This window comes from Triturus cristatus, chromosome 5_1, assembly GCF_964204655.1.
Source record: "Triturus cristatus chromosome 5_1, aTriCri1.1, whole genome shotgun sequence".
Classification (NCBI taxonomy): Eukaryota; Metazoa; Chordata; class Amphibia; order Caudata; family Salamandridae; genus Triturus; species Triturus cristatus.
In genome coordinates, this window is record NC_140587.1 from 596,277,311 (window position 1) to 596,565,668 (window position 288,358).

At 43.3% G+C, this 288,358-nt stretch overlaps 1 long non-coding RNA gene across 2 annotated transcripts; it reads right to left on the reverse strand.

Annotated features, from left to right (window-relative positions):
* Positions 1-26,215: 26,215 nt before the first annotated feature.
* On the reverse strand, positions 26,216-133,924 carry LOC146831253 (uncharacterized). 2 transcript variants are annotated; one of them, XR_014961536.1, is made up of 4 exons: positions 133,738-133,924; positions 72,305-72,369; positions 40,315-40,655; positions 26,216-26,472 (listed from the first exon to the last, which is right to left on the reverse strand). It is a non-coding gene; the product is annotated as an uncharacterized LOC146831253 (long non-coding RNA). The 2 variants fall into 2 exon arrangements; XR_014961535.1 differs by lacking the exon at positions 26,216-26,472 and having other exon boundaries at positions 39,423-40,655.
* Between the last annotated feature and the right edge of the window lie 154,434 nt (positions 133,925-288,358).

The window sequence follows — 288,358 nt, forward strand, 5'->3', positions numbered from 1 at the left end:
TCTAAACTGATGTAAGTATTCATATCAGCACTCCTGTCTCGTGATGATGTATGTTTTTGAAGTGGTGAAGGCATGCTGCTTGGGAAAGGAATGGAACAAGGAAGGAGATGACGAGGTATTGTTTGGATTACTTATAGGAATCTATATTATTTGCGTCATCCTTCCAAATATTCACATTTCTTTGTTAAGGAAACAATTACCTTTGGATTCTGTTGATGTTGTAGAGACTATTCTGATTCTGCGGCTGCTGTGCAGATTGCTTCATGGAACTTTAGCCACCAAAATCATATGCAAATTAGGTGAAAACACAACTCAGCCCCGGGTCCTGGGTCCTGTCCTGATCCTCTCCTATAGCGTGGGGAAGCATGGAGAGTTTAGTTCTGACAGTCTGCATCCTGTACTGTCCCTTTTCACACTCCTCACATGTCTTACCCCAACTTCCATTTTCCACCTGCTCAGCGAAAGTAGTAAATGGAAAGGTTAATCTACATAGAATTGAAATTTTCTATGCAGAATATTTGTTTCCACGTGGTTTGTCCCCATTCAGGAGACTTAACTCATAAAAGTCAGATTTAGGTGCTGAAAACATAAATTCCCATCACATGGAAGCCCTGCACCGTCTTTCTTAATATTTTCTGTGTATGGGTTCAATGCTCTTCTAAAAAGTGCTTTTCTTAAGGATTAGGGGTCTAGTGACCAAAGACCTAATCACATTCATGACCTTTTGGAACAAGTGACATACTTTCTTTTTGCATGTGCATGTGCTATTGCTATATTGTACAAACTCTATTGTGGGACCAGCACTATTCTAGCTAAGTAAGTACAAATCAATCAATCAATCAGGTGTTTGTTAAGCGCAACTACTCACCCGTGACGGTCTCAAGGTGCTGAGGGGTGGGGGGGTTGCAGGTTCCAGTCCATCAAGGAGGGGGTCTGTTGAAGAGCCAGGTTTTAAGGTTTCTTGCGAAGATGGGGAGTGATGTTATGTGCCTGAGGTGGAGCGGAAGGTCGTTCCAGGCTCTGGCTGCGTGGAAGGAGGAGCGGCCTCCCGATCTGGTCTTCTTGGTGCGGGGGACCACGGCGTAGGAGAGGTGGGCTGATCGTAGGGTCCTTTGGGGTGCATGGAATTTGAGTCGGCTGTTCAGGTATGCTGGTCCGGTGTTGTGGAGGGCCTTGTGAGCGTGGGTTAGCATCTTGAAGGTGACTCTCGCTTCAATGGGGAGCCAGTGGAGTGTGCACAGGTGCTGAGAGATGTGGCAGTGTCTTGACAGGTTGAGGACCAGTCTTGCGGCGGCGTTTTGGATGTTCTGTAGCTTGCGGGTAAGGTTTTTGTTTATTCCAGCATAGAGTGCGGCCTGCTGGTGACCAGGGCGTGAGTGACGGTCTTTCTGTGTTCAAGGGGGATCCATTTGAAGGTCTTACGTAGGAGGTGGAGGGTGTGGAAGGAGGAGGACCAGACGAAGTTGATCCTACGGTACATTTTGAGCTCTGAGTCCAGGATGATTCCCAGGTTGCGTGCATTGTCCGTGGGGGTGAGCAGGCTTCCGAGGGCAGGGGGACACCAGGTGTCGTTCCAGGCATCGGGGTTTGCGCCCATGATGAGTACTTCCGTTTTGTTGGTGTTTAGTTGTAGGCAGCTGTTTTTCATCCATTTGGCGACAGCTTCCATGCCTTCTAGAAAGTTGTGTCTGGCGGTGTTGGGTTTTTTGGATAGGGAGAGGATGAGTTGGGTGTCGTCTGCGTGTGACACAATGTTGGGTCCGTAGGTTCTGATGATGGGGGCGAGCAGAGTCATGTAGATGTTGAAGAGCGTAGGGCTGAGGGAGGACCCCTGGGGGACTCCGCAGGTGGTAGGTGTAGGGTCCGAGAGGAAAGGGGGGCGTCTGACCCGCTGCGTTCTATCGGAGAGGAAGGAGCGGATCCAGTCGAGGGCCTTGTCTTGGATCCCTGCATCATAGAGTCTGCGTATTAGGGTGCGGTGAGAGACTGTGTCGAACGTCACTGAGAGGTCGAAGAGGATGAGGGCTGCTGTTTCTCCTTTGTACAATAAGGTACGGATGTCGTCTGTTGGGGCGAGGAGGGCGGTTTCCGTACTGTGTTTTTTTCTGAAGCCGGATTGGGAGGAGTCGAGGATGTTGTGCTCTTCGATGAATGTGGCGATTTGTCTGTTGATGGCTTTCTCGATGACTTTCGCTGGGAACGGGAGCAGGGAGATGGGTCTGTAGTTTTTGAGGTCGGTGGGGTCCGCCAAGGGTTTCTTCAGGCGGGGATGATCTCAGCTTGTTTCCAGTCATCAGGGAATGAGGCGGTTTCCAGGGAGCAGTTGATGGTGTGGCAGAGCATGAGTGCGATGGTATTGGCGGCTCTGTTGAAAATGTGGTGTGGCAGGGGTCCGTGGGGGTCCCGGAGTGGATTGACTTCATCATCTTCAGTGTGTCTTCAGTGGTGAGGGCTGTCCAGTTGTCGATCGCTGGCTTCAGGGTGTCGGGTGGTTGGTGAGGGTTCAGTGTGTTGGTTGTCTTCATCGAAGTTGTCATTGATTTTGATTTTGTGGTGGAAAAAGGTGCTGAGTTTGTCGCAGAGGTCTTGTGAGGGAGGGATGTGAGTGGACTTGCTGGTGGGTTTGGACTCTCGAAGTTCAGTGGTGAATCTTCTAGCTTTCTTGGCGTGGGTGTTGTTGTTTTTCTTGAGGGGGGCTATGGTGTTGGCGCTATCGGAGATCCATCTGTGCAGGGTTCGGGCTGCGGTGTTGGGGTCATCGTTTTCCGCGATGGTTGGGGTGTACAAGGATGTGTACAAGAGTGAAAATGCCAATATTTAACAAATTCACACTGAACAATATTACCTTTCTTTGGAGCAAAGAGAGATTCAAGAGCTTCAGACATGTTTATTTTTTCTATGTGAATTTTCCCCATTATTTTAAATAAAATGGGATCAGCTAAAGTCTGGGGAAGTTGTGTGAACTAGTACCCCAGTGCACAGGCATGCAATAAACAAAATACATATTTCCCGTCAGAGCTTTTACTTTTAAAAAGGAAAATTAATTTATTATGCACACACTACTTGATACTATGTATTAAGTAACAAATATATACATGATTTTTTTTGTAAACAGATTTTTTATTAATTGGTAATAAAGCAATCAGTAGCATTACAGAGATAAGTCTGTACTTACAGTTCGATTCCAACGAACAGCCGTCTACATCTATACATGTTATTCTCAGGCGACTCCCCCCAGGAGGCATTGGTCTTTCTCCAGCACAAGGAATTGGTGAGTCACCTAGTGCAGTCCAGGGTCCTCGGGCTTGTCAGACTCTGTACCCCCCTTAGTAGGTGTGCATCAACTCAGTGTTCTGTTTCATAATAAAACCTGTAACAACCAACAAGTGGAAACCCCCCACTCCTCCCTCCCAATACCCACCCTCTCCCACCCCCCCAGGAATGTCGCTTATTCATCTGATTCTCTGCATGGCAATGCTAACCAGTCTTACAGGGCATGTTAATTCAAGTAATGTAGTTCCATAAAAGGGCCCGCTCCCAACAGGTCCCCCATCGGGCATCACGATTTCTCGGGCAGCCTTCTTGTTCAATCAGTAAATCAGACACTCAATTCCGCACATCTGGGTCTGCCCCATCAGGGGGTACTTCGTTATCGCCGCCCGGCTGCTTTAACACCTCTACTAATGCCAACCATGCTCTCTCCGCCTCTAGTGTCTTTTCACTCCCAGTTCTCTGGGCCATTTGCAGTCTAAAGATCCCTTCGAAATCCGCCCACCTTATAGGCTCTCTTGTCCATCTCAGTATGCTAGGGGAATTTTTCGCCTTCCAATGGCTAGTGAGCTCCCTTTTGGCTAACACCACCCCAGGTCTATAAATTTGCTAGTGACCTTATTCCTGGCAGTGTGAGGGAACCAGTGTAGGAGGTAACACCCTGGTGTCAGTGCTATGTCACGTTCTGTCGTTTTCTCTAGACTAGTCGTTACCCCTCTCCAGAACCCTACCAGTAGCGGACAGTCCCAGAACATATGTAAAAACCCTGCATTTTCCAGGCTACACCGTGGGCAGGTGGATCGGGCCCCAAAGTATTCGTTAATCTTGCATGGGGTAAGGTATGCCCGGTGGAGGACAACAAAGTGTATCAGCTGGAAGCACGCATTTCTAGAACTTTTCCAAGCTCTTTCTACCAATTCTCCCCATGGTTTCTCATCTATGGGCTCGCCTAAGTCTGCTTCCCATTTGAGACGTAGGGCCATCAGGGGTTGCCGTATCTCCTGCGTAAGGCATCGGTAGAGGCAAGTGACTGGTTTAATCGTTCCAGCCACAACCACTATATACTGACAAGCCAGGGAAATCGGAGGTTCCGTCAGTACCTCCTGCCAATGTTTACGGATAGCTGCCGTCAGGGCAGCATGTAAAAAGAAATCTCCTCTGGAGAGGTCATATCGCTCTAGTAGATCATTAAAAGGGAGTAAGGTTTTGTCCTCATAGAGACCTCCAATAGTAGATATCCCCGCCTCCTCCCGTGCTCGTAGCCTATGCCAATCCCCACCATGGAGCAGCGCCTCGCAGATCAACAGCGGGATCTCTGGCCCATACGAGGATCTTATTTGTGCTCGACCACAAGCCTGATTCCAACATCGACACATCGCCCGTAGGTCCAATGGGGCCTCCCCATCCCTCAAAGGGAGGCGTAACAGCATGCAGGATAGGAGCCGCAAACCCGGATCCGAGCCCTCCGGGTCATCCGCGTTCCGGAGTCGTCCCGCCATCCACTTCGTGGACCACTGTAATTGAGCTGCATGATAATAGGCTTCAAAATCCGGTACCACAAATCCCCCCTCCACCCTGGGCCTCATCATGGTGGTGAGCGCCACTCTGCGTCTCCCAGTGCCCCATAGAAATCCTGTGATCAGGGTGTTGAGTTGGGCAAAAAGCCTGTGCGGGATCCAGAGTGGTAGTGATCCGAAATAATAGAGTAGTCTAGGCAACGTGACCATATTTAATAGTGCCACCCTACCCGCCACCGACAGCAGGAGGGTCCCCAAGATTTCCTTGTATCACTCACCATATGTTGCCTTCTAATAAATCTGCAGGGTCGTGGTATAATTTAACACCCAAATAAGTCTGGCATCTGTTTTCCCATATCACACCTATTGTTTCTAGCGGGACAACCCTCCCCGCTAGAGCAGGAAAAAGGCACGTCTTGGTCCAGTTGACCTTAAGTCTCCTAACTCTTCCCAGTGTACCCAGCAGATCTTTGGCTCCCTGTAAGGCATATCCAGAGTTAGCTAGGAACATCAGGAGATCGTCCGCATATAGTGATATAAATTGGGGTTGACCCATCATTTCTAATCCCTGATAGTGGCGGCCTGATCCTGCATGCACGGCGAGAGGTTCCACCACCAGCGCGAACAAGAGGGGAGACAGCGGGCACCCTTGCCTATTTCCCCTGCCCACTTCACAGGCATCTGAAATCAGTCCTCCCGTCCAAACTCTAGCAGTAGAATTCTTATATAGGATTGCCGTCCAGGCTACAAAATCTTCTCCCAGCCCGAAAGCTCTCAGGACTCTAAAAAGATACGGCCAATCGAGACTATCAAACAAATATATACATGATGACAGGTGAAATTGCAGTTCACATATCTAGTGAGCCCCGAACTCTATAACCAAAATACATCTACCCCACATACACTAGACACAATATAATGGAATGTAGTCATCAAAAGGCATGTTTACTGTACTTCACATTGATGAAAGAAGAAATATGCAAAGGTGAACCACTGGAATTCCATTAAAACTTCTAGGGGTGGCACCATCATACAATGACTTTCAATAGGGCATGTAATGACTCACTGCTAACCTTGTTAGTGCCAATGAACTGTTCCAAAACATTTCAAGCATCCTTATTAACCCTCTTAGCTGCTAAGGCTTTTCCACTCCCAGTGCTATGCCCTTTTTGATATTCGGGTACTTTGCAATTAAGCCTTCATAACTTTTCTCCACAAAAGGTAGCCAAGGTTGCAACCTTTTTTCGGACATCCTGGTGATTTCAGGGTTTATAGGTTAACCTGGAGGGAACAGACAAAAAAGCCAAAACACATCTAAATTTGGCATTTTAAAAAAATGGGGGGAAATGCTGTGCAAGAAATTGTATGCTTTTTCTTTAAATGGCATCAGCGATAAGTTTACAGTGCTTAGATCACTAATATCCCAGCTTTCAAGAGCAAGCAGAATTACAAATAAAACTGAATTTTTTTAACCACAATTTTGCTTACTTTGAAGTAGTAGTTTAATATTTCCTAATTGTTGTGGTTTCAACCTACTTGCAGTTTGTATTGGAACTAGATATGAAGGCCATAGGCAAATCCAGAAACTAGACAAACTACAAGATTGAGCAAGGGGTGATTATAGCAGGTAGCTAGCTCATTATTTCCCAAAAGAAAATAGTAGTTATAGTAAAAGATATTAGAAAAAAATAAAAAATAACTGACAAAGTTTAAAGTTGTAATTATTTGCCCCAATGCTGATTTATAAAAAAAATTACAGGTATATCTGTCAGTTCCTTCTGCTTATAAGAATAAAGACTGTTTGTAGGCTGTAAAAAAATGTGATACCTAGAGCCAACAACTGAGCTGCAGTTTATAAGGATATTTCATTTTGTACTGACCATGCATTAGTTTACAAGTAGGGGTGGGCATAACTGCCATAATTTCAAGTAATGAAATTATTCAAAATGTATTCCAAAGTGATTCACAATTATGTTTAATTACACAAAATTCATCTCACTCTGAAAACAATTACCTGAATGCCCCATTCAAGTAAAATTCAACTAAAAAATGTACAATTGAGTTTATTTTCGATTGCTCACGCTCACAACATTATCGCTTTTGTTCCATTTCTTTAGTTTTGCACTCCAAAATTACCTTAATGGTTAACTCTGGTAAAAATCTACCTGAAATATTTGTTGACTGCCCTCGAAAAAGAAACTGCTGTGCACGTTCAAAACACTGCAATTCGTGCTCAAATGTGTTGCTCCAAAATTAGCTGAATGCTCTGCTCAGGTGAAAAATCCACCTCAAATGCTGCTCTTGTTAAAAAATGACCTGAATGTTACATCTAGGGCCTAATTAGGATGTCGGTTTGTAAGCCTCCGACGCTCATCAGAGGCTTACTGACCAACATTCTTGGTTTGAAGTCTGACCGCAGTATTACGATTACAGCGGTCGGAATCTAAACCAGCCGGTCAATCCGGCTGGATTCTGATGGGCTCAAGGAGCCCGTTGGCCAGTCGGAACTGCCACTTAATCCCTTACAGGCAGCATTTCCGCCATTGGGCTTATGATGTAGGTTTCCGACAGGCTTTCCATGTTGGGCTTTCTGACATGGAAAGCCTGTCAAAATTGATTTTGGGGGACCCTAGCAGGGACCCCTTCTCTACGCAGCCTACAGATGTGGGCCAGCCTGTAAATCCCTGCAACTTATGGCAGGCACCGTGAAGTTCCTGCCACACGGTACAGGGATTTACAGTAACTCTGATTTCTCTATAGGAGCTTGTAATTGTGATTTCGGACCGGCGACCCCGAGTTAGTCGATTTTAAAACTGCAGGGATGTCGGTTGTATGGAACTCCAACCGACATCCTAATCAGCCCCTAAGAGTTAAAATGTCTCCCTAAAATTATATGATGTGGTTTAATGGCATATTCTTGTTAATTTTGTATAAATTTCATTATGCAAAATTATCAAAATTACACGAATTACTCTGGTGTAAATTACCTTTTCATCCAGGCTATTCATAAGGTAAACTGTAATAAATGAAAAATGGGTTTGAAAGAAATGTAGCTATTTGAAGTGTGCCCAAAATGTTAATTATAGGAATAGTAGTTATTTGTACAACTCTAATTTGAGGTTATGCATACTATCATGTTATACTGAGGGCAATTTTCAATGTGATCTGTCTTGCAAGGTGTCTTACATTTGGAAGCCAATAATGCAGAGAAATTCTATTCCCACTCTTCTCCAGATAAAAGCTCTACCATACTTTTGTGGCTGGGCTTAGCACCCGCAACATAAAAAACTCCAAAATGCAAAATTGAGACATCAGCATTTCCTATCAAAACATCACCTGTTTTGGTGATGGAGTAGTTGTGGTAATTTGGGCTGGGAACAGCGGACACCCAGGGAAATCTACTAAACCCAGACATTTCTGAAAACTAGACACCCTGAAGAGTCAAAAGTAATCTGACTTGCATGGATCCCCAGAGGTTTTCTTGCCCACAAAGTCCTAAAACCTCAAACTTTGGCTAAAAACATTTATTTTCCTCACATTTCTGTGACAGACGTTTCCATAATCTGTGACGATACTCAAGATTCCTACCACCCAGCATTTCTACACATCTCCTGAAAGAAACGCTATCTTGTTTGTGGAAAACCTCAAACTTTGGCTGAAATCCTGTATTTTCCTAACATTTGGGACAGAAACTTCCAAGATCTGTAGAGATCTGCACAATTCCCAACAGTAAGGGTTCCTAATAACTTTTGTTACCCACAATCCTCTGTAACCTAAATCTTTGTCTAAAATCAGGTATTTTCTTCACATTTCTGTAATGGAGTTTTCAGGAGTCTGCTGATCCACAAAATTCCTATCACTCAGTGATCCCACACTTCTTCCAATAAGAATGATATCCCACTTGTGTGGCAGAGCTTAGCACCAGTGACAGCAAAGGCTCCAAACACAACTTGGCAACATTACATTTCTGGTATGAAAAATAACATGTTTGACAATGTGGACAGCTATAGAATTTAGGCCCGGGCTCAAACGCCACTCGTGGAAACCTACCATACCAGACAATTATCAAGGCTAAATACCCCGCAAATCAACAAATCAACTCAGACCACAATTCTTTGGGGTAACACGCTGGTAGGACTAGCATTGTGCGGCCAATCGGATTTTTGATAGTAAGAAATCTTGGTTAGTATGTGTTATTGTTAAATGACGGGAGCATTTCCATTTCTTTGTTTGTTCAGGGTGCTCTTGTTATTTCTCTAGTAACCCTCTTTATTCTATTTATTAGTCTTGTTAGATGTCCATTGTCAGGGACTTGTCCAGTTACTTCTTCAAGAACTTAAGGAATTATGGGCCAGATGAACTAGGAATTGATTTGGTAAAATTGGCTGCAAATTGTGCACCAACATTTACAGAATCTATTCTCATTTTACAAACTGCCCTATGCAATAATAGGCCGATTCACAAACTCACCATTCATAGAGGGTGGCTATATGACCTAACTCATTAATCTGATTCAAGCAAGTTGCAAATTGTGACCCACTACGTTTGGCTATAATCAAATGGAGGATGGCCTTCTGAGGTCAACAGACCATCATGTCTGTGATTGCTTTTCAATAAAGCAATCTTTTTTTAATGCAGCCTATTTTCTTTGAAAGATGACGGATGCATTGAAAAAAATTAAAACTTTTATGTACATTTTTGTGGGAGTAAGCATTGGTCCAATGGACCACTGCCATTGCTTTTTTAAACATTCACAATGGCGAGGAGTCCATTGATTATCCCTTCCCACTTGCAAATGGTTTATCACTACCTTTCAGTAGTTGATAACCTATTAATGATTTGTGACCAGATTTCAGTTGCAAAACATTAATATGTTCCATAGCAAATCTGTTTTAGATGGTATGCCACACACCTTCCAAATAATGTTTCAGTATGTAGCCCCAAATCCAAACTGCAGTTCAGTAATGTGTTACCAAATCACAATTTGCATTTGGTACATGCCAGTAGGCCATTTTGCGGGTGTGAAGAGTCTGATTTCACCAACTGGACCCTTTGCTTCCACAAAATGCCTAAGTACATCTGACCATATTTTTTTCACTATATCACATAGAGGTTATTGTGAGCATATGCCTGCTTCTCTTAAGTCCTAAAGGACATTTCTAGCTTTAATCTCAGTCACATTTGGAGGGTGATTGTGTTCCCTTACTTTTTTAACAATATTTTCTATGAAAAGGTGCTACAATGGCTTGCATTGGGGTCATATTTTTTGCATTTCCAATGCGTTTTATTTTTAAAAGTCATTTCTTTAGTACAGGTGTTTCCCCTATGTTAGACCTGGCATCCTTACTCCCCTAACTTTTTGCCTTCAAACCTTTGGTTTTGCGAGCTTTAGGATTCTGCACACTTTACCACTGCTAACCAGTGCTAAAGTTATTGTGCTCCCCCCTTTAAATATGGTAGAATTGGCTTACACCCAATTGGCATATTAAATTTACCTGTAAGTTCCTATGAAAATGGTACGACATGTACTTAGGACGTGTAAATTAAATGTACTAGTGGGCCTGTAGCACTCATTGTGCCAAACACTTAAATAACCCTTTACACTTGTCCCAGGTCAGCCATTGAAGTCTGTGTGTGCAGCTTTAAACTGCTGTTTCCACCTGGCAAAATAAACCTTTATGCCAGACCCAAACCTTACTTTTTAATACATATCATTCGTGCCCTCAAGCAGGCCATGAACAGGTCAGAGGGCAGAGTGCACTGTTTTTACAAAAGTTGGACATGTACTTTTGAGTTTTACATGACCTGGTAGTGAATACTACTAAATGCATAATTCATTACTTTAAGGACTACCTCTCACATAGGATAACAATGGAGTTACCTCATTACATTTAATAAGCAATAGTGTTCAATTGAGAGCAAGTCGACATGTCAAGTTTGGTGTCTAAATAATTATAATTATAAAATATCTTTAATGGTAAAGTCGAAGATTAAGCATGTGTGTTTTGTTTGCCCCAAGTTGGCAGCATATGCCCAGACGTGGGTCCCTTGCTCACTTTTCCACTGGATTCAAGCTAGCCTTGCTGATGAAGGGTGATACCCCAAAACCAGTCCCAGGATGCTTGTTTCCGGTCCAGCTAAGACATGGCTTGGCAGTCGGGCTGGACTTTTCCCATGAGGCACAGGGTCACGACTGATTTGCATATAGCTGTGTCTGAACTGGGGTGGCGAAGTGAGCTAAGGAATGATGACGGATTCAATCCAGATCTGTAACTGGGGGTGAGTGTTTGAAAAGTTTCAGCACTCCGTCCATCGTCTCCTTGTGTTTGCTTTGTTCGCGCTAAGTTGGCAGGGTATACCCAGATGTGGGTCCCTTGCCTAATTTGCCACTGGATTCAAGCTAGCCTAGCTGATTAGGAGTGTTACCCCGAAACCGGTCCCAGGATGCTTGTTTACAGTCCAGGGAAGACATAGCTTGGTAGTTCGGGCTGGACTGCTCCCATGAGGCACAGGGTCTCAACTAATTTGCAGATAGCTGTGTCTGAACTGGAGTGGCGAAGTGAGCTCAAGAATGATGATGGATTCAAGCCAGATCTGTGACTGGGGAAGAGTGTTTGAAAAGTTTCAGCACTCCGTCCATCATCTCCTTGTGTTTGCTAAAGTCGAAGATTTTGTCAGAATTTTGAAAATGCCACTTTTAGAAAGTTGTCATTTATTTTCTTGCCCGAACCATTTGGTGTCTGCAGCTTGATTCTGGGTTACATTGACCAGGTGTGATTGCCTATTGGTCTTTGTGTAGTGCCTGACAGCTCAGTGGAGTGTAAACCTCTAGAAACTTCCTCAACTTCAAAGTGAGCACCAGGTATAGTTATTGGGCCTCAGACCCCAACTCTTCTGTACACTTGTGGACCTGTGGATTCTGTCAGGAGGAAGTGCTGCTCTATTGCTGAAATGACTGCCACACTGCTGGACTGCTGTGCTGACCTGCTACCCTGCTTCACTCTTGCCTTGGTGAAAAAAACTGGACCTGCATCTCTGAACCCAGGATCCCAGAGTGACCCCAAGAGCTAGTTGGCTAGCCTCCTGATCAGAACCCTCAGGTACAGAACAGTCTTCCTACAACCTTGAACCCAGTGCCTGGGTTCTCTCATATGTGAGTCCTACCCTCCAAAGTGGTGTCACCCCAGTCCTAGACCCTTGGAGGTGGGCCTGAAAGTGCACTGTCAGCACATCTGTGGATTCACCAGAACCAATGCATCTCCTCCGCTGCACAGTTTTTCCCAATGCAAGAAATTCACAACATCATCGCAGCCCTTCTGAACTGCTGCTTCGCTACACATCTCCACAAAAGGACATCTCCTCACCCAATGCAGCCCATCGATGCATTTCCACGCAAAGACACCACCTCGCCCAACACAGCCCATTGGAACTGCTGCTGCATGATGTATCTCCATGCAAGGATATTGCGCTTCCCAGCTCTCCGGAACAGCTACGGCGTGATCCATCTCCTCACCTTAATCTCGCATCACCTCGGCTGTGCGATGCATCCTAGACGCGGAACTTCACATCTCTTCCCAACCAGGATTAAGGTACAGTGTTCAGCGGGCATAAGTGTTCAATTTTGGCTCATGCTATATCGCCGTCAGCCTGAACTTGTGACTTTGTCTCGGTCTGGCGAGGCCAGATAACCACAGTTGATGCTTTTTGCCACTTGTTTCACTGAAATATTTAAACTTGCTCATCGCCGGTTAAACTGATTGCATTTTTGTTGTTTTGGTCATGATTTATTTATTAAAAGTGACTCTATTTTTCTGAATTGGTGTAGGATTTTTCTTGTGTTGTTTGTTCACTTTATTACTGTGTGAAGTGCTGCATAAATACTTACACATTGCCTCTAAGTTAAGTCTGGCTGCTCTGTGGCAAGCCACCAAAGAGCTGAGCACAGGTTAATTTAGGGTTTGCTTGTGACTTCCCCCTGACAAGAATTGTGGTTGCTGCTTGAGTAGGGTTTTACCCCCTCAACCACTAACTCAATTTCGTACACCCTGTGACTTAATAGACGTTTACTCTTTTGTGATACGTTGCAGTTTCTGACATGATATGCATCGATAACAGAATTATTAAAATGTATGTTAATTTTATGTATATTATGTTATTTAAAAACATAGTTGGCTCTTTTTAAGCGTGTTATACATTTTCTGGAATTTCTTCTTTTTTCGGCTTGGTGGGTATTGTGCTTGTTGAAGGCTTATTCATTTTTTTCTTATCCCTATTATTTTATTTTTAATTTTATGGAGGAGGAGGAGAAATATTTTACTGATTTGATTTTCTTTCATTTTTGATTATTTTTTGGGTTATTATATTTTTATGGGCTATTTTTACAAATAAATATTTTGACATCAACTTATGGGTTCTACTTTATTGACCATATTTTATTATATTATGCTTATATTTCTTGTAGTCTTTATCGCAATATGATATTTCAATAATTTTGGCGGGTGGTATTCATTTTGTGTTTTTTCAGTCTTCGTACCTGTGTTGTCGAGATATAATTAAAAAAAATATTTGTTAGTTTGTTTTGTGCATAGTCAAATATTTACATTTTTGTTTTAGTTAAGTTTTAGCTGTGTTTTAAATCAGTGCTTATTTTGTATTTGTAGAGGCTGTAGTGTTTTGCAAGTTTTATAATGGAAACCATTTGGCTCCTACTGGACTCCATAGAGCTATGATGTAGGTGTCAAGGAGGAATGCAATGAGAGCTTGTTTTAGAATATTGACTTCCCCATTACACACAGTAGAATAAAGAAGTGTAATACTAAGCTCAGTGTGTGGAGTAGTCTTTAGTGGGTACCCCAGGATGGGGAGGACGATACAAGAGGCAACAAGATAGGGGATAAGTAACCTGAAGAATGATGTGCTCTCCTACAGGGTTTGTTGTCGTCCAAACAAACTGCTCGTGCGTGCCATGTGTGTCACTGTTGAATGACGGAATTGATGCTTCATGCATGTGGCATCAAAGAGAAACCCCAGCCATTGCAAAGCAGGTGAAGACAACAGAAGTTTTGAAAATAATCTACACATCAAAGGTCAAGAGCCTGTTGGCCAAGCCATACATAAAAGTACCACGCTGCCACACAAGATAAAGTTGTACATTATACGGAGAAATATTGCAAAAGGCGGTTATGTATTGATACAGGAAAAATCACTGAAAGACTGCAGTAGTCAAATACATGGAAGCGCTGGGTGACAGAATAAGTAAGAAAGAATTATGTTATTGTTTCACTTACCAGAGCCTTGATAAGCAGAGATCTACATCCCTAAACCCAAGAAGAAGCAAAAGGGTTGTAATTTCTGAGCAGCCCGATATCTGAGTTGGCCCACAACCAAAGCTGCAAGTGATGGCTCAGAACAACTCCAGGGGTCTCCAACAAGTGAAGGGTTCTGATAGAGACCAAGGAGGCGGTTACTCTTATCACAATTGTCAATGACAACTCTGAGACTGGTCCATTTCAAGGCCTCAGAAATAGAACTAATGATGGAGGCTCAAATGGAATGTTGGCAGTAGTCGAAGGAGCTCCACCCTTGAAGTCAGCCACTCCCATAGCTAGTTACCATGCTGCTGCCATTCTGGAACTGCCACCACCTTTCGACACCACAAAAAGGAAACATTTTGGCGATATATGGGCTGCGTGGATTGAGACATTTGATTCTTTTTATTGATGCATTTGAAGAGACCGATAACAAAAAGATTATTCGGTATCTCAAAAATCTTGCTTTTGATAGTGTGAAAGAAGTCATAAAGAAAATGCCACAAACTGATTAAGAAGTCACATACTGTCAGATTAAATAAACATTGAATTTCAAGTTCAATCCAGTACCAAACATTGATTACAACGATATATTTTCAGTCAAGTAAGCCAAAAGGCTAATGAATCCATAGATGAATTTGTGGGGAGTCTTGATACACTCATCAAACACTGTAAGTTCAATTAATTTAATGATGAAGAAGCTATGCGTCTTCGAGTTATTGATGGATGCTTGTTAGATTCATTCAGACAATGAATGCAGAGAGAGACTCTTAGTCTAGAGAGACTATTGATGGCTGCCAGAGCTGTAGAGCATGTTTAGAGGCAAGCTGCTGATATGGAGGCCGGAGGGGCCCAGAGTGAATCAGTCATGAGTATAAAAAGTAAGCCAAAGCAAAACACTGAAGGACAAAAAGTGATGTCTGCACTTAAAAAGGAATTATGTTTTAGATGTGGATGTTTGTTTCCACATGAAGGTAAGTGTCCCACATTTGGACAGATATGTAAAGCCTGTAGAAAAGAGAACCATTTTGTGATGGTGTTTAAGGTGAGGAAAAAAATGAGTGCAACACGGTGAGAATACAAAATAGCCGCCAGAGCGTTCCCGAAGTAACATTTGATGCACAGGCATACGGCCAAGCGACCCCATCAATTGAGACAAATTGACACTGAACAAAGGAGATGATCATCTAAATCATTGTCAAACAGTTCTTCTGCCTCATTGTCAAGTGAAAGTGAGGAAGATGGTTGTGCCATATCCATATTAACCGCAGAGAAGGGTGCACATGTCGGATCGGCTGCATGTGAGGAAAAATGTCAGTCAAAGAAAAGTCGATATGCCAAAGCACCAAAGTCTTGCAAATATTGTCTGAAGGTTACATTGAAAATAAATGGTTACTCCATACCTTTCATCATCAACGGTGGTGCATCGATAAACATAATGCCTGAAGAGAAATTCAATTAATTATCTCCATTGCCTGGATTCACACCATCGAAAGTCAAAGTGTACACACAGGCTGCATCAATGCCCATACAAAGTCAAGGTTCATTTGTAGCAACAATGAAACCCCAGAAAATGAAGGTGCAAGCACCCATCCATGTGCCTCAAGGTGCAGAATCAAGTGCCTGTATGCTCAGCTTTAGCACAGCTACTGATATGGGACTGATTTCTGTGAACTACAACCTGAATACTGTCCATGACATAGTAAGTTAGTTCCCTTTGTTATTTCATGGTTTGTGAAAGCTTAAAACAATGAAAGTAAAGTTGCGTATAAATCCATTAGCTTCCAGCACTTTCAAGGAGAAAGGCGAGATTCTCCTCCGGAGGTTGGTTTACTTTGGAACAAAGAGGCATCAGGGGAAAGGAAACAGTTCTCCTCTCCTCCGATGTCTCTTTGGAGCATTCCTGCTGCACGATCGGGCATGGGACTGCAATCATGCAGCAGGAATGCCCACTAGACACCAGGTATTTAGTTATTTTTTTTACAATGTTGGGGAGCGGCTCCTTGGGAAAGAATTGCTCCCCTTTTGGGGTGAATATTTTGGCTGTTCCTGCCACCCTTGGTGAATTTTAGGCCCATATGCTCCCTGGGGGGACAGAAGCCAGTGGATATTAGGGATTTTATATGTGGGCAATATTGTTGTGAGGAGCAGCTCCTTGGGCCAGGGTCCCTCCCCTAGAGGGAGTGAATGCTTTTCCCATATTTTTAGGTCCATTCGTCCCCCAGCTTGGCTGGCAGTGTGTGTGGACTGGTGCATTATTTGCATTTGTGATAGTAATGTTTCATTTCTCCTTTTTATTCTAATCCAAAGCTTTTGATTCCTTTTCTGTGACTCCTGCTTGCGGTTTCAGCAGTGGCATATCTACGGTTTGCATAGTTACATGGATTTGATAAGAAAAACCTTTTTGCACTGTTTACTCCAAATGAGTATCAATGCCATGCATGAATGATTTATTTTCTAAATGGCATAATATTAGCAGCATATTTAGCTTATGTTTTATTGTGTGTGGGATTCTCCCTCAATTTGTGCACAATGTGCATTGTATTGTCTTTTATTTTGTTTTTCTTTTTTAGTGGCATATCATTAGTCCTTGCTGTGTTGGTGCAGAGTAGATGGTGGTGAGTGACCAAAAAACTCAGCCATGCTACTTGGATATCTGCAAGCAGCAGAGTGCATTAGGTCACACCTTTTGTGCTGATTTCTAGAAACGGGTGTTCGTCCCGCAATGGAAAAACAGCGTGAATGGCACCATGAGCATCGCAAGAGAGCGGTGCTTCTTTCTGCCTCTCGAGGAGATGTTCTCTTCGAGTGACAGCTTTCTCAAAGCAAATGGAAGGTTTCTCTACGCAAGCGGTCACAACCATCCGCGACTACCTACATTGAGAAATCTCACTGAGCGGTGATCTAGCGTTGGATTTTCCTTGCTCACACTCACCAACTTAACGTTGAAGAGCATGAGCGAGGAAAAAACTCTGCACCGATTTTTTGGAACTCTTCATGCTCTGCTGAGCACGGAGTACGGAAATCTCTGCAAACTCCATGAACGGTGCGGAGGTCACTACCCAGGCCTAGTGATGAGTCTAGCTATCTCTGGCAAGTGAGTGGTATCGTTTTTGAGTATATCAGTCTTTTTGATTAAGCCACACTTTGTTTATTACTTATTGTACACAGTGTTGGTTATTGTTGACTTGTTTGTTAAGTTACTTTTATATGGCTAACCACAGGATTACCGCTCAGAAGGTTGTTAGTATGCTTTTTGAATCTTCCTCTGACCATGATTGTGAGACTGACTCTACACCTGAGGCAGAGGAAGAAGTGCAAGATTCTGCCAGTGAATTTTCTGTCTCAGAGGAATCATCTGATGATGAAGCCACTCTCAATGCATGTGAAGTGCCTGTTTTAGAGGAGGACACTGATGTGCTGATAGTGCAGCAAGAGCCATCTGGATTGCAGCGTGGGGGTGAAAGGCTTCCCATTAGAAGAGCTGAATTCTGGGTTGTTCCAAATATGATACAGCCAGCGTGGCCTGCCTTTACTGATGTTGCAGAATGTACAGTGAATACTGAAAACTTCTTTCCGTTGTATATGGACAATGTATTTGTGGAAGAATTTATTGAACAGAGTAATTTGTATGCTGAACAGTATTTGAGGGACAACAGTGCCAGACTTAGGTCCCACACTAGAGCTGCCTGTTAGACTCCCACAAATCTGGATGAGACAAAGAAGTTTTTGGGTTTAACTTAGTTGATGGGCTTGATAAGGAATCCATTGCTGTCTTTATATTGGTCTACCAGTCCCTTGACGACAACTGCCATATTTCCTGCAATCATGGTCGGTATATGCTGTTGCTTTGGATGCTGCATTTTGTTGATAATGCTTCAGCGTTGCCACAAGATCACCCTGATTATGACTGTATTTTTAAAGTTCAGCCTGTCCTAGAACACTTTGTAAATCAATTTTCAGAGATCTATGTTCCAGGGAAATGAAGTGATGTTGATGAGTCTTTGGTTCTGATCAAGGGCTATTTGGTTTTCAGGCAGAACATTCCTAGCAAAAGGACATGTTATGAAATTTAGATGTATATGCTGTCTAAGAGTAGTACAAGATATGTCTATAATTTCCAGGTTTACACTGGTAGGGATTCCATTATTTGAGCCCCCCTGGTTGTCCATCCATTTTCGAAGGTAGTGACAAAATAGTGTGGAAACTTGCTAGAGGACTTTTTAAAAAAGGTCCCCATTTGTACCTAGATAAGTTCTACACTGGTGTGCATTGTTCAGGGAATTGTTCAAAGAGGACGCTGTTGCTTGTGGCACAGTCCGCTCTAACAGTAAAGATTATCAAAAGAAGCTTGTTTGTAAAAAAAACTTGAGAGGGGACAGTGCAATGCCTTGCGTAGTGATGAACTGCTAGCCATGAAGTTTGTAGACAGGAGGCATGTCTCCATGCTGACTTCCATCCATGATGAAAGTACTTCACCTGTGACTGTTTGGGCTCAGATTGGTGAAGTGCACAACCCCCTGTGCATTTTAGACTGCAATAAGCACATGGGTGGTGTAGATAGAGTAGATCAGAGGTTGTAACCTTACACTACTGCTTGTAAGGATTACATTTGGTGTAAGAATTGGCTATCCATCTCTTCAATTTAGTAACCTTTAATACGTTTGTTGTGTTCAAGGACTGTTAACCAGAGTCAAAGATTACTTTTTTTCAGTTTCAGGACTCTGTGATAGGCATCCTCGCTGTAGTGGAACAGGCAAGTTTTCCTAGAGTTGGAGTGGTGAAGGATGTGGCTAGATTTAAAAACTCGCCACATTCCTCCCACGCCCAAAAAATCCAATCCCTGTAAGAGCTGTAGAATCTGTATGCAAAGAGACATGACGAAGGGGAGTTGTACACACTTGGCTGATTGTCCTTCAAAGCCTGGGCTGTGTGTGCACATATGTTTTAGATTCTATCAGACAGAAAAGAGTTTTTGGAAGCCACCATGATCGTAAAAGTGAACTGCCTGGTCTGTATTATTTTATTGTTTTTGTTCAGTTTCACATTTTGCATTAGTGTGATGTATTTAGTGAGAGCTGTTGTGTTTGTAGTTATAGTTGTATATCTAATTCCAATTTTTTATGTTTTCTATTTTGTTAAAAAAATGTGATGGCGGTGTGCGTTAACTGGTGGTTGGCTGACTGTGTGCATAGACTGGCATTTGGCTGGTGGTGTGCATGGACTGGTGTTTGGCTGCCAGTGTGTGTGGTGCTGTGCATGGACTTGCACCTGGCTGGCAGTGTTCATGAACTAGCGCTTGCCTGGCAGTGGGTGTGAGGGTGCTTGGCTGGTAGTATGTGTGATTTGACATTTGGCTAGTGGTGTGTGAGTAGTGACTTGCTTCTGGTCACTACTTCACACACTGCTAGCCAAACGCAGTGCACACACTCCGTCAGCTGCCAGCTGGTGTGTTGTCTGTGTCAGTCATGTGGGAGTTTGAAAGTGATGGGCCCTTGAATGTTGCTGCCTTTTGATGTGAGAGCTGTAATGTGCTGGGCCCGTGGCTGGCACTGTGAATGGCCTTGTTGTGGCTTTACAGCTCATGAGCTGTGAGTCATTGGTTCAGTTTTTTGACCTTTCAATTGTTAACTGTGTATTTCGTTTTTGTGAAATCTCTTGTTAATAAAATATACATTTTGAACCTTTCACTCACCCTTGTGCCAATTGCCAAATTTAACCAGTATGTGTGTGTACTTGAGGAATAGATGGTTGTGCAGTATATTTGTCGTTTCTGTCTTTCTCTGCCAGGGTGTACATTGTCTCTAGGGATAATCTGCCAACTCTAGAAAACTAAACACCAGGTTAGTACAGAGTGGTGTGCCTCTCATAGATCCCAACAGGTTTTCTTAGCCACAATGCCTTGAAAATCTCAAAATGTGACTAAAGTCACATTTTCCTTTCATTACTGTGACATATTCTTCCAGAATCAGAAAGAAACCAAAAATGTCCTATCACACAGTGTTCCCCTAGGTCTCTAGATAAAAGTGCTATCTCACTTCTGTGGGTGGGCCAAGTGCTCACGACAGAAAAGGGCCCAAAACCTATTGCGGAGACATCAAAATTCTCAATCACATAATGACCTGGCTTCGCAATCGAATCACCTGCGATTTTTGGTCCCAGGCTCGGCGGCCATCTAGAGGAACCTACCAAAACCCAGACATTTCTGAAAACTAGACACCCAGGGGAGTCCAGGGACATGTGTCTTGCATGGATTCCTCAAAGTTTTCCTACTCAGAATTGCTTGCAAGCCTCAAATTTAGCTAAAGAAATCAAATTTTCCCCAAATTGACGTGTGGTAAAGTTGTAGAAACACCGGGCCAACAGAAATGTCCTACCACCACACGTTTGCCCAGATCTCCTGATACAAATGGTACCTAACTCGTGTGGGTGGACCAAGTGCCTGCGACAGGGAAGGGCCCAACATTTATGTTGGTACATCAAAATTATCTATCACAAAATGACCTAGTTTTGCAAGGAGGCCACCTGTGTTTTTGGTCCTGGGCTCTACGGCCATCTAGAGAAACCTACCAAAACCCAGACATTTCTGAAAGCTGGACACCCAGGGCAGTCCAGAGATGTGTGGCGTGTGTGGAACCCCAACGTTTTCCTACCCAGAATCCCCTGGAAACCTCAAATTCAGCTATAAAAATCAAATTTCCCCACATATATGTGTGGGAAAGTTGTGGGATCACTGAACCAATGCATATTTGCTACCACACAGCATTCCCCCAGGTCCCCCGACAAAAATGGTACCTCACTTGTGTGGGTTTGGTCAAGGGCCTATGAAAAGGAAGAGCCCAAAACATATTGTCGAGACATCAAAATTATCTGTCACAAAATGACCTGGTTTTGCAAGGGGAGCACTTGCTTGTTTGGTCCCGAGCTTGGCGGCCATCTAGAGAAACATACAAAACCCAGACATTTCTGAAATCTAGACGCCTGGGGGAATCCAGGGATGCATGGTTTACATGGATCCCCAAATTTTTCTTACTCAGATCAGAATTCCCTACAAACCTCAAATCTAGCTAAAAAAAATCTAATTTTCCTCAAAAATGTATAGGTTTGCTAGGTTTCCCTAGGTGCTGGCTGAGCAGGGCACAAAATCCACATCTAGGCACATTGTAAAAAAAGGGTACATTTTCCGTGGAAAAATGTGGTGTGTCCACATTGTGTTTCGGTCAATTTCCTGTTGCGGCCACTAGGCCTACCCAAAGAAGTAAAGTACCATTTTTATTGAGAGACATTGGGGAATGCCAGGTGGATGGAAGTTTGTAGCTCTCCATAGGCTCTAGAATATTCCATCATAGAAATGTTAGGAAAATGTGGTTTTTACTCAAATTTGATATTTGCAAGGGATTCTGGGTGACAGAACATGGTGAGAGCTACAAGAGTTACCCCATCCTGGATTCCCTGGTTGTCTAATTTTCATCAATATCCAGGTTTGCTATCTTTCCCTAGGATCTGGCTGAGCTAGGCCCCCAAATCCAGCTAGGCACATTGCAAAAATAGGGTAATTTTTGTAGAAAATTGTGATGTGTCCATATTGTGTTTTTCCTCTCGCTGGCACTTGGCCCACCCGCACAAGAGAGGTACCATTTTTGAGAGAACACAGAATAGTAGAACAAGTTAAATTGCCAATTGCCTTCCTTTGCATTTCTGCCTTCAAATTTATGATAGAGTCTAAAAAAAAGTCCTTTTAAAAAATGGTCTCTAATTCACATACTATTATCGGCAGCCACAAATTCAGAGATGTGTAAACTCCATGTCTTGTTACCATTTCAGAAATACATAGGTTTCCTTGATACCTATGTTTCACTCTTTAAATTATACCAAATGAATTGCTGTATACCCAGCATATAATGAAAAACCATGGCAGGGCGAAGCTCAGTTGTTGGCTACGGGCACCTCTGGCTTTAGTGCATCTAAAAGCCCTATTAATCCTCACTACCTAAATGGTCTAGTGGACATAACATTATATTGCTTTAAGTTCAAAGAAGTTACAGGTGAAAACATAGGCACAAGAGGTTGTTTTTTCAACAGAATTTCGATATTTTTTAATTTAACTGGTACTTTCTATAGGAAAATCTTGAAGGATCTACACAAAATGACTCCTTGCTGAGTTTAGAATGTTGTCTACTTTTCAGAAATGTGTAGCTTTCTGTGGTCCATTATTGGTTTCATACCCATTTCTACCACTAACTGGACGGAGGTTAAAAGCACATAAAACAGGAACAATAGGCTATGTCCCAGTAAAATGCCAAAACTGTGTAGAAAATTTAGATTTTCTGACAAACATCTGCCTGTTCATTAAAGCTAGGAATGTGCTGAATATAGCACTGCAAACTCTTCATTGATACCATTTGAAGGGAGAAAAGAAACCATATGCTTTCTTCTGAGGCATTCGTTTCCCATTCCCCCTTCCCAAAAACCAAATTTAGCTATATTTTGGCTAATTTGACTCCAGGGGAATCCACAAATCCTGGTTACCTTTAGAATCCTCAGGATGTTGGAAAGAAAGAATACAAATTTGGTCTGGTTACCTTATGTGGACAAAACAGCATGAGGGCCTGAGTAGTGAACTACCCCAAACAGAAAAAAAGGCTTAGCACGGAGAGGGAGGCCAAGCAGTGAAGGGGTTAAGCATGACATCATTGAGCGTTAAACTGGTCCAGTGCCATGGATTTCTCCCATAGGGCCTGATTCCGATGCGGTTTGGAAATCTTTCCGACAGAATCGGTTTGGGAATAGTTTTTGACCAACTCGGATCGGAAGAGTCCAACTGACCGATTACGATGCATCCGAATGCTTCCATATACAATTTGGTTGGACTCACATTAACTTCAATGGGAGCCTATGTTCCGACCGGATGCATAGGCTCCCATTGAAGAAAGGGGTGGCTGAGGAAAATCGGGCATCCTGTGGCGGGCACCACCTGGTGCCTGCCACACTGTGCATGGCTGGTGAAGGGGGACCCATGGATTTCCCCACAGACCCAATTGCGAAGGCTCCAGGTACAGGGGGGCCCACTATGGGCCATCAAAGTCTGATTCCTACTGCTGATTTGAATTGGACAGCATGATTCAGCAAGGCTGTCCGAATCCAGAATCGTAATCGGTCGTTCGGAAACACGGCCCATAGAGAAGTGCGATTCTGCTCCATACAGCTCAGTCATTCCAAATGCCATTGGGTTCGGATTGGGATATTCCTAACGCCTAACTTGCATTGTACTCAGTTGTTCAGAAATCTTTCCGATTCGGTCGTAAAGACACGTTCCTGATCCAATTTGGGCAGAGCAAATGCCGTTAGGATGCCTTCCAAACTACATCAGAATTGTGCCCATAGTGGTAATGTTAAAAAAGGACAGCAAATGAACTCTATGCCCATGCATTCACATGCATCAAACAAACAAGTCAATTGAGTGAGAAAGACATCCAGGTCCACACATTGCAGGCATGACAATGCAATTAAATGTGGCAAAGGTATTATCTTGCCTTGATTTAAATAAAGGCTAGCATCAGTTGGAAGTTGAAGAAGATTGCAGGTATATTATTACGTTTTCTACACATGTTGGTCTGTTTCGATACAAGAGGATTAGCTTTGGAGTGTCATCGGCTGCAGACCTTTTCCAAAATTTAATTTGACATGCCATACAGCCTGTTGTGAATGCATTAATTGATAGCGATAACATTGATTTTTGGAGCTACACAGAAGGAGCATGATAAAGCTCCCAAGTATATCATTTACTTACTGATAAAGGTTTGACTAGAAGTGGGAGTTTTAAAGACAAATTTAAAGTTCTCAGGCCATATCTTTTCAGGACATCTGATACTGCAAAAGTACAAGCCCTGTCAAATGCTGATCTCCCACAAGAGCTTTCTATGATACGATAATTTCTTGGTATGGCTAGTTACTGATCAAGATACATGCAAGATTGTGTTACTATCAGTGCTCCACTACTTGACTTAACAAAGAAAAATGTTTAATCCAAGAGGTCAGAAGAGTGTGAGAAATGTTTAACGGAAATCAAATAAGCCATCGATACTGCTGCTGAAACAGCCTACTTCAATCCAAAGCTTCATACAGAGGTTGGTGACCCCACTGGGGTTAGGTGCTATCCCTGCATAGCACAGCAGACACAGAAATGCTCAAAGGCTTATTGTGGCATATGCCAGTAGAAGTTGATCCCAGACAAAGCATGAATACTTTCAACCTGAGAAAGAAAGTCTAACACCGGGATGGGCTTGTGAACATTTTCATGTCTTCCTGTATGGAAAGAATTTTACGCTGTTAAGTAATCATCAAGCTTTACTGGCTGACTATGGGAATCCAAAAGCCAAGGTGCCTCCTCACATTGAGTGGTGGGGGCCATGATTATAAGAGTACAATTACATCATTGTGCATCCACCAGGGAAGGGTCAAAACCCTGCTGGCTACTTTTCCAGAGTACCTATACAAGGTCAGGGTACTCCATCCAAGATGGCTGAAGCTTACATTAATTTCATTGTAAAATCTTATATGCCAGCTGTTATATCGTTAGCCCAGATCATCACTGACACAAGCCGTGATAGTGACATGCTGAAGTTGAAAGATATAATTGAACATCAGTCATGGAACTGACACATTCGACCTCTCACCAGTGATGGTGAATACCAAAAATACAAAAATGTTAAAGATGAACTGTCCATAACTCAGTAAGGAGTTTTACTGTGAGCATCGAGAATCCTAATCCCAGAGAATCTGCTTCAGAAAAAAAATGAAGTAGCTTATGAAGGACATTGTGGTATTGTTGCTACCAAAAGAGCTATCTGAGACCGCATTTGTTTACCACATTTGAATGAAAAGGTTGAAAAAGAACTCAAACGCTGTCATCTAGATAACCACCTTTCTACAAATGTTATTCAACATAGTCTTAAAATGTTAGAACTCCCTAAGCATGCATGAGAGAGAATAGCCATTGATTTATCTGGTCTATTCGATACTGGACATCATCTGCTGGTAATTGTGTATTAGCTCTCACGTTTTCCATTAGTCGAAGATCTTTCATCCACAACTCACGAGCAAGTCATTGAGAAACTAGATGGCATCTTTGTGATATAGGGCATTCCAGCTACTTTGATGTCTTATACTAGCCCCCCTGTTTAACAGTTGGGAATTCAAGGTTCCTTGCAGCATCTAAAAATAAAGCATCAGAAGAGTACACCTTTGTGATCGCAGGCCAACATATTCATTGAGCATTTTATGAGTGTGCTAAAGAAAGCAGTTCCGCATGAAACTCTTCAGAGTCTCAGCTTAAAAATGGTATTGAATTTCATGCTACGAGCCTATCGCTCAACACCCCATTTGACCACAGGTGAAAGTTCTGCAAGTTTGATGTTCAGGAGAGCAATGACAGCCAAGTTACCTCAAGGGACTAACAAAAGAGAAGAAAATGAGAACACAACTCATACAAAGGACTTAGTTAACAAGCAGAAAATGAAAGCCTATGCAGAAAAGTCGTGACATACACGTGAACATTGATTTTAAGAGAGGAGATCTAGTGATTTCCCGACAAATGTGAAGGAGAAAATAAATCTGATGTTGTTTAAGATGCTGAACCTTTCCACGTAGTGTACACCAAGGAAAACATGGTGACTGTCCAAAGTCCTGGAAAGTCTGTTACCAGAGACCATTCTCACTTTCGGCATTTGATTCATCAGTAGTATGATCTAAATGGTGAAGGAAAGACTGAACCTAAAAACTCTGTGACTGCTGTTACCTCTTCAATGTCTTCGAAAGTCTCTGACACCGAAGATGACAGCTACCAGCTTCTAGTAACCAGATCAGGTTGAATAATTAAAGAAACAAGAAAATTGATCGAAGAGATGTAATTGGACATACACACAAAAACAATACAAAGATTCCCTTTTCCATAAAATTTAAATAAACTAATGAAGTTTATGAAATTACGTTGCAGCTCCAATATTTTACCAGACACAATTCATACAATCCGTGATTTAAAAAAAGATATAATCATAAGGTTTCTACATAGCTAAATTACAGATTACAAATAACAAATAATTATCAAACAATGAGTAACATCTAGAGGAGGATGTTGTATGGTCTGAATGTTTTATTATTCTTGTTAGCAAAATCAATATTTCATCCACAAAAAGATTTCTTACTGGGTACATTAAATCAATACACATTCATTATACATGAGTTAAAAACATTTGTTGATTCATCAACACATTTAATAAACTACAATTGTTTAAAAAGCAAACCAAACTAACAAACTTTCGATGTGGTGTTTAGGTGTTTCGGCACCTTCTTCAGGACAATAGCTCAGTTGAAGTTCTCTGAATAAACAATATAAAACTATAGTTAAAAAACAGTTTTGCTAACAGTCAATTAACACATTCCCTATTTTTTATATATTCAGAAATATATGTTTTTAGTTGCATGGAAACTTAACAAAGGACATTTTTCTTCCACGGTTACTCATAGTGTCTGGTAATTTTTATTATTAAGTTAATGTCAGGGACAGTTCACCACTCTCACCCAACCTCTGTGCCATGGAACCTAATAGCATCCAGTTGGCTGGTTTCTATATTCCCTACATAAATGGCTAGGGATTGCAAAAATACCTGTTGGGTATGAAACTGATGCCCCTTGTTGATTAGTTTGGGGTCTTCAATTCAATTCATTTTCGCAAATCTTTTTTTTTAAATTGGAAGAAAAACGATTGATTCTAAAGAAAGGGGAAAGAAAGGAGGAGCAAGGTTCAACTGACTCTCCAATACTTTCTATGCTGTTTTGTTACACAATAAAGTTGGCACAATCTTATTACTTGCTAACCCACCTTATTGGTCTGGGTGTTTTAATTACAAAGCACCGTTTTCACTGAATGGTAATTCACCTGGGTAGAAGAAATCCTGAGAGTGGGTCTGCAGCGATATGAAGAATTTCTATATATAACTGTGGTTTTCATTTATCCTATGATTTTTCAATTAAAGAACTTTTTAGCAAACTCCCACCTGTATTTGTTCTTATCACTCTATACGGACGTTGCATTTTCTATTCAATATAGCGACTGTGCTGTAATGAAAGAGCGACGGTTTCAAAAGTTTATAACAGGAAGAATAGGTTTTATATTCCCTTACTCTCATTTTAAGCGGATTTGTTCAGCATATCTCACCTAAAATGGAGTTTAATGAAATTTCAGCTTCAATTAATGGTATTTCGCTATGTCCAGGAATAATCAGTAGAAATCTATGAAAAAATATGTTATGTTTTATTTATAGATCAACAGTCTGCAAAGACATTTAGGTTTATCTAAACCTTACGTTTGAATATGGAAAGGATTTTACCTTCAAATGTGGACATTTTGGCTTTCCAGTCTTTATATTGGTAACCTGCCTACTTCAATCAGTGCATATGCCACATTAATCTATTAAATTAAAATATAAGTTTTTAGTTAGATAGCGGTGCAAAATGTTAACGCAACCTTATTACTATCCCATGTTCCTCCCAAAGTTGATAACAGAGGCCCATTATTGTGTCACTATGGTTTGGACATCGCAACGCAAATCATTAAAATAAATGTAGTGCTAACTATTAATCGTTACAGAGACTTTCTTAAGAAAATTTACAAAGGTTAGAGAGTTGATGCAATAATGAAACTCTATCTCTTTTTCATAACACTCTTATAATTTAGTTGAATATCAGGCGGCAAAGTATCCCCCTTTCCCTTGCTTCTGATTTAGTATCTTACCTCCAAGACCAGAAAGAGGTAGTGATCATCCGTATCGCTCTCCCACCGTCAGTGTTCAACAAACGGGCTGATGCGGGCGTCTTTTTTAAGTCTGCATCTTAGTGTTGTTGTTTTATGACGTTTTTGCATTATACTGTGCACCTGTGCTAACATGCCTATAGGTACTGCAGCCCTATTATTCAAGTGTGTTAAAACAAGGGCGGGCATCTTTAAATGGGTATCTCATTGTTAATCTATATTGAGTTTTTAGAGATCCAACGGTTACCACCTGATTCATGCCATTCTATTTGATTATCCCCTTACAGTCATTAATTGTTTAGGGGCATCATGTCTTACAGATACTTCTTAATACTTTTATGAAATGTTTTGCCCGTACCACGATTATATAGAATCAAGGGCGGTCATCTTGTAATGGGTTATTCCTTACATGGTGGCCATTTTGACTACAAGGGGTCGGAATATATTTCAGTTTCAATTCTTGATAAATTCCAAAGTAAAATTGTACCGGTAGAAATTATTTTGAATCACATGCCAACACTCACAAGAAAATTTATAGATAGAGGTTACCCAAAGCAGCTAGTCACGAAAGCGTACAAATGCGCAAAATATTACAACAGGGACAGTCTATTTGAGCCCAAACAAAAGCGTGGCTGTCCGCAGTCTGCTCACTGTGCCATTTCTTCTCTAGTTTCCGGCAGGCTCGTTTGGAGGCTAGGAGTTCTGGGGTGAACCAGATGGCCCTCTTGTTGGTGTCTCTGTAGGAGGGTTTCTTCAGCAGGGTGAGGGTGTTGGCGCAGTCGTCAATCCAGCGTCTGAGGCTGTGGGCAGCGTCGTCGGTGTTGGAGGGTTCGGTGGGTGGGCTGAGAGTGAGGTTTGTGTGTAGTTGGTCTTCGGTGATTTTGCTTCTGCAGCGGCGAGGGATCTGTTGGGTGCGGTGGTGAGTGGTGGATTTCTGGTAGGTGAAGTGGATGCAGCGGTGGTCAGTCCAGAGGAGTTCAGTGGTGTGGCTGAAGGAGACATGGGAGCTTGAGGAGAAGACGGGGTCGAGCGTGTGGCCAGCGGAGTGGGTGGGCGTTGTGACGAGTTGCTTCAGTCCGAGATTGGCAAGGTTATCGATCAGGGTGGTGGAGTTGCTGTCATTGTTGTTCTCAAGGTGAAAGTTCAGGTCTCCGAGGAGAATGTAGTCTGTGGAGGTCAGGGCGTGCCGGGTGATGAAGTCGGCGATGGAGTCGCTGAACTGGGGTCGGGGTCCAGGGGGTCTGTAGACGTGGGTGCCTCTGAGGGTGGAGTTGGGGTCTGTGTGGATCTGGAAATGCATGTGTTCAGCGGTGCTGAGAGTGTCGTCGGTGCTGGCCGAGACCCTGATGCTGTTCTTGTGGATGATGGCGATTCCTCCTCCGACTGTTGGTGCAGTCTCTGCGGGTGATCTTTTATCCATCTGGGATGGCAATGGCGGGTGCGGAGAAGTTGTTCATCCAGGTCTCTGTCAGGAAGGCGATGTCCGGGGATGAAGTGTTGAGCAGGTCCCAGAGCTCGACGGCATGTTTGCGTGCGAAGCAGGTGTTCAGTAGGATGCATCGGAGATGATTGTGGCCTTTCTTGGCGGGGGGTTCGGCAGCTCTGAGGCTGGTGCAGCTGCAGTTCCGGCAGATGAAGGGACCCTGTGTGCATTTTGGGGTGGCTTTGAAGCAGGTGTGGGTCTGTCCGGAGTTGAGAGCGTGGAGTGTGCTGGCATCATAGTGGCAGCGGTCGTCGTGGTGGGTGCGGGGGCCAGGGGTTCTGGTGCTGGGCGCGGACCGGGCAATGGATGGCGCAGACGGGCTTGCCTTCGGCGTGCCAGCGGCGCGGCCGCACAGCATTTGCCATATATGGGGAGGTGGGAGGGAGGAGCAGCTGGGAGGCGGGAGGCAGGGGCAGCGAATGGGCGGTGAGGGGGACGGGGCTGCAGGGGACACAGTTGCAGGAATGGGAGCGGCAAGGGCACCGAAGGCAACCGGGCACAAATCAGGGGGCAATGAGGGGGAACAGAAGGCAAAAGAGGGCACAGCATGAAGGGGCAACGAGGGGAACAAAAGAAAAACAGGCACAGAAAAGAATACAGGCAAAAGGGGGGACACAGACAACAGCGGTCACAGAAACCAGAAGACAGTAAGGGCAGTTCAGCGACAGTGATACAAACCTAAAGCCTACCACTGGCCACCAGGGATGAGGCGCAGGTGGTAGCCTGCGGGTGGAGGAGGGCCTCAACTTCTTCAGCAGCGGCAGCAGGGCAGGGTCAGGACACACAGGTGGAGCTGTGTGGTGGGGGAGCGACCTACCTAACAAGGTCAAGGGTATTATGGTAGCCTCTCTGAGGTGTCTTGGAAGGATCCCCTCTGCCCTAGCAGTATAAAACAGCTTCCTCAGGGGGCCAATAAGTGGCTTTTGGCACTTTAAACAAATCTAGGGGATATCTATTGGGGCCCAGGTGTCGTGTAGCTCCTATAAAAAGTATACAGGGTCTGCGCGTTCAGACCACATACACTGGAGGATTGGTGTCACACTAACTCTGATCACCCCGGATATGTTGGCCTTTTATACCAACTAGCTCACAGTGCCACTAGAATCTCCTCTTACCAAGGAGAGAATAGTTCCTGGCACCCATCGAACATGACAACCCTGATCCCTCAGGACTGTGGAAATAATATACTACCTTTCACTCAGTCACTCGTGCTTACTTAGTCTGTCTCAGAGAGATACACAAAATAAAAAGGCTGGACCTTTTCAATAAGCATGTATTGAACAGCTGTTATTCTGGTGTAGAATAGATGTGCTGCAACAACCGTTGAACAGTATAAAACATAAATGATTAACAGTACTATAAAGGTAAATGGAGGGTATAGTTCTACCATCTTACTATAATCATGAGTACATTTAAGTATATAAAACACATGATAAAAGGTGCGTACTCCTATGATGCCTCCCTAACTAGATGTACCTAAGTGTACCTAGCATGTGTGTAGGTGTTGAGTGAGGAATCCCTCTAGGATTTAGTCAACCCCATTGCCTGAAGTGTGAGACTATGGGACCCTGTCCTGGTCTCGAGCTGTACACCCCGCGAGCAATGTTAGACCACTGCAAGCTAGAGTGTCTGTATGCAGGAACCTCAGCATCTCTGGTCAGTGTGTCTTCGGGGAAGTCTCAGTCTCCTCTGTCTATCTTAGCAAGATGTGATGTATATATACCCATAGGTCTCCCCAGGGGTCCTACCTTGCTGTATTACTGTGTCAGCCTAAGGATGATGTCGGGCATGAACTTTAAACATAGATATTATACAGGAGATGCTAGTCCCGCTGTGCTTCCAAGAAAAATCATGCATAATGTATGAGATTTCGAACTAGGGAAAACCTGCGTTCTGATTGCAGTGTTGTATCTAGATAAAAGGTCAGTTCCTGTAAACCATGACAAGTGTAATGTAGGGAAGAATATAGGTGAAGGGCAATGAAATTACCGAGGCCTATATTATGGTACCTATATGGAATATAAAACGGGGCTTTGCAACACTGCAACTGTGTCAGGGCCTCCGAGATTTTTTCTTCAGTCAGTTCACCCCACAACAATGTCCTGTGCAGAAGCCGTAAGGTCCCCAATAAAACTGTTTAAGTCACCAACTGCCAAGTTCACTCCTGCAGAGTATAGGTCACCCAGATAATCTGTGAAGGCCAGTGTCCCCAGCTGACTGGTACTCCCCACCCATGTCCATGTTAGTCTCTTCTCTCACTGGGACAGTCAGGCCAGGAGTTTCCCTGCCTTATTGCCCATCTCATACAGTCTACTCTGTTGGGCATGGTACAGAGCTGTAGCCTCCTGCATCACATGACACATATAATCCTCCTTTGCCATTTCTATAGAAATTGCCAAGTCAGAGTTCGGCGTCCACATGTATTCAGCCTCCAAGTCAACCAGCTGACTCTCTACCTCCTGAATCTTTTCTCCTCCTGCTTCCTCCTCTTCCTGGCTACATGGGTTATAAATTGACCCCTGATTATTGATTTGTATGCTTCCCACAGAACGGTACTCAAGTCCACTGTCCCATCGTTTTCCTTATAGTAGTGATTTGTTTCTTACAGGACCAACTTCCTCATGTCCGAGTCTGTAAGGTCCCAGGGGTACAGCCACCACTTAGGTTAGGACCACTGTGTCTGCGACCAGAGGCTTGTCACTAAGGGAGAGTGATCGGAGATGCCCCTCAGTAGGTACTTTATACCGTCAAGTCTGCCCTGTTGCCAGTCAGGTACCAGCATGTAGTTGAGGCGTGACATAAACCGAATCTGGTTGTAAACATATGAATATTGTTGTCGGAAAGGGTGTGTTACTCGCCACAGGTTGACAAGGACAAAGGCCTTGTCAAAGGTGGAAAGGTGGTTATTGTTTCAGGAGGCAGTTTCAGAGTTGGTAACCCCATCAAGTCCACTATGCGCTGTGAGATTCAGGCCCCCCGGACCAGCAGGAGGGCACCCCCTTGTCTGAAGGTCCAGAGAGGAGTACCAGGAAGCCAGTACCAGGGTCTACCCATTCCAATTCCCACTCACCACTGCCTGGCAGCCCCCTGGTCAACCCAGGTCTTAGTGACTAGAAATGGGAAAAACTGGTGGACCATGATGCCGATTCCTCTAGAGCCCTTCAAAAATTCAGATAATTCCAACATTTTGTATCTGCACCTATCACAAAGCCTGCATTTATCACCGGCCAGATGGGTCTATTGTAGTACAATCACATCTGGTTGTACATGAGGAGGTACTGTATCATGACCCCTCACTTTACCTTGTTCCCTAGGCCATTAATATTTCAGCAGAGTTCCCTAAGGGCCTGGCTTTTCCAATCAGAGCTATATGCCTCAGCTATTAAAATGGACCGGTCCATGTGGAAGCCCATACCCCCCTCCTCACCACTCATCTGTGCGCAATTGCCTGCATGCCAAACTCCTATGTATCAAACAAACCCACTGACCCCATTTCCTCATGCCACGGGAACTAAGACTACTGGCCAACCCAATGATAGAGGTGCCTATCACCCCCTTACCATAGCTAGTAAAGCTGCCTCCATGGCAAATGTGAATGTATTCATTCTTTCAGCAGGGAAGCGCCCTGCAGGCTTAGGCTATATTGTACCCATCTCTCCCACTTATCCGTGGTCCCTCCCAATCCAGTGTACCATCAGTACACCACATGCCAGCTTCAAGGTGAAGTCAGATACTGGAGTCCAAGGTCATTGGCATGACCACCAGCAGGAGAGGATCCAACTCCCCTTCAGAGCCCATGGACTCCTTATAGGATTTACCAGAGTTTCCATCCAGTGCCTCCCCCCCGTTGGCTGCCACTTCAGACTGTCTGTGGTAAATGTCTGTCACCACCCTGGCAATCTCCACCTCAGCATGGTTCTGCGAGGAAGCTGCTGTCATGTGTCTAATGGTGCAACCCCTTCCTGCTCCAGCATGGTGAGAGATCTTGCCCCCCCCTTACGGGGCGCAGGGCTTACCTTAGCCTTCAGCCAGTCCCAAACCTTGGCTGCTATGGTAAAGAAGAATGAATCCCCACTCGATAATGCACAGTTTTAGACCGAAAAAGCAGTTTGTACTTCAGGTCAAATTGCCTCAGGTGTTTCTACACAGTGAAGAATTTCTCATGGTGCCTCTGGACAGCAGTGGTATAGTCAGGGTAGATGTTCACAGAGCCCCCCAGTAAACGCCATATCCTGTGAGCCCTCGCCACTTTCAGAATATTGTCCTTGTCCAGAAAATTGAACACATGCACCACTATTGGTCATGGTGGCAGGCTGGGGACCCTGTACTCAGTCCACCTTGTAGAGCTTAGACACCTTACACTCAAAGACAGTTAAACTGGGCCACCCCCCCACCAACAGCTCCATACATAGGCCCTCTGCTTGGTCCGGCATCCCCACTATGCGCACACTTTTGCGTCTTCAGCGTCTTTCTGCGCCATCCAGTTTTTCTCTGAGGAAGGTTACCTTGTCTGCCAATTTCCTATGGTACACATGCAGTACATTAAGATCAAGGGCCACAGAATCTGCCTTTGCCTCCTGTGTAGTTTTAGTTTCCAGGAGTGCCACTAGGATTTTGCTCATGTGGGCCTCCAGCCTGGTGTCCAGGAACTCTGGGCCTGGCCACTGGCTCTCTTCCCCATCCCAAGGGGGGCGGCATCTGGTATCAACCTGACTGCTTTCAAGTGCACCATACTGAGGGTAGGCTCCTCCAGTCAGTCTGCAGCAAAAGGGGGGGCATACCAACCCTACAGTTCTCCAATGGCAAGGGGCACTGATGAGTACAGGGCTGCCATTCCTGCTCCACAGGCTGATCAGGACTCTTCCGTTGTCAGCAGGGATCGCCCCCAGCAGGGCGCAGGCCACATTACCTGCAGGGGTCCTGCCCCCCCTCACTAAGACCCGAGAACAGGGCACACCTGGGCCCAGACCCCAGCAAGCAGGCAGGGCAAGCCACCACAGAAGTCGCTAAATCGACCCCTAAAGGGCATAAACACTTCTCTCACAGCTTCATTTGTCTTCTCCTGGCACCAGCAGCACTTGCTGCCTGTCACTACTCTCGCCAATCCCTAGTGGGCCATCTCCAGCAGGGCCATACTCTACTCTGTCTGGAGGGGAGGGGACTTGGCCCCCTCAGTGCCACCCTTCCCTACCAATCCTCCAGGCGGTTCTCCCCATGAGCCGGCAACAGCATGGGGGCAGCACCCACAGTACTATCAGGCCTGTGGTTCCGATGAGGCACAGGGTCAGACTGATTTGCATATGGCCATGTCTGAACTGGGGTGGCAGAGTGGGCTAAAGAATGGTGATGGATCAAACCCAGATCTCTTGACTGGGTGTGAGTGTCTGATTGGTTCTGATGCTCCGTCCATCACCACCCCCTTTTACCGATTCATTCCATGACACTGCATCCACACCACTTTGACTCCTTTGCTCTCAGCGGTAGGCGGTGGGCTATGAGCACCTCATTTGATTTGGCTTCCCCAGGGAGCAATGTCACACCGTCCTTGTACTCCGGGAGGTGCAGTGGACTGCTAAAGTAAATGTCTGCAGGGTTTCTAACACCAGAAGGCAGAATCAAGCAGCCACCACCATCTTTGGCCAACCCACACTTCTCTAATTTCTTCATTTTTGTTTTTAATATTCAGCCATTTCTTTATAGTTTCACAACTATCTTTTTGTTGTGATATTTGTGTTTTATATATAGGACATCGACTTTGGGTTTTTCAATATATTTTAGACAATATTTTGGGGCACACTTATATTGATGTCAGCATTATATCCTAGACGTTTGTGAACAATAAGTGATGCAAAAACTGAAGGTCATTGTTAAACATGACTGAGATACCTAGAATAAAAAGGCACGTCTTTGAACAGTAGTCTTTATTAATAAAGTCTTGTTTACTGCTGAATGATGCATTAGATATGTAGAAAAATGGTTCTGATTCATTTAGTACCCTAGATTTTTCTGCCTTTTGTACTACTGGTCTTATGTACTCGTGCCATTAATGAGTCTGACTACCTGAGTCTCATCCACTGTAAGCACTGTTATAATGGATTGAGAGTGCTAACTGCCAGTGTCCACCTTTTAAGTTAAGGTCCGCTGCTATGAAGTTAGGAAAATAAGCGCTGGACTGGTTACAGGTATACACGTGTGCACATGAATGCAGGCTGATCATGTAAGACTATTGTCTAGCTCAGACCGTTGTCTGTGTATAGATAGCCAACTGAAGAAGGAACCCTTTTAACTTTGTGTAGGCCTTATAAAGTGAGTGTCCATTAATCATATGAGTTGGTACATCTGTAGTGATTATGACATGCGTGTGTGCTTCAGTGTATTTCCCACTACTTCTGGCGTGGAAAAGCTGATCCCGATAAGGACAAAGGGGAAATGCCAGGCCTCTGGAGCCATCACTGGAAGGGCTTCCCTTTGAAGTTTTGGAGGGAAGAGACCAAGCAGCTGTGGCAGTTAAAAGATCACTTCGCATGACCAAGCCTAATAAATACTTTACACCTTGCCCTAAATTAAGATTGTCTACGCTATGCTAGATCTACCAGGGGATTCAGCTCAGGTGAACTTAGTGAGTTTTTGGCTTCACCTTGACAGGATAGTGTTTTTATTTGTTGAGGGGGACAATATCCACTCGAAATAATGATCCACTTTCTTACAAGCTCATTTAATTGATTGTAAATGTGAATTCCCTAATGTATCTTCCCATTACAAAAAAGTTAATTCCTCTTGAATGTTTCACAATTCATTTTGATTGTGGTGTACGTCTTTCACGAGACCTAATGTTATAAGGTTAAGAATGGAAACACCCATTAGTAATATGGTATTTGAAATTTTGACTGCATTACAGTTGATACTAGGCCTGGGCGATGAACTACCCTCCATTCTCGTACTTTCCGGAGTTGTCTGCACCCCGCACTCTGCGAAGCTCGCGGAGTGCATAAAACTCTGCTTCGCGTAGTGTAGCTGAGTTTTTTCCCTGCTCGCAATCACAAACGGTAAGTTCGAGAGCACGAGCTGCCGCTCAAGTAGAATTTTTAACTGAGCGGCAGGAAGACCAGCGCGAACGGCAGTTTGCACTGCACTCTGCCACTTGCGGAACTCCGCTGAGTTTTTCTGTAACTTCGCAGAGTTACAGGTAGCAAAACTTCAGGAACTACGCCCAGGCCTGGTTGATACTAGTTTGAATAAGTCAGCAATTTTGTTTTTCCTGTTTTTCACTTCACAATTAAAAATATGTGTATATTATTAGAGATGCGTAGACACAAAAATATTTTAGGAAGTGCCTCTTTGGTTGATTATATCCATGGTAGTCATTTATAAATTTCCTCTAGTTTTGATTGGAGTCTTGTTGCTACCGAAGTGCACAAATTCCCTTGTGGTCTTCTTTCAAAGATGTAATGATTGCTGGATTTCCAAAGGTTTCGAAACCTGGAATCATTATTGATTTATTTTTCCAGATCTCTTGGAGGCATAATATATTGAAAGTTGAGATAAATATTGATGCATTCTGATGCCTATTGAGTTGTGTCCATCCTGCTATTTTTTTAGGATGCATTTTCACTTGATTGTTGACTTCAAAATGCTTTTATGCATAATTGAATGTTAGGAAATATTTGTCTTGAGGGATGCAGAGCCATCCACTTAGTGATGTCCTTTTTTGTAGAGATACTACCATCCATGTCCAATCTTTTTTTTGTTGTGTTCATTTTTTTTTAGCGCAGACAAGTTTTGTATTACCTGTCATGTGGATAGGTGTTATGATCTTTGGGTTTTAATTTCTGCATTTTCAATTCTCCACTTTCCTTAATATTTCTAACATTTTGAATTTGATATCTATCACTGTAATTCGTATCTTTCGTGATGTTTTTATATTGACTGGATATAAGTGGGTATTGTTCTAGTTTTGGTAGAAATATTGAAATGGCCCACTTCTCAAATGTGTATCTATGAGCTGGATGTTTTAATGTATTCTTGCATTCTCAGGGTCAATTTTGTGGTTTAATTGTTTCTGCCTGCTTGTGGGAGCAAAGTTGCTATATGTATTATTGACTCTCTGGAGAAACAATAGGCTGGGAAAGAGCTTTTACATGTTTTAATATGTTCACATGGTTTAGGAGGCCATGACATCCTCTAGATGGAAACTGAGGAGTCAAAGGAACTGTTAAACACTAAGGGGATCATTACGATGTCGGGCGGAAAGTCTCCGCCCGATAGTCGGAATCTTCCCGACCGCATTGGAGCCCTTCTGACTGACTTGGTCGGTTTACAGTCCGACCGTCCAATTACGATGTTTGCGGTCAGAGCATGCACCAGTCGGTCATTCCGATTCGGTTCAGAGCAACTCGTGGATTATTCCTATTTGTCGGAACCGCACTGTAACCCCCTATGGACGATGTTTCTGCCATCAGGATTATGATGTCGGTTTCCAACAGCCTTTCTGCATCCGCCGTCTGACATGGAAAGGCTGTCAGAAAGTGACTTTGGGGGCCCCTTGCAGGGCCCCCTAGCCTCCGCGGCCTACGGTTGGTGGCCATGGGGGTAGCTAAGGTATCCCCCTGTGAAACCCTGCATTGTGTGGCAGAGACAGGGTGCAGGGTTTTCCACAAACACCCTATTTCCCCATAGGGGCCTGTGTTTTGGCTGGCTCTTGGGCTTAACACGAGCTCCCACTGGAAACAATGGAAATAAGGCTGAACAGCATTCTGTTGCATCGTAATCCGGGGAACGGAACCGCCGACCGCAAGTCGATCGGTCCCGATTCCGAGACGGTGTCGGGCGGAGGCTTTCCACCTGACATCGTAATGAGCCCCAAAGAATCTTTATTGACTTAATTATCCATTTGCCCTTATGATTGATCCACTAATTCAGTGTTTCGGAACCTTTTAACTTCTCTGAACCCCCACTGAATACCTACTCGAAGACAGGGACTCCCACAAAGCAATTTCTATCATTTGAACTTCAAAACAATACATAGAAATGCATAAACAAGTATACCTCAAACAAATAAGAAATGTGAAAATTAAATCTAAATGTTAATGGGAAGGTTTGCTCTTTTCAAAATGGAGTTCAATTTCTAAAAGACTAAGTGAGATGCTGGACTTTAGCATATCATTTTGTCTGTTTTGCTCTTAATGCAGGCACTCGTTTTGATTAAGGTTAACGGTATTTTTCGATGAAGCCATAAAATTTCCATACTAGATTTCATGTGGTTTTTTTTTCCCGAAGTTTTTATATAGCGCGAACTTGACCCAAAAATCAGGTATCAGAGCGCTTTACATGAGCACCAGTTGCTTTACATGCGGACACATTATTTTTTTTTGTTAGGCACGGGGAGATTAAGTGATTTGCCCAAAAACACAGGCTCTTGAGCAATGTTGCTGAGGCTCGAACCCCGTTCCCCAGATTTGAAGTCAACCACCCTAACTGTGTTGTACCTGAGTTGCTACACAAATCAGCATAAAAATACCAACTTACGTTTTAGCTTCAAATGTCACATTCTGATGCTTTTCAGAGTTTTATTAAAACTTTACATTTTTTATTATACTTTATTACTCTGCTAATATTTTGTGGTCGAGCTGCAGCGCACATGCGCTGCTGCAAGCCGTGCTGTAATCAATACTATGACTTTTTTTCCAGTCTGTTCCTTCCCATATGTTGACTCTACTGTCCTTCTTCTTTGCACCGTATAATTTGTTGGCTTTGCCGGAACGTCGCTTCCCTTCAAGTCTGAGGCGCACCCTTAAAGTACAGTTTTTATATGCTTTGCTTTTTCAGCTGTTGTGTTAGAGAACTATTTTCTTTTCATTCTTTACTTTCCCTCATAGCTGCCACTCGTCAGTGCTTGCTCTTGGGTGCGCGTATGTGTAATTGTACCACTGCTCATCAGTGCTTGCTCTTGTGACTCGCATCCTGATGCCAATAAGCATTTTACAAGCTTACTCATAAAAGCATTTTGTAAATTAAGTGTCCACTTTTTCCCCATCGCCGCTGCTGGTCACTGCTTGCTCTTGGGTGTGCTTATGTGTAATTGTTCTGCTGCTCATCAGTGCTTGCTCTTGTGACTCACACCCTGATGCCAGTAAGCATTCTACAAGTTTACTCATAAAAGCATTTTGTAAATTAAGTGCCTGCTTTATAAAGTAGTACTATTGTCAATTTTTGCTTTGCCAATGCTTGTTTGAGGACAACATGTGCCCTCCTGTGTGCATGCACACCAGTACCTGCACGGAGTGGACTGCAGCAGTCCATGTCGTGGAGGTATTGCCTTTGAAGTTCCCATTGTGGTGCCCATTTATTAGGCACCGCCCTGGGAACACCAAAAAACCGCCTGCTACACAAGAGAAACCTGCTAATCTGGTGGGCGGTTCAAACATGGGTTTGGCATTGCTGGAGAGGAGCGGTCCCACTCCTGCACCACCAAACTCAATTTTGCCCTTTGTGTTGATATTCTATTATCAAATGTTGTTTTAGATCTTCTAATGTTGTCTTTGAAATTATTAGGCATCTGATCATTTATCTATTAGAGGCGCACAAGAAAATGATACTTTGGCATGCTTAACTTCCTCTTGGGCCCTGTAAGGATTTGGTAAGGGATTATAACTTTGGTTAGAAAGATGGATTCAAGCTTAACTTGAACTTATTTTTATTACAGATTTCTTAAAAACAGGAACACCAATTTACACTTCTGTATTCTACTGTTAAATGTTAAATGAACTATGTCAAGTACATTAAGGTCAAGCAAAAAACAAATCTGGGAAATCTGAGTAGGGGTAAGAAAAAAATTAATTAAAAAAGTCTCACTCTCTTTTTCCTCTCTACCACTTACTCATTTAGGTCATTTCTCTTGAGCAAAGCATTTCTACAAAACTAACTTACTTTTGTTACCCATTTTATTGTTTGTAATTGGGGTCCATTTTGACTCAGTTATAGACGCCTCGCCTTTTCTCTTCTCCTCCCCGCTGCTGCCAGCTCTGCAATTGTACATCAATCTGAGTAAGCCACATTCGTCCTGGAGCGTTGTGTGGACTGATCGCCTCTCCGGTCCGGACTGCGATGAGGAGACACAGCAGCTCTGAGTAAGGCCTCCTCTCGACTGGAGGCATTCAGCTTACTTCATCTTTTCACCCAGTCTAGATTACTGGTTTGGGCTCCTCTCCAACTGGGATGCATGTGTTTTCCTCCTCCTCTTCATCTCTTTTTTCTTCTGAGTTCATTTACTGGGGGAGAAACAGAAGTCCTTCTTATATGAACAGGCATGATTATGTAGTATACTAAAATACGATTTCTATATTTTGCAATGCATAAATTGAAGGTAAGTTGTATATTGTAGGAATTAAAGTAAACTTCTAAAAAACTTCCAACGGGCACAACAGGTAATCACACCAATCAATTTCTGTGGCCTATGGCCTTGTGCACTTTTAGCCTTGTGACACTTTGTAGCCCTTTTGTAACATATAGCGACTGAACAGTGACTTCTGGCCTTTTAATATGGATAAGTAGCTGGGCAGCCAATATAAATCTCTCTGCTAAATAGGTTGCAGTTGGGATGATAGTGTAAATTGGTGTGCCCCTATTGCTGCTTCCTATTTTTGCCAGGCAGTTCCATATAAGTTTCAAACATGGTCAAACAAGATTAAGGACATTCATCAAAAGGATCTAGTAATTGCCAAAACAGTCCAGAGAGGATTAGCAGACAATTGCTGGATTACTCACGCCACCACCCCAGTGTAACCCTGTTACCTCTTTTACCAAGTATGTTATTTTGGGAGGATGCTATTTTCTATGTTTTCCCATTGAGGTCTTGCCCCAGATGCAACTGCTGACCAAGGTCCACAATCAACAGTCCACTCCACTTACTACCAGACCTTGCAGGTCGTCTCGGCAAGAGGTGTGGAAGGGAAGGATAGACGAAAGGCCCATGGGTGGGAATCAATCAATCAATCAATCACTGCATCTATAAAGCGCGCTACATACCCGAGAGAGTCTCAAGGCGCTGGGGGGGGTGCTACTGGTCGAAGAGCCAGGTCTTGAGGAGTCTTCTGAAGGCCAGCAGGTCCTGGGTCTGTCGTAGGATGGTGGGGAGAGTGTTCCAGGTATTGGCGGCGAGGTAGGAGAAGGATCTGCCGCCGGCGGTGGTTTTTCGGATGCGAGGGACTGTGGCGAGGGCGAGGTTGGCTGAACGGAGGCTTCGGGTGGGGGTGTGGAAGCTGAGTCGGTTGTTGAGGTAGGTGGGTCCGGTGTTGTGCAGTGCTTTGTGTGCATGGATCAGGAGCTTGAAGGTGATCCTTTTGTTGACGGGGAGCCAGTGCAGGCCTCTCAGGTGGAGTGTGATGTGGCTGCCGCGGGGGACGTCGAGGATGAGTCGGGCCGAGGCATTCTGGATGCGTGGGAGTCGTCTCAGGAGCTTGTTTGTAGTTCCTGAGTAGAGGGCGTTCCCGTAGTCAAGTCTGTTGGTGATGAGGGCCTGGGTAACGGTTTTTCTCGTGTCGAGGGGGATCCATTTGAAGATCCTGCGGAGCATACGGAGGGTGTTGAAGCAGGACGCGGAGACGGCGTTGACTTGCCTGGTCATGGAGAGAGTGGAGTCGAGGATGACCTCCAGGTTGCGTGCATGGTCCGTGGGAATTTATAAGCCAACAGCCAAGTGCCATGGGGGCTGTCCAAGCAGTTGTAAAAAACTTCATAGCAACCAGAAACAAGCAAAATTTGTTTAAAATAGAGCTATAGTAAAACAATAGCATCCCTGAAATGCATCAATGATGATGACTGCTGGGATGGAAACACAACAAAAAAAATACAAATTCAAATGTTTACAGCCACGCAGAAATACTAGCGTAAAACCTTTCAGGGAAGTAGCATCAGCATAAGTATGGGTAGATTTACATAAAGAGAGGGTTCAGAGCTGTAAGGTAAAATGAACAAGCCGAAGGTAATATAATGAAAGGAGGAACAGGGTTCCATATGTAGAGAGGGTGACAAAGCCAGAGCAAATGTCTAGAGTGGTGAGGATTGAAGGCTTTTGTAGGTGCTTCACCCTCGTCGCTTTGCTCCCATAGAAGCATGCAGCCAGCTTTGTTGCCAAGAGGACGCCAGCATCAACGGGGTAAACCATGACAATAGTATTTTAGTCTTTCAAAAGAATCGAATCACATTGAATTACTCTGACTGTTCTCTTTCTTCAATTTCTTTTCTGTGTTCATGTTTTTTATCATTGACTCTTATACTGGCTGTGTCACATATCACATTGCGGAAGAGCCAGCCTGTTGCATCATTACCAGCTGGCACACCAGCATAATTTAATTATGTAGGCAGTGCTTAATTTGTAAAAGAATAATTGCTGGGAGCAAAGTTTTGCTACAAAGCCCTAGGTCAGCTGTATGGTGGAAGCCCAAGGCTGGCAATATCAAACATCTGGGGTGCGGAATACCAAATCTGCACTGCCTTGATTCAACCTCATGCCACTTTCATCAACCACCAGACGCTCTCTGTCCCTCTAGCTCATTCTTTCGGGTTCTTTTTGACTTTTAATTTCTTTCTTTGTCACTATTTTTCCATCTTTCACTTCCTCTTTCTTTCCCCCTTCTAAATTGTTACTCTCTCTTGTTCCATGTCAAAGTCTGATGAGGAAAAATAAATGATGGTTAGGCCTTCTGGCAACCCTAGCAGCTCAAGTTAAAAAAGGGTGGGGGGGGGGCAGATGTATTAACATTTCATGTAACAGAATACAGCAAGCAACTTCCTGCGACGCCTGAAAGAGAAACACGTGGACTGCGCCATAACTGCAATGATTTGGTGCATTTCTGCTGCTTCCCTGAGCTGGTGTACTGTGGGCTATCAATCATCAATTCATACACTTTTGCTCCATGGTGAAATGGTGCCTGCTTTACAGGCAGGATTGTTTTTGTGCAGGTAGGGAGACCTTCTTTCACAAAACTACCTTCCTTGCACAAAACAATCCTTAAAGTCTTTTTCCTTTTTCTATGTATGGTGCTGAATGCATCACACATAGAAAAAGGAAGTAACAAGGAGAAATAAACATATTTCTCCTTGTTACACATATATCTGGCCAGTATGCCATTTTAATGCATTCCCAGGTGTACAACTCTTTGTAAACCTGAAAATGCATCAAAATCCATGGGTAGATGCGTGGGAATGCCCACACTCCAACCATGTAATGTCTCATTGCCACTAGGTAATGCAAAGCAGCATTTTACAGTGTTTTAGCACCTGGCCACTTGGCACCGCAAAAGGCGGCATATATTTCCCCGATTAAGATGCCTAAGTAGATGTACTCAGGATTCTGGGCCTAAGCACTTGTACTATTACAATCCAGGTCAAGATTTATTTATTTGTTTCTACTTAAGAAATTAAGATAGTCGGGCATTTTTTTATTTCGTGCTCCAACTTGTGTTTGATTCTGCCAAATAAGATGCTTGACCCAGTACAAGTGCCTTGTAGGTTATGAAGATATGCAGGTCTCACCTACATAGAGCTGTGGGTTGGTGTCAGACTCCTTATGTTACCAATACATAAATACAAGTGTTTTTTGGACAAACTATTGAGTTCAAAATAACGGAAGGCAAAAATATTGGAAAAAATATTGTGATTCAATTATTTCGCTATGTAAAATTATCATTGTCAAGATTATAATTTTTTGGGGTAAGTAATATTGTTTTTAAGAATATTGCAGTTTTTAATATCATTTGCAGTATTATAGTTGTAAAAAAATATTGTTTGTTAATTAATTTAAAGTGTTTTAGTTCATATATTAATTTTAAGTTACTATTGGTTGTATAATTGTTATACATTCTTTTAAATATAAAGGATGATTACGATTATGACAGCCTGTCGGTGGTGGGTGGTCCATCAGATAGATATTTCCCACCCGCCATTTTACAATGGCGGGCGGGGGGGAGATGACGGTCAGAAAGTCTGCCCCCATGCATCCAACGGGCTCCTTGAGCCCGCCAGTGCGTCGGGGGGATTGTATCTCCTACAATGGTGGTGGTGCCTGCCAGGCACTGCCATAAGGATTACAATGTCACTTTCCACCGGCCATTTCATGCCGGTTAACCCGCCATTTAAAGGCTGGCGTAAAGGAACTTTCGGGACCCGTAGCAGGCCCCCCCTTTCCCCCGGCCCCCAGACATAGGACCTGGGGGGCACTTATGGTGTCCCCTACATATCACGGCACCATGTGGCAGGCACCGCATGGTGCCTGCCATGTAGTGCAGAGATATGTAACATGTCCCTTTTTTACATTACGGCGGGTGCTGCAGCCAGCGGCACCCGCCGCAATGTAAAAGATAGGCATTGCGACCACCGTGGTGGTGGTCGCATTGTAATGCCTTTTATGGGACCGCCGCCTTTTAGGCGGGCGGTCCCATTCCCAGATATGATGGCGGACGGCAATCAGCCCCATAGTATGGAATTTTAAGGTATTTCGAATTTTATATTTACTTGTTATCAGTAATTTATAGTGTCTTAGTCGGATGTTGGGTTTGTAGGAGTGTAGGGTGGGAAGTTAATTAGGCAATAATTAATTAACAATTCATTATTACTTTTTATTTAATTATGCAATTGCTTATAAATTATGAAAATTGGTTAACTGATTTATTTTAGTTATGTTTTAGGTGTGGGCTGCTGGGTTTGTAAGGAAATAGGGCGGGAAGTTAATTAATAATTATTTACTATTTTTTATTAATTGTTATTTATTTAATTTACTATTTATGGGATTGTAGGGGCATACGATGGGGAGTTACATAAATGAAATGCAATTTATTTTAATGTTAATTTGTTTTACAATATGTATTATTTGATTACTAACTATGTCTATTAATTCAGTTATTAACAATTGTGGACTTGTTCTACTGTTTACTTTATGTTTCTATGTATTTTAATATTTATATGTGTATTGCAGATGTATTTCCAAATGTCGTGTTTTACATTTTTCTGGATGAATTGGTTGCAAAGAAAATTAATATATATTCTATTTTCATAATTATGTATAAGTAATTCATTAAATGTAATTAATTATGTATATATTTTGAAACATTTTTAATTTGTTTTATAGTGTTTGTGAACATTTGTTTGTGTTGTGATATTTGTTTTACATATTAATTTAAATTAAACATATTACTAATTATTTTACCTTCTTTTTGGTAGCTAGGGAAGTTGAATTTATTACATGTTATTTGATTTTTTCGCTTCTTTTCTAACTATATATTTAATTGTTTTTATTTTTTAAATACACATATGTATAGTTTATAATTTGTAATTAATGTTTATATTCAGAGTTTAATATTTTTTCTACATTAATGGAGTTATTCATATATGTAATGCACTTGAAATTAAATACTATCACTACTGTTGCACTAACTGCAGTAGGAATAGTAAACCAAACCCCTCCGAAGTCCAACACTTTCCCTACTGTTGCACTGACTGGAGTAGTAATAATAAATCTAAGACGTTCAAAGTCCAACACACATTCCTTCCACAAACATGCCGTAGAGATCTGGGCCCACCCTCCACCTCACTACCCATGCGGACAACAACTCGACCAACATGGAGCACCTCCACTTCCAGGTCCAGACCAACATGAATACCACCTTCCAAGGCACCCTCACCTACTGACCTCTCAGACTCCACCAACCCTTCAGCGATTCCATAATCGACTTCATTGCATAAGACGCTCTTGCCTCCACAGACTACATCCTCCTCTGCAACCTCAACTCCAAAGACAAAAACACCTCATCCCTGCTGGAGAACCTCGCCACTGTCAGACTCAAATAACAGTTCACATCCCTAACCCACTCAGCAGGACACACGCTCGACCCCATCTTCTCAGAAAGTGACAACATCACTTTCAGCCACACCACCGAGCTTTGGTGGACCGACCACCGCTGCGTCCACTTCTCCTTCACCAAACCCACCGTACACCACCACGCACACTGCTACCCTAACAGAAATTGGAACAAGGTCACTGAAGAACAGCTCACCACCACCCTCAGCGAAACCCCCCCACCGACTACGACAGACACTCATACCTAAGCATGCAACCTCCACCAATGGATCTCCAACTGCGCTGACTCTCTAGCTCCCCTGAAGAAAGCCCTAAGTAAGTGACACAACAAGAAAGCCAGCTGGTTCTCTCCCGCCCTTCATGAGTCCAGACACACCTGTAGACAGCTCAAGAAGAGATGGAGAAGCAGCAAGACACAGGAAGACCACTCAGGCTTCAAGACTGCCATCACCACACACCACCACCTATTAGAACGACAAAGAAAGCGGCCCAACAAGAAATAATGAATGCCAATGCACTCAAGAGCAAATAAATTTTTGCCATCGTCAAATAATTCACTAGACCCAGCACAGGGGGAGCAGACATCCCACCCTCCCAAGACCTCTGCAACAACCTCAGCACCTTCTTCCACCGCAAGATTAAGGAGATACACGACAGATTCGACAACCTCAATACCCAAGACCCTCCCACCCCACCCCCAACCACCGTACCCAATGACAATGAACCCCAGCAGACCCTACTGAGCTAGACTCCCCTCACTGCTCAAGACACCCTCAAGATCATGAAGAGCATCCACTCCGGAGCACCCTAAGACCATTGCCCGCACAACATCTTCAACAGATCCAGCACCTCCATCGCCCCCATACTATGTCACATCATCAACTGCTCCATCAACTCCACCACCTTACTGGAAAACTGAAAACACACAGAGACCAACCCCATGCTGAAGAAACCCTCTGCTGACCCGACAGACCTCAAGAACTTCAGACCCATCTCTCTTCTACCCATTCCAGCCAAGCTCATTGAGAAGCCCATCAACACTCAATTTTCTGAGTAATTGAAAGCACACCACATCCAGGACCTCTTTCAATCCGGCTTCCGAAGCAATCACAGCACCAAGACCACTCTCCTCGCCACCACACTTCAGCCTCATCCTTCTGGACCTCTCAGTTGCCTTCAATACTATTTCTCACCGCAACCTATGCACAAGACTCCACAACGCCGTCATCCATGGTAATGCCCTGGAATGGATTTGCTCCTTCCTCACTGGCTGAATGCAGAGTGTCAGACTACCACTGTTCCACTCTGAACCCACAGGGATCAGCTCTAGAGTGCCTCAGGGCTTCTCTCTGAGCCCCACCCTCTTCAACATCTACATGGCCCCACTCACAGCGATCATCAGTGACCACAAACTCAACATCCTTTCCTACGCCGATGACACCCATCTGATTCACTCCCTCACCAACTAACCCACAGTCACCAAGTACAACTTTCAGGATGAGATGAAGGCTGTCGCCACCTGGATGAAGAACAGATGTCTCATGATCAACTCATAAAAAACCTAAGTCCTTTTCATGGGCTCCACGCTCTTTGCCTGGGAAGACTCCTGGTGGCCCACAGCACTTGAAACTCACCCACAGACCATGCATGGAACCTCGGCATGAACCTGGCCTCCTTGCTCATCATGAGCCACCAGATCAATGCTGTATCATCATCCAGCTTCCACACGCTACACCTGCTCTGAAAGATCTTCAAGTGGATCCCCATTGAGTCTAGAAAAACTGTCACCCACACACTCAGCAGCAGAATCAACTATGGCAACACACTCTATGCTTGCCTCACCCAAAAACTCCTCAAGAAATTGCAGAACATTCAGAACGCCTCGCTAGACTCATCTGCAACATCCCACGCTGCAGCCACATTAACGGCTACCTGATGAAAGACCTCCACTGGCTCCCAGTCAACAAAAAATCACCTTCAAGCTCCTCACACATGCCTACAAAGCCCTTCACAGTGTGGGACCTGCGTGCCTTTACCAATGCCTCGCATTCCACGCACCCACCAGAGACCTTCACTCTGCCCAACTGGCCCTGGTTACTGTCCCACGTAACTGCAAGACCACGGCCGGAGGAAGATCCTTCTCTAACCTGGAACACCCCTGCCTTTCCACCTCAGGCAATGACCTTTACTGCTTCAATTCAGAAATCGCCTCAAGACCTGGTTTTTTGACTGAACAACAATGCCTTTGACAGACAAGCAGTCCCCCTCACTTCCCCCCGTGCCTTGAGACCCTTACGGGTGAGTAGTCACACTCTATAAGCCACCTAATTGATTGATTGATTGATTGATTGATTGAACACTTTCCATAATGTTTCTCTGTTAGGAGTGGTAATAGTAAATTCAACCCCTTCAAAGACCAACGCTTTCTCCACTGTTGCTCTGACTGGAGTAGGAATAGTAAATCTAACCTCCCTGAAGTCTAACACTTTCCCTATTGTTGCACAGACTGGAGTGGGATTAGTAAATCTAACAACTTTGAAGTCCAATGCTTTCCATACTGTTGTGCTGAGTGAAGTATGAATAGTGAATGTAACCCTCCAAACTCCAACATGTTCTCTACTGCTGCACTGACAGGAGTGGGAATAGTAAATGTAACCCCTCTGAAGTCCAACACTTTCCCTACTGTTGCGCTCTTTGTAGTGGGAATAGTAAATCTAACCCCTCCAAAGTCCAACACTTCTTCTACCGTTGAATAAACTGTAGTGGGAATAGTATATCTAATATTCCCAGACTTTAATACTTTTCCAAATGTTGGTTGAATATATTTTATAGTATTTGTTTAATTTTTTATATTTTATATTAGTTGTTTTTATTTTTACTTTTTAATATGTATAGTCTTTTAGTAAATGTTTACATTTTTATTTTTTAAATTTTTATATTTTATCTATTGGCTGAAATATTAATATATTTGTAATTGAATTGTTTATATTGTGTATGTTTTTTATCTGTGTATCTTATTTGTGTGTGTATGTTTATATATGTATATATAAATAAGTATATATATATTCACTGAAAAAACCATAGGTTTCACACACGCTATAGTTACGAATTAGCATTTAAAAAACCTTGCAAATTCACTTAAAAAACCATAGGTTTCACACATGTTATAGTTAGCTGGACATTTCACTCGTAAAAAACCAATGAAATTCCCCCGTTATAGTTAGTGCAGGCAACTATAACTCACGCGACCGCAATCCTCTGCTGATGACGTCAGATATTACATCACTGTATTTAGACACTTATTTACCCATGTCTTCTTCCATTAATCTTTAGCTATACATATATTACAAATATTTATTTTTCATAAAGACACATATGTCATCAGTGATGTAATATCTGATGTCATCAGCAGAGGATTGCGGTCACGTGAGTTATAGTTGCCTGCACTAACTATAACGGGGAAGTTTCATTGGTTTTTTACGAGTGAAATGTCCAGCTAACTATGTGTGAAACCTATGGTTTTTTAAGTGAATTTGCAAGGTTTTTTAAATGCTAATTCGTAACTATAACGTGTGTGAAACCTATGGTTTTTTCAGTAAATTTGTACGTTTTTTTAAATGCTAAGTTATGTATTTATAAATTATTTTTTTTCAGGTTTTTCACCGTGCGCGCACCGTGAAATTTTTATTTTTTTTAAAAATCGCGAGGTGCGCACCGAGGACCCACATTTCGCAGTGCTTTTTTTTCTCCCTTGGGGGTCCTTCTGTGACCCCCTGACCAAGGCTAGAGGGGCAGGAACTGTCCACTCTGCCCCCTTTTCACGTTCTCCACCTTTTTTTTTTCACCCCCTCAGACTGCGAGAGTCAAAATGGCGGCCAACACTTCCTGGTTTCGACCGATTCGAATGTTTACCGAGATCTAACAACCAATCAGAATTGCGCTCGCGCACGGCAGGGTGCGCGCACCATGCGCGCACGGTGCATGCGGCTCGCGCACGGCAGGGTGCGCGCACCGTGCGCGCACGGTGCGCGCGTATAGATATTGATATGCTTTTAAATGCTATTTTCTCAGGAAATACTGAACAGATTTACACCAGACCTGCAAAAGGCACTTCCTTGACCTTATGGCTACCTCTCTGCCAAATTTCACGTAATTCTGTTCAGCCGTTCGGGCTGTAGCTGCGACTAAAGGTCCTATGGAAAAATGCATGGGGAAAACGCGTTTTGGGACCCCCCTTTTTCTCAGCCCACGCTTGACGAATCACCCCGAGACTTTCAGGGTAGGAGCTGAGCGGAGCGCCCCATTAGTTTTGAAAATTTCGCGAGGATTCGTCAACCGGCGCCAAAGTTATTCAAAATAGAATTTTGAGATTTCCTATGGAAACTAGGTTGTAACTATAACTATCTACTGGTGACCGCCAGTAGATAATATATATATATATATATATATATATATATATATATATATATATATATATATATATATATATATATTCACTGAAAAAACCATAGGTTTCACACATGTTATAGTTAGCGGAAATTTTACTGATAAAAAACCAATGAAATTCCCCCGTTATAGTTAGTGCAGGCAACTATAACTCACGCGACCGCAATCTTCTGCTGATGACATATGTGTCTTTATGAAAAAAAAATATTTGTAATATATGTATAGCTAAAAATGTATGGAAGAAGACATGGGCAAATAAGTGTCTAAATACAGTATTAGCATCAGCAGAGGATTGCGTTCGCGTGAGTTATAGTTGCCTGCACTAACTATAACGGGGGAATTTCATTGGTTTTTTATCAGTAAAATTTCCGCTAACTATAACATGTGTGAAACCTATGGTTTTTTCAGTGAATATGTATATATATATATATATATTCACTGAAAAAACCATAGGTTTCAGGGGTGTTATAGTTAGCTGGACTTTTCACTTGTACAAAACCATTGAAATTCCCCCGTTATAGTTAGTTCAGCTAACTATAACTCGCGCGCCCGCAATGCACTGCTGATGACGTCACATATTACATCACTCATGACATGGTCAGTGACATCACTCATGACATCACTGATGACATCTCAAATGACATCACAGATGACATCACTGATGACATCATCCAGTGAATGTGTGTTTTTCTGAAAATTAAATATGTTTTATATATGTATATTTCAAGGTCGATGGAAGAATAAATGGGTATATAAGTGTCTAAATGGATGATTTGTTTTTGAAAAATTGATTGTGTAACTGACTGATTAAGTGTATCATAGTGAATACATGGCTTAGTGAGTAATGTTTAAATATGTAAATATCTGTATCAGTCTCTCACTTTGTGTATAATTGGCTGCATGGGTTGGTGAGTAGCTACATGGGTGTCTATATAGGTTATTAGTTGTTTTTTTGAGTATCAGTCTGAGTGTCTGCATGGTTCGGTGGGGGGTATTACGTAGTGCATAGGTGCATGAATGAGTGACTCACTGTTTGTATGTGTTGAACACAGCATGTGTGCAGGACTGTATGGGTGGATGAGTGTGTGTATGGGTGTGTTAGTGAGTGAATGACTGTCTCAATAGTGTCTTTATGAGTAACTACATATGTTTTAAACTAGTATATGTGACTATTGGTGTATATATGTGAGTATATGTGAGAGTGAGAGATTGAAAGAGTTCCTGTATGAATAAGTATGTGTTTCTATAAGTGATTGTTTAAAAGACTAAGTATGTGTAAGTTTCCGTAGAAGTAAGTATGGTGGTGTGTGTAAAACTGTACATGCAAGTAAATGTATGTTTGATTCTTTATTAGCATGAGTGACTATGTGTGTGAGTAACTCTATGGATGAGTGGCATTGTGTAACAGGATGTATAGGTGTATGAGTACATATGATGAGTGAGTACATGTATGAGTGACTGTATAGGACTGTTGGTGAATGAGTGGATGTGTATGTGGATCTTAGAATTACTGAAGAGGTTGTTGTAACTGGTATTGGTAGGTATGTCCATTGTTTTGAAAATGTTAGTCTCTATTTTTGAATGTGTGTATCAAAGGTTATATTAGGGTGAGAGGAGGTCTGCCACTCTATCACAAGGATGATGTCATCAGTGATGTCATAAGTGATGTCATTTGAGATGTCATCAGTGATGTCATGAGTGATGTCACTGACCATGTCATGAGTGATGTAATATGTGACGTCATCAGCAGTGCATTGCGGGCGCGCGAGTTATAGTTAGCTGAACTAACTATAACGGGGGAATTTCAATGGTTTTGTACAAGTGAAAAGTCCAGCTAACTATAACACCCCTGAAACCTATGGTTTTTTCAGTGAATTTCTGAGGTTTTTTAAATGCTAATTCCTAACTATAACGTGCCTGAAACCTATGGTTTTTTCTGTGAATTTCAAAGGTTTTTTAAATGCTAATTTCTAACTATGCCTACAGAGATAGGACATGTGAAGAAAGAAGAAAAAATGCACAGAAAGAAACAAAAGAAGTGCAGAAAGAAGCAACAGAAGTCCTCAAATACGAAGATAAGTGCAGGAAGAAGGATAACGTGCAGAAAGAACAAAAAGAAGAGCAGAAAGAAGCCTTGTTGCAAAATCATCCTGTACCCTCAACTTTTTCAGACGGATACTGGTGGTAACTGAGTCTGACTAACCAGTCCTAGAGCCAGTGCTATGTTAAAAGACACTTAGAATACAGTGAAAACACCTACATACACTAGGGAACATTATGCGTTGGGGTCCCCCTGTGATTAGCATGACCTCCTCTGTAAGCCCCTAGTATATAATAGGGCATGGGGATTAAAACTACCTCTTAAAACAGGCCACAGGGCGTTTTTGCACACGTTAACTCAGGCCCCGTCCCCTCCATTCACCACTGTGTAAACACGCCCTGTGTCCATTTTTAGTTGGGAGATTAAGTTCATTTGAATCCTGAGGGTCCCTAGGGTCCAACTAGCCCACTAGGTACCTCCAGTAAGTGCCACAGAGCTGCGTTGCAGAGAGGTGTAAAAAGTGGCACGGCCTGGACCACCTCTCTGCAATGCAGCTCAGTGGCGCTTACTGGAAGCACTTGGTGGGCTAGTTAGCCCCCAGGGGCCCTCAGTATTGAAGGGAAATTATATCCCCAATTTAAAACGTGCCATAATGCGTGTTTGCACACGTCACCTCAGGCCCCGTCCCCTCCATTCACCACTGTGTAAACGCGCCCTGTGGCTGTTCTAAGTTGAGAGATTAAGTCCCCTTGAATCCTAAGGGTCCCTAGGGTCAAACTAGACCACTAGGTACCTCCAGTAAGCGCCACAGAGCTGCGTTGCAGAGAGGTGTAAAAAGGGGCTTGGCCTCAGAACACCTGGCTGCAGCGCAGCTCCCTGGCGCATACTGGAGATGCCTGTTGGGGGCGCGTTTGCAGAGTGCTGCACGGAGGGGGCATGGCCTCCGGCACGATGCCAGTCTTTTATTTATTTTAGTTTTTTAAGAAGGGGGGCTGTTTGGTTCCCCTTCTTATTCTAATTTATTGGCCCTGATGACCCCATCCCCCAGGGCCGGCCACTGTTTTTTATTATTTTTAAAAAATATATATTTATAGACACACCTAGGACATGCTGGACAAACCGTACGTACCTATCACCATGACGGTTTGCGTGATATTCATTAAAAGGCGACTATGCATGCAATGAATCCACGTGGAATGTATTTACACCACTAGTGAAGCTCTGACATGTCTGATGCCCTACCGTGCCTAATCCTGGTAGACACCCTTGTCGTTTATTTATACAAACATGGGTAGCTATTGACGGGCACATTTAATACACATGCACACCAAGCCATTCAAAGGGGATTCGACAAAAATTCGACCAAAACTATGCAAGAAACCCCCCTCACGGTTAATAAAACACACATCCACTGCCGGATGTGTAATACTTTTTATTTTACTCTCTGGAAAGGGGACGAACATCACTTGAGAGTCACAGCGTGCTCCTGACAGAGCCCAATGCTGTGTTACACCCACCATTGCCTGCCGAGTGCCACACACCTCTGTGTTGTATTCCACTAGCTAGTGCATATGCTATGACACTCTCTAGCCCATGTGCACTGTAACACCACCCCGTGAATATGTCATGCCACACTTGTCTTCGCACGGGTTATATTGCCCCATCTAACGTGCCTTTCTCGATGCCTATGTTATAACGCACAGTGCTATGCCATACATATTACAATCTGGGATCCATATCTTTGTCACAGTGCATATGCAACGTTACACTCCCCAGCACATATTTTATATTACAACTTTAGAGACTAGTTAGGTTACACAACACTGCCCTGTGCATATTACACTCCAAGGCGCATATCGCATAGCACGCGCTAGAGCCTGTGCTATCTCGCGCTCTCCAATGAATTTGTCATTGCGCACAATGTATTGCATATTATATTTCTCGCCCAGTTCATCTTATATCACACTTTTTGGTGCATAGTTTATACCATACACTATATCTAGTTTTCATTTTCAATCGTGCTCTCAAGACTATGTTCTATATAACACTGTGTTCACCTACCCTTTTCACGGGCATTACATTTTGCGATAGGGGGTGGAGGGTCAGGGGGTGTTTCTGCCAAGTGAGCCCGGAGTCACAGTCACAAACGTCCTCTTCTTCCTGAATAAAAGTGAGATTAGGCTGCATACTTGTTCATATTTTAAGTAGTTCGCACAGACACAATGTTTTAAAAACAATAAAGTTCCTAATACCCGCCTTCTCTGAACAGTTAGCTTGCTGCCCCATCCCCTTCCTCCCTATCCTCTGTTGTGTGAATCCATGGACTAGCCTCCTCCCTCCTGCCATGCATGGTCTGATGTGCTGCCACTGCCCTCAATTTAGTATGATGTACCAGTCCACTCCTCCTGCCCTCCATTGCCCAATTCTATGCCCCATCATTGACCTCCTGCTTAAACTCTGTGCTTAGCTTGCTGCCCCTATTCTCCTTCCCCCTGCCCTCCGATGTCTTTGTGCATGCCCCTGCTCCATCCTTTTTGCCCACCATGTCCCATGGACCTGCCACTCCTATCTACTCTGAGTGTTCTGTTGAGCTGCCACTCCCCTCCCACCTGCCTAGCATTGTCAGATGACTGTAACCTGTCCCTGCCACCTCCACCCTGCCTGTCCACATGCCATGCCCCTATCCTCTTCCTCCTGTCCTACATGGTCCATTGTACTGCCACACCCTTCTGCCCTCCCTGGTCTGTTGTGCTGCAACTGCTCCTCCTGCCTGCCCCGTGTGGTCTGTTGTGAGGTCCCTTCCCCTGAACTTTCTTGTCTGTGCACAGGTCCTGACCCTCCCTTCTATCCTCCATCGTCCTTTGTGCATGCCCCTCCACCCTCCTTCTTGCCCATCATAGCCATTGTGCTGCCACTAACCCTCCCACTTGCCATGCATGGTCTTCTGTGCTGCCATGGCCCCGCCCACCTTCCCTGTGTGGTCAGTTAGCTGCCCCTGACCCCCTCCCACCTTCCCTCCATGGTCTGTGTGTATGCCATCACAGTCTCACTGTTGCTCTTCATGGTGTCTTGCTTCTAGTGCCCATCCTGCCTGACCTCCATGGCTATCTTGCTGCTCCTGCCCTGCCCCCTTGCCCCCAGCCCTACTCCCTCCCTCCTGGCTTGTCTGTTCCATTGTAATGCCCCTGATCCGTCCCTCCTGCCCTTTATGGTCTGTTATTCTGCAGCTTTCTCTCCTGTCTGTCCATTATGGTCAGCTAGCTACCATTGCCTCTTGCCCCTCTGTTCTCTGTTGTCCATGTGCATGGTCCTGTCCCCTCCCTTTTGCTTTCTATGGATTGTTGTGCTGCACTCCCGTCCTGCATGCCCTGTGTGGTGTATTGTGCTGCTGCAAACCCTGATGCCTGCCCTGCAGGGTCAGTTTGGTGCACCTCTCCATGTCCCTCCTGTCCTCTGTTATCCAAGTCCATGTCCCTATCCCATTTCCTTCCATGATCCAATGTACCATACTTGCGAACATTTTGAACTTGGTAAGAGGGAGATTTTGAAAAAAAACTGGGGTATTGATTTTCCCCTTTGAGTTACATTGAAAAAGAGGATATTGTAGACAGGAGACAGATCAAATAAAGCCCATTTGAGCTTAAAAACATTGGACGTTTCCTGGCTGAATCGGGTCTGTTGGCATGTATGGTTGTACTACCATTGCCTCTTCCTTCTGCCCACAATGGTCTATTACATTGCCACAGCCTTGAAGGAGGGTAGATTTTGTATCACAGGGGGCCCCTGGCCCGTTCTGTCCACACCTGAAGTATGAGACCCTTGTCCTTGCCCTGCAAGCTGCATTTGTAGGCCGTATTAAATTGACCAGCGGGTCCTGTGTTGCTATATAATTATTCTGAGACATCCTTACCACTCAGCCAGCATAAAACCCCTGTGTAGGCCCTTCTGTTCAATATGTAGGCCTCTTTGTTAAATTGACCATAGCTCTGCAATTTTAGTGTATAGCAGTCTGAAGGCAGGTCTGCGAGGCCTTCTGATCCAAACTAGTAGCCCCCACCCTACCCGAGTGCTCCGTGCTCGGTATCAAAGTTCAACATCCCCCTGAAGCTGTCGACATACAGTAGGCTGCATCCTGGACTGGTACTTGCTTCCTGGGCAGGTTTCCCGCTTTTAAGGAAGTGGCAACCGCAGAGCGTCAAGTTAGGAGAACTGAGGAGATTTTATACATGAATATATTGAATTCCCGTACAATACCCATTATTTTCTGCTTGCTCTATGGAACTTACGATAAGCGATTGGCCTGAGAGACTGACCTTTTCACCCAGTCCATTGTCAGCATTAAGTGGGTAAATGACGAAATGTCTGGTAAAATCTGCAGACGAAGCTTTTGGGTAGCATACGTAGGTAGATGTAGCGTGCAAAGGAGCCCACAAAATGATATAAAAAGGGAGCACCCACAGATATCGAAGGACTACCTCGCCGTCTGTATGTAGGTTAACAGGCAGTGCAGGTTTTCCCCAAGAGCTGGGAGCTCTTGTCTTCCTTTGCTTAAAATGTCTTGCTCTGCTTTGCTTGAAGTATCTTATTCTATTTTACCTATATGAAATGTCATGTTATTTTTAACCATTGTTCTCTTTACTTTTGCATTTAAAAGATTTTGTATTGTAATTGCAGGAATGCTTGCTCTAAGAGTAAACGTGAGTGTTCCTAGGTAACATTTTCCTTGGTGTAACTTGTTTCTCATGATGCATTTATAGATGTGTTTTCTCTCTCTCTCTGTCAGTACATTAATTGAGATACAGAGAATATTATGACAGCTGTATGATTATCTGGATTCTGTATTTTGTACTTTATGTCTCTATTCTGCGGTTTCTTTGAAGTTGCATCTTCTCATTAAACTGCCATTGTATTCTGCCTCCAATTCCATGTCTCATATGTCTGTTTTCTTCATTTTTGGAGCAAGCGTTCCTAGGCACCCCGGCTCAAATTAAGGTGCCCCTTTTGTCCCTGACTCACTCTCCTGCTCAGTTCTGTGGTGGCTCCCGGGGATCTGGGGACCGCCCCTAGCTTCCTTGACCCGTAATAGATCTTCCCTCCAACAGCCTCTCTTGCAAGTCCTGTATTGTTGGTTTGTTGCCCCTGCCCCCCTTTCCACTGCCCTCCATAGTCTGTTGTGCTTCCACGGCCCTTCCTGCCTGCTCAGTGTGGTTAAATTGTTGCCTTTGCACCCTCCTACCTGCCTTCAATTTTCAGAGTCCGTGCCCCTGGCCTCTGCCCCTCAACAGTATCCTAATGAACAACTAGATTGCTAACATTCTATATTTATTACAAAAGTGTGGAACGCCTGACATCATCTTGATGTAATCAAAACTGTAATACCTAGAGCATTTCCTTTAGAAATTACATATATGAGAGGGTCTTATTGGCATCAAAATTATGGTTAGTGCTCTAAAAGACTAAAATAAGGACATATTTTCTGAGTTTTCAAATAGCGATAAAGCACTTTTAAATTATTTGTTATCTTTATGTTTTTTTATCCAGTTGACCACTTGATTAAATGTTGCACTTAGGGGAGAGGATGTGGTGTTACTTCCAGAACTGCAGACTTTGCAACTGGGGAACCAGGTTGAAGTTTCTGCTTCAGCTCGACATTCTGTGATTCTGGTCAAATCACTTAGTCTCCCCATGTCTACAACCAAAATGAATTTGTTCTTGTGTGATGTAACCAATGCTCATGTAAAGCACTCCAATACCTGACAACTCTGCACTATATAACACTGCAAAAACACAAAATAATAAGTGTTTTGCACACTTCTGTCATTGGGCTATATTTGGGCTACATCTGGGTGATTTTGGGCTACATTTGGGCTCTTTTGTCTCCGGTGGCCATCTTGGGAGATTTATTTGTTATGAAGTTTCCTAATTTCCTCATGTACTGCAGTCTCCTCAGTAGGAAATGCTTTCAGTTTTTTACTTTGATTCCATCATGAAGGTATTCAGATATGTCACACATTTGCCATAAATTCTGAATGTTAGCACTCTAGTTGCTCATTAGATCACTGTAGTAAAACTACTGCACCATGGAAGTCTGCTCCTGGTATTAAAAGTGCATGTTTCAGTCTGCATGTCAGAATTTTTTAATGAAATAGAAGAGGATTTGAGAAGTCACTCAAAATGTGCCCTCATTTTCTTTCTTCAGCATTAATCATAATTTCTATGGCAAAATGAACCTCCTCATTGTGTTCCTTTTTAAATTAAATGTTTTAAGTGTTACCAGTTTATTCCAATCAAGATGGCTTCAGGTGTGCCATACTTTTGTCATAATGAAGACAGTAAGCGCTCTAGTTGTTTTTAAGAACATTCTGGGACATTCTGTCATTGGGCTATACTTGGGCTAAATCTGGGTGATATTTGGGCTACATTTGGGCTCTTTTGTCTCTGGTGGCCATCTTGGGAGACTTATTTGTTATGAAGTTTCCTAATTTCCTCATTTACTGCAGTCTCCTCAGTAGGAAATACTTTCAGTTTTTTACTTTGATTCCATCAAGAAGGCATTCAGATGTGTCACACATTTGCCATTAATTCAGAATGTTAGCACTCTTTTTGCTCATTAGATCACTGTAGTAAAGCTACTGCTCACCAGGGAAAACTGCTGCTGGTATTGAAAGTGCATGTTTCAGTCTGCATGTCAGAATTTTTTAATGAAATAGAAGAGGATTTGAGAAGTCACTCAAAATGTGCCCTAATTTTTCATTCTGCAGCACTAATCATACTTTTTATGGAAAAATGAACCCCCTCATTTTGTTCCTTTTTAAATTAAATGTTTTAAGAGTTACCACTTTAATCCAAGCAAGATGGCTTCAGGTGTGCCATACGTTTATCATAAGTAGGACTGTTAGCGCTCTAGTAGTTCTTTGGAACACTCTGGGAAGCTGCAGTAGAACACAAAGGAATCAACTGACAGTCTCTGCCCTTGTTGGATGTATATGTTTTACTGAGAATGTCAGACTTCATTCTCACATGACTGAGAAAGATAATGTGAATTTACAGAAAATAAGCTCTCAGTTTAGCCTATAGATCACCTTCCAAACCTCTGTGGTAAAAGCATGAGAAAATATTTTTCTCTCAATCATGATATCCCAGCAGAAGGCTTTTTCACATGGTGAAATCACCTTAGAACATACCACAATTCCTAAAATGAGTATGGTACCATCAACAAATGATTTATAATGTAACTAAAGTCTTAAAACCTTCTATTAACTGCAATGCTTTTTAATGAGGTGCTATCATGTATATTGGTCCCAAGATGGCTGCCAACACTTCTTGGATGAAGTGCTGACAGCCAATCAGATCTCAGGATGAGATGTGTGGTTAGGCTCCGCCCACATATATATATGCTTTTAAATGCTATTTTCTCAGGAAATACTGAACAGATTTACACCAGACCTGCAAAAGGCACTTCCTTGACCTTATGGCTACCTCTCTGCCAAATTTCAAGTAATTCTGTTCAGCCGTTCGGGCTGTAGCTGTGTCTAAAGGTCCTATGGAAAAATGCATGGGGAAAACGCGTTTTGGGACCCCCCTTTTTTCTCGGCCCCTGCTTGACGAATCCCCCCGAGACTTTCAGGGTAGGAGCGGAGCGTAGCGCCCCACCTATTTTGAAAATTTCGCGAGGATTCGTCGACCGGCGCCAAAGTTATTCCAAATAGAATGTTGCGGATTTCCTATGGAAACAGGGTCCTAACTATATCTACCTACTGGCGACCGCCAGTAGGTAATATATATATATATATATATGAACAAACACCAGAGTTCCCACTATCATTTCCTCCAGATCAGAAGGCAAAAAATCGGGACACGGACTCCAAGGTAGGTGCGTGGTTTTCTTGTTTATTTCTTAAGCAAATAGACGCTTCGGCATGGCGGCATGACGCGTTTCGCCCAAGAAGTGGGCTTGATCACATGATGAAATGCTCTTTAACTTCACTATATATAGCACTTACACAGATGCCACTCATTGCGTCATGAGATGCAGTGAAAACAAAAGTAATACTCTTTGTTGGGTGACCTTTCTAAAATCGTAGTGATAAAACAAATATTGTTGAATCAAGTGACTGTACATATAATATCGAGTAAATGCCACAATTATTATATAAATTATATAAATAATTTAAAACAATTGATAAATTACAAAGTGCAAAAATGTAATGTGCAAATCGATGGTCAATAAATAGTTAAACATTTATAGGTGCAAATACCTCAATGTAACCCGAACATAATTTTTTATGCACAGCATTACATGGCATAGTTTATATAAAATTTGGACAAAATAGGAATATATCTATTTTCCTTGTGTCTACAGCCATGATACATAAATAGTCAATCCCCTGCAAAAAGAATTCAAAAAACTGTTTGGAATTTATAGAGGTGTTTTAAAGTGCTAAAAATGAATATCAAAATTATCACAATTATATTTATTGTGATTAAAAATCATAATAATGATTTGTTTAAAAAAAAAAAAAGAATTTTCAAAATTTCGGGTAAACTTAATCACCCTAATTATTTTAAGAGAATTTGGAAACAGAAGTTGCAAGATTCATTAACCCATTATTAAATATGTTCTCAGATGATTGCAAGAAACATATAGATTTTAGAGGGACATATATCCGTGCACCCTAAATTCTCCATCTAAATCAACAATTATGTTTCTTCTTATTATTATTCCGTAAATAAGAATAAGGAGCCAAGGAGTCAGAAAATAACCAAAATCTCAATGACTAGATGTATGAATCACATAGAAAGTAGGTGTCAAATAAGCACAACCTGGTATGGAGAGATTATATAATCAAAGACTACTATGAGAATAGGAAAGGAAAAATCAACATGAAGAACAAGAGGATCCAATTGCAATGTCAGTAATCTTACTCCAATCTGTATAAAGTTGATAGAGTATGTAAACATTCTGACGATATTATAAATAGCCTTAAAAAGATCTATATATAAAAATACATTCTTAAAATTTAAACAAAAATGCAAAAATGTATTAAAAGACTTTTTACAAAAACTCAATGAAATGCAATCTAAAAAAGGTTCATCTCCCACAGTGACATGTAAAATTATTTTCCTTTTAAAATAGAGTAAGATGGCATCAAATAAGCATCAACAAGCATGGACTCATAAGAAATTGTATAATTCTTCCCCATTATTTAGACCATTCGGGGTACGAGTGTTCAGTTCAAGTATGAATTTAGACTCTAATTGTCTAAGAGCTTTCTCCCTGTTACCCCCCCTTCTCATGGGTGGAACAGCAGAGATAACAAAATACTTGAGGTCCTCCAATTTATTCATGTGCACTGCCTTAAAATGTCTGGCCACAGGATATGTCATGTCAGAATTGACTATCGCTCTAAGGTGTTGTAGGATGCGTACATGCACCTGGAGCTTAGTGCTCCAAATGTATTTCAGATTGCAGGTGCAGCTTAATACATAGACTGCAAACTCCGTACGGCAATTGTATCTGGCCTTGATTTGGTTGTTGGCAGCACCAAATACAGTAGTGTATTGGGAGGTATTAATTCCGAACCTGCATGTACTGCATTTCACAAACCCATTTTGTGGTTTAAGCCACATGGTACTGGGTTTGCTAGTTGGAGCTGTCAACTCTGGACTCGATTTGCCTAAGGCATCATGCATAGATTTGCATTTTCTGAATGTCAGATTTGGGGGATCAGGAAATAACTGACTGAGTATCATGTCAGTTTGTATTATGGGCCAGTGCTTATTAATGATAGTCCTGATTTTTCTGTGCTGACTACTATATGTTGTTATAAATCTCATTGGATTATTGTCAGTGTCTTCATAGGTTGCACTTCCCTTATTTCTATGATCAGTGGTGGTGGTACTAGACAGTAGATCATTCCTAGATTGAGTGCAGACTTTAGCCAAAGCTGCATTAATCACTTGATCATTATATCCCCTTGCCAAGAATCTGATCTTGCTCTCTTTGATACATTTATCAAAATAGAAATCTGTACTACAGATTCTACGAAGTCTCAAAAATTCCCCATAAGGGATACTTTTTATTAAATGAGAGGGATGGAAACTTGATGCATGAAGCGTTGAGTTTCCAGCAGTGTTCTTTCAATGTAGTGTAGTTTCAATACTGCCTTCATCAACACAGACTTGTACATCTAAAAAATCAATGGACCTATTTCTAACCACTGCCGTGAATTGGAGATTAAGTTTGTTATTATTAAGTGCATTGATAAATTCTTTAACCAGTATTTCGGGTCCTTTCCATACAAAGAATATGTCATCGATAAAGCGCATCCATCCTGTGATGCGCTCTTCCCATATTGTCTTGTGCTCTACTTTGAGGACCTGTTCCTCCCACCAGCCCACGTGTAAACACGCGTAGCTGGGGGAAAAACAGGACCCCATCGCTACTCCTCTGATCTGATGGTAAATATCTTTGTTGAATAAAAAATTATTGTTATACAAACATAATCTAATCATTTCAACAAGCATCTTTCCATGTTGATAATATTCAATTGGCCTGTCACCCAAAAAGGAATTAACTGCATTGATACCATCCGAATGGTTGATGCTGGTATATAACGCAGACACATCAAGAGACACCAATAAATATTCAGATGACCAAACAATGTCTTTAAGCTTTTAAAAAAAATGAGTGGTGTCCTTGATATATGAAGGTAGAGTGACTACCAATTCTTGAAGATGAAAATCAACAAATTCAGAGATCCTTTCCAGAATTCCTCCTCTTGCATTGATAATTGGTCTTCCTGGCACTGGCAAGATTTCTTTGTGTATTTTTGGTATGAAATACATCACTGGGGTTATTGGGAACTCTGTTCGCAAATAGTTGAATTCGTCGTTGGTGATTAGATTGTCTCTTTTCCATTTGAAAAGTTGCTTTGAAACTGTTGTTTTTAACACTGTTAACTGTTGTGCATTAGATTTTGCATAGCAATGGGGGTCATTTAAATGTTTCTCTGCTTCCAACAAATATTCTTCCCTGGGTCACAACACTATGTTACCACCCTTGTCGGATTGTTTGATGATGATCTCATTGTGATTCTGAAGTTTCGTTATCAAATTCTGATATTGTTTGAATTTGAAATTGGTTCCCATTCTACGCTTTTTGATGGTTAGACGTAGCTTTTTGATTTCGTCTATAATGATATCCTGATAGATATCTATCGCGTCTCGTGGCATAATGGGGACAAAGGTGGATTTGGGTTTAAAGGGTGACTTGACTCTGCTGCAAACATTGATGCCCAATTCTGCTGCTTGTTCCTGTGTAGACCCAATAGTATTGTCTTGATCATTTAGATTGCCCATAGTTAGAAGAGTAGTGATGTCTGAGGTAGTTAGATTGGATTCTGGCTCATCGTCCTTGGTTGTCATAGGTGCTGCGCTTTTTTTGGATTTTTTTATTTCAAAATATTTTTTTAATTTCATTTTGCGGATTAATTTGTATATATCAACACGTGTTTGGACATAATTGAAACTACTCTCAGGGCAAAAAGAAAGCCCCAATGTCAATAATTGAGTTTCTGCCTGATTTAATTGAATAGAAGATAAGTTTACTACCGTGTTATATATATATGCTTTTGATATTTGCATCTCATAAATGAAAACACATACATTACACAAATGTCCTTCTTAAATAAAATCATCCAATGTCCATACAATGTCCATACAGAGATTTGCAAGTTATAATATTATATAAGGACCCAGTAAATATACAATGCATTCTTTATTTGTGACTCCAAGCTCACTAAAGAGCTCTTGTCTGTATCAACATAATATAATAGTATCAAAGTACATCATTAACAAAAAGTGACACAGTCGTCTTTTTGTGCTCCGATGCCATATTTCCTTAATCCCAGGTCACAGAATTATTATTCTCTCACACAGAAAGAGGGGACAAGCTAAAAAACAGATGCATTAAGGAGTATTTAATTTTAAAATCACAAAAATGATACTCGCTATTTTGAGACTCTCTGCTTCTGAAGCCTGGGAATCTCTACCCAGAGCTCAATTCTGTGCAGATTTAAAAGAAAATGGGGCAGAGTTACAAGAAAGTGCTGCAGCACTTTCAGAGCACAGGAATAAAACATATTTACAATGATATATCGTATTCCTGTGCTCTCCCCTGCGCTGGCACACAAACAGCTGCCATGCGTCGAAGCAGGCACCCTTGTACCATGGTGCAGGGATGCCTGTGTCATGGGGAGATTGTTTTTGTGCAGGAAGGGGCAAATAAGTCCTCAATATCAAAGATGTCAAATACCAATTCTGAAGTATCAATAAATTTGCGAATAAGCCACAAGAACTTGTCGGAACATGACATTATGTCATGCAACATTATGGAGGAGTCTTTTTCCTCATTACAATGTCACTTAATGGATCCTTAACACTGAGGACCGTGCTGGTAAGGTCCAAGAGTCAACTCTCAATTCCTACCCTATTGCCTGGATCACTGAGTTATTTAGAAGGTCCAGGACAGTTCTTAAACAATTTGTTTCCAATTACTCACATCCAGCCCACTGATCAAGGGTTAATAACTCTGATTCATAAAGAGCCTGTGGGATAAGCTTACCTATTATTGTCTTCCCAATGGGCTCAGTTGAATAACCAACAAAGGAAAGGGTCAAATCCCATTTACTGTCACCAGAAGTAAGATTCTTAAATTTGCTATATGATTGTCCCATTTTAGGTTGTCTGCAAATGGAAGATCCAAGTACTTATATTCACTAACCTGTTCCACGGGTACATTATTTAGACACCAGGTAGATTTTTAGGGTAGTTTCAAAAAGATAAGAGTCTTAGTTTTCCCTACATTAGCAGTAAGACTATCTAACCCACAATGGGCATGCATGCAAAACATGGAGTTTCCATTGTAAGCCTACTGGAGTATAGTCCATTATGGCTAGGTTGTCAGCGTACATGAGACAGTGTATGTGCTATTTTGGGTGAAGAGGAGTTTGTATTCACAATTACATTTGGAAGGTCGAAAATGAACAAACAAAAATGGAGTGGGGCTAGGACACACCCTTGCTTTAGTCTGTTTTCAACTGATAATGTATCTTTTAATATACTCAATCCTTTTAGATCAACCTGAACCCAAATGTTGGAGTGCAATTTTTGAAGCATAAACAACAGGTCTTGAATTCTCCACCTCCTTAATTTCTCCCAAGACGTCAAGGTCAACCTAGTCAAAAGCTGCCTGGAATTTGATGAAGTAACAGCAAAGTTTGCCAACAGATGCTCCTAATCTCCTTGCTGCTCTCCATATTAATAGACAGTGATCAATTGTAAAGTGGTTTTGTCTGTATCACCATGCTCTTTGGAGATAATTCCCTACCAAAACACTCAAGTTTAGAGATATTTCAACATAGTTTGGGGTAGATTTCCATGGGTATATCCAAAAGTGAGATGGACCTATAATTTGCTGAGGCATCCCTTGGGCCCTTCTTATACGCTTTATTATAGCTCCAGTCTTGAGTCAGGGATTAAATAAGGGCCGAAAGATGCCAGATTACCACAGAGAATCAGCTGTAAATAATACATCAAAGCAAGCCATCAGTGCATCCAGTCCTTGAGGATTTCATATTCCTGCTTCCTGAAATGAGATTTGTTGGTTACTTATCACATAATCTCCAACATCATCAGCATTAAATTTAAAATCAGGGCTTTTATAGATGTGCAAAATAAATTATAGCCAGTGGCATTCTGTGACTTGGGCTTCTAAGCTTGTGGAGGATACTACAAGCTCACAGATATCCATACAGCAGAAAGCATTTGAATTATTCTTTTAGATAGCTTTTTGCATTCTACTCTTATTAACCTCATACATTTTCATTTTTTGGCCCAGGAGGGTTTGTTGTTTTTTCTCAGGGCTCTAAGACCGGAGGCTATAATTAAGCAATAACCTTTTATTGCTGCCACAATACAGCCATTAATAATTAGAATACATCACAAAGAAATAGGTTTCATTCTGGAATCATTAACACAGCAAATAAGTTCATGTCACACAGCTACATTCCTCTTTTATTGGCTGCTTCTTTCCAGATAAGTATACTTTTACTTCTATGTAACTCTGATTTTACATTAACCATATGTTTATTACCCTTTTAGTTAGTACAATTTAAGAATTAACTATCATCATACATTAGGTATGAAATAGGGTTAGGATTTTAATTTACTGTTTATGTAAGGGAACCAATGCCCAATTTATTTCGACAGGTTACTGAATTATGAGCTTCAAATATTTTCCAAAAGCCCAATTTATCCTGAATGTGGCTAAGGCCTATATCGCTCCTTTAACATTTGGCTCAATTTTTGAACGCAGCTTTGGGTGAACTCCTCTCTCCATTCAGAGAGGGGCTTGCATGACCCTATGTCTTTACTCATGCAGCTCCATTGTTAGCATGCATTGCTTCAGCTGATCACTCTCGGCAGGGGATAGTTAGAAATTAAGACGTCCTGATAGAAAGAGGACTAAGCAGTGTAACATCGCCCACCAACTGGATGTCTTTCAATGTAACGTTTTTTCTACCATCGTTGACTGAATTTTCCCGCTTATTTGTTTAAGACCTGGAGATGTTGTTTAGGTTTTAGGTGTTTCCACACACATAATACATTTTAAAACAAATCTGGGACAGTGTCAGATGAGATGTAGACACTACCCCATATAGAGATGTGGAGAAGTTTGAAAATATTTTGTGGTGAGTTTAAAGAGTTCTATTAAGGAAGCAGTGGAGGCCGCTATATTAAAACATAAGAGAAGTAATCCTTTGGAGGAGAAGTATTTCTCACTTTCTGAAGAGGACATACCTGTTTTTAATAAATATGGTGGAAAGGCTTTAAAAAAGACAAGGCATCTTGCCAGAGCCTCTGGGAAATTGGCTGAAACAGGTGCAAGGAGGGAAGAGCCTTTTTCCTCTATGAGTGGTAGCCTTAATGCTGCTATAGATTGTAGCATGTGCAGGGGCACAAAAAGAGTGGTGTCCGCAGCGGCACAAAAGATAGTTGTGAATCCATCAGCCTGGATGGCGACTTGAACGATAATGATGAAATGGGTTTTGATGTATATGTTTTTGACCCAGAGGAAGGGTTAGATGTGCTGGAAAGTCTAGATGACAACTGACAGCACCCCTCAACATCTATAACTATTAAGGATCCCTTAGGGGAGGGTGATTTTCCAGACTCAAGAAGGCATCTGCATGATTCTGAATGGTGGCCTTTGTCCAATGTGGCAAAATTAATTAAACAATTGTTGAGAAAAGCCCTGGAGAGACAAAATCACAATCTTATGAGGGCAGAATGCCCTAGACCTTCTATTGAAAATAAGGTCTGGAATACCCTCAATCTGGAGCCAGAATTGATTACATTTCTATTTAAATCAGAAAAGGATCCAAGGAAGTGTATTGAAGAATGTTTGAAGCAATGTCAGTATAGACATATCTTGGGTCCTCTTGCATGCATTTTAGATATGGCTGATGTAGCACATTTTTAGGATACCGATATCACTGCAGAATTGTTGTGAGGTTCAAGTCAATGCGCAATTTGCATCCTTGGCAATGGAAATGCATGTCTAATAACAGAGCGTAAAAATGCTATCCTTGTGAGGATAAACTGGCTAATAAGGAAGCAATAGAGGACCTAGAAACCCTCCTTTTTTTGGACAGGACTTTATTAGGTCATTGGTGGGAAACATGTCTACCTGTAGTGCCCTGAGCAAGGCACAATCAAATATAAGGGGTGTTTTTGGATAAAGAATGTTTGGCAGGGCCAACAGGAGGGGACTGGCTACTGGCAGAAGAATCCAAAGGTCCCATTCTTACTCCCAAAGTACAAAGGGCTATGGGGAGAATTTCCAATCCTCAACCTGAATTTTTCTAGAAAGAGGCTGGTCTATGGGCCCCAGAGGAGGCAGATCAAGATCACATGGTGTTGTAAATGAAGGTGAGTACAAATACTTGTACTGGTTTTTCCCCAATACAAGGTGGCAAAGACTAAAGTTTTTCACTCACAAGTGACTATTAGTAACAAATGATCCTTGGGTGCTGGTTACTATAGTAGGTTTCAAAATATTTTTGGGGGTAATTCCCACCCAAGAATTCCGCCTAACTGAACTTATCTTAGGCAGGGAATGGTTTGCCTAGTGGATTAAGAGTTTGCTCCAATGTGAGACAAAGGAGAAATAGTAGAAATCCCAGAATCATAGGATTAGTTTGTAAGTGCAATCTTCTTGGTAAAAACAAAGACAAGGGATGGCATTGAGTAATAAATCTGAGAGGACTGAACAAATCTCTGATTTACAGGTATTTTAGATGGAAGGAATCCATCTTTTGAGAGATTTTTGCAAGAAATGAATTGGCTAGGAAAACTAGATTTAAAGGATGTGTATTTCACGATTCCTATGCAATTGAACTCCCAGAAGTAATTTTGATTCTGTTGGGCAGGATTATTGTATCAGTTGTTTTTTTTTTGTCCTCATTTATAAATAAATAAGCAGATAATCCTTAAGCAGACCTGTGGTTTATTCTTGTTTCCCCCGGAGGAGGGTAACAGTACCGTCTGATTACTTGGACACCTCCGGGGACCCATCGAAACCAGCTGCAAAAATCCTAAGGAAGGTATTTAGAGGAGAGGAATGACAACCTCCCCAAGATCGTATCCCTCCTTCTAATCTCACTTATTTCATAATCATTAGACTTTATGAGTATTGTGAATTTTCACTATATCATATTATCAAAATTACTAATCCACCCATCCCAGATCCCCCACATTCTGACTCTTTTTCTCTAGGAACTAGCAAGATTAAATCTAAGAATTTGTTTCACCGAAGCAACCCAATCTAGTAATACTGGGGTTGAGTCCGCATCACCCGAGGCACACTTCAAGCTGGCCTTCCCCTTCACCTCACAATTTTGAAAATTTCTTCGGGGTCCAATATGCCCTACGGAGTGTAAACATATGATTTCTCTTGAGATAGGCGGCTTTAACCACATTCCATAAAGTGTGCATCGATAGCTGCCATAATTATGTTACATTGAACAAAGGCAGGTCTCTTCTCTAGGACTCCTCCATGGGTACTAGAGATGGCTACCCCATAACCAATAGCCAACACCATTTGGAAACCTCTTTACGTTGAAGGCAGGGGCCTCGAAGGATATTCTCATGTTCTTCATTTACCTCTCCCTCCTTATCCAACTTAACAGCCCAACTGGATAGATGATAAAACTTAAATCTTGAGAGTCTTTGATTTGTGATGTTACAAAGTACATCCCATGGAAGAAGTTTGTTATCTTGTGGCAATTGGCCCCATTTCAGAACTCCTTCTTCCAGTAAAGGAATCGATAAACTATCTTTAAGGCATACCCGAGAGCCTGGAGAGTTCCAGATTGGATCACCCACACGTAGTATGGAATCTTAAGAATCTTCCTGACATGGTAATTTTTTAACAGTTATGTTGTCTCCCTTTTGGGTTAAATTCTTCTCCATGGTGTTTCACCAAAGTCTTACAGCCAGTTGTGGCCTTTCTGCGAGAAAGAGGTATACGTTTATTCATATACCTGGTTGACCTTTTGCTAATGTCCCAAGAGAAAAGGGAACTACTGAAGCATTTACAGCTGACAAGGGACCTACTGAAAGACCAAGGTTTCATTGTGAATGTAGGGAAATTGGTGCTAGTACCGAGTCAGATCTTGGAGTTTTTAGATTTACTTGAAGACACTTTGCAAACTCAGATACTTCTTCCTCACAAAAAGAGAAAGAAAATAAGGAAGGAGGTGAGATGTATCTTAGGAAAGAATGTGGTAACCCTAAGAGTATTAGCAAGGACAATTGGCCTTCTATCTTCATCCATTTAGGCAATCTCCCCGAGACCTCTACATTACAAAGTTCCTCAAAGATTAAAAGATGCGGGGCTAAGGTAAGGATTGTGGTATGCTGATTGAATTATATTGTCCACGGAAGTTGCGGGGGATTTTAAATGGTGGTTAGACAATCTAGAGATCTGGAATGGCATAACTATATTTGGAAATGTACCAGAATTTACTTTAGAAACAGATGCCAATATCTTAAGCTTGGGATTACATTTGAACAACCTGGAAACTGGAGGGAGATGGTCCAAGGAGGAATGGGTAGTACTTACACATAAATAGATTGAAGATGATGGCGGGCCTGAATGGCTTGAGGAGTTTCAAGAACTTTCTATCAAACTCCATAGTGTTTATTTATAAGGACACTGTTTCAGCAGCATATCAATTGCTTGGGATGTTCAAGGTCAAAGCAGCTAGCAGATTTAACAGTAGAGATATGGTATTTTTGTTGGTAATACAAAATAATTTTGAAAGCAGGTCATATTCCAGGCATGCAGAATCAGAGGGCAGAATGGAATTCACACCATCTCAAAGGCTTCAGCGATTGGCAATTGAACCCCACCTTATTCAGGAAGGTCCAATCACTATGGGGACCGAGAGAGGTAGATTTGTTTGTGAGCAGACTTACCTGTCAGGTAGCAAGATTTTGCATTTGGAGACCAGACTCAGAGGCAGCATTAGTGGATGCCTTTGTGCAGGATTGGTCAGTAGACAAGGCTTACGCTTTCCTTCCATTTAAAATGATTCGGAGGGTGCGGTGGAAGGTTTGTAAAGAGAAGTACAAGATTATTCTTGTGACCCCATTTTGTATTACACAAGTTTGGTTCACAAGCGTAATGGAACTTGCTGTAGAAGAGCCTCCTTTTATACCAGTTCATCAAGGTTTAGTGGTAGACCCAGAAGGAGACGAACACCCTTTGGAATTAGAAGGAAAGTTAAATCTTCTTGTTTGGAAGATATCAGGGATTTGAGAACATGTTCTGGTCTTTCAGGGAAATCTAAAGATCTGTTGGATGAATCATGGGCACCAGGTACTAGAAAGAGGTATAATGGAGCTTGGAGAAAATGGCATAATTGGTGCATGGAAAGGAATCTGGATCCTGCGGAGGCTCCTGTGACAGTGGTGGCAAACTACTTAGCTGAAATATTTCAATCTGGTTTGTCTTACAGGACCATTAATTGCTACAGGTTGGGTGTGTCAGCTGGTCGTGCCTTGGTGAATGAGGGTGCTGTCTGGAGTGATACTTTATTATGTAGGACTTAAGAGACCACCTAAGGCATGCTATGTCTCTTTATGGGAAGTGAACTTGGTTTTCAACCAATTTGTTTCCTGGCCAGGAAACACTTATCTTTCATTAAAACAGATATCCCAGAAGCTATCAACTCTTCTATGTTTAATATCCTGTAGAAGGTTACGCATTTTGATATTTGGAAGAAAACAAAGACTATAGATGAGAGTATTTTTTTATCAATCATTTCAGGATTGCACTAAAATGTTTGTGGTAAATGGTATGAAAGTGTATTAACAAAGAACATTCGAGTTCAGACCCGACGGTGAACCACAATTGTTGATATCCTATGTCAAACCTTATAAAGCAGTATCAACTGCTACAATATTGAGATATGTGTGATCAATTATGAGTAAAGCAGGTATAGCCTTACCTAAGTTTGGTGTACATTCAGCTGGAGGAGCCGTGGCTAGCAGTGGTTTTTGGGCAGATGTAATCCTGAAAGAGATTTTGAAAGTTGTTGATTGGTCAAATGCTAGTAGGTTGCAAAGTTTTGTGTGAGACAAGTGAAGCATGTAGGCAGTTTAGCAATGGAAAGCTTTAAAAATGCTTAATGATAGCCTCTGGTCTTGTAATGAAATGGCAACTCCAATTAACATTCAGAAAGAAACCTTGATTTCATTAAATAAAGCCAACAGACGCTATCATTATCCCACCTACCTCGCCCAAAAATATCAAATGCAACATATAAATTAGTAAAGTTATGTTTTAAAAAATAAATAAAATTAAGTATTTTGAATTTATTTATAGGTTTTTGTGAGTAAGAATACTATTTCTTCATAAGAAATATTTAATTTTCTCCCTTATAAAGGCTTTAAATGTATCCCAATCTACCACTATTGGGACTGACCCCATAGTAACCTTGAAGAATTCTTTAATCTCAATATTTAAAGAATCCATTACCTCCTTATCTGCTAATATAGTATGATCTAGGACCCATCTACTTTCTGGGGTCTGGGGCAGGTGTAGTTAATACCATTGATGATTGATTCAAGAGATGCGCTGCCATGTATGTGACATCCTGAATGTCATCTTTCAAAGCTAAGTCTACCAAAAAGTAAATCTTTTCCTGACTAATGCCCATATTTCTTGTTATGGAAGGAGGAGCCCTGTAGTACTCCTGCTCTCTCTCTCCATGGATCACAAAGGGCATTTTGTTTTATCATGTTTTAAAGATAGGCCTATGGTTTAGGAGTAGCTATTGCTCTGCTATTAGTTGACCTATCCAGTTTCATATCCAATATCATGTTGAAGCCTCCAGCCATAATGACTGGATACGGAAAGTCCAGAAGGTTGGTAAAAAACACTTTGAGCGACTCAATATCATCACAATTCGGACCATAGTACACAATCGATGCCATCAATATATCATACACTTTGATTTTTGCTATAATCCACCTTCATCTATAACTATTCCCATTATGAGGGCCATCACCTGTTTCTTCACCAAAATTGCCATCCCTCTACTGTTTGTGCTCTGGTCTGTACCTACAAACTGCTACACCCATCTCTGTTTTTTACATAGCTCAATGCATTCACTTTTAATCAAGTGAGTCTCTTGCAAGATTATTATCTGTGCGGAAGAATCCTTCAAATATTTCAATATCTTATCCTTCTTTCCTTTTGTATGTAACCCATTAACATTCCATGTTAATAGCTGAGTTGACATCTCTCTACTTCTAACTCCATGCTCCATACCTGAACTTTATTTTCTAAAGTATTAAAGTAATGTTTAGCTGGGATTTTTGAGGATCTTTTTTTGTTTTTTTCCCCTATGTTTCCCACCCGGTGTTCCCCTCGCCAATCCTTGTCCGTGTCCCCCCTCCTTGGAGAACCCACCGATGCTTCCTCTAGGACTTGATGTTAGTCCATTTTAGAGTGCTCCTTGATACCTACCACTATCAATAGAAAAACTTAGATAAATGAAAACCCCTCGATACTGACCTAACACTAAGGATAAACCCAGAAAGAGAAAAAAGAGAAAACTAGAGGGATGAAAAGGAAAAAGAAGGGAATCAAAAGAGAAAACTAATGGTCTGCGTTTACTCTTTCATCTCTCGTTATGACTTTGCCATCTCTCACCAATTAAACTTCTGACTCTCCCCTCTTAATTACCTAAAGCAACTTATCTGCCTCCTTGTGACTCCCTAAGCTATGCATTTTGTTATTATGCATAACTCTTCGAGGAGCAGGAAATCTAAGCTGGGCCGATGCTCATACCTTTTTAATCTTTTCTAGGTGCCTCCCCAGCTCCCATTGCCTGTTTAAGGTGGCTCGAGATAGATCGGTTCTGACCTCAAAGAGGAACTCATTCCCCCTCAAGGTTTTCATTTTCAGTGCTTTGACAATTGTTTTTTTTTCAGGGCATAGGTATGAAAATGAAGGCAAATCTCCTGTGGTTTAACCCTGTTGGTGTATTTCCTGAACAAGTCTCTGTGTACCCACTGAATGTCTTTTACTTTATCTTCCTCCTTATCCTCTATCTGGGTCCCTGTCTGTATAAGAGAAAAAACAAATGCATTTAACTCATCACCTTCCTTTACCTCCAGGCTGTTCAAGATTTTTAGTTTGTTTCTCCTTGAATTATTCTCTAGTTGTTCTAACTTGTCTTGTATTTCTTGCTCCTAATGCCTCAAAGTCTGAATTTTGGTCCTATTTTTCTTCAGATCCTCTTTCAGATCTCACACTGTATCCTCGAGGGCCTGAGTCCTTACAGAAAGGAGATCTATTTTTTCTCAATGGCCTCGCAGAAGCTCTGCATTTCTCTTTGATTTGCTTCTAAGACTGCAAAGCCTTTCCCAATGTCCTCCGTAAGTGATGAAAACAGCTTCTAAGGCATTTGCCAAGCAACTGGTGCCATATCACTCTTTTCAGCGGGGGTTAAGGCTGAAACTAAAGGTAGCATGCCTTAAGTTCATTGATTAGGGCACTAGTCTACCCTTTCGCTGTTTTGAGATTTCTCCAGATTTCCCAATGTCTGGGGTCTCCACACCCCCGGCTTAGACAAGTCCCCTTCTGCTGCCATCTTTTGCGGAACTTCCTTCTCAGCCCCCAACTCCTCTGCCACAGCTTTGCTTTGTTCCCAAGTGACCACAACAGTGGATCGAACCTTGAAAAAGGAACTTGATAAGGGGGTAATTATCGACCTGCTTACATCTAATGACTCTGGCTTTTTCCTGGATTTCCCATTCCTCAATGAATCTCTAGGAATGTACTCTTTGGGTGTACACACTTGGGGCTGGGGATAATCACCTCCCACAATACTCATTCTAAGTGGGGGGAACTTTCAGAGAGAGTTCATGGGGTGGCTTCTTTTTAAAACCGGGTGATTTACAATGCCTTCCTTTTTCCTAGATGTTTGTTTAAATCAGCCACATGTTCCCTGCCCAGCCTTGCCTCAGCTTTCCTCCCTCTTCCACATACTTGTTGCGCCACTTTTGTTGCTTCCTAAGATGTTGCCGCTGGGTTTGCTCCTACTTCTTCTCACCTGCTGCCATTTGCCTCTTCCACTCCTCTTGTGACTAACTCCAAGCCTGCCGCACCTACTGTCATCTATGCACACACTGCAGGGGAGGCACTTGTGCTGATACTGCCCCTGCTCCCCCAGAACAGAACTTGCGCTGCTGCCCTGTGAATCTTCATGAGCTCCAGGGCGGCTCCAGCATGTGCTCAGGCTGGCTCGCCGGGCAGAAAGAGACTACTTCATGTCCTGCCTGGAAGACTTTGCGGTAAGACACATTTGTCTACGTCTGCACTCCAAAGGGGATTGAAATTAAGGCTTGGTAGACATCCTGTGCAGTGAACGCTCTAGCGACCTGTCATTGTGTCAGCTGGCATGTCCAGATCAGGGAAAACAACCACTGTTACCAGCTTTAGACATTGGAATTACAGGAACAAGGAGAGCTGCTTACAGGAGGAAAGGAGAAATTTAGAACAAGAGCTGGTTAAAATTATAGAGGAAGAAAGTAGGCACTCATTAGAAAGAAGGCTGAGCTCACTGAAACGGCAGCTGGAAGGTATTTTACAAACAAGGAGTAAAAAGAGGTGGGAAACTAGTAAGCATGCCCATTTCGAATATGGGGAAAGTGGGGGAAAGCTATTAGATGGAAATTCAAATTTGACCAAAGAAATTGGGTGTGGGCAGTTGGGAGCTAGATTGACCAGTGGCACAGAGATAGAGGATGTTTTTAAAAGATTTTTTGAAGTTCTATATTCTGAAGAGGGGACAGTCACGGAGGAAAAGGTCAAACACTGATTGGGGGCAGAAGGTTTGAAAATCCTTACATCAAATGAGAAGGCCTTTTTGAATCAGACTTTCCCCGGGATGAGATCAGAGGGGCAATAAGCTCAAGTAAAGGGGATACAGTAATGGGGTCTGATGGTATACCATTAGAGCTATATAACATTCTTGAAGATTCATTAACTTCATATATGACGTTCATGTTTGTGGAGATTTTATAACAGGGTATGCAACTGCCAAAATCCTGGAATGAAGCGATAGTGACACTTATGTTGAAACCAGGGGAAAACCCTGCATGTTGTAAGTCCTACAGGCAAATATTGCTTCTGAATAGTGATTATAACATTTTTGCAAAAGTTCAGGCAGAGAGAATGAACAAAGTAGTCGGAGAGATATTACACAGCAATCAGAAGGGGTTTGTCAGAGGAAGACATTAGCTAACATATAGCCTTATTGGGTCCATTTATTGTGCAAATATTCATAATATTCATTTAGCAGTTGTAATGTTAGATGCAACAAAGGCCTTTGACAGTGCTATTTTGCAGATATCCTCAAACTTTTGCAAGGTTTCAGGATGTGCAGGATATCAAGGAACTCCCGGAAGTAAATCTTGGGAACATATTAATGGAAATTAAAGCTTTAATGTAGGGTTAATTTAGTAAAGATGGTGATATTTCCAAAAATCACTTTTCTCTTCAATGTCATTTCTCAGCATTTTGAGAAGGCCTTGGTTAACAAAGTACAGCAGGCTATAAATGCCTTTGTCTTGGCATACAAGGGGATAAGAATTTCATGGAAAATGTTGCGCAGAAGAAATGAAATAAGGGGGCCTATCCTTGCCAGATATTCAATATTAAGCCTTTTCTTTGCAGTTGACAAATGCTAGAATGATTTTTAATACCCCAAATGACTCAGAATTAAGGGACTTTGTTTAGTGCTATGGTAAAAACGGTTAGTGGGCACCAGCACACTTTTTATTAAAATCTGAAGATCCAAAGTTCTTTCAAAAACATCAGACGGTTGGCTAAATTGGAATATTTTTCAAATCTGGCTTCCATATGGGATTCCCCAGATATGCCGGAGTACCTGAAGGACAAATTAGCTTTACCAATTAGAAATGCTGGAATACGCTATTGGGGTGAACTTTCTCCAGACAGCAAGCTTCTTCTCCGAGACAACATAAGCAAGATGCTGGGGCAGAGTATGAGATCGGACTTGGGAACTGGGAATCATAGGAAGAAGAACTTTTCGTGAAACCACCAGGAAGAAAGGAAATTTCAATCTGGTATTGGGAACTGCAAGAAATCATGGATGAAGACTTCAAGCTAGCAGAAAAGCTACGGCGAGGATGCTTGCCGAGGGAGAAGCTACAAAATATATGGCATGTATCAATGCACACTTTTTTTTCATTGTCAAACCTGCCTTTTTAAGGTGATATCATGTCTTTTCACTTCAAAGAGCCTTTATGACGCAGGAAAGATTGTCAATGATGGGGAAAGGAAGCGCTGCCAAATGTGCTAAATGTGGATTAGCAAAGGTGACAGACATCCATATGTTTCTGCAATGTCCAAGAATTCAGAGGTTTTGGGATTACGTGGGTAAGACCTTTTCAATCATTCAGTGGTACATGTTAAGATAAGGCTTTGGCTGATTCTTTTAGGAATGGTTGAGGGGCATACAATTTTCTATTCTATGGTACTGGCAAGAAAGGAAATATGTCAAAAGTGGGTGAGTGGTAGTCCCCCTCAACTCGTGGAGTGGCTAGGTGCCCTCATCTATATGTCCAAAATGGATTTAATTGGGAACCCATCTAAGAAGAAAAGGTTTTGGAGATTACTGATGGAGTGGAAGGGACATACGTGGGGGAGGAGTAAGAATGCAATGAGCATATATGTTGTCTAATGGTTACACCTTTATAGCTGCCATGGCTGTGTTTTTAATGCGGATTCCGGAATCAGGGAATATGAGAGAGACGCAGCCTCCTGGGTATTTTGTCTACTCTCATACCTGTCCAACGGCAAGAATCAAAAATAAAGTTTTGGGTGACCTTTGTCTTGAATGAGGACAAAAAATATATATATTTAATTTGTTCAATTCATTGATATGCTGTGTTCTGTATTATGTTTTGCGGAATAAGTTCCTAATTGCATTCTTTTTCTGCATGAATCAACCCATCATGGGAATATGTTGTTGGGGGAACAATGAGAAGTTTTGAAATCTTCCAAGTTTTTTTCTTGTTGCAGCCTAACGAGGAATGTAGCTGTGTGACATGGTCTTATATACTGTTTATATACTGTGTTAATGATTCCAATATGCAACGAATTGCTTATTGATGTTTTTAGGTTCTTTAAAGCACTGGATTGGGGCAGCAATAAAAGGTATTACATAATGATAGCCTTAGTTGTCTTTAATGAAATCAAGGTTCTACCTGCATGTTAATTTGGAGAATCACCATTCTATACTAACATGTACCCCTCCCCCACCCAAATTGTGCCTTCTTTGTCTCATCCTCTTTAACGCTTTTTGTAGTTCTTTACACACCTGATCAAACCACCTCTAAGGAATGCCACCTTTCTAACAATCTCCTCTTGAATTTGGCTTATACTTCACTTTTAAGAGAGTCATTACTATTTGAACCATATGTTTATGCAACTTTGATCTTAGATAATTCTTGAAGAGTTTTGTGATTAATTGAAACCCTTATACTATAGTTATATGTTTAAAGTGGGTAGAGAGCAGGCTCTGTATTTGTATTATGGTTTTCAAAATGCACAATTTCAATGGCTTGGTGGTCACTTATAGACCTACATTGATCACCATAAAAGCATCAATGGCCCTAAACTGCTCTACTGGTACACTTACATAATCAATTGTGATTTGCATACTGCTATGTCAAACATAGCAACCTCAGGACTATCACTTTGAAAGTGCCAATTTAGATTAAGTTGTACTAGGGTTGTTAAAAGCTTATTACTTCTACTTGAGTTATAGCTAATCTGTTGCACAACTGTGGTGTCTCATATCACATCTGATCGTCTAGAAAATCATCTAATCCAGAAAGTGACAATATGGGATTAAAATCATCAGCTATAATGAACAATGCAGATGGAAAATGACAGTGCATATTTGACACATTATCTATTTGTTTCTGTTCAGCTTCACACTTATTATAATTTGGAGAAATGAAGACATTTAAATAAATTAATAGATATTGGGTTGTTTACTAATTAAATGATGAAACAAGCTAACAAGTAAATGCAAGTGGTCTTCATTAGAGACAATTTTACCAATAGAATACAGAAGCTTGGATCAACTGGCCTCCTGATGATTGAATATTTCCCCAAAATAAGCTTACGTTCCCAAGAAGAAAGTGCTTTATACCCATGGATGTACCATACAAGCATCTTTGGAGGTGTAGGAAGCCCATTCCCATTACAAAAATGTGACCTCTAAATGTTCCTTTTCTGTGTACTGGCGTGATCAAATCTTTGCTTTTAGGGAGGTACTGACTTGCTGTTAACATAGCCATTTTCATATTTAAATAGATCAATTTGAAGTCATATAATTATAATCCGATTCATTGCATCGTTACTTTCACACCATTCATTGTGACTCTTTCGGGTCCACCTCCCCGGGTTTATACCTAGATGGGGAAGATACATTTGAGTGAAGGTCAAAGCACCCCCACCCCACCATGATTAGAATTGAATAAGTTACTTCATATCCTCTATGGGCATAGCTACCATTGGTGCAGCAGGTGCAGTGCACCAGGGCCCTTTCACCTCTGATAACTACTGTACTTTCTACCCTGACAGCAGTCAAATTCACCATTTCCCTTACTTGCACCAGGGTCCAAGAGATCCTTGCTACGATACTGATACCCTTGCACCTTACTGACCACAAGAAGTTATTAGATGTCAGAGGATCTCATTTCTTACAGAGCAGGAATACGTATGAATGTGGCTAAGAGTCTAGAGTGGTACAGAGGTCAAGATTAAGCTTTCTCTTCCGCACAATTTTGTTACCCGCCAATAACAATATTCTGACTAGCAAGATTTTTTTTAGGATTAGATCAATGTGTAGATTTCAACATTTTTAAGCTATTCTGGGGAGCAAGTGTTTCTACCACATTACTACAAGATACCTGGCTTCTCTTATTGCCACCAGAGGTAGAATTTCCCTGGAGTAACGCTCTCGTATAACTTGCTGTTTTCCTTTTGTATTTTTTTTTTCTGATTGTTATTATTTGACATCATTCTTGTGATCATTATGTTTTTATCAATGTGTTTATTATTTATTTGTTCTTTTCTTAAAATTTCTATAAAAGCGGTTTGAGTTACGAAGGGGATTGAGAGTCAATTTTGTGTTCCTTAGATATTTTTATAGTAGTACGCAGGGTAGAAATTCCCTGTCTTTTGTGTAATCGGTGGGCTAGATTAAATATAGTAAGAATCTTCGATTTGCATACCATTCAAGGAGTGTATAATCCGGGGCAAGACCCCTTGATAGAAATGTGCTGTAAGCTACTGTTTCCGTTATCCGCATGACCCCTGGTGGGTCAGCTTCCGTCAGGAGGAGTGTTTGGGCTTCACTTGCAGACTTGGGGCCTCATTTACAAGGCCATTGCACTGCTGGTGCATCACTTTTTTTAACGTGCCGGTGGTGCAGTGTGCCTGCCCATATCTACAAGGCTACGTAAAGTCACCTTGCATGACTTTTCATGGCATCGAAAATATAGAACCCTTTCATGCATTACTCTGGGTGAAAGCGGCGTTCCATGGGTGTTGCTGTGGGTGTTCCCGCACAACATCCATGGAACCTGAGACATTTCCAGATTTACAAAGTGTTGGAAACCTGAGAGTCCATCAGGATCTTATGCCTCCCCGGGCATGGTTTCAGTACTGATCTAAGATGGTATGATTGCGCCGAGCTCCGGTGGACTGGGGAAACCTCTTTACGCCCGTAGAACATTTCGGCACTCGCCGAGGGACGAGACTTGCAGAATCTCTTCCTCATGCTGTGGTGAGTCCTATTCTTCAGTCATTTTAGGGCCATCATGGCCCTAGGGGATTTTCTCTCTGTTTGAAATAGCGACCGCAATTTTGGAAGGCGAACATATTTTGATTTCACAGGAGGCAGCCTTTTTCATATAATATAACACTCCTGGTGCCTTAAAAAAACATCAACTGGACTAACAGCTGAACTTCTTTATACACAATAGTTTTTTCTTTTCTTTTTATGCCACTAGCAAAATTATTGCAAAGAAGATATGCCCATTAAGCTCTGGATTCCTTCCCTCTCATGATGATTCATATCTGTGGAAAGTTTTCTTCACTATATGTTGGCTTCGTCGGTAATTTTCATTATTTGGAATTACTCACTGATTTTTTAATCTACATCATTTCTAATGGACAGGATGGTTGTCCCTGTGGTTCTGTGATGTATTCCTGTGTGCCTCACTTTTTCTAGAACTGTGGTTTTTCTGTACGATTGTGTGACTCTATCTGCTTTACATTTTCCGAAGGGTTTTTCCCTGCATATAACTTGCGTAGTGCTTTAAATAACCTTCCTCTTTTTTTATGGGGAGATTAAGAAACCATAAACTCTCAAGTTCCTCCAAACATATTGCGCACACTGACTCGGATTCTACTCGCAAAGAAATGGAGGACATTCTTTCTCACAAAACTCACTCCACATCAGGTGCTATACCAAAATCGCAGCTCCCAAGCAAGGTATCTGTAGTATCCACCAAGAGATCAAAAAAAGACTCTCCTTCTCCGGTTCACTTCTCCTCAGCTTCCATGGAGGTAATTCTATTACAGGACCGGAGGCTTCGGATTATTGCTTCTCTTTCCTCACTGTCAAAATCACAGCAGCCAATGAAAATGCTACATAATAAACACAAACTTCATTTCCCATGATGCTCTTACCACCAAACATGTCCCATCAGACCCTATAGGAGTCACCATCTCCTTCCCATGAGCCTCTTTCTTTTCTGCTCATGGCAGAGATAAGTGGTATTTTTCATTTGCATTAAGTGTTGTATATCGTGATGACAGTCAGCTGTTTCCCATAAGTGCACACGCTTGTCTGCCAGTGTATTTGAGTGTATTTATATGTCTTTGACATTGTGGTTTTAGCGTGCTGTGTATTGATGATTGCGGTTTGAAAAGTGCTTGCCAGCGCAAGTGTATTTTGCCCGGATCGGGCAGTTTTCCATGCACAGCTCCCATTGGGGAGTGTAGGTGTTTTCACAGAGGTAAGCGGTGTGATTTATGCCTGTCTAGGCTGCGCACCTCTCACGCTGATTGTCGGAAGCCTCCCCTAAGTGGGCCCAACAGACACACTTGAGCCTGACATCGCCCGACGTGCGTAGCCCAATTGGGCTGCATTTGGGCTATGCACGTTGAACGCTTCCCCTAGCTCGCTCCAAGGCTCAAAAAGCCTGGTTTATACTGCGAGCAGCATCTGGAAGAAAACGGCTGACCAGCTGTAATAACAGTCGGCCCAAGGAGTGAGTGCACACTCCAGAAGGTGTGTAATTTGCTCTTGATGAGCTGAGACTGGAGCTGGAACAATACCTGAATGCAGCTTTGCTGAGGAGTTAAGTACTCTCTTGATTTTATATGTACACGTGGGTTGGCTCCCCCTGACTCCTCCAATACTCACTTTGCCTTAGATCTAACCCTGGGCATAGTTTGTGTTGTAGCGCTACGCGTAGCTACACGAAGTGCACTTCGCACTACACGAGCTACGCGAGCTGCGTAGTAAATGCTGTTCGCACTGATTGAACAGTGTCGGATGCTTGTCTGCACTGTGCAATCATTGCAAACGGCATCTTGCACAGTGCAAGCGGTCGTTTTCTGCCGCTCGAGTAGATTTGTACTCAAGCGGCAGTTTTCTCAACGCGGACTGGTAATTACTTAATGCGAGCGGTCGCGAGCCTACGCGACCACTCGCAATGAGAAACCTGACCTCCCCGCTTTGAGAATCTCGCCGGGAGGTTTATTTTCCACGCTCGCGATCGGCAACTTGATGTTGCTGATCGCGAACGATGAAAAAGTCTCACCGGGATGTAATTTTGCTCGCTCGTGGTCGCCAACTTGACGTTGAGGACCGCGAGCAAGCAAAAAATGCCCTCTACGCTACACAGTTTTGTACTGTGCTACGTGCAATTCACGTAGCGCATAGTTGCGCAAACTACACAAAGTACGCGAGCGTAGCGTAGTCCTACGCCCAGGGTTACTTAGATCCTTATATTATTAAAAGTGAGATAAGTGACTTTGCAATGGAAGAGTGGGTTAGATATGAGGATGAGGAGGATGAACCCTGTTATGATGGACAGCAGGAGACTGTGTTGGAACAAAACATTGTTGACGCTCTGGATGCATCGGTCCAGCAGTCTGTCAACAGGGGAATTGAAAGTATGGTACCTAACACTGTGCAACAAGCATTGGCAGCAGTATTAAAACCTATTACCAGGCAACTGGAAAGCTTCGCAAAGCACCATGGTTTTCAGAACCTGCTTGAACCCCAAGAAGATGTCCCCACAGGCAGTAGCGGCTCCTGGAGGGAGTGCTGCCGGGCAGTGACGCAGGGCGGGGGGTAGTAAACTCCAGATTATGGCCGAACGGAGATAAGTATACAAATAAATAAATAAAACAAATTTAATTGTGCGTGCTGCATCGCATTTGGCGATGCAGCGCGTGCAACGAAATGAATTTTATTTATTTATTTGCATACTTACCTCCATTCGGCCATAATCCAGAGTTTACTATCCACTACCCTGCCCCTCCCCTGCATCCCCTCCCTGCAGCACTCCCTCCAGGAGCCGCTACTGCCCACAGGCAAAAGTAAATTGTAGTTAGGGCCATGACCCCATGCAGGTGCATTAGCTAGCTTGCCACAGGCGAATACAGATGAACATGGTTATTACACACCATCGACCACTGAAGGTGGAAAAGTAAAACGCAAGCAGAAAATGCTTATAGACTCTGACACTATGGACACTGACTCCACGGACAATGAGTGACCACCTAAGAAGAAAGCTAGGAAGGCAGTAATCCTAGTGCCCGAAATGACACCTCAAAATCCTAATACCCCTTTTACCTTCAACCCGGCGGACATTGTCCACCCCCCTTTCCTCAGATTGGGCTCTGGCCCCTGAAGTGGCGGAATACCTCCACGACAATCTTAGAAAAGGCTTCAACAAAGAAGTGAGAAACAGGTTACAGTCCGAGGGCCCTCGACCAGACAAGGTCACGGAGACACCTGATATCGATACCAGTCTTTTGAACTTTCTCAAGAAGTTTGCAAACGACCCCAAAAAGGGTATTGATCGCACCTGTTGAAGCTGCCAGGACAAACTCCTGGATGTGGCAGGACCCTTAGCCAAGATTCTGGAAATGGCCCTTGTGGTGAAAGAATCAGCTATTCCCATGGATCAAGACAATCTAGCAGACTAGACCCAGAGGGCGATATGTCTCCTAGGAAACGCAAATTTCGCCATTTTTACAGAGAGGTACAAATCCCTTCTGATGAAGATGGATTTGAACCTTACAGAGTTTGCCTCAGTCGAACCAGGCACCCTCGCAGAGGGCAATCTCTTTGGTGAGAGATTTGCTAAGGATCTCTCGAAGTATGTGGGTACCTTAACGTCTCTGGACAAGGCTCAATCAGGAATAAAAGAGTGTTTCAGGCTGACTTTTTTCACAGGGGACGCTCGCCAGGCCGTCAATACTACCAAGTAGAGGTGACTGGAACTCTACCAGAGGCTGAACTTTTACCCCACATGACAAAGGTTCAACAAGCATCAATTCAACAAAGGTGGCCACAGAGCATGATTTCAGGCCCAAAATTCAACAGGTGAGAGTTACAGAAATATCTCATTTGCCCTTGGGGGGTTGTACTCAGCTCTTCATACACAATTGGAGAGTGTTGTCACATGATGCATGGATTATAGAGACCATTCTAGGTTTTCACCTACTTCAGACTTCATTCCAAAACAACTACCCAAGACAGCTCAGTTTTTCCCAACAAAAATCTGCTTTTATAGATGCAGAAATAGAGGAATTGCTGCAGAAGGGCATGATTGCTTATTGTGACAATGGGGCTCGCGGTTCTGCAGCAATGTCTTCCTGGTGCAAAAGAAGGGTGGTGGACACAGGTTGGTGTTAAATCTGAAAGAATGCAACCACTTTATGGTTTACAAGTATTTCAAGCTGGAGGGTATCCATCTCTTAGCAGATCTACTAAAAAAGGGAGATTGGACGGTCCAGCAGGCCCTAAAGGATGCTTACCCGACAATTCCTTTATTCCCCCCTCATCAGCATTTCCTGCAGTTTCAATGGAGGAACCGGTGGTTGCAATACTTGGCCCTTCCTTTCAGGCTTCCCTCGGTTCTATAGTGTTTCACCAAAGTAATGAAGCCGGTGATAGCCCATCTCTGAGAACAGGACATTTGCATGATAGTGTATCTATACGATATACTTATCATGGCTCAGACTCAATCCCTAGCCAATCTTCATTTACAGATGACAATGTCCCTTCTGCAAAATTTGTAATTTGTAATCAATGAACCCAAATGGACTTCCTCGGTTTTGTCATAGACTCACAGAGAGCTCACTTGAGTTTTCCCTTCTCAAAACTATGAGATCTCAATAAAGAGCTTACATCTGTGTTAGCCAAACAGATGGTCTCTCTCAGGACAATTTCCAGAATAGTGAGGTTGCTGGCATCCTCAAAACAAGCTATTTTCCCGGGACCTCTTCATTACCCGGCCCTTCAGGGACTAAAAATGCAACACCTGCAAAATGGTCTGTTATATGGATCTGGTCCCTCTGATACAGGAAGTGAGGAAAGAGATGCAATGGTGGTTGGGCCATGTAGAGGCATGGGACAGCAGACCTATCTTCGGTTCATTATGGAATCAGACGCCAGCCGGTGGGGCTGGGGTGCACGCTGCGGAGATATCTCCACAGGAGGAAGATGGTCTCTTCAAGAACTATCCCTCCACATCAATTGTCTGGAATTGTTGGCAAGGTCATCTGCAATATGGACGCTCTCCCCCAAAGAGGTCTCTTGTTGCATCCTTCTCAGGATAAACAATATCTCGGCAGTGAGATATATCAACAAGTTGGGAGGTACAAGGTTGTCCCTGCTAGTGGAGATAGCAAAAGATTTTTGGCACTATTTGCCTGAGTCACCTGATATCGGTGATAGTGGAATACATTCTGGGACAGTCGAACATTTTGGAGGATTGGAATTTCAGGTATCTAAAGGATTACAGCGATTCACAACTCCAAACTCAACTGTTCCAATGTCTACAGACAGTGTAGGGTCCTTGCAAGATAAACCTCTGTGCATTCAGACTGAACCGGCAACTGCAGACGTTCTTCAGCTGGAGGCCAGACCCATTAGAAAGAGCGACAGACGCCTTCTCCCAGCATTGGTCAATTAATCTGAAATATGCCTTCCTCCCTATTACCCTAATCCCCGAGTGATGACCCAGATAGCCTGACAGCAAGCACAGGTGATTTTGGTGACCCCCCTGTGGAAGTCACAGCCCTGGTTCCCGACACTATTGGAGATGAGTTGTGGATTCCCCAGGGTGCTCCCTTGGTCTCAGACGATGCTCCATGGCCCTCACAGAGAACTGCACCTGATGGTGACATCAGGGCAATTGTCCCTGATGTCATGAGGCTTTCCGGCAACAATGGGAAATGCCAGGAATTTCAGACAAAGCTTCCGGATCCAATAAGCAAGCCTGGGCCCCTTCCACACGGAAGAGAATTTCATCAGCTTGGAAATGCTGGGTATGTTGGTGCTTGGAACAGTACGTGGATCCCGTGGAGTTATCCCACATTGTAAATGTCTTTCCGATAAAGATTCAGAAGGTTTAGCATAGCGGTCAGTAAATCTTTTCAGATCAGCCATATCTGCAGGACATACAGAGGTGGACGGAAAACCAGTAGGTATGCACCCAGTGCTGTGTAAGTTACTTAAAGGAATGTATGGTGGTTAACACTCCAAAACCAAAATATTCATATTTGTGGGATGTATCACTGGTCACATTCCTATTTGACAAATGCCCAATTATGCTTTGCTATCCAGGAAGCAGCTATCAGCTAAACTACCTATGCTTTTGTGCTTATCTGCCTGCAGACGCTCTTCAGATGTGAGAGCCCTGGACAATACAGGTAGAGTATTCACTAGGAAGGAGTTTCTTTTAATCTTACTGGCAGGACAAAAACATTGTCACGTAGTATTGAATATAATGCTTTTCCCGGTAATGATAAGTTGTGCGTAGTGCAATGCCTTAAAGCCTATGAAGAATGTACACGGTCCTTGCGACCAGAAGGTTCAATACAACTATTGCAGTATCTGCAGCTACGATAGCCAGATGGTTAAAGTCGGTTATGAAAGAAGCTGGTATTGATACCCAGATATTTGGGGCGCATTCTGTACGTGGTGCCATGGCATCCAAAACTATTATGTTAGGCTCAACTATTCAAGACATTATGAAATCTGCTGATTGGTCATCAAAGACTACGTTTAAACAATTTTATTATAAACTGGTGGGTGCTATAACTATTGTGGTCTTTGATAAGCGTTAAACAAACTTTAATCCAAAGCCTCGGTCCTATAGTAGAATAAAATATTTGCTAGCATTCGCACCAAGAATTTTCAATTCTATTAAGGACACGGAGGCGAGGATTATCCCACCTGGTTGTATTTCAATGTTTCTTGCAATAAAATACCCACCTGTATGTAATTGTATTCTGTTCAACAGAGATTATGGGTTTTCTGTCTGATTTATTTCAAGTTCAGAAAAGAAAACAGAATAATCGCTCTTTTGGTTGAAGAAGTTGGACGAAGTCCCAGTTCTTGGTTAAAGTTTTTCCACGTTGGAGGATAACACTAGTGAATTTTTTAATTAATATTGGCGCTTGGACTAAAGGACTTGAGCAAAGAAAGAGGCTCATGGTAAGGAGATGGTGACTCTTATAGGGTCGGATGGGACATGGTTTGTGGCAAGAACACCATGGGAAATGTTTGTTTTTATTATAAAATGTTTTCATTAGCTGCTGTGATTTGGACAGTAAAGAAAGAGAAGCACAATCCCTGCCTCCGTGTCCCTAATAGAATTGAAAATTCTTGGTGCGCATGCTAGCACATTTTTTATTCTTGAGGAAATTCGTGCTTTGAAACCCTTCATAGAGGAAACCAATAAGACTCTGCAGTATTTAGATGACAAATGGTCTTCGCTGGATTCACGTGCACTACTTGTGGAACAAAAAACTGACTCTCTTCAAACTACATGCTCGCGTATTTCCTATCTAGAGTCAGAAATAATTCTCCTTAAAATGCACACAGAAGATTTAGAAAATCAAAATTGCAGAAATAACCACTGCATTTACTGTTTCCCTGAGAATATAGAAGGTTCAAATCCGACTGCTTATTTTCAGACTTTTTTACCCAAGCATTTGGATTTGTCTGCTACTATGCTGCTTAACATACAACAGGCTTGTAGACTTGGTCCCAAGGTCTCAACAAACCACATGGAGTCATCATGTTCTTCCAGCAATATATAGACCTCCTACAAGTCTTATGGGTTGTCAAGTCCAAAAAACGTATTTATTGGGAGGGCCATCGTCTTTTCTTCTCCCGGGGTGTCGCTAAAGCTACTGCAGACCCTCAGAAAGAAATTCTTTATCTTCGTCCTCAACTAAGATCTATAAATGCCAGATATGGACTTATTCATCCTTGCCTTTTTAAGGTTACCTATAAGGAGAAGACTACCACTTTTGATGAAATGGCTGCTCTACAGGAATTTCTTCAGCAACTTGGAGCGGATGTCATGGACACTTCAAAGTCTACCTGATTGTCATTTTGTTTAGTTTTATATGGCTATTTCCTTATCTGTTTATTTCTTTGAATATGTTTTGCTCTTGTTTAAATTTCTTATGATGCTCATTCACCAATCTTTTCACTCTTTTTCTTTTATCCCTCTTTTTTATAAAAGTATTTTATTCATATTGTACTTTTTCTTCTTAATGCAGGTGTATTTTTTTCCCCGTCTTACATATGCTCTCCTTTTTCTGTTGTTGATATTCTTAACCATCCAAGGTTTCCCTGTCATCCAGTGGAGTTTGAGTGCTGTTGTTGTCATCTTCTGGCGTTGCCACCCCCTCATTTCATTTTGTGTTTTGTAGGTATGTTCTTCAGTCGTCATTTGCATGACATGTAATGTCTTTTTTGTTCCATGTTTCATCTTCTCTTTTCTGATGTTTTTCTCTCTGGCTCCTTTCTACCTTTTTCTTGTTCCTTTTGTTATTTTATCACACTTTCTTTCATACTTTTTTTCTCTAATTAAAAGCCTTATCTCTTTCATTTTTCTCCCTCGTTTTTGTTTTATCCGGGTGTCACTCTCATTATTGTAAGCATATTGATTGTTCATGCTCTCAATTTTACGTTACCTTCCGGGTTACCACTTGGAATGTTAAAGTGCTAGGTAACCCTATTAAAAGGCAATGGGTGTTATCTCATTTAGCTAAACTAAAAACTGATCTTTAATTGCTTTAGGAATTGCATCTTTCCGTGTCTGAGGCTTCCAAGTTGAAGAAATGTTGGGTGGGTAATGTTTTTAATTCTCCTGTTTTAGGTAAGAAAAATGGGGTTTTGAGTTTATGCCATAAACAAAATACAGGTTTCAGTTGTTCATCAGGAAGTTGATATTGATGGTCGTTGGGTTATTGTAAAGGTACTTATAGATAAGATACCTTTAGTCATTTTTAATGTATATGGTCCTACCTCTGTTGATAAGGTTTTTGGACACAAATTTCTGATAAACTGCTTTTATGTGATGATGACTATATTATTTTTGGTGGTGATTGTAACCAAATTCGCAATCCCATATTAGTCAGACACTCGACATTGAAATTTGTCTCCTCTAAAATGCATTCACAATTCACTTCCACAATACCCCGTAAATCTCTAGTTGAAATCTGGCGACTGTGCCATCCAGACCTTCCGGTGTGCAATTTTTATTTGGTCCTACACCACTCACAATCCCATATTGATTACCTTTTCCGGAGTAAGTCTTTGGTTCAAATAGCTATTCAATCTGAAATTGGATCAATTTTAATCTCAGATCACGCCCCAGTATATGTTGATATTGACGTTATCCCATTGACCCCCGGTCCAGATAGATGATGCTTCAACAATTCCTTACTCTTAGATCCTAAATTTAGCCAATACTTCAGTTCCTTTGCCTCTGAACTTTTTGCTATCAATTCAACCCCAGAATCCTCTTTTGTAATGATTTGGGACTCCTTTAAAGCAGACACCAGAGATTTTATAATAATTTTCTTATCACAAAGGAAAACATCTTTAGAGGCCTAATCTACTCAATGACTTAATAAACTTAAGCAATTAGAATATACTTACTATCAATCCAATAATGAGTCTTCCCTGAAAAATCTTATTGATGCTAAACTCATTTTTAATGGATTAACTACAAACGCTGAATCCTCTTATTTATTGAAAAGTAGTACTCATCATTATGGGGGTCAAAATGAAATGGGGGAATTGCTGGCTAATTATTTAAAAGTAAGGAAAGACAGAACTAGAATAGAATCTTTGCAGAGACCCCCCGGAAGTCCTCTTTTTAAAGATAATTATATTCTAAATGAATTTATTTCATTCTGTAAAAATCGCCTGAAACACAACCAGATCAGTCTGATCTCTCTACATATTTTCAGTTCATTGCTTCTCCTCCCTCTCAGCACACTGACTTTGATTCCTTGGAGATCGATATTTCCTTAGCTGAAATTTCCCATGCAATTTTGATGCTGAGACAAGAGAAAGCTCCAGGTGCCTGATGGCTTTACCATCGAATTATATGATCCTTTTGCTATACTTCTCCTACCCAAACTTTTACTTTTATTTAAATCTTTTATGATAAAGGTAAATCTCAGGGCATAATACAAGAAGCCTTAATTTGCTTAATCGTAAAAGAAGGTAAAGACCATTCCCTCCGCAAGAACTATCGTTCTATCTCATTAGTCAATACTGACTATAATATTTTTGCTTAAATTTTGGCACTACAAATTGACCCTATCTTGCCTGATCCGATTGGTCCTGAACATTATGGCTTTGTTGAGGGAAGATTAGCCTCTGACAATTCTCAAGTCTTTTTTGATGTCCTCAGCAAGGCCTCATCTTTAGATCACCCTATTGCTGCTATCGCCCTACACGCAGAAAAGGCTTTCGATAAGATAAGTTGAGATTTTATGTTCCACGCATTAAGATGGATTGGTCTTCAATCCAAATTGATTACTTTAATCTCTCTATTACATTCTGGTCCCAGAGCCTCAATTTTTGTTAATGGTAAAGTTTTAGATTACTTCCGCTTGCTTAGAGGAGTAAGACAAGGATGCCCCTTATCACCTTTATTATGTGTCATAGAGTTGGAACCCTTTTTAACCAAAATCATGCCAGATACTCATATCTCAGGTTTCAATTTGGTTCACATCAGGTCAAAATGTCAGTTTACGCGGATGATATTCTCTTATACTGTACTAACCCTGTAACCTCTCTCCCCCCTTTTCTTCAGCAAGTAGCCACTTTTTCTCAACTTTCAGGATATCAACTTAATACTGATAAATTCAAAGCTTTGCCTTTAAATGCTTTATGTCAAATACATCTTTTGCTCCACACTGATTTTTCAATGCAATCCTCTAAAATAAATAAAATATTTGGGATTATGGTTTGCTCTGACAATTCTAGAAATATTAAAATTTAATTTAAATCACATCAATAACATTTTAAATTATACTGTTACACGTTGGGATCCTCTTTTTCTCTCTTGGTGGGCTCGATTAAACTTATGCTAACTCCTCTGATACTATATATTATTTCCATGATTCTGGTTCACGTTCCTCGGTATTATTTTAAGAAAATTGATTCTCTCGTAACAAAATTTCTTTGGAAGGGCAGACCTCCTCCCATAGCATTGTCTTCTTTAAAAAAGGATCAATCTAGCAGTGGTCTTAAGTTTCCTGACTTCAAAACTTGTGCTTTTTCCTTAAAACACACTGCCCGTGGCTCTGTTCACAGCTCCCTATATTTCCTCCATTATGGCTAGATATATTGACATTTTTCATCCCCCCCTTTGATTTTCAGGAAATCCTTGCATTCACTAATAATGTTTCATTTTTACACTTCCTATTATTTCTCATTCGCGTAAACTCTTAGTTCCTCTCTTACCATCATCATATCCCTCAATTAACTCCTATTAGCAGCAATCCATCTAGCACAATAAATCACTACGAAACAAAAATCATTCTATAGACTGGAGAAATTGGGGTTCTAAGGGCTTACGTTGGATTTCTCAACTCTTACATGATGATCAACCGCTTTCTTTACTGATCTCCCCCCAAAAAATGATTTACAAGCTTCCTTAAGATCACAGTATGATCACAGTATGATCTTCAATGTCCCTCACTCAACCAATATCTTCTTACATTACCAAATGCAAATTGCATAAACCTTTCTCCAATATTAGACACCTTCCCCTCTGCATCTATTACTTACAAATCCTTACAATTGCCCTCGGATAGAATCAAATCAAAGATTGAATTGGCTTGGGAAAAAGATTTATCACAATGTTGGCCAATTAGTACATGGGGTACGTTATAGTCTAAACTTCAAAAAACCTCATGAGCTGCTAATACCTAACAAACCATTTACTTTGTTTAACAATGGGTGTTATTCTCCCGAGTGACCCTTGCATCTTTCTCATCGGAAATGTCTTCTATTTGTTGGACCTGTCCTTGCCCTACTACTGATTTAAATCACATGTTATTTGAGTGCCCACCCTATCTACCAATTTTGGCAGTTGGGTTGGTCCCAAGTTAGGAAACATTTTAAAGTTAAGATCCCCATTTCTTCAATAAATATATTTCTAGGTACAATGTCACCATTGAGTTTTAAACTATTAGATCTATTGTTAGTTATTGTTTTTCATTTAATAACCTCAAATTGGAAACAGGCGGATCAAGTTACTGTTAGGTCCTGGTGGAATTCTGTGTGTTTTGATCATAGATTAGATACTAATTATGAATTCCCTATACCTTTAGCGATTAAAAGAGATCTCTTATGGCTTCCATTAAACACATGTTTATCTTTATCCACCTCTGCTAATGCTAAAGTTACTAATGTAGCAGATGAAGTACGAAAGCCAACTTAATTTCACTCTTTGCCTCTCTTTTCTTCTTACTATTAATTGATATTTGTAACTTTATATCTATTCCATGCTTTTCAGTATAAGTATTGTTATGCTTACAGTGTTAAATTATTTATTATTCTATAATTGTTTGTTAATAGTATAAATTAATTAATTATATATTGCTCTCCTCCCCTGCCCCTTTTTGTTTTATTACTGTGTGTAATGTTTTTTGTGTACAGCTTGATAGCTATAATACTCTTATATTTTTGTTATCCTTATAAATGTTATGTCAAATAGGATTTGCAATTTTCATTACATTGTTGTTTTTTCCAGTTATCTCTCAATAAACTAAAACTTAAAAAAATCAAATAATAATCCTATGCCTCCCCAAGGGAGGCATAGGAGTGGCGCAACAAGGAGAAATACTTTTATTCCTCCTAGATGTTGTCTCTTTCTATGTGTACTGCATTTTGCAGCACACAGAGGAGGAGAAAATAGACTTTAATGACTGTTTATGTGCAGGATAGTGTACCTTCCTGCACATAAACAATCATTCCTACAATGCAGGCCCCCTTGTACCATGGCGCAGGGTGTCTGAGTTGGCACACGGCTGCTGTTTGTGCGCCGAAACAGGGAAGGACAGGAATGCGCTGTTTCTTGTGGGTATGGTGCATTCCTGCCCTTTTATTTTGACACACCGCAGCACAGCAGGGAGGTTTGCTGGGTTGTTCTTTGTCAAATATATTAAATGAGGCCTTTTATGCTTTCTAATAGTATAATCTGTTTGGCCTGCTGAAAATGAGCTAAACCCAGATCTTATAACATGCTCTGGAAAGTAAACTACATTAATGTCAGATGATTTAGCATGTAAAATTCAGGAGTTTCCTCTACCTAATTAGAGAGAACACAACTGTGACGATTTGAGATGGGAACCATCCTTAATTTCTGAAGGACGTTGAAGGTTAAAAAGGCTTGAACTCACATCTTCAGGTCTAACTTGGGTACTGCGGGCTTATATTTGGGAGGAAATAACCATAACCTATATTATTCAATGAAAACCCCAGACCATTGCCCCCACGCCCTTTCTTGTACAATCAGCAAACTTAATATAATTTGTTTGATTAGAATCAAACTCAGCAAAGGACACAAGTTTGGCAATAGGGGAACTGGTCACAGACCGGTTTAGGAGCAAGAGAGCGGGTCTCAAACCAACAGAGTTCATCGTATGTGCTGGTAATAATACAGAGTCAGGTGAAAAGGCTGAGTTTATCACGGGATATAACTTAAATTGAGAGCATTTGTTAGCCCCTTACAGTTCACATTTTGATTTTTCAAAGGCAGTTTGGGGGTTTCAGTGGATTTAAAATGTTTGGTAACAAAATTCTAGAGTGAAGGTGAAAGAGTAGAGCAATTCCCTCTTTCTTGGCACTCCATCAATGACTTTGGCACAGCAGAAGGAGGGGCAGCGACAGTCAACACTCGCCATGACCCTGCTCTCTTCCAAGCAGCATGGCTGAAACTTTTTTAAACCAGTGAGGGTACATTTTCTTTTAGACATGTCCCTAGCGAATGAGAAGGAGAAGGAGAGTGAGCAAAAAGACTGTTGGTCCAAAGAGAGGAAGAATCCAAATATATAAGGCCCAGTTAGAGGTGGACACAGCTTCCCAGGCTCATCTCAGCACCAAACTCAGCAGGCAGTTTTAAAGTTTTTCAAACTGTGGGGATGTAATCAGACATCTGTCTTTTGAAGTAAAACTAGATATCGTTAGGCTATGCTAAATCCAGACACCGTGCATAGGCGCAATCAAATAAGAAGATCAAGGTAGTCCAAATACTTAGAATTACACCAGCCGAGTTAAAGGCTTGCCGGTTGCCCACGCCTCCAGTACCAGACTAGGCAGCCACCCTCACTGATGCCATGCCTCCTCTCACCGCCTGCCACCACAAGCAGGAAGGAGAGGCAAGGAATGTCAGGTTTGTCTCGGCACCCAGGAACAGGCATCAGGTCTGGGCACACAGTGGATGTCAGCAGGTAGTATTTTTAACCTCACCATCACTGCAGCTCCCCTGTTGGTACTTAATGCCATGCAGCTAGCAGACTACCACCACCTTCAATTTCATGTTGTAGTCAGTCTTTCAGTCCACTTGGATGCTTCTGTATTTCACTCCATACAAAAACCATATTGGTGCAAGGGCCAGCAAAGCAAGGCTTCAAGTTCTGGAGATTTACAGGCTACACAGACTGACTGAGCACTTGGAGGTGTGAACTCCCCGGCATGTAGCTCTAGGTCAGATCAGGGTCCTGTCAGTATTGAGTTACTCCCGTCAAGGCCCACAAGCAACGTGGGCATCCTCCCACTGCTCTCATGGCCTCCAACCACTGCAACGGCCAAACTCCCACAGTCGCCGTTTCCTCATTCGTTCTATGTATACAATGTTACATATGCACAGTACAGCAGAGTCGGATTTTAATCAGCCGGCTACGATCATTGATTGTTGGCCTATTTTAGACTTCACCATTGGCTGGATGGGCTGTCCTTAACACCGCTGTATTTATGGAAGGTTACATGGGAATTTTAATAATCCCCTGTGGTAGCCTTAGTCTATACCGTTTTACTGCCCTGCTTGCTTTCTCTATGTGTCTCCTCATCCCTCTCTCTCACAGTTCCATCTCAGGGCAGGATCTGGCTCCACCGCCATCTGCTGACCTCTGCCACCTGCAATCTGGTACCTAAAGGCTTGTACCATGGTATTTCCAATGCTTGTTGAATTGCTTCGCAAGCACTGGTAAAGTAAATGTCTGATGTACGCTCCCGCTTATATGGCAGTCCTCTTATAATATACATTATTATGTCTTTAGAAAACCAATTACAAGCAGCACTTTAGTAAAGGTTTTTTTTTTTGTAAAAACAATTATAAGATGGTCACGCGCATGCTCAGTCATGCTAGTTTGCCATCGACTGGCAAAAGAAAACATTGTCACTGACAATATATCAGTGCCAGGAAGCAAAGGAGAGGCATGTTGTCTTTGTCAATGCTTAGTTTAAATTAATCCGGCAGTGCACTCCTAACCAGTGATGTTAAAACATAATAGTGTTGTGATCACATTAGGGATGCCAGTAAAGAGTTTACCCGCTATGTGAAGACAGATTTTTAACAAGAGTGTGATAATGCAGGAAGCCCCAAGAAAATGACACATAATCTTGGACAGTGGATTTGAAATCAGTAGGAGGCAGCAGAGGCGTCCCGCTCTGGCAAACGAATGCTGATTCCAGTCTGCAGAAACCAGTTTACTGATACGTAGCTTAAAATTCAATAATGAATTATTTGACTTGGGGCAATAGACTGATTCTAAAAGTGGCTAAAGCAGTGAGAGACCAAAATATAAAGGAGGCTTGAGCAGAGGAAGAAATAAGGAGGAGTTCTCTTTAGGTCGAGCATTTGAGACCTCTTTTATATACTTTAGTATATACTTATTATATACTTATATGTCTATGTACTTTGTGGGCTCTGGAGATTAGCCCTAGGACTTGTGTGCTTCTGCTTAGGGACTTTTTTCTGCTCAACTACCTCTATTTAACTGTCTTGAGAGAAAACGACCAGCAGAGATCAGTGAAATATTAGAATTGCTTTCTGCTGAGGGACATTCTTTTTGTTATTTGTCTGGCAACTGCCTCTATTTAACTTTCTTGATAGATAACGACCAGCAGAGGTCAGTAAAATACCAGAATCACTTTAGCATTCTCTAGATTCCAGTCCATAGAAATTGTCTTCCACAAGCACCCATAGACAATTAAAAGAAAATCAAATCTTGTATTTTCAATGCTATGACCACCGAAGGCCCTGATTTTATATTAAAAACGGAGCTTTGGTCTATACCATTTCCTGTTGAAAGGCAACATTTCTCTCCATGTGTTCCCATACCTGGTGTGTCAAACAGTTAGTTGATTACTTTACCTCCATGTTAAAGAACAGCAGATGTTTCAGCACCCAGGCTATTATGCTGCATAGCTAAATACATATAAGGTCCCAAAGGCAAGACCGATTGCATTGCAAATGCTTGTTTTTAGAATGATTTCGCTTCAAGAGATGTGATGACACTGTAGTAAGAAAATACTTGTTTTTGCATGATCAAACCAATTTTTTGGTCTAATGTTGTTAGTTTTTGGACTATGCACACTGGGACCCAGCTAACCAGGCCCCAGTGCATGCTCTCTGACCCCTACAAACATGTAAAATTGGTTAAAGTCCCTGATCGGCATATTTAACATATAAGTCCCTAGTATATAGTATCCCTTGTGATCAGGGCTTGTAAGTTAAATGGCACTAGTGGGATGCAACACTTGTTAATCCATCCCAAAATTAGCCATGTAAAACATGACTCTGGGCCTGCTACAGCAGCCTAGCTGAGTAGTTTTAAACCTACCATTTTGACCTGTCAAAATCACCCTTTTGCCAGGACTAAACCTTCAATGTAAATAGAAGTAAGACAACACTAAAGTAGGCTGTACCAGCCCTAAGACAGGGTGCATAGTATTTAAAAATAGGAAATATTTATTTAATGTTTGTACATGTCCTTACGATGAAAAAGGCCCCAAACCAGTTTTTATGGCTGATTGTGCCATAGCAAACACTGGGTTGCTTTATTGTGCTTAATAAAGCTAACTTCAGACTGGCACTAGCTAGACAAGTTCTTGAAACACTCATTTCAAAGTTTAAATGAATGCTAAACTTAAACTTTGTCTAACTATTCAGAAATTATGAGTTAACTGTATTTCTGCCGAAAGTCTATAGTAGCCTTTTCAGAGTCCATCACCAACTCTTACCTCACAGCCTGATGATGACCCCCTGCAAGGAGGTCTGAATATCTCCCATGAAAGGGAAAAAAAAGGGCCTTGAGTGGTCGAAGTTATGACCTCCTCCTGACTGGATGGCCTCGGGGATGTATCTACCAACTTCACACACTTCAAAGGGGGGGATCCCCTATCACAGACAGGTGTAAATCACACCTAGGCCTGCCTGTCCGTCTCATTTCCAGGAAGTCAGGAGGGCACCTATCCAAGTGGAGGAAAAACCTGTTTCGGAACTGGTTTCCAAGGGGAGTTCTTAATTCCCTAGACGCTTCAGGGATGTGCTGAGAGCACTGCCCAAGTGAAGAAAGGTTCTGCCATGTTGAATGTTATCAGAACATTGCACTGTGGGATTGTTTAAGGCCAAGTCTCCGGGAAATTGCATACAAGTGGGTAGGGTAACCCCCGGTGACATTTTTTCTATTGGTCAGAGAGTCTCCCCGACCCACAAGCTAGTGGCAGGCAAAAATGTTGCACCCATCTGTACTTTCTTCAGAACACTGTTGGACCTGTAGAAGACATATGAAGGACTTTACCTGCTCCTGTGACCTATGGGGAGAACCCTAAGGCTGAATATGCTGCTACTTTTACCAAAGACCAAGAAGTATACTCCAAGGGTCAGTTGGCTGGCTTCCTGTTAAGCTACAGGGACACAAAAGCTGCCTCAAACCCACTTTCCTGAAGTTATGACTGGACCTGACCTGGACACTGCTTGTGTCTTCTACTAGAGCGAGTATTGACCGCTATGGTGACCCTAAGGTTCTGGGGCCCTTAGATAAGTCATAGTGCACTCCTCCCACCTGATCTCAAATCCTTTTTCAAGGATTTTTGCCTGGAGAAATAACAGAAGATGGTGACCAATCTGCCAAGTAAATGTGATAAATATATGTTGTCAAACATTCAGGTTGCTCCAACTCATAGATTTTTCTCTGCAGAAAATCTGTTTCAGCTAGATGTCATGAAAAAGGTATCCAGCCTTGTGAAGTCATGTGCAGCCACAGCTTGCATCGTTGTCCTGATGGAGGAATCTGAGCTCCAAAAAAGGAATTATGTCCGAAGGTAGAAATTTTCAACAGGTAAAGGCACCAAAAGTATCTGGCTGATGAGGGACCTTCCTTGAGAACGAATTTTAAATTTCTTCTACTCTGAGCTTTCCCTCCAGAATTTGACAGCTTCACTGGGAATTCATCTGATGGCTATCCTGCTTCGTGAAACCCATCTCATCCACCGCCTGCTGCCTTGCCTTGCTGAGGGATTTTTTACTTTCATTTCAGAGACTAAGTGAGAAGGTAAAACTTCTGACCAGCAAGGACCTTGTCTCTGTATCTGACCCTCGCTCCATCATGGTTGTTCTTAAATCTAATCCTTGCACCAGTCTAGTGCGGCCAGTTGCATGCAGTTGATGCTTTGCACTTTTTGAGGACATTTTTAGCTAAAACAAAATTACATTTATGTCTCTTGTTCCCCTTACTGGATTTTTGTTGTTTTGGTCTCATTTTGTTCATTTAAGTAGTCTCTATTTTTATAAAAATGAGGTGGGGTGTTTATTGTGTTGTATATATATTTTTTTTACTTTTTTGGTACTGCTAACTGCTTTACATGTTTTTTCTTAAGCTAAGTCTCTCTGGTAGGTCCCATAGCTACCCAGGGTTGAGCTCAGGTTTAAATTACTGAAACGTTTACTGGAACTTATAAAATAGTGACATTATCAATTGTGGTGGACTACCATCCACTGCAACTAATATTTCACCTTCACCTTCTCACAGGCATGCAATACTTAATAGTAGCTATAAAGTGTGTCACCCAGTGTTTATTAATGACAGTCAACTCCCAAATACATACTGGGTATCATTCGCATGCTGGTGGATAAAGATGCCCACACCAAGCACTAGCTCTCTTAGCAGTTCCATACAGATGTTCAATTCCATGGATAACAGAAAGAGACCATGAGGGACCCTGCAACTCCTCACGATGTTGGCAACCTGAAGGAGCCCACCTCTACAAACTAAAAATGCCCAGTAAGAAAAGATAAGAATCAATCGATGACCCTGTCCCTGACCCATAAGGTTCAGCATGGTGATTAGCATCAAGACATGATAGCTAATGGTGGTAACAGGGCTGAAAGATTAAATAGCAAGATCAACAATGTACCATCATTGTCTGGTATGCAGATGGTGTCATCCACCACCTAAACGGTAGCAGACTCTGTGGCACAGTGGGGAGGTAGACTAGTATAAGCATGGGTAGGAACTGTCTGAACATTGAGGGAATCAGGGAAGATGCTTGTGACAAAAGGTGCGTTAAGCAGTGGGAGACATAGTCAATAATCTGGGAGAAATGTTTTTCATCAAGCCAATTGATAGGCGGTTGTCAGAATATTTGATGTTTCAATAAATCTAAAATGTCTCTGAGATCTAAGGCAGAAAAATGTCTAAAATGAGATGAGTTTTTAAGACAGAAATGGTCAGCTATGGTTGTAGCGACAAAGGAAGAATACATAGTCATTTGGTCCTGTAGATCCCAAATTAAAATGGGATAGAAGGTTGTCCCTGCTGGTCTAAATGTTTTTTTGCAAAAAACAAAAATATTTTAGTGGTAAACAAAGGATTTGCATGTTGTTCAACCACATGGAAGAGCTCCTGAGAGTGTCCAAAGGCTGAATTCATATATTTATAAAGGACAATGTATAGGGACCTAATGAGTCCAATTTTAAGAAGATGCATTGGGGTAACCAGCAGCAAGAAGCAAGATTCCTGCTCTCAAGACACTGGTTCTATTGTTTTTCCAGTGCCAGGAATAAGAGGGTTTAATACACAGATGCCTCTGTAGACTTAGGTAGAGAGGCATGATGATCAACAGTTGCAATAGAGCTAGAGCAATGGAGAACTAGCACAGAAGCATACATAGTCACTTAGAGCAAAGCAGGGGATGCTGATCAGAAAGAAAGTGAGTCGCGCACCTCCATACACAGTGTTGTCAACTCACTAGCGATACTATATTACCAATAACTTTAGCCTTCCCCTTGAATGTTTTATTATATCACTTATAGCATGTTAAATCACAAAATGCATAAAAGGACTCATCATCTCAAATTACCTCATTTATGAGAAAAGTGTCTATGGTAGAGGGCAAAGTTATAGATAATGTAGGGTGGCTAGTGATTTGAAAGCACTGTTTATGGAGGTGCACGAGTTATTGTACGTTTCAACAAGGGGCAGAAATTATAACTGTAAGTTATAACTAGAGTTGTAGAATTTCGAATGTTTTTGTAAATTACATTGGTTTTGTATACAAATGATGTAAAAACTTTTCCTTACTATAACTTAGCCTTAACATTTGTTTTTTTCATTGAATTTCATTTTTTTTTTGTAGAAATGTGTTTCAAATCACAGAATTGAATGTTACCGAGTGGAGTGTCATCAAGTGGAGTATCCTCTAGTAGAGTGTCGTTGACTGGAGCGTTGTAGACTGTCATAGGGTGGAGCACAGTGTTGTAGAGTGGAGTGGCACAGACTGGAGTAGAGTGTTCTGCAGTGGAGTGTTGTCAAATGGAGTGCCATAGAGTATAGCATCATAGAGTGGAGTGCTGTACAGTGGTGTGTTATACAGTGGAGTGTCTGTGAGTGGAGTAAAGTGGCATAGACTAGAGGGTGTACACTGGGGTACATTGTTCTATAGTGGAGCAGCATAGAGTGGTGCAGCATGTCATACAGTACAGTGTAGTGGCACGGAGTGGAGTGGAGTGACATACAGTGGAGTGCTGTTGAGTGGAGTGTTGTGGAGTGTCATCAAATGGAGTGGCATTGAGAAGTGTGGCACAGAGTGACATAGAGTGAAGCAGATTGTTGTAGAGTGGAATGATATAGATGGAAGTAGAGTGTTGTAGAGTAGAGTGTCATCAAGTGGAGTGTGGTAGAGTAAAGTGGGGAAGAGTGTCATAGAGTGGAGTGCCATAGGTTGGAGTGGGTGTTGTAGAGTGGCTTGTCGTAGAGGGAGGGTCGTAGAGTGGCATAGAGTGCATTACATTGTTGTGGATTGGAGTGGAATACAGTGGTGTAGAGTGGCATAGAGTGGAGTAGAGAATTTTAGAATGTAATTGGCATAGAGTGGAGAACAGTGGAGTAAAGTGTCAAAGAGTAGAGTGTCATCAAGTGGAGATGCACAGAGTAGAGTGGAGAGTGCTGTAGAGTGCAATGTCATAGAGTGGAGTGTAGTAACGAAGAGTGTTGTATAGTGCAGTGTTGTAGAGTGGAGTGTCGTAGAGTGGAGCAGAGTACCGGAGAGTGTGCGCAAGTAAAGTGGTGTAGAGTGGCATAGAGTGCAGTAGTGGAGTAGAATTGAGTGTAGTGAAGTACTGTGTTATGGAGTATAATAGAGTAAAGTAGCATGAAATGGCATAGATGGAGATGAATAGAGTGGAGTACAGTGTCATAGAGTGGCACAGCATAATGTAAAGTGTTTTTGAATGGCATAGAGTGATGTAGAGTGGAGCTGCATAGAGATTAGTAGAGTGTCATCCAGTGGAGGAGCGTAGAGAGGCATAAATTGGAGTGTCATAGACTACAGTAGAGTTAAGTCTACTGTTGGACAGTGTAGCGTTGTAGAGTGGTGTGTCGTAGAGTGTTGTGGCATAGAGTGTCATGGCATACAGTGTGGTGGCATATAGTGTTGTGTCATATATTGGAGAGGGATAGAGTGGAGTTGCGTAGAGCGGAATGAGATAGAGTGGAGTGATGTGTCATAGAGTACAATAGGGTAGCACAGAGTGGAGTGGAGTAGAGTAGAGTGAAGTGGAGGGTAGTGGAGTGTCATAGAGTGAGATATACCATGATATTCTGTGGCCCAAAATATCACTACATGTTTGCCCCTTGTTACTAAAAACATGTTGAACAAATGTTTATCAAATATCAAACAGAACCCTTCCACACAATAGTCTATATTCCTGCCAACTTTCATAAAAATCTGTTCAGCCATTTTGCCACAACGTTTGTCTAAAAAGCCAATGGAAAATGCATTGGTGGATAAAATGTGTTTAGGACCCCCTTTTTTCTTAGCACCCCTTTAACTAATCAACACATAACTTCATTGGCATCATCAATGTAGAAAATGAAACAGGTCTGCAAAGATATATATATATATATTTATGATTTGGGTGTGTCACATGACCAAGTTAAAGGAAGTTGTTGTACACATCGCTCTTACTCGTGAACAAGGAGGTGTTTTCTCCTAAACGCGTAGAGTGACAAGGCTATTTAGAATAAAATCACGCTGAGATGAACTATGAGGCCATGGCATCGTTCTTGTGAAAACGTGGTGACGATTGGTGCTTGCTATTGGGAGTCGCTATCCCGCCATGGCCCGCCATTGAAAGTGGCTCGGGTTTCTTAAGCAAAACTAGACTACCAAGACCAGCTTTTTTCTTCCAGAGTTAAAATCCAATGTCCCTGTCGTGTTTCGAGGCACATTGCCTCTTAATCATAGTGAAAGCAGTCAGTTCACGGCTGCGCACCACACCCATTTATCCCAATTAGCATTCGATTCACAGATGAGTATTTGTGGCTGTATGCTGGGAGTTGTAGTGTCTCAATACATCCCCTCCAGTGGCAGCCAAGTTACTGACATTATTGTCCGCTTATGGGGTTTATTGCAACCCACCAGTGGGCCTCTGACAGCATAACCAGTCGTTACTGTATATAAGAACTCCCATAACATCTTTGGTTGAGTCCGCCCAGGTAGTACCGTCTTACCTGGGTGTGGAAAGACGCCAATGATGAAGCATGTCACCATTAGTGAGTGAGGCGTCTTCTCCAATATCTTTGGATATTCAGTGAGGCGTCTTCTCCAATATCTTTGGATATTCTATCACCCAGAGTGGTTATGTATTAGGACATATCATTTGTTCAGGGATCCCCTCGAAAAAAACTGAGTTTTGAAAATCTGTATATCCCATTGGGGAGAACAGAAAACAGCAGTTGCCTTTAGTGATAGTATAGTACCTGGGAGATTGCAACTGTGCTGCTTCTCTCACTTTCCCCTGTGAAAAAGAGTTGAGTGGGGCCTCCATAGCCCGAGAGTCTAATTTGTGACCAAACCGGTTCCCACGTGTTTAGACAAAATTTAGATCTGTAACTAGACCATTTTATGGTCTGTTCCCTCCCAAATTTTTTATAAAAAATGGCCGAGGGTTTGGCATATGATGAGGACGAAATATCATCCATCCTGGCACTACCCCCATTAATCTCTGACACAACACTAATACAAGCTACCCAAAACAATGGCGATTGGGACTCTCTCACTGAATTAAAAAGGACCCAACTAAAGACACTTCTACATGGAGCAATAATGACGGAATATCTCTGGGGAAATATAGCTCTCAATGGCCTTGTGCCCCGCGAATCTTCCTCAATTACCCTGAATTTAGACGTAGCTGGTCTCTCATTGCATGGAAAGGCACGAGAGACTGGCTAATTCTAATTATAAAACAGCAAAAAGACTCTCTGACGCTTTGTTAATAGAAATCAAAACAATGGAAAACGGTCTAAAAACCCAAATCACCATTGGGTCATTGAAAAAGAAACTAGAAGAAAACAACAAGATAATCAACGAATATAAGGAGTATCTGACACAAGCAAAGACTGTGAAATTTCAAAAAGATTTGAAACGTTTTAAATACGAGAACACTTTCCCCTATTCCAAGGAAGACTACAATCCGACTGAAAGGGAGAAATCTGATTTTTCAGATACAGACAGTACAGGGTCCGGCAGAAATTCAAGTGACTCCTCATCAGACGGTCAAAACCAGAGATGGAATAATAAGAAGAGGGGAGGTCGTTCCCGTCGAAACAGGGGTAACTACCAACCAGCAGGCCCTTATCAAAAGCAACCGTTTGGAGTGGGTCACAACATGCAACCAACCTTCCAACCTCCACAATACGGGTACCAATGGCAACCCTTCCAACCTCCTTTTTTAGGGAGGGGCCATACCCGAGGAGGAGGAAGCGGGAGAGGCCACAGAGTACAATGGCAATCGAATCAAGACGATCAAACGATGCAGGACACCAGACCGAGCACCAGCAAGAACCCTCAGGAATAATCAATCTGAGGACAAAGACTCTCTCCGCAGCCTAGAAAAGCGTCCTGTATAAAGGATTGGGGTTCGTTCCTACGGCAAAATCAAATCTTTTTGATCTAAGAATCAAACTAGCAGAATTCTTTCGCAGGTTATGCCTATCAGTCTTTTTCGCGGAGATGGTGACATCACAAGATACTGAGGAAGATACGAACACTGGTTTAAAAAGAAAGTCAAATTTCACTCCACCTAACCACATGATGCCACCAGCAATATTGGCCTTTGAAAACGCAGTAACACTGGAGGTGGACATTCTGAAAGACAATGAAAACAGAGTCTTTAATAATCTACCAACCATTGAACGTAATGCCATTCTGGAAATCGATAAAATGAGTGACATCATAATAAAACCTGCAGATAAGGGGGGTGCAACAGTGGTGAAGCCACTTGATATGTACCAGAAAGAATGCAGGAAACTCTTGAATGACTCTCGCAACTATATCGTTTACAGAGGGATCCCACTGAGGATTTGAAACGAAATATACAAGACATGGTGAACAGAGCGCCAGAAGAAGGATGGATTACATCAGCAGAAGCAGGCTTCCTAAAAGAAGCAAATACGAAAACACCCTACTTCTACATACTACCGAAGGTGCATAAGAACATAAATCCACCACCGGGTAGGCCGATTGTATCCGGGATCGGATCAGTCTTGGAGCCTTTATCAAAATTCACAGACGATTTTCTTAGACCAATGGTCCAGAGAATGCCTTCATATCTCAAAGACACCCGAGATATCCTGATAAAATTCCAAACATTGTCATTTGACTCAACAATGGATCTTTTTATCACTCTAGATGTGGAGGAGCTGTATACCAGCATTGCTCAAGAAGCATCACTAGAAGTGATAGAAACACTGCTAAACAATGAAACGTGGACATCAATCACCCCCATCGAATTTATGATTGATTGTGCGAGACTGGCCCTAACCAAGAACTATTTTGAACTTGAAGGGGAGTATTTTTTACAAACCCATGGAACTTCGATGGGCATGACTTGTGCCCCCAGCATAGCCTGTCTCTACGTCCATGATTTTGAGACAAAATGTATCTATACTAACACCAACCCATACCACAATAAAATGGCAGTTTGGAAGAGGTTTATAGATGATATCTTTCTCATCTGGAAGGGGGATGAAACAGAAGCAAACAAATTCCTAAGGTGGCTTAACACGAGGGACGAGTACTTGAATTTCACAATGACAGTAAAAAAAGACTACATCACTTTTTTGGATTTGAAAATCTGGCCAGAAAATGGAACACTAAGAACGGAAGTTTTTTATAAACCAACGGATGTGAATAATCTATTAAGATATGATAGCTTCCATCCCAAGACTTTGAAAGATAATTTACCCGTAGGACAATTCCTAAGACTCCGTAGGAACTGTTCAGATAGAGAAACCTATGAAGTCCATGCCAAAAAGCTTTCACAAAAACTACAAGCAAGGTCGTAGCCCAAAACATTGGTAAAACAAGCATATAAAAGGGCCAAAAACAATCCCAGAGAGACGTTACTAGAGACATATCCAAAACCTGAAAACAAAAGACTGGCTTGTGTAACCACCTATGGTACAGAGTCCAACAGGGTTAAAAGAATTATTTTACGACATTGGAAAACTCTTAACTCTGGACCTCTAAAAATGGAAAAACCGATGTTTGCTTTTAAGCGAGGCAAGTCACTCCGGGATTCGATTGTACATACTCGCCCCAAGAAAAAAGCAGGAATAAGACAACAAACCAATACATTGTGGAACCTCCCGGAAGTAGTGGGACATTTTCCCTGTGGAACATGCAATGTATGTTGTCTAACAAAGGCTTGCAAAGACATCGAGCTGGGTTTTACACCCTGGGAACAGAGAAAGTTTTCGAATTGCAATAGTCACAATGTTGTGTACATTATGACTTGTAAATGCCATTTAAAATACATTGGAATTACCTCTCGGAAAGTCAAGATACAACTAAATGAACATCGTAGCACGTTTAGATGCGGAAAAACTGTAACAAAACTGATGCGTCATTTTCAATCAACAGGGCATACCGAGAATGACTTCACATGGTCAGTGATTGAAAGACTACCAAATACATGCAGCGAAAAACAAGTTTTGAAGCTTGAACAAAGATGGATTTACCATTTGTCAAGCGTTGCACGCGGGTTAAATGAGGAAATCACGTGGACAATGCTGATGTAATACCATCAACAATAGAAAAATAATGACACCGTTATGCCTTCTTCATTTGAAGAGAGTAGGGTGATTTTAAAAAGAATTAGAGCTCTGTACACCGAATAAACATCACTACCCTTCATAATTCCAGAATATTAACAGTACATAGTAGAAAAAAGAGAAAGTCCAATAGAAAATCACCAATTATATGTGGAAGACAACTGTGTGATCGGATTGTTCCAATTAATTTTGAAGCCCATAGAAAGGGCTATACAATTGCCTACCCCTATGTTTCAATAAAATGTTATTGCTCACATACACGCATATAACTAAATATTAGTTATATACAACTACGCAGAAAAATGCACTACAACTGAGTGTAAATGAAAAACTTCCATTTACCAACACTTTTTTAAATGCGAGACTTTTAGCTGTAGGAATACTGTATACACTCCATAATATAGACGTGCGAGCATACAATTAAATACTTCACTTCCCAGAAGTCAATGCCCCCCTCAGGCGCCGGAAAGGGAAATTGCCGGCAGATACACGCCAAACCAATCAGGAAGAGGCGTACGGTATACGGCCCTCCTAACTAACGTGCATGGAAAAGAAAAACAAAGTATTTAAGACGCCACTTTGCCATTTGTGATACTCTACGGCAGGCGGTGTGGAAACTATAGGTAGACAAATGGTGTCCGATCTTTGACGAAGTAAGTCGTATGCATGAAAGTGATGAATGTGGTACGCTAACCTTCAACAAAAACTTTTTTCATGTGAAGGGCAAAAAATTTATCATTTCAATGAAAACTTCATAGACAAAAATGAAAACTCGGAACAAAAGGGGACGCCCTTCTGCCAAAACTCGACTCTGTACATGAACATCTGTGTATGCTTAGAAACTTAAGGGGATAAGCAATACTCGATAAAGAATTAACAAAGGGGCACTCGTAGTAAATATACGATGATGGTTGATGATGTGTGCGAGTGGAATTTGTTTACACGTAGAGGGGTGTAAATACAATCATAACGAGGTCACCAGTTTCTGTGACCTGCCAAAAGTATGATAACGCATTAAGGTGATGAAGATATTGAACCTCCAAAGTACATTTCAGTATGAAAACATAAAAAGACATAAATGCCATAGACAAAATCACGGCAAAAATACCGTCTAGGAAACAATATAGGCATCAAATGTTTCCTGTTGTTTAGACATGATGAGTGAGGTCCTAGTGGAACTTCGGGTAAAATAAACATAAGATCCTAAGGGGTATATAGATTAGATAGTTCTATTGAATAATGATTAAACATGAAGATACTACTATAAAGACTTACCAAATAAGAGGGTTCATTCTCATTTTTTAGTGTGTGACTACACGACGACACCATAACACACAAGACCCGCATGGTGCTCAGTAGCACCATACAGTAGGTGAGAATAGTCAATGGAAATGTTAATATGCACTATTTTGCATGGAATAACACCCAGACCGGTATCATTGGTGTATATTTTTTACTTGGGTCACAAGTGTGTTTCACAGAGCATGTCCCACGGAAGAATAACACATATGACGCTCAGTATATAAAGATTTGTCGGCCAAGTTGTTCAATAGATCCAGTACAATGATTTATGTCGTAGTTTTTTTACTTTTCAGCACAACTACAGAGATCACAAATGGGAAATAACTTATTTGTTGAGGTAGTAGCACTGGTGAGGCGACAGTCCGTAGATAATGATCACCATAATCACTCTGACTAAGTACATTGAACAAGTCACGGGGTGAACAGTATATGTATAATTTACTTATACGAGATCCCCAAATACCTATCTATTTTTTCAATACATTCTTGTTTTTTTGTCTTTTAGAAAAACTACTGGATGAATAAAGAATATAGGTGAGTGCAATAGGCCTCATTCTTGTGTTGCATGAATGAATTGCTAAATATAAGGCAGGGACACCGAAGAGTAGACATCCTAGCCCTGAAGAATGCCCCAGACCCGAAAGGGCTTACATTGAGGGCCAAAACATGTTGGCATTTTAAAGAGGGTATATTTGAATAAATTGAATTCAAAAGCACCCCATTGATTTCTCGATTTTATCTTATACCCCAGGTACCCTAGGAATAAAGTATAGAGTTGGGGTATACCTGTAGATATTTTTATTATATCACCCATCTGGTTCCCTGCATAACCAGTTGTTACTTTATATAAGAACTCCCATAACATCTTTGGTTGAGTCCGCCCAGGTAGTACCATCTTACCTCGGTGCGGAAAGATGTCAATGATGAAGCATGTCACTATTAATGAGTGAGGCGTCTTCTCCAATATCTTTGGATATTCTATCACCAAGACTGGTTATGTATTAGGACATATCATTTGTTCAGGGATCCTCTCGGAAAATGAAAATCTGTATATCCTGTTGGGGAGAACAGAAAACAGCAGTTGCTTTTAGTGATAGTTAAAATCCAATGTCCCTGACGTGTTTCGAGGCACTCTGCCTCTTAATCATAGGGAAAGCAGTCAGTTCACGGCTGCGCACCACACTCATTTATCCCAATTAGCATTCGATTCACAGATGAGTATTTGTTGCTGTATGTTGGGAGTTGTAGTGCCTCAATACATCCCCTCCAGTGGGGGCCGAGTTACTGACATTATTGTTGCAATAAACTCCATAAGTGGCCAATAATGTCAGTAACTCAGACGCCACTGTATGGGATGTATTGAGGCACTACAACTCCCACCTGTTAATAGAATGCTAATTGGGATAAATGAGTGTGATGCGCAGCCGTGAACTGACTGCTTCCCCTATGATTAAGAGGCAGCGTGCCTCGAAACGCGTCAGGGACATTGGATTTTAACTCTGGAAGAAACAAGCTGGTCTTAGTAAATAAAAGCTCATGTTGAACTTTATCTCCATGGAGTGGGGTCCTCAAGCTTTGGGCACATCGGATAAATATAATATATATATATATATATATATATATATATAACATTTATTTTTTTGACGAAAAAGCGCGGGGTGCGCGCACCATGCGCGCACAGCACGCACAACGCATCGTAGGGGCTCGGTGCGCAAAGCGCACCGAGTGCCCAAAGCGCGCGCACGGTGCGCGAAGCGCACCGAGCGCACACGGTGCGCGCACGGTGAAAAACCTGAAAAAAAAAATATTAATAAACACATAACTTAGCATTTAAAAAAACGTACAAATTCACTTAAAAAACCATAGGTTTCACACACGTTATAGTTAGGAATTAGCATTTAAAAAACCTTGCAAATTCACTTAAAAAACCATAGGTTTCACACATGTTGTAGTTAGCTGGACATTTCCCTCGTAAAAAACCAATGAAATTCCCCCGTTTTAGTTAGTGCAGGCAACTATAACTCACGCGACCGCAATCCTCTGCTGATGACGTCAGATATTACATCACTGTATTTAGACACCTATTTACCCATGTCTTCTTCCATTAATCTTTAGCTATACATATATTACAAATATTTATTTTTCAGAAAGACACATATGTAATCAGTGATGTAATATCTGACGTCATCAGCAGAGGATTGCGGTCGCGTGAGTTATAGTTGCCTGCACTAACTATAACGGGGGAATTTCATTGTTTTTTTATGAGGGAAATGTCCAGCTAACTATAACATGGGTGAAACCTATGGTTTTTTAAGTGAATTTGCAAGGTTTTTTAAATGCTAATTCCTAACTATAACGTGTGTGAAATCTATGGTTTTTTAAGTGAATATATATATATATATATATATATATATGACATGGTAACCTGCCTCACCTGCGATCAAGGCTCCTACTAGGGCTGAAACGTGTTAGAACTAAGGATTAGAAAATGAATGCTGCCACTTTCAACTTTGGAAATAAAAACATGGGTAATCCTGAGATATGGCTTCTACGACTTTTGTTCTTGTTGGCTATATATATTCATCAAAAGGAGTGTGGTACAGTAGAGTGGGGGAGAGTGTGATAGAGTGTAGTGTTATAGAAAGGAGTGTCATAGAGTGGTGTATATATGTTTTAAGAAGGAGGAGCCGGGAGACTGCTTTTAAGGGGTGGTCTCTGAGTCAAAGGTGAATCTACCAGCCTGTGACACCGGCACTGATGACGGCCATTCCGGCTAGAAACGCGTCTGCCATAGTGTTTCATGGACTGCAATGCTAGAGCTGGGAATATGCTCAATAAATCCCTTTGTCTGTATCCGGAGCTGTGTCCCGCTTGCTTTTTAATTAAAGTGAGCATTGGTTGTGGATATATAGCCGGTTTTGCTGATACCGGCTTTGGACACACCCTCTCGGTCAGGAGCATCGCATCTCTCAGCAAATCTTGTGGTGAAGTACAAGGAGTACAACGAGGTGCTCCCCCGAGCGAAAACCACTGCCATTAGGCTGTTATGCTTGCGAGGGGAGAGAGGAAGTAGCGAGTGGCTGCCTGTTAAGGATACGGACATGGGTGTGAGCCGGACCATTATATCCAAGAGAACTGTGGCAGTATACAGTCCAGCGCCAAGAACCTTGGGGCATCACTGGATGTTTGGAAGTCCTCATCACTATATGAGGTACCACGCTGGACTGCAAGTACCATCATGCAGTTCACCTGGAGTCCAGCAGCATAACGATAGCCACCTGTTTTAAGTAGGAGGAGGCGGGAGACTGCTTTTAAGGAGTGGTCTCTGAGTCAAAGGTGAATCTACCAGCCTGTGAGACCGGCACTGATGACAGCCATTCCGGCTAGAAACGCGTCTGCCATAGTATTTCACGGACTGCAATGCTAGTGCTGGGAATATGCTCAATAAATCCCTTTGTCTGTATCCGGAGCTGTGTCCCGCTTGCTTTTTAATTAAGGTGAGCATTGGTTGTGGATATATATACGCCCTGGGAGGACGCTTGCTGATTAACTCAACTCCTCGCGGCCCCCGCTTCGCGGGAGCCGCTCGAAAGTTGGTTGTTTCCTGTGCCGCTAAAAAGCGCAGGGACGCTGTTGGGTTTGCTGTTACCTGCCTTGAGAGGACGCTTTGCTGATACCTGAGGGACCCACCAAGGAGGCTGATCACACGGGACTGCGAGGCCCAGGGTGCACTCTGCCAATTCTTCCTGCACACCTGGTCCCTCTTCCCGGCCCCGCCTCCATTGACTGATTCCCCGCTTGCTATAAAGTGCTGGGATATTGTTGAGCTCGCTGCTACTCGCCCTGGGAGGACGCTTGCTGATTAACTCAACTCCTCGCGGCCCCCGCTTCGCGGGAGCCGCTCGAAAGTTGGTTGTTTCCTGTGCCACTAAAAAGCGCAGGGACACTGTTGGGTTTGCTGTTACCTGCCTTGAGAGGACGCTTTGCTGATACCTGAGGGACCCACCAAGGAGGCTGATCACACGGGACTGCGAGGCCCAGGGTGCACTCTGCCAATTCTTCCTGCACACCTGGTCCCTCTTCCCGGCCCCGCCTCCATTGACTGATTTCCCGCTTGCTATAAAGTGCTGGGATATTGTTGAGCTCGCTGCTACTCGCCCTGGGAGGACGCTTGCAGATTAACTCAACTCCTCGCGGCCCCCGCTTCGCGGGAGCCGCTCGAAAGTTGGTTGTTTCCTGTGCCGCTAAAAAGCGCAGGGACGCTGTTGGGTTTGCTGTTACCTGCCTTGAGAGGACGCTTTGCTGATACCTGAGGGACCCACCAAGGAGGCTGATCACACGGGACTGCGAGGCCCAGGGTGCACTCTGCCAATTCTTCCTGCACACCTGGTCCCTCTTCCCGGCCCCGCCTCCATTGACTGATTCCCCGCTTGCTATAAAGTGCTGGGATATTGTTGAGCTCGCTGCTACTCGCCCTGGGAGGACGCTTGCTGATTAACTCAACTCCTCGCGGCCCCCGCTTCGCGGGAGCCGCTCGAAAGTTGGTTGTTTCCTGTGCCGCTAAAAAGCGCAGGGACGCTGTTGGGTTTGCTGTTACCTGCCTTGAGAGGACGCTTTGCTGATACCTGAGGGACCCACCAAGGAGGCTGATCACACGGGACTGCGAGGCCCAGGGTGCACTCTGCCAATTCTTCCTGCACACCTGGTCCCTCTTCCCGGCCCCGCCTCCTCCACGCCCTCCCTCTTAATAACAACCTTCCGGTCGTACGCGCCAGCGGTACGCGCGCGGGACGCAGACCGGGGCGAAGACCGGGCAAAGAGCGGGCCGTTTGAGGCCGTTCGAGGACGGTCGAGATCGGTCTCGGTCAGTTACTCTGTCACTTGCCCTCCCGTGCCCCCTGCTGCCTGCTAGAGGATAGCCGCGGAAGAATGGCCACGAGGGAGACCCGAAGCAAGACTCAGAGCGCTGCTGGGAATCCCCAATGCACTTTGGATTCATACTTTGCCAAAGCTGGCACACTATTAATTGAGGATATCACCACACTGGAACAACGTATCTCTCAGGAAATCGAATGGGTAAGAAGATCATCGTTGGGCCCTCTAGCCGCAATAACAACCCCGTCTCAGAAACTTGATGTCAGTCCACATATGGCTGGGAGAGAGGGTTTACATGAAACGCTTGAACCGGCTAGATTGCCACGTCCCATCTTACAAGGCACTCCCAACTCTGATTGCACTACTTCATCCCAGGTTGATTTTAGTATATTGCCCCTCCCCCTCCCTCAACCTAAACCTCCCAATTCAAAGACTAGTTGCAATACTTCCGTACTTCGTAGGGAGGATAATAGTTTGGGGTCTACGCAGCTCGATCGCAATGGGATAGGGGTGAGGGAAAGAGCCATTCCTAAAAATAACAAGAAGCCCCAGACGTCACGGAAGAAAAAATGCAAAAATACCAAACTTTTAGCCGCACCACAGGCCAAGAAATCTGAGTCTACTAATAAACACCAAAGACCACTACAATCCAAAGGGCTTTTGTCATCTAATTTGTCATCGAATAAACCAGATATTAATGGTTCAACTCTGGGTGAGGATGACATTACACTCTCAGATATCTATAATCTGATGAGGCGACTACTTAATCCCCTGGAAGCACGTTTGGGGAAAATAGAAACTTCCCTAAATCGTATTGTTAATGATATGATTAAAATAAAAGCTGCCTGCACAAAAGAAAATATAGCCCCAGATATTGTCTCAAGTGGTGCGACGAATAATCTACCCCCCCAGTTACCAATCTGAATCCTCCTACCCTTCCCTCCAAAACCTATATACCGCCTCTTCCGCACAAAGTACCAGCCACTGATTTGATACCTAATAGAAGCCCAAACAAGAGTTCGCCTGCTCGCTGCACCAAGGGCTTGAATAATAGCATTAGTGGGAAACCAATGACTATTAACCTACCGCCCGAGGCTAGCCCTTATACTATAATTTTAGCAGGTATCCCTGCCTTAAAAGAACCATCCCAAGAGTCAGTTGAATCGCTCAAAAACAAGGTTATCAATTGGCTCACAATTAACAGACCACTCCCCGTGGGAATAAGTAGCCAGGTTCTGATGGTAAGAAGAGTTCAATGGTTGGGTGGCCTGAAGAAATCTATACAGGGAGACTGTGGCTTGGTCAATTTTCGGGACCCTAGGACAGTCTCCCATATATCTAACTGGCCCTACCGTGACAGGGGAACAACAATCCAAGCTCTACCATTATCTTTCTTTTACCCACCTCTAGTGCAAGTACAGGGTGAGGGCGACTGGGAACTGGTACGCAGTAGAGGTCATAGGCAGAGCTTTGAGAAAAGGGGTATCCCCTATATGAACGACAAATCACACCTTGACTACTTTCCCACGCAGAATAGATTTGGGAGTCTAGAATGGGTGGACTGACTGATTAGGACAAGTAATAAAGAGGAATGTGTCCCATTTGCTCTAGTAAAGGAACCCAACCCATCGAAGGCTGAGCCCAGGAACCTGGTAGACCACAATTTTTTTAATTTGGATACCCAGCCAGTTGAGGTGGTGATTACCACAGCCCCTGTCTCTGATATGTGTATATCTCCAGTAAATGACCTGGGTAGTACCCTTACAGACGAATCCACTGGCAATACTAACTTCCACGTTATAAAAGTGCTATCGTGGAATGTGGCGGGACTTGCAAACAAGTTACACTGCCCAGAATGGAACACATTCATTAGGAGTAAGGACATCTGCATGTTCCAGGAAACCTGGGCATGTGACGAGGTGATGTATCAAGGATACGCATCATTTACCATGCAAGCAAAATGGGGAGGAAAAGGACGACCCTCGGGCGGACTGGCAATATGGTTAGCAGCTGACTTGGGATGCAGTGCTGTCCTACATTCACTTTCCACAGAGGATATCCTTGTGGTACTTTTGGAATGGCCTAACTCTAATAGACTCATGCTGGTAAATGTCTATTCCCGCCCAGTAACCAACGGGTCGGAATCCCGTACTATTGAGGAACTCGCTCTAGTTTTAAGCGAAATTCCTGCGGATACGCCCTACTTAATTGGTGGCGACTTCAATTGTCATTATGAGCCCCTCTCTGGCCTTATAGATGGTTTGGACGAAGAAGAGGACGCGCTCTGGTCCATACCTCCTCTGGAGGCGCCCAGACCAAAAGCATGGACACCTCTTGCGGTCCAACTCACAACACTAACCTTAAAATTCGGTTTACGGGCTTGCAATGGTCGGAAAAAATCCGATATCCCACCAAAACACACATTCAGCAGGGGTGGGAGGGAATCAAAATTGGACTACATTCTTGTCCCCTTAGCATCCTGGTCTTCCATCAAAGACTTTAGGGTTTTGCCAGGTGTGGATAGTGACCACCGCGCTCTTGAAGCAGAATACATTTTTGCAGATTGCGCGGTTACGAGGGAGCAGACCACGTCCCATCGGGCGGGTCTAACTATTGCCAACAACCGACGGAGAGTGAGATGGGAAAGATTACTTCTTAACCCAGACAATCTCCCCAGTCTTTATGCCCGGGCGATTCCCATTTTTTCTAAGGCTCTGGAAGTCATTGACCGAAATGATTGCCCCGATAACTGGACTGAGTGGGGGACTCTTCATACAGACCTAACCCTGGCATTATCTGACATCCTTTTTACATCGCAGGAAGGACCCACTAAATGCCCACACATTCCCAGCTGGTATAACTCTGCATGCCGGAGGGCTAAATCAAACCTCCTGGCTGCATTGAAAGAGGGTCTAGGGATTGAGGTTATCAGGGCTAGGCGTTTAGCTTACAAATGCATGACCGGCGCTGCCCAAAAGGAATGGGAGAACAATAGGTGGGAGAAACTAAAAATGACACTAGCAAAAGGCGATTCCCGCTTATTCTGGCGCCTTGTAAATACAGGGACAGATACACTACCTGATGCAACCGAACCTAATATTTCGGCTAAAGCATGGCGTAATCATTTCAAATCTCTATATAGTACACTAAATACATCGGAGACGTCCAATTTTATTATTGACAATACCAAAGGGCACTTTTTTACTCTAAGGGAGGTACACGAGGCGATAGACAGATTAGCACCAGGCAAGGCACCGGGGCTTGATGGATTGCCTGGTGACTAATTCAAAAATGAACCAGCCGTCTGGGCGCCATACCTGCTGTGCTTATTTAATTCCATTCTGGCTGGCATGGAGGTCCCAAATACTTGGTTGGGAGCAGAGATTGTCCCAATATTCAAAAAGGGGTCCCCTCTGCTCCCTTCCAATTATAGACCAATTAGCTTAATAGACGTCACACAAAAGTTGTTTGGTAGACTATTATTGAATCGTCTCCAAACTTGGATTGCAGAGAGGGACATATTGAGCCCATACCAGGCTGGGTTCAGGGAAGGCATCTCTACAATAGATCAGATTTTTCGATTCAATTATTTATATTGGAAAACTGTGACTGCGGGCAGAGGCACGCTGTATACGGTCTTTGTTGACCTGCGGGCAGCATTTGACTTGGTCCCCCGTGCCAAACTATGGATGGTACTTAAAGACTTAGATGTTCCGGGCGACATCTTAACTATGTTGATGAGGCTCCACCAGGGCAATTATGCTAAAGTCAGATGCGGCAAGGGAGGTGCACTAACAGAGGATTTTCCCGTGGACACGGGGGTCAGACAGGGCTGTGTGCTTGCACCGACCCTGTTCTGCCTCTTCGTGAACGGTGTTATAGACTTCCTGACAGGGCTTAGCTATATTGATGCCCCAGTGTTGAATGGCAGGAGGGTACCCGCAATCATGTTTGCGGACGATACCCTCCTGCTCTCAAAATCACCAATGGGCCTCCAGAGATTCTTGGATGGATTCATTAATTTTTTTGAGCTCCGTGGTTTGGAGGTGAACGCGACCAAAACTAAATTTATGACGTTCAACCCACCTCCTTCAACCCGTCCAAACCCCACGATTGGACAAGAAAGTTTGGCCCGGGTCTCTACATTTGAATATTTAGGTGTCACCTTGAATCAATCTTTGACCTGGGATACGCATATTACCAGAGCAAATTTGAAACTTGCCCAACTTGCAGGTGGCATAACCAGGCTGATTTCTAGGTCCTCCTACAAGCCACTTGGCCCACCTCTCCATATCTACAAAACACAGGCTAGAGGGGCAGTAATCTACGGGGGTGAGATATGGGGACATGTAGCGTGTCAGAAGTTGCAGATAACCGAGAACAACTTTATCCGACAACTGACCGCCCTACCATCAAACACCCCGCTCCTCCCGCTGAGATTGGATCTTGGCCTAAGACCAATTTCTGAAGAATTGGGACTGAGGCCTTTGATGTACTGGTGTAGAGTTTGGAGTTCCCTAGAGTTATCTAGTTATAGAGCAGAACTAGAAGAAATTCTGTGCTTCCCTAAGGTGCTGCATATACCCTGGTTTAAATATATCAAGAACACCTTTTATATGATGGGGAAGCCAGAGTTGTGGCTTGACCCGCGGAGCGCCTGCCCAAGGATCTCCCGTAGATCATTGGCCGACGCTTACCGCGAGTACAAGTTACAGGCAGCATTTAAATCACTTTGCCAAGAGTCATTGTCCATACATTTCATTGCTCTCAAGGACTATTACCATCTGGAGCTGGTCCTAGATGATGTTGCTCCACCACTAACACGTAAATTGTATTTGCAGTGGCGTTATGGATCTCTCCCGCTGAGGGCATACACAGAGCACTGGCTCAATACGCAGACTACTCCTAATTGCCAGGTTTGCCCTCTTATGAGAGAAGACGACTTACATATGATCTTTTTCTCTCCTGCATATAACAATCCACGTAAATACTGGCTTGTGCCCCTCCTCAGGAACTTAGGCTTTAAGGAATACCGTCCTGCATATAGAATCTTAAAATCTGACCTGTCTCCCCCTACTGTATGTGCCGTAGCCAAATTTTTAACCACAGCATGGTTTATTCGCAATCGCATTATGTCTAGATAACACTCCATTTTAAATGTTTTTAAGATTGTTCTTATGAGTCTTCATTGTTTATGTTATGCTAGTTAATATTACACCTATAAAGTGTTTATTTTATCGTGAAATTACTATTGCTCATGTTTTACTGTCAAATTGACATTGTATTTCTCTGTATCTTTTATGGTCCATAGTGACCGAAATAAAGATTTGATGATGATGATGATGATGATATAAATATATATATATATACACATATATATTTTACTCAAAAAACACATTTAAAGGGACATATACTGCATAACTTTTTTCTGTGAGCCCATCGTGCTGGAGAACCTTTGTGTTTCCTGCCCTGGAGAGTGCAGGTAGGGAATAAAATTTGTACTCTCTGCCCACAATCTTCCTGTGTGGGAACAGCAGTTTCCCGGGAAATGAGATCCCTGAACACAGTTTGTTGGATCGGGCACTGGGGGATGAGGTCCTCGGAGCTAGTCTATGGTTCAGGGAGGGGGGCGCATGCCCCTCTCCTCCAAACAAAATGGCAAAGGGGTATGGGGTCCATTGGGGCCTATCTGGGGCTTGGGTCGGAGGGGCTGCACGCCCCCTACCCAAAATGAATTAATCAGCCAGGGGGATTAGGGTCCAAGTGGTATTACATAGGCTACCCCGGGGGGTTTATGTTTTTTAAATGATAGAGCATGCCATTCTTTTTTACTGGTGCTGAGGATGCTACATGGATCCACTGTACCACTGGAAAAAATATGTTTTTGGTCCATTGGTTATCCTTTCCCTGCCCGTCTATATGTTTTCTTTGCCTACAACATGGGACTGTGGCCCGTAGACCTAAAATGGCTGCCACTTCATCATTATAGCCAATCAGATCTTATTTTTAGATCTATCAGATCTGGGGATCCTCGTGGTCTGATATAAACATAAATTTGAACCTTAATTACTCAAAAAGTACTGAATGGATATACACCAAATCACAAAAGACAAGCTGTGTGGAACAAAAGGTAGCTTTCTGCCAAAGTTGACAGCTGTTTTGGCTGACGCTGTGCCTAATTTTCATGGGGGAAACACGTTTTGCCTCACCCTTTTTTCTCAGCACCGGCTTGACTGACCACTCCAAAACCTGAAAACGTACACTTTGCCACATCCTTGACACTGAAGGTAACAACTTTGTGTGCAGGTGAGGTCCTTGTGAAGTAGTAAGAATGCCACATCACTCACAGTGAAGTCCTTCACAACTGAAGAGGTCTGACCTATTGTCACATGTTGCATGTTATAGTTGGTGGGAGAAAATCTGAATGACATAGCAAGAGACCAATGATTGAAGATGGCTAGCTGAAAGGCTCTTTAAGTATGTATATTACTTATATACGTTTTTTTTAAAGTCAAAAGGTCATGGCTAACACCAGACATGTAATGGCTGAGGAAATGGGTAAACTAGGCAAATTGATGCAGAGTAGTGGTATTGGGAGGTGTTCACTTGTGGTAAGATGATGTAGGACATGTCTCGAGGTCCACCAGCTGTGTCAACCATAGACCATCTATGAAAGGTTCCAGGGTGGTCCGAAGGGAGGTTACAGGGAATGGTAAAGTCAACAAAATCCATGTTGAAAGAGTAATATATGGAGGGACGGTACCTGACGTAGCTGTGTCCTTTTAACTAGCTAGTTAACAGCTGGTTTAGAAGGTGTTTTGGCATTATGCATAGGTTTATGGGTGCTGTGTTTCCTAATATAGGTGTTGTGGTCTTGCGTCGGAGCCAGACTAGTGTGCCAATTAAATCAGAAAATGCGATACAGAGGGCCTCATTTATGAAGCGCCTAGTGGCACTTTTGCACCTCCACAGCATCACTTTTTTATGTTCTGGTGGTTCAATGTGATGCAGCGTATTTACAAGGCCACACAAAGCCACTTTACCTTGCTTTTCACAGCCTTGTAAATATGTGCACCTTTCATGCAACACCTGTGGAATCTAAAGCATTCCCAGAGTTACGACGAATCGTAAACCTGTGAATGAGTCAGATTCTAACGCCACCTCAAGAGTGGCACTAGGGAGGTGCAACGAGGAGAAATGTTTTCATTTCTCTTTGTCTTTTCCTCTTTCTATGTGTGATGCATTCTGCAGGACACATAGAAAGTGGAAATCACCTCAGTTTTGTGCCAGAAGGTGTCCCTTACTGCACAAAATCAATCAGCTCCGCAACACAGGCACCCCTGCACCATGGGGCAAGGGTGCCCGTGTTGGCCCATGACAGCCCATTGTGCACCTGTGCTGGGGAAAAGGACAGGAATGCCTTGTATCTCATTGATACGGCCCATTGCCGCCATTTTCTTTTGACGCAGGGCAGTGCCGCAAAATTCTCTGCGGCGCTGCCCTGCTCCAAAACCTCGTAAATGAGGCCCAGAATCTATGCCACGAGGGTGTATGCCAGAAAGGGTCAAGAAAATGTACGATGTTAGAGGCCTCACACGTTTTTTTTTGCCTGTGTTGTCTTGTCCAATGGACTGCAGGGTGAAATATGCTTGTAAGGGCCAAAGATGCATGGGTGTCCTGACTTCTAAATGAGAAGATATCATTGTGATTATTCATGGACAGAAATGTGCTCTGAAGTTATGTGGTGAACATGATGCATGATCTGTGCGTGGCAGCGTCTGAGAAAGAAGTGATACTCTTATGTGGACTCAGGAGATTGCTTCTAAACTGTTGCTTGAATACTAGACATTCAAACAGTCTTTTAAAGCCAGGAAGTCATGGAATAATCCACCTTAAAGCAGCGCATCTGGAATAGTATCCTACAAACACATTCAGGGGCAAATTTACATGCCCCTTGCATCCCTTTTGCACCGCTGTTGCATCACTTTTGTGACGCAGCAGTGGCGTAAAAAATGTGGCCAATTTACAATGAGACGCATCTAGGGAGATAAGTCAAGTTGTAAAGCCCTCAGTCACATTATAACTGCGTCAGGAATAATGTATGCAGGGTGGGCGTTCCCACGCAGGAAAGCCTCGTAAAAGTGACGCGGTGAAATCTACAAGATTTCACTGCCTCACTTCTAGGACGCCACTGCATCAAAACCTTACGCCTGCTTGAAGCAGGCTTAAGGAGTAACAAAGTGCAGTGAGAATAGGCCTCAAATATATTGCTGGAATTGCGTCGTGCTTGCAACACGACTCCAGCAATATGTGACTTTTGCCCGAACAGATGCGTCAGAATTTCTGACACATCTGTCAATCCTTGTGCCATGGTGCGCCGTATTGTAAATACGGCGCATCCATGGTGGCGCAAGGGTTTCTCAGGGTGGCGCAAGGAAAGTGACGCATCTCTACAGATGCGTCACTTTCTTGAAAAATCTACCCCTCAGTGTCCAAACGCCCAGTCCTTTCTTTATCCCCAGCTGATGTCAGGTTATGTGTACTCCTTTGAAAATCTCTTTATGATTGCAGTTAAAAATAACTTGCATTGCATAACAGTCGACATTACATATACTTTCTGCCACACAAAAAAAAATTCTACTCCAATAACTAATGACTCTTCCGTGAGACACTCGCTGCTCCTGTTCGCACTTGGTGAAGCATAACGTGCAGAGGAGGCGTCATGTTACACACACATCGCACCAAAATTAATGCAAGTTGGAGATATTTTGAAAATAGGCCAAATAGACAAATGTAATGCACTCACAATATTTTCCTTCGTGTCTGAGAATGCCCAATGAGCATCGACACATTTCAAGAACTGGGTCACTGAACAATTGCATGTCCTTTGTCAAAAAGTGAAGCAGTGGCTGAGATGAATTTATCAAGTGCAAATTCGGCATGACACATGCACAAGCTCATCAAAATGTGAATGCATTTGGGCGATCACCAGGGGGCATGGTCATACACGAGGGGAGGCCATTTTGGAAACATTTAAACTGGCTTCTAGCCCCGCCATGTTGTAATATTTTGCAACGGGTGAACCGTGGTCTTGGTTTGGGTGCTTTGTGTTCCTGAATGCAAGCATACAACGCATGTGTTTAGTTTTTCATACTGGAAAACACCTCTTAGTTTTCTGCATGACGGTAACAATTTAAAATACAAACAAAATAATGTAGAGACATGCACAGATGCACGCATGAATACGTATGAACACAAACACAAGCACGCATAAAAGCACACAAACACACAGGGGCACAGTCCAGCCCAAAATCACAGACAGCCTGACACTGCCCCACAAACACACACGCAAACGAACGTAGGGAGTCACAGAGAGACACACACGCAAAAAGCATGGATACACATATGAATCGAAAAACTGATTCCGAGCACAGATATGATGGAAACACAATCAGACATGGGCACAAAAAAGATATTGCCACTAAAGCACTTACTCAGCGCACGCACGTACGCACACAGAAACTTCGCTGCTTGCTGCGTAGTTCACGTTTACGCACTATATAAGCCCTTGTGCAGCCGGTGCGTCACTTTTAATATGGGGATAAGTGACGTACCAGGGATAAAAGGGGCTTGTAAATAAGCCCCTATCTGCCTAACTTGAGTTATATATCCCCGATGCGCTTCTGTCTGTGGATGGAAGTGTGTATTGGTCTAGGAATTTGAAGTTACTACGGGTCGAGCTCGTTTACGAACGAAATGGGCCCTCACAGTGCTCAAATTGAAATATAAAAGTGCAGGCGCTCACTATGCAGGACTTCCTGTTTACAAAGAAGTAACCCTACTGTTTCATTGCAAGTAGTGAAACCATACTGATAAGAAAACGTGCTGTCCCTTTCAATTGTACAAAGTATGTACGTCGTGTGTGACTTTGAAAAGTCCTGTGCTGTTTTCTTTTCTTGGGGGTGGGGGGGGGGGGGTTGGGTGAGGGGCTGCCTGAAGCACAGGAGCTTGGAAGCAACCGTGCCGGCGTCTCATTTGCATACACGTGTCCTGCTGTCCCCCACACTGTTGTCTGTTAACTCAAATGCAGATTTCGCCCGTGGAGCGCCCGGGTTTGCAGGCTTCATTTAACGCTTGCATTTGTAATTGTGCGAGTTGTGCAAATTAGCAGCTGCCAAGCCAGGGGCATGTCAAATTGTGAAACTTCCGCGGGTGGTTTGAGGCGGTTCATACTGCTTGCTATGTGCGCGGACTCCAGGAGCATTGCTAGCAGTAAATGCTCAGAATAGGAGGCGTTTCTTCTCGATAAATAATTTAAAACTATCAAAGTTTCATAAATCGACGGTCTTGGCATTATTTTAGCGCCCTCATATTTTTGTTATTTTGTGGCACAAATGATATAACAGGAACATTGACAATGGACGCCTGCTCCTAGTTTTGTGCTTGTGATTTTGCTTTCACCACATGCTGTCGCGGATACTGAAATGGGACGTGTGGCAATTTAAATGTGTAAATTTGTATTTGGAAACATTTTGTACAGCAAACCATCCATAAACGTTGGAACGAAACTGCAGAACATACCTCCAACCCTGAACCTCTACAGCCCCGGTGTTGCCTATTCGGCCTACTCCCGGCTCCACGGCCTATGCGGCCAGAGCCTCACGTTTGAGGGGCTCCTGCTACCGTAAAGGGTTTTTGGTAAGGAGTCACTGCTTCTTGGCGCTAGGTTCTCTGCGCATCGAGCGCATAAATCATCCCTTGTGCTTCTTTGCTTCTGACAAGCCATCTTCGTCTCCATCAGTAAGAAACCAAGCACATAGACGTGCCACAGCGCCGTGTGCAGAGCGAGGCCCTGATGAGCCTCGTCGCAGCCTCCCCTCGAGTCTCTCCGCTCATCTGCCCCTCTGACCTCAGATCCACCGTCCTGTGTTCGAAGCAGGGTTGCGACTGGTAAGGACGGCGTTTCTGACCAGGGCCAGGTGAGCTCTCGGTCGCCGTGTTTTTATCTGGACAGTTATACGTGTGTGGCGGTGGCCTGGGCATACAGACAAGAGCGCGCTCTCCTGTGAGCTCGAGCTCTCTTCTGTGGTGGAGCGAAAGTTTCCGACGCCAGCTGCGCTTCTACTCTTTTTAACAGTTTTAGGGCTCACAGACATACCCCTTGGAATGAATGGGTAGACGCGGTTATGTGGCAGGGAGGCCTGTAGCGTGCAGCCAGCATATGAATCTGCAGATAATTACCGAACATACAACGTAACAATATATTTTTTTAATAAAAACATCCGAATTTAGACATTAGGACGTTGTTGTGACAAACGACTTGATGAAATGAAGACAGGGGCACCATGATGTCGCCCTGTCGTTCACGCGCCTGTCCTGTTCGTGTCCCTGCTAGAACCTTACCAGATATCTTTTATCGACAGGAAGCTCCCGGATGTACCATCTCGAACGCGGACCGCCATACTCCAACATAGTGCGGAATATGTACTGAAATGTGCTTTCTTATGTTGCAGTCTTTTATAAATGATGATTTTATTGTGTGTTGCATGTTTCTAGGGAAATGTATTGATGTAAAACATAACTTTTAGGTTATGCATTTGTGACACTGATGTGAGAAACATAATTGCTTATTTCTTAAGTGGTACACACAAACACATACAAATATACACATACATATGGAAATATACTACAAACATATATGCACACATATACGCATAAATACCGGTTAAAAAAAACCTTGTAGCACAAGGATCCTTGAAATACGGGAAATATTCCACATTTCCATTTGAAAGATGGATTGCAGCATCATAATGGCAACCCCTCCCAAGTTGCGTATCTTTACATTTTCAGGACGCTACGATTATGGACAAGGAAGAAACCAACTATGCCTCGGGGTTATCTAATATGTGTCAAGTAGACTCAAAAGGTGCTGAAATTATTTGTCATTCGGGGACACATTCTCTGGCAGTATTGTTTTAAGCCATGTAAGCCAGTACCCGCATTTGTGTCGAAATTTGCACACCATGCATTCAGTTTTGTGGTGAGTGTATTAAACCCATAACTATGTGTATATGAGGGAGTCAGAGAATGGCAAAATTCTGTTGGCCCGAGACATTTTCCATTGTTTTAGTAACTATTAGTTCGCGAAAGACAAACAAAACCAAAACATTTTAGCTTCAAATAATGCCCTTTGTGAGCTATACTTTGAATAGAAAATCATCAACAATCTCTTCCATCTAGAGACAAAATATGTTATTTTTTAACAATGTAGAGTTTTTTTTCTAAATGTCTACGTTCTTAAACGCATCATTAAATATTTCTTTATATAGCAGACATCCATACCACAAAGTCCAGTGTTTCATTTACAGTTTTAAAAAAAGAGACATTTCAAGCTAACTAATCTAAAATAAATATATAATATAAACAAATACATACGAGTTTACCTGTATAATATGACCCTAAATTGCCATGTCAAACTTCTGACGACCTTTAGAAACCACAGGACCTTTGTTGTTGATGTCTCTAGAATTCCTCAATGCAATATAGAATCATAGTACATATTACACTTTCTATTAAATCATATTTGACACTAACCGAATTCCCTTGCAACACGTTTTAAATAAAGATCATTTCCACAGAGTAGTAAAACAGGATCGCCTTGGTTGTCGATAAGAAATGATAAAACAAAAGATAAAAGTCAATTCATATAAATATACACATAGAAACCTAGGAAAACAGATAGATATCGAATTGGCAGACATAGCGATGGCAGTAGTAATGTACCATTGTTTTATTCTCACTGCCTGCAGTGTCTTGTATGTTGTCATTTCCTCCACAGACTGGTTTGCGGGATTTGTTCTTCATAAATAAAAAATATAGAGAAAGGTTTATGTTAAATTATTTTCTATTGCAGTGGTGCATGTGGAATTTGCAGTAAGGATGCACACCATAGGCACTCCTCAGAGCATATCTGCGCTTGGCCAGTAGGGGGTGTCTGTGCCGCCCGTCCAGCGGCCATCTGCCGGGCTTAGAGGGAGCGGATGTTTCAGTACCCGGACAGCTCCCGTGCTGCCGCTGCACACAAAGGCAGGCTCTGGATGTGATGTTCCCATAGCATGGGCAGCGGGGGGACTCCCCAGCAGCCTTGCTCTCTGTTCCTCTTACCACCACTTCTGCCGACCAACACCATACAATCATAGTTAATCACTAACATCACAGAGGCTTTATGAAGCTCTAATACATATCAAAATGTGTTTGCAACCCATGCGAAAAGAATACATACATTGTGTTTATTTTCTTTCATATACTATTCAAGGCATGCCTACCGGTGTCCACGTTCTCCGAGGTCCATGTTGGCTATAGCCAATCACGAAAGGCACAGTGGCCAGTTAGCCCAGACCTCATAACACACAGACCGCCATAACCCTAATAACACGAACTGTTCTTTTTTTAACAATGCCAAATTCTAAGCTTTGGTGACAAGAAGAACCTTTCGGGCATCCTTGCTAGGATACCATTCTGCTTGCTGCCTACATTTGATGGGCATGCTTCAAGTGCACGCGCAGCCACGGGGAAAACGCCGGAGCCCAGCAAAAGGCGCGTTTCCATGAACACCAGGCTTAGCATGCCGTCCGCTCACCACCACCCCCTTAGAAATAGAATTAGGACACAGAGGTGCACACGCTGGGAGCTCTGCGCCCCAAGTCTTTGGCTGCAGATGTTGGTGTCCTCTTCTCCCTGTTGTGGTCTGCAGGCTCAGCTCTTGGCATTCACCGCGTGCCTTAATTGTATGACATTAAATCAAGGTCCGCTGTGAACACGCAGAGTCCAAGTCTAGAGTGTCCGCGAGGGGGCGCCAAGGCAACTTCGCCGCATACTGGAGTCACCGCAGGCATGGAAGTCCGAGGGGTCACTCCTTGCCGTTCTGTGGAGCTGTACACCCACAACCCCTCTCAATTGTCCAACACACCTTGTTGTATCTGTACACAAGCTCACACAACACACAGTACAGGCTACCTCCTGAAGTGACCTCTGACGCAGCTAAGGTACACCCGTCACAGGACTGTACAGAATGGTGCTTGGCGCGCTGTAACCTGAGTCTGTCCTCTGTGACGAGGCAAAGGTCATTGCATCTCCAAGTCACGGGGAGGGCCTCTCAATGCACAATCCTGGAGCTCAGACTCCTGGCCAGGGCGGTTGTGCTGGACCTTTGTTTGGCACATACATCTGAAACACTCACAATCCGTGCCGTCTGTCTTTGTAATTATAAAATGATCCGAGAGGCGCGTGCCCGGTCCCAGGAGAGTGCAGACAGCACTCAACGCGCAGGAGTCTCAGCGGCCGGAGCCGAGGGCTGGCCCTGGGCGCTCCGGAGCCCCTTCCGTCCGGCAGATGTTGGTGCAGATCCTGAATGTGGAGGTTGTCGTCTCCAGGGCGGCCCGGCTCTGTTAATGGAGCCACTGATTACGAGTGAAGAACAGAGAGTCTGAGGGTTTACACAGAAGCTCCGTCTCCTCCAGGTCCATAGACATGCAGCGCCGCGTGGCTGCCAGGGGCACCGCCGCAGTGCCAGGAGCAGCCGACCTCCTTCCCTCCAGAGCTCGCCGCCTCCAAGTGCAGCCTACAAATGGACATAGAAACACCACGTGAGATGCGCAAGGTGAGAGCAGATCGTCATCAGCAGCACCCAAGTACCACGAACAGCATTTATCAGCAAGGCAATGAGAACCATATGGTACCATTATATCACACCTGATCAACTCCGCCAGTCAGTAAAATACTGTACAAGGTGGTTCTGGGTAGAGAAAGATCTAGCAAAAACAGGACAAATACAATGCTGAGCATAGAGAAAACCAATCCACTCAGAGAAACAGAGAAAGAGAACTCGGGCCCTTGGGTGCACCACGGAGGTTGAATCCCCACAGCAGGGCACCACAGAGCCACCAAAACGCATAAGGCAAAGAACATGTCCTCAACTGAGCTTAAATAAATAGGCAAAGGTTGAACACATTTATCGCACTCCTAGTGAGCTCGAAACCCCAATATGTTACCGTGTTCGTCGTGTGCTAGCCGTGTGTGCGGCCCCTCTGAGCCCCGAGTGCTGAGAGGGGTGCGCAGAGTACAGCCCGGTCTGTCCGCCTCGCTGGCTGCTCCAGAATCAGGGACTGAGGCTCTCCAGCCAAACAAATAAGGCATCTGCCGCGAGCACAAGAGGATTACACCGAACTGCTGACGTCACCAGCCAGGCAGCTGTTGGCTCCTAAAGTCCTGATCATCTCCCAGTGTCCTTGAAACCAAAGAGGGCCCAGATATTAGGCACGAGCACAGGCGCAGCCTCTGAACTGGCACAATGGGGCCGGAAGTGTATGTGCGTTTGTGTATCCCAGATACACAGACCCAGGCACGCAAACTCACAGAGACACAGACATACACCACAAAACACACATGCTCCGAGCTTCGAGTGCCTGCTCCGCATCCACAGACAAAACGGTACGCACACAAGCAAACACCCACACATCGGCTCACATAAGACACACGCATGCACGTGCAAAGACGCACACATCCATACAGGCCTCACACGCGCACACACACGCACGCACTCTGAAACGCACAGCCACGCTAGCCACAATACACATATGAATCTAGGCGGAAATGAAACAAGCACAATTGTATAGGCACGCATACACAGGTACAGACAGAAAGGCACACATACACAGAAACCCACACACTGCCAGGCAGACACATTAAGGCACGCGGTGAAGTATACCATCAGTGTACGCGAACTCACCACAAAAAGACACACAGTTCAAAGTAGAGCACTACCACCCCTGAAACAGACATTTACGTTTAAAAAACACACAAGTTATCAGTGATACACACATCTGAATCCGAACGTGCTCCCATCTCATCTCATACTTGATCCAGTATATGTTTTTTAAAAGAATACAACTGTATCCCTATCCAGTGCATGTAAATGTACTACATACGTATTATCCTCGCTACATCCATCCACGGTGCAGGAGGGGAATATTCTGGAGCCCAGGAGCCAACGCCGACAAAGCGCACACAGCCCTGGGATAAAATGAGTCTGCTTCCAAAATGGACTCTTTCACACACAGCCTTCTCGTGCACTGTGGGTGCAGGGGTGCGTGCACGCAGTGATATCATTTAGAGGCAGTCATTGGGTCGGTACGCACATACACCACACACACACTTACTGCATACTATATCGAGTTGCAACTCGTTTTGTATTTGAGCGTGTGATGAATAAAACAGTAAATTAAAAATACGAGCACATAAATCAGCAATGCACATGTATCTATATTTATAATCAATGTAAATAACTCACGTATCTCACGTATATAAAATATATATATATATATATATATATATATACATATATATAAATTAAAAAGTCGCTCCAGGCACAAATGAAGTGTAAGAGCGCTTTCTCTGCATTCACTTATATACTTATATATCGATATGGTGCTTTGATTTAAAAAAAAAAAAAAAAGAAGACTTCTTTAACACAATTGTGACAAAGAATGTATAAATAGTCTATCTCTGTCCCATCAATCTGTTTGCCACTATCTGCGTAAACACCATTAAAATTGCACCATCGCCATTACCGTACTGATCGGTGTGGGGGCAGATAATCTAGTGCTATGTATGAATGTATCTATGCATCGCACATTCATACAAAACGGGCATGTGTATTTGGGCTGACTGAGTGTCAATGGAAATGCCAAAGTGCAGCAGGCCTAATGCACGAACACCTTCGTTTCTTTTGTGGGCGGCTGTGCAGTGAAGGCGCAACGCGCACACCTTTGAAAGGCGGTACTCTGAAGGATATGAAAGCCGTCTCCAAATCCATAAACCGTACCTCAGAATGTCGTCATCTTCACGTTTCTGAATTCAGAACTCGGCACAGTAGCAGACAACTGCAGCCTAACGCCACACGTCACCGCGCACAGAGCGGAAGAACCCACTGAAGACCTGGGGCCGCGTCCACTCTGGGGCAGTGCGGGATATCTCGGCGGGAATTCACTCTGGCTGCGCGGTTTCTACCTTGTGACAGGCTGAGGCACAAGTGCAGCACATTCTGAAACACTTGGTTTTCCTCTACGTCACACCCTGGAGCCCTGAAATCACGATACAGAACGGGTGCGTGTGTAGACAGCATGTGAGCCTTCTCGGGTATCCACACAATGTAAAAAGAGTATCCAATGTAGCGCTGTGGAATATACGGACAGGAGCACAGTAATTTCAGGTGGACATGATGTAGGAACATTTGAAAAGATCACATCTAAATATGCCTAAACCTTACTTAACAGTAAACGATGTTTACCTGGTCGGAAAAATCCAGACTTTAGAGATGCATGTGGCCCTGAAAGAAGGGTATGTGTGGATGCTACAACTGGACTGACCGATGCAGTAATGTGGGGGCGTCGAATAAGGACACAACAGAGAAGAGGGCGCGCGGGATGCTGAAACGCGACCCTACTGCTGTAGGAGCGAGTGAGGGATGCTGGAACCGGTCCACACTGTTACAGGAGGACACTAGTGCCGGAAGTACTGTGAGATGCTGAGACCATACTGTACTGATGAAGGAAGGCGTGTGAGATGCTGGGACCGGACCGCATGTAACAGGAGGGCCCGTCGGATGCTACTCTGGGCCGCACTGATACAGGAGTGAGTGCGGGTTGCTGACACAGGACGGCACAGATACAAGAGTGGGTGCAGAATGATGAAACCAGGCCGCCACGGTAGACGAGGGCGTGACATCTAACCACGCTGCTCGAGGAGTACATATGGGGCCCGCATGCTTGTTGTTACATAGATGTGGTGGCAGGTGACTGGCGGCTTTCAGCAGCAGTCCGACTGTGTGTTGTAAGAGAGAGGGTCCAGAGGGAGAGGTGGGCAGGTAAGGCCACACTGCCTGCTCATGTTGTGATTGTGCGGGCGGTGTGTTTGTGGGAAGCGTGTGGCTGGTGACAGTGCGTTTGTTATTTCAATTACGGAGCAGAGTATTTGAGCTTATCGTGAGGGCAGCGTGGCCCGAGGGCTGGCAAACCATATATCACTGCAGTGGCGCACCTCGCTACACATAACCTTAATGTAAAAACCACGTAGGTTAATGTATAATTTGCCCTCAGAGTGTGCACTTTTGTTAGTAAGGAAAGACACGTATTGGAAAGAAGACGCTCTGGGATCGCTGTCCATGGTGTTGAGTATGTGGGCTGCAGGGCAGAGGTGACGCTCTGCAGGGGGCAGGCCGAGCTCGGGGGGGGGCGAGATGTATCCACCCTCACACCGCTCCAGGACGCTTAATGTGCATGTCACATGTGACAGCAGAGGGCTGCGTGCATGTGCTGAGTGGTATATGCTGTTATTATGGAGAAGGAGCCTGTCCGCCATTTCTTCTCGTGCTGTCCGGTGGCAGTCATTGTGTTCCTAACTCCTGTTTGTAATGTGAAATAGATGGTCCTCCGTCACTTGCACGTGTCAGTGAAATATCAGCAGTGCCGCCTTAACACGTGCACTTATGGCACGGCTCCCATCCCTCAAGAAAGCGGGCACTCTCAATGTTAAATTACTTTTAAGAGACAAGAGCGGGAACAAATCAACGCAATCCAAAATACCACTCAAGGGAGGGCCTATAGCTCGCAGGCATAAAAAACAAGACACATCATACTTTACATCGTGTAAAATCCCACATTGCTCTTTTCTTATGGATCGCTGTGGGATTTCTACATCTCGCTGTGTTTCTGTGCTCTGCAGGCCGACACTGAGCAGCGACTGTGTGTGTTATCTCTCGGTTGCGCATTCCTTTGTGAAAGCGGTGAGTTGGGCTGTGCTCTCTGGGGGCCTCGGCGTACCCTATCCGCTCCACAGCGCAATGAATTGGTGCCTCGGTGCGCACTCCTTCTTGAGTGGGGGGGAAACCTTCCGCTCCACTTCCGGGGCTCCCGCTACACTGCAGTGCAGACCGGGGCGCTTGCAGCGGCTAGGCGCCCCTTCTGGTGTCAGTACAGAGGGCGGCCGAGGTATTTCATGGCTCAATGAAAACGGCACGGGACAAAGAATTTGCATCTGCTCTCCTGGGCTACCATGCATGCTTCCTTCCCTCTGCCAGACACGGGGACCGGGCCACGCAGACACATCGGAATCCGGACCCATGGTGACAGGAGCACACATCCTCTCCGTGACATTCACTCACGTACAGTAAAATAACTAAATACCGGTGTTAACCCTGGGTCACCGGAAGAGCAGCTGCTAAGAAAAGTGGGTGCTTGAAGAACTAAGCGCCGGGAGATCTGGGGTCGGTGCGAGGAAAGCGGGGTTCTCGAAGAGATTACAGAGCACGGAGCTAGAAGAGCTGGGTGCCGGATGATGGAAGAGATGGGCGCAGGGACAGCTGGGTAGGGGAGAGCTGGTGCTGGAAGGGATGGATACCGAAACCGCCGTGAGAGATGGGGATTGGAATGCACGTGGGCTCGAATTGCTGGGTGAAGAACGGGGCGGCGGGATAGATGGTGCTAGGACGGGCGAGAGACTGGAGTGCTGGGTCACGGACAGAAGGGAGAACTGGGCGCTGGCGCGGAGCAACCAGCGCTCAAGGCAGGCTGCGCCGGCTGGGCAGAGAGGGAAAGCTGTTCCTTGAATCCACAGGCGCCATTACAGCCTGCATATCATTATCATCCCCGGCATTCGCTGCACATCACCCGTAGCTGGGAGAGAGGATATGCGCACGGAGAGAGTCGCAAAACATGTAAATCTCAGAATAGCATCAAACGCTCAAATGATGCGGTCACGCACGTGGACCTTGGGATTATACCGCATATAACACACACCAACGCCAGCCCCCAGCGCAGAGCGAAACTGCGAACAAAAGTAAATAATTATGACGTTCTGGTAATATGGTAACATAAAAGCAGTGCCGAGTGTCCGCATACTCACCGCTTTGCTGCAAGGGCTAATCCTCTTCTTGCGGTGTTCGCGGTATTTTCCACACCCTCGAGGCGCGGGGAGAGGCCCGCTTGCACCAGATGAGAGAGCAAAAAAACACAGCGCTTGTTCGGAGCGGGAGATCGAAGCGGGTGGAGGAGGGTCCTTGTGGCGGGAGCATCACGCTTTCTGCATTGGATTCAGACAATCTTAGCCCAATAAAGCAACTTTCCCCTCCTTCTCTCCCTCCTTTTCGCTCCCCGACCCCCTCGCACCACTTCGCCCCTCCCCCCTCTATTTTACTTTTTTTTTCTCCAAAGAAGGCAGGCCTCTTCCTGCATCTCAATGAGTTAAATCAGCCACTTTCCTTCTCATGCATCAGCGGCCTCCCAAACACAGCCAGAGCTGCGGGCACAAAAGGGCATTTAGCCGCCTCCAATTTGTTCAGCAGGCCTGGCGTAATTTGCTTTTTTGGATTATAATTAAATCATGCATTTCGCCCAGTGCGTTACAAAAAAACGCACTCGCCCTTCCCCGCCGACTGAAGCAAATAACTGTAACATTTATTTCTCCACCTTTTCACCTGCTCCAAGGCTTGGGCAGCCAGTGCGGGCCCAGGGTTTCTCCGCAGTGACCCCTGACCTGGCTAGACATAGAGGCTTCCTCACGCCGTTTGCCCCGGGGCAGGGTTCGGCAGTGACTCTATGAGGTTTAGGAGAGGGTTTCAAAAATACGCAGCGGTGTCATCTGTGAGGGGTCGTCTTTGTTAACAGAGGGCAGGGACGTCGGTTTACCAAGACTTCATTACAACACTGGCTCTAGAAACCACTATCTCGCCTGGGGGTGAAGGCAGAAGAGCACATGGCTCCAAAAAAACACTAGCGCCTTTGATACAAGAGGACGCTTTAAACGCGGCCATCTTTGCGTCTCTCCGGCTTGCCTTCACTCCGACAGAGGACGAGGGGGCAACAACCATCTCCGCAGGGCTGACAGCCAGAGGAAAGCCCGTGTGCCCTACAACAATGGCCTCCAGAGAGCACACAGCCAGGAGGGTGTGCGCATGGCTAGCAGATAAGTGGGGGTTGTAACTAGAGCCGGTCTTCTCTCAGATAACTCAGATGGAATCAAATGTGGCGCCGTCGCTGCTGCTTGTGAATAAAAATAAAATGAGGCAACACGGAGGCCCTGTTTTAGTCAAGCCCTGGTTGATTATGTAAGAGTATTGACTGGCTTCTGAGATCAAACATCGCCCTTCCCTTACTAGAATCACCCAAACTGAGCTCCGTTGCGGTGCCAAGTTAGAGGTGGTGGGTGGAGACGGGTGTGTTGGTTTTGGTTGTGTAGGTGGCAGAGGGTGAGATGGGAGGGTAAAGAGCAGAGTGACTGGGTGTTAAACAGACACCTGCGGCATGTAGAAAACACACCATTGTAGCTAATTTAAGCTCAATCGCTGCAGCCGAAACAGAGGGAGATGTCACAGGCATGACCTTGAAGCAGGCGAGTTTATTCACTCCTAGGAAGGTTGGCCCCAGGGCGCTGGGCTAGCTTGCCCATGACAAACACTGGCCTTGATTCTAATCGTCTCCCGCATGACCTCAGTGCGCCCATGTGTGAGAGTAAGAGGGGCACACTTGGCAGGCTGGAAGGCGTGTAAGAGAGCCACACTTTGCCAGGCTGGAAGGCGTGTAAGAGGGCCACACTTTGCCAGGCTGCATGGTGTGTAAGAGGGCCACACTTTGCCAGGCTGGAAGGTGTGTAAGAGGGCCACACTTTGCCAGGCTGGAAGGCGTGTAAGAGGGCCACACTTGGCAGGCTGCATGGTGTGTAAGAGGGCCACACTTTGCCAGGCTGGAAGGCTTGTAAGAGGGCCAAACTTGGCAGGCTGGAAGGCGTGTAAGAGGGCCACACTTTGCCAGGCTGGAAGGTGTGTAAGAGGGCCATACTTTTCCAGGCTGGAAGGCGTGTAAGAGGGCCACACTTGGCAGGCTGGAAGGCTTGTAAGAGGGCCAAACTTTTCCAGGCTGGAAGGTGTGTAAGAGGGCCATACTTTGCCAGGCTGGATGGTGTGTAAGAGGGCATCACTTTGCCAGGCTTGATGGCGTGTAAGAGGGCCACACTTTGCCAGGCTGGATGGCGTGTAAGAGGGCCACACTTTGCCAGGCTGGAAGGCATGTAAGAGGGCCACACTTTGCCAGGCTGGATGGTGTGTAAGAGGGCCACACCTTGCCAGGCTGGAAGGCGTGTAAGATAGCCACACTTTGCCAGGCTGGAAGTAGTGTAAGATGGCCACACTTTGCCAGGCTGGATGGCGTGTAAGAGGGCCACACTTTGCCAGGCTGGATGGTGTGTAAGAGGGCCACACTTTGCCAGGCTGGATGGCATGTAAGAGGGCCACACTTTGCCAGGCTGGAAGGCATGTAAGAGGGCCGAACTTTGCCAGGCTGGATGGTGTGTAAGAGGGCCACACTTTGCCAGGCTGGAAGGCATGTAAGAGGGCCACACTTGGCAGGCTGGAAGGTGTGTAAGAGGGCCACACTTTGCCAGGCTGGATGGTGTATAAGAGGGCCACACTTTGCCAGGTTGGAAGGCGTGTAAGAGGGCCACACTTTGCCAGGCTGGATGGTGTGTAAGAGGGCCACACTTTGCCAGGCAGGAAGGCGTGTAAGAGGGCCGAACTTTGCCAGGCTGGATGGTGTGTAAGAGGGCCACACTTTACCAGGTTGTAGGGTGTGTAAGAGGGCCACACTTTGCCAGGCTGGAAGGTGCGTATGAGTAAGAGGGCCACACTTTGCCAGGCTGGAAGTAGTGTAAGAGGGTCATACTTTGCCAGGCTGGAAGGCATGTAAGAGGGCCACACTTTGCCAGGCTGGATGGTGTATAAGAGGGCCACACTTTGCCAGGTTGGAAGGCGTGTAAGAGGGCCACACTTTGCCAGGCTGGATGGTGTGTAAGAGGGCCACACTTTGCCAGGCAGGAAGGCGTGTAAGAGGGCCGAACTTTGCCAGGCTGGATGGTGTGTAAGAGGGCCACACTTTACCAGGTTGTAGGGTGTGTAAGAGGGCCACACTTTGCCAGGCTGGATGGTGTGTAAGAGGGCCACACTTTGCCAGGCTGGAAGGTGCGTATGAGTAAGAGGGCCACAATTTGCCAGGCTGGAAGTCGGTGGTGGTTGTTGAAATGCGTCTTCATCACTGACCACATGATGGAGAGTTCGGCCTCTTCCTTTTGCTGAGGGTAGAAACTACAGTGGAAGGGCGCGGACCTCCTTCAATGCCGCTGCGCACTGCATGTGGAGAAGCCTGCCTCTTCGGTCTACACCTGCAGCGCTGCCAGGGAATGGAAGGGTCTAGGCCCCCCCAGCACTGACATCGAGCACTGCATGGGAGAGAGGTTGGTCACAGGTCAGAGAGGACATGGCTGAGTTACACAACCTTCCTCCTTCTCTTGTTGTTGTTGAATGGAGCCTGTTGTAGAGGCCAACCCCGAGCCTTCCGGTCCGGCGAGCGCATGGCCAGTAAGGTTTGGGCGCTCCGACTGCGCCTGCGCTGTGGAAGCGTGACCTCTGCAGCGCGCAATGCACACGAAAAGAGCCCCGAAGACGCAGATTCTGGGGCCGACTGATTTATGGACTTGCAGCAGACTGATTCATAACCTACGCGAGAGACCGATTTTTTCGGCATTCAAGGGCAAGCATCCTGTGAATAATAGAATGTTGCAACCCCTTCCCCCCATCCCACCACTGTGAGACCCTGCAAAAGGCCTTACAATTTACTAAATGCTGACTAATGTAGGCTAAACCTTATATACTGTATAACAACTATCTGCAAATATATCACATTGTGATATATTTGCAGATAGTTGTTATACAGTATATAACGTTTAGCCTACGTTGCAGCTACAGTGTGCATATTGTGATGATCGCAATATGCACACTGCAGCTGCAATGCGCTAAGGGAAGTAACAATCCCCACAGTTTGAAAAACTGCGCTCCACAGCTTGCTATAATCGCGATTAGTTGGTGCACACGCTGTGTGCAAGGAGCTTGGTTGCAGCTATCTTGGGTGGCCCCTCCTAAGCAGGACCTTCAACCCCCCTACTGCCCTCATATACCGTCCCTATAACGCCCTCCCCCCCTCCCCCAGCCCTCGCCGCCCACGAGAGCTCCTAACCGATGCCGGGGGATTAGGGAGCCATAGATAGCTGCACTTTTAAGGATTAACAGTAAGAAAAGAAGGCCCGGCTCCCTAGGGACGGCCATCTCTGCCATTTAGTGGGTGCGTCACTTAAACAGCGGCCATTAAAGATGGCGCCCGGTAAACCCAGTGTGTGTGTGGGGGGGGGGGGGGGGAGGGCGACGGTGTTAATACCTGTACACTGCATAGTCCGTGTAGATCATGGCCAGCGCATGTACACCGAGAGCAAGGCGGGTTAGGGGGTGTTGAAGTAATATACGCCATTTTAGGAGCGCTTGCTGGATGAGCGCTCAGTAAAGTGCAGGAACGCGTTTTATCTGACCGAGTGGGTGCGGCTGGACCACTCCAAGGGAGGAAGCTCTGGTACACCCTAGGGGGCGTGCGTGTGCACGTGGGACGGAGTGCTTCATAATCCGCGTGTCTTTCACGTCTTTTTCTCACTCAAGAGACACTCGTTGTGTACGTCTCTGTCTAGTCTCTGTCAGGCATGCAGCCTTGGGATGCAGCCAGTATGAGTGAGCTATATACGAGACTATCTCTTAAATGCTCAATATTGAATACACACAAGCACGCCTATGTATAAGTGGGGCCTGTGTGTAGTAATAAGCACACGACGCTCTTTAGCCACAACCTTCATAAAATAAGGCCTGTTCGCATATTTTATAAGTTTCTTGCTTGAACTTTACCGATAAAGTAAAGATAAAGAAACCCGTTTGGTTCTCAAGTGGCTCACACTCCTTCCTGCATTTCCTGTTTCCACTTATGTGTTTTTTTCGTAGCATAATATTTTGTAGTCCGTTTCGGTTCTCGTCAGTCCGGGTAGTTTTGATTGTGAATGTCGTGTAAAAAACTCGGTGAAGGAAAACCCGTATTATAATAATCACGCCGATTTTTAAGACTTAACATTCGAGTCAGGTGTTTATATGGCGCTCTGTGTTCAGTTTGAAGAACTGTAACATAAGGGGAAAGAGATGAGGGGCGGAAAATGGGGAGGGCAGAGTGCTTTGCCCAGAATGATAGACTTTGGGCAGGTATTGAACCCGGGTCTCCTCTGTCTGTTTTCGTCATTACCTTGCTCTATACATCTCTTCCTTCACCCTGCAGCTGGCCACATCCATCGCTCCCTGCTTGGCCGATTCCATAAACATTTAAAACACGCACTGGACACTTCTCGGCCCACCAGACACTGCAGACACGGCTCAGTGCATCCGGGCACGAAAATCCTAGAGAACTGTCTCCCGCTTCCCTTTTATGCATTCTACAGCTTATGCACTGCCGATTCCCGAACTGTACGCCATCCCCGGCATTGCTGCTGATACTTTACAACTGTTCCTTATGAAATCCTTAGGTGTTTACTGGGGTTTGCCACGGATGATGAAGTGGGCGCTCCCTCCGTACTCTGCTTGCTACAGTTGCAGTGACTGCTGCCTGCCTGGTCAGAGGGCCAGTGTCTGCTGCATCCGGACTCGGTTTCAAATGCGTGCTTCAAACATTGCCTCCCTTTGCCCCCCTCCACCCCCACCCTACTACCTGTGCACTGCATGGGCAGCCTCACCGATGCCACCTTGCCGTGCTGTGCTTCCAGACTAATATTTTCTTGCACACTACTGCTGACACAGTAGGCGCAAGTGCATAGCCGATGCAGGCTCCCTGTGCAGGCCTCTCCACACTCGAGTTTCTGCAGTAAATATTCTCTTCACCCGCCCTAGAGCTGTCAGTGCATCGCTGCTGTTCCAGGACTCAGTCCCCTATACCGGACTCACTCTCCTGCATGCTTCAGTCCCTGCAGTAAATCTCTTCTCCGCCCACTGCAGTCAAACCCCTTATAACCCGTGCAGTCAAACCCCTTACAACCCGTGCACCCCTGCTGCAGGTCTCAGTCTCTGTTGCAGGCGGGTACCAGCCTCCGATTCCCTGTGTCCAGGCTCAGTTTCGACTGTGCCCTTCATTTATTGCACTGGATAGCCCCCCTTCCCCGAACTGCAAACCCCACTCATTTTATGTATTCATATTTAGTTTTGTACAGCGCATTGAAGCGCTTTACCTGAGCTCCAAATTACTTTACAGAAAGTCCGATTCATATTTTAGGCACTGGGAGATTATGTGATGTGTTCAGAATCACAGCATGCTGAGCCCGCGCTGGGATTCGAACTTGGTTCCACAGTGTTGATGCCTTTATGCCACATCCCGCCACCCTCGAAACCAGGCATCGCTTCTGCATATCTGTGATGCAGGCAGACGCTATTCCCCGTCTCCATACACGTTTTCTTATGCTGAATATCCCTCCGCACTACTGCCCACCCGACCCCTGCTGCCTGTGCATTGCTTCATGCCTCTCCAGACTCTTGGTTTCTCGCTGTTTTGACTCTTACATTAGCTGCTCGTGCACTGCGCCCCAGAGCTGTAAGTGCAGTGCTGCCACACCAGCCCCAACCCCCTTTCTGCAGTCTCAGTTACCATTGCACCCTTCAGCTCTTGCAGTAATACGACCAGCAGGATGCATACCCCGCCCCCCGCACTGCAGCCCACACACTTCCTATTCGTGCCCCGCTGCTGCAATCCCCCGGTGGAGGCGACGCCGGGATCGCCCCGTCATCATCACGCCCCGGCTCGAGGCTTCTTGGCAAGGCGTGGCCTCTTGAAACGAATCCGCTCCGAATGTTTGCTCAAAGCTTACGCAATGTAACGCGGCTCGCTGCAAGGAGTTGTTGCTAATTAGTTAATAATAAACTCCTCGGCCGAGGGCCCAGAGGTCCTCTCGGAGCGCGGGGGGCTCTTTGTTGAGGCCCTGCTGGAGGGCCTCGCATGTCAATGCGCCCGGGGACAAAGGCGCCTTATTAACAAATCAATACTCTCGGATCCCGGGGATTCCCGCAACGTCTCGCTGAAGACCAGTTGGTCGCTCTTAGCCGGTCTTCAGGGGAAAAAAATGGGCCAGAGAATACTGTTTGCATTTAAAATTGCATCAGTGATACGCAGCATTCACGCTTAACACTCACTATACTGCAACATGTGAAGAAAAGGCGAGGCCGAAAAACGAGGCCCTCTATGCTTATGCATTTCAATTTATATAAAGGAAAATACATAAATATGTGCTCCGAAAAACACGCACACAAATGCATGTCTGTAAAAGTACTTGAAAATGCTTCCTGTCTTCGCTCTTCCTTAAGCAGATGGGTGGAAGATGGCGGCGTCCGTGGATGGAGCAGATTATCAGATGGTTATATGTCCTTTTAAACGACACGTTGTATTAAACACGCACACAACTATTGATTGAGTTGTGTGCGTGACGTCACACTCACGCGCACACACATACACAACTGCTGTGCCAAAGAAAATAAACGTGGGCCAATAAAATGTTATTTGGGGCATTTTTATTAATACGCGTGCATTCGTTTTTACAGGGCCACTGGTCAAGACTGACTGATTGACTACTGCCACAGGTCAAAAATCGCTGTGGGTGTTGTTTTCAGGGTACACTTAATCTGGGCCATCAGGATTGAATTCATCGAAGAAAACGCATAGGCACACTCGCTGCCGTTTATTAATCCACTGGCACAGATGTAAGCCCTTATGCTTGTCCTCTGATTGCTAGGCGCTGAGTATGAACATTCTTTTCTACCTTTGTTCACTCTTAAACAACTTATTTTCGACAAGGTTCCTTCTTCTTGATTTAAGCTTTTTAGAGAATTTACACCGGTTGCTCTGAGTCTCAGCCTAGTTGCATGATGAGTGAGCACTCTAGGTGAGCAGTGGGTGAAAGAAACGTCGACTCACCAAGAAGATCACAGATGTAATTTGCTTATTTATACAAGAGCTGTTCATTTCATCAACATATGACTCCAGCCATGTGTTAAAAATAATTTCCATGTCACTGTGACATTTCTTTGCTACTACACGCCTTTATTAAATTGAGCAATTGCTCGTTTTTAGTGGTCAGAAGACCACTGATTATCTTTTCCTATTTTTTTTCTGTGAAAATCTAACTTTCACGTCTCTTCATCTGAATTATAATTGTTTTGCTGACTTTGTAGCAGTGACATATGTTATATCCAGGGCCCTATGCGGTAGAGTTGACTAAATTATACCTCAAGAAAAGGCACAACATGCGGTGTAAGTGGCACATTTTTCTGATAGTTTGACTTCATTATTTTATAATTCCTACACTTTTTAACACTGTCTGGTCACAGGTTACACCTCATTAGTACCAGTATTACATGCAAACATAGCAATAAACAACAGAAAGGTGACCAGTCGTACTTTGCAAATAGCCTCCCACTGCGTGGGAACGCATGCTGTTACGATTTGAGTAACTGTTGAACCGTTTGAGCTAGAAATATTTTTTGTTGTTAAAATCTGCAGCCCATTTGAACAGCCTTGTTGTCCACACTCGTTGGGGGCCAGGAACACAGGAGACCAGGAGCCGGACTACACTCCCCAGCATCCCTTGCGGTCCCGTGAAGCTGCCACCAACGCCGTCACTGCTCCCAGCGCCAGGAGGCGCATACTAAAGCCAACAGGGGCTCCCGCAGCACGGGAAGCCCATTTGAACAGCCTTGTTATCCACACTCGTTGGGGGCCAGTAACACAGGAGACTGGGAGCCGGGAGGAGGACTACACCCCCCAGCATCACATGCGGTCCCGTGAAGCTGCCGCCAACCCCGTCACTGGTCCCAGCACTAGGAGGCACCTACTAAAGCCAATAGGGACTCCTGCAGCGCGGGATGCCAATTTGAACAGCCTTGTTGTCCACACTCGTTAGGGGCCAGGAACACAGGAGACCAGGAGGTGGACTACACTCCCCAGCATCCCTTGCGGTCCCGTGATGCTGTCGCCAACGCCGTCACTGCTCCCAGTGCCAGGAGGCGCCTACTTAAGCCAACAGGGTCTCCCGCAGTGCGGGACGTGCGCGGGCGTGCCCTGTCCGCACCTAGGCAAAGTCCGGACCAAGGGCGGGCCCGTCTGCACCTGTCAGAGTCCAGAAGAGACTGGGCTGGGCCACCCCTCTTGGCTTTGACAGCGGATTCACCAGGGTGATTAACTATATTTGACTGTTCACGTAAGGTTAGTGCTATCATTAATTAATGGGTGTTTGCCATCCTTAAAAGCTCTAGGGAGTTTTTCCCTTTTGCCATCAGCAGCCATTGGTAAATGCACATGCACAGTGAGAAATTCTGCTGCCCTGCCATCTGCACCTCCCTCACAACCAACTTCAATTGATAAAATGCTACAAAGGGCAATTGGAGCTGTTGCTATGGAAATTGAGTGGATGGAAAGGCGTCTTTCACTAACCCCAGTCATAGCCCCATGTACGACCACTCAGGATTATGACAGTCCCTCCACGTCTTTAACCCTAATGCTGGATTCACCACCAGAACTCCCAAGGACACACGCAAATGCCTGTGCAACACACACTGCTGAGATGCCTTCAGAGAGCGCCGGCAAAAAAAAAGAGAATCATAAACTCGCTACAAACTTGAGTCCTAAGCGGAAAAAGCAAACAGTGAACAAAGTAATGAACAGTGATATGGGGGTAGCTGGATTAGGGGATTTACTGCAGGTCAACCACGAGCAACCACCCTGGGTGACTAACCTAGTGATGGACTTCCAAGTACAATTTAGGTCCATTGTAAAGGATGAACTTAATATTTTAATGGACCAGGTTGACAAATTAAAAACATTGGTTGACCATTGGGTGGGCAAGGCAGAGTCAATTCTTAAGGGGGTCGAGTCAACCAAAAACTTTAATTTTACAAACAGCACCCCAGTCTACCAAGCAAGTATCCCCAGCACTTAACAACTTGACCATTTCTACTAGGCCTAATTTAACCAATCAGGAGGCTTTAGACTCTTGCTTGAGAACCCTACTGCCTCAAAGACCAGATCAAAGTAACCATCACCAGGGGCCCTCCCAAGGGCAGCTAACAGATATCACCCCTAGGCCTCCTCTGGTAAGACCGCAAGTACTAGTTCTCCAGCAAAAAGGTTCAACCTATGGGGATAGTGTAAGGTCAGTACCCCATGAAGAACCCTCTGAAATAGGGACTGTCCTCCAATGCATGAATCTCCCCCCCGGCCTCAAATCCCTATGTTATTGTGTTAACAGGAGAACCAAAGTTGAATAGGGGGTGTAGGGAATCCCATTCTGAGCTTAAAAAGAAATGTATTTTTTGGTTGGCCAACCATAGGCAATTCTCCTATAAAGATGCAAATGAAATCATTTTCACACACAGGGTAGGTTCAGTGGGATGGAGACCTTAAGATGACCCTGGGGATTTTATAGTGATAAACTTTAGAAATACACAGGTTGTGCAAACCCTTTTAGATTGTGGCTACCAGAGGGAGAATGGGGGTATAGTTTCCCTACCCTTGGGATATTTTTTCCCCCCAGGAATCATCCCTCATAATATAAGAAGAGCAGGTACTGATAGGGGGAAGTGGAATCAGAATAGGCCATCTGTTAGAATGTACCAGGACCTCCCTAGGCCACTCTTTTGTAACATCCCCGTTTTAAATAGATACAGCCCACTGGATTCAATTGATTTACTAACGCATACTGGGCCCTTATATTGAAGTCCCAGTCGCCAAATAGATACCAGAGCGGGATCACTGCACTAGGATGAGTTTGTACACCAGGGAGGCTGTATGAAGCAGAAAGGAGATCTGAAGAAGGTGTTTGGGGGAAGAGCGAGAGATGCAGCTAGTGAAATTCTGGAGAAGGCCCCCACTGGCTACCTGCCACCCCGTCAATCCTGACAGAATTCACAGGCAACTAAGACCATCTTACCATCTATCACAAAGTATCCTCCTGCTTTAGTTAGCAATCGCAACTTGGGTAACAATCAAAGTCTGAATGGCGGGTGGAGACCAACGACCTACAACAGATCTATCCAAGGGCCTGTTCCCCTCTCTTAACCACTATAGCCAATGAAGTGGGCCCACCAAGACTGCTTCTAATATCCTGGAACCTAGCAGGACTCACCTCCAAACTGGATATTTCTGATGGGGGGTATTTATAGACCAACATGAGTTATGCATGGTCCAGGAAACTTGGGAAAGGGTGGATACACACAGAGTGGGCTGCGTGTCATATAGTACGCTAGCCACCCAGGGGGGCAGAGGTAGACGATTTGGGGGACTATGTATTTGGGCTGGTGTGTACCCTGGCTGTGAGGTGAAACAGATAGAGACTTCATCATGAGACATTCTTTGTATCTTTTTATTTTTTACTACAAAAGTTAGAAATGCTCTTATCAAAGTCTACTCACGGCCCCTCTGTTATGGCCAAGTTTCCCTGATCCTTGAACAATTGACTACCTTTCTTTTAACAATCCTGGATAGCTATTGGGTAATTATAGGTGAGGATTTTAATTGCCAGTTCGAACCCCTGTATGGTCTGGCCACAAGTATCTCAAGTGAGGAGGATTTACTCTGGGCTATTGCAGAGCCTAACATTCCGCCCATTCGAGCTTGGACTCCGCTGGCCCTACAGATGCATGCACTTACATTGAGTTTCTTTTTAAGGGGAAGCTCACCTTTAATAGACCAGGGCAGGCATCGATAATAGATTACATCTTAGTTGACACTTAATCGCGGCATTAGATCCTTGATTTTAAGATCACCCCTCGCCACGAGAGTGAACATAACCCCACCGCATGTCGGAGGTTCTCTTAGTATACCATCACAACCTGATTCCAGTCTAATATTGGCCAACAGAGGGAGGAGAGTACGCTGGGGGGAATTCTCCCACTCACGGGACAAGCTGGCTTCCTTATACCAACAAATTATTCCCTTTCTTGCTGTAACGCGCGTATAATACAAACACTGCTCATACACACGCTTATGCGCACGTTCACGGGACATCGTCTTCATGTTTCCCCTGATGAAGGGCACTGGGTTGCCCTAAATGCATCAGGATTGATGTATTAATCACATGTGTATGGATTCTCGTATAACAAATTCACGAAGTTTGATATGAAGCAATATCTTATACCGATGTAAATAAACATCACAGAAAAGAGCAACTTGTTCAACCGGAGGACTATTTACTTTGATTAAATCTTCACCCATTATTTGGGACCAACAGTTGTGCACAGGGGGACATCTCCTAATTGGGAGATGCTACTTGGTTGTCTGTACGTTCAACAATTTTTGGATTAGAAAGTGAATCCCCAGTAGCACGCTACACTGTTTCAAAACTAAAGCATTCTGGTAGTGCATGTCTCCAGTCTTTTTGCTGTTCCCATTAAACTACAAACAGCCATAGCTAAGGCAAAAAACAGCTGGGAATGTGAAAAATGGGAAACACTCAGAACTGCGTTGGACAACAATGATATGAGGGCATTCTGGAATCTGATTAATACAGGATCCACTGAAGGTAAATCGGCCATATCAGCAAATTTAGGGGAGGAAGTTTGGAGAGCCCATTTTAAATCCTTATATGCAATGGCAGAGGAGGAAGTTGGGTTGGTGGTAATGACCCCCCCCCCCTACCTAGAGCCAAACAATTGAGACACGCCCCTGTTCTCCCTAAAGGAGATCACAGAAGCATTGGGTAAGATATTATCAGCAAAGGCGCCAGGGCTGGACAAGATTCCTGGTGACCTTTTTCGCTCCAAGCCTTCTGTTTGGGCTCCCTACTTGTGGTCCCTGTTTAATGCCATCCTTCAGGGTATAACAATTCCCACCACTTGGGCCAGGGCAGAAATCATTCCAATATTCAAAAAGGGTTCACCACTTCATCCTGTCAATTATCGCCCCTTTGGTCGTTTAGACATAAGCCAGAAAATATTTGCACATGCACTTTTGGGGCGACTTCAGTCCTGGATAGAATAATGTAATGTACTCACACCCCTCCAAGCTGGGTTTAGGGCTAAGATCTCCACTATTGGACAGCTATTTAGATTACAGCTCCTATATTGGAAAACTGTGACTATAGAGGGTGGCAGCCTCTATCTTATATTTGTGGACCTTAAATCTGCATTTGATCTAGCCTAGATGGATACATTGTGGGGAATACTATTGGAAATGGGGGTTCCAGAGTACCTTTGCCATGAGATGAAACACCTACCTCAATGCGATTTTGCACAAATAAGGTATGGCAAAAATGAAGAACTTTCAGCTCCCTTCCAAGTAGAGAAAGGTGTACGCCAAGGCTGCATCTTGGCTCCAACTCTTTTTCCCCTTTTTATGAATGGCTTAATAGAGTCACTGCTGGCTTGAAAAGGTATTGATGCCCCTAGGCTAGCGAACCGCAAAATACCTGCCTTGATGTTCACAGACAACACCCTCTTTCTTTTGATATCTCCTATGGGCATGCAAAGGGTTCTCGATGCATTCAGGGCCTTTTGTAGAAACAGGGGTCTGGAGATTAACCTATAAAACTAAGTACATGTTTTTTAATGCGAACAAAAGCACTTGCCCAAACCCCTGTCTAGATGAAAGGGCCCTAGAGAGGGTGTCTATTTTTAAGTACATGGGGATTACACTAACTGAGAAAATTGAATGGGGGGCTCAAATAATGAAAGTTAGCTTAACGCTGGCCCAGTCCACGGGGGTATCTCAAAGCCATATAATAAGTGCACACACAAACTGATAGGCCCTGTGGCTGAACTCTACAAGGTACAGGCAAGGGGCGCTGCCTTGTACGGAGCAGAACTATGGGGTCATTGTCCAACTGCCCCCTTATTGCTTAAAGAGAACTCCTTTGTCAGGCAACTTTTGGGTCTCCCCTCTAGTTCCCCTTTAATTCTTCTTAGAATGGACCTTGGGATTAGCCCTATTGCTGATGAAGTATCTTTAAGACCCTTTTTATTTTGGTGACCCCTTTGGCGTACTCCCGAACTATCCTCATATAGGGATGAGTTGAGAGTATGACCCTTCAAGATGCGGGAAAACTTCCATGGTTGATACATATTAGGAACACTTGTCAGGCCCTGGGGATGGCAAATTTGTGAAATTCTGCAGAAGAAACTTGCCTTGTGACCCCCAGAAAGGTTCTCCTTGTGACCTATAGAGAATATAAATTGTCCCAGCTATGGAGGAATTCACCTGGGCGCTTATCCCTTTGGTTTCTGGAAATAAAAATGCAATATAGGCTAGAATCGGCGCTAGATGACATCCAACGATTTGAGTAACTGTTGAACCGTTTGAGCTAGAAACTATTTTTTTGTTAAAATCTGCAGATTATGCAGCAGATGATGGATTATGTGACAAATGCAGCAGATCCATAATTATAAGAAAAACACAGCGGTCTCACAATTTCATAATTCCAGTGGCCCTGGTTATATCACAGCAGATTTCTTTTTCTTAGTAATGTATGATTTTGTTTGCTAACGATCAATGACTGTACCTTTGTCATCATGCCAATACATATATATATATATATATATGTAGCTAGATATATCTATATGTCACCAGTAGGTAGTTATAGCTAGGGCCTGGTTTCCACAGGAATTTGTTTTTTTAGTTTTGTCAATAACTTTGGTGCCGTGTGATGAATCTTAATTAAAAAAAAACCAAAAACTAGTACACCAGTCAGTTCAGCTGCTGCGTTGAAAGTTTCAGGGTGATTCATCAAGTGGGGGTGAGAAAAAGGGGGGTCCCAAAACACTTTTTCCCCATGAAATTTCTATAGAGATTTTTAGAATTACACCAAATTTAGCATAAAGGTAGCTTTTGGGCCAGAAAGTGCTCTTTTGTGATTTGGTGTAAATCCATATAGTTGTTTTTGAGATATTAAAGGAAAGAGAAATATAGATATCCGGGTGGAGCCTAAGCACAGATCTCATGCTGAGATCTGATTGGCTGGCAGCACTTCTACCAGGAAGTGCTGGCAGCCATCTTGTGATCAATATACATGATAGCACCTTCTAAATGATCTGCAGAACTGAAAACAAGAACTAGAGCTTAAATGTAGGGAAAAATGCACTTTAATGAATATATATATATATTAGCACATGGAAAGGTGCACCAGCAAATAGTAGAAGTCCAGTAAATTTCCAATATATGTATTCCAAAAACGCTCTTTATTGTGATTCTTCTGTGATCAAATTAGATAAAATCCTGCCAACGCGTTTCATTCCAACTACTTCTGGAACTTCATCAGGGTTGAAAGTAACAGACAGACATATAAAAAATATAATACAAACAATAAACGCTAATACATGTCACATTGATACATGTAGAGTTAACATTAGAGAATATGAGTAAATAAACGTGATTTGACATAGGACACAATATTTCTCAGACTGGCACATTGGACATGAAAGAGGAGTTGGTCTAACGGCCAGGGCGGTCAACCATGAATCTGGGGAACTGGGTTCGAGTCTCTGCAATGACGCTGAACAACCTGTGATTCTGGGCAAATCACTTAATCTCCCAGTGGCTAACAAAAATGAATGTGTCCTCATGTAATGCAACTAGTGCTATGTAAAGCGCTCTGATACCCGATTTGGGTCAAGTTCGCGCTATATAAAACTCTGTAAAAAAAAATAAAAAACATAAAACATGAAACAATCCCTACATCATAATGTCATATAGGACAACACGGCCCTTGAGTGTCATCGCTCATTGTGCATAATAAAGAATGTATAAATAACAGAAAAAACACGCAATATAATTAAAGATAACAGAACACGTGGGAGGCAGGGCAGACATTTAGCGTGAGTTAAATCAAATTCCACATGATGAGTAGATCTTAAAACATAAAATAAGTTTGCACCCTTTTTACCGTACATTCTTAATAAACATGCAAATACGTCCTAATACTTTTCTTATATCTTATTCAAACACCAAAGCATTATTTTAATGATCATATATATTTCCCTACAATAAATAGTCATATTTTACATAATGATCACACCTTAAAGTAATAGCATGCAAGGGCATTCATAGATAGTGTATCAAGATAGTAATGGTCCATCCAAAAAATAATAGTCAATCCTGGTCATATGTAGGTAAAATTGATAGGAAATGGCTTGCACCGATAGAACTAATATAAGTCACTGCTCGGTACCGGCACGGATAATATAAAGCAATTGCAATGTATCTTGTGTACCTTGAACATAAGAATAAACATACAAATAAAAGTGAAAATAAAAAAAATAGATAAAAATAAAAAACATAAAAAGGGAATGAAAAATGGGCCCCTCACAATATTGCTCAAAATAGTGACCAACTGATGATCGTATTGTGCCGCCCAATGCCTGTATCTCCCAAAGTCGCAAAAAAACAACCCTACCAAAGGTCACCACAATACGTGCACCTGTGTCAGATTAGGAGTAAGGCCTAACAGCTGAAACTCTCGGTGTTCCAACAACTAAGGCAATAAAAGCTCTCATGTGCCAGCGTACCACCCAAAGGGGCCAAACAAAACTCAGCGTGGCACAGAAAATTGAATACTCTATGCCAAATAACATGACGGTACAAATCACCACAAAGTCACCCGTTCCTCATGCAGCTTTTCGAAAATGTCCACTCTGCATCAAGTTGTCTTACCGTGATAAGTATCCCTTCCTCTTACAAGTAGTGAAGTAGCAAAGTGACAGCAGCCAACGCCATCGTAGCATGTGTATATAGAACCAAAGGTCAAGTTCATATGACCCTGTGTAGTGGGTTTGTATTGGAATGCCACGTTTTGTTTCGGAATGTATTTATGATTCTATGTTTCCTCGTGCTTGGAGTTTTCACGGTCGGTGGGTTCGATCTGCAGTGACAGTTGCTGATCGACCTCTTGGCCTGTGACATACTCCTTGTCGTGGATGAAGCTTACTTTGAATAAACTGACTTCAAAAAGATTGACTTCTGAGTGGTACATTTCCAATTACTCCACGCTGTGAGGTCAGCTCATCGGTACTGTTTGATGAAAACAAGGATCTGCTGTCAGGTATTCAGCGTCAGAGCCTTTTACATTGATGTTCGCTGGTCAAGGTGCCTGGTAGGACCCCTTTCTTTTGTTCCGCGCGCACCGGTAACTGTTGGAGGCTCACGCTGTTTTTGTGCTTCGGGAACGCTAGGAACGATGGAATGCAAAGCCTAGCACGTGAAATCAAACAAAGGATTCTAAGGTGTAAAAATCCTTCTCTAACTGAGGTAATATACCTAGCTCTAAGCATAGAAAGGTTGGTTATTTAACCAAGGGCTATACAAGCAGGTTCATCATTTAAAGTTAACATGGTTTTCTACATAAGAGGAGCATAGTGAACATGGGTTGTATACTATTGGGTCGACTGATAAGGACAAAGCTCAGAAATTCGTACAGAAAAAAAGTCAAAATTTCTGTTATAGGTGCGGGTCGAAGTTTCATATCAGTGATTTCCCAGGCTGTCCGGCTGTTGGTTAGAGATTTTCCATGTGTATGAAGATGGGACATTTTCAGAAAGTCTGTAGAAGTCAAAGGAAGCCAGTGAAGGTGGGCAGTGTGGATGTAGAAATGGATCTATGTTCAGAATCTCTTAACAATGTTCTATTAACTCTGGATTATAAGGAGGAAAATGTGGAAATTAAAGGTCCTTTGTGCGATGCTACAATTGATGGAATAGAGATCAAAGTAATTGCGGATTCTGGATCACCCATAACCATTCTGCGAGATGCTACCTTTTTTGAAAAATGTGGTGAAAATGTAACTTTATCTAAGACAGATGGGAATCCCAAGGCTTTCGGGGACAAGAATACTGATATGTTGGGGTTTTTCATGGGTAAAGTGAAAGTTATGGACTGGGATATTTGCACAAAAGTGTATGTGACCATCAAACGAAAAAGCATTGTGGGATGGAATGACCTTGCACAAATGGGGTTGTACTTAGTGCCAGGGGATGACAACCATTTTAGGGTGAGGGAAGTTTTGGGGTGTAATGTGATGGAGTCAGGAATTAAAACTAAGAGATTATTGATTGAATTTCAGTCTGTGTTTAGTGATCAGGTGGGTTGTGTCTTGTGTGAAAGGTGTGGAACGCAAAGTTAGGCTATTGCCTGGAGCTCAGTCTGTAGTACATAAAGTTCGGCCAGTGTCGTTGAGCGGGATAGAGGAATTAAGTGCTATGCAGGATGGATTATTCACACAAGGTATTGTACAACCCACTGAGTCTTCTCAATGGGTCACCCCCATTGTGGTAGCTTGCAAGAAGACAGGCAAGATAAGATTGTGTGCAGATCTCAGAGGTCTAAACAAAAACATTATGGTGGACTGCCATCCACTTCCTTAAAACCCATGAACTTTTGGGAAATTTGGGAGGAGCCAAGTGGTTCTCCCTAATTGACCTGAAGTCGGCCTATCACCAAGTGCCGTTGGCTAGGGAGTCTCAGAAATTGACTACGTTTGTGAAATCTTTTGGAGCATACACGTTTCTGACATTTCCCTTTGGTCTGGCCTCGGCAGCCAGAGTATTTCAGAGGCTGATGAATACTCTGTTCCGGGTCATGAAATGGGTGTAGGCTAATTTGGATGATATCTTGATTTTTTCAAAAAGCTGGGATGGACATTTTAAACTACTGAAGAAGGTGTTGTCTATTTTGGGGGAGTGTGATATGACTGTAGGAGTGGATAAATGCAAGTGCGGTGTGAGAGAATTGGAATACCTGGGCCACACAGTGTCTGGGAAAGGCATCAAAACTAAGTTCTCAGTTATCAGAGCACTGAAAGAGGCAAGGGCTCCCATTGATAAGGACACACTCCTCTCTTTCTTAGGACTGGCGGAGTAATATGCCAGATTTGTGGGTAACTATGTCCAGATAGTGGAGCCTCTACGCACATTGCTTAAAAAAGGCCAGAAGTGTGTGTGGTCAGAAGAACTCGATAGAGTATTCACAAAGGTCAAAGAGTTAATTTTTTCAGCTCAAGCTCTTCACACTTTTCAGGATGATTGTACCTCAGTCATAACTGTGGATTCTAGCATGAGAGGTTTGGGGGCGGTGCTCAGTCAGAAGGTGAATGGCAGGGATTAAACAGTGGTGTTTGCCTCTAGATCACTTAAGCATTTCGAGAGACACTACAGTACTATCGAGCGTGAGGTGTTGGTTTATGTCTGGGCGGCTCAAAATTTAAAATGTATATTCGGGGCCACAAATGTGAAATTTATATGGATCACAATCCTCTTACTTTCATTTTAGCAAGATTAAAGGTAACAACATGTCTGCCAGGTTGACCAACTGGTATCCAAGCTACAAGAGCATCATTTTGAAATAAAGCACATCCCAGGAGGTAAAAATTAGCAGGTTGATTGTTTATCTAGAATGTTGATGGATAAGGATGATGAGGAGGATTTGGTGGAGGAAGAGGTGGAGTGCATCGCAATGGTGGATGCTATTGAAGAATGGGGTTTGGTCATGTCAGAGAATGATTGGAAGGAGGCTAATGGAAAGGATGCCGTGTTAGCTAAGGCGATGGAGTATTCTTCGCATGAATGGCCAGAGGTGAGGAGTTTGACAGGTGATTTAAAGAATTTTACTCAAGTGGCAGATGAGCTCTCTGGGAAAGATGACATTGTGATGAGGGGTGACAAGTTCATTCCTCCTGCGGGCTTATGAGATTCCACACTTAGGGTAGCCCACAAAGGTCACTTGGGAGTTGCTAAAATTAGCATGAGGATAAAACAGCACTATTGGTTGCCCGTCTTGGATGCTCAAGTCAGGAGATTAGTGGATGGGTGTGAAAAATATGTGTTATCAGACAAGCAATGGAAGTTGGCTCACATTCCTTCGCAGCCAACAACATTTCTGGGGACTGATTGGGAAAAGGTTGGTTTAGATCTCTTGGGGCCGTATAATGTGTTGCCGTATGAAATGTGGTATCTGATTTTGGCTATAGACTATCATTCAAAGTAGATGTATTAAAAATTCATGGAATTTCTGGATACGAATAATACGATTGGATTTCTGAAAAAAGTGTTTTTGTTGGAAGGGGTTCCTAGAGCATTGGTTACAGATAACGGGACACATTTTGTGTCTGAAAAAATTTGCACATTTTTGGAAATTCAGGATATAAAGCACTTAAAGTGGCTTTGAATTCACCTGTTTCTAACGAACTTGTGGAACATGGTAATAAGGTCCTAAAAGAAGGAATTCAAACAGCTTTGATTTCTGCTTTAAAGATGTAGGAAAATGTTTGGAGGAGAAAGTGCGGAATTAAAACACTTCACTGCATTATACCACTGAAACTACTCCATTTGAGTTACTAAGAGGTAGAAAGGCAAACACAACTTTATTTCCTTCCTGGCTAGAGGGCAAAAAGACTGTGGCTAGAGAGGAAGGGGTGGGTGCAGGTGGTGTTGCTGACGTATTCACAGAGAAGCAGTGGCAAATGAAAAAGGTTGACAAAAAAGGACACCTGGGAGACAGAAATATCTGTTAGTGATTGGGTTATGTCAAAAAAACCTATCAAGTTAAAGAAAGGGGACTCTGTGTTTTTTGATCCCATGCAGGTTGGCAAGGTGAGCAAGGGAGTAGCATTCTTGGATGGAAAAGGATGGTGGAACAAAAGGTGGTTGGTGAAGGTGACGCAGGATCAGGCTAAGTTAATTAGGTGGAAGAAGAATTCCTTGAAAGAACAGGATCATGGGTGGACTCATTGGCTGCAGGTTGGCGAGGGGCTGAATCAGCTGGTGAGAGTGTGGACCAGAGAAATAGTGAGTGTGGAGGGCATACTGTGGCCTTTAGCTTGCCTGGCTCTGAATCTGCGGGTTGGGTTAGGAGACCTCTGATTAGGTTAAAAGATTGTGTTAAATATTATTTTCAGGTCAGTTATTGTGCCTTGGATTTTGTGAATTTGGGTTTTGTTAAAAGGGGGGAGGTGTTGTAGTGGGTTTGTATTGGAATGCCATGTTTTGTTTCGGAATGTATTTGTGATTCTATGTTTCCTCGTGCTTGGAGTGTTCACAGTCAGTGGGTTCGATCTGCAGTGACAGTTGCTGATTTATCTCTTGGCCTGTGACAAGCTCCTTGTCGTGGATGAAGGTTACTCTAAAAAAACGTACTTACTTAAAGAAGATCGACTTCCGAGTGGTACATATCTAATTACCACACCCTGTAATGGAAGAACCCGGTCCTGAAAGGCTGGTCGTCCACCAGTGAGGAAATGTGGCAACCATATTAGAGTGTCTAAGGAAGCATAAAAATTGCGTTTTAATCCTCCGCACTTTAAAACTGCTGTCCCTATCAGTATCGTAATGAAAGTGAAAGCCGAAAAGAAAGTTTAAGGTTCAAACTTTCTAATATGCCGTTATCATGGAGGGACCTCCCAGAAAGCAAAAGAGAAGAGATGCTGAGAGGTCCTAATGTATATTTACAATTATATAGGAGTGGCAATATATGTGGATGGAGAAAGCAAAAAGGGAGAGCACTTTTGCCCGCGAAATATAGAGTGAAAATTCCAACCATTGTACTTATGAAAGAGAGCAAAGGGCAATTTCTAAAGCTTAAGTCACCATTGAATCCAATAATTGCAAGAGGAAAACTATACACAAAATCTCTAGAATGACAATCGTACCTAGACAAACGCGCAAGCAAAATCATAAGCTATAACAAAGATATTATGAATGGACCATAATGCAAGAAATCTAGGGAAATTATGCTACTGTGTATTTACTCAGAAGGAAGAGCAAAGGAAAATTTCTGAAACTTAAGTCACCATTAAATCTAAACATTGCAAGAGTGAAACTGTACACACAATCTCTAGAATGACAATCATACCTAGACAAGTGCACATGTAAGATCATAAGCTATAAAGGAGACATTTTGAATAGACCATAATACAAGAAATTTAGGGCAATGGTGCTAATATGTATTTTCTCAGAAGGAAGTCAAGGGCACGGTTGTGAGGTGATCATATCCACCCATCAATGTTCTAACAAGTAAAGTGTTAGCCAATACCATTAACACGTAAGATAAAGTAACAATAAATAAAAAAAAAATAGCTATTGTTACTTTTAGCAGACGATGGATCATGATGACATCCACATAACTGGTTTAAATCAGAAAGTGGCGAAATTCATTATCTCTGTTATGTCCATCAGTGATCGCTCATAAGCGGCATATCCATTTGGCCTCTGTTTGTCTTAAGTGTAATTCCCTACCCCCACCTCGGGCATTCGCAGTGATATGATCAATGCCATGAAACCAGAAGCTACATTCATTGGGTTGGGACACTCTGTAGTGTTCAGACATAGAGAATAGCACATCCCCATTTCTTAGGGCCCTGCGATGGTCCTGTATACGTAACTTGAGGCAACATGACGTACTTCCCACATAAATCATGTTACATTTGCAACCAATTACGTATACAACAGAGCAGGTGTTACAATGATAACATGTCAAATACTGTGTTTCTGTGGTGTATTGAAACTGAAATGCTTGGTTTTGTTTGTTCTAAATGAACAAACATTGCAGGAATTACATACATCTACATGGTTTTGGCGGTAACCAGATTCCCGTCTGTTGAGTTGTTGCTGAAGCACAGAGTGTCCCTAAGTGTAGACCCCCTCCTAAATATTACAGATGGACATCTTGCAATTGAATCATGTAGGTCTGAAATATCAAACAGCAAATGGCAGTTTTTTTCTTAAAATGTTAAAGATCTTGTCACTATATGTAGTATAACTTGTGATAAATGCCAATTTGTTGTTTTCAGCCCTTCCACGTCTTTCTCTGTTGTTATGCTGGCTGACCAGCAGGGCTGTTTCTCTCTCCATCTGATATATCCTTGCACCCGCATCTGCTAGTACACTCACTTCATAAACTCTTTTCCAGGAATGTCTTTTGGTATCCATGAAATAAGCCCTATAACTCATGTCCTCGTTACAATTTCTTCTTTTGCGATCCATTTCGCCATAGCGAATATTTCTGTTTACTGATCTTGTGTGTGCACTGGCTGCATGCAGAACCCAATTGCAAGCTGTTTCCTTGTGGAATATGGTGCTGTGAACCACCCCATCTTTGATGTAAAAATGAAGATCCAAAAAGTGAATTTCATCCTTATGATGTTCCATAGTCAGTTTGATATTATAGGAATTGTTGTTCAAAAATGCAAAGTATTTGAAATGGGCCTCCTCATGGCCTGTCCAAAGGCATATGATGTCATCAATGTACCTCCCCCAAAAGACGATAGTCCAGATGTACGACCATTCTAATTTGCGACTTGCAATTTGTGCTCGATTGCGTGTCGTAAATTGCGAGTCACAATTTAGACTGTACAACAGTATTAGAGACACTGATTGTGATTCCCAATGGGGTTGCACAATGCGAGGTTCATAAATATTAATGAGCCACTTGCAATTTGCGACACCATTTGGAATGGCTTGCCCTCCCATGGATGGTGGCCTGCTGGGATCAGCAGACCTTCATGTCTGGGACTGCTTTTCAATAGCGCAGGTTTCTTTCTTTTAAACGCAGCCCATTTTCCTTAAAGGAAAACGGGATGTACTTAAAAAAGAAATATGAAATATGTTTGTTTCATTTTTTAAGGGAAAGCAGTGGTCCCTGGGACCACTGCCTGTCCCTAAAACATATTTTCCCCTGCATTTGCAAAGAGGAATGGGTCCACTGTGGACCCCTTCCCTTTTGCAAGTGCATTACCACCCTCTTAAAGAGGGTGGTAATTTGCGAGTGTTTTGCAACCACAGTTGCGTTTGCAAAACATTCATACATGGCTTTGGGGTTGCTATTAGGAAGGGAACACCCCTTCCTAATGGCAACTCACAAAACACTATTTTGCAAGTTACAATTTATTTGCAACTCACAAAATAGTGTTTGTACATGGCCCACAAGGACTTAGCATGCACAAACACATGCTAAATCCCATCATATATCTGGCCCTATATGTTCAGTCCAGGGGGAGGCACCTTTTCCCCAGGCATGCTCCAGCTCATACCAGCCCATGAAGAGACTGGCATATGAGGGAGCAAACCTAGGACCCATAGCTGCCCCCTGCAATTGGTGGAACCACTCACCATCATCCATGATTTTCTGGGACAAAATACTATCCATCATGTCCAATATCATGCTTTGTATTCAAAATGCTCAGCTCCCTCCTTATCTAACAAGGATCGTACTGCCAAACAAGAGTCCAAAATCCTTTTGAATACATGTATACAGTCTGGCCACATCAAAAGTTACAAACTGTAAGTCATCTGGCCAAGCAACATTGTTAAACTTAATCAGGATATCTTTATCTCCTTGACATATGATGGCAAGTTTGTTGTTTCTGTAGTCTGATCAACAAATTCAGACAATTGTTCAGTAGGAGACCCCACACCAGATATAATTGGTCGCCCAGGGGCGAAATGACCCCCCTTATGCACTTTAGGCAAGATATGTATGCAGGGAAATCTTGCCTGTCCAACCAATAAATAATGATACTCACCGTCTGTCAATAGACAAGTATCGCTCCATTCACTCAGTTTTCAGTTGATAAGTATGGCGAAGATCTTTTCTGTATACTCAACAATAGAAACAAAAAGCTGTTAGAATATGATATTTTGAATGCCCAAAGAAATTGATTGTAATCATAAAAATGAAAAACCCTAGCTTTGTTATTACTACAAACATGATTATGCATTAAAACTTGAATTGATCGTGATAATTATGTTAAAATAAGCTTGAGAAAAAGATGGGGAATAATTTTGTGCCATTTGTGACATGAATAACAATGTTATAAGATGGCCACCACAGTTATGTGCAAATGAATTCATGTAGTCCTACTTCTATGGTGGTGGTGAAATCACAAGTATTTTCATATTGAATTGGCAAACATAACTGACCAATGAGCATGGAGCTGTGAGCTCCGAAATGTTTCAGGCATTTTGTGCTGACTTAAATAAATATAACATGCAGAAGGAATTGAGCCGCAGCCCGTCTCTTCTTATATGTGATCCCAATTTTGGAGGAGGGGAGTATGGGTGCTATTTGATGGGTTTGCTACTCCACTGGAGTCTTGCTGTCACAAAAGATGGGGGAATTGTGATGTAGAGGTCACAATAAAGTAGAGAAACAAACCCTACCCAAGTGTGTCATCGCCTTCCCTGGATATGTTAAGGAGGAAGGGGAAAGATATATACAAAAACATGCTGTGGCAGCCTTTACAGGACTCTGGGACATGGGCCCCATTTAAATTGATTTTATTGATTGGCAGGTGTTAGGGGTCACAAATAGGAGAAAATATAAAGGGTGATAACAGAATTTAGTTACAATGTAAATCAGTTGTTGATGGTATCATACCAATTGTAGGAATTGTGATGTGTTCTAAGTTGATTTTACCCTGTGAAAAAGCCTTCTGCTGGGATTTCATGAATCATGTTTGAGAGTGCACTGTGTTGTAATGATTTTCCCATAGAGGTTATGGAAGGTGCCCCAGAAGTTAAAACGAGAGCATATTTTCTGTAAAATCACATTACCTTCCTCAGCCAGATATAAATTCTGACATTCTCAGTAAAACATGCATTTTCAACAGGAGCAGCCTGTCTGTTGATTTCCCTGTGTTCTACTGCAGCTTCCCAGAGTGTTCTAAAGAACAACTAGAGCACTAGCAGTCTTACTTATGACAAAAGTGTGGCATACCTGATGACATCTTGATTGAATCAAATGGGTAAAACGTAAACAATTAAATTCAGAAAGGAATACAATGAGGGGGTTAATTCTGTCGTAGAAACTATGGTGAAGCAAGATGGCGGCTCCGTAGCGGTCGGTGCAGTGAAGCAGTGAGGGCAGAGGAGACGGGACCGATGGAGGGCTAATGCGCGCCGAATAGGATTTGGATTAATCGTGGCCCCCCTTAAGGATGCTGCTGCTGCTGTTAGCACCCACCTCAAAAAGCTTTTTTCGTCACGTAGCTGGGGCAGTTGTTGCGTTTTCGGCTGCTTTGTCTGGACGCAGACTCCGCGGAAATACAGGAGGGCGGAGCCTAGGCGGAGCAGTGCGGATCCGGGGAAGACGGAGCAGTGCCGGGCCTGGGACGAGCAGAGCAGACCTTCTCCTGGTGCGAGGGGGTGACAGCGGCTTGGGTGTTGTTAAACGGCCCAGGGATAGACGGATAAGAGAGATGGCTCCAAAAATAGCAGCAGAATTAAAACCGGCATCCCAAAGAAGGAAAGTACCACGAGAGGACGCCGGGGGCATGACGGAGGGGAGTGAGGTCCTGGTGGCGGGATTAATGGCTATTGAGAAAGCAAAGAAGGGCCAGCAGAGCATCGGAAGGACTCGCCAGGGGCCCACCTCAATTGCGGATATCTTTTCCAAAGCCGGTAAGGAGAAGGGGAAGGAGGTAGTGAATGAGGCGGAGGTGGAGGGCGGTATTATACCGGTAACAAGAAGCCGAGTGGATGATTCGAAACCCGGGCATAATTTTGAGGAGGGCCCCCTATCCTGCGGCAATGAACTCTCAGGCCAGGTATTACCCGCTACAATGGCGGTTATCGATCCCGTGTCTCAATTTAAAGTTGGTGTGCAGGAGGTGTCGAAGGAGTCACTCCGGGCTGGTAATATGCTGTCATCCCAGAACACGACATCGGAGGTTGTAGAAGAACCAGGGTCAGACTCTTTAATGACTAACATCGGGCCGCTGCCATTGATACAATCAGGAGCCTTATCTGATATGGGACTTCCGAGAGTTGAGTCGGACCCAGATTTGTTAGGTCCATGCAGCGAAAAGGAGAAGGACCCCAGTGAGTGCTTTTTTTTCAACGTCTGAAGGGGCTGGCTGGTCCGAGGATGATGAACGTAGTTCCAATTCAGAATCAGAAGGGGCTACAGGGAGTAACCCAGAACTAGATGTTCCAGCAACAGCCGTAAGACCTCCAATGGCGGCAAGGAGCCAGGCTCAGAGTCAAATGCATCGGGACTTAAGTCACGACCAATCTACCGTTCTGTCTCTCCAGGGAAGCCTGGGTGTCGATAATACTCACCTGTCACTTCTGGAGACAATCCACCAAGAGATAATTGCACACAGGGAAGAGACCCGCCAGGATAATCGAAAAGCTCAAGCCGCGATGAGGAAGATGCAGGGCATGGTTAGGAAACTTTCTAAGGTTTGTGCCAATACCGGAGACAGAGTCTCAAATCTGGAAGAATGATTGGTAACAACAGAGGCCGAGGCGGCTGAGGCTTCTCTCAAGGTTAATGCCCACTGCGCTCAGGTGATCGATCTTCAATGGAAAATGGAAGAGTTGGAAAATAGGCTTTGTCGGAACAACTTGAGGGTATTGGGAGTCCCGGAGGGGGCTGAGGGCTCTGACATAAAGGCTTATATCATCAAGCTCTTCGAGCAAGCGTTCCCAGAGCTCTCTAGCTGGAACTGGGTTACTGAGATCCAGCGGGTTCATCGTACCCCTTTCAAACTCCGTAAGAATGCAAGGGAAAGTGATAAGCCAAGAGCGGTATTGGTGTTTTTTGGAAATTTCATCTTGAGACAGTCCATTGCCGAAAAAGTGAGACCAGATGCTCGGAGAGCTGGTGAAGGGATCTCTTTCTTTGTCCGCCCAGACTATTGCCATTCGACTGTAGAGCGGAGGTGGAGACTGAGGGAGATGATCAAGCCTTTTCAGGATAAGAAGATCCAAGCCTTCCAGATTAATCCAGCCCAGATAAAAGTGATCAACGACGGCAGGATATTATTTTTTGCTTCAGAAATCAAAGCCAAGGAGTATTTGGACTCTTTAGGCAATTAGACTCTAAGCCATTTTTTTCTTCTGGATGGGACTAATTAGTTTACCTTTTCCCCTCAGGAGATGGTGTAGTGGAATGTCATGTAGTTATTTTTCAGTGCATGTACCAGCCTGATATTGGTCTAAGGGTTCTTATTGGTCTTTTCTTATAAATACAAAATGTCTGCCCTCACTGCATAGCACCGCCAGACCATCACGTGCACAGACCAGGTCTGAGCGCTTCTCAGAGGGGGGTCATGTCGGGGTGGTGTAGGGGGGGGTTTGATAGCGGGTGGAAGGGGGGAGGTGGGGGAGGAGGGGTCAAACTGGAAAATGGGGGAAAAAAGTGCAGTTTGGATTACTATGGATGTTCTAATAGTCAGTATAAGGATCCAGCAATCGACAATCAGTTAAGGCTTCAGGTGTCTTTAGATGTTCAAGTAGATTTTCAGGATGGTAAGCATTAGGGTGTGCTCAATTAATATTGGAGGGCTGAATTATTGGAGGAAACGTCAAAAATTAGCCCATTTTCTGAGGTATAATAGATTGGACGTTTTATGTCTGCAAGAAACTCACCTCCCTTGGGCTAAAAGTAACCTTATGTCTGTGAGTGGCTATGAGTTAGTCGCCTGTTCAACGCAATCTTCGATAAACAGGGGAGTGGCAGTCTTGGTTAGAACATTCTTGGGAGGGGTTAGACGGACTAAAGTGGATAGTAATGGGAGATGGGTCTTAGTTGAGTTGGTAAAGGGTTTTACCTTGTGTGTAGTTTATGGATCTAACAATGATGATCACGAGATTTATGATTTTCTCGAAATAGAGCTAGACACCTGGTCAACCCCCATAATTTTTTGTGGTGATCTCAATATTTCAGCGGACTGGGGCCCGGATGCAGTATATTCAGGACGAAAGCCAAGGGTGTTTAGGGCTGTTAAATCCCTCATCTATTCGCACAGGCTGCTAGATGTATGGGGAATTAAGGTGCCTAAAAACCCAGGCTATACATATTTTTCATATCCTTTCCAGAGATATACTAAGTTGGATTATTTTTTCGTGTCAGCTTCAGAAATAAATAGGGTAGCAATATCCAAGTTCCCAAAGGTATTATCGGACCATAATCCGTTGGTATTAACATATGAACTGGATGGGTTAGAAAGGGTAAGAACTAGATGGACTTTTGAAAGGAGATTATTGTTGGATAAAAGATTTGTAGAACATATTAGGAAATGGGTGGGGAAATTTTTCGCAGCTAATAGATACAGTACCTCACGAAATGCGGTCTGGGAGACGTTTAAGGCAGCCTTAAGAGGCGAATCAATAAGCTGCGCGGCCAGATTGAGAAGAGAGGACAGGAGCGAGGTGGAAAGATCAACGAGGGAATTGTCAGTGGCAGAGGAACAACATATTCTAGATATAGCACAAGGTAGGGATAGTATGGAGAGCCAAAGGAAATTGCTGGTAGCTAAAGCCGATTTACAAAAGCTGGTAACGCAGAGGGTGACAGGTGAATATCAAAATTCAAGGGTGCAACGATATGAAACTGGCGAACAAGCCGGCAGGCTGTTGGCACTACAAATTAAGCAGGAAAGAGTAAAAAATACCATCACTAGGATAGAAGATAATGGCAAAGAGTACACAGAAGCTAAAGACATCCTGCAGGTCTTTAAGAATTTCTATCAAGGCCTTTATACCCAGGAAAATCCAGGCGGTCACCAAGGTGAAGAATATGTAGATAACGGCCCCTGACTTGACAATATAGCTAGGGAAGAGCTGGAGATGGATATTGGCGAGGGCGAGATTAAAGCAGGTTTGCAGGAATTATCCGCGGGCAAGTCCGTGGGCCCTGACGGGATTCCTTTAGAGGTATACAAATGCATCGAGTCCGAGATTACTCCGCTTCTTATAGATCTATTTAATGGTATAGTTTGCACAGGGGTGGTTCCAGACTCATGGAGGGAAACATACATAGTCGTTTTTAAGAAGGGGAAACCTAGCAAGAAACCGGGATCGTACCGCCTCATTTCGCTAATCAATGCGGATACCAAACTCTACTCTAGAATCTGGGCTAAAAGGCTGGGCAGGATCATAGGCGGCCTTGTCTCCCCGTGGCAACATGGGTTTGTACCTGGGCATGGTACCACAGACCACACTAGGAGAGCAATAGCTCTGTTTGATGCCCAGTCTATTGTGGGAGACGGGATGGCTATGATCCTGCTTGATGCAGACAAGGCTTTTGACCGAGTGGTTTGGAGTTTTCTCTGGAGGATCTTAGAGGGGAGGGGATTTGGAGAGAAATTTATAAGAGCACTCAGGGCAATGTATGTCAACCCGGTCGCCAGAGTGGTGGTTATGGGCGAGAGCTCCGATAAAATTATTATAACTCGAGGCACGCGTCAGGGCTGCCCTTGCTCTCCAATCCTCTTCTCTCTATATATCGATCCGTTCATCAGAAAGTTACTAGGCTGTCCAACAATCAGACCCGTGGTATGTAAGGGGCACGAAACTAAGATTTTGGCGTACGCGGACGACTTGGCCGTGGTTACTTTAGATCCAAATCAGGCACTTTTGGTCTTGGCACAAATGGCAAAGGATTTTGGCAAACATTCGGGATATCTATTAAACGAATCTAAAACATTAATCATTTTTACAAATAATATCATCAAAACGGATGCAAGATTTGTGGATTCAGCGACCTATTTGGGGGTCAGAATAGATAAAATAGTAGCTGAGAATTTTGGCCCCCTGAGTAAATCTATAGAAGCAGATCTAAAAAGAATCAATGTATTACACCTTTCGTTGACAGGGAGGGTCAACGTATTGAAAATGACGATGTTCCCCAAAATTCTTTATTTGTTCCGGGCCATACCTCTTTTAATTGAAGAAAAAGTAATTAAGAGTCTGGAGTCCATCTTTATAAAGTTCATTTGGCAGTATGGGAGGGTAAGGCGCTCTTCTAATCTCATGTCTCTCCCTAGGGATAGGGGTGGTCTGGCCTTACCGAACTTGAGGCTGTATCATTGGTTGTGTCTACTGATGCATATGTCCATTCTTTTCCAGTCAGAGCCACAATTCATTCGAGGAAATTATGATACTCAGGTACCCCCCTCAATTTTTGAATTATTAGTAGGGAGAAAAGCATTTGGCCTCTTAATGCGCGAAGTCGATCACAGATATTATAGGAAGGTTCGTTTTAAGGTATTGGGTGGTGCAGGGGGGGTCTGGAGGGCTATCTCAAAGTTTTGCAGAATCCCCAAGGTAAATCAATATTTCCATCTAAACAATTCTAGCTTATTCCCACAGATGGCAGCCAATAGGAATTTGCAGGTATGGGAAGAGCTAGGAATTAAGACATTAGGTGATATAATGAGGGGAGATGAGATCTTGGGGTTTGAGGAGCTGCAGTATAGTGTTGGTATTCCTTCAAAACATTGGTTGTTGTATGTTAAATTAGTGTGTAGGCTGAAGGCATTAAGACCGAGGATTTCATCATCAGTGGAATTCCCCATTGTAGACCTACTGGTTAAAGGGTGTAAGAAGATAAAAGATATGTATAGTCTACTTAATGGAGAAATTCAAGATGATATGGAAAAAACTGAATCCGTTTTGGCTATAAAACTGGGAAATCCCGATGTCGATCTGGATCTGGCCCTCCTTTTGAATAAGAAAATATTCCGTTCCACTAGTCTGAGGGCACAGCATTACAAAACTTTGTTTAATCTATATCACACGCCAGCTAAGCTATATGCCTGGGGGGTAAGGGAAGATGACAGCTGCCCCAGATGTAAGGGGGGGTCAGGCAGATCTGCTTCATATGTTTTTCAACTGTGGGTCTCTGGCTGGTATTCAGAGGGAGATAGAAAAATTCTGGGAGGGGCTGATAGGCCAAAAAATCGATATTTCCCCTACCCTTATGGTATTAGGTAGCGATGATAGGTTAAAACTGGGGAAAGCGGAGGAAGCTTTGGTTTTCATCTCCGTCGCAGTACTCCGGATTTTAATTTCTGCTGGGTGGAAGGATATCGTAGCTCCCTCATTCCAAATGTGGCTCTCCAGACTACTTGGTTTGCATAATATTGAGATATCTCTGTATGCTCAGAAGGGGAAGAAATTAAGGGATTTTGGGGAAAGTATCTGGGCTCCTATCTCAAATTGGAGGGGGGCCGGAACTAGAGAGGAGGAGTGAAATCAGAAGAGTAACGAATGTTAAAAAGTTTTATATAAAGTAAATGTGGCTCCTCATCCCACTATGGCAGGCATTGCAAGGATAAAGGATGTATCAGTTTGGTATTATTATTTTGAATTCTTACACTGACGCATTGATGTAATTTTATGTTATTTGTACAGACTGCAAATCAAAAAAAAAAAAAAAAAAAAGAAACTATGGTTACTGCTGTAGAAGGAAAACTTCTGACACATTTTGAGTTCTCAAATATCTTCCTCTTCTATTTAATTAAAACATTCTGACATGGAGACTGAAACATGCACTTTCAACACCAGCAGCAGACTGCCAGTTAACTCCTTGGTGATCAGCAGCTTTACTAGAGTGTTCTAATGAGAACTCAAGTGCTAACATTCTGAATTTATGTCAATAGTGTGGCACATCTGAATGATATCTTGATGGAATTGAATTGTAAAACTGAAAGCATTCTCTACTGAGGGTACTGCAGCGAATGAGGGAAGCTCAGCAGGATGTTGCCACCACTGCCGCTGGTACTCTGTCGGGAGTGGGACCGGAGTGCACCTCCCAGGCTCCTTTGCCAGCACAGCACAGCTGACTCTATGCACTCGGAGGCACCTACATAACCCTTGGAGCTCTCCCGCAGCGCGTGAAGCTCGCCAGGACATTGCCACCCCTGCCACGGTACTCTGTCGGGAGCGGGAACAGGACCAAAGTACACGTCCCAGGCTCCTTTGCCAGCACAGCACAGCTGACTCTACGCGCCTGGAGGTGCCTACATAACCCTTGGAGCTCTCCCGCAGCATGGGAAGCTCATCAGGACATTGCCACCAGTACTCTGTCTGGAGCGGGACCGGGACCGGACTACACGTCCCAGGCTCCTTTGCAAGCACAGAACAGCCGACTCAACGCACCAGGAGGCGCCTTCATAACCCCTGGAGCTATCCCGCAGCGCGGGAAGCTCATCAGGACGTTGCCACCACTACTGCTGGTTCTCTTTCGGGAGCGGGACTGGACTATGCATCTTAAGCCCATTCCCTTTCACCTGCGTTTTGGCCAAGGTACTGTTTATCCCTTACTTTTCCTGTTTGATAACATGTCGAAGGGAAAGGGATTAAAAGAGAAGTCAGGAGGGAGGGTTGGAGCAATTCTGGACTTTTTCTTAATTAGAGCAGCAAGCGTTCTTTCGCACGAGATAGAGCTGACCGAAAGATGCCTTTCCCTGGACCCTACCTCATTATTACTGGGCCTGTCCCTGGCCCCAGCTCCTGAGACTGTTACTTTACCATTCACTACGATACCAGCACCTGTAACCCCAACAGCCCTTTCACCAGATAAAATCGGCCTCTCTCCCTTAAACCAGATTACAGAGTGCGTTTCAGTAAAGGGTTTAGACCGTTCCTTTCAGAATGTCTCCCTACTGGATTCCTCTTCACCGCTGTCACCTGCCAAACAAACCAGAGCAGGGGGGACTACTAAAGGCACAATACCTAAAAAACCTAAAAACATTAGTGCTCCTAAACCTAAAACTGCCCAAACAAGGGTGCACTCCATCAATTCTAAACTGATAGCACCACAGGAGCCAGTAAACACCTCGTCGCCTCATGTATTGCAACGGGTTACCATCGGGTCAGAGATCGGGTTGGAGTTCACAGTAAAGCTGAACGAAATAATGGCTCCCATTCTTGTCAAAGTGTCCCAAATAAAGTTATGTCTGGCGGAGTTAGAATCAGAGAACAGAACGCTTGCTATGCATGATCCCCACCCGATAACAACTACAATCCAAGTACCATCAAGAGAAATACAGGGGCCACTCTTAGCACCAAAAACGACGCAAGCATTATCATCACCTTAGTGGCCCCATTAGTCATGCAACGCAGCCTGTCACTACTCCCTCTAATCTCAATCTGACATGGGCCACACGATGTCTCTTAGGTTCAAATGAAGGAGATTCTATCTCACAGCCACCATTACCCCAGAAGTGACCAACAGGAGTAACACATAAGACAAGACGCCAAGATAACAGTAACAAACTCTCCATCTTCCACCCGCCGCTGCCCCACTGGTTCTGGTTCTGGCAAATGTCCCCCCCTCTGTGAAAACCAGAGTGAATCTACCAGTTAATGGACAAATGCCTGCATTTCTTATTGTATAATGTTAATGTGACCGACCGGGGGAGGAGGCTGTTGGCCCACAAATTAATTATGGCCAGAAGAGTAGGTTGGGTGGGGGGACAAAGAAAAACGTTTGCCAGTGATTGCGTGGTAATTAATTTTAATAATGCGTATGCAATTGCTTTCCTTTTGGCTAACCTTCACAGTCCCGCTTTAAGGAATACCCAGATAATACCTTTAGCGTTGGAATTCTTTTATACTGGCCAGGATGTTTCCATGGGAAGGGTTCTCACGGACAAATCCTGGGATTAGATTACACAATATATTTGCTGCCTTGTCGAATCTGGAGGATTGTGACTGACTAACCTTGTCACCACCTTAACTATCTATCAGGCCATCCACTGCGGCCCAGTAGAGTAGACCACTGATACCTTTACCCATTATATCACCCGCTGAGGAGGTCCCTGCAGCTGTAACTTTAGCGCAAGGTACACAGGAACATGAGCAGATTCTTCCACCCTCTGCGAACAAATTGAGGGTACTAGAGTGAACATGGCCTCATGGAATGTGGCATGCTTAGCCTCCAAAATTGTGAACCCACACTGGCTAAATGAGTGGGAAGACATGGAGATAGTATTATTCCAGGAAACCTGGGCAATAGACCCTCCCTTTTTTATGGGGTTTCGCACCTTCCACTCTCCAGCTGTTGCCTCAGCCTCTGGAAGGGCAAAGGGGGGTGTACTTATTTTAATTTAAAAAACTACTCCACTCCAAGTCAGACAAGTTGGGCCCCCACATACCCATTTCCAGATTTTAGAGATGGCCATCACGAAACAGACCATCTTCACTCTTGTTAACTTTTATAACAATGAGTTTGGGAGGAACTCGAGGGCTGTGGTGGATGCTTAAGTGGTGGAGATTGAGAAATTGTACAAAGGGAAAAAAGGGGGCAATGTGAATCTTATATAGGCGGGGTACTTTAACACCCACCCTGGTAAGCTTAACGGGACCAGGGTTTGTGGTGTAGAAGATGTTCATTGTAATCTCTTCCTGCATTATTCACATAATGGGTACGGAGAGACTCTAAATAGCTTGTTATTTCAGTGGAATCTGTCTATGCTAGGTGTGTCGAATGAGAGAGGGCAAGGGACAACTTTTAGAATGGGCACTCAGGAGTCCACTATTGATTTTGTTTTAGTGTCCAGTCATCTACTTCGGAAAGTGGCCCTTAAGAGCATCCGGTTTTCACCCTATAGTGATCATGCCATGCTATTGACTTATTTAAATATTCTATCCATACCCAAAGAACATAATCAGGCTGTTGAGGATGTGAACCTGCCTAGGAAAAATGGCTATCAATTTAAATGGACAGTGGTAATAAAATCAAATTGGGTCCCAAAATCCTATCGCAGGTAAAGAAATACATCATAGAATGCTTGGGAGAAAAGGTATTGCCCATAGACCTGGTCACTAGATTAATTGCCCTTTTGGCAAAAATAAAAATAGCAATCACGCGGGGGAAGTCATCAAACTCTACAGCAAATAAGAGGTGGTTTGACTCAGCTTGTACCAAAGCGAAAACAACCCTCGTAAATGCCTTAAAAACTCTGCCCAGAGATTACTTCAAGATCCGCTCACTACGCAATGAGTATAAATTAGCCAGGAGGGTGAGAGAGAATGAACTAAGGGCACAGGCATGAGAAGACCTTGAGCAAGCAGCCGGCTCTGGCAGCAGCAAAGATTTTTGGGAAGTTGTAAATGCCCCTTATTTTAAAGACATGTGTGACCCCGTATTAGATGTGCACGCAGATGAAGAGGCATGGGTGAGACATTTTGAAGGAATTTTTGGCTATCAACTCCATCACCTACATTAGTATGCCCCCCAGAAAATTCACCTCAGGTAGGACTAATCTTCATTGTATCTGAGATTCAAAAGGCGCTAGAATCCTGTACCCCCGGTAAGGCTCCGGGGCCGGAAGGCGAACCAATTGACCTCTTCCAATACGATAATGATATGTGGGCCCCCTTACTTGCAAACATCTTTAACAGCATTCTGATAGTAGGTCCACCGCCATCATGGAACCAGAGTGTAATTGATCTGATTTATAAAAAAGGGGATAGGGGCTCTCCGAAGAATTACCTCCCTATATCTTTCCTTGATACCACCGCCAAACTAATGGGGTGGATTCTACTGGCCAGATTGGAGGATTGGGCAGAATCGCATAACACAATCATGAAGGCACAATATGGGAGGTATGGGGACAGTTGACCAGTGCCTAAACCTCTCCCTAACCATAGGGAAATACTCGAAGGCTAGAAACAGGAAGCTATACATAGCCTTCATGGACTTAACATCAGCCTTTGATTGAGTGTCACATTCCAAGCTATGGTCCATGATGGAGGGTATGGGCATAGACCCGCCGATCATTGGGTTCATCTGCCAGCTGTATGCCAATGCCACTGCCTGCGTAAGGTATGGTAGGAAGGGGGAGTGCACTCATCATTTTAAAATCAAAAAGGGAGTAAGATGGGTGTGTGCTTGCCCCATTTCTTTTTTCAATCTACACGAATGGAGTCAGGTCCTCCCTGTCTGCTCTCTCATTGGATGTGCCCAAATTTGATCAAACTCGCCTCCCGATCCTGGCATATGGTGATGACGCGGTACTGATGGCAAGAACGAGGTTGGCCTTAAAAAACTATTTAAAGCCTATTCCATCTTCATGGCTTCCCTTGACCTAAACGTCAATAAAACAAAATTATTTATAATTGTGGCCGGAGAGACTAGAGGTGAGAAACATCCCCACTTTCATTTGGCTGGCAAGGAAATCAAGGTGGTTGATTCCTTCTCATATCTAGGAGTGTTCTTTGATAAGGATCACTTGTGGTCCAAATTAGTAAAAACAAGAGGCCAGGGTATGCAAAGGAGCCTCAATGCTGTTAAGAGATGTGAAAAAAAGTTGGGTGGAAGCCCATTGAATGTAACTAAAAACATTTACCTAGCTAATATAAAATCAGCCATAATATATGGAGCAGGTGTTTAGGGGATGGTCAATGCTGGTTCGTTACAGCAAATGGAAGACTCCTTTTTTAAAAATCATGTGTCTTTACCTCAATCAGCCCCAAATCACATTTTACATCTTGAACTGTGGCTTCCTTACTTGAGTGACACCATAAGGTTCGCCCCAGTCCTCTTGTGGCTATCAATATGGCAGAGAACTATGGTGGACTTGACACAAACCATTATAAGAGAATGCTGTAAACGAGATCACTACAAAAGGATTGGGTGGCTAAATTATGTAGAAACTTTACTGAAAGCTTTAGGGATGGTAAAACTTTTTCAGGACCCTGACTCCTGTAAAGAGGTCAAGAAGAAATGGATAACGGATTTATACTCTCAAAGAGCAGAACACGCCCATAGGGAAAAATACCGGATCCATCAATCTTCAATTGCATACAACCTGGTTCCACCAATATCAGGAGAAGCTTTTCATTATTTAGCTCCTATAAACAATGCACAGCACAGATTTATATTTTTGCACTTCAGACTGAATGTGATCCAGTTACTCCTGGGATACCCACAAAATAATTATAGATTAGCAAATCTCGCCCCCTGCCCTTGCAATAACCATGCCGTGCAGTCAGATCAGCATATCTTATTATTTTATAAAAATTATTCAGAGGAAAGGAAAATATTTATACTCCCAATTCTGAGGCACCATAAATGTAGGCAATGTCGCGTCGCCATCTATTTTCTAAAAGCTTTATTGGACCCATTTGTATGTTTCTGTGTCGCTTCATTCCTATGGGGCTGTTTTAGAAAGAGGAAAAAGGCAGACACACATTTTAGTAGTATTGTGTAATTTTAATCATGAATTCTTCTTCCTTTTTTTTATATAAATGATTTCAAAGGTCTTATTTGGATCACAGCAAACTTGTTTAATACTCATTTTAACCAATGCATTTATGTATATTTACTGACTTGGAAATTTTTATATGTACCTTTGTGCTTTTATGGTATGTTTACAAAGATTGAATAAAGCTGTGTGACTGACTGAGGTAATTAAAGAGCTTCATAACAAATGCGTCTCCCAAGATGACCACCAGAAAAAAAGAGCCCAGATTTACCACAAATATCACCCAAATGTAGCCCAAGTATAGAACAATGACAGAAGTCTGAAAAACACTTAATTGTTTTTGTTTTTTTGCAGTTTTATATAGCGCAGACTTGACCTGAATGTTTTTGAGTGCTTTACATGAGCATAGGTTACATTACACAAGGTCATATTCATTTTGGTTTTAGGCATGGGGAGATTAAGCGATTTGCCTAGAAACACAGGATGTCGAGCTGATGCCGAAACTCAAACCTGGTTCCCCTGTTGCAAAGTCTGCAGCTCTGGCCTAAGCACCGCATCCTCTTCCCTCAGTGTAACAAATAATTAAGCTATCAACTAGATAAAAAAACATAATGATAGCAAATAATTTAAAAGTTCTTTGTCTCAATTTGAGTATTCAAAAAATATGTTTTTTAGAGAACAAACCATAATTTTTATGGGAATAAGACCCTTTAATTTTTACAATTTCTAAAGAAAATGCTTTAATTATTACAGTTTTGATCACAAGATGACATCAGATGTGCCACACTTTTGTAAAAATTCAAAAATTTTAGCAATCTAGCTGTTCATTATAATACTGTGGGGAGGCACAGGTCAGGGGCACAGACTCGGACAATTGAGGGCAGGGAGGCGGGTGCAGAGTCAACAAGTTTAGCATGCTGAGCCAGTGGTAGGGGCAGTGGCAGCACAATGTGTTATGGAGGGCAGGGAAAAGGGGGGCAGGGGCATCAAACCAACCATACAGGACAGGCAAGAGAGGCTGTCGCAATATAATAGACCATTGAGGGCAGAAAGAAGAGGCAGTGACAATATAACCATACATGCCAACAGACCTGACTCAGGCATGAGACTCCTGATGTTTTTAATCCCAGAAAGGCTACGACTGAGGTCTGAAAGGAGAGGTCAGTCCATCCCCATACCGTACTATGCACACCTGTCATCTTAGAATACTGTGGGGAGGCAGAGGTCGTGGGCATAGACTTGAATAATTGAGGGCAGGGAGGAGGCTGCAGAGGCAGCAAGTTTAGCATGCTGAGCCAGCGGGAGGGGCAGTGGCAGCACAACATGCAAAGGAGGGTAGGGAAAAGGGGGTAGGGGCAACAAACCAACCATATAGGACAGGCAATAGAGGCTGTCACAATATAATAGACCATTTAGGGCAGAAGGAAGAAGCAGTGGCAATATAACCATACATGCCAACAGACCCGACTCAGGCATGAGACTCCTGATGTTTTTAAGCCCAAAAGGGCTACGACTGAGGTCTGAAAGGAGAGGTCAGTCTATCCCCATACAGTACTATGCACACCTGTCATCTTAGAGAGAGAGGTCTGAAAGGAGAATCCAGTCTCTCCCCACACCCTACTACACACACCTGTCATGTGTGAGATCTGTCTTATTGGAGAGGATACACTGTCCCACATACTACCTATTCCCTACAATTTTGTTGTGATCCCGCGAGAATCTCATGAGACCTTGATGGGAGAGTCTCGAGAGATCCTAATGGGGAGAATTAGAAAAAAGGGTAAGGCTCAACCAATAGTTATCATTCTTATTACATGGTTGAAGAAATGCTGAGATGTATTTGGGTGCAGAACCAGAGATAGTTCACATTGTCCTTGGTGATTTGAAGAAAAAGGAAGTCTGTTGGAGTTGTGCTCAACAAACGTGACTGAACTTGGAACTGAGAAAGATTATTGTCTTCAGCTGCATATAAGAAACTGCTCTAGGTTCAGGTAATTAAAAATATACTTTATGAACTTTGTTGAGAAGTGTCAGTAAGTGCACTACAGCTGGTAAACTAATTCTGTACAAGGTTTAGTGTGCCAAAAGCTGGTTGTAGAGTTGCACGTTTTTAATATAGGTTGATAGGGTTTAGAATGTAGAGAGATTTCACCAAGTATTGGCTGTTGTTAAAAAATGAAATGTTCAATCTGTATGTAGTTTTAAGTAAAAGAGGCAGTGTTTCTGAAATTATGAAACAAAGAATCTGCCACCTGTTAATACAAGGCCTAGTGTTTTTATGAACTCTGCTGTACACACATTTTACGCCTATGAGATGTTTGAGTTGTGATATTGCTGTTTTTAAACACTGTGCTTACTGATAGGAAAGATGTGTCTAGAGGAATGTGTTACTATGGAAACTGTCGTAGAGTCATGTTTGATGGCATGCTATAATCTTATTAGGAAAAAATGCACTGGTTGAGGATGTTGAATTCTTCAAGATAAAGGAATATAAGGTTAGTGGTACAGTAAATATAATGATGTGATTGTGGGTGAAAAATGTAACCAAACCTTAGTGTATATAGTAATGTATCACTGTTATCAATTATTGATCAATATGTAACTATAAATGTTTTGTCTTTTTTAAATCAAAAATGGAACACTGAAGTTTTGAAAAACAGAAGTATCATGTCATAGAATATATGGAGGAGGAAAACAAAAAATTGTTCACTTTGGAAGAAAGAGGGAACAGAATTATGTAGAAAGCCAGGAAAAAAGTAGGAATAACTCATGTAGTTGTTACTGCCTACAGCGACATTTGTACTTGGAGAAGCTTGCTTTGAGTAGCTCTACATGTTTTTGATGACAAAATGATCTGCTTACTTCAACAGCAAAAAAGAGCTTTATTTACAAAAGGAGGGTTGTTATCTGCTTGAGCAGTAAGTACCTGGTAAGAGGTTGTATCTGCCAGTTGAAAGAATCTGTCAGCAGGGGAAGAACTGCGTACTTTTACTGCATGAGCTAAGTTCGCCTTAGCTATCCTTCCAGAATGGCTACATCTACAATAGTTTTACATTCCTATAATGGATGTAAAACACTGGTTATTTTTAATTTCATGGCTGAACTCCTTTTTCAAGTGTTATTTTATTTGAACTGACTCTTTTGCCACCTGGTCTGCCAGAAAAAGACTATTAAAGGTGATATTGTTTGGCAGGCTATGGTAGCTGACAAAAAGGAAAATGTCTATGTACATCAAAATACAGTAGGCAAATGAAGCAAAAGGAAATGAGGTGTTTGTCTCTGGTAAGTGAGTGAGAATTTTTTTTATGGATTGGTTAAGTTTGTTGTTTTGTTTATTTTGCAGTGTTGTTATAGTTTGTTAACCCCTTCGCTGCCAGGCCTTTTCCCCCTCCTGTGCCAGGCCTTTTTTTGGCTATTTGGGATAGTGCGCGCTTAGGCCCCTGTAACTTTTTGACCGCATTAGGTAGCCACGCCAAATTTGCGTCCTTTTCTTCCAACATCATGGGGATTCTAAAGGTACTCAGGGTTTGTGGATTCCCCTGGAGGGGTCACAGAAAAGAGCCAAAATACAGCAAAATTTAGTTTTTTTTTTGAAAAATTGGAAAAACGGGCTGCAAATGAAAGCATCTGGGTTTTTCCCTGCAAATGTTACCAAAAAAGGGTTTGTGGGGTTGAAATCACCATTTTCCCAGCTTTTGGGGGATACCTGACTTTTGTCAGAAACCCAACATGTTTTACACAGTTTTGGCATTTTTCTGGGACATAGCCTATTTTTGCTATTTTTTTGTGCTTTTGACCTCCTTCCAGTTAATGGCAGAAATGGGTACAAAAGCAATAATGGATCCTGGAAAGCTATACATTTTCGAAAAGAAGACAACATTTTGAATTCAGCAAGGGGTCATTTGTGTAGATCCATCAAGGTTTATTTATATAAACAAACAGTTAAATGTAGTATAAATTAAAAATTAGTTGAAAAAAACAGCCTTTTGTGTCAACGTTTTCACCTGTAACTTCTTCTAATTATGACAGCTGTTTGAAAGCAATATACCGTTGCATCCGCTGGACATTACTGGTTGTGGGGATATATAGGACTTGTAGGTTTACCAAGAACCCGACGAACCCAGAGCCAAAAACTGAGTAGTAACTTGCAATGGTTTTTTATTATGTACCGGGTATATAGTAATTATTCTGTAAAAAAGTGTACATGGAAAAATCGGTATGAAAGACACCTATGTATTTCTGAAATGGGAACAAAATATAGAGTTTAGAAACAGTAGATATTTGCACATTTCTGAAATTGGGAATACTCATACTAGCATGAGAATTATCAGTCATTTTTTAGAATGACTTTTTTTTTACACAATATCTTTAATTTGGAAAGCAGAAATGCATCGAAAGTCAATGGATAATAACAGTTCCTTTACAAATCTGAATTACCCTAAGTCTCCCGATAAAAATGGTACCTCACTTGTGTGGGTAGGCATAGCTCTAGTTTTTGAACCCTAGCTCTGCGGGCACCTTGGGAAATGTTAGAAATGGGGATTTCTGGTTGGCTAGGGCTTGCACCAAAGCCAGACAGAAACCACCACTCTAGTCAGGGCTGGGGAGTTACACGCCAAAGATAACCCCTGCTCACCCCCTTGGTAGCTTGGCACGAGCAGACAGGCTTATCCCTGAGGCAATGTGTAAAGCATTTGCGCGCGCACCCAGCAACAACACCCAAGACCCACCACAAAGGAAACTCCACACAAGGTATTATATAAAAATAACCTTTGTATTATACCACAACACATTAGATAAAAACACACACACTACAATGTGCCAACAGGCACGGGCAGAATTTACAAGCGATTATATGTACAGGGGACAGGGCCACATGGACCACTGTCAGGAATTAGCACTTTTAGAACTTAGGAATAATACTTTAGACCATAGCACTTACAATCACTGTAGCAATAAAATAGAACATGTAGCACACAACCAGTAACTACTGGTAACAGGTAAGAACCACCTACGCAACCCTAACCACCTTAGGAAAATATCGCGCAGGGAATCAAGACCTCACTAGCACCACCTGTACTAGGGAGAAAACAACCACCTGAGTATCACAATACCTATAGGGGTAAACGCACATTACACATGATGCATCACATTCAGAGGTGTAGGAAAGGAAAACACATGATGCATAAAATACATTCAGAGGTGCAGGACAAGAATAGCACCAAACTCACATTAGCCACCACTGTGGCAGTCCCTAGGCCAACTGGCCGTGAAGGGGCAAGGACGCCCTGTGTCCAGCAGAGTCAGGGCGCGCCTGCGCAGGCTGCGCAAACCAGGGTGCACAACCTAAACGTTGCAGCTGCCCACTAAGTGCTGGGCAGCTGGGAAAAGGAGCGTGGGCACCACTGTGCCCTTTGAACACAAATCACAGTCACGTGGGGCCTCTCGGGACTCTCTAATCCAAACAGTGCGCCTTTTTGGAGCCTCGGGGCTCTAAACAACAACACAAGCTCCCTAAGCCTCTGTGGCTCTGTAACTAATGTGAGGCAAGGTGGGAGTGGCCCGCTGCCATCTGGGGCCACTCAAACACGTAAGAAATGCCCCGGTAACGTTGGAGCCCTCTAGGCTCTGAACAAATATCTGCCGTTCGTTGGAGCCTTCACGGCTCTGAACAAATATCTGCCGTTCGTTGGTGGAGACCTCCTGGTGCTCGAGAAACAAATGACAGCCCCCCTAGACGTCGGAGTCCCACACGGGGGACTCTTTGGGATGCGGGCCTCGTCTTTGGAGCGCACTAGCGCTCCCAGCCAGTGCGCACATGGAGTCCCCCCCCCCAGCCCTTCCGCACTCACCGGGCTGTCGCTCTGGGGACTCCCGCGTCGCCTCTGTTGTCTCCGCTCCAGGGCCGGCAGCACTCACCGTCACTTCTCTCGCGGCGGGGCTGGGGCAGTCACAACGCTGCTTCCTCTTCTAGGCAGAGTGCCCCGGGGCGCAGGGTAGGCTCCTGCCGGCTCCGGGGCTCAGGGCAGCCGCAATGCTTTGGAAGGAGGCGGGGTAGGCTCCCGCCCTCCTAGATCCGTTTCCGGTTGTCCCGGAGTCCCGCCCTCGGCCTGCCTGACTTCCTGCAAGCCCGGCCGCGGCGGTGATCTCCAAACTCGGTCCACAGAGGGGTAGGCTCCCTCGTTAGATGTGATATACAGCGGGGTGGGCACCCGCCGTAAGTATAATCAAATAAGCGGGGTGGGCACCCGCAAGCACACCACAATGCGGGGTGGGCACCCGCCAATTAAATAATTAAATGAGCGGGGTGGCTCCCGCTCGGTCGGTAAAGACGGGGCAAATGCCGGGTGGGCACCGGCTGGCAGTAATAAAGCGCTCCTGAGCGCTAAGGGCGGATAAAAGCGCTTCCAGGCGCTTTGGGGACACAAATAAAGCGCTTTAGGGACAAAAGAACCACAAAGTCCAGCAAAGTTCTTCCCTGCATGCAGCAGGGCAGGGGTGGGGGGCAAGGCTGGACCCAGAGCCAGCTCACTGGGCCTCCAGGCAGGGAGGTAGTCCAAGTGGCGGTCCTCTGGTCCAGCAGCAGCAGCCCCCCTCAGGTAAGATCCTGGCAGAGAACAGTTTCTGTGGGGACACAGCCCCATTTTTATACACTAAAACCCTTTGTTCTTGGTTCAGGGTGAGGGGGAAAACCAGTCGCAGCTGGTTGCGGAGCACCCTTGATGTGCTCAGCCCCTCACTCTAATCACTGGCAGGGCTAGGGTCGTCAGTCGCACCACAGGGGGTGGAGCCAGCATTGTGTGGGGAAAGCCCTGCCCTATTCAGGTCCAAGGTGCACTCCTCCCCAGCCATCAGCATGCTAATCTCACACTCACCACTGGGGCAGACCCAACCAGACTCCTGGAGCCAGGCTCACCAGCCATCTCCAGCCAATCACACGCCAGACACACTGCACACAGAAGTGCCCACTTCTAGAAGTGGCACTTCCACACTAGGTACATGCACGCCGCACACATCATCGCGCAGCATTTAATCACACGAGTCCGCACATACCAAACTCGGGCCTGCACACCCCACGCATCAGGAACTACTAGGGACACATACATTCCCCATGCATTCCTATGGGAGGGCAGGCCTATCTCACCACATGCATTCAGAGTGCGCACGCACTTTACCCTGGGACACAGGGAAAGTGCGCAGAAACCAAAAATCACCACACCAAGTCACCAATAAAAAGCAAAAAAGTTCAGGGGTGAACCTGCCAGAAGGGCCAAGTCCAACAGGAAACCTAGCAAACCTAAACATTTTTGAAAACTAGACACACAGGGGAATCCAGGATGGGGTGACTTGACTGCCTCCCACCAGGGTCTGTTACCCAGAATCCCTTGTAAACCTAAAAAATTGTCAAAAAAACCACATTTTCCCCACATTCTGTCGTGTAAAGTTCCGGAATTTGCGTGGATCCACAGACTTCCACAAACCCCGCGTTCCCCGAAGTCTTACGAGAAAAACGGTACCTCACTTGTGTGGGTCAGCCTAGTGCCCGCGACTGGAAGCGGCGCAAAACGCAACGTGGTCACAGCTCAATTTCGCAGTGAAAAATGACCCTTTTTTGGAAAAATGACTAGCTGTAGTTTTTGAACCCTAGCTCTGCGGGCACCTTGGGAAACCTAGCAAACCTATACATTTTTGAAAACTAGACACGAAGGGGAATCCAGGATGGGGTGACTTGACTGCCTCCCACCAGGGTCTGTTACCCAGAATCCCTTGCAAACCTAAAAAATTGTAAAAAAAACACATTTTCCACATATTTCTGTCGTGGAAAGTTCCGGAATCTGCGTGGATCCACAAATTTCCACCCACCCCGCGTTCCCCAAAGTCTTACAAGAAAAACGGTACCTCACTTGTGTGGGTCAGCCTAGTGCCCGCGACAGGAAACGGCGCAAAACGCAACCTGGTCACACCTCAATTTCGCAGTGAAAAATGACCCTTTTTTGGAAAAATGACTAGCTGTGGTTTTTGAACCCTAGCTCTGCGGGCACCGTGGGAAACCTAGCAAACCTATACATTTTTGAAAAGTAGACACCCAGGGGAATCCAGGATGGGGTGACTTGACTGCCTCCCACCAGGGTCTGTTACCCAGATTCCCTCCCTTGCAAACCTAAAAAATTGTCCAAAAAAACACATTTTCCCCAAATTTCTGTCGTGGAAAGTTCCGGAATCTGCGTGGATCCACAAATTTCCACCCACCCCACGTTCCCCAAAGTCTTACGAGAAAAACGGTACCTCACTTGTGTGGGTCGGCCTAGTGCCCGCGACAGGAAACGGCGCAAAACGCAACCTGGTCACACCTCAATTTCGCAGTGAAAAATTGCCCTTTTTTGGAAAAATGACTAGCTGTAGTTTTTGAACCCTAGCTCTGCGGGCACCTTGGGAAACCTAGCAAACCTATACATTTTTGAAAACTAGACACCCAGGGGAATCCAGGATGGGGTGACTTGACTGCCTCCCAACAGGGTCTGTTACCCAGAATCCCTTGCAAACCTTAAAAATTATCAATAAAAACACATTTTCCACGCATTTCTGTCGTGGAAAGTTCCAGAATCTGCGTGGATCCACAAATTTCTACCCACCCCGCGTTCCCCAAAGTCTTACGAGAAAAATGGTACCTCACTTGTGTGGGTCGGCCTAGTGCCTGCGACAGGAAATGGTGCAAAACGCAACCTGGTCACACCTCAATTTCGCAGTGAAAAATGACCCTTTTTTGGAAAAATGACTAGCTGTAGTTTTTGAACCCTAGCTCTGCGGGCACCTTGGGAAACCTAGCAAACCTATACATTTTTGAAAACTAGACACCCAGGGGAATCCAGGATGGGGTGACTTGACTGCCTCCCACCAGGGTCTGTTACCCAGAATCCCTTGCAAACCTAAAAAATTGTCCAAAAAAACAAATTTTCCCCACATTTCTGTCGTGGAAAGTTCCGGAATCTGCGTGGGTCCACAAATTTCCACCCACCCCGCGTTCCCCAAAGTCTAATGAGAAAAATGGAACCTCACTTGTGTGGGTCGGCCTAGTGCCCGCGACAGGAAACGGCGCAAAACGCAACCTGGTCACACCTCAATTTCGCAGTGAAAAATGACCCTTTTTTGGAAAAATGACTAGCTGTAGTTTTTGAACCCTAGCTCTGCGGGCACCTTGGGAAACCTAGCAAACCTATACATTTTTGAAAACTAGACACCCAGGGGAATCCAGGATGGGGTGACTTGACTGCCTCCCACCAGGGTCTGTTACCCAGAATCCCTTGCAAACCTAAAAAATTGTCAAAAAAAACACATTTTCCCCACATTTCTGTCGTGGAAAGTTCCGGAATCTGCGTGGGTCCACAAATTTCCACCCACCCCGCGTTCCTCAAAGTCTTACGAGAAAAACGGTACCTCACTTGTGTGGGTCATCCTAGTGCCCACGACAGGAAACGGCGCAAAACGCAACCTGGTCACACCTCAATTTCGCAGTGAAAAATGACCCTTTTTCGGCAAAATGACTAGCTGTAGTTTTTGAACCCTAGCTCTGCGGGCACCTTGGGAAACCTAGCAAACCTATACATTTTTGAAAACAACACCCAGGGGAATCCAGGATGGGGTGACTTGACTGCCTCCCACCAGGGTCTGTTACCCAGAATCCCTTGCAAACCTAAAAAATTGTCAAAAAAAACACATTTTCCCCACATTTCTGTCGTGGAAAGTTCCGGAATCTGCGTGGATCCACAAATTTCTACCCACCCCGTGTTCCCCAAAGTCTTACGAGAAAAACGGTACCTCACTTGTGTGGGTCGGCCTAGTGCCCGCGACAGGAAATGGCGCAAAACGCAACCTGGTCACACCTCAATTTCGCAGTGAAAAATGACCCTTTTTTGGAAAAATGACTAGCTGTAGTTTTTGAACCCTAGCTCTGCGTGCACCTTGGGAAACCTAGCAAACCTATACATTTTTGAAAACTAGACACCCAGGGGAATCCAGGATGGGGTGACTTGGACTGCCTCCCACCAGGGTCTGTTACCCAGAATCCCTTGCAAACCTAAAAAATTGTCAAAACAAACACATTTTCCCCACATTTCTGTCGTGAAAAGTTCCGGAATCTGCGTGGATCCACAAATTTCCACCCACCCCGCTTTCCCCAAAGTCTTACGACAGAAATGGTACCTCACTTGTGTGGGTCGGCCTAGTGCCCGCGACAGGAAACGGCGCAAAGGCAACCTGGTCACACCTCAATTTCGCAGTGAAAAATGACCCTTTTTTGGCAAAATGACTAGCTGTAGTTTTTGAACCCTACCTCTGCGGGCACCTTGGGAAACCTAGCAAACCTATACATTTTTGAAAACTAGACACCCAGGGGAATCCAGGATGGGGTGACTTGACTGCCTCCCACCAGGGTCTGTTACCCAGAATCCCTTGCAAACCTAAATAATTGTCCAAAAAAACAAATTTTCCCCACATTTCTGTCGTGGAAAGTTCTGGAATCTGCGTGGATCTACAAATTTCCACGCACCCCGCGTTCCCCAACGTCTTACGAGAAAAACGGTACCTCACTTGTGTGGGTCGGCCTAGTGCCCGCGACAGGAAACGGCACAAAACGCAACCTGGTCACACCTCAATTTCGCAGTGAAAAATGACCCTTTTTTGGCAAAATGACTAGCTGTAGTTTTTGAACCCTAGCTCTGCGGGCACCTTGGGAAACCTAGCAAACTTATACATTTTTGAAAACTAGACACCCAGGGGAATCTAGGATGAGGTGACTTGACTGCCTCCCACCAGGGTCTGTTACCCAGAATCCCTTGCAAACCTAAAAAATTGTCCAAAAAAACAAATTTTCCCTACATTTCTGTCGTGGAAAGTTCCGGAATCTGCGTGGGTCCACAAATTTCCACCCACCCCGCGTTCCCCAAAGTCTAATGAGAAAAATGGAACCTCACTTGTGTGGGTCGGCCTAGTGCCCGCGACAGGAAACGGCGCAAAACGCAACCTGGTCACACCTCAATTTCGCAGTGAAAAATGACCCTTTTTTGGAAAAATGACTAGCTGTAGTTTTTGAACCCTAGCTCTGCGGGCACCTTGGGAAACCTAGCAAACCTATACATTTTTGAAAACTAGACACCCAGGGGAATCCAGGATGGGGTGACTTGACTGCCTCCCACCAGGGTCTGTTACCCAGAATCCCTTGCAAACCTAAAAAATTGTCAAAAAAAACACATTTTCCCCACATTTCTGTCGTGGAAAGTTCCGGAATCTGCGTGGGTCCACAAATTTGCACCCACCCCGCGTTCCCCAAAGTCTTACGAGAAAAACAGTACCTCACTTGTGTGTGTTGGCCTAGTGCCCGCAACAGGAAACGGCGCAAAACATAGTAAGGTGACATCAAAATTGCCTATCTCAAAACCACCTGATTTTGCAAGGGGGGTCACTTGGGTTTATGGCCCGGTGCACGGCGGCCATCTAGGGAAGCCTACCAAACCCATACATTTCTGAAAACTAGACACCCGGGGGCTTCCAGGGAGGTATGGCTTGCGTGGATCCCCCAACGTTTCCTTACCCAGAATCCCCTGCAAACCTCAATTTTAGCTGAAAAAATCACTTTTTTCACACTTTTTTGTGTGGGAAAGTTGTGGCATCACTGGGCTCACTCAAATTTCCCACCTCCCAGCGTTCCCCTGGGTCTCCCGGTAAAAATGGTGCCTCACTTGTGTGGGAGGCCCAAGTACCCGCGACAGGCAAGGGCCCAAAACGTAGTGATGCGACATCAACATTGCCTGAAACATGAAATTTGAGTGAGCCCGGTGATGCCACAACTTTCCCACACAAAAAAGTGTGAAAAAAGTGATTTTTTCAGCTAAAATTGAGGTTTGCAGGGGATTCTGGGTAAGGAAACATTGGGATCCATGCAAGCCATACCTCCCTGGAAGCCCCCGGGTGTCTAGTTTTCAGAAATGTATGGGTTTGGTAGGTTTCCCTAGATGGCCGCCGTGCACCAGGCCAAAAACCCAAAAGACCCCCCTTGCAAAACCAGGTGGTTTTGAGATAGGCAATGTTGATGTCGCATCACTACGTTTTGGGCCCTTGCCTGTCACGGGTACTTGGCCCTCCCACACAAGTGAGGCACCATTTTTACCAGGAGACCCAGGGGAATGCTGGGAGGTGGGAAATTTGAGTGTGCCCGGTGATGCCACAACTTTCCCACACAAAAAAGTGTGAAAAAAGTGATTTTTTCAGCTAAAATTGAGGTTTGCAGGGGATTCTGGGTAAGGAAACTTTGGGGGATCCACGCAAGCCATACCTCCCTGGAAGCCCCCGGATGTCTAGTTTTCAGAAATGTATGGGTTTGGTAGGTTTCCCTAGATGGCCGCCGTGCACCGGGCCAAAAACCCAAGTGACCCCTCTTGCAAAACCAGGTGGTTCGGAGATAGGCAATTTTGATGTCACCACACTACGTTTTGGGCCCTTGCCTGTCGCGGGTACTTGGCCCTCCCACACAAGTGAGGCCCCATTTTTACCGGGAGACCCAGGGGAACGCTGGGAGGTGGTAAATTTGAGTGAGCCCAGTGATGCCACAACTTTCCCACACAAAAAAGTGTGAAAAAAGTGATTTTTTTCAGCTAAAATTGAGGTTTGCAGGGGATTCTGGGTACGGAAACGTTGGGGGATCCACGCAAGCCATACCTCCCTGGAAGCCCCCGGGTGTCTAGTTTTCAGAAATGTATGGGTTTGGTAGGTTTCCCTAGATGGCCGCCGAGCACGGGCCAAAAAGACAGTTGACCCCCTTGCAAAACCAGAACGTTTTGACTTTGTTTCTACAATGTGAGAATTTCGGCACAATATTGCATGGACAATGTGACAGATATTTTGAGGTTTGCAGGATATTGAGGATAAAAAACCTTTTTGGAATTCACAAGAGAGACATCACCATGAACTCCCATGGGTTTACGGCAATATCTACAGTTGGTGGGTTATTTTTACATGGAACATAAACCTTGGCAGAGAAACTAAAAAGACAAAGATTCCTGCACAGCCATCTATTCCTCAAATGCACACACATACTGGTTGGATTTGGCACGAGGGCGAGTGATGGTTCAGTATATTAAATTTTATTAACAAGAGATTTCACAAAAATGAAATGCACTGTCAATAATTCAATGGAGAAAAAACTGAACCAATGACTCGCAGCTCGTGAGCTGTAAAGCCACGGCAAGGCACCAACCGCTTTACAGGCCATTCACACACCTTTCATACGTGATACACACAAGACCATTCGCACAATCAGGCACAAAAACAACACATTACAAAATTCACAAAAGGGACAAGGGACACCCTGCTTCAGAAAGGCAAATATTACTGCACAGCCATCTAATCCTCAAGCACACACACATACTGGTTGGATTTGGCACGAGGGTGAGTGATGGTTCAGAATATACAATTGTATTAGCAAGTGATTTCACAAAAATGAAATGCACTGTTAATAATTGAAAGGGCGAGAAACTGAACCATTGACTCACAGCTCGTGAGCTGTAAAGCCACGACAAGGCACCAACCTCTTTACAGGCCATTCATACACCTTTCATATGCGTGAGACATACAAAACCATTCACACCGCCAGCCGCGGGCCCATCACATAACAAAACTCACACCAGCACACAGCGCCATTCAAGGGCCCGTCACTTTCACACGCCCACATTCCTGACACAGCAACTACACAAGCAGATGGATTGCGTGGAGTGGCACTCAGCTAGCAGTGTGTGTAGTGACCAGCAGCAAGTCACTACTCACACACAGCCAGCCGAGCGCCAGTCCACGCACACCGCTAGCTGAGCGCCAGTCCACGCACACCGCTAGCTAAACACCAGTCCACGCACACCGCTAGCCAAGCGCCAGTCCAGGCACACCACCAGCCAATCGCCAGTCCACGCACACCGCCAGCCAAGCACCAGTCCACGCACACTGCCAGCCAAGCACCAGTCCACGCACACCGCCAGCCAAGCACCAGTCCACGCACACCACCAGCCAAGCACCAGTCCATGCACACCGCCAGCCAAGCACCATTCCACGTACACCGCGAAAGAAGTGCCAGTCCACACACACCGCCAACACATTTAGGATTTTTTTAGAGAAAAATAAAAACACAAACAAATCACAAATAGATACAAATCTACAAACACAAAATCAGAAACTAAACACATTGCACTAACGCCAACCTTGAAACAGAATCAAATTTTTCAAAGAATACAAACCAATCAGTTAACTTTACCACTCATGAATGCTCCCAAAAATTATTTGGACACACAGCCCAGGTTTAGATGGACAGTCGGGCAGTACATACGAATCTCCTTCCGCGTACCTCTTCGCCAACAGACTCTGCATCTCCTAGTGGGAAAATCTTTTGCCGGTGTGGGAGGTATGAAATCAGGAAAGTGGCGATCTTTCAATCGAACCACATCCTCCACCACTCCAAATCTAGGAACACTTGCCTGTTCCAAAACAACAAGACTAGCTATCACAGAGTGCTGAAACTGAAGAAATGTCAACGTTGACGCAGGAGAACACTCCTTTAACACAATAAAAGCATTGAACATTGCTAATTCGAAGAAATGGATGGACAACTTCTTATACCAAACATAAACCTTCCGAATAGCAGAGTAAGGTTCCAACCTCTGATCTACTCTGTCAACACCACCCATGTGCTTATTGTAGTCTAGAATGCACACAGGTTTGCGCACTTCAGCAACCTGACCCCAAACAGCCACAGGTGAAGTACTCTCATCATGGATGGTAGTCAGCATGTACACATCCCTCCTGTCCACAAATTTTACAGCTAGTAGTTCATCACTACGCAAGGAACTGCACTGCCCCCTCTGAAGTTTTTTGCAAACAAGCTCTTTCGGATAAGCTTTACGGTTAGAGCGGATTGTGCCACATGCAAAAGTGTCCACTTTATACAATTCCTTAAATAATTGCACAGCAGTATAGAAGTTATCAAGGTACAAATGGTGGCCTCTGTTAAACAGTCTTCTAGCAAGATCCCACACAATTTTCTCTGCAACTCCAAAAGTGGACGGACAACCTGGGGGGTCAATAGTAGAATCTCTACCAGTGTACACACGAAAATTAAAAACATATCCTGTCCTACTCGCAGACAACATGTACAGCTTAATTCCATAGCGTGCCCTCTTGCTAGGGATGTACTGCCTAAAAACCAAACAGCACTTGAAAAAGACCAAAGACTCATCAATAGATATTTCTTTCCCTGGAGTATAGATCTCAGAAAATCGATCTACAAAGTGATCAAGAACGGGCCGAATCTTAAAAAGACGGTCACAGTCAGGGTGATCTCGTGGCAACGCCATAGAATTATCAACAAAATGCAGCATACGTAGCAAAAGTAAATACTGATTACGAGTCATAACTGCAGGAAATATGGCAGTTGCCAACAAGGGGCTAGTAGACCAATATGAAGCCAAGGTTGGCTTCCTTACCACACCCATCAATAAAGTCAAACCCAAAAACTTCTTAATCTCTTCCAGATATGTGGGAGTCCACCGGGTAGCTCTAGACTGGGGCCTAAGTTTGTCGCTGTTGTTCCTCAAAAACTGTTCAGCATACAAATTCGTCTGCTCAACAATCTCACCCAAAAATACATCATCCATAAACAACTGAAAAAACTGTATAGGCAAAAAGTTTTCACAATTCACTGTACACCCTGCATCACCGCTAAAGGCAGGCAACACCGGCTGCACCATGTTTGGATCAACCGAAAGTCCAGCACTTCCAGTAGGAAGCCTAGCAGCCTCAGACTGCAATCCAGATGCCTCTTGCACCATCGGCACAGCAGTTTCCTCCTCTAAGACAGGCACTTCATCCGCACTGAGAGTTGCTTCATCCACACCAAGAGTACCTTCATCTGCACTGAGAGTACCATCATCATCCGATGATTCCATGTTGAGTGAAAACTCACTGCCAGAATCTTCCCCTCCCTCCTCTCCCTCAGACGCACTGTCAGGCTCATAATCATGCTCAGAGGAAGATTCAAGAAGCATACCGACCACCTGTTGAGCAGTCATTCTACGGCTAGCCATATTGCTTACTAATAAAGGTAACTTGTCAAACAAGTCAACAACAACAAACTCTTTGTAAAATAAGTAATAAACAAAAAGCACCTTTATCAAAAACTCAAATATACTCCAAAACAATACCACTCACTTGCCAGAGGCAGCTAAACTACTCACCACCACCAACTCTGTACAGACACAGTATGGATCAACAATATCCCACTAAAAAAGAAAGAGAAAAGCAATTAAACATAAGACTATGCAAAACACATCGCAAAGAATTTCATGCTCAAACCACTAACTAAATATGCCGCCATTATGACATCACTTACCAAAAAATTCATTCAGGCATTATATTATTACTCATTTGGTGTACATACAACAACAAAAAAATTCTTACCAACACAATGCAACTACGAAAAACTGCAGAACAGCCACTGTCGAAAAGCTTTAGACTAGAATAAAAAGAAGAAAAAAAACTTTATTGTAACATATGCATATAATGCTCTAGACCATCACGTACTGCGCAAAATTTATTGCTTGAACCTCCCACTTTCAAAAAGGAAAGATCGATGGCCCAATCCTTTACAAGCAACGCGGCGAGAATCTGGAACTGAGCCTCAGCTCCGGACCACCCCCTCCCTCTTCCCAGTCCTTCAAAACTGACCTCAAAGTTCTCCTCCTGCAAAGACACTTCCAAACTTAATTCACACCCTCTCTATTGTGTGAAGGAAGTCTTTACATTATAGGAAATTCTGTTCTCCATGCCCGTAGAAGTGCCTTCCCAGTGTGTTCCTGTGTTTTGCGTCTCTGCCATTTATTGCACTTTTATACATCTACTTGTACTTTGTACTCTTTTGTAAGTTGCACACATGTCACTTTTCCTCTTGAAACGTATTGTTTGCTACCTCTTGTATTTTGTTTACTTTTGATACATGCACAATTACCACCATTGCCTCATGTAACATAACGTTTGCTCTTGTTTTCAGAGTGTCTGCCATTTATTGCAGTATTTTACCTCATGTGACATCCATCAGAGAGCTGCGTGAATAATTACCTGATAATCCCCTCATCACAGTGCAAACACCCACCCGAAATAGGTACCCAGTGAGGTCACACCGTTCGCATCGCCCTCTGTCTTACTTTATTTCGCCCCCCCTGGGAACAACAATGCTGTTCAAAGTTAAACAAGAAAACGAAAGTTGCACTTCACTGGCAAACTCTGATGCTGATGTACTTGGATGCAAATAAAATCAATCTGGCCACTTTGCAACCCCTCTGTCTTACTTTATTTCGCCCCCCCTGGGAACAACAATACTGTTCAAAGGAAGACGAGAAAACGAAAGTAGCACTTCACTGGCAAACTCTGATGCTGGTGTACTTGGATGCAAATAAAATCAATCTGGCCACTTTGCAACCCCTCTGTCTTACTTTATTTCACCCCCCCTGGGAACAACAATGCTGTTCAACGTTAGACGAGAAAACGAAAGTAGCACTTCACTGGCAAACTCTGATGCTGGTGTACTTGGATGCAAATAAAATCAATCTGGCCACTTTGCAACCCCTCTGTCTTACTTTATTTGGCCCCCCCTGGGAACAACAATACTGTTCAAAGGAAGGCGAGAAAACGAAAGTAGCACTTCACTGGCAAACTCTGATGCTGGTGTACTTGGATGCAAATAAAATCAATCTGGCCACTTTGCAACCCCTCTGTCTTACTTTATTTTGCCCCCCCCTGGGAACAACAATGCTGTTCAAAGTTAGACGAGAAAACGAAAGTAGCACTTCACTGGCAAACTCTGATGCTGGTGTACTTGGATGCAAATAAAATCAATCTGGCCACTTTGCAACCCCTCTGTCTTACTTTATTTCGCCCCCCCTGGGAACAACAATACTGTTCAAAGGAAGACGAGAAAACGAAAGTAGCACTTCACTGGCAAACTCTGATGCTGGTGTACTTGGATGCAAATAAAATCAATCTGGCCACTTTGCAACCCCTCTGTCTTACTTTATTTCGCCCCCCTGGGAAGAACAATGCTGTTCAACGTTAGACGAGAAAACGAAAGTAGCACTTCACTGGCAAACTCTGATGCTGGTGTACTTGGATGCAAATAAAATCAATCTGGCCACTTTGCAACCCCTCTGTCTTACTTTATTTCGCCCCCCCTGGGAACAACAATACTGTTCAAAGGAAGACGAGAAAACGAAAGTAGCACTTCACTGGCAAACTCTGATGCTGGTGTACTTGGATGCAAATAAAATCAATCTGGCCACTTTGCAACCCCTCTGTCTTACTTTATTTTGCCCCCCCCCCTGGGAACAACAATGCTGTTCAAAGTTAGACGAGAAAACGAAAGTAGCACTTCACTGGCAAACTCTGATGCTGGTGTACTTGGATGCAAATAAAATCAATCTGGCCACTTTGCAACCCCTCTGTCTTACTTTATTTCGCCCCACCTGGGAACAACAATACTGTTCAAAGGAAGACGAGAAAATGAAAGTAGCACTTCACTGGCAAACACTGATGCTGGTGTACTTGGATGCAAATAAAATCAATCTGGCCACTTTGCAACCCCTCTGTCTTACTTTATTTCGCCCCCCCTGGGAACAACAATGCTGTTCAAAGTTAGACGAGAAAACGAAAGTAGCACTTCACTGGCAAACTCTGATGCTGGTGTACTTGGATGCAAATAAAATCAATCTGGCCACTTTGCAACCCCTCTGTCTTACTTTATTTCGCCCCCCCTGGGAACAACAATACTGTTCAAAGGAAGATGAGAAAACGAAAGTAGCACTTCACTGGCAAACTCTGATGCTGGTGTACTTGGATGCAAATAAAATCAATCTGGTCACTTTGCAACCCCTCTGTCTTACTTTATTTCGCCCCCCCCTGGGAACAACAATGCTGTTCAAAGTTAGACGAGAAAACTAAAGTAGCACTTCACTGGCAAACTCTGATGCTGGTGTACTTGGATGCAAATAAAATCAATCTGGCCACTTTGCAAACCCTCTGTCTTACTTTATTTCGCCCCCCTGGGAACAACAATACTGTTCAAAGGAAGACGAGAAAACAAAAGTAGCACTTCACTGGCAAACTCTGATGCTGGTGTACTTGGATGCAAATAAAATCAATCTGGTCACTTTGCAACCCCTCTGTCTTACTTTATTTCGCCCCCCCTGGGAACAACAATGCTGTTCAAAGTTAGACGAGAAAACGAAAGTAGCACTTCACTGGCAAACTCTGATGCTGGTGTACTTGGATGCAAATAAAATCAATCTGGCCACTTTGCAAACCCTCTGTCTTACTTTATTTCGCCCCTCCTGGGAACAGCAATACTGTTCAAAGGAAGACGAGAAAACGAAAGTAGCACTTCACTGGCAAACTCTGATGCTGGTGTACTTGGATGCAAATAAAATCAATCTGGCCACTTTGCAACCCCTCTGTCTTACTTTATTTCGCCCCCCCTGGGAACAACAATGCTGTTCAAAGTTAGAAGAGAAAACGAAAGTAGCACTTTACTGGCAAACTCTGATGCTGGTGTACTTGGATGCAAATAAAATCAATCTGGCCACTTTGCAACCCCTCTGTCTTACTTTATTTCGCCCCCCCTGGGAACAACAATACTGTTCAAAGGAAGACGAGAAAACGAAAGTAGCACTTCACTGGCAAACTCTGTGATGCTGGTGTATTTGTATACAAAAAACAACAATCAGGGCACTTTGCAACCCCTCTCGCTTACTTTATTTCACCCCCCCACCCCCCTACGCTAGCAGCACCCACCGATCGCAATATAGCCCCCCTCCCCAGCCCCAAAACTGACCTTTACTCTCCGACGCACAGGAAGCAAATGGCTTCCTGCGCCTCGGAGAGCAAAGGGAAAGCCTCCGATGACGTCATCACGCCTCGCGCGCTGACGTCATTGATGACGCGGGCGGGGGGGGCGGGGGGAGGCAGGGGAAGGTCTTCCCCTGCCTCCCCAGTAAAAAAAAAAGATCGACCGATCACGGGGGGAGCGCCAGCGCTTCCCCCAAGGGTGGGTCTCATGACGAGATGGTCTCGTCATGGGTACATTGCTGTTGATGTTTGTAATGTAGTTAAATTATTTTCTAATAATAAAATGTTTAAAGCTACTACTGATATATTTTCTTAATAGCTTTTACAGATTTTAATACAATGACTGTCTTGCAATGTTGACTTAAAGTGACGGTTCCATTTTAAAGAACAGTAACTGTGCTGTTGGATGTACATGTATGGATAAGGTACTATAGAAAGAATAAAGCTTCTTCCCATTGTAGTATAAAGATTTTTATACAAGAGAGAGGCAAATCCATCCTCGTAGTATACTTCAGACTGCTCTCAGCTGGTGGAAGTGGCAGTTCTTTTGCACATCATAGTATGTACACATTTCACTTTGGAGAGAGGGTCCATCACAGAGGTCTGTCTCTGTCCCTGCACCCCACGGGAAGTGAAACACAACGTCTGGTGTGCGTTGATGCGAGTCACAACAGACAATCCAGTCACAATGAACCACTAGTCGGGTTCTCCATACCTCCCTGGAAATGAGACACAACATCTGGTGCACGTTGATACAAGTCGCACCAGACAATCCTGTCACAATGAACCAATAGTTGGGTTCACCGTACCTCCCTGGAAATGAAGCACAAATTCTGGTGAGCAATGATCTGAGTCACACCAGACAATCCAGTACCAATCAACCAATGGTTGGGTTCACAGTACATCCCTGGAAATTAGGCATAACATCTATTGCGTGATGATACGACTCGCACCAGACAATCTGGTTACAATGAACCCACAGTGGGGTTCACCGTATCTCCCTGGAATGAGGTACAACATCCTGTGTGTGATGCGCCCTCCATCCGCGGGTCACAACATGTGAATTGGACATCGCACACAATGAGCATGCAGTCAGTATGTTGCACAAGAGAGATGCAGCATGGACGATGAAGTGGGCCACGCTGAGTTCTGCAACCAGTGAATCCGCTCACCACCAATGAGACGCTTATGCATGCTGAGGTCCAACTATGCAGGGGACAAACTCCTTAGATGCAGGCACGTAAGGCAATCTGGTCTCCAGGCACAATACTTAGTTTAACCCTCAAACCACACTGCAGTTAGGATCCAGCAGATGAAGTAGGTGCTTGAGAGGGCACCGCTCTCCATGTGAAACACGTACATGTTGTAAGTCCCTCATGGGAGGTCTTTGATGTTTCTGTGACCTCCACAAAGAACAGGGGGAAAGCCAACAATCCCTCAGAGAGTATACTTTAGGGTGCTGCACTGCAGCAGGTAGTCAGACCAGGCCAGCCACTATTCAGGCAGGGTGCACAGTCCCATCCAATGGCAGTCTCCTCCTTGTGCACAACAGATTCCTCTGGCAGTATGTGCCACACAGTCCAGGATGTCTGATTCCATGTCTCCATAAGTGTATCTCTGCCCTGCTGAAGTGTTGCACCAGTAATTATACTGTAGTGTGCCTTTGAAGTTGGGAGTGGTTCAGATGGGTTCCCCTTTGAACCACAGATGTCTCCCCTAAATTTCACTCTTGTCTGCCATGAGGCCATGGAATGCAGATCTTAATCTTTAGTTGGGCCATGATCTGGCTTCCCATAGGCCAAGTATCAAAACCTCTTCCTCCAATCTATCCTGCAGAATGCTCAAAAGGCAGAGGTCAGTCATTACGGTTGCATTCTCAATGTATTAAAACCACACATGGGGTTCTTCACTCACATTGGTGAGGGATCACATATATGTACCTGCCCTGCCTTTCACCTATCACTTGGTCCAATCTCCAAGAACTCACCCTAGGGGTGCTCTAGTGTTAGTGAAAGGCACTCTCAGCATTGGTCAATGATTTAGAAAGGCCAACCTGAGCATAAGTACAAATGCGCACACACGAGCCTGCAATGGCCGGCTTAAAACATGTTCGAAAATACCATGAGGCTACTCCCTGCTGTAAGCTAAAACTGTAGTTTTAAAGTCATTCAGCAATTCCCCCATGTTGACCCATGGGAAGAGCAGACCTCCTAAGAAAGGAAAACCCACATAGTGATTATTCACTACCTGGACAGGAAACAAACATGTGTGCCTGCCCTGCCTTTCCCCTACCACTTGCCCCACACCTCAGGGCGTACTCTAGGGGTTTCTAGTGCTAGGTATTGGCCAACTCAGCATTGGCTACTGGTTTAGAGATGCCAACCTGAGCATAAGTGCAATTGTGCACAAACAGGCCTGCAATGGCAGGTTTGAGACATGTTTGAAAGGCTATTCTTGTGGGTGGCACAGTCAGTGCAGTGGCCCACTAGTAGCCAGTGCAATACCTGCCCCAGGTATGTGGTATACCTCTTTACAGGGTACTCACAGGCACAGCACCTACACCAATCAGGTAAGCACTATTTCCTAGCATGTGTAGAAAGGGCGTGCACACTTTCACACTGCATTACAGTGGGAAAGTGGCCAGTGTCCTAAGGACATGAAAAGAGAATTAGCAAAACACAGGAGGAATAAAGCAAAATGTTTGAGGGAAATCCCATAAGAAGGCCAATGTCCAACACTTGCCATACAAGAGAAATGTCTCAGTATAGACCTCATTCCTTTCCCACACCCTAGCTGTAGATATGCCATTCAACAGAGATGTCTTAGCAGAGAGGCCTGTCCCTCAAAAAACCCTACTATGCATATCCATCATTGTGAGAAGTTGGCCTGGCATATGCTGGTCACTAGTTATAGTGGCCACCTTGCACCAGTCCAATTCGACTCTTGTGGTAGATAGGTTTAAGACAACCTTTAAAGACAGCTATCCTAGTGGTAGCTGTGGAGAGCAGCCTTCAGGCTAAGTCTCTGAGGAAGGTAAAGCAGCTTGTTTTACCTTATAATCTCTTAAATTACCAAATGAAAAGACACCACACAGGTATATATATCAAATATATATGTATTTATTTCTAAATATACTCTACTAATCTCTTTATGAGATTAGAGCCAGATAAACATTCAAAAGATCAACAGTTCTCAATAAATTAAGCACAAATATGGCTGTAGCCCTAGGGGCGTACCAGACCATATACTAAAAAAATGGTGTAACAAACTCGACTTGCAAAATGAAGAGGCCTAGGGCCTTGGGAATTGCTGGGGCTTCACTTCTGCAGTGTTAGCAGGTAAGTAATCAGCCCACAGGAGACGTGTGCAGTCTCTAAACACACACGCGCGTTTCCTATACGTTTCAATGGCAAATGTCGCGGTTTGTAAATTACAGTTTTAGGGCACTTCGCAAAAGTCAACAAGCAAGCAACTTACAGGGTAAGTATTTCGAGGGCCAACACACACTTGGGCACCGGAGTGCACGAGTTACCTCACCCAGGGAAGCCGGGTGCATAGGTGTCCTTTAGTGTTGGGTCGCGATGCTGTTTTCAATGGAGATCACTGAAGACTTGCTGCTTGTGACGACTGGAGAGGTGTCCGTTCGAATCCGAAGATGGACTGGAGTTGCAGAAGACCTAGAAATTGAGGGGACAGAGTTCAGAGTCACTTGCCAGTGACCGGTGGCCAGCAAGATGGATGACCACAGCTGTCGCGTCTCTTCAGGTCGATGATGGTGTTTTGTCTCTTCGCTCACGAGGACCAGGAGGGATCGACGATGACCAGCAGCTGGATTCGGAAGTTCCCACAACGTCTGCAGCTGATGACGGTGTCGGCACCCGGATTGGAGCCAACAAGCCTTGGCAACTGCAAGTCTCGTGTGGAGTGAAGATTGTCAATGGTGCAGACCAGCAAGATCTGATGGACTTACCCAGCAAGGGTAAGTGAGGGCAGGCCCAGAGCAACCAGGCGAGCCCTTGAAGTTGATGTGGAAGTCTTCAGGTGAGCTACTAGCCAATGGGCATGCAACCGCGAAGACGCCTTTGCAGGAAAAGTTTACCAACAGCCCACGGTCACTCAGGATGGGGTAGGCCGCTGATTTTCGGTAATAGACCTGCTAGGGACTTGGACAACAGATGGTCCAAAGCACAATTTTGTTGGACGTAGATTAGGGCTTGCACTCGAAATCAGTGCACGGTTCCCTGGTATTGCTGTTCTTCATCACTCGTGGGGTCCAGATGCCACAGCTTCACTGGGGACTCAAAATGGCCGTCGAGAGGTCAGGAAATCCACTTCAGGGGATGCAGGGACTTCGGGCTCTGGCAGGAGCGGTAAAGTTTGCAACCGGTGTCGAAGAGTTTTGGTGCCTGCCAAGCAGGGGAGTCACTCCTTGACTCCAAGGGAGATTCTTCAGTCTTTCAGAGATAGTGGAACGTCGAAGGGCCAGGATTCTTCTATGTAGAGCGTCGTCCAGGTGTAATCTAAATTGCATTGGCAATGTGTGGTATCTTATAGTGAAAAGATGGGAGGGACTAGCTCTATGACCACCTCTCTAGGAGGGTCAGGGTAGTGGGTGGTTACACCCACTTCCCTTTGTCCAGTTTCACGCCAGAGCAGGGGCAGGTAGCCGCTGAACTGGTTTGAGCTGGCATATGCGCAGAGGAGCCTACTGCTCCCCCAGTGCAGGACTTCAAAGCACTCTAAGAGTGCACCCACCCAGCTCCAATACACTAAATCCTGTCTGGGTGGTGGTGACACCTCCCTGTGACAGGAAACCCTTTGTTGGGCTCCCTCCACTGCGAGTTTCGGTCAGCAGCAGGAGGGCAGCCCGGTGTCTGTGCTGGTGGCATCCATTTTGTGATGCCAGGGCTCTAGATGATTTCTACCTTGTAGTACAGTGGGTACATGTCGTCCCCTCTAGAAGGGTGGGATCCTACTCCCATACCAGTTACTGGTGTGGGGGAAGGATTCCAAGTTGTTTGACACCAAACACGACATGTTTTGATGCAGTCATTCCAAAGTTAGCATTTACCGCGAGGTTATAATGCACTTAAGAGTATATGGTTTAACCGCATCCACAAACAGCAGTAGAGAATAGACTCTGCCAGCTGCAGAGGGGTCCTGCTCAGGCAGAAGCGCCCCCTCACATAGTAAACCAAGCACCCTGCCCTTGGGATTGATAGGGCCTACCATAGGGGTGACTGATAGTTTATATGTGTGTGTATGGTGAGATATAGGAACCTATACCTCAGTAAGGAGTGCTAACACTACCTCACACAGGCTGCAGTAGCAGGCCTGTGGTGTCAGATTGTGAATGCTTCCCAGGGGTGGCATAATACATGCTGCAGCCCCTGGTAGGCCTGTGAAGTACCAATGCCCTAGGTACCTAAGGTACCATATACTAGGGGCTCATAAGGTACCACAGTATCCAATCACTAGTGCATCTAATATGCACACCAAGTTGTTTAGAGAGATCAGTTAGACTGGGCTCCTGATTAGCAGGGACCCAGCCAGACTATAGTCAGAAACCAGTGTATACATCAGAAACAAAGTGGGGGCAACATAAGTGCAGATCCTACTCTCCTACAATCATTCAACAGGGAAATCTAAGGATAGTGGCCAGTCTCTCCCTACACCCTATTAAACAAACCCATCATCTCAGAAAGAGGTCTCAGCGGATACGCCAGTACCTCCCCACATGGTACTACGCACACCTGTAATCTGAGAGCAGTCTCAGTGTAGTGGCCAGTTTCTTACTACATCCTAGTGCACACACCCTTCATTCAAGAAAGAGTTCGTAGTGTTGAGGCCAGTCCTTCTCCACACCGTATTGTGCATCCTTGTTGTTTTGGGGAGAGGTCTCAGTGGAATGACCAGTCCCTATTATACCCCACTATATAGAGTGACTATCCTATAGTGGCTATCCAGTCTCTGGCCCCTCCCTACTATATTCTACTGCCATTCTGTGGATATCTGAGAACTGGAGTAGTCACTTTTTCCTAAAATCCTAGGAGAAGGAATTAAAAGTTGTCAGTACTGTAATGAAGGAGAGTGTACATTATGTGATTTAAAAAAAAAAATATTTGTTTTATTGTCATTTTTTAATTTCATGATCACAATCACACAATACAGGCATCGTAATATTTGTACAGGTGCAGCAGTGTGATGTAAAAAAAGATTACAATCATGCGAAATTATGGAAAAAGGTAGGGTTGGTAGAGGAAATTGTTTTAAGAGAAAGGTATCAGAGCACAGGCTTATGTCTTTGAATACTCTACTATCAACACTGAATGATACAGACCTGTTGTCCATGAGAAACACACTAAATGCTTGAGCTCGGGAAACTCTCGTGAGACACGGGGAACTGCAGTGCTGAAGGCAAGTGTTTGGGTGCACCCACGCTTAAGGGAGGCTTGCAGGATCATCACAAAAAAAGTAGTAGGGTAGAGAAAATCTGTCCCAAAAGAGAGGTTTTGTGTGTGTGCAGACTATAGAGAGGAAGTGTCTAAGGGATAACAACTGTGAAGAAATTAAATGTATTTTGCTTTTAACTAATTTGTATGATATTGCTGGACTCTCGAGGGATCGTGAATAGTAAAAAAGAGTAAATGAGTTCTCAATACACTCCATTAGAAAGAATAGAAATTGTGGCACTTGCTTTTGAGAGAAAGTGTGTCAGAGATAAGTGTGATGAGTTGATGGTTATTTTTTATGGCGTTTGTTCGATCTTACGAGCATCTCATGGGACTTGCATGGAAAATGACTGGGCTTGCCATGAGGTGGTTTACTATCCAGTGAGAGTCTCACAAGATGATTTGGAGGAAGTAAAAAAAAGGGCCACGGTTTGACCAATAATTACCATTCTCGTTACATGGTTGGAGAAATGCTGTGATGTGATTGGGTGAAGAACCAGTGATAGCACAGTTTGTCCCTGGTGCTTTGGAGGAGAGGGAAGTCTCTTTGAGTTGTGCTCAGCAGAAGTTAATTTATCTGGAGATCAAAGAGAACGGTGTGGTCATTTGCATTAAAAAAAGAACTTCAAGTTCATTTATTTAGCAATATATTTCATAAACATTGTTGTGAAGTGTTAATAAGTATACTAATGTTTGTACACCTATTCTACAGTATGTTTACAGAGTGAAAAGTTGTTTGCGGAGGTGTAGATGTGTTAACATAGGGTTTGAGAGGTACAGATTAGAATGTAGAGAGATGTGAGCACGGTTTGCAGATTGTGTTAAAACACGAAATGTACAAACTGTGTGTACTTGTGAGTAAAGGAAGAAGTGTAAGTCAAAATATAAAGCAAAACATTGAATAATACAAGCTGCACATATTCTTTAGACCTATGAAATGTTTGAGTAGTGAAAGGCTGTGGTGAGTGTTAGCAAAGGTGTCTCAAGAGGAATGTTTATTTTATAAAAGTTTATGAAATAAGGTTAGATGGCATGTTATAATTTATTTGTGAAATAAAGTGCACTGGTTGAGGATGTGGAACTTTTCAGGGGTATTAGATATAAATATGTGATTGCGGATGAAAAAGGTAGAAATGTTTACAAAATATACTGACATATCACTGTTATCAACTATTAACCTGCATGTAACTTTTATCTTTTTGGTTGCTTTGTCTTTTTTTAGGAGGAAAATGGAAACTTGTCTCTGAGAAAATAATTATCTGTTTACATAAGCAGCAAAGAAGAGTCTTATTAGGAGAAGCAGGATTATTGTGTTGTTTTGCAATAACTTTGTCTTTAGGCACAGTGTATTCAGGTTGAAAGGATGTGGAGTCACATGAACAGTTGAGTACTTCAGCAGCACTAGCTAACTCTGTACCTAGGCTTTGTGAACTGTACATATAGATATGCTGCTTTGCTGACACTTTATTGCCACCTAGCTTTTCATAACACAGCACAAATTTAAAGACTCTTTGGCAGCTAAAAGGCTGAAAAAGATGTGCTACCTACATCAAAATCCAGTGGGCAAATAAAGTTAAAAGGGGGGAGAGGTGTTTTTAGGAGGTGCTTATGAGCGTATTTTAAAGTTGTTTGTTGTTTATATGGTATAGTTGTTCATATTGTTTGTTAATGTAGTTGCTGTAGGTTTGTTTTGTTGTTAAATTGTTTTCCTGTAATAAATAAGTTTAAAGTTACTGTGGTTTAGTTTTCTTAACACTTACAATAAATTTCAAATTTGTTGTAATATTGCAAAATTCAGTAAAACTTCCAGTACCATGTTGAGGGTCTGTGAATATGCTATTACATGTATATGTATGTAAATGGTAGTAAGCTCATCGTTTACCCTATAGAGAGTTGGTAATATAGAAGTCAATAATTTACAATGTGGGTATGGTTAGTTGGCATGCAACAGTGAGGTGTTGCATGCTGTAGCACAGGTCACTGTAATGCAAGAGAGGGATCTTCACACAGATGTAAGTGCATTTTCATACTCTAATATACACTAATATCAGCTGCTGTGCACACCCTATTATGTATGGGTATTGCCATTGGGAGGTGTTTGAAACACAGGTAAGTATTTCTCCACAATGAATTATGGACATGTGTTATCCAGGACATAGTTCTGAACAGAGAGGACACTCCATTTTATACTTTACTATGGACATTCATTAGTATGAAGAGAGATACCAGTTTCTTCCTACAACCTACTTTTCACATGCTATTCTGGGGAGATGTCTCACCTGCAAAAGCAGTGTGTTTTTATATCATAGTCCCTATAGATGTTATGTATGACATACTTTTGAGCATGAAGGTAATTTCAAATCCATACTTTACTTGTACTTCTGTCATGCTGGGGAGAGGTGTGACCACAAAGGTAAGCCACTTTTCCCATCCTAATTTGCACATGCATTCTCCAAGAGACACATCACAGGAGAGAGGGCAGTATCTCCACACACAATACTATGAAGAGTTGCCATGCAAGCGACTTCTGTGAGGAAACAGGACAGTTTCTCAGCACAGTCCATACCTGTCAGATATGAAGTAGAGAGATACATTTCTTTTAAAGTCCTCTAGAGACACCTCTTACCCTAGTAATATATGTTAACAGAGAGAGGAGTCCCTTTCCAGACACCACTGCATATCACTGTTGTTCTAAGGAGAGGTGTGAGGACAGAGGCCACTAGTTCACTACTGTAGTGTACATCCAAGTTGTCCTGGAGATAGGTGTTAGTGAAGTAGGCAAGACAATGCTTCCCTGCATACTATTGCTTGTATCTGTGAGGCTAGGGAGAGCTGTGAGTGGACACGGAAATCCATTCCCACACGCTAATAAATATGGTTATTTTTCTGGGGAGAGGTGTCAGTGGGGAGTGTAGTACTTGTTATACTTAGTATGGAATAGTGAGGTCTTGCATGTGAGGTGAGTACCATCCCCACACTACTATGCATACTACTGAGCTTAGGAAAGGTGTGAATGGAGACGCAGTGTCTCTTTACACCCTACTCAACATACTAGTTACCTTACTGCAATGTCTCAGTGGAGATGCCAGTCTCTCACCATAGTCTAGTAATGAGGATTATAAGAGGTAAGTATTGTAATGAAGGAAAATGTAAATTCTTCCTCTAAAGTATTTTTTTGCTCTCACAAGAGTCTTTTGGGATTGTATAAAAAAAGGGGGTAACAAAAAATTGGTGCATATACATGATATCTATTACAACAGGATATTTTCAGTGAAAATGCTAATTCCATTTTAAAAGTACACTCTTGCTAGAGGCCCGCAAGAGCCAACCTTGCGATGTAGGAGAGCATCATGGCTCTCGCGAGTGTCAATTTTATTTTATTGATTTCTTTGACAAATGTAATTCGTGCTGACTAACATTTGTTATAGAAATCAATAAAATTGGATTTGGATATTAATATATGACTCCTCGCTCAGTGATGGGCTGAATTTGCCTGGATGGTTGACATTTGGGACTTTTTGATAAAAAACTTTCTCTTTTCTTTTTGGAACTTACATTACATGAATGAGATAAGCAAATTGTGATTATTAGTTCTCCTTTTTCAGTTTGTGTTGACATTTTTGATGTAGTGTGATTTCTAAGCAGTGGTGTCACTAAAAGTGGACCATAGTTAGTTGAACTTACAAAAAATATATATATATATACACTGGTGTGATCCTAGGTGGCTTACACTGCTTGTGTGGTTGTTTCTATTAGCATAAAAAATCTGTGAGATTCTGCGGAGATTCTCGAGTGGGCAGAATTTGGCAAGTTGTGCTGCTCGTGCTGATTTTTAATGCTGGGAGCATGTTTGGCACTGTTAAATCAGCACAAACTGCACTACGCTGCGAGCCATAGGGCGCAGCTTTTTTCTGCCACTTGAGTTGATTTTCTACTCAAGTGGCAACTTTCTGAATGCAAATGGTTGCAACCTGCTACAGTCACTCATGTTGAGAGATCTCACCAGGACTCACTCTAGGGAAAGCAACTCCTTTCTCGCGCTCACCAACTTAACGTTGGTAAACCGTACGGAAGAAAAAAATCCACCATACTGTGGTTGATGGAGTTTTGCCAGGACTCTGTGCTTCAAGCAGAATGCGGAGTGGGCAAAATTCTGCAATCTCTGCCCACACAGTGGAATTCTCACCCACCCTTAAAAATAACCAAAAAATATAAAGTTACATGCTGATCAATAATTGATAAAAATTATACATCACTATATTCACTGAAGATTTCTACATTTATTTTTCTACCAATAATCACATATTTATTTGCATGGTACCACAACTTCATATTCGTTTCTCTTAAAAAATATTCCTCAGCTTTAAACACTGCATTTTATATTATCCACAATTAAATTATAGCATGCCTTCAAACACAATAAAATACATTTCTCTTTACACACCTTTCCTAACAGTGAGTTCTGTTGTTTCCTCTAGAAATAGCAATGTCTCCACTCAAACATCTCATAGGGGTAAAATATGTGGACAGTAAGGTTCACAAAAACTAGAGCTTGTATTAACAGAATGTAGAATCGTAATTTTATAATTTCAGAAACTCTGCCTCTTTTACGTACAACTACATACAGAGTGAACATTTAAAACAACTTTCAATACTTGGTAATATCGCTCTACATTCTGAAGTCTACCTCTCAAAGCCTATATTGGAAACATACATCTCTACAAACAGCTTTTGAATCATTAAACTATGTGTAGAATAAGCTTACCCACAGTAGTGCACTTACTGGCATTTCTCAACAGAGTTCATAAAGTACATTTTTAATTACCTGAATGTAGACCAGTTTCTCATATGCAACTGAAGACACCAGTGTGCCTCAGTTCCAAATTCAGTCCCTTCTGTTGAGCACAACTCCAACAGACTTCCTCCTCCTCCAAATCGCTAAAAACAATGTGAACTATGTCTGGTTCTGCACCCTACACATCACAGCATTTCTTCAACATGTATTAAAAATGGTAACTATTAGTTGAGCCTTGGCCCTTTTTTCAACTTCTCTCCATTGCAACTCTTGCAGGTTCGTAAAACACATAATGGCAGGCTCAGTAACTTTCCATCAGGTCTCATGAGCTGCTTGCGAGTTCACACATGTTCATGCAGCAAGCTTCACTTACTGAAGCTTGTGAGCTACTCTAGCAAGAGTCTTGTGGTATCAGAACAAAACTGTAGGAAAATAGTAGTATGTGGGATGAAGTATCCTCTTCACTGAGACCCAGCTCTTACATAACAGTTATGTGTAGCAGGGTGTGAGGAGAGACTGGCCTCTCCACACAGACCTTTGTATCAGATAACAAGTGTACATAGTAGCGTGTGTGGAGGGACTGGCTTCTCCACCGAGACACCTCTCTTGGGTGACAAGTGTGCATAGTAGGATGCCTGAAGGGACTGGCCTCTCTGCTAGGACCTCTCTATTCGATTACAAGTGTATATACCAGAGTTTTGGTAGAAGATGGCCCCTCAGCTGACACGTCTCTCTTGGTTTACAAGTATGCATAATAGAGTATGGGCATAGATTGGCCTCTACACTTAGACCTTTCTCTTAGATCACAGGTGGGTGTAGTAGAGTGTAGGGAGGGCCTTTTACAGTCAAACCTCTGTCTTATATGGCAGGTGTGCATACTTGAGTTTATGGAGAGAGTGAACTCTCCACAGGTGCCTCTCTCTTGGATAATGGGTGTGTATAGTAGAGTATAAAGAGTAACTGGCGTCTCCACTGAGACCCCTCTTTTGGATGATGGGTGTGTGGAGAAGGGTGTGAGGAGAGACTGACCTCTTACCTCAGACCTCTCTATTACATGAGAGGTGTGCATAGTAGACTGTCTACATGGACTGCCCTCTCTTTCCACATCTCTTTCTCAGATAACAGGAGTGCGTAGAAAGGTGTGTACATGGAGTCCCCTCTCCTTCCAGACCTCTCTCTCAGATGACGGGTTTGAGTAGTATGCTGCATGGAGAGTAGGTGGCTTGCTGCTATTCCTAGTATGTTATAAGGATTAGATGCATGCAAAATAAGAAAGTATATACATTTACAGGGAGATTCACTAGCATGTATGTCGAAGTAAGTGTGCCAAAGCACCTTTCATCATTTCAGAATGTTAGTTGTTCAGCACTCTTTAATGTGAAATTTAGTTAGGAGAATTTATTATGTCAAAACTCCTGCTTTATGTGTAGGAGAAATGAATAGAGGTCATTTGCATGGGACAGTATCAGAGGTGGAAAATATTTGTGAAGATGTTCAGTTTTGCTTCTTTAGTCCTGAAGAGGAGTGTAGAGAAAATGAGGAGTTGGTATGTGCAGGTGTAGAGGAACTGGACACAGATATTAGTGTGGATAACTTTACAGAAGAGATTAGGAATTTTAACAAAGTTTCTTTTTTCCCCTAATAATCTTTATTAATTTAATTCCATAACAATCCACCACATCGCCCACCCCTTCCACCCACCCCCTCAGACTGGTAAAATCCTCAATTCATCAAACATAAATAATCAAATACATTACATCATTTTATAATTATATAAATACATATCCCAATCAAAGTGTCAATACAATACAACCCACACTAAAACAAATTATAGATAGCTCCATGAAAATCCTAAAGTGACAAGTGTAAACTTCTTCATTGCCATATTACGGCAATGCTTCTTGTAGAGATGACAAAGAAATAACAGCTTTGAATCCATCCTAATCTGCCTTGGCCTTGAATCCACTCAATTAAGGGGTACCATATTCTCATGCCTTTCCGACGTGAATGGCTCCCTTTCCATTTATATATGGCTATGAAATTTCGCCGACCAGTGCAAGGCCTGGTAATGTATAAGGTGCACAAATCTTATAAGGATTCCTGAGCTCTGCTCAAAATCTGTCCCAGTAAAAACATCTGAGATCAAAAGAATAGAGCAATTGAGTGTAGTTAGGTCTCCAGGCAATATTGTGGAGTCTTAAGAGGGGAAAAGTTCCCACGGCTGTATTGTGCCCGTTCGTACGACCAGTAATTCGGCGAAATTTCATAGGAGCCCTGATGAAGTTCTCCCATGGAGAACGAAACGCGTTGGCTGGAACTTAAAGCTTTTTTGATGTTGATTGAAAAATAAAGAAACTGAAGTAAAAACTTATCTCTACAATCTGGACTTTGTTATTCCACACACGCCCATTAAATTGTAATCTAAGGATCTGGAGCACAGAGGCATCAATAGACGCTTGATGCCAGGGCATGCTGTGCGGGAACTATATATACATCAGAATTGGCATGAGGTGCAGAAATTTGTAGTCAACCGTCTTTTCTATTGTTCATATCCTTAATTAGGTTTTGCAAAACATTACAAGACCCAAAAACATGGATAATGTCTGCTGTATAAAGGGCACACCGTGGGCAGACTGTTCCCTTTCCTACCCCCCATTTTAAAATCCTGTCGGGAGTGTAATATTAGAAAAAGCAGGTCTTGTAGAACTGTGCTTGTAGCCTAGCTGACATTAGAATACATTGTGACAGCTCATATGCATTCATAAATGTATTATCTGTAACCTCCAATTTCATCTGACATTTTTGGAAACATTTATCCATATTGTTGGGCATGACTAAGTTAAGATAACCATAAATTTCACCAATAGAGATTCATTTACCTTTAAAAATTCTTTCAATGATTTCCAATCTCTCAAACTTAGCCCATCCTCCTCTCTTCCGTAAAAGGAAATCCCTGACTTGGAGAAACTTAAAGAAATCCCTCCACTCAAGATTAAATTAGTTTTTTATCTTGTCAAAGGAGCAAAACCCTGAGGGGGAGAAAAAGCAGACAATCCGATCAATTCCTACCCTTATCCATTTTTCCATATAGTAATCTCTAAAAGGCACTGGTAAATTGTGATTATAAAATATTGGTGTATAGAAGGATAGTCTTCCAATTACCAGACCTCTACATAGAGCATTCCAAACTTTAAAGACACTAAAAAGGTCTTAAAGCGAACATTTGTATAATAGCTGTCATTTAATTGTCACCAAAGACATCCGCCGGCCTCTTTCTCCATCATGAGTTCAAATGGAGATGGAGCCATAGCCATTCGTATGTTATCGGGATTCTCACACAACAGCTCTCGGCTATAAATCAGTGTAGTAGCCCAGTAATATAGTTTAAAATTTGGGAGACCCACCCCCCCACTCCCAGGGTGGGGAGAGAAACCTAAGGGTGCATCGAGGTCAAGGGTAGGCCCATATAAACTAGGAGAATATGTTTTCCATTATTGTAAACCATTGGGGAGAAAATTCCAGGCATATGGCCCGAAAAAGGTATAGAATTGTAAGGAAGAGCTGACTCTGCACCCTCTTAAAAATACCCCGATCCATCCCACGATTCCCGACCCAATACCCGTGACCCATTTAAACTTACCTTTTCGTACCCAGCCCGATGACCTGTTCCATGGACCCGCCACCTGTGAAGAAAAGAGAGAAAGGATCAAAGGAAAGGAAGGAGAGACGTGGATGAAGAAGAAGGGTGGAGCCATAGAAGAGAGAGACCAATCACCCACGGACATGGAGGGACGGACACTAGGACCTGGGGCAGAAGGCAGAGAAAGGCACAATCTGGAAGACTCCAGAAAGGAAGGAGGAGTTGGGATTCATTGGGATAAAAGAGGAGAGGACAGAGACGCCGGGACAGATGAACAAGACGGATGTTCGGTTTCGGCAGCCGTAGATGGGAGAACAGCGCCAGAGGGTGACGAGGCTTCAGAAGGGTGAAGCTAAGAGTGGTGGTCGCCCCAGGAGATCTGACGTTCCCACCGCAACTCAAGGAAGAGTGCGGCTTTGCCGGTACATGAAGAAGGGAAGACAGCATGTTTGGGGAGGGGAGTATGGGCTAGAGAAAGGAGACACGATGAAAAAAAACAGAATAGAAGGGAACTAAAAGAGAGCCCTTTGATGTACTAACCAGACCAAGAGATGATCCCAAGAAGAAAAAGACAGAACTTAGAGAGGAAAGTAGAGTAATAAACAAACATAAATATGAAGACTACCAGGTACAAGGGTTAAAGCGGTAGCCTAAGGAGAGTTATAAAAAGGATTAGGAGGACTGAGAGAAAACCCTCATAATTAATTTTAGAAGCAAGAGAATAAAGTGATATGGAAATAGTCATATATTAACATATATGAGTTTCTGTTTTCTTTTCCTCCCGTGTGCATTAAACCTCCCAACTTTTCTTCACTCCCCCTCTTTTATTTTCAAAGGGTTCAAAGCTATAAAAAGATAATTAACCAAAAAAAGAGTTTTCTGTGCTGTGTACACCCGGGTGTGGTGACGGTCACTTTTATTTCTTCACCAATTGGGCAGATCCTAATACTTACCTCAATTCTCCTTGTGTTCTCTCCTGGTAATCCGGGGACGAGGCACCTTCGTCATCCGGCCTTGAGACCTAGGAAAAAGGATAAGAAGAGGAAGGGAAGAAGCCCTTGGCAAAATCCGACAACAAAACCATAACAATAATTGTTATGCTTTGTCCAAGATTTATAATTTTGTTGCATTGTTTCCCAAAATAAACACCAACATTAGGAAGCACATACGACCTCCCAGACTTATTTTCTGCCAATTCCTTACAAGAATTTACAGGAAAAAAGCATCTTTATTGCATTACATCTGCTGCCTATGGAGACATGTAGATTATTTAACCTAACAGTTCTTTTTTGTTTTTCCAGGAGGGGCTCCATATTATCCCTAACCACATTGTCTGATCTGGTAGGCAAACTAACACCAAGATATATGGCCTTTTCCACCACCCGGCTATCTGTCATTTTAACTTTATCATTAAGAACAATCTGTGTCTTGTCTCTATTCAGGGCATATCCAGATACAAGCATGAAACGACCAGCCTCATCCTCGATTGCCACTATGGCAGAGCTTGGGTCCGGTGTTACAAGTGCCATATCGTCCGCATAGGCCAAGGTCTTAGTTTGCAAATTTTACAACCATATTGCTGGAATTTGAATACCACTTTCCAACCTGCAGATAAATGGGTCAATAAAGATAGAGAATAAAAGGGGGGAACGTAAACAACCCTGCCTGTTTCCCCAAGAGATTAAATGATTTTCTGAGAGAGTACCATTCACCATAACCGTAGCCATTGGTTCAACATATAACATATTGGCCGCCTGAATGAAACCATCCCCAATACCAATTCTAGACATTACGATCCAAAGATACTGCCAGGAGACCATATCAAAGGCTTTCTCTGTATTCAACAGGATTAGAGCCATCAGGTCTCCTGCAGAATTGGTAATATGAAATAGTGATATAACTCTTGGGATATGGTCTATTGTAGACCTCCCGGGAATAAACCCACGTTGGTGCACTGAAGAAATCTTATGGATTATAGGAGCAAGTCGCATTGCCAACAGCTTTGAATAGATTTTAGAATCATCATTTAACAGGATTTTTGGGTGGTATGAACCCAATTCCAGAGGAGATTTTTTTTTTTTTTTTAAACTCAATTTTGGCTGAGGACCATGAACCAGGGGGTCAACCACCATTAAAAATATGTAAGACTACTTTTTTTTAATAATTTCTCTTAGCTGAGGGGAAAAAGTGAGATAAAATTCAGTTGGGATGCTGGCTGTCCCGGCTGCTTTCCCCCTTGCTAGGCTATTCAGGGATAATAAAATCTCAACCCATTGGGGAGAGTTGTCTATACTTTCCAGGTCCTCCATGGAAAACTTTGCGTATGGAGCTGAGTCAAGATATTCCATGATGCTACTCTGTTCAATCCCGGCACTAGCCATATATAAAGTTTGGTAATACCCCCTGAATGCTGCCCAATCATATCTGGATCAGTAATCTGACCTAAATCAGGATCTTTAATTTCTCAGGTTAGGTTAGATGTTATTTGCTGCCTAGTCTGCATTGCCAGATGATGGCCGATCTGTTCGCTGAGTTTGTACACTTCTTCTTTTTGAGTTGTTAATTTGTTCATTGCTTTATCCACCAGTATGTGGCTTTGGCAATAGCCACCCATCGTTGTTCTACCTCCAAATCCCCCCCATGAACAGCCATTACTAAACACTCTTCAGTCGCCACAAAATTATCCTGTAGATACTTAATTGTTTGTTTGGCGCTTATTATAATTTAGAGAGCATCTCAATGTTTCCCCTGAATACCCACTTTCAAAGCGTCCCACAGCATCTCAATTGATCTATTCCTCAGATTATTCCTCAGAAACATAAGGATCCACTGCCACATGTGTGCACAATATTCTTCATTTAATAGGAGCGTTCTCTCGAACGTCCATAATCTCGATTTGTTGTTAAGCACATCTACCTCTAAATCAAGGACAAGCGGATTGTGATCTGTTAAGACCTGTTGTGACTTAGCTATATAGCATTTCAAGCTTAATGCATTGGACACAAACATGTAATCAAGTCTAGCATGAGTTCTATGCAGATTTGAAAAATATGTAAACCTTGGATCATTTGGTTTCAGCATATGCCAACAATCAACCAAGCCATGAACTTGTCATACATTCTTCAATGCCTGTAACACCGTCGGTTTCCTGCCCGTATACCCCCACCCCTCCTCCAGAGACCAATCACATGGCAAATTAGTATTACATTCCCCACATAGGATAAGTGGGAGGGGCCAGTGGGCAAGTTCTCTAGAGATGATGTCAAGCACACAGGGGTCATCACTATTGCTCCTGTATAATGTACATGCTGTCAATTTCTCTCCCAGACTTAGTTGACACTCCGTGATAGCCCACCACCCAAACTTATCCGAACGTGATCATGTGTATTGGATCCCACTTCCTCTGGCCAATATGGCTACACCCCGAACCCTGGCACCCTGCGTTTTTGCACTAATTATCCTATACCCCATTGATTTTAATAGATGCAATTGTGAGTCTTCAATGTGTGTTTCCTGCAGACAGATAATATTTGCACCAAACATTTGTAGCCCGGCCACAACCTTCTGCCTTTTCTTAACGTCATTATGTCCACAGATGCCAATAGTGACCACTCTAAGTATACCGATAAATAATTATAACATTAAACTGACTCAAGAGCCACATAAATTCAAGACCATTCCACCAGATAAATCCCTATAACATTTTAGAAAAAGTGATACAAAACATAATTAAATCATTTCCCTTTGTCACTCATCTGAGGGTCCCTTCTCTCTACCCTCGTACCACCCCCCACCCGCCCCCACAACTTTGGCAACTAGGCTCAGCCATGAGCCTGTGTGAGAACTTCTGGGCCACTCCTCCTTTTCCTCCACCTCTCTCCCCTCCATCTTCACAACCTCAAATAATCATTAACAAATAGCATCTCCGATATAGTAAAATTCCAACACATAACCTGCAATATTCAGACTTATTTTTTACCACAGGGGCCCCGCTAGAATATCATCCAGGAACTTCTGGGCTTGAATTTCAAAGGGAAAGCAATGATTCTGACCCTGAAAGACTACTTTCAACCTAGCAGGGTTCTGTAAAAATACTACTGCTCCTGCGGACTGCAAAGGAGTTATAAGCTGGCTGAGCTGCCATCTCCTCTTGACAGTGGCATGCGCAAAATCAGGTCTAGAGAAGAATGAAACCCCTCAAAACTTCTTTTGGCATTAAGTCTAGCTAGATCATAAACAGCCTGCTGTAGAAGAAAGTTACCAAAATAAACCAATATAGCACAAGGTTGTGCTGGTTCTCTGGATGCCTGTCTCAACAGTGTCATAGGAAATTGATGGACACATTGGACCTCCTTGTCCCAATCCCAAGAAGATATTTCGGAGAGAGAACCTTTCAACATATTGATCACAAATTTTCTTATATCGCTACCCTCACAATTCTTGGGAATCCCAAGCAGCCTTAGATTTTTGTGGCGCTGGCGATTTTCATATTCCTCAAGTTTCCACATAACATCTTTTAGAACACCCTCCTGTGATGTTGCCACTTCATTTTTCAATTCTTCTGTTCATATCTCAACCATATATAGTCTCTCTGAGATATCAGCACAGATTTTCCCTATCTTCCGTACAGACTCTTGTTTTTTTTTTTTAAGCTAAACGTGCCTGTTGATTATCACCCTTAACATCTTCCTGAAATGATCGCAGGGATTGCACAATTCATGATCGCGATGGTTCAGCCAATTTTCCATCATTTAATGGTTCAGGTTCTCCCCCCATACTCTCACTTGGTAACTCTTTCTTTTCACTTGTGGATCCTGGGGGTAGCAATTGCGTAGCTGATTAGTCCCATCCAAATTCCTCTAAAATCTCATTGTCATAGGTCTCCATACCTCCTTAGTTCTTCTTATGACCTTTTTTCCTGGATGACCGTTTGGGCTTTTTGGGGATGGCTACCTTCTCTTGGAAACTGCTACTACTTGATGGGGAGGTCCAACCATCACTTGCTACTGATTGTATCAGATACCTCTGAATCTTCAGTTAAGGAGAAGAATTTTTCCATGGGGTCCGGGGACAGACATCCCACCTCTGTGGGTTTCCTTTTAGATTCATGACCTCAAGATACATGGGGTATGTCCTCAATTGTTGCGTCCAGTGTCTCATCCTCATCCCTCTTGTCAACTTGCATATCAGTGGGCATAACAGCAAAGCAGCAATCACTTGTTGTTATTTCATTATCTTCCTTTTCAGGATCATCATGCCATCCTTTTCTTTTTTCCCAGTCTTCTGGGGGGGAAAATGCTCACCTGCATATACCTGCATACATCGAGATGCAGCTCCCGTGTGTGACTCTGCTTTTCCCCCCAGCTTGTTGCCCTTACCGGCACAATCTTCTCCTTTCTCGCTGCCTGCTTTAGCATCCATGTCCTCTTGTCGTGATTGAAGAGTAGAGGTACAAGGGGGTGCTGTCCGTAGTTTCTCCTTGCCCCAAGTAGCCATAGTCTCCAGCCCTGCAGTCTCACCTTTTCCCTGCTCAAAGTTACAGTCCGCGACCATCCAGGACAAGTCGAAGCCATGCGAAGCTGCTGCTGTTGTCAGCATCAGCTGTCCGAGAGTCTCCCAGCGGCCGCAGCTGAATCCAATCCTCCCCAGCTCAGCACTCAGCAGGGACGATACCGATGCAAACTCCATGCGAAGTCCCGCCACAGCTCCAGCGCATAGCCGCAGGGAGAGCCCGCTCCGTATCTCAAAGGGATTTACTCGTGAGAGGAGGGAGGTAAATAGTGGCCTCACTCAGATGCCATCTTGCCAACCCGGAATTTTAACACAGTTTCTTCTGAAAAATCAAACTGTGTTTGTATATGTTGTAGACGCACTCACTATATAAGGCAAATGCGTAATGTTGTTGTTTATTCAATAACTGAAGAAGAGAACAGAGATAAGCAGCAAGAATTTGCTGCTTACTTATTTGTAGAAAAATGCTTTGATTTGTACACAGAGAAAATTATGTGTAAGTAATGCTATGATATATTAGAGGGTAATAAAATGCCAGTACATAACAAGTTAGCATAAGTATCTATTCCTCAAGAACTGCAATATTTAAACATGTATGAATCAATTCTGATAGAATGTGTACACCCGTTTCAGGCTATAGTTCATGAGGAGCCAAAGACAGGGAAGCTGAAACCAACTGACCTTCAGAAAAGCCTTAAAGCAAGAGTTGTCTACTTACCGTTAGGTTTTAAACAGAATACTGAAACCGTTGGTGTACACAGAGATGATCATGAACCACTTATCATTCTAGTAAATGGTGTGCCTACGAAAAGAACAAAAATCTGGCAAGAATTAGTGGATGCTAGTAAAGTAAAAAAAGCAACATTATACCTGGTACAAAATAATGTTTATTATAAAAATGTTGATGTTGTTCGAGGTGTGAAATATGTAGACAATGAAACAATAGCATCACTGCAAAGATTGAAAACGTGGATCGATCCAGATCAGAACAAAAGTACGAGCACTACAGCATCCATCCTCTCCATTCTAAAGAAGTCACTGGTGATGTTATTGTTCTCTTTCATATGAAGCAAGCAAAAGGAGCTCCCATGAGTCTATGAGAGAAAAGATAGAAGCTCGCTGTTTTCTACAACCGTCTCACACTGAAGAAGGTGGGCCCTTTGATGACTCCACTGTACACATACCAACAGCTGAATACTGGTCAACCAGACTATCCTCACAGGATCTATGATTTCGGCAGTGTATTCCCTGCATATTCTATCTTCTGTTTGAAAGTGACTTGTCTGGACCCATATATGCTGTTAACCATATACTGAAGACAGGAGTTAATCTTCAGAATCTGTCTGCAAAGGAATTCATTGACAAAGTTCAATGAAAGGATGACAATTTGGAGTACAACTTGATGGCATCCCAACGTGGCATTAATGACCATTGGTATTGCTGTCATGGGGAATTTAAATGTATGTTGAGAAATCTAGGTGCACCTACTTAGATTATGAAATTCAATTGTGCTGAGTATTCCTGGGATGGTCTGCATGAATTTCTTAGAGTGGCAAACTCTAACATTAACAACATGAAAGTGAAGACAGCCAGTGAACTTTGCTCCTTGGATCCCACTAATGTTTGAAGATTTTTAACCACAGGCTTCAAGCTTTGATGTATTTCATCTGCAACAAAAGAAATCCTCCTGTTGTTGAAGTAACTGATTTCTTTTGGTGAAAAGAGTTCCAAGCAATAGGTGTTCTTCCTATTCACATGCTGTTATAGATAAAAGATGCGTCTAAATATGGAACAGACAGTGATTAGTCTGTCTTGTCCTTCATAAAACAGTATTTGACATCACAAAAGAATGTGGTGAAAATGGATTGAGACAACAAGTTCTACACTTTCAAAATCATTGATGTCGCAAGTAATGTCTTCAAAAATACTGATGCAAAGAACATTTTGCACAAGATGTCGATTGGGATTTCCACAACCTGTGATTTCTGATGGAAGAGTGAACAGCTTTTTTTTCTTTAGTTAGACACACTGACACAGAAATCACCCAAAAACATATACAAAGTGAGAAGAACCAAGTCTTCCAAATATATCAATGACTACAGTCCTGTGATTGGTCTACAATTTGTTGCAGACCACTCCATCGCTGTTGGTCGGTATGTTACTTCATGCATCGAAAAATCATACAAGACAGAGATGAAGGACATGTGGGAGTAGATTTCTGTAGAAAAACTCTATCTAAGAAATCGTACAGCTTCAGCTTAAACATGCTTTACCATAGAGAGATGGGATCCTGTAAGTAGTGTGACTGGTTGAGCTCAGCCAGTTTGTTCTCAAAGTCAAGGCGAATTGTTTGGGTAAACCTAGGCCTAGCAAGTACATAAAATAGAGTGTTAAAGTCTTTCCCAGAAATGTAGTACCTATCAGAGTTTGACCAAGAAAGTACAGAGATTGTGAAATCAAATATGCTAGACATGTACTATCCAAGAAGAACTCCACATCTAGAAGCCATGTGCTTTTATAAAGTTCTTTAACACTACACATGCAAAATGAACATGATAGAAAACTTAGAAGAAGGGAACTATGCCATGATTGGATGTGACAGGTGTATGGTGAAACATACAAAAGGAAATCTAATTAACCACAGAAAACTTAGTTGCCAAACTCCAGACAAAAGAGAGTTTTTCTATTCTACACTTCTAAAACTCTTGAAGCCTTGGCATGCTCAATCAAAATTACTTGGAGACAATGACTGCTACAATGATTCTTTCAATGATGTGAAAGAGACCATTCAGTGTTCAGTCTTCACAAACTATTTTCAGATGTTAAATGATGAGATTAAACCGGAGGAAACAATTGCAGCTTAGATATCTAAGGAGAGTTAACAAAGCAGCCAAACTTCTTGAATTTTGAGTCAAGATTCCCTTGGACAACACATTGTTAAAAATGAAGCTGCAATAGCCAAGAGTGAGGTGGAAACTACAATGGAACAAGCAAAACAGGAAATTGTTGATTTTAAACAGTTAGTTGGAGAATTGATTGATGAGCAGAAAGAAATGTATGTGGAGGTAAAACAGAAAATAGAGCATTGATTCCTCCCCAACAAGAAAGAATGCAAATGTTCATCATTTGAGCCAATATTATTATACATCAGTGGTCAAGTGTGCAACAGGAAAAGCCTTTTAATTAAAGTTCTCACTTCTCACATACAAAGGACTATGGAATCAAATTTATCGGGTGCAGTAACATCACCCACTGCAATGGCTGCACACAACATTAAACAAAATACTCTACTGTGTCTATTAATGCTAAATATTGAACATGACAATAAATTACAATCCCAAAAGTTATCTGGTAAAGCTTGTCATGAGGTGTCAAGAGTGTTGAAGAAACTGCAACTTTTAATCATTGATGAGGTGAGCATGGTCTCAAACATAATGCTTGCCTTTGTACACTTGAGAAGGCAACAGATTTTAAAAATGGAGTATGATGTGCCCTTTGGAGGAAAGCATTTAATTGTCTTCTATGATCTCCTGCAACTTAACCCTGTCAAAGGACAGCCTGTTTTCAAGACACTTCTACATGATGAAACTGAATTCTTGGAAAGTATTGGCAATGTAAACATTTGTCTAAACTTTGAATACAAGGGACTACTGAGGAATATGCCTCAAGCATCTGACATGGAATATGGAAATATGCTAACAGACATTGGAGTAGGAGTTCTGACAAAGGAAGGGAAACATACTTACACAGTGAAATTATCAGTAAATGTTTCTCCTCTAAGAACACAGCAGCACAGCTAATGTTAAATTTCATTGAAAAAGGCAAGCCTATAGTTTGATTAGTGCAAACACTTCAAGAGTGTTCCAATTTTAAAGAACAATTACTAAAACTGGAGAAAGAAGACATTTTGGAAACTACAGCTATTGACAAAAATGAACACAAGCGAGTAACAGTACGGTAAATCTGTATCCAAGACTGCTGGATTAGAAAAGTGTTTACGACAATGCAAAAACTGTAGAGTAATTTTGCGTATAAGTGTAAGTGTTGAGGAAGGATTAGTAAATGGTGCTATGGGTAAAGTTATTGATTTCATTAATATTTTTAAATAGAGACGAGGTTAAATACTTAGGCCTATAGTTTAATCAGATTGATGATGTTAAGCTGATTGGCCGATGTGTAATACATTTTTTGCTTGTAAAAGGCATATAAGTCCTGTGACAGCAGTTCCCAGTGTCTTTAGCATACATTGTAACTATCCATAAATCTCAACGTTTACGTGTAGACACAGCTTTTGTTAATATTGGTAGTACTGTGTTTAAAGAAGGTATTGCATATGTTGCATTGTCTTGAGTAAGAACATTGTCTGGATTGTTTTTGGTTGATTTTGATGACAGCAAAGTTAGTGGCAATGCCTATAGTGTCAGAGAGTACAATCGTTAAGAAGTGTTTACACTCCACATTTAGGACAGTATCACATTTATAAAAAATGGACAATCTGTCTAAAGCAGAAGATCACAAAAGAATCTACAGATATTGCTAAAAAGAAGGACAACAAGGAAGATGTTAATAAGAGAGAACTGGAAAATGAGGTAGACATTGTAGGTTACCAGTTGTCAAACACTTCTGGTGTTAACTGCTATGCAAATATTGTTCTCAAAGTAAAGTTTCCTTTATCATATCTTATAAATGCAATAGAACAGCAAGCACAAAAGAGATTATGTTCTGCACTGTGTGCTTTGCAACAACATTTACTTAGTGATAGAAATGTATTACATTGTGCTGCAGGCATTTGAGATGTAGTAGATAAATGTGGTGAATCAGCACTATTTACTCAGAACATGCAACAAGACACACAGGAATTTATAAAGGTCCTGCTTGAAGTTTTAGAAGAAGAAGAAATAAACATAGATTACACACATGAATTTATAAAGGTCCTGCTTGAAGTTTTAGAAGAAGAAGAAATAAACATAGATTACTTATTTTGACTGAATTACAATTGGAACCATTACTGTGAAGAATGTTCTTTTACATCTAGTATTCAAAAACATTCTGAGAGATTTCTGTACTTAACACTACTGGATTCCAAAATTGTGATTTTTGACAAATTGCTAACGAAAGTACGAACTGCTCAAATTGTAGAGCAGATGCTATATCTACATTGCATATAAAAAGAAGTGGAAAGTACCTTATATTTAATGCTGCAACAATGCAGACCAGATGAATCTAAATTGGAAACTGAAAATACACATTTCGAAGCTGGACAAACATCAATTTCTGGAAGAACCTATACTACTATGGCTATCATCTTTCATGAAGGACTTAATGTAACATCTGGATACTAAACATACTATACTGTCTAGTTAAAGAGTGAAACTGGATGGATGGAATGCAATGACACCAACCTTAAGTTCAAACCAATACTGCCTTCCAAACTACAACTTTTGTTTCTTCAACCACAGTTCTAAGGAGTATTTTGTGAAAAAGTAATGTACGGTGTTGTACTGCTCGATTTTCCCGGCCTTCTTGTGTTGTAGAGCGATTAATATGACTTCAGTCTCTTTCCATCCAAGTCTAAGGATTAGAGTAGTGAATAGGGCCTATTTATTAGACACTTTGACACGATCCTGTGCTCCTCCCCATAGATCAGGGCTTACATACATAGCCTAGGGGATAGATTCGTTAGTATTAAGGATAACCTGCCCTATAGTGAGGGTATTTCATGGAGTCGTGCTGAATTCAGGCCTGGTAGGCCTCAGACAGGAGAGACTCCATCTTTCTTTCTGCCCCGGCAGCTTGGGACATTTCTAGGTGAAGGGTGATATTTTAGTTATGAGGTGTTATTCGCTCGGAGAGAACCGGTTCAGGCCGGCCCTTATCGAAGGAGTGTATTCTTCCCCTGCCGAAGACACTACATCAGGCCGGCCGGCTGGGAACGTGTCCTTGGCACGGGGAGGTACAGGAATTTGGTGGGCGGCAGGTTTCGAGCTGGAATTTTCCATGAGAGAATGCACCTCTATATTAGTGAAAGTCTGAGTTAGATATTGGCACTTGCTTCTAGTCCATAGGCGGCACCTGGCCGTTAGCAGAAAAGCTACTACTTATTTCAGGGAAGACAGATGATGAACTTGAATCCAAAGAGGAGAGAGTAGCCGATGAGGAAGAGGTTCCAGTGACTCGGAGAGGGAGAAGGGAGTAGATCCGCGACTGCGGAGGTGTGACTTCCAGGCGAAGCCGAGGCACAGACGAGAAGGGAACCTAGATGACCATTGAGCACAGGCTACTTACGACTAGGGGTGGGCGGAATTTGCGGAATTAACCTTCGCAAATTATCGCGAGAATGTTTAAAATTATCGCAAACAAGCAGAAATATCGCGAAGATGCGGAAGTTTTTTTCCGGCACGTTCGCGAGATTTTCTGCATGGTTGCGGGTCGCCAACTTACCCATGTGGTTGCTTGCGGGCGCGGCCATCTTGTTTTGAGTTGTTCTCGCGGTGCATGATCGCGAGAAGAAAGACGTGATCGCGCGACGCATGACGTCACTGCGGGCGCGAACTGTCGCGAGACAGCGCAAATGGCTAAAAACAATACAACATCTCATGGAGAACGCGACCGGATCAAGAAAACTTGTCAGCGAACGCAGGGATTCAGGTAAGGCGATCGCGCGCGCGCGAGAATGTATCATTTTACAGCGCGAGCAAGAAACAAATTATCGCCAAGCTGCGGAAACCGGAATTTTTGACATTTTCGCGCTCTCCGCGGAACGCAAAAATGTCAAATTATCGCAATTTCCGCGAACGGAACGAAATTTTTGCCCAGGCCTACATACGACTAAGGTGATGTCGACCCCTTTTTATTGAAGTGTATAACTTAACCTTTTACTTTCCTTGCAGGTTGTATATATGATGTATTCTGTGAGTGTGCATGTAGCAATTAAATAAAGTATTTAGCTTGTTGTGAGTCAGCATGTGTTGTGTATCCTTGTATAGGAGGATAGCCTATTCTTCTAGTCAGATTCAACTTGACATGAACAGATGTTAATCCTGATCAGGTAAGTGGTAACTGAATGAGGGAGAAAAGAGCCCCTCGAACTAAAGAACAGGTTGTGCTCAACTAATAGTCTTTGTGTGATCTGATACATAGTAACCCCGATTCCCCTATCGTGTACTACGGTGATAATAGGATGAGCTCGTGCTAAGGCTGCCGTCTGGGTAGGAAGTACTGGGTCCGTTCGAGACCGCGAGGCTAAGGCTGCCGTCTGGGTAGGAAGTTCTGGGTCTGTCTGAGACCGCGAGGCTGTGAGGTCTGAGACTGCGAGACTGTGGCTGCCGTTTGGGTAGGAAGTTCTGGGTCTGTCTGAGACCGCGAGACTGTGGCTGCCGTCTGGGTAGGAAGTTCTGGGTCTGTCTGAGACCGCGAGACTGTGGCTGCCATCTGGGTAGGAAGTTCTGGGTCTGTCTGAGACCGCGAGACTGTGGCTGCCGTCTGGGTAGGAAGTTCTGGGTCTGTCTGAGACCGCGAGACTGTGGCTGCCGTCTGGGTAGGAAGTTCTGGGTCTGTCTGAGACCGCGAGACTGTGGCTGCCGTCTGGGTAGGAAGTTCTGGGTCTGTCTGAGACCGCGAGACTGTGGCTGCCGTCTGGGTAGGAAGTTCTGGGTCTGTCTGAGACCGCGAGACTGTGGCTGCCGTCTGGGTAGGAAGTTCTGGGTCTGTCTGAGACCGCGAGACTGTGGCTGCCGTTTGGGTAGGAAGTTCTGGGTCTGTCTGAGACCGCGAGACTGTGGCTGCCGTCTGGGTAGGAAGTTCTGGGTCTGTCTGAGACCGCGAGACTGTGGCTGCCGTCTGGGTAGGAAGTTCTGGGTCTGTCTGAGACCGCGAGACTGTGGCTGCCGTCTGGGTAGGAAGTTCTGGGTCTGTCTGAGACCGCGAGACTGTGGCTGCCGTCTGGGTAGGAAGTTCTGGGTCTGTCTGAGACTGCGAGACTGTGGCTGCCGTCTGGGTAGGAGGTTCTGGGTCTGTCTGAGACCACGAGACTGTGGCTGCCGTCTGGGTAGGAAGTTCTGGGTCTGTCTGAGATCGCGAGGCTGTGAGGTCTTGATATATATATATATATATATAATAGGAATTCCCTGTCCCTAGGTGGTACATATATATGTGGTTATTTAGGTGTAAAAAGGCCCTAGGGAGGGGGTAACGTTCTGGTTTGGGTTAGAAAGGCTCTGTTGAGCGGGTTCCACCTGATCCGAAAACCCAAGCAGAACATTTGGCGTCACGACCTGTTTACGAAACCTGTGTGCGTTTTGTTTGTCTTATGTTTGCTTTCGGTGTGTGCGTGGTTTTCTTTGCATTCTTTTTTATATATTTGCGTGTATAGTTTTTTTTTCCTCTCTCTCTTTCTCTCTTCCTTTCTTTTCTCTGCGTTTCTTTTTCTTTCTTTTTTCGCGATGTTTTCTAAGAAATCTAAATCTACTCTTAAATTGTCCGTTGATATTCCCGGATGGGATTCAACGCCTTATGGAGCCTTAGCCCGTGAGTGGGCTGACTCTACTGGTCTGAGTGAAAATTGGAACTCTTCTTTGGAGTCGGCGGAACCGGCTGACGTGATTACTTGTTTGCAGACGGCACCTGTATTGAAGGGTGAGGAGGTTCCCGCTTTGGGGCGCAGAGGTTGGGTTATTCTGTCTGCGTATCGGATTCTGCATGAGAGATTGTTGAAATTACAGATCTCTCTTAAGGATGTGGAGGCACACTTTGTTGTGATTCAGAATTCTAATACTCTACTGCGATGTCAAAATAAGTTGCTTTCTGACAAACTTGACACTTACCAAACGGTTGCCGAAAGGGCGGCTGTGCGGATTGCTCGTTATAAGTACAAGAACAGGCGTGGTCGAGTTTCGACGCGTAAGGTGCGTCTGGTCGTGGCGAAAGCTGGACTAGATTGGAATCCTGATGAATGGGATGGTAATATCTGGGACTCGAGTACCTCTTGTTCCTCGGGTGAGGAGTCTGTTACGCACGAGTTTTCTCGTTCCCGTCATGAATGTAAGTCTGCTTCTCGCACCTCTGATGGTGCACCCCGTGATTATGCTCGTTCTTCGGGCGGGATCGATGCTTCTTACACTGATTGTCCCTCTACTAGTACTGCTCGGGCTCCTTGTGATGCTCGTCCCGTGGTCTCTGCGCATCCGGTTTTTCGTCGGAAGTTGCAGCAATCTCCTAATGCTCCGCAGGGTGTTTCTTTGGACTGTTTAGAAGATTTTACTCAACAAGAAATTAGTGATATTTTGCAGCGCTTTCGACAGCGGACTGGTGAGGCCTTGCTCACATGGATGGTGCGCCTTTATGAACTGGGCGCTGCCGGTATTATGCTGGATACTGGCGACTGTTTGAAATTTTGTTCTTTGAGTTTGGATTCTACTGTGCAAGATCATTTTCGTAACTATAATGGTGGTGGTCAAATTTCTTTGCTCCAATTGGCAACTGAGGGTTGTAATTTGAAGTATCCTACTGAATCTGACTGGCCTGTCAATGACAAGCCGTGGTATACCTTGCGTGATGCTGCGCAACGTCTTAAGGAGGAAGTGATGAAAACGGCTATTTTTCTGGGCACTGCTGACAGGTTGCTTGATGGGATGTTGACTTCTTCTGTGCGGAATCGTATCATTCGCTCTTCTCCTGTCGCCTACAAGCAGGTCATGATGACTTTGTTGATTAACCAGACTGGTAATGTGCTATCTACGGTGTTGGAATCGGTGCGCCAACTCGGTGAGTTGGGTGAGTGGTTTAAACCTGAACGTCAGCCCCGGTCTGACACTCGTACTCCTGGTGAATATAAATTTACTAGACGTGATATCTTTACTGGTCTTTTGGCTGATGGTGTACGTCGGGAGGACATTGATGGTGAGACTACTGCTCATTTGTGGGAGTTGTTTCGCAAACGGGGCTTGGATCGGAAGGAGGGTGCCCGGCGTGTTCGAACGACTGAGTGTGATCGTGGTTGTTCTGATGGTAGCGGTGATGACGATCGCCGTGGGCGCTCTGGTCGTCGTGATGATCGGTGTCCTGTACGTGATCTGTCCCCCCGTCGAGAGCGGGACAGGGAGAGAGAGGGGGAAAAGGAAAGGGGGAGAAATGATCATGCTTACAGCAGGCGTAGAGATGATAGGGATCAATCTCCTGAGTTGAGGAGGAGAGAGAATCGTCACAGCTTGGTTGATCGTAACCCACGGTATAATACTGAAGACTTGAATCCGTTCCGTACGGGGAATGGATATGAACAGGAGGTACCGATACCTAAGAAACGTGAGAGTCTTTATCCTGATTTGTCCTGGTACACAGAATGCAGTAAGAATGACTAGGAAATAGGTCAAGCTCCGGTACACAGATGGGCTCATAGAGATAATAGACCCTATGTAGATATTGATATTTATTGGAGACATCGTAATATCCAAAGGGCCCGAGCATTAGTTGATACAGGAGCGGAGGCCACTCTTATTCATGGAAAATCAAAGAAGTTTACAGGGCAGCCTTTTACTATTACCGGATTAGGAGGAAAAGAAACCCCTGCAGTTCAAACTTTGCTTGAAATGAGAATAGGTAGAATCCCTAGAAAGGAATATTCTGTATTAGTGGTGCCACTCTTAGAATTCATAATTGGAATTGATATTTTGAAGGGAATGACGTTGCATCTTGATGATGGGTGTTACCAATTTGGAACGACGCATTATATCTCGTCCAGACCTATACGGGTTGGTCGTTTAAGGATGCCCCCCATACAAGTTCCCCAGGCGACCAAAGTGGTTTGTCAGAAGCAGTATCGTATTCCGGGTGGTCATGAAGAGATTAGTACCACCATTCAGGAGTTGGTTGATGCAGGTGTTATAACTCCAGTTACTTCTGCTTGGAATAATCCTGTTTGGCCGGTGCGTAAGAGTGATAATTCTTGGCGCATGACTGTTGATTATCGAGAATTGAACAAACACACGCCCTCTTTGACTGTTGCAGTACCGGATGTTATTACCCTGATTGAAAGAATCCAAACACATCCAGGTACATGGTATGCGTCCATCGATATTGCTAATGCTTTCTTTTCTATTCCAATTGCCCCTGAGTGTCAGGAACAGTTCAGTTTTACGTGGAACGGGCGTCAGATGACGTTTAGAAGTCTTCCTCAGGGCTATGTGCATAGTCCTACGATTTGTCACCGGCTGGTGGTAGAACATTTGGCTGAGGTACCAGTTCATCCCAAAATTCAGATATGTCATTATATTGATGATGTTTTGATCCAAGGCGAAACACAAGAGGATGTTCAGACACAATTAGATAGAGTCATTGAGTGTCTGCGTGAGAAAGGTTGGGAGATCAATCCGGATAAATTACAAGGTCCGTCCCAAGCTGTAAAATTTTTAGGTTTTAATTGGCATGAGGGACTCCGCGAGGTGATCCCTCAAGTTAAACAGAAGATTCTTGATTTTTCGGTTCCGAGGAATAGGAAGGAAGCCCAGAGCTTCATTGGCTTATTTGGTTTTTGGCGCCAGCATATTCCTCATTTGAGTCAAATATTGGCCCCTTTGTACCGAATTACACGTAAAAAGAATGCATTTGAATGGGATAAGCAACAGCAAGATGCATTTAGTCTGGCGAAAGAGGCAATTCAACATGCTATGGATCTATGGCCTGTACGTGATGGTGATGTGGATTTGAATGTGTCTGTGCAAGGCCCTTATGCAAATTGGAGTTTGTGGCAGAAACAAGGCAGGAGTAAGGTACCGTTAGGTTTTTGGACCAAAAAGCTACCTGATGCTGGTGAGCGTTATACACCCTTTGAGAAACAGCTACTTGCTTGTTATTGGGCTTTGGTGGATACCGAGCAATTGACTTTAGGACATGATATATTCTTGCGTCCTGAAATTCCTATTATGCAGTGGGTTCTGAGTTCACCGAAAACTCATCGAATTGGGCATGCTCAAGAGGCGAGCGTGATTAAATGGAAATGGTACATACAAGACAGGGCACGTGTGGGCCCGAAAGGAGTTGCGTCTTTACATGAGCAAGTGGCGCAAGCACCGTCGACTGAGACTGAGAGTGAGTGTTCCGTACCTTTAGAACAGGAGTCTCCTGTTAAGTGGGGTAGACCTTTTGATGATTTGTCCGCTGAGGACAGAAACCATGTTTGGTTCACAGATGGGTCGGCGAAGTTTATTGGGACGACACGGCACTGGAAGGCGGTGTCTTATAATCCGGTCACACAGAAACTGTTGAGCACAACTGGTGAAGGGAAGAGTAGCCAATTTGCCGAGCTTTACGCTGTTTACCAAGTTTTGAAACAAGAATTACCTGGTACATGTCATATTTTTACCGATTCTTGGTCAACTGCCAATGGACTGGCTGTTTGGTTGCCAACTTGGCATTCCCATAATTGGAAGTTACATTCCAAAGAATTGTGGGGAAAAGAGTTATGGCAAGAGATTTGGGAGATGCTCCCACAGAGTACTGTTACAATCTTCCATGTGGATGCTCACACTCCAATAGACTCCCTTGACAAATTTTTTCATAACATTGCAGATGAAAAATCTAAAATTGCTGAGGCAGTGGTGGACAGACAAGATCCTGATATTGCGGGATTGGCGAAATGGGCACACCAGAAGGCAGGACACTTTGGAGAGAAGGCCACTAGCAGGTGGGCTGCTGATAGAGGAATCTATATTCCCCTGGATCTAATCAAAAATGTTATTTTACATTGTCCCGTCTGTCAACATATCAGACAGCGTAAGGTACCCCAAATTGTTAGAGGCCATTTACATCGCGGGAAATTGCCTGCTCAAATTTGGCAGATTGATTACATCGGACCCCTTCCCATGAGTAGGAATTGTCAATATGTTTGCACAATTGTCGATACATATAGTGGCTTGCTGGTAGCTCTTCCATGTAAGCAAGCTACCCAATTGAATACCATAAAAACATTAGAATTAATTATGATGTATTATGGTGTGCCATTCCAAATTCAATCTGATAATGCATCCCATTTTCGTGGAAGATTGGTACAAGAATTCTGTGTGGAAAATAATATTGAATGGATATTTCATATACCCTACTACCCGCAGGCCTCGGGCCTGGTGGAGAGATTGAATGGCCTGTTAAAGGACCAATTACGAAAGTTAACAGATGACAAGTATAAAAACTGGCGAGACTTTTTACCACAAGCACTATTGATTCTGAATAATCGTCCTTTTTTAAATGCTGAATCTCCACTTATGCGTTTGTTTCCCCCAAATGTTGAGACTATGCCTAATGTAATCAGTGAAACTGTGATGTATTGGGAAATTACTCCCGGAGCTCTGACTCCATGCAGAGCTACCCCAGGGTCGGCAGGTTTAGACTTGCACGCCATGGATGACACCGTTCTGGAGAGTAAGAATCGGGTCATCATTGCTACTGGTGTTGGTATTCATATACCACCTGGGAATTTTGGATTGATCGCCCCTAGATCGTGGCTGGCTGTAAAAGGCATCCAGGTACTTGGAGGTGTCATCGACAGTGACTATCAGGGAGAGATTAAGGTACTTCTGCTAAATAGCAGTGAGATTGACTTACTGATACACCGCACTGACCGAGTGGCTCAATTACTCATTATGCCTGTTTTCAGTGGCGAGATATTGAAAGGCACTGCCCCAACTTTGCTAACTGTACGTGGCCAGAAAGGCTTTGGCTCTACGGATAACCCTGGGGCCAGGGTTTGGGTGCAATCGCCTAAGAATCCCCCTGAACAAGCAGAGGTTATTGCCACCGGTCAGGACAATACCATTTTGGTTATGAGGCCAGGGAAAGATAGCTGGGAAGCTGTCCCAGCTGATAAATGTTATTTACGAGAATGATTAATGCCTGTATTTGGTTCTTTTTCAGATCATTCTTTGGATTGTTGCTGCAGGATGTGTCGGAACTGGACTCCTTTTGGATTGGTTCGGCGAGAGAGAAGGGATCCCCTAAACCCGGGATGAACTGAGGACCCGAGTGTTGCGTTCCTTCAATGCGTGGGATTCGTCATCGAACTTTTGGACATTACTGGCCAAGAGAGTGACTGATGCCCCTCACTTCTGCTTGACACCGATGAGATTTGTGCATGACATTCTAGCGACTTGTCTAGTTGCTGTCCCCGCCTCACTGGAGACTTTAATTAGTATCTTTAACGTTTCGAAGGCTCGTCCGAATATTATCCTGGGTGATTTTGCTACCCATGTATATTGTCCTTTGTGCACTGAACTGCCGAATGAGCAACTCCCCATCCAGTCCCAAATAATTACGTATAATATCACACGAGGTGACCTATGCTTCTTTCTTACATGTAATCCTAATGCAATTTCTGAATGCCTACGCCTCAAGTTAAGAGGCGCCACTTCATTCACAACTCACGAACGGACTTTGTGTTTTCAGAGGACACCGACCACATGTGTCTCAGTCCAGAACAATATGACTTGCAATAGTTTGGTAGTTACTCCCAGTCACTATCGTGCGATGTTGCTACCTGCCGGATGGCTTTTCTCATGTGGTAACACTTCCTGGCCATATGTCCCTGCAAACATTTCCGGAGGCCCGTGTGCCATTACCAGACTGAGTTTGCTGATGTTCTCATCACATCCAAATGCCAACTCTCGTGTGCTTCGAGATACTATGATGTTACAGGAGGATTGTGACTCATCTTTGCATTTATATTCCAAGTCTGAATATCTTAGCCTAGCTGTTTCAATTATTGGTGTTCCTGCTTTGGCGGTTTATAATGCCAAATCTATTGGGAAAATGGCTTGCTGGATGGTGAAATCTATTAATCATACTTCTACAGTCTTGTCTGACTTGCTATTGGACGCCCAGGGTGAACGTAGGGCCATTTTGCAAAATAGAGCAGCCATTGATTATCTTTTGCTTAAACATGGACATGGTTGCTCGGACTTTGAAGGCCTCTGCTGTTTTAACTTATCTGATCATACACAATCCATTCGTGCACACCTAGATAAGTTGCATGACTTAACGGATGAAGTTAGAAAACACATTGATCAGGGCTGGTTTGACTGGCTCTTTAATTGGTTACCGGACGTGCATATGTTACGCCACACATTAGGTGGCATTTTGATTGCTATCGCTGTTTTGATTTCTATCTGTTGCTTTATTCAGTGTATCCCTTCACTGCTTCACTTCTGTACACTCGGTACTAGACATAGATCAGTTAGTTTTGTTTCATATTATTCTTCCACCGATGTTAGTTCTGTTTAATGGATGTATAATAGACTGAAGTCAAGGGTGAAATGTACTGCTCGATTTTCCCGGCCTTCTTGTGTTGTAGAGCGATTAATATGACTTCAGTCTCTTTCCATCCAAGTCTAAGGATTAGAGTAGTGAATAGGGCCTATTTATTAGACACTTTGACACGATCCTGTGCTCCTCCCCATAGATCAGGGCTTACATACATAGCCTAGGGGATAGATTCGTTAGTATTAAGGATAACCTGCCCTATAGTGAGGGTATTTCATGGAGTCGTGCTGAATTCAGGCCTGGTAGGCCTCAGACAGGAGAGACTCCATCTTTCTTTCTGCCCCGGCAGCTTGGGACATTTCTAGGTGAAGGGTGATATTTTAGTTATGAGGTGTTATTCGCTCGGAGAGAACCGGTTCAGGCCGGCCCTTATCGAAGGAGTGTATTCTTCCCCTGCCGAAGACACTACATCAGGCCGGCCGGCTGGGAACGTGTCCTTGGCACGGGGAGGTACAGGAATTTGGTGGGCGGCAGGTTTCGAGCTGGAATTTTCCATGAGAGAATGCACCTCTATATTAGTGAAAGTCTGAGTTAGATATTGGCACTTGCTTCTAGTCCATAGGCGGCACCTGGCCGTTAGCAGAAAAGCTACTACTTATTTCAGGGAAGACAGATGATGAACTTGAATCCAAAGAGGAGAGAGTAGCCGATGAGGAAGAGGTTCCAGTGACTCGGAGAGGGAGAAGGGAGTAGATCCGCGACTGCGGAGGTGTGACTTCCAGGCGAAGCCGAGGCACAGACGAGAAGGGAACCTAGATGACCATTGAGCACAGGCTACATACGACTAAGGTGATGTCGACCCCTTTTTATTGAAGTGTATAACTTAACCTTTTACTTTCCTTGCAGGTTGTATATATGATGTATTCTGTGAGTGTGCATGTAGCAATTAAATAAAGTATTTAGCTTGTTGTGAGTCAGCATGTGTTGTGTATCCTTGTATAGGAGGATAGCCTATTCTTCTAGTCAGATTCAACTTGACATGAACAGATGTTAATCCTGATCAGGTAAGTGGTAACTGAATGAGGGAGAAAAGAGCCCCTCGAACTAAAGAACAGGTTGTGCTCAACTAATAGTCTTTGTGTGATCTGATACATAGTAACCCCGATTCCCCTATCGTGTACTACGGTGATAATAGGATGAGCTCATGCTAAGGCTGCCGTCTGGGTAGGAAGTACTGGGTCCGTTCGAGACCGCGAGGCTAAGGCTGCCGTCTGGGTAGGAAGTTCTGGGTCTGTCTGAGACCGCGAGGCTGTGAGGTCTGAGACTGCGAGACTGTGGCTGCCGTTTGGGTAGGAAGTTCTGGGTCTGTCTGAGACCGCGAGACTGTGGCTGCCGTCTGGGTAGGAAGTTCTGGGTCTGTCTGAGACCGCGAGACTGTGGCTGCCATCTGGGTAGGAAGTTCTGGGTCTGTCTGAGACCGCGAGACTGTGGCTGCCGTCTGGGTAGGAAGTTCTGGGTCTGTCTGAGATCGCGAGACTGTGGCTGCCGTCTGGGTAGGAAGTTCTGGGTCTGTCTGAGACCGCGAGACTGTGGCTGCCATCTGGGTAGGAAGTTCTGGGTCTGTCTGAGACCGCGAGACTGTGGCTGCCGTCTGGGTAGGAAGTTCTGGGTCTGTCTGAGACCGCGAGACTGTGGCTGCCGTCTGGGTAGGAAGTTCTGGGTCTGTCTGAGACCGCGAGACTGTGGCTGCCGTTTGGGTAGGAAGTTCTGGGTCTGTCTGAGACCGCGAGACTGTGGCTGCCGTCTGGGTAGGAAGTTCTGGGTCTGTCTGAGACCGCGAGACTGTGGCTGCCGTCTGGGTAGGAAGCTCTGGGTCTGTCTGAGACCGCGAGACTGTGGCTGCCGTCTGGGTAGGAAGTTCTGGGTCTGTCTGAGACCGCGAGACTGTGGCTGCCGTCTGGGTAGGAAGTTCTGGGTCTGTCTGAGACCGCGAGACTGTGGCTGCCGTCTGGGTAGGAGGTTCTGGGTCTGTCTGAGACCGCGAGACTGTGGCTGCCGTCTGGGTAGGAAGTTCTGGGTCTGTCTGAGATCGCGAGGCTGTGAGGTCTTGATATATATATATATATATATATAATAGGAATTCCCTGTCCCTAGGTGGTACATATATATGTGGTTATTTAGGTGTAAAAAGGCCCTAGGGAGGGGGTAACGTTCTGGTTTGGGTTAGAAAGGCTCTGTTGAGCGGGTTCCACCTGATCCGAAAACCCAAGCAGAACAGGTGTTTGTTCTACATGGATCATCAGAGTTTTAGACGTCATTCGGCCTATCAGGAGTGATGTCCTTAAAAACTAGTGGAAAATTCAAGAGTCCTTTAATCTTCCACAAGGAATTAATATAATATCTGGATACTACAGTAACTAAGTAAAGAGTAACATTGGATCGGCACAAGGCATTCACACTAACATTAAATTGAAACCAAAAAACTGCCTTCAAACTGCAAAACTAACACCTTTTGTTTCTTCAAAAAAACTTCTATGTGCTATTTGTGGAAAAAAATAATGTTTGAGATTTTATCTACATGGATCATCAGAGTTTTAGATATCATTCAACCTACCAGAGGGGACGCTTTCAAAAGGCTCTCAAAAATTCAAGTGTGATTTATATTTATTCATAGTATTATACCAGGTATAATAATAAAACAAATATTTTTAAGTTGGGTTTGTTTAGAGTAGTGTAGTACTTGTAAGTAAAACAACTGATTAACAAATTGTAGTGGGTGCAATGGTTTGTATCTATTAATTACAGTGATATACTGTGCAGGTTTTTTTCTACAATCTATATGATTGTTTTTCCCCACTGTTCAAGTATGAAGCTTCACAGAGCACATCATTTATGGTGAACAAGTATGAAAGCTGAGAACAGTAAAAAAAAAGGGAAAATGATATTTTTCACTAAATTGTGATATACTGTTACAGCATAAGCAATGTATACTAGTATGCTTCTGGAAGTTTTTTAATCAAGTACTAACCTATATTTTTATTCTTTTTGTTTTACAACAGTAATTGCAGTGATATAGGTTTAGCTGTAGATGTGACGATATACTTGTAGTGTCACAGAAATACTTCTTTTACCTACTCGTGGAGAGGGTGTTCATGTATAAAGAACACTTGATTAATGTTGCCACCAGTATCATTTCCTAGGAGGGGATGGTGAAAAACTCTCATGCATTTTATTGTCACTTTGCTGAGCTGTGGCAATTGATCCTCACCACCACCAGATGCCATTTTATATACAAACAGTGTAGAATGCAACAAACTTAAATTTAAGAAAAGAAAAGAACAGATGCTGAATTGTGAACAGGGTATTATTTTAGCAATGTTTGTGATCCCAGCTGTTGAAAAATGAATATTTACACAGTACATCATTTATGGTATCCAAGTACAAAATCTAAAAACAGCAAAAAAGCGAAAAGAAATTCCATAACTATAATGTGAAATACTATTACAGCATAGGAAAGGTCTACTATTTTGTTTGAAATATGAACTTATCCATTGCAAAAACGAAAAGTTTAAAATTGAATTATGCAAGAAGTAATACTAACATATTTATATTTTATATGTTTTAAAACAGATTATCGTGAGTTTCCTGCAAGGCCCATTGTGGTTTTCCCTATATTAGCCTAATTGTGCATGTTGTACGTTGTGTTTCTTTTGCACAGGTAACTATATTAAACATGCTTGGTTCTGTGCCACATTGTATTTTCATACAGAACCTGCATATGTTCTCGTGTTCTATTCTTTTCCTGAGATTTAGTCTGAACGCCATAGACAAAGTCAAACAACAATGTCCCTGGCTATTCTCTCTGGTCAGGTACTAGCACCTAGATATAACACAAGAATGCAGCTGCTGTTTGTGAGCAAACATGTCTTGTCAGTTAACTGAAGACAGGAGTTAAAAAAACATGCCCTGAGCGAAGGTCCTGAAGCAAGATCATTGCGTCAGATGAAATGTAGAACATCTATGTATGCTTAGGAATGGGGTCCATTACTAATCCCAGAGATCTTTCATATGTAATCATTTAGTTTCAGTAGGAAGGGGGGTTTCTGCTAATCTGTCTTATAACATGATATGGCATTTCATGGTATATGGTTTGTTAACCATGCTAATGATATTTTTGGTATGCATTTGTTTATTAATTGTGGTGCAAATACTGCATCTTAGAGTACGATAGTTTAAATAAATATTATAAACTTCATGTCTCTTGTTTATCTTATTATAGACAAGTTTAAGTGAAAGAGCTTTGGGGTGCAAATTCACTTGTTTCTCTGGAAAGGTTAGGAGGGCAAGTGAGTTACTATAGCTAGTCAGACTCGGGTTCATAGATACAGAGGGGATATGTAGACTCAGTCTCCCAATGTGTATATAAGGACCCCCTGTTACCTATTCCTAGAGCAGGGAAAATACAATTGTGTATAACAAATCCCTAGGCAATTATTATTCTACTTCGGATTCTATAACATAATTGCTTGATGATGCTGAAAAAGGCTAAGTGATAACATTAATGTAACTTAAAAAAAACTTTTATTAATTCAAATTATCGAAAAATATATGATGCATCCTGCCTGTACTGTTACATGGAAAAAGTTAAAAAACAAAAGAAGAAGAAAAACATGTGACAGAAACCGATTTCCTGTGTATAAATTTGACATATGGGTTGATGTAAGAATGATATTTAAAAATGAGTAATCTAATTGGAAAAACACTTTCAAACCAAGTCATAACAATGTCAATCATAGATGTCTAAATATATATAAAAAATCAATGATAAATAATCAGAAAAATAAATAAATGCATAAAGTAATATATATATATCCAAATTGAGAGACTATGGAGTGGCTTTGATCATGGATGGATCGTGGTGTGTCTACGTGCGTTTTGGCGACCCAAGCCCCTTCATCAGAAAAGTCATAGATAGCATATCGACTGTGAAGCTCTGGTGAATGTAACTTGATGTGTAAGAAGAGGGGTAGGAAATGAAAACAAGATCGGCTAGTTCAAACTTATATATTTCTTATGGGATGTAGAGACCCGTCAAAGACTGGACACTCAACTTGACTGGATGGTAAATGGATGGAAAGGATTTATATATGTACCAATCTTAAGAAGTTAAAATGTGATGAATCGTGTCAGAAAAAATGTCCCTTGGCTGTAAATACGGTAAAGTCTTGTATGCCATTCTGCTGACTCTCACAATGGATGCAAGCGAGTAAGCAGGGCGAAGGTTCCTACTGAGTGAATGCCACTTCGTTCAGGCTTTAGATGCAGTGACAAGTAAATATCCTGTCCGGTCTGTACCTCACGTCTTTGGTAGGAAAATGGGGAGACTCAGTCCCTACGTGCTGATGTTTTATGGTCCCAAGCATAGTTCTGTTCTTGGGCAGAATCCCTGCAACAAGATGAATGACACCATCTATTGAAGTAAAGTATTTCCTCATTACTTCTTTGTATGTAGTTCAACACACTTACTTTGTAAAGGTACGCATGAAGGCAGCTAGTGATACAGCTACTTAGACATCCAGACATATATACAGAAAGCCACTCACATGTCCACTAACATACCAGTATATGTACTCACACACCCACTCACTCACCTATAAAGCCAGTGAGACAACAACTGACAAACCACAACAGCTTCTAACAATCCATCTCACCATACAGATACTCATACACCCACTCACTTACTCATACATATATTAACGCACACAGTCACTCACCTACACATTCACTGACACAAGCACTCACTCAACCATACACCCATTCACATCCAGTCACTGACTCAAACAACCACTAAAATTCACTCTCCCATGAAGCCAGGGACACACCTACTCAATCACCCATACAGATAATAACACACCCACTCACTCACCCATACAGCCACTCACACAACCACTCATTCATCCATTCAGCCACTCACACACCTACTCACTCAGCCATACAGTCACTAATGTCACTCACCCACCCATACACCCACTCACCCATACAGACACTCACAGTCACTCATCCACCCATACAATCACTGACACACAAACACTTAGCCATACAGCTGCTCACATAGTCACTCACTAACTCATACAACCATTCACACACTCATTCACTCATACCGATCCATACCGCCACTCACTCACTAACACACCTATAGAACAACTCTTTCACTGACACAAACAATCACTTAGACATATGGCCACTTACACAGTCACTCACTTGCTCATACAACTGTTCACACAGTCACTCACTCAGCCATCTAGCCACTCATACACCCACTCCCACTCCCTCTCCCATACAACCACCTCCATACCTATTTACCACTCAACCATACAACACTCACCCACTCATGCACCCACTCACAAACCCACTCACTCAACCATCAAGCCAGTCACACAGACACTCAGTCACTCATACAATCACTCACAGTAGTACTCAAGCACCAATACAGACACTCACACCAACTCACTCACACATACAATCACTCATGCAACCGCTGACCCATGTAGCCGCTCATGCACCCGCTTACTCATCAATACACACACTGACACACCCACTCAGATGCATACAGACACTCAAACACCCACTAATTAATAAAACCACTCTCTCAGCCATTCAGTTACACATACAGCCACTCACACAGTCACTCACCCTCCCATAAAGCCACTGATACACATACTCACTTAGCCATGCAGCCACTCACACAATGACTCACTCACTCATACGACCACTCACACAGTTACTCACTCAACCATACAGCCACTCACACACCAACTTACTTATCCATACAGCCCCTCGCACACCCTCTCAAACACCCATATACAATGACTCAAAGACCCATTTAAACAAGCATATATATAGACATATACTGACAATTCTTTGCAATGAGATACCAACAAAAAATATGTACTTATTCTTCTTTAAACCAGATAAGGCGCTTCTAAAGAGCCACCTTATCTGGTTTAGGGAAGAATAACTACATATTGTTTGTTGGTAGGTTTCTCAGAACACGTTTTTAAAAATGTTTCTGAATTTATTTTATTGGGTGTAGTTTTTCATTTTTAAAAACAGCAACTGAAAAAAATATTTAAAAAAGTAACATGCACAAAAATTGTGCAAAAGGTTATAACAACGTAATTAACATGTGGGGCATTGTTTGGCTTCCAGAATTGCAGAAAGTAACAGCTCAGTCACAGATAATACTTTTTTGCACTTCCTGCAAAAGGTGCTACTTTCTTTCAGTTCAGGTATTTCTACAGGGATGATTTCAGACCCAGGGACAGCAATGGTGTTGCCAACTGATAGTTCCCCTGTAGCAGGTGCTCTTTGTGCCTCAAATTCCTTCTCCGCTCAGCAGAGGTCAGTTGGATGATTGTTTTGGAGGTACTTCAGCATCGATGTTGTCCCATGGATGCCTTTATTAGCCATACCTTTTTGCAGTATTTTTTAGCAGATCTTGCACTGCACCTCTCATGCCACTCCCTTTTTCTCACAAGAAGCGATGGAAAAAAATGTTCAGTCAATACATTAATTTCTTTTTGAAAGCTCTTCTTCCTATGCTGCTGATCCATGCTCCTCCGAGTCTCGGACATCACTAGAAGTAGAAGCTGACCTTTTTACGTTGGAAAAAAACACATCAAAAGTGGGAGGGTACTTCCTGTGTCGAGACATGAAGACTATTTCAACCAATTATATTCCTTTATTTATGTGTCACATGGGATTGGCGAAGGCATCGCAATTACGTTGCGGTATCATAGCAAATACTGAAATATATATTTAAATATGCGTTTAACATAAAAAAACATGATTACATAAATTAATACATATTCTTAGTAAACCACTTACCTCAAATCTTAATTTAAATATGTATACATATCATTTTAAGAGTTTGTAAAAATCATGCAAAGTTCCCGTGGTACCGGAAAGTACATATCGGAACAGTTCAAGAAGGATTTTCAAACATATAAAAATGTGTTAAAAAAAAACCAAAAAACTGCAGATCCTGCAAAATTCAAAAAAGTCATGCATATTTAAAAAACAAAAAAAAAGAAAAAAAATCATGCACACAAGGTCACTGCAGACATTACTTTGTGCTTCGTAAATGCACCTGTTGTGTAGAGTATGGACTAGGGATTTGCCTATCACAGTAGCAGTTACTAATTAAGTTGTAGAAAGAACTACAATTATATACATATTTATTAAGAAATTGTGGATCCTTCTTGAAGACAATCTGCTTTTATTATGGCCCTGATGCTCATTTCACAGAAGCTAAACGTCAATGGGAAGCAGTTACAACTACAGACATAATTCCCCAGCAGAAACTCCAGTTCTGAAATGTACAAATGATATTGAAATGAAATGAAAACAGTATTTGTAAAGTGTGAACAATTACCCAAGGGTGTCAAGGTGCTGGGGGCCGTCTGGAAGATTATGCGAGCTATTGCCCAGAGTCACATGGTGCTGGGCCAACCTGCCTCCGGCACCGGGGATCGAGTAGTGAGCCCCCATGTTCTGGAGTCAGCCGCCCTTGCCGCTGAGCCACACCTCATCCCATTTTACTTTCTTGGGCTTAGCGAAGACAAAATAAATGTGTTCCCTCTCATATTCCATGTTGAGAAACTAACTGAAAACCTTACTGAATGCATTGTTAATCTATTGGAGAGGAATCTGCTCTGCAGTGTCTGTGACTAGTGATTTATTTCTTGGTGTGTACTCACAGACACTCACATAGCCACTCACTAACCCAAACAGCCAATCACACACCCACCCACTCAAAGATCAGCTAAGGCACTCACATGCCCCCACCAACCTATACAAGCACTCAGTGATGTCATCTGTGATGTCACTGACCATGTCAGGAGTGAAAATATGTAAGGTCATAATCAGTGCATTACAGGTTAAAGGTATAGTTAGCTGAGGTAGCTATAACTGCTGAATGTCTGTGGTTTTGAACAAGTGAAACCTGAGTCTAACTATAACATCCCTGCAACATTTGATTATACATATATACAAACCACCAATAGGCAATATATATCCACATACACACATACACATATATGTATATATATATATATAATTATACATAATTATACATATATATATGTCACATAGCGTCTTCTTCACAGAAGGACTCGCACTCGGAAGGAAGAAACCAAATTTTTATTTAGTTATTCGTTACACGTTTCGTCAGTAACACTGACTTGATCACACGAAGTGTTGCAAAAACTAGGAGGTATTTACATGGCAGGAGAAACAAACGACAGACAAAATGTTAGCCAAGTGGTGTCTGTGACTTTGGCGGCCATTATTGAAAGTCAAAATGCGATAACAAAAGTAAGTTTGTATAACATAATAAATTGCTGCTTGTACGTTAGACATATTTAGGTAAAATATATCAAAGTTAACATTGTTTACTACACAAATAGTGTGTCGTCGTTGTCATTGTGGCTGAAAAAGAGCTAATAATTGAACATGTGAAGTCAGCAAGGTGCTAGCTCGTATAAACAGACAATACTGTTATAATGCATACAATAGTAATAACGCCCCTAATATCAGGCAGCAACGCAAAAGAAAGGTGTTCATTAAACAATGCACAATGAAAAAATATTTATATATATACATATATGGAGTCGGCATAGTGCCCTCTTGTTCATAAATGCCACCTTCAGACTTAAGGTGAGAAAGAGTCAATAGTTCAATCGCAATTGCACAAATATAAGGAAATACAATATTGGGTCAAGAAGCCTCCATAGTCAAAAAAAGGGGATAAAACCAACAGCACAATGCAACCTCCTTATTACAATCCAATAGTGCCCAGAATTATACTAAATTCAAATATGTGAAGATAAAGAAAAAAATAATAAAGTTTTCTTATCTGTACCCACAGAACCGGGAAGAAAAGGGTAGGGTAACCGATACGGATGGATAATCAGCTGAAGTGGCGACCCTTCCTTTCCTCCTGTGCAAAAAAGAAAAAAGAAAAAGAAATAGTGATATAATAGATATCATAGAGGAACATGATTTAAAATTGCACTTAGTCATACTATTACATCATAGTATATACCATTGGCTAAAATTAATTGATCATACTTAAACAACCAGCAGGACATATACAACCAAAATGATGTTGGTGTTACACTTGAGGTTTAGCAGAAATTATACACAAGGATGAGCAAAGATCAGTCATCATGAAGGTGTACATTCAGTTCTTCGTCTAAATTATGACCCTTGGGGAACTTGGTCTCGAGTACAATTATCCACTTGGACTCACGTTTGCGGAGCAATAGAGTTCTATTACCACCTCTTGGGCCAAGATGGACTTGTTCAAGGACAAAGTAACTCAACAGAGAACTGTTAGATAGGTGGAAAAGGTCAAAATGTCTCGCAATAGGATAAGTACTGTCTTTCTTATTGATAGCACGAATGTGTTCTAACACTCTCTTTTTTGCCATACAGGTAGTACTACCAACGTACCATAGTTTACATGGACATATCAATACATATACACCAAAAGATGTACTACAAGTTAGAAATGGATTGATCATTTTTGGTAAAGTATACCCAGGGATAGCCACGGTTTTAGTCATGTAACTATTACGGCAAGCTTTACAGTGACCACAGGGGTAGAAACCTTTGAGGTTATGTTCACTTGCGGCAGGTCTAGATGTAACATCATTGTGAACCAAAAAATCTCTTAGGCTGCGTCCTTTCCTATAAGTTATTCTGGGTCTCACATCGAAAGTATGACCAATGATAGGATCACTTTTCAGTATATTCCAATTTTTTGTAAGTATTTTCTGTATTTGTCCAGAGTTACCACTGAAAGTGAGTATAACTCTTTTGCTGCCCTCCAGAGTGCTGTCAATGGTATTATCAGAATCGGTTGATAAAGTTTGGGCATGGTCAATTAGGTTGACCTTGTTAATGGCTTTTTGAAGGACCCACTTAGGATAGCCCCTATCACTGAATCTCTTAATCATAACTTCTTTCTCAAGTTGGAATGCAATGTTGGTACTACAGTTTCTTCTCGCTCTCAGCAGTTCCCCATAAGGGATGCCCCATTTGAGGGGCTCTGGGTGGCTGCTGAGAGCGTTAAGAAGTGTGTTACCTGCTGTAGTTTTGCGAAACAAACTAGTTTGAAGTTTGTCCCGTTGAGGCTCGATCAATAGGTCCAGGAATTCGATTGAATGTTTGCTCATGTTACAGGTTAGGGTAATGTTGTGATCGTTGATATTGAGTTTCTCTATGAATTCAGTTGCCATTTGTTCAGTATCTGTCCAAATTACAAAGAGGTCATCTATGTAATGCAGCCAGATTTTGACTTTACTGAAGAAAGGGATGAGTGTGCTACCTTTTCTAATGTCCTCCTCCCATTTGCCCATAAAAAGGTTAGCAAAACGTGGGGCAAAACAAGTACCCATCGCTGTACCTAGGGTTTGTTTGTAGATAATACCATCAAACATGAAGATATTATTGGTAAGGCACAAGTGCATCATTTCTAGTACCATTTTAGTGTGTTCTAGAAATTCTATTGGTCTTTGGCTGAGATAATATTTACATGCTTGTATACCTTGTGTATGATCTATAATAGTATACAAGGAATTGACGTCTAGTGTTAACATTAGATCAGTAGATTCCCATTTGATATTGTTCAGTTTGGTTAAAAAGTCTTTACTGTCTTTGACATATGAGGGGAGTTCGATGACATATTCACGAAGAAAATGATCGACATATTTCGATACATTTTCTAATGTGCTACCAATAGATGACACAATAGGTCTTCCCGGTGGTACACTCGAATTCTTGTGGACTTTAGGTAGGAGGTACAAGATTGATAATTTTGGATAGTCGCATTTTAGGTAACAATATTCTTCCCATGTTATATAGCCTTTTTCTTCCTAATATTTAAGTTTTGCCCAGGTATCGAAAATACTGGCATTGTACATGTCAATGTTGGTCTTCATGTAAAATTTGGTATCATTTAATTGCCTGTAAGCTTCCTCCATATACATGTATTTAGCCCACAAGACAATATTGCCCCCCCTTGTCCGCGGGGCGTACTACGATATTAGGATCATCAGCCAATGATTTTAAAAATTCTTTCTGTTCAATAGATAGATTGAACTGTATGTTCTTGTTTTTATTGGTCTGATGTTTGAGTTTAAGTAGAGATTGGGTGACCATCTCTTGAAATGTATCTATGTTGTCATGGGGAAGGTTCGGGTAAAAAATGTATATATATATTACCTACTGGCAGTCGCCAGTAGGTAGTTATAGTTAGGACCTATTTTCCATAGGAAATCCGCAACATTCTATTCGGAATAACGTTCGCGCCGATTGACGAATCTTCGCGAAATCTTCCAAACTTTTGACCAGCTCCGGTCCGCTCCAATCCTGAAAATTTTGCGGTAATTGATCAAGCGGGGGCCGAGAAAAAAGGGGGGTCCCAAAATACATTTTCCCCATGCATTTTCTCATAGGACCTGTTGACGCAGCTACAGCCCGAACTGCTGAACGGAATTACACCAAATTTGGCAAAGAGGTAGTCCTTAGTTCAGACTCGTGCCTTTTGCTTAAATGGTGTAAATCCATTCAGTAGTTCCTGAGAAAATGAGAGTTAAAAAGATAGATATATCTGGGCGAAGCCTAACCACACATCTCATCGTGAGATCTGATTGGCTGTCAGTATTTCATCCAAGAAGTGTTGGCAGCCATCTTGGGACCAATATACATGATAGCACCTCATTAAAAAAGCATTGCAGTTAATAGAAGGTTTTAAGACTTTAGTTACATTATAAATCATTTGTTGATGGTACCATACTCATTTTAGGAATTGTGGTATGTTCTAAGGTGATTTTAGCATGTCAAAAAGCCTTCTGCTGTGATATCATTAATCATGTTTGAGAGAAAACTATTTTCTCATGCTTTTCCCACAGAGGTTTGGAAGGTGATCTATAAGCTAAACTGAGAGCATATTTTCTGTAAATTCACATTATCTTTCTCAGTCATGTGAGAATGAAGTCTGACATTCTCAGTAAAACATGTACATCCAACAAGGGCAGAGACTGTCAGTTGATTCCTTTGTGTTCTACTGCAGCTTCCCAGAGTGTTCTAACGAACAACTAGAGCGCTAACAGTCCTACTTATGACAAACGTATTGCACACCTGAAGCCATCTTGATTGGCATAAAGTGGTAACTCTTAAAACATTTAATTTAAAAAGGAACAAAATGAGGGCGTTCATTTTGCCATAGAAAGTATGATTAGTGCTGCAGAAAGAAAAATTAGGGCACATTTTGAGTGACTTCTCAAATCCTCTTCTATTTCATTAAAAAATTCTGACATGCAGACTGAAACATGCACTTTCAATACCAGCAGCAGACTTCCCTGGTGAGCAGTAGCTTTACTACAGTGATCTAATGAGCAACTAGAGTGCTAACATTCAGAATTTATGGCAAATGTGTGACACATCGGAATGCCTTCTTGATGGAATCAAAGTAAAAAACTGAAAGTATTTCCTACTGAGGAGACTGTAGTAAATGAGGAAATTAGGAAACTTCATAACAAAAAAGTCTACCGAAATGGCCACCAGAGACAATAGAGCCCAAATGTAGCACAAATATCACCCAGATGTAGCCCAAGTATAGCCCAATGACAGAGTGTCCCAGAGTGTTCTAACGAACAACTAGAGCGCTAACAGTCTTACTTATGACAAAAGTATGGCACACCTGAAGCCATCTTGCTTGGAATAAAGTGGTAACACTTAAAACATTTAGTTTACAAAGGAACAAAATGAGGGGGTTCATTTTGCCATAGAAATTATGATTAGTGCTGCAGAAAGAAAAATGAGGGCACATTTTGACTTCTCAAATCCTCTTCTATTTCATAAAAGAATTCTGACATGCAGACTGAAACATGCACTTTGAATACCAGCAGCAGACTTCCCTGGTGAGCACTGCAGTAGCTTTACTACAGTGATCTAATGAGCAACTAGAGTGCTAACATTCAGAATTTATGGCAAATGTGTGACACATCTGAATGCCTTCTTCATGGAACCAAAGTAAAAAATTGAATGTATTTGCTACTGAGGAGTCTTCAGTAAATGAGGAAATTAGGAAACTTCATAACAAATAAATCTCCCAAGATGGCCACCAGAGACAAAAGAGCCCAAATGTAGCCCAAATATCACCCAGATGTAGCCCAAGTACAGCCCAAAGACAGAATGTCCCAGAGTGTTCTTAAGAACAACTTGAGCGCTTACTGTCTTACTTATGACAAAAGTATGGCACACCTGAAGCCATCTTGATTGGAATAAACTGGTAACACTTAAAACATTTAATTTAAAAAGGAACACAATGAGGGCGTTCATTTTGCCATAGAAATTATGATTAGTGCTGAAGAAAGAAAAATTAGGGCACATTTTGAGTGACTTCTCAAATCCTCTTCTATTTCATTAAAAAATTCTGATATGCAGACTGAAACATGCACTTTTAATACCAGCAGCAGACTTCCGTGGTGAGCAGTAGCTTTACTACAGTGATCTAATGAGCAACTAGAGTGCTAGCATTCAGAATTTATGGCAAATGTGTGACACATCTGAATGCCTTCTTGATGGACTCAAAGTAAAAAACTGAAAGCATTTCCTACTGAGGAGACTGCAGTAAATGAGGAAATTAGGAAACCTCATAACAAATAAATCTCCCAAGATGGCCACCAGAGACAAAAGAGCCCAAATGCAGCACAAATATCACCCAGATGTAGCCCAGATGTAGCCCAATGACAGAAGTGTGCAAAACACTTATTGTTGTGTATTTGCAGTTTTATATAGTGCAGACTTGTCAGGTATTGGAGTGCTTTACATGAGCATTGGTTACATCACACAAGATCAAATTCATTTGGGTTGCAGACATGGGGAGATTAAGTGATTTGACCAGAATCACAGAATGTTGAGCCGAAGCAGAAACTCCAACCTGGTTCCCCAGTTGCAAAGTCTGCAGCTCTGGAAGTAACACCACATCCTCTTCCCTAGGTGCAACATTTAATCAAGTGGTCAACTGGATAAAAAAACATAAAGATTACAAATAATTTAAAAGCTCTTTGTCGCTATTGGAAAACTCAGAAAATATGTCCTCATTTTAGTTTTTTAGAGCACTAACCATAATTTTGATGCAAATAAGACCCTCTCATATATGTCAATTCTAAAGGAAATACTCTAGGTATTACAGTTTTGATTACATCAAGATGACGTCAGGCGTTCCACACTTTTGTAATAAATATAGAATGTTAGCAATCTAGTTGTTCATTGGGATACTGTTGAGAGGCAGAGGCTAGGGGCACGGACTCTGAGAATTGAAGGCAGGTAGGAGAGTGCAGAGGCAACAATTTGACCACACTGGGCAGGCAGGAAGGGCAGTGGCAGCACAACAGACTATGGAGGGCAGTGGAAAGGGGGGCAGGGGCAACAAACCAACAATACAGGACTGGCAAGAGAGGCTGTGGCAATATAATAGACCATTGTGGGCAGAAGGAAGAGGCAGTGGTAGTACAACCATACATGCCAACAGACCCGTTTCAGCCAGGAAACGTCCTATGTTTTTAAGCTCAAATAGGCTTTATTTGATCTGTCTCCCCAGTTTTTTTTCAAAATCTGCCTCTTACCAAGTTCAAAATGTTCGCAAGTATGGTACATTGGATCATGGTAGGCAGGAGGAATTGGGGTAGGGACATGGACTCGGATAACAGAGGTCAGGAGGGACATGGAGAGGTGCACCAAACTGACCCTACAGGGCAGGCATCAGGGTTTGCAGCAGCACAATACACCACACAGCGCATGCGGGACGGGAGTGCAGCACAACAATCCATAGAAAACAATAGGGAGGGAACAGGACCATGCACATGGACAACAGAGAACAGAGGGGAAAGAGGCAATAGCAGCTAGCGGACCATAATGGACAGACAGGAGAGAAAGCTGCAGCATAACAGACCATAAAGGGCAGGAGGGATGGATCAGGGGCATTACAATGGAACAGACAAGCCAGGAGGGAGGGAATAGGGTTCTGCACATGGAAACAGAGGGCTGGGGGCAAGGGGGCAGGGCAGGAGCAGCAAGATGACCATGGAGGTCAGGCAGGATGGGCACTAGAAACAAGACACACCATGGAGAGCAACAATGAGACTATGATGGCATACACACAGACCATGAAGGGAAGGTGGGAGGGGGTCAGGGGCAACTAGCTGACCACACAGGGAAGGTGGGAGGGGCCATGGCAGCACAGAAGCAGGAGGGTTAGTGGAAGCACAATGGCTATGTTGGGCAAGAAGGAGGGTGCAGGGGCATGCACAAAGGACCATGGAGGATAGAAGGGAGGGTCAGGACCTGGGCACAGACAAGAGAGTTCAGGGGAAGGGGCCTCACAACAGACCGCGCGGGGCAGGCAGGAGGAGCAGTTGCAGCACAACAGACCAGGGAGTGCAGAAGGATGTGGCAGTAAAATGGACCATGGAGGACAGAAGGAAGGGGATGGGGGCATGGCATGTGGACAGGCAGGGTGGAGGTGGCAGGGACAGGTTACAGTCATCTGACAATGCTAGGCAGGTGGGAGGGGAGTGGCAGCTCAACAGAACACTCAGAGTAGATAGGAGTGGCAGGTCCATGGAACATGGTGGGAAAAAAGGATGGAGCAGGGGCATGCACAAAGACATCGGAGGGCAGGGGGAAGGAGAATAGGGGCAGCAAGCTAAGCAGAGAGGCTAAGCAGGAGGTCAATGATGGGCCATAGAATTGGGCAATGGAGGGCAGGAGGAGTGGACTGGTACATCATGCTAAATGGAGGGCAGTGGCAGCACATCAGACCATGCATGGCAGGAGGGAGGAGGCTAGTCCATGGATTCAGACAACAGAGGATAGGGAGGAGGTGGATGGGGCAGCAAGCTAACTGTTCAGAGAAGGGGGTATTAGGAACTTTATTGTTTTTAAAATGTGTGTCTGTGCAAACTACTTAAAATATGAACAAGTATGCAGCATAATCTCACTTTTATTCAGGAAGAAGAGGACGTTTGTGACTGTGACTCCGGGCTCACTAGGCAGAAACACCCCCGACCCTCCACCCCCCATCGCAAAATGTAATGCCCATGAAAAGGGTAGGTGGATGCAGTGTTATATAGAACATAGTCCTGAGAGCACGATTGAAAATGAAAACTAGATATAGTATATGGTATAAACTATGCACCAAAAAGTGTGATATAAGATGAACCGGGGCGTGAAATATAATATGCAATACATTGTGCGCAGTGACAGATTCATTGGAGAGTGCGAGATAGCACAGGCACTAGCGCGTGCTATGCGATATGCGCCTTGGAGTGTAATATGCACAGGGCAGTGTTATGTAACCTAACTAGTCTCTAAAGTTGTAATATAAAATATGTGCTGGGGAGTGTAACGTTGCATATGCACTGTGACAAAGATATGGATCCCAGATTGTAATATGTATGGCATAGCGCTGTGCGTTATAGCATACACATCGAGGAAGGCACGTTAGATGGGGCAATAGAACCCGTGTGAAGGCAAGTGTGGCATGACATATTCACGTGGTGGTGTTACAGTGCATATGGGCAAGAGAGTGTCATAGCATACGCACTAGCAGGGGAATACAACACAGAGGTGGGAGGCACTCGGCGGGCACTGGTGGGTGTCACACAGCATTGGGCTCAGCAAGGAGCATGCTGTGACTCTCAAATGAGGTTCGTCTCCATTCCAGAGAATAAAATAAAAAGTATTACACATCCGGCGGTGGATGTGTGTTTTATTAACCGTGAAGGGGGTTTCTTCCATAGTTTGGTCGAATTTTTGTCGAATCCCCTTTGAATGGCTTGGTGTGCGTGTATATTAAATGTGCCCGTCAATAGCTACCCATGTTTGTATAAATAAACAACAAGGGTGTCTACTTGGAGAGTACCCACCAGCGGGGGTGCCGGGATTAGGCACGGTCGGGCGTCAGAAAAGTCAGAGCTTCACTAGCGATACAAATACATTCCATGTGGATTCATTCTATGCATAGTCGCCTTTTAATGAATATCATGCAAATAGTCATGGTGATAGGTACATACGGTTTGTCCAGCATGTCCTAGGTGTTTCTATAAATATATATTTTTTAAAAATAATAAAAAACAAAGGCCGGCCCCGGGGAATGGGGTCCCCGGGGCCATAAGTGGCCTGAGGCGGGGGGCAACGCAGCCCCCTCCTAAAGAATGATAAAAAAAAGGCCATAACCTGGGGTTTGGGGTCCCTGGGGCCGATTAAGGCCTTGGGAGGGCCAAATTAATTTTTTTCAACAAACAAAAATTAGGGTGTAGGCCCTGGGGGATGGGGTCCCCAGGGCCAGTAAATTAGAGAATGAAGGGGGGCCACACAGCCCTCCTTCTTAAAAAAATAAAATAAATAAAAGACTGGCATCGCGCCGGAGCCCACGTCCCCTCCTTGCAGCACTGTGCAAACGCGACCCCTGGCCAGTTGTAAGTTGGGGAATTAATTCCCCTTCAATATTGAGGGTCCCTGAGGGCCAACTAGCCCAACAGGTATCTCCAGTATGTGCCAGGGAGCTGCGTTGCAGACAGTTGTTCTGAGGCAACGCCCCTTTTTACACCTCTATGCAACGCAGCTCTGTGGCGCTTACTGGAGGTACCTAGTGGGCTAGTTTGACCCTAGGGACCCTTAGGATTCAAGAGGACTTAATCTCTCAACTTAGAACGGCCACAGGGCGTGTTTACACAGTGGTGAAGGGAGGGGACGGGGCCTGAGGTGACGTGTGCAAACACGCCCTGTTGCGCGTTTTAAGTTGGGGAAATAATTCCCCTTCAATCCTGAGGGCCCCTGGGGGCTAACTAGGCCACCAGGTGTCCCAGTAAGCACCACTGAGCTGCGTTGCAGAGAGGTGGTCCAGGCCGAGCCACTTTTTTCACCTCTCTGCAACGCAGCTCTGTAGCGCTTACTGGAGGTACCTAGTGGGCTAGTTTGACCCTGGGGGCCAACTAGCCCACCAGGTGCTTACAGTAAGCGCCACTGCTCTGCGTTGCAGAGAGGTGGTGCAGGCCGTGCCCCTTTTTACACCTATCTGCAATGGCGCTTACTGGACGTACCTAGTGGGCTATTTTGCCCCTAGGGACCCTCAGGATTCAAGGGGACTTAATCTCCCAACTTAAAAAAAGGCCACAGGGCAGGTTTACACAGTGGGGAAGGGAGGGGACGGGGCCTGAGGTGACGTGTGCAAACACGCCCTATGGCGCGTTTTAAGTAGGGGAAATAATTCCCCTTCAATCCTGAGGGCCCCTGGGGGCTAACTAGGCCACCAGGTGTCCCAGTAAGCACAACTGAGCTGCGTTGCAGAGAGGTGGTCCAGGCCGAGCCACTTTTTTCACCTCTCTGCAACGCAGCTCTGTAGTGCTTACTGGAGGTACCTAGTGGGCTAGTTTGACCCTTAGGATTTAAGGGGACTTAATCTCTCAACTTAGAACGGCCTCAGGGCGCATTTACACAGTGGTGAAGGGAGGGGACGGGGCCTGAAGTGACATGTGCAAGCATGCCCTGTGGCACATTTTAAGTTGGGGAAATAATTCCCTTTCAATCCTGAGGGACCCTGGGGGCCAACTAGCCCACAAGGTGCTTACAGTAAGTGCCACTGCTCTGCGTTGCAGAGAGGTGGTGCAGGCCGTGCCCCTTTTTACACCTCTCTGCAACGCAGCTCTGTGGCGCTTACTGGAGGTACCTAGTGGGCTAGTTGGACGCTAGGGACCCCCAGGATTCAAATGAACTTAATCTCCCAACTAAAAACGGCCACAGGGCATGTTTACACAGTGGAGAAGGGAGGGGACGGGGCTTGAGTTAACGTGTACAAACATGCCCTGTGGCGCGTTTTAAGTTGGGAAAATAATTCCCCTTCAATCCTGAGGGGCCCTCGGGGCCAACTAGCCCACCAGGTGCTTCCAGTAAGCGCCACTATGCTGCGTTGCGGAGAGGTGCTCTAGGCCGTGCTCCTTTTTACATCTCTCTGCAACGCAGATCTGTGGTGCTTACCTAGTGGTCTAGTTGGACCCTAGGGATCCTCAGGATTCAAGGGGACTTAATCTCCCAACTTAAAACGGCCACAGGGTGTGTTTACACAGTGGGGAAGGGAGGGGACGGGGCCTGAGGTGCCGTGTGCAAACACGCCCTGTGGCATGTTTTAAGAGGTAGTTTTAATCCCCTGCCCTATTATATACTAGGGGCTTACAGAGGAGGTCATGCTAATCACAGGGGGACCCCAACGCATATTCTGAGTGTCTTTTAACATAGCACTGGCTCTAGGACTGGTTAGTCAGACTCATAGTATCTGTCTGAAAAAGTTGAGGGTACAGGATTATTTTGCAACAAGGCTTCTTTCTGCTCTTCTGTTTGTTCTTTCTGCACGTTATCCTTCTTCCTCCACTTTTCTTCATCTTTGAGGACTTCTGTTGCTTCTTTCTGCATTTCTTTTTTTTCTTTCTGTGCGTTTTTTCTTCTTTCTTCACATGTCCTATCTCTGTAGGCATAGTTAGAAATTAGCATTTAAAAAACCTTTGAAATTCACTGAAAAAACCATAGGTTTCAGGCACGTTATAGTTAGGAATTAGCATTTAAAAAACCTTAGAAATTCACTGAAAAAACCATAGGTTTCAGGGGCGTTATAGTTAGCTGGACTTTAACTCGTACAAAACCATTGAAATTCCCCCGTTATAGATAGTTGAGCTAACTATAACTCACGCGCCCGCAATGCACTGCTGACGACATCACATATTACATCACTCATGACATGCTCAGTGACATCACTCATGACATCACTGATGACATCTCAAATGACATCACTGATGACATCATCCTTGTGATAGAGTGGCAGACCTCCTCTCCCCCTAATATAACCTTTGATACACACATTCAAAAATAGAAACTAAAATTTTCAAAACAATGGACATACCAATACCAGTTACAACAACCTATTCAGTAATTCTAAGATCCACATACACATCCACTCCTTCACCAACAGTCCTATACAGTCCCTCATACATGTAGTCACTCATCATATGTACTCATACACCTATACATCCTGTTACACAATGCCACTCATCCATAGAGTTACTCACACACATAGTCACTCATGCTAATACAGAATCAAACATCCAATTACATGTATATACAGTTATACACACACCACCACACTTACTTCTACAGAAACTTACACATACTTAGTCTTTTAAACAATCACTTATAGAAACACATACTTATTCATACAGGAACTCTTCCAATCTCTCACTCTCACATATACTCACTTATATACACCAATAGTCACATATACTAGTTTAAAACATATTTAGTTACTCATAAAGACACTATTGAGACAGTCATTCACTCACTAACACACCCATGCACACACTCATCCACCCATACAGTCATGCACACATGCTGTCTTTAACACATACAGAGAGTCACTCATTCATGTACCTATGCACTACATATTACCCCCCACTGAACCATACAGACACTCAGACACTCATACAGATACTCAAAAAACCAACTAATAATCTATATAGACACTCATGTAGCTACTCACCAACCCATGCAGACACTTATACACAAAGTGAGAGAGTGCTACAGATATTTACATATTTAAACATTACTCACTAAGCCATGTATTCACTAAGATACACTAAATCAGTCAGTTATACAATCAATTTTTCAAAAACAAATCATCCATTTAGACACTTATATACCCATTTATTCTTCCATCGACCTTGAGATGTACATATATAAAACATATGTAATTTTCAGAAAAACACACATTCACTGGATAATGTCATCAGTGATGTCATTTGAGATGTCATCAGTGATGTCATGAGTTATGTAACTGACCATGTCATGAGTGATGTAATATGTGACGTCATCAGCTGTGCATTGCGGGCGCGCGAGTTATAGTTAGCTGAACTAACTATAACGGGGGAATTTCAATGGTTTTGTATGAGTGAAAAGTCCAGCTAACTATAACGCCCCTGAAACCTATGTTTTTTTCAGTGAATTTTTAAGGTTTTTTAAATGCTAATTCCTAACTATAACGTGCCTGAAGCCTATGGTTTTTTCAGTGAATATATATATATATTCACTGAAAAAAACATAGGTTTCACACACGTTATAGTTAGGAATTAGCATTTAAAAAACCTTGCAAATTCACTGTAAACACCATAGGTTTCACACACGTTACAGTTAGGAATTAGCATTTAAAAAACCTTGCAAATTCACTGAAAAAACCATAGGTTTCACACACGTTATAGTTAGCTGGACATTTCACTCGGACAAAACCAATGAAATTCTCCCGTTATAGTTAGTTCAGCTAACTATAACTCGCACGCCCGCAATCCACTGCTGATCACGTCACATATGACATCACTCATTACATGGTCAGTGACATCACTCATGACATCACTGATGACATCTCAAATGACATCACTCATGACATCACTGATGACATCATCCATTGAGTATGTGTTTATGAACAATTTTAATATGTTTAATATATAAAGGGAAAGGCCTGTTGAAGAATAAGTGGGTGTACAAGTGTGTAAATGGATGATTTTCTGTGGTGCGTAACTGACTCTATAAGTGAGTCAATAAATGTATCTTACTGCAGATTACTGACTAAACTGTGTAAATGTCTGTTTGTGTCTGTATGTTGGTGTATAAGTGGCTGCATGGTTTTGTGAATAGCTATATGAGTGTCTATATGAGTTATTGATTGCTTGTCTGAGTATCTGTATGGGTTCCTGAGTGTTTGTGTGGGTAGGGTGTGTGTGACTCTGTGACTAGATGTGTGAGTGGGTGATTCTATGGGTGCATGGTTTTAAGAGTGCATCTGTGATGGACTGTATGTTTGAGTGAGTGTATGTATGGGTGTGTTAGGGATTGAATGTATATCTCAGTGGTACATTTGTGAGTAACTACATATGTGAAAGGCAGTATATATGCGTGTAAGAGTATATAATTGGGTAGATGTGAGAGTGTGTGATTGTGACAGTGACTGTATGGATGATTGTGTGCTTGTATCAATGATTCTATAAGAGTGTAAGAATGTGTTACTATTTTAATAGTAAATGAACTTGAGTGTGTTTAACTGTATAGGTGAGTAAATTGGACTGTGTTTAATTACTTGTACGACTGACTAGGTGTGTCAGTACCTCAATGAATGATTGGCAGTGTGTGAGTGTCTATATACGTGTATAAATGCATATGATAGTCTTGTATGGAGTGACTGTAAATATGAGTGACTGTACAGGTGAATGAGTGGAGGTGTATGTAGACCTAACAGTTAATAAGTGGGTATGTAGTTATTGGTATTGGAGTATGTATGGTTTTGAGAATTGAACTCTGTAATTTTGAGTCGGTGTATCAAAGGTTATATTATGGTGTGAGAAGATGCACTAATTTATCACATGGATGATGTCATCAGTGATGTCATGAGTGATGTAATTTGAGATGTCATCAGTGATGTCATGAGTGATGTCACTGACCATGTCATGAGTGATGTAATATGTGACGTCATCAGCAGTGGATTGCAGGCGCGCGAGTTATAGTTAGCTGAACTAACTATAACAGGGGAATTTCATTGGTTTTGTACGAGTAAAATGTCCAGCTAACTATAACGTGTGTGAGAGCATGAGCATGTGGAACCTGGGTGAGTGATTAGACTAGAGGAAAGGAAATGAGCCTTGGTGATGTTGAATGTGGTAGCGTTACACAGTACTATCTAAAATACCACACAGTGCTGAATAGTAAGCATGGGAATGCAGGAGAAGCAGCTGCCTGTATGTTAAGAGCGTCCTTCTGGAGACTGTGTATTGTCGGGTGCAAGACAATAACTAGGATAATGATTCACATTTTCACTATCCAAATTGCACGAACTAACCCCACGGGGGGTATGTTTTCTTGAAGCGATGCTGATTAGTTAGAGAAACGTTGGCCATAGCATCCACGAGATGAGCATGAGCTTGTTATCAGCTTTTGAAGGAAGTGGAAGTAGTATTTTTTATGCCGGTGATAGATACATTAGGTATGTGTTAAAATACAATTATTTATGAATTACGGCATATAAAACCACTGGGGAGTGGAGATAATGAAATTCACGCGTAAATGGGTTGTACAATTGGTGAAGACCACATGTGGGACACTTGAGTGGGTGGGGAAGCCCGGTGCGCACTAAAATGTCATTGTGATTATATTTTTTTCAATTACAACTTTATGTATTGAATCTTGGGTTACGATGAAAATACGACTGTTCCAAAATGGCCGCCACGTTTATGTTACAGATTGATGTGTAAGACTGTTGTTTATGTTTATGTATCTGACGTCGTGTGTAACATGAAGTCTTAAATTTGTGTTTTTGAAGACTTTCACTTACCCGAGACCAAGGCGAGTTTCGCCGAAACGCGTTGGGTAAATTTCTGGCGGATGCTCTGTGCTGTGAAATAAACACGATCTTTCATTGACGGATGGACTCATAGCGGTTATTGTGTCCTGACGAGAGTGCAATAGTACTTTGGTACTTAGTGAAAATGGTATATATATATATATATTTTTGCAATCTTTACTGTTTCAATCAGCGCGCTCTCAGGAATCAAACGACCCAGTAATGGTATAAGTAAACTGCTGTTTTATTTACACAATGCGTTTCACCGACAGGCTTGATCACGTGTAAATGACATCACTGTAACAGACAGCGTATATAGCGTCACACAACAATGAACATAAAAAGAGGACATCGTGTATAAAATAATCACAACTCTCTAAAATTTAGAAATCAATCGTTCTGTTTGGTACACAGTATGTTGTTCGCATTATCTCATTCAAAATCATATTGTCATATCGCTGTAGCATTAAATTTCATTATCCACGTAATGTGATATTTTTGGATAATGAACATCCAAAGAGGACCACGAAGCCAGGGTAGGTAAACCTCATAGTGGATGAATTATTCACTACACCTCCCCTCAATAAAGTTTTGTCTTGTTGCCATCAGTAGTCTCATACGTGAGCCTAGTCATAATGAATGTATTGTGCAATAATAAACAACAGCGTGCTGCGCATGTCCACTATGTATCCCCGCAGAGAGTCCAAATAAAACGCGATCTGCTTAAAAATGTTTTACCTAATTCCAAATGCTGATGTCAACGTAATATTAAGATCGCTTGCACAAATAAACAGGTAAATACCCAAAATCTTATCATGACTAAATTGCGGAGTAAGACTATTCTGTGATTACTGAGTCATGTTGTGCATCATCATAGTTAAGGATTTTATCAAAAGATCCCCTTCATAAGTAGGACACAACTAATTATTCTTGACAAGTGTCATGCGTCAATATTATTCTACCAGACCAACCAGTTATCTGAACGATGTCAAAAACATCAGCTTACAAAGCCCTGTTAGCAAGTGCCTGAGAGTATACAGCTTGTCTTCTTGTATTTCTAAACCATTTCAGGACCCGAAAACAAGGACTAGAAACATTGTATGTGACGTGTTGCGCGCTGTCTAAATTGTCAACAGTGTGTCGTGCTCGTGCAAGAAAGGAAAATAAAAATAGAAATTATATAACAAAAATTACGAGGTAGAGAGAAGGGGTTGGCGGCCCGTGTAGGTGAACTCAGATGTCTGGGCCCCTTCCTTACTTCCTGCAATTAAACACAAAAAATCACCAATTAGAATCATGTTTACAGATAGATCATAAAAACCACTAACAATGTGTAGTTCACAAATAAACTCTTCGAACACAGTATCTACACAGTCATGAATGTGGAGGATATGTATACAAACGTTGATAAAGGCAACGCAGAATTCTGACAAAAAAATTCATTCTTTAAGATGTACAAACAGTTCTTCTTCCTGATTTAACCCTCCCGAGGTCTTAGTCTGAAAATCAATAATGAGTTTCCATTCCCTTTGTCTCAATTTGAGAACTCTGTTTCCTCACCTGGGTTTTTTTTCTACGTGTTCCAGGAGGACAAAACGTAATTCTTTGATGTTTGAAAACATGTTCTCCCTAAAATGACGTGCCACGGGATATTTCTGATCAAAATTGGTGATGGCCCTGCAGTGTTCCAGAATACGTTTTTTGGCCATGCAGGTAGTGCTGCCAATATACCATAGTTTGCAAGTGCACTCTATGGCATATATAACATACACGGAACTGCATGTCAAAAACTGGGTGATGTTTTTACTGATCCCCTTGTACGATACTTTTTTCTGGGATATGCTATTGTTGCATGCCGTGCAGTGACCACAGGGGAAAAACCCCTCGAGGCCTTGCATGTTTTTGGGTGGATATATGGTAACATCACTATGGACAAGCATGTCTCTAATGTGATTATTTCTACGGTATGTTATACTTGGTCTGTCTGGAATGCTGCCTCCAATCACAGTATCATTTTTGAGAATGCCCCAATTTTTCGTGATAATTCTCTTGATATCCTTAGAATCAGACCCATATGTCATTATCACTCTCGTGGTTCCCTCACCTAAATTGGGTACGGGATAAGTATCAGAAATAGTCTGAGCCCTTTCTATTCCTGCGGCTCTAGCCAGTGCCTTCTTGAGTACCCAATTAGGGTACCCTCTCTCCTTGAATCTGGAAGCGATGTTCTTACTTTCCAACTTGTATGCTTCTTCAGTGTTGCAGTTCCTCCTCGCCCTCAGCTGCTCCCCGTAGGGGATACTCCACTTGAGAGTCTCCGGGTGGCTGCTGAGGGCATGCAGGACACTGTTTCCTGCTGTGTTTTTACGACACAAGGATGTATGTACTTGGTTGTCTCCTATTTCTAGTTTGAAATCCAATTATTCCACCTATGTTTTACTGATGGTCCCACTGAGAATGATATTGAAGTTATTGTCATTGAGTTTCTAAATGAACTCTTGTGCCTCCTCAGCAGATCCCTTCCATGCAATGAACAGCTCATCGATGTAGCATAGCCACATCGACACCAGTTTCCAGTCCTGCTGTAGGGATTGATGGGATCGAATATTCTCCTCCCAGCTCCCCATAAAAAGATTGGCGAAGCTGGGAGCAAAGCACGATCCCATCGCCGTACCGTTCACCTGTCTGAAAAGATCACCATTGAACAGAAAAATATTGTTCGTCAAACAGTACTCCAACATCATGAGGAGCATCCGCGTATGTTCACGGAATCTAATGGCTCTGTTCTTTAAGTAATGTTCACAAGCTTCCAGACCTTGTTTGTGGTTGATAATAGTGTATAGGCTATGTACGTCCAGCGTAATGAACATGCTGTCCTTGTCCCACTCTAGGCTCTCTACCTTCTTAAGAAAGTCTTTGGTGTCTTTGATGTAACTATCCAATGTGATCACATATTCCCTCAAAAAATCATCAATATACTTTGAGACATGTTCCGCCACACTCCCCCTTGATGATACTATGGCCTCCCTGGTGGTCTCTTTGGGACTTTATGTATCTTGGGGAGGAGATATAAGACTGGGAGGACAGGATAATCTCGCTTGAGATATCCATATTCCTCCCACGTCAGAATCCCTTTGTCTTTCCATTGCATAAGTAATTCCCATATAGTGGTAATACTATTGTTGTATTGTTGGAAATTCACTGTTTCATAACATGTAGTATCTGTGAGTTGTCTATCTGCCTCACTAAGATATTGTTCACGATCTAAAATCACAATATTGCCCCCTTTATCAGAAGGACGAATTATGATACTGTCATCTTCCATCAGTGATTTAAGGGTTTTTCTTTGCTCAAAGGATAAGTTGGAATCAGCAATACCTCTTCGTTTATTTTTGTTTCACCTAGCTTCATTGAGTGCCTTACTTACGCACTCGTGAAATGTATCTATACTGTCATGTGGTAATGTTGGTAGGAAACAGGACTTCGATTTAAACTCAGTGTCAGCAGACGCATCAGTTGTAACATCTAGTTCAATCAGTAATTGTGTTGGAGTATTGTCCTGTACTGTCCCGTCTTCACCACAATTCAATTCAATTATTGTGTTAAGTACATCTACATCTCTTAGATCTTAGGACGGAAGACTCAGATATATATATGGCGTTTGTCATTTTACAGCTCGGCAAGGACAGCACTGTGCTAGTCCTATACTTAAAGCCTTTGCTGTGGGAATGGCAAACGACTTTGTCCATTTCTATCTCGGCGTGGATAGCACTGGGCTAATCCTATGCTTAAAGACTTTGATAGAAAAGCAGACATTTGAGATGAGCAGATCTAGAGTGTCGCTGGTGTTGAGAGTGCTCTATACAGGAGCTGCTTTCCACCTAAACTTGAGAACTACCCAGAGTTCTCAGCTTCTTTTTTGCATAAATGCCTGAAAGCTAATTTTTATTTATATATATATCTATATATATCTATATCTATATATATATATATATATATATGTGTGTGTGTGTGTGTATGTATGTGTGTGTGTGTGTATGTATGTGTGTATGTATGTATTTATATATATATATATATATATATATATATATATATATATATATATATATATATAGATACACACACACAGAGTCCATTTTCAGTAACATGACGCAGTTGTGCCACATCCTTGCATTGATCACATGACTGACAGCAATCATACCCCTTTTTATATCAACAAAAGGTCCGCGGGTCTCATGAAACAAAACTGAGAGGTAATAATGGCGAGACAACATATTTGTGAGAAAGAGTCCTCTTAAAGAGGACGGAGTCCCATCACCCACCGAGGTGGCATGCTTCATCATTTGGGGCCTCCTCTTAACCGCACCTAGTGCAGTTAAGGAGCTACAACTCCTTGCTAGTGTCAAAAGGAGGAGCTCAGGGATGTTTTAAGAATCCAAACAGAGAGCTAGATCTCCTAAAAATGGATGAAGCTACCCAACGTGTGGTGAAGAAAATGTGATGAAAGTGCAGTGTGGATAAACTGTGTATTAAAATTGACTACACAAAGAAAAATATGTTTATTCAGTATCTCGGGGTGTCAAGGAATAAAAAAAAATGAAAGCGTGTACTCGGTAAGTTCCCGAGTTCGCTAATAACAAATGCGGTCTACATGTTTCAGCCAACTGTCATCTGACAATATGATCATGGCTTTCTTCAGGACCATACAATGATACTACTGCAACAGAAAATAAATAAAGTGCAAATTTGTCACAAGGCAAAACAATTAAAAGGGACAATACAACCAACTGGTTTACCTGCGTATTCAAAGATAGACGATACAGCAGGAATACACTGTAATCACCCGCACCAAGTCGGGGATAACGCCCTCCACTCCTGGTAACAACTCAGGGCGTGAGGCAACGCTCTGTCCATCGTTACCCCGGGCGTTCTTCCTGGTTATTCTGAGTGGTACCCCACCAATTAAAGCAGTACAATAATTTAACATATGGACCAACTAATGCTCTGTCACTTAGGTGCCATCTTAAAATAGCTATAACTGAGTGCATGAGCATAGTACACATAACAAACAAAAGGTTCTAGTCATCTAAATAGCAATGTACGAGGTTGGAAATAACAGGTAATGGAAAGAAAATAGACAAATATGCAAAACCAAAATGCTTCATAACAACCACTCATGAAGATCTGTTATATCAGGTAACAGTGAAAGCATAAGCCATCTCCCGCCATTGATAATCCTCGCTTAGTACAGAACATATGACTATTACAAGTGACTAAGTGTCCAAAATATCATATTATACAGTGACATGACAACCCTAAATAGTTGCACAAACACTCTGCCTCCCTCTGTCCACCGTATTATACACAAAACACATTAAACAAATAAGGTGGAAAATCAGTACATAGGAGAGCATCGATCAAAATGATATCATAAAACAGGTAGTATGTGCAAAATAGACCTATAGATGTAACACATCGTACATGCGCCTGTTCGTCATATGGTCTATGAACCTGACAATAGACTCAGAGACAGAATGGGAGCACACAAACTAACTCTTTTTAAGGGGGGGAGGAGTTACTGAAGACGATAATCAGGTTCGACATTACTAGATGACTATGGTGGACTTAAGAATTGAAATATAGACCCAAAGGGCATGCAAATAGAACAACTTTAGTGAAACGGGGATATGACCGCAAAGACTGGTCATTAAGTATAAGTAAGGGACAGCATCCACACCATTACATGATGTGGAAACAATCTTATCTGTGAAAGTGTTCCAAACACCCAGGTGCGGAGTGGAAGAAAAGGGAAGGGGGCTCCTGCCCAGTTGGGTGACACCATGTCTCAAATGAGATTCCCTTCATTTCCTCCTAAAATAAAGAATATAACATTAATTCAGGGATAAAATAACTTGAAATAAGCTGTACAAGACCAAAGGCAAAGTAAAAAGCATAAATAGGCAGTAAAATATCAGTCCTCCACTAGGTGTACTTTCATGCCTTACTCTGTGCTCCACCCATCTGGGATCTCAGTCTCTAGTTTGGTAATATGTTTTAATATCATTTTCCTAAGCAATGTTGTTCTGCTGCCCCCACAGCTGTTGGGTAGGATTTGCTCAATTGCATAATAGGAGAGTTTAGATATGCCACTGTAGTGCATTTCCTTGAAATGGGATGCCATCAGCTAGTGAGCATGACCATTGCTAATGGCTCTCATGTGTTGGAGTATTCATTTTTTCAAAAGCTTGCATTCTTGTCATTCTTTTGCCCTGTTTACTAGGGGTGGGCGGAATTTGCGTAATTGCGTCACGCAAATCTCCGCGAAACGGTAAAAAATCTCCGCGAACACGCAGAAATTCCGCGAACACGTGGAATTGCTTGTTCGCGATGCTTTTTTCCTGTTCGCAATTGCTGTTTGCGTGCTCGAGGAGAAATATCTCGCGAACATGCATTTTGAGAACGCGAACAAGCAAAAATTTCGCGAAATCGCGGAAAGCAGACTTTTGAGCAATTTCGCGTTCTCCGCGGAACGCGAAATTACGCAAATTCAGCAAATTCCGCGAGCGGAACGGAATTTGCCGCCCAGGCCTACTGTTTACCCCCACTTTTTGCTGATTAGTACTGGTGGTAACTGACTCTGACTGTGCCCTGGGCTCTGCTAACCAGTCCCAGAGCCAAGGCTCTGATTAAAAAGGCACATGCATTTGGGTACACTTACAGTTGGCCATGGCAGACGCTATAAGTCCCTAGTACATGATGGTGCCAGGGGATTCAATCTACCTATAAGTCCCTAGTATATAATAGGGGTGGAGGTTAAGAGGCCAAGAACATTTCCTGCACTTTCCGGTGTGCGCTGCTGTGTGCCTGCTGTCCTCAATGGCAGTCCTGCCTTGCAGCCTGTCTTTAAAAGTATATTTTCACAATTGGTATTGACTGACCCTTTAAGTCACAAGTATATAATAGGGCTAGGGGGATCAAACTACCTATACGTCCCTAGCATGTAATAGGGCATGGAAGTTGAGAGGCCTTACAGATTTCCTGCACTTGCATGTGTACATTGTTGAGTGCTTGATGTCATTTTAAAGGCAGTCTGGCTTTGCAGACAGCCTCTAAAAGTAAATTGTATGCAAATTCAACTTTGGTGGTATGGGCATTTTAAAAGTGATAATCTACCTTATCTATTACATTTTAGGCACCACCAAGATCTCTCATTGGTGTCCCAGGGGAGGGGGGCATGTAACTATAAGCAGGGACCTTATATAATATGTTTTATATGTCCTGGTCAGGAAAAAAACTGCCCAAATCATTTTTCCCCATTGTAGACATTTAGGTCCGTAGGCTAACATAGCAGTATTTTATTTAGGTATAACTATTGCTAGGAAAGGAGTATAATGTCATTCAAAGACTTAAAAGATTGGTATTGATAAATTCAACAAATTGCTACTGTTGAATTTATCCTCACTAATACAGAAGAGAAGTTATAGAACTTTCTCTCTGTAAGCCAAAATCCAGCCTTCTAGTAGTCTGTGCTGAGTGGTCAACCTTAACAGGCTTAGCCAGGTTACTTTGATTAGGTAATAAGTAGCCTTGCTGTAGCAGAGGTTATCTCATGGTGGGAGTTATGTAGCTGCAAAGACCAGGCAAGGGGATGGGTAATAAAACAGGTGCTTCAAAGAGAACAGAACAGTAAGGAATGCCAGCCGGGCTTACCTCTCTTCCTGCCAGATGGCAGGGCCAAGAATGGAATTTGCAGGTGTCTGGAGGAGGACGATTCAGGTAAATGAGCCACACCAGTAGGTTGGTTTAGCCAGCTCTTACTCTTCTGGAGAGAATTCATTGATGTTGGATTTTGGAAGTGCAGTGCTTTGTGGGACAAGAAGATGGCACAATTTGGAAGAAGTTTTGATGCTTTTGGGTGCCACTCAGCATCTCATTGGACAGAGGTGTCCACCTCCTTATCATCCCAGGTCACTGAATAAGTATGTGAGAGCTGCATAGCCTCTCAAATCTGCTGCCTGAAATTACAAGGAGAAGCAGGACTGCCCTGCTGGAATCTAGATCTGCACCTAAAGGCCTTCACTCTGAATGACTGTGCCTACTGCACACTCTGGTACTATAGCCCTGGGAACTGTGTCTTGGTTTAAGAATGATTCAGGAGTGGACTCCCTGCAAGCTACAGGCTAACAGAGTACACTTGCATGATCTTCACCAAGAGGCCCTATCCTGGAGTGCGTCCAGTGGGCTTTCAAGGATTTGGCCAAGTGCATTGTGGGAATTCTAGTTCAGACATCCCAGAGACCATCTAGGGGATTCGAGACCTTTGTATTGGTGTTTTGGAAACTTTTAAAATACAAGGAGACCTTCAGAAAGCACCTCCAGAAGTTTGGAGAACTTTGGAGGACTTTTGTGATAAATCTTCATTTGGTGACTGACCTGACGTTGAGAGTCTAGCCGACTAGCTTCAAGCACGACCCGGCCAGGTTTTCAGGTTCATCCCGCTGAAAGCTCCAGAGTTCAATACTTCCAGGACTTGAATGGGGCCTTGCAGAAAGTGCAGTTGGGGTACCAGCACTGAATTTGGCCTGCTGTGGAGTGTCGATCGACGTCGGAAGAAAATCCTCCAGAAAAGTTTCTGAGTGCGAAGGTAAATTTTGACCAAGGTCTCCCACCTAGTATATCCAATCAGGGCTCCATCATGGCTAACCTCAAACTTTGACTTTGTTCCAGTCAAGATCGACCCGATGTGCCAATGTGATGCTATAGGTTTTGAAGCACTATAAAGTGGTTAATCTTTAAAAATTCATATCTCCAGTTCCCTACATTGGATTTCTGTCATTTTGATGTCTGTTTATGAAAATATAACCTATTTTTATAAATTAGTTTGTGATGTTTATTGCGTTTTGTGTCTTACTTATTTTATGTATTGGTGTTTTTAAATGCTTTACACTCCTGTCTCCTAAGTTAGGTCTGACTGCTCATTGTCAGCTACCAAGGGCTGAGCAAGGGACTAATTTACTGAGACCTTTACCGGACCCCATACCATGTTAGTGGCCCGATTACTAGTTGTAGGTGCATACTTGCCTGTACCAATAATCCACTTTCCAGAAATCGTGCTATCCATATACTGTTTCTCACAACGATATTCCGATGTACACTATGGATTTTGAACTGCATGTCAGAAACTGGATAATGGTTTTTATGACCCTAATATAGCTAGTTTCTTCATATTGCAACAAAAACACATTTAACTGGAAAGTGCAAGTTCATGTAAAAGGACACATATATTTGAATGCAATTTTAGCAGTTAACCATATTAATACAATATCAGTATACATAAGAAATAATAATGTACCAATTTAAGTTAGCCTAACTGTAAATGCAGTGTTAACAGCAAATAGCATTGAAAGTCTTGCTTTTCAAGTTGAGCTGTTGTTTTCCATGATGTTTGTCTCTTTTGCTGCAGATGCTGTATTTTGCAGAAGCCTTCTGTTAGTTAGTGAATAGGCATTTTTTTGTTTTTATAAGTCAACTAATAGTGAGGTTCTCACCTGGAGGAGAGGAGACAACAGGAAGGATGATTCATGGGAAGAAGTATCTGAAAGTCTGCATGAAGTATATTTTCAAGAACTTGTGTCTGTGGCCCATTGTAAAGACGAGAGCAAGTGGTAAGATTGCTTCCTCCCAAGGGTTTACTGAAATCCTATTGTATATTGTGAATGAAGAATGTAATACTTAATACCATTTGTAATTGTGTGTGTTTATATTAGTGCATGCTCCTAGAGTAGCAGAGGCTTCTTTCACTTGCATTTTCTGGGACCCAATTCTGTTCTAGCTCGCTGGCTGTTTTTGGTTGTGTGGGCACCTGCTCCTTCCACCAGCCTGTAAAAAGATTAGCCAAGCTGTAGCAAAACAGGTGCCTATCGAAGTCCATGTACGCTATCTATGAAGGACCACATTGAACATGAACATTTTATTGGTAAGAGCATCCTGGTACAGGATAGAAGATGTTTAGATCTGGCTCGCAGAAAGAATTTTCATGCTTCAGTATCTATGTCATGGTCTATGCAAGTACACAAGGGGCATGCATCAAGTGATAGCAACAGGGGAACTTTGGTCCACTCAGTATCCTCTAGCTCACTGAAGAGATTGTAAGTATCTTGTATGAACGAGGGAAGAGATGCAACAAATTCCCTCAGAAAAAGTCAAATATTTAGAGTATTTTCCAAGGCTGTCCTCCTAGACGAGACATTTGGCCTGCCCAAGGGCTTGGACCTGTTTCTATGGATCTTGGGTAAAAGATAAAACACAGGCTTGCAGGGGTATTCAGTGCTGAGATAGAAATACTCCTCTTGTTCAAGTAGCCCCTTGTCCCTCCAACCCTCCCATAGATCCCAGAATGTGGTAACCATATCTGTGTATGTTTCTCTGTCAATGTTCTCATGACTTGTAGTGTCATTCAATTGTCGGCCCGCCTCCTTTATGTTCATCTCTCTACACAAGATAGCAATATCACAACCCTTGTCAGCAGGGTTGACAACAATGCTATTGTCTGTGACAAGAGATTCTACTGCCTTAAAATGTACCAATTACAGTTTCAATTTGTTGCTACATTTGATATGACATAATCTCTTAAGTTCATGAAAAATGGTATTGTGAAAGATCTCAATAACATCATAAGGCATGAATGGCAGAAACATGCATCTAGTTTTGAATCTGCTAGATGTGGGAAAATCGTAAATGATCCCTAAACTATGAAGGAGGTTTTTAATATCATGGACTGCCTTCCCTTGGGAGTCCTCCTGTTTCAACACATGTAGTCATGAGCAAGTCCATATCCCCAATAGTTAAATTACTGGCATTATTAAAGATCAGCCTTTTATGCTGATCAATCCATGTTTCAAGTTTCAGTAAGTACAATTTTTTCAATGCTAACATCCTAATAAACTTAAAAAGATCAATGTGAGTTTCCACGTAGTCATATGTGGAAGTGGGGCAAAAGGAAAGACCTAAACTGAGATCAGTATATTCATCCTCTGGTATCACTTCTTTGAATAGGTCCATTAGTATGTCATGTAGGACGGAGGTGTCCAGGGGTCAGAAGTATTGTGGTTTATACAAGTAATACCTCTGTACAGCCTCCATGAACAGACAGAATACTCAGTACCCCCAGAGGGTGATTCCTTTCCTCTCTCTTCTACGAAACCAACTGGAGTGAATCTGCATTGAGGTGCACTGTGGAGGACCAACAATGGAGAATGTGTTTATGTATGTCATGCAATATAAATACATATATCACACATAAGTACATATATTATATTTTATATATATATATCCTACTGGCGGTCGCCAGTAGGTAGTTATAGTTAGGACATAGTTTCCATAGCAAACTCATTTTTTGTTTTCCCAATAACTTTGGCGCCAGTTGACGAATCTTCGCAAAATTTTCAAAACTTATGGCCTGTTACGGTCAGCTCCTATCTTGAAAGTTTCAGGTGATTCGGCAAGCGGGCCGAGAGAAAACAGGGGTCCGAAAACACGTTTTCTCCATGTTATTTCCAATAGGAAACTTTAGACACTACTACAACCCGAACTGCTGAACGGAATTACACCAAATTTGGCAAAACGATAGACCATGGTTCAGAAAGAGACCTTTTTTTAAATGGTGTAAATACGTTCAGTAGTTCCTGAGAAATTCAAAAATAGAGGTCAAAAAATCTATTTCCCATAGGAAACTTTAGACACGGTTACAGCTGAAACTGCTGAACTGAATTGCACCAAATTTAGCAAAAAGGTAACCCTTGGTTCAGAAAGAGACCTTTTTTTTAAATGCTGTAAATCCGTTAAGTAGTTGCTCAGGAAATCAAAAAATAAAAGTTTCGATATCTATGGCTGCGGTGGCTCCGCGCACCCTGCCGATCACGAGCTGCATTCTAATTGGCTGTCAACACTTCAAACCAGGAAGTGTTGGCAGCCATCTTGTGCCTCGGTAGGACCGAGGAACAAGGAAAGAGAAAAAGAAATGCACAAAACAAGAAACGGGGGCAGGGTAGAAAAATCGGGCGGTGAAGGGTAGGGGCGGGGCCTAAGGTGACATGTATGCAAACACGCCCTGTGGAGCGTTTTAAGTTGGGAAATTAATTCCCCTTCAATTCTGAGGGTCCCTGGGGTCCAAATAGCCCACCACGTACCTCCAGTAAGTGCCACAGAGCTGCGTTGCAGAGTGGTGTAAAAAGGGGCATGGCCTGGGCCACCTCTCTGGAACGCAGCCCTGTGGTGCTTACTGGAATGCAAAGGATGATTTTGGAACAAGGCCTCTTTCTGCTCCTCTGTTGGTTCTTTCAACACATGTCTTACTTCTTCCTGCTCTTTTCTTTGTCTTTGTGGACTTCTGTTGCGTCTTTCTGCATTTCTTTTGCTTCTTTCTGTGCGTTTTTTCTTCTTTCTTCACATATCCTACCTTTGTAAGCATAGTTAGAAACTAGCATTTGAAAAGCCTTTGAAATTCACTGAAAAATAACATAGGTTTCAGGCACGTTTTAGTTAGAAATTAGCATTTAAAAAACCTTTGAAATTCACTGAAAAAACTATAGGTTTAAGGCACGTTATAGTTAGAAATTAGCATTTTAAAAACCTTAGAAATTCACTGAAAAAACCATAGGTTTTAGGGAAAGTTATAGTTAGTTGGGCATTTCACTCGTACAAAACCCGTGAAATTCCCCCGTTATAGTTAGTTCAGCTAACTATAACTCACGTCCCCGCAATGCACTGCTGATGACGTCACATATTACATAAATCATGACATGGTCAGTGACATCCCTGATAACATCACTGATGACATCTCAAATTATATCACTGATGACTTCAGTGATGACATCATCCTGTGATAATTTCATGCATCTTCTCACACCCTAATATAACTTTAGGTACACCCACTCTAAATTACAGACTGCCATTCTCAAAACCATAGACACTCCAACACCATAGATACATACCCACTCACTGATTCTTAGGTCTGCACAGACATCCACTCACTCACCCGTACGGTCACTAAAGTCACTCATACTTATGGTCACTCAGTACAGGACTATCATATGCACTCATGCAGCTATATAGACACTCACACACCACCACTCATCCATAGAGGTACTCACATCTTAGTCAGTCATGCAAATAATTAATCACACTCCCATTTACTCACCTATACAGTTATACACACACCAGCTCAATTACTCATACAAATACTAGCACATTCTTACGTTCTTATACAATCAATGATACAAGCACACACTCATCCATAAAGCCACTCTCACAATCACACACTCTCACTTATAGCCACTTATGCACTCCAAAACACATATATACTGCTTTTCACATATGCAGTTACTCACATATGTACCACTAAGATATACATTCACTCACTAACACACCCATACACAAACTCACCCACCCATACAGTCCATCACAGATGCACTCTTGAAACCATGCACCCAGTGAATCACCCACTGACACATCTATGCACAGAGTCACACACAATCCACCCACACAAACACTCAGGCACCCATACAGATACTCAGACAACCAACCAATAACCCATATAGACACTCATGTAGCTATTGGCAAATCCATGCAGCCGCTTACACACCAACAGGCAGATGGATACAGACATTCACACAGTTTAATCACTAACCCATGCATTCAGTAAGATACGTTTAAGTTCATGTAAAATGGTATAGTGAAAGATCTCAATAACATCATAAGGCATCGATGGCAGAAACATGCATCTAGTTTTGAATCTGCTAGATGTGGGACAATCGTAAATGATCCCTAAACTATGAAGGAGGTTTTTAATATCATGGACTGCCTTCCCTTGGGAGTCCTCCTGTTTCAGCTCATGTAGTCATGAGCAAGTCCATATCCCCAATATTTAAATTACTGGCATTCTTAAAGATCAGCCTCTTATGCTGATCAACCCATGTTTCAAGTTTCAGAAAGTACAATTTTGTCAATGCTAACATCCTAATAAACTTAAAAAGGTCAATGTGAGTTTCCACATAGTCATATGTGTAAGTGGGGCAAAAGGAAAGACCTAAACTGAGAACAGTATATTCATCCTCTGGTAACACTTCTTTGAATAGGTCCATTAGTATGTCATGTAGGACGGAGGTGTCCAGGGGTCAGAAGTATTGTGGTTTATACAAGTAATACCTCTGTACTGCCTCCATGAACAGACAGAATACTCAGTACCCCCAGAGGGTGATTCCTTTCCTCTCTCTTCTACGAAACCAACTGGAGTGAATCTGCATTGAGGTGCACTGTGGAGGACCAACAATGGAGAATGCGTTTATGTATGTCATGCAATATAAATACATATATCACATATAAGTACATATATTATATATATATATATATATATATATATATATATATATATATATATATATATATATATATATATATATTATCTACTGGCGGTCGCCAGTAGATAGTTATAGTCACAACCTAGTTTCCATAGGAAATCTCAAAATTCTATTTTGAATAACTTTGGCGCCGGTTGACGAATCCTCGCGAAATTTTCAAAACTAATGGGGCGCTCCGCTCAGCTCCTACCCTGAAAGTCTCGGGGTGATTTGTCAAGCGGGGGCCGAGAAAAAGGGGGGTCCCAAAACGCGTTTTCCCCATGCATTTTTCCATAGGACCTTTAGACACAGCTACAGCCCGAACGGCTGAACAGAATTACGTGAAATTTGGCAGAGAGGTAGCCATAAGGTCAAGGAAGTGCCTTTTGCAGGTCTGGTGTAAATCTGTTCAGTATTTCCTGAGAAAATAGCATTTATCAATATCTATACGCGCGCACCGTGCGCGCACAGTGCGCGCACCCTGCTGTGCGCGAGCACAATTCTGATTGGTTGTTAGATGTCGGTAAACATTCGAATCGGTCGAAACCAGGAAGTGTCGGCCGCCATTTTGTCTCTCGCAGTCTGAGGGGGTGAAAAAAAAAGTAGGAGAACCTGAAAAGGGGGCAGAGTGGACAGTTCCTGACCCCCTAGCCTTGGTCAGGGGGTCACAGCAGGACCCCCAAGGGAGGAAAAAATGTTTTTTTTTTTAAATTGCGAGATGCGCGCACGGCGCGCGCACGGCACGCACTGCGAACCGTGGGTGCTCGGAGCGCAGAGCGCACCGAGCGCCCACAGCACGCGCACGGTGTGCGAAGCGCACCGTGCGCACAGGGTGCGCACACCTCGCGATTTAAAAAAAAATAAAAATTTCACGGTGCGCGCACGGTGGAAAACCTGAAAAAATAAAAATTAATACATAACTTAGCATTTAAAAAAACGTACGAATTCACTGAAAAAACCATAGGTTTCACACACGTTATAGTTACGAATTACCATTTAAAAAACCTTGCAAATTCACTTAAAAAAACATAGGTTTCACACATGTTATAGTTAGCTGGACATTTCACTCGTAAAAAACCTATGAAATTCCCCCGTTATAGTTACTGTAGGCAACTATAACTCACGCGACCGCAATCCTCTGTTGATGACGTCAGATATTACATCACTGATGACATTTGTGTCTTTATGAAAAATAAATATTTGTAATATATGTATAGCTAAAGATTAATGGAAGAAGACATGGGTAAATAAGTGTCTAAATACAGTGATGTAATATCTGACGTCATCAGCAGAGGATTGCGGTCGCGTGAGTTATAGTTGCCTACAGTAACTATAACGGGGGAATTTCATAGGTTTTTTACGAGTGAAATGTCCAGCTAACTATAACATGTGTGAAACCTATGGTTTTTTAAGTGAATTTGCAAGGTTTTTTAAATGCTAATTCGTAACTATAACGTGTGTGAAACCTATGGTTTTTTCAGTGAATATATATATATATATATATATATATATATATATATATATATATATATATATATATATATATATATATATATATATATATATATATATATATATATATATATATATCCAAAGCTCAATTTCCCCTTGCTTGTTGAAGAAATACCGCACTCCGGGGGGACATTCACAGTTGTTGTTTATTCAACGGTAACGGGAAATGGCAAACAAACGCGTTTCGGCGTAGGCCTTCTTCGGTGTTCATTACACGAGGAGGCATGTTTAAAAAGCTGTCTTAGTGCTTCAAAGATAAAGAAAGGACAAACATTTTTAGCTAAATAGCAGTGCCATTTTGGATGGGTTCGGAAATAACTAGTTAACATCTGTTAACATTTGAAACGTGTAATTTAGCTCACCGGTTTAAAACAGTACCTCTTTATGAAGATTGGGACAGGGGTTCGATTTCAACCGTAATGTCTAAAAACTTTTTATTTTCTCGCCTTAAATAACTATAATGATGCATATATTATTGGCAACTAAATAAAGATTTCTAACTACCTCTACTGTATTCAATGGTTGCTAGAAATGGTGAATTTTGTCCGCTTCATAGATAAGGTTAAAGCTGGCGCATTGAAAGCTTGATTAGAAATGGAGCTCTTTTTGAATATTGGAGGAAGCCGACTTAGTATTTAACTTCCCGTTTGTTTTGAACTTTTAAGTTGAAATAACCTTATTAAAACTGGGTTGCTTGATGTATTCTCGAATTGATAGAAGAGAGATATAAATAAATTTAGACTTTGTTAAATTTAGAAATTATTGTATTATATTTTTACATAAATTTTGATAGTTAGAGTGTCAATAATTAAAACACTACACACCTACGTTACAATACAATTGATGGCTTTCAGAATTACCGATCAAATGGAGATACTAACTACATTAGCAAATTTTAAATCTCTAGAGAGAAACCACAGTAGGACCTAATAGATTGTGTAATATATCTTTATAGGTCGTATTATGGAACGCTAAGAGAGCTACTAAACAGATTAAAACTTCAAATACAAGGTTTTGGTGGAATAGAATCGAGAATAAGGTGAGATTGTGCTCTTTGACAAAATAACCCTTTTCTATTGGTGCGATTGTAGACCAAAGAGTGAAGCTACTAGGAACTTTAAAATATAAATCAATTAACAATGATTCAACTCTATCCTTAGGAACTGTATAAAAATAAAGGGAGACCCTATCAACTGGGAAGATTTTTTCTTAGCTTATCTAATAAGACACCAATAATGGAAGACGAGGTAAAACTCTGCTCCTGTGTTTAAATTAATTTGTTTTCATAACTGAATTTTATCACCAATAAAGAATTTATATTTAAGATTATAAGACAGCTTAATAGAATGTCAGGCCTATTTCCTTTATCTCATAATTTCATGTACTTTACTTTTCACGTTATTTATATATCCTTTTTGTATATCTCAGTTGAAGAAATAGTATTTAAGAGTTGTTTGCATATGTACATTAGAATATGATTGTATTTGTATATTCTAAGCTTATCAATTTCTGTTTATATGACAGCCCTGAAGAAGCGCAGCTGGCGCGAAACACGTGTTGGCACTTACTGTGATATTCCTTTATGAACTCTTTAAAGAAATAAGAATAAAAAACATCAAGAAATTAATGAACAAGTCGTCTGTGGATTATTGAAAATACTGATCATTTCTGTTCTCAGATGTGTTTGTGTTATATATATATATATATATATATATATATATATATATATATATATATATATATATATATATATATATATATATATATATATATATATATCGGAAAATCCAAATGCTGACCCCGCTACCACAGAAAACAACAACACTATTGTCAACCTTGCGGGAATTGATCTCTCCACTGCAGAAAGGCAACTTTTATCATTGGGACTTTCTTACTGCCCAGAATCCAACTTCAATTATACTCAGACCCGTGCGGATATTTACAAATTTATACGCAAAATGAAATTGCAAAAGTATCACCATCAGCGCAGTGCCAGGGGAGTATTTGAGCAAGCTGAAGGAGTAATTCAGGCCTCTGAGATGCATGGCCTGCGGGGTCTGACTATGAGATATTTAATGACCTGCGAAGTTTGGAAAGAGGAGACTTAGAGGCCACAGATGTCAATAATCAGTCCCAAGGGGCAGGGGGCCAAATAACGTGCAAACATCTCAAATCCAAGGCACAGATATCAAACCATGGACTCCGTTTAAACCAAAATCTAAATTTGTACCTATTATGGCAAGAGACTCCATCGATGTTTTTAATGAACAGATTGTGGCACAAATTAAAAGACTCAAAATTGCTATCAATGTGGCCAACAAAAAGAAATTTACCAATCATGAGAGGAGATATTGGCAACTCATCAAAAAATTGAGAGAATTCATGAGATCATCATACGTAATTCGGACAAAGGTGGCAACTTGGTGCTATGGCCGCTAAAGGAATATTTGGAAGAAGCATACAGCCAATTGAACAATACAGAGTGTTATAAAAGAGTCACACCAGTTAAATTCAAGGACACACAAGAGATGTTGTTTTCTCAACTTGTAGCTTGGAGAAGTATGGGTTTACTCAGTTGGGATGAATTTAAATACCTCAAAAAGGAGCATGCTATCATTCCTGTGATTTATTTCATACCCAAACTACACAAAGACATGAATAAACCCCGAGGACGTCCCATTATTGCTGCGTGTGATGGCCTGTTGGAGAATCTATCTATGTACATTGATTTGTTCCTGCAAGACTTTGTAAGAAATTTAAAATCATTTGTACAGGATACAAGTGACTTTCTAAGAAAAGTGGAGAACATCACATGGAAAACTTCTTATTTAATGATAGCACTTGATGTGTCCTCGTTATATACTTGTATTAGGAATAATGATGGTATGAGGGCTGTGGAATATTTCTTGATGAATAGACCAATTGATTTTTTTCACGATAACAAAATGCTCCTTAAAATGCTTTTATTCTGCTTGGAGAATAATTTGTTTCTGTTTAATGATAAGATGTACCTACAGATCCAGGGAGTTGCTATGGGGGCCAGCTTCTCTCCCAGCTAAGCCTGTTTATTTATGGGGTGGTGGGAGGAGCTGGTCCTCATGCAACAAAAAAGCAGATTTTTAACAGGAGAGTAGTTACCTGGCTCCGCTATATTGATAATCTATTTATAGTATGGGATGGCGATGTTGAATGTGCCACATCTTTCATTGAAATGTTAAATGACAATTCGCTCAATTTGAATTTCACTTCAGATATTAGTAAAGAGAAGGTCACATTTCTGGATGTACAAATCCAGATAATTAACAATAGGTTATCTACTACCCTCTTCAGGAAACCGACGGCAGGAAATACATTACTGCATGCCTCTAGTGCACATCCTCCACACCTGATTAAGAGCATCCCCCATGGGGAGATGCTCCGAATCAGACGCATATGTAGTGAGGAGGAAGAATGCAATTTAAAACAGAGGGAGAGTCGTGTTAGGTTCCTGAACAGGGGATATAGCTCGGAAATAATTGAGTCTGCCATTATTAAATCTAAGTCTTTGGTTAGACATGATTTGCTGAAATATAAAGATTCTTCAGCTAGCCAGAAAAGAGGGGAAGAACCCATCCGGTTGATCTTAGGATTCTCACGTCAAGAAAAGCAAATAAGGAATATAGTGAGAAAAAGCTGGCCCATTGTGAAAGATGACCCCATAATCGGAGATTTATTACCTAATAATCTCTAAGTCACTTTCAGGAAAACTAATAGTATGGGTATGGCATTAGTCAAAAGCAATCTGGAGATGGGCAATAAAGGCTCATGGCTGACGATGAGAAAGGGATTCTTTAAATGTGCATCATGTAAGGCATGCAAATATGCAATCAACACTAAGACCCATATTACAGCATTTGGGTCCAAATTATGTGAAATTGGGCATTTCCTCACATGCAAGACAGAATATACAGTTTATGTGCTCACTTGCAGTTGTAATTTAAGATATGTAGGAAGCACAAAACTGCCAGTACATAAAAGAATCCTTCAACACATACGAGCAATATGCAACAATGATGAGAACTATCCGGTTGCAAGACACTTTAAGAGTAACCACAACAGTGACGCGAAACATTTGAAATATTATGTTATTGACACTGTTATCCCACAAAGAAGAGGAGGGGATAGGGAATCAAAACTGAGAAGGCTGGAAACAACATTTATCCTGCAGTTTGATTCCAAACACCCCATGGGTCTTAATAACAGTGAGGATCTATATACATTTTTATAACAGTTGAGCGAAGGGCAAATATCTTTCTGTTGGAGAATCTAAACATAATATATAGGATAAATAAGGATAGTAGTGTTCTTCTTTGTTGGTTCTTCTTGATAAGGTGTACACTATTGATCTTCATTATAGAAAAAGATATAGAAAAAGATATTTTAAGGCAAATTTTAGAATGATATTTATATATTTATATATTTATAATGTTTTAGGATTGATTTTAGAAATTGGTAAAGGAAAGTATATCCTATGCTTCCACCTATTTTTGAACAATTTCTGGAAGGGTCTACCTAATATATTTAAATATTTATTTATTGTCATTCTGAGTCTATTTGAACTGTATAAATACTCTTGCTGTTTGCACCTCATTCCGACCCACAATAAGAGCTGATATTATGCTATAAGTGGGTTTGGAAAGTCTTTAAGATCTGAATTGGTCACCTACTGACAACCTGAAATGTTATATGTTTATCACATTGGTATAGGGTTATTTGCACTTTATTTTATTTTATTTTGATAAGCACCTCTGTCAAATGTTAATTCTGGCTACAATGAAACATGATATAAATTCAAGCATTTATGCCAATACCAGTATCTCAGGACATATAGGAAAAAAATAGTATCCTTGTATGTCAGTATTTTTGAGAAATAAGTAAAGAAGGGCAAATTGTAATGTTTACATTTACGTAATTATTGCACCGTTTACACTACCTCTTCGCTACATTGCAATGTTTCTTTTCTGTCCATTAATTGAGCCACTTGCACTTTAAATAGTGCGGTTACTAGCTAATGAGTTGTCATGTGATCAAGGGCGGGATCGCCCGAAACGCGTAATGGCGGAATTGGCTAAATAAAATACCGCACAAGAATAACTGGGTCTGCGCTCGTTTGTTTCAACCGAAAAGAAAGTGAAGGCGAGTTGCTGCACATATATATATATATATATATATATATATATATATATATATATATATATATATATATATATATATATATATATATATATATATATATATATATATATATATGCCAATCGTAGATACCCGAAGTATGAAGGCGCCACACCCAGCGTAGTTTCAATCTTTATTACTGGAAGACAGCAGCACACACAGCGAGACCCTCGCAGCTTAATCCTTCGTGCCATACGCGTTTCAGGAGCAATCTCCCTTGTTCACTGGCTTTCGTCGAGGAGGAAACAGCTGTGCTAGTTTGAATCGCACTCGCGATCTTTTGAAGTGAATCAGGCCCCAATGGGCGTGTCTTTGCAAGGTGTTCTGGTCATTGTGGTACAGGTAAGTTCTTGTATCCCAAGTGGATATTGCCGTTCACTTCCCTGAAGTATTTAAAATCCGATTAGGTCGCTGGTTAAAGTCTGGCTGGGCTGCTGCTCGTTCATGTCTCACCAGAGAAAACGCCGTTCCATTCGCGCTCTTTGAATTCACAGGCGCGTGGACCTGCTGGGGTACGCAGTGGGGCAACCTTCGTGGCCAGGGCAGACCACATATATGCCAATCGTAGATACCCGAAGTATGAAGGCGCCACACCCAGCGTAGTTTCAATCTTTATTACTGGAAGACAGCAGCACACACAGCGAGACCCTCGCAGCTTAATCCTTCGTGCCATACGCGTTTCAGGAGCAATCTCCCTTGTTCACTGGCTTTCGTCGAGGAGGAAACAGCTGTGCTAGTTTGAATCGCACTCGCGATCTTTTGAAGTGAATCAGGCCCCAATGGGCGTGTCTTTGCAAGGTGTTCTGGTCATTGTGGTACAGGTAAGTTCTTGTATCCCAAGTGGATATTGCCGTTCACTTCCCTGAAGTATTTAAAATCCGATTAGGTCGCTGGTTAAAGTCTGGCTGGGCTGCTGCTCGTTCATGTCTCACCAGAGAAAACGCCGTTCCATTCGCGCTCTTTGAATTCACAGGCGCGTGGACCTGCTGGGGTACGCAGTGGGGCAACCTTCGTGGCCAGGGCAGACCACATATATGCCAATCGTAGATACCCGAAGTATGAAGGCGCCACACCCAGCGTAGTTTCAATCTTTATTACTGGAAGACAGCAGCACACACAGCGAGACCCTCGCAGCTTAATCCTTCGTGCCATACGCGTTTCAGGAGCAATCTCCCTTGTTCACTGGCTTTCGTCGAGGAGGAAACAGCTGTGCTAGTTTGAATCGCACTCGCGATCTTTTGAAGTGAATTAGGCCCCAATGGGCGTGTCTTTGCAAGGTGTTCTGGTCATTGTGGTACAGGTAAGTTCTTGTATCCCAAGTGGATATTGCCGTTCACTTCCCTGAAGTATTTAAAATCCGATTAGGTCGCTGGTTAAAGTCTGGCTGGGCTGCTGCTCGTTCATGTCTCACCAGAGAAAACGCCGTTCCATTCGCGCTCTTTGAATTCACAGGCGCGTGGACCTGCTGGGGTACGCAGTGGGGCAACCTTCGTGGCCAGGGCAGACCACATATATGCCAATCGTAGATACCCGAAGTATGAAGGCGCCACACCCAGCGTAGTTTCAATCTTTATTACTGGAAGACAGCAGCACACACAGCGAGACCCTCGCAGCTTAATCCTTCGTGCCATACGCGTTTCAGGAGCAATCTCCCTTGTTCACTGGCTTTCGTCGAGGAGGAAACAGCTGTGCTTTCAAAGAGCGCGAATGGAACAGCGTTTTCTCTGGTGAGACATGAACGAGCAGCAGCCCAGCCAGACTTTAACCAGCGACCTAATCGGATTTTAATACTTCAGGGAAGTGAACGGCAATATCCACTTGGGATACAAGAACTTACCTGTACCACAATGACCAGAACACCTTGCAAAGACACGCCCATTGGGGCCTGATTCACTTCAAAAGATCGCGAGTGCGATTCAAACTAGCACAGCTGTTTCCTCCTCGACGAAAGCCAGTGAACAAGGGAGATTGCTCCTGAAACGCGTATGGCACGAAGGATTAAGCTGCGAGGGTCTCGCTGTGTGTGCTGCTGTCTTCCAGTAATAAAGATTGAAACTACGCTGGGTGTGGCGCCTTCATACTTCGGGTATCTACGATTGGCATATATATATATATATATATATATATTCACCGAAAAAACCATAGGTTTCAGTGGTGTTATAGTTAGCTGCCCATTTCACTCGTACAAAACTATAGAAATTCCTCCGTTATAGTTAGTTCTGCTAACTATAACTCACGCGCCTGCAATGCACTGCTGATGATGTCACATATTGCATCATTCATGACATGGTCAGTGACATCACTGATGACATCACTGATGACATCTCAAATTACATCACTGATGACATCATCCACTTGACAATCCGATACACCACATCATACACTAGTATAACCTTTCATCACTCACTGTAAAATACAGAGTACCATATTTGAAACCCTTGACACACCAATACCAGTTACTACATACCCACTCACTGATTCCTAAGGCTACACACACAACTACCCATTCAACAACAGAATTATCTATACATGCAGTCATTAATTAATAGAACACTATCAAATGCACTTATACACATATATAGACATTGACACATCAGCAGTCATCTTAGTCGGTTATGCAGTCATCCTACTCACTCATGAAAAAAATGTATCGCACTTAAATGTACTCACTTACACAATTATCCAACGACACCTCTTTTATTCAAACACATAGTAACTCATCATTAATATGTGAAAAAAGCACCATTACAATTATACACTCATTCATATATTTACTCTCACAATCACTGACTCTTACACAAACTTATTTATATACACCAACTCTCACATACAATGCCTTATATTTTTTTACTTTGTTGAAGATGTACAACTAAAACATATATTCGCTCACCAACACACAAATAAATACACTCAGTCACCCAAACAACTGTTTCCACATGCACTCTTAAACCCATACACCTAGTCAATCAACCATTCACACATCTATGCATAGAGTTAAACACACCCCATCCAACCACACACAAACTCAGTGTCCCATACAAATACTCACCCAACTAATCAATAACTAATATACACACTCATGTAGTTAGTGACCAACTGAGGCAGCATGTTATACAACAACAGAGACAGTGCTGCACACATTCACATAGTTTAATTACTAATCCATGTATTAAGTGAGACACTTTTAATTACTCACTTAAAAAGACAGTCAGACAGCTACTAAATCCTCCATCCAGACAGTTATATATCCACTCAATCTTCAATACAGATTGGTATATATATAATACATATTTAAATTTCAAACTAAACCACATTCAGTGGATGATGTCATCAGTGATGTCATTTGAGATGTCATCAGTGATGTCATCAGTGATGTCACTGACCATGTCATGAATGATGCAATATGTGACATCATCAGCAGTGCATTGCGGGCGCGTGAGTTATAGTTAGCAGAACTAACTATAACGGAGGAATTTCTATGGTTTTCAGTGAATATATATATATATATATATATATATATATATATATATATATATATATATATATATATATATATATATATATTCATTCCCAAGAATGCCCCGAAGCTTCAAGGACGCCACTCCACTCAGGATCGTTCGCAAGAACCTTTATTTAAACCGGAAACACTTCCCCAATTATACACGTTCCCTGACGCGTTTCGGTGCAGCTGCACCTTAATCATAGCATACCGTCTCCAGTGAACAGCATGCCGGTATTTAAAGTGCCGATTTCCCCCATCAGTGGAGCCCGTCTGCGCAGCTGTAAACCAAGATGCAGCTTGCCAGCAGCACAAAGGATCACAAAGGATCACGAACTATAAATCGGAACTCTGCCCTGAGGCCCACCGGAGGGCTGCGAAATAATTTTGAATTGGGGACTGAAAAGAACTGCAAAGCAGATGGGCTCCACTGATGGCGGAAATCGGCACTTTAAATACCGGCATGCTGTTCACTGGAGACGGTATGCAAATAAGTGTAAAATATTGAAGTGCATCCCAGGTTTTTCATACCCCCCTCCCTATGATTAAGGTACTACTTCCTGTTGCCTGTCAGCCGTTACCAGCGAGACCGCCGGGAGTCCGTCATGTCCGTACTCGGACTATGAGGACCTTTCTTTCTCTTATATTACAAGAGTACACCTGAAGGAACTTGGAATGATGTACCATGATCATCCTCCTTTCTCCTTATAATAATAAAATCAAAAAAACGATTTTATAAGACTTTTATGCCCATATATAGTTTCGGCATATACAAGAATCTGGGGAATCCCATCATTGCTACATTTGGACTGCCACTACTCCTGTTATTGCTGACTAAAATTGAACAACTAGTGCGCCTAAAATATATGCCCTGAAGAAGTCCGCTTCAAGGACGAAACGCGTCGGCTGTGTTGTCCAGAACAGACTGTATTTATAGCATATTGTTTTAATTGAGAACTATTGTAAATTTTGTGAATAAAAAATGACCCTTTTTGAATAATCTTGATGTCGGGAATGAATTATATTAGTATCTTCCCCTCCTCCTTAAAGTGTGGTGCACCTTTGCTTTTTGTTTGAAACTGTTAGGTCCTTTTGGACTGGCATTGTGTCAGTGGGTGCGACTCAGTGTGCACACTCACCCTTAGCAACTGTATAGGGAAATGAATATGGAAGGGATAGCAACTTAGGTGCTGGTGTATAGAGGGTTCCACTGATCTGGTATTTCTAATACCTTTCCTTTATGTACGTTTTAGGGAAAGTTATAGTTAGTTGGGCATTTCACTCGTACAAAATCCGTGAAATTCCCCCGTTATAGTTAGTTCAGCTAACTATAACTCGCGTCCCCACAATGCACTGCTGATGACGTCACATATTACATAAATCATGACATGGTCAGTGACATCACTGATGACTTCACTGATGACATCATCCATGTGATAATTTCATGCATCTTCTCACACCCTAATATAACTTTAGATACACCCACTCTAAATTACAGACTGCCATTCTCAAAACCATAGACATTCCAACACCATAGATACATATCCACTCACGGATTCTTAGGTCTACACACACATCCACTCACTCACCCGTACAGTCACTAAAGTCACTCATACTTATGGTCACTCAGTACAGGACTATCATATGCACTCATAAACCTATATAGACACTCACACACCACCACTCATCCATAGAGGTACTCACATCCTAGTCAGTCATGCAAATAATTAATCACACTCCCATTTACTCACCTATACAGTTATACACACACCAGCTCAATTACTCATACAAATACTAGCACATTCTTACGTTCTTATACAATCAATGATACAAGCCCACACTCATCCATACAGCCACTCTCGCAATCACACACTCTCACTTATTGCCACTTATGTGCTCCAAAACACATATATACTGCTTTTCACATATGCAGTTACTCACATATGTACCACTAAGATATAAATTCACTCACTAACACACCCATACACACACTCACCCACCCATACAGTCCATCACAGATGTGCTCTTGAAACCATGCACCCAGTGAATCACCCACAGACACATCTATGCACAGAGTCACATACACCCCACCCACACAAACACTCAGGCACTCATACAGATACTCAGACAACCAATCAATAACCCTAAACCATATAGACACTCATGTAGCTATTGGCAAATCCATGCAGCTGCTTACACACCAACAGACAGATGGATACAGACATTCAAACAGTTTAGTCACTAACCCATGCATTCAGTAAGATACGTTTAATCACTCACTTATAGAGTCAGTCATGCACCTACTAAATCATCCATTCAGACACGTAAACACCCACTTATTCTTCAATACGCCTTTCCCTATATATATTAAACATATTTAAACTTTACAGAAACACACAGTCACTGGATGATGTCATCAGTGATGTCATTTGAGATGTCATCAGTGATGTCATCAGTGATGTCACTGACCATGTCATGAGTGATGTAATATGTGAAGTCATCAGCAGTGCATTGCGGGGGCGCGAGTTATAGTTAGCTGAACTATCTATAACGGGGGAATTTCACGGGTTTTGTATGAGTGAAATGTCCAACTAACAATAACTTTCCCTAAAACCTATGGTTTTTTCAGTAAATTTCTAAGGTTTTTTTAAATGCTAATTTCTAACTATAAGGGCGTGTTTGCACACGTCACATCAGGCCCCGTCCCCTCCCTTCACCACTGTGTAAACGCGCCCTGTGGCCATTCTAAGTAGAGAGATTAAGTCCCCTTGAATCCTAAGGGTCCCTAGGGTCAAACTAGCCCATTAGGTACCTCCAGTAAGCACCACAGAGCTGCGTTGCATAGAGGTGTAAAAAGGGGTGTGGCCTCAGAACACCTGTCTGCAACGCAGCTCCCTGGCGCATACTGGAGATACCTGTTGGGCTAGTTGGCCCTCAGGGACCCTCAGTATTGAATGGGAATTAATTCCCCAACTTACAACTGGCCAGGGGGCGCGTTTGCAGAGTGCTGCAAGGAGGGGGCGTGGCCTCCGGCGCGATGCCAGTCTTTTATTTATTTTATTTTTTTAAGAAGGAGGGCTGTGTGCCCCCCCTTCCTTTTCTAATTTATTGGCCCTGGGGACCCCATCCCCCAGGGTCTGCACCCTAATTTTTTTTGTTGAAAAAAATAAATTTGGAAGGGGGCCGCGTGGCCCCCCTCCCAAGGCCTTAATTGGCCCCGGGGACCCCAACCCCCGGGTCATGGCCTTTTAAAAAAAAATTCTTTAGGAGGGGGGCTGCGTTTCCCCCCTCCTCAGGCCACTTATGGCCCCGGGGGATGGGGCCGGCCTTTGTTTTTTAATATTTTTAAAAGAAATATATTTATAGAAACACCTAGGACATGCTGGACAAACCGTATGTACCTATCACCATGACGATTTGCGTGATATTCATTAAAAGGTGACTATGCATATAATGAATCCATGTGGAATGTATTTACACTACTAGTGAAGCTCTGATGTGTCTGACGCCCTAACCTGCCTAATCCCGGTGCCCCTGCCGGTGGGTTCTCTCCAAGTAGACACCCTTGTCGTTTATTTATACAAACATGGACAGCTATTGATGGGCACATTTAATGCACACGAACACCAAGCCATTCAAAGGGGATTCGACAAAAATTCGACCAAACTATGCAAGAAACCCCCCTCATGGTTAATAAAACACATATCCACCGCCGGATGTGTAATACTTTTTATTTTACTCTGGAAAGGAGATGAACCTCACTTGAGAGTCACAGCGTGCTCCTGGCTGAGCCCAATGCTGTGTTACACCCACCAGTGACCGCCGAGTGTCACACACCTCTGTGTCGTATTCCACCAGCTAGTGCGTATGCTATGACACTCTCTAGCCCATGTGCACTGTAACACCACCACGTGAATATGTCATGCCACACTTGCCTTCGCAGGGGGTTATATTGCCCCATCTTACGAGCCTTCCTCGATGTCTATGGTATAACGCACAGCGCTATGCCATACATATTACAATCTGGGATCCATATCTTTGTCACAGTGCATATGCAACGTTACACTCCCCAGCACATATTTTATATTACAACTTTAGAGACTAGTTAGGTTACTTCATTTCATTTCATTTATTAGTCTTTATTTCGACCAAATTGATCATAAAAGACACAAATATTTACAACATCACATGATAAAATCCGTTATTCCTTAGGGACTTTTACAAAAATGTAATAACACATATATTAAATACATATTAAAATCAGTCAGGATCCACTCCGAACTAAACCCCAAGAAAAAAAAACCTGTGCCAAAGGGAGCTTTACTTGAAGTAGAAAATACCAAGATGCTCCTGTGCAAATTTGCAAATATAAACCATTCATGAATATATGTAATCACAGTTTTAACCATACCAGGTGAAGGAAACTAAGAAGAAGACAGAACGCTAGGGTTTACTGTCGCAGTCTGCTTGTTTTTTTCCAGCTGTTGTCTTATTCTCCATACCCTTCCCAGGAATTTCGCTATGGCTATTACGATTACCTCTTGGGTACTAGACTATAGTATTCTTAGGGCAGTCGTACTAGACCTGGTACCAAGCTTCTGACAGACTGGTTTTAGCCATGTCCTTCTAGGAGAACAATATGCTGGGCACACAAAAAGTATGTGGGAAATAGTTTCATCCGTGTTTTTACAAAATAAACATTTACTGTCTTGGGTCGAGTACCATGATTTTGTAAAAGCTTTGGTGGGTAATGATCCTACCTTAAACTGGAAGTAGCATTTCCTATCCAGTGGCTTAGCTAGAATATCCCAGAATTCTTCGAAATATGGATCCAGCTTATGTTCCAGGAAGGCACTGGTCAATGATATAGCCCCAGAATGTCTCAGTATACCTGTTCTAATCATAGACCAGTACGCATCCTTATATTCATTTTTTGACGGAAGTAGACTGCGGGCCGGATCATCCCATAGCTGTCTCATACCCATGTCCACCAGGGATCTTTTAACCTGCTGTAACCAGCTAATCATATGGGAACTATCATTACCTTTTATGTCCAAAAGGGCTGTAGCATAATAGGCTAGTTCCGGAGTGGACCATAGCCTTCTCCAGTAAGCCAATGGTTTAAATCTTGCAACCTCTGTGAGCTGGTGGCACCCCAAATCAGAGTATAAGGGAATTAGGGGGGTACTCTGAGGGAGGCCAGTCAGACCCCTCAAAAAATTATTTTGGACCTGGGATAATACAGACGAATTTTCAAACCCCCACAGTTCTGCCCCATATAAGATAGATGCCATGGCTTTGGCCTGATAGATCTGAAGTGCGAGGCCTATTGGCTTTGTTTGGGAAAGCCTATGTTCTTTCAAAATCACCCCTGGTATTTGTGAATGTTTAAGTGCCATCAGTTTTATTTGGGGCTTCCAATCCATTTTTCGATTAATGGTTACTCCTAAGTACGTGACTAGGTCAGTTTGTTCGAGGGGCTCATTATTCATTAGAACTCTTGACTTTATAACTTTATGGTTATGGAGCACCATAACTTTGGTCTTGTCCACGTTCACCATTAGTTCATGTTAGGAACAAAACACCTCAAAGCGTACCAGCGCTTTTTGCAACCCGGCTTGGGTCTTAGATAAGATGAGGGTATCGTCCGCGAACATGAGAATTGGAACTTTAATACCTGCTACAGAGGGAGCATCAGTAGGGTGATCAAGGAAATACCTAACCACTCCATTTATAAATATTGAAAACAAGGTTGGGGCCAAGACACATCCTTGTCGTACCCCTTTGGAGATTGGAAATGTATTTGTGGTATTCCCTTGACCACCCCATCGAACCTGAGCATAGGTTGATTTGTGCAATTTAATCACCAACTGCAGGAGCTCTAGTGGAATTCCTAGGTCTCTCAACACAGACCAAAGCTTATTCCTTGGTACAGTGTCGAAAGCTGCTTTGAGATCCACGAAAGTGACGTAGATGGTACCCCCCCGCCAACTGTACAACACGCCAGTAGATTAATAAAAAATAAATTACTTGGTCTATCGTACTCACATAAGCCCTGAAACCAGCTTGAAAGGGGGATAATATATTGTTCTTTGTGATCCATGATTGAATTCTATTCAAGACCAGTCTGGCCATGATCTTTTGCGTAGAGTCAATCAAACTGATAGGCCTATAATTGTTGGGACTCGAACGATCCCCCTTCTTGTATATGGGGAGGATTTCAGCCCCACGCCAGGAGTTGGGGATAGATGCTCCACTGGCAATAGCATTTGCCAGAAACAGTATATACCTTAACCAGAGTTCTTTGTCTGACATGAATAAATCCACTGGGACACAATCGGGACCTAGAGCCCTACCTATGGGGGCCGAGATCACAGCTAATTCAACTTCCCTTAGGGAAAATTGGGCCGGTGTCTCTATACTTAGAGCTGGGAATGGAGATACTTGTCCCGTAACAGCAAATTGGCCTTCAAAAAACGATACCCATTGGTCTGGGGCAATGTTGTTTGACGGGATGTTTCCTTGGCCTCCACGACCCCATTTGACAAGCTGCCAAAATGATTGAGGGTTTTTCGCTTTACTAGTTAGGTTACACAACACTGTCCTGTGCATATTACACTCCAAGGCGCATATCGCATAGCACGCACTAGTGCCTGTGCTATCTCGCGCTCTCCAATGAATCTGTCATTGCGAACAATGTATTGCATATTATATAGGCCTGGGCCAAAATTCCGTTCCGTTCGCGGAAATTGCGATAATTTGGCATTTTCGCGTTCCGCGGAAAGCGCGAAAATGTCAAAATTTCCTCATTCCGCAGCTTAGCGATAATTTGTTTCTTGCTCGTGCTGTAAAAAAATACATTCTTGCGTGCGCGCGATCGCCTTACCTGAATCCCCACGTTCGCCGACAAGTTTTCCCGATCCGGTCGCGTTCTCCACGAGATGTTGGATTGTTGGTAGCCATTTGCGCTGTCTCGCGACAGTTCGCCCCGCAGTAACGTCATGCATTGAGCGATCACGTCTTTCTTCTCGCGATCATGCACCGCGAGACAAGTGAAAACAAGATGGCTGCGCCCGCGAGCAACCGCATGGGTAAGTTGGCGAGCCGCAACCAAGCAGAAAATACCGCAAACGGGCGGGAAAAAAACTTCCGCATCTTTGCAATATTTTCGCGATAATTTGCGAAAGTGAATTTCGCAAATTCCGCCTACCCCTAATATTATATTTCACACCCCGGTTCATCTTATATCACACTTTTTGGTGCATAGTTTATACCATATACTATGGTGCCGATTACGATCCGGTAAAAACCGGGTACGAACCGTCGGACGGAGCATATTCTCCGTCCGACGCGTACCCGGTCGTCAAAATCTACCAACATGGAATTACGATTCGCACGGGAACACCATTGCCGTACGAATCGTAAAAAAACCCCGACCGAACAAAATAAACATACAAATGCGAACCGGGAAAGCGCCGACCTGACGTCGGGACGCAGGCAGCCTGCCATTCACGAACCAGGAATTACGATTCGCACCGACGTCATCCCGCACGGTGAATATTTTCCGGCAGCCAAAAACTGCCGGGAAATCAGGACGACGCGAACAAGGACTACCAGTACGCGACGGACAGACAGGACGACGCGAACAAGGAGGACCAGTACGCGACGGGCAGACATGGACCCGAACCTACGAGTCATCCCGGCCCTCATAGCAATCGACCTCCTCTACAGGTTCGGACGCAGACGCCGCAGAAGGTCAGAACAACTAAGGGAGGGGGGAAAGTGGGGTGGGGTGGGGGTGGCAGGACCAGGGCAGGCCACAAACCCCCCACCAAAGTCACACAGCACACATGCCCTGGACATACCTGACTCCCATGCCCTGGTCACTACGAGGGGGTGGCGGCGTGTCCAGATAATCCAGCGACCGCCACAACGGAAGTCCGTCACGACGCGAACAGGCAACACAACCAGACAGGTACGTCCCATACCCACGCCTGAAGAGCGTGTGTACGAGTCGAACCACGCCCTCACCCACGTCACCCCAACAATGGCGGGACGGCTCGTACCCACGTGGCAAAGGCCTGGGTACGGCCCGCACAAGCATCACACAGCGTGGGGACGGATATGTACGGACCCTACCCCCACCCCTTATGCATGGAGCGTACCCCACCCCAACAGTGTAAGTACGACCCGTACCCACCCGCGTACGTATGGAGCGTACCCCCACCCCAACAGTGTAAGTACGACCCGTACCCACCCGCGTACGTATGGAGCGCACCCCCACCCCAACAGTGTAAGTACGACCTGTACCCACCCGCGTACGTATGGAGCGTACCCCCACCCCAACAGTGTAAGTACGACCCGTACCCACCCGCGTACGTATGGAGCGCACCCCCACCCCAACAGTGTAAGTACGACCCGTACCCACCCGCGTACGTATGGAGCGTACCCCCACCCCAACAGTGTAAGTACGACCCGTACCCACCCGCATACGTATGGAGCGTACCCCCACCCCAACAGTGTAAGTATGACCCGTACCCACACCCGCGTACGTATGGAGCGTACCCTCACCCCAACAGTGTAAGTACGACCCGTACCCACCCGCGTACGTATGGAGCGTACCCCCACCCCAACAGTGTAAGTAAGACACGTACCCTCACCTCGAATGCATGGAGCGTAGCCCCACCCCAACAGTGTAAGTAAGACACGTACCACCACCTCGAATGCATGGAGCGCATCCACATCCGTGTATGTCATGAGCGTACATATTGTGAAATTGGAGAGGTGGGTGCAGAGTCCTCCCAGCAGTGCCCTGAGACAGGAGGGGTGTGTGCAGAGTCCTCCCAGCAGTGCCCAGACACAGGAGGGGTGTGTGCAGAGACCTCCCAGCAGTGCCCAGACACAGGAGGGGTGTGTGCAGAGTCCTCCCTACAGTGCCCTGAGACAGGAGGGGTGTGTGCAGAGTCCTCCCAGCAGTGCCCTGAGACAGGAGGGGTGTGTGCAGAGTCCTCCCAGCAGTGCCCTAAGACAGGAGGGGTGGGTGCCTATCACTCCCAGCAGTGCCCAGACACAGGAGGGGTGTGTGCAGAGACCTCCCAGCAGTGCCCAGACACAGGAGAGGTGGGTGCAGAGTCCTCCCAGCAGTGCCCTGAGACAGGAGGGGTGGGTGCCTATCACTCCCAGCAGTGCCCAGACACAGGAGGGGTGTGTGCAGAGACCTCCCAGCAGTGCCCAGACACAGGAGGGGTGTGTGCAGAGTCCTCCCAGCAGTGCCCTGAGACCGGAGGGGTGGGGGCCTATCACTCCCAGCAGTGCCCAGACACAGGAGGGGTGTGTGCAGAGACCTCCCAGCAGTGCCCTGAGACAAGAGGGGTGGGGGCCTATCACTCCCAGCAGTGCCCTGAGACAGGTGGGGTGGGGGCCTATCACTCCCAGCAGTGCCCTGCGACAGGTGGGGTGGGGGCCTATCACTCCCAGCAGTGCCCTGAGACAGGAGGGGTGGGGGCCTATCACTCCCAGCAGTGCCCTGAGACAGGAGGGGTGGGTGTGATGCACAGTGTGAGCCTGGATCATTTATTGTGTAGTTGCCCGCATTCCACCTGTGTCCTTTCAATGGCAAGTTCTGCTTTTGGCCTTCCCCCAGAGGATCATGTCCCTATGACAAAGGTGCAATGCGTTGGATGCATACTAGGCCTTGTTGTAAACAGCAAATGTGTTCTAATCTGTGTCCCTGTGACATGTGCCAGGTGTACTGATGTAGTGTCACTTGTCCATCCTCACAGGTAGACGCCTCTGCCAAGGAGCAGATATGGCTGGACGCCGTCAGCGCCGTGAGGAGTGCGGAAGGTCGGAGGCGGCGCATGTCCCAGGTGAGGAAACGCTGGCAGGACATCCGGTGCTGGACGCGGAGGATCGCACGGGTCCTGCTGGGGGACTCACCTGAGAGCCACAAGAACCGCGGGCGCCGCCGTCTCTCCCACATCCAGAAACGTCTGCTGGCGGTGGTCTTTCCTGACTTGGAGAGGCGTCTACAGGAGATGCAGCAGCCGGAAGGGGGTAGGTAAATGTGTGTGTTTGTTGTGTTTCACCAGCATTTGTAAGTGCAATGTTCCATGGATACACTTCCAGGGTTTATGGTGCTGTGCTGATCCAATCCCCCACAGACTTGCTGTGCTCTCCTGCCTCCCTTCCCCTCCTTGCAATGTGTTCCCTGGTCTGTGTGTAGTCGCTCCATCACAAGGTCATGTAGCCTGACACCTTCTCCAAGTGATAGGCCCCCACCCCTCCTGTCTCAGGGCACTGCTGGGAGTGATAGGCCCCCACCCCACCTGTCTCAGGGCACTGCTGGGAGTGATAGGCCCCCACCCCACCTGTCTCAGGGCACTGCTGGGAGTGATAGGCCCCCACCCCTCCTGTCTCAGGGCACTGCTGGGAGACATCAGGCATTCCCCCCCCTTGGGACCCCCCCTACAGTCAATGGCATGTGTGTCCCACCTGAACACAATGGCAGAAATCACAGTCACAAAAAAGGGACACAGTCTGTGGCAGTGGACACTGCACTCACCTGATAACCTGGTCGCCCATACAGCATGGGGTACCGTGGGAGGATCACATCCACCAAAGCCATGTGACCTCTCCACAGCCCTTGACATGGTTCCAGGGAATCAGTAGCAGCAGCTGGGTCGTGGAATACAGAGATGTGCAGGCAAGTGCTCCCTCATGGGACCTGGCTGCCTTATATCTGCCTTGCTGGCCCATCTCATGCACAGGAGTACAGAGTGATTGGTCACTCACATTTGCATCCTATGTTTCCTCCAAGCCCTTCAAACCTAGCAGTCTGTGGGTTCTCTATCGGTTTCATTCTCCTGCATGATGTCAGCCCCACAAACACATTGCAACAAAGTAGAAGATGTCCAACTGACTTCTGCTGTGCACCTTCCAGAACAATTTAGAAATTTGAACTAGGTCTCCATGACAACCAGCATGCATGTAGGCCTTAATACTTGTCCCCTATGTAATTTTCAGCATCACACACAGGTACGGTGCGTTTCGGGGCCCTAGGGCACCCCAAATGCATTGCAACGGCCCCTACACGCGTGCCTACGTTCACTATCATTATGGGTCTCCTCGCGTATGCGTACTCGTAGTGATAGTGAGCGTACAGGCGTGTGTACGGGCCGTACCAATACGACTACGCATACGCGAGGACACCCATAGTGATAGTGAGCGTACATGCGTGCGTACGGCCCGTACCACTACGACTACGCATACGCGAGGACACCCATAGTGATGGGGAGCGTACAGGCGTGTGTACGGCCCTATCACTATGTGTGGCCTCGCGTATGCATACTCGTAGTGGTACGGGCCGTACACACGCCTGTACGCTCACTATCACTACGAGTACGCATACGCGAGGAGACCCATAGTGATAGTGAGCGTACATGCGTGCGTACGGCCCGTACCACTACGACTACGCATACGCGAGGACACCCATAGTGATGGGGAGCGTACAGGCGTGTGTACGGCCCTATCACTATGGGTGGCCTCGCGTATGCGTAGTCGTAGTGGTACGGGCCGTACAGATGCCTGTACGCTCGCCATCACGATGGGTACACATACGGCAGCACTCCCATAGTGATATGGGAACGTACACAGGCCCTCTTCGCAGCAGTACAGCGGTTTTCACACATCACAGTGGTGACCGGCGGCACACAGGTAGGGATAGGGCGGACATACTTGTCCATGGATGGACATACTTGTCCATGGATGGACATACTTGTCCATGGATGGACATACTTGTCCATTAATTGACATCAAGGCATCATCTGTGCATTACTACATGTGTGGGGCACTGGTGTGACGGCCTGTGATGTGGCACATGACTCCTGAGTGGAGAAGGCACCAGATGTATGATGAGATGTGTACAGATGTAATGTGTGATGGTGCAATGTGTGCCAGGCATGGCCTTGACTCCTTTGACATGT